The sequence below is a fragment of the Periophthalmus magnuspinnatus genome, chromosome 2 (assembly GCF_009829125.3).
Source record: "Periophthalmus magnuspinnatus isolate fPerMag1 chromosome 2, fPerMag1.2.pri, whole genome shotgun sequence".
Classification (NCBI taxonomy): Eukaryota; Metazoa; Chordata; class Actinopteri; order Gobiiformes; family Gobiidae; genus Periophthalmus; species Periophthalmus magnuspinnatus.
This window is the reverse complement of record NC_047127.1, coordinates 9,453,786-9,742,143: the sequence shown is the minus strand read 5'-3', so window position 1 is coordinate 9,742,143 and position 288,358 is coordinate 9,453,786. Positions and strand designations below refer to the sequence as shown.

The 288,358-nt window shown below is 40.0% G+C and overlaps 7 protein-coding genes and 1 pseudogene across 11 annotated transcripts; 2 read left to right on the top strand and 6 right to left on the bottom strand.

Moving 5' to 3' along the window:
• Positions 1-13,691: 13,691 nt before the first annotated feature.
• On the bottom strand, positions 13,692-33,944 carry LOC117383703 (uncharacterized). Its single transcript, XM_055228640.1, has 7 exons — positions 32,640-33,944; positions 30,491-30,543; positions 29,616-29,651; positions 24,094-26,097; positions 19,010-19,048; positions 17,882-17,917; positions 13,692-17,375 (listed from the first exon to the last, which is right to left on the bottom strand). Exons 2-7 carry the CDS (start codon positions 30,507-30,509, stop codon positions 15,313-15,315), a joined length of 4,197 nt encoding a protein of 1,398 aa, XP_055084615.1. The 5' UTR covers positions 30,510-30,543; positions 32,640-33,944; the 3' UTR covers positions 13,692-15,312.
• A 99-nt stretch (positions 33,945-34,043) lies between these two features.
• LOC117382749 (uncharacterized) lies at positions 34,044-42,265 on the bottom strand. 2 transcript variants are annotated; one of them, XM_055228400.1, is made up of 4 exons: positions 42,106-42,265; positions 39,519-39,571; positions 38,988-39,023; positions 34,044-36,748 (listed from the first exon to the last, which is right to left on the bottom strand). In XM_055228400.1, the coding sequence occupies exons 2-4, from the start codon at positions 39,535-39,537 to the stop codon at positions 34,749-34,751; spliced, it is 2,055 nt and encodes a 684-aa protein (XP_055084375.1). In that variant the 5' UTR covers positions 39,538-39,571; positions 42,106-42,265; the 3' UTR covers positions 34,044-34,748. The 2 variants fall into 2 exon arrangements, with proteins under 2 accessions (XP_055084375.1, XP_033835878.2); XM_033979987.2 differs by lacking the exon at positions 38,988-39,023.
• A 21,258-nt stretch (positions 42,266-63,523) lies between these two features.
• Positions 63,524-97,199, top strand: obsl1a (obscurin like cytoskeletal adaptor 1a). The gene is made up of 25 exons (XM_033980799.2): positions 63,524-63,871; positions 66,379-67,552; positions 68,220-68,489; positions 70,961-71,221; positions 71,846-72,151; positions 74,368-74,634; positions 75,627-75,902; positions 76,740-76,854; positions 77,394-77,554; positions 78,899-79,171; positions 79,799-80,074; positions 80,866-81,141; positions 81,899-82,174; positions 83,034-83,309; positions 84,509-84,778; positions 85,816-86,082; positions 86,847-87,116; positions 88,972-89,238; positions 91,524-91,790; positions 92,182-92,294; positions 92,425-92,578; positions 93,666-93,827; positions 94,707-94,811; positions 95,117-95,383; positions 95,671-97,199. The coding sequence occupies exons 2-25, from the start codon at positions 66,409-66,411 to the stop codon at positions 95,946-95,948; spliced, it is 6,597 nt and encodes a 2,198-aa protein (XP_033836690.1). The 5' UTR covers positions 63,524-63,871; positions 66,379-66,408; the 3' UTR covers positions 95,949-97,199.
• Positions 97,200-101,200: 4,001 nt separating this feature from the next.
• LOC117382817 (protein unc-80 homolog) lies at positions 101,201-166,468 on the bottom strand. The gene is made up of 64 exons (XM_055228366.1): positions 166,377-166,468; positions 165,942-165,990; positions 165,044-165,200; positions 162,887-163,245; positions 161,474-161,597; positions 160,310-160,374; positions 159,018-159,160; positions 152,113-152,386; positions 151,217-151,351; positions 150,263-150,479; positions 149,878-150,018; positions 148,986-149,251; positions 148,575-148,910; positions 146,423-146,554; positions 145,400-145,547; positions 143,089-143,139; positions 142,513-142,661; positions 138,124-138,287; positions 137,642-137,850; positions 136,386-136,492; positions 135,942-136,095; positions 133,716-133,888; positions 132,396-132,608; positions 132,192-132,327; positions 131,482-131,615; positions 131,220-131,397; positions 130,231-130,440; positions 129,939-130,036; positions 129,423-129,629; positions 128,257-128,503; positions 126,742-126,923; positions 126,252-126,383; positions 122,907-123,093; positions 122,588-122,719; positions 121,957-122,100; positions 121,773-121,873; positions 120,085-120,171; positions 119,587-119,770; positions 118,295-118,389; positions 118,138-118,227; positions 117,958-118,059; positions 117,717-117,897; positions 116,571-116,836; positions 116,030-116,164; positions 115,385-115,523; positions 114,916-115,012; positions 113,829-113,999; positions 113,662-113,754; positions 112,655-112,873; positions 111,993-112,223; positions 110,182-110,305; positions 109,868-109,993; positions 109,159-109,282; positions 108,192-108,398; positions 107,232-107,416; positions 106,730-106,895; positions 106,409-106,588; positions 106,192-106,339; positions 105,327-105,383; positions 103,959-104,040; positions 103,189-103,294; positions 103,001-103,021; positions 102,597-102,793; positions 101,201-101,668 (listed from the first exon to the last, which is right to left on the bottom strand). Exons 1-64 carry the CDS (start codon positions 166,466-166,468, stop codon positions 101,201-101,203), a joined length of 10,227 nt encoding a protein of 3,408 aa, XP_055084341.1.
• A 2,955-nt stretch (positions 166,469-169,423) lies between these two features.
• On the bottom strand, positions 169,424-248,567 carry LOC117384038 (microtubule-associated protein 2-like). 4 transcript variants are annotated; one of them, XM_055228407.1, is made up of 14 exons: positions 248,520-248,567; positions 217,124-217,200; positions 204,957-205,012; positions 195,241-195,391; positions 193,783-193,857; positions 191,574-191,744; positions 186,597-186,652; positions 184,225-184,339; positions 181,961-182,017; positions 179,872-180,176; positions 175,260-175,352; positions 174,231-174,312; positions 173,570-173,682; positions 169,424-171,960 (listed from the first exon to the last, which is right to left on the bottom strand). In XM_055228407.1, exons 4-14 carry the CDS (start codon positions 195,368-195,370, stop codon positions 171,766-171,768), a joined length of 1,392 nt encoding a protein of 463 aa, XP_055084382.1. In that variant the 5' UTR covers positions 195,371-195,391; positions 204,957-205,012; positions 217,124-217,200; positions 248,520-248,567; the 3' UTR covers positions 169,424-171,765. The 4 variants fall into 4 exon arrangements, with proteins under 4 accessions (XP_055084382.1, XP_055084385.1, XP_055084393.1 ...); XM_055228410.1 differs by having other exon boundaries at positions 191,574-191,741; XM_055228418.1 differs by lacking the exon at positions 191,574-191,744 and having other exon boundaries at positions 169,433-171,960.
• A 2,131-nt stretch (positions 248,568-250,698) lies between these two features.
• On the bottom strand, positions 250,699-259,815 carry acadl (acyl-CoA dehydrogenase long chain). The gene is made up of 12 exons (XM_033977618.2): positions 259,704-259,815; positions 257,442-257,533; positions 256,483-256,659; positions 255,619-255,756; positions 254,468-254,632; positions 254,321-254,387; positions 253,469-253,633; positions 253,299-253,400; positions 252,571-252,684; positions 251,927-252,054; positions 251,340-251,426; positions 250,699-251,248 (listed from the first exon to the last, which is right to left on the bottom strand). Exons 2-12 carry the CDS (start codon positions 257,528-257,530, stop codon positions 251,155-251,157), a joined length of 1,326 nt encoding a protein of 441 aa, XP_033833509.1. The 5' UTR covers positions 257,531-257,533; positions 259,704-259,815; the 3' UTR covers positions 250,699-251,154.
• On the top strand, positions 255,307-255,424 carry LOC117385232 (5S ribosomal RNA; annotated as a pseudogene).
• A 1,565-nt stretch (positions 259,816-261,380) lies between the features above and the next one.
• mylz3 (myosin, light polypeptide 3, skeletal muscle) lies at positions 261,381-267,330 on the bottom strand. The gene is made up of 6 exons (XM_033977628.2): positions 267,236-267,330; positions 266,706-266,751; positions 263,852-263,995; positions 262,886-263,056; positions 262,712-262,789; positions 261,381-261,860 (listed from the first exon to the last, which is right to left on the bottom strand). Exons 1-6 carry the CDS (start codon positions 267,236-267,238, stop codon positions 261,832-261,834), a joined length of 471 nt encoding a protein of 156 aa, XP_033833519.1. The 5' UTR covers positions 267,239-267,330; the 3' UTR covers positions 261,381-261,831.
• Positions 267,331-288,358: the final 21,028 nt, after the last annotated feature.

Genomic DNA, 288,358 nt, shown 5'->3' with positions numbered 1-288,358 from the left:
TGAATTTAGTGTAGGACAGAGTTATAACACAATATATGTTCCTGAAGGGGAGGGGGAGGCCTCCAGCTGTTTGTTACTTCCCCTGTGTCTAGCTGAGCTGGATTGTAACGTTGTTAAACAGCAGCACTGCAGTGTCCATTCATACAAATATATGTGATTCTTTTTTACTCAATTCCAAGCACTGTTACTTGTACCGTGGAGTGTGTAGGTTGGCCCAGGTCGGCCACGTTCACACTGCACTCGCCCCAGTGCCATTGCGAGTGTCAACAGTCACATTCTGGACCGTTGACTTCTTTACTTATAAGATATCTCAAAGTACTTTATAAGTAGCAAAATTGTGATGGTGCCATGTGTAAATTTGATGGGTTTTGTTTACAGTATGTTTGCTGGTAACAGGTATGGAATTACCTGTACCTTTGTCACATTTGCTGCTTTTGCTGTGATTTCTATGCTAGTGTCCAACCAGGAAGTAAAATTAGAAACCAAAATTGTCAAATTAGGAAAATCTAGATTTTAGTTACCTGGAGTTTAAAGAATAGCCTGGTCTAACCTGTTACGACAGGTTAGACCAGGCTAAAACAGTAAATGTTGAACTATAGTGATTCTAGATCATTATGATGTTGTTCCTTCTTTTTTCACTTCCATCTGAACTAAACTTCAGCGTATCCATGGTAACCACAAAGCCCTTAACTGGAGTTTAAACAAGATTTTATTCTGTTACATATCAAATGATGCAATCTGACATTAAAACAACAAATTCCACCATAGCATGTTAAACTATAGGTATCCTAGATTATTGTGTGGTTACCATGGATTCCTTCGTATCCATGGTTGTGGTTACCATGGTAACCACAAAGCCCTTTGAATCAAAGCACTTGAAATTCTGGACAGAAGTTTGTAAAGGACCACTCGGTGTCATCTATCCACATTTGAACCAAACAGATGTGACACATAACAGAAAGCTACGAAAGCAGTGAGAGAGAATATTTCAACTTAACTTCAACCTACATCATCTAGACATTTTACAACCCACACAGATATACAAAAGAGTCCACAATGCCGGTTCACCCCACACAGTGGACAGCCAAACCTCCCCAGGTGGCCACGACACAGCACTTGAATCCAGACTATCTGACGGAGGAAAAGAAAATAGAACTGAAAAACCAAACTAGAGTCAAATCTCAGGTCCACGTTTGTAAACCTCCAGTCATAACTAAACCCAAACCTGTTGTTCCCAAACCAGCTGAGTACCATGAGCCAGCACAGCGTGTCTTACCTGACAGTTCCCACCCTGGAGCTTGCAAAAGCAGAAATCTCATTAAGAAGGTGGTGGAAAGAGTGAAATATGAAGAAACAAACAATATGACTGTATTTCCACCCTCTGACTCTGCAGCTCAATCCAAGACGACGATTCAGTTGATAGCTGACATTCTAGACAGGAATGATAAGCAACTTTTCGTCCTTAAAGACTGCCCAAGTTTAAACCTAACTCTGAAATGCCACATCGCGGTAAGCTTGGTCGATGACACAAAGGAAGCGGCCAAGAAGATCGAGAAAATTTACAGAGAATATTTTGCTGGAGAACTGCAGGTAACAGAGAGCAAACACGTTGAGCGGGTGCGTGACTCCATAAGGGACTTTTTCCTCTATAGAATGGCCAAACAGGGAATGCTTGCCCTGTTGACCAAGCTGACTTTTCTCTCCAAGAATCACCCTGAACGCATTATGGTTGCACTGATGGAGGGGCTGGATTGTTTACTGAGGGATGTACTAGTGCCAGTCATCATCAAGTGCTTCTATGGTCGCCTCACATCACAGTCTGATCAGACTGTCTATAGAATTGACAACTTTATAAATCATCTGGCGAACATCATAGAGTTCCACTTGAAATCTAACAACAAGGCACAAATATTCCAGCAAGTAAAAGATGAGATTCTTGAGGTTTTAGTTATGATGGACGAGTGGCTGCAAAAGGAAGCACGGAAACTGTCTGGAGGGGAAATCGACCTTGCTTATAGAAATATCCACCAAGTAAAGTCTGTAAGCGACCCCAAGAGGACAGCCCCTGTCACAAAGATAATACCAGCTACCTTAATGCAGCCGACTCCAGCCCCTGTCCCAACTAGGCCCCGTATTTGTCCACGAGTCCCCGTCTCAAGGAAGTCCCCTGTCTGTCCAAAGACACCATCCCCTGTCCCAACTATGCCCCGTATTTGTCCACGAGTCCCCGTCTCAAGGAAGTCCCCTGTCTGTCCAAAGACACCATCCCCTGTCCCAACTATGCCCCGTATTTGTCCACGAGTCCCCGTCTCAAGGAAGTCCCCTGTCTGTCCAAAGACACCATCCCCTGTCCCAACTATGCCCCGTATTTGTGGACGAGCCCCCGTGTCCAGGAATTCCCCTGTCCGTCCAAAGTCACCAGCCCCTGTCTCACTGACACCCCCTGTTTCTATGAGGAAGATCGCCCCCCTACAATGCTCAGTTAATAAGCCGACCACACCAGCACCGGTTTATAATGAGAAGGTATATGACCTTTTCTCAGTCCGACAGGCCAAAACGGTGATAAATAAGATACCGTCCAGCTGCAGTGACAATGAGCAGAGTGAAGACAGCAATGATGAAGAAAGTGGGGAATGCTTATGGAACCTGGACCTCTTCACGATTATGGCGGACACTATAGTAGAGAGGGTTGAGAAATACAACAAGGTGTATGAAAAGTACGACCTGGGTGAGAAGTACTTCAAAATCAAGAGTAAGTGCTTAGCAACAGACCTGGCTGCGGCACTGAAGGGATGGCACATTGCTGTGGTGCCATCTGTTGACAGTGCTCTGAAAGTAGCCAGGGACGTGATCAAGGAACTGAAAAAGAAGTACACAAAGGAACAAATCTGTACTTATTTTGTAGAAGCCTCCTTGACACGTATCATCATCCAGGTAGCTAAAGAGCGTCTGGTCTCAGGTACTGGCATGGTACAGAAGATCTACAGCTGGGACAGACAGGACTTCTTGCACTTGACCACCAGACTGATCACTAAGATGTGTAAAGAGAGAGATATACATAGGCAGATGGATATTCCAGCCCTCGCCAACCGTATGACTGATCAGTTATTGAAAGAGCTCCAAGGTGGGCCCATTTTTATCAAACCGAATAAGGATAATATCAGAAAGATGGCCCGCAATGTGACTAAGAAGATGAGGAAGTACTACCTCCAGGATGGATCAGCGGACATAATCATCTTGCATAAGCTGAAGAAGAAGCTGTGTACACCTCAGACAGGTGTCAGGACTTTTTTCAAGGCCATCGGCAAAATGATTGCAGCTTAAAACACTGTCTGCAGCCAAACAGAGATAGAGCTCTTCAAATTAGACTCACCACGACTAGTAAGAGCAGTTTATAATAGTAAGCTGCTCTTACTGTCATAACTGCTAATGCAGCTACCACAGATACTACTGTTAATGTACTTTGCCTTGTAAGTTCACTGTTAAATCTAAAACTACAAACCGCTGCAATTTAGAGGGGTAGAGTGGCATGTAAGTCTTTTGGTAAGACCTAAAAGACCTACAGACTTACATGCAAACAGTCACATTAATTTCTGATGTGGTTGGTTGGTGAAACAGTTTTGCATTGAGAAGTCTTGGAATTGGTGCATTTAATGTGAACAATTTTACAAAAATTACAATAAAACAAGATACAACAAAAAACTCTGATAATCTGTGAAGTGATTTAAAACGTGTGTGAATTTAGTGTGTGTATTTATTACAAACTTTACAGTTTATGTCAGGGTAACTGCAATATTGCAATACAATGGTATGTTCACACCGCACTGGTGCTCAAGTAACCACAGTATCCCTGTTTTAATGAGGCTCAACACACACGCATCCTGTAGTTTTTCTATCCTGTTACTACCGAGAGTCCCCTGATTAGGGGACTTTGGGGAGCGTATTTTTGTTTAGCAATGAGCCAACACATTAATCACGGACAATACATTAATGTGGCACATCAAATTAAACAGCACCGCTAGCGCTACAAGGCTGTGTAGACTATTTTCACCGTCCACAAACACAACTCAGATGACACCCAAGAGAACACCGCAAAACTAAATCCTCCAACCTTAGTTTGGCCAAACCACTCGCCGCATTTACGGCTCCACAACAGCTGTACTTCACGCTAGCCACACAAAGAAACACTCAAAAGAAAGCAGAGAATCTACCGTCTCCAAAGATATATGCCCCAGCACTGTACACCAAAGCATCGCGGAGATATAAGCCAGCGCATCAGATCACAAAACATTGCTTTTCAAAACCACATTAGTAAAAATTGTCTTACCTTTGTCGTCTTGCCGTGAAAAGTTTATTCCATTTGTAAATAAAAGCTATTTCCTGTTAGCCCCGGCTGTTGTCCGTCACTTCCGCCACTCTGAGCGGTACAATAGTGATATATAGGTCATACCGAGCGCTTACAGTAAACCAATGGAGGAGCATGGCACTTTCACGTGGCTTTCTTTTTCCCCTTCTGGTTGGCTGACTGTGTTGTCAATCTTGTATTGCAAGTTATAGCCGTTTTCTATTGGCTTTCACGATTCCAGAGAGGTGTCACTCATGCATATTGACCAATCCGCTGGGGAGTAATGTCCGTGCGTACAGTAAGCACGCTTGTGTGCGCAACAGCGCCTTGACGCACAGGACACAGAGCGCACCGGACAAACTTAGATTTGCTTTTTTCACTAAATTCATCTCTAAAAAATCATTCAAATGCTTTATGTGGTCATTTTATTTGTAGGGGAAACATTTATATACAAATATATTTATTATAATTATTAATTAATAATTATTAATTTAATACAAAAAAATTAAAAATGCCAAAAAATGTTTTCTTTAGGTCTACTGAACACCATTAGTGATATAAAAATGAAATATATAACTTTTACATGACAGAAATGCAAATGGCACTATGTGTGCCAAATGGTGCCAAATGGTGCCAAAATGGACACCTCGCCTGACATACCTGTATTAAAATCTTTCTTTTTTTGATCTGCTTCATCTAATCAGTTTCAACCTTTGCAGAGATAATGTTCACATGTTTGGTTTCTATTTTATGAAGTAAAAAGGCTATGTTAGCAACATTCCAAAGAGTTATTCATCATAAAACATGTTTTTTTTTTAGGCGAGGCTAAAAAAATCTAAATTTTTGCTGTGTTTCATCCTAATTTTCTCTTTATCAGTAACACATACATGGATAAATGACATATCAAATTATTCTGCCCAATGATCCCTTTACAATGGCACAAAAATCATTCAAATACACCTTGGGGTTGCTGAAATAGACCAGTTTATATATGGATATACATGTTTCGAACATTTGTCTTCAAAATAGGCTTACGTAGTAAGAGGCTATTCAACTATGAACCAATTCATGTTTACTCAGCCCTAGGCTGCAGAGTGTGTTGAGCAGTGGAGGACACTGCCATTTTTACCAGAGAAGGAAAAGGGTACAAAACTAAGCAAAATTCACAAATGAAACAATTTTCTGTAATTAAACCATTAATCTCATTTTTATTTGTTTTGTGTCCAGGAACATGGACAAGCTAGACGGTGCGGTGAAATTTTAAGTAACTAAGTAAACTTTCCCCCATTGTGATACATCTAACTGTGAATATTTTGTGAATAATACACTATCACTTGTATATTATCATGCAGGTAACTGGACTCAAATGCAACAAAAAGAAGACAGTCAAACTTCTTAGTCTCAGTAAATACAACAGAACATGTCCTTCAAACAGGTGAGGAATGATTATCTTATTTAATATCAACTAAAATCTCTTTCACTTTGAGGACTGAATATGGGAAACAGGCTGGGAAAATAAACTTAGAAACAGGGCCTTCAAACAGGGATTAATGCAGATTCAGAATTGCAGAAATGAAAACGGCGAGTATTTGCAGCTCTTGAGTGTCTTTCTTGACTGATCAACCATCTAGCAAGGACTGAGTGAACAGAGGGAGTATACTGTATATAGGCTACCCTGGACTGATTAGGAAATGAATGGCAGGTGCAGGGAAAAACAGGGAGGTAGCAAAGGAAGGACCGGAACAGCCTGGGAAACGGAGCTGGACTGGGGATGAACATGAAAACAGGCAGAACTGTGACATATATTCCTCAGCTGCAAACATTGATGCAGACTTTGTCCATCAAGAAAAGCCCTGAAATACTTTTTCCCTGGTCCTGAAAATGTTCTTCTAAGAAAAGTCATTTGGGAGTTGATTCACCCAGTGATAAGATTTTCTAAGCATGAATTAAGTTTTTGGTTTGTCCAAATACCATAATCTCATGGTAATGTTCTGTCTGTACAGGCAACAGAAACATGTGAGAAACCTGAGGGTTATTCTCATGGGGTTAAAACCAGCCCCATCAAGATAGTTCAGCTCCCAAGTCCTCAACATGTGCTTTACCCTGATAGTGAGTTAGGGCATGTTAGGAAAGAGTACCTTGAGTTAAAATGTACAGGATGAGAAAAGGACTGTAGGCTTTCAAAGGAGCTAAACTGCAGGCTCAACAGGAATACTGTAGTGAGCATGGTGTTTACAGTGAGGGCTGTAGGTTCGACTGACTCCCTGTGCTACCCAACCAAGGAGCACCTGCAGGCCATGGCAAAGCAAACCCTCTTGTAGATTTGGGAATAAAAGAAAAACATTCATAATGACATTTCAAAATAAACATTTAAACTGTCCAATATGCATTATTCTAATTCATTGTAAATTATTTTGACATGATAGTAGTAGTACTGTACAGTAATTCTACGTACCCACGGAAAGTCAGAGTCCGGCTGGTCAATGAGCATGGGGTATATTCAAGTTGCCACCCAACCAAGGGGGACCTGCAGGCCACGGCAACGCAAATCCTTAGCTATTACCCAATGCTCACTGACCAGGCGGACTCTGACTGTCCATAGATATGTAAAATTACTATGCAATAATAATAATATCGGGTCAAAAGATTTTAAAATTAATTAGGATAATGCATTTTGAAATTTCATCATGGATGTTTTTCTGTTAGTCCCAAATCTACAAGAGGAATTGCTTTACATGGAGGCTACAGAGGAGGAAGAGGCAAGCTTGCACACTAGCTCATCTGACTTAGGACATTCTCCGAGAAGCAGCAACAACACTCTGGAGCGGGCACAAGTTCAACCACAATGCATGACCAATCACCCAAATAAATCTGCTAAGTTTCGCCTGGATAACTGATATCAGAGTAACAGCCTTATTTTCTTTCCCCTCCTTATGTTTCTTACTCTTAAACATAATACATTCCTTTCTTAATGTGTGCAAGCTTGTGTTGTGTTGATTCATTTAAAACAAAGTGCAATTAAATGAGATGTACAAAGAAAATTCAGTTTATTTTTTGTTTCATTCTGTGTGCGTGCATGTGCGTTTATGTGCAGTCCAGGCAAGAGACGCTTTGAAAGAACCAAAACAAAGGGACAGTTGCCCAATTTTTGCACCTGGAGTTGTAGATGCAGATCTTCTGAAGGAACCTGACAAGACAGCAAAAATGATTGAAGCTTATCCCTGTTCCATCATCGTAAGCCGCATCGTTAGCTTGAAGCGCTGCACGTTGTCAGCTGATGCAGATCACACTAGTAGCGAGCCGCAGGTTTTTACTCAAACAGGCATAAATCACGCTAAATACGACTTTGAATGAGTAAATGAGAAGGGAAACAATTGTTATAAATGGTTAAAAACTATGAAAAGTCGATTTTGCACAATAGGTCTCCTTCAATATAATTATCTTTTTTCTTTTTAAACACTCAGGGTAGTGTTGTGTTTCATTTACACATGTTGAGTAATCCCTAACCCTATCCTGCATAGTTGTCCATCTCAGAACAGAAAAATGCTCTGTTCCACATAATGACGTCATCAGGTGGTGCTCCTTTGCATTTTTACATTGGACATACACTGGACATTTTTCCATAATTTCCGTGCTCATATTCTACACTTGGTTTGACGTGCTTCACTGCTCCATCTGACCAAATATAAAACCTGCAGCACCATTTGGGCACACAAGGCATCCTCGGTAGCCACCTGAGGGAGCGATAGTGGTCTCTTAAATATGCCAGAGCCAAGAAGATGGATTCACTGCGGGGACGGAGTGGGAGGAGGAGAGGAGCGGCGGCCATGATGGATGCGTTCACTGCGCTCACACAATCAGCACAACCGCGCGCGAGAAATCAATATTACACCACCCGAACCGCGAAAAGAGAGAGCGGCCTCATCCGTCTCCTCCTTCAGATCTGCACAGCCAAATTGGACCATATGTTTTCCTGCTAAAGTACTTTGATTTATTTTTATTCTCATTTGTCTCACATTGTGCTTTACTTTTATAATAAAAAGTAAACACACATTTTCATCGTAGTCATTGTAATCTACTTTCTGAAGCAATATGTCAGACCTAGCGTAATGTTGAATACAAAAATAGTTGTGTTAAATAAATAAATGGACATAGCTAACCTGCTAGCCGCCTCGTTCCAAATAGGAAGTGATCGTGGGCCCTTTCTCCATAATTACTTGTCCGTAACTCAAGATATGAACAAGATTAACAAACAAATCAGCTGCCTTCTTTGCCCGAGGTCGCTCCTACTAGCGTTAGCAACAGGTTTGATTGACAGCGTAGCTAAGCACCTGCCCAATGCTAAACCAGTGGTGCTGCTGGGAAGGGGCGTTACCTTCAACAGCTTTTCTCCGGATTGGCTGTTTAGTTGCTATGATACTCATGGTCAGAATTCCTAATATGGAACTAAACTCTAAATTCGCCGCTATAACTGCTAGCCTCGATGAGCTTCATTTGACTGTGGGCGACGTCACACTCACTTAGTTCAATGAATAAGGAACAAAAACAAAGCTAAAAATCAGTTGTGAAATTTCCAGTTAAGCGGAATTTGCGGTGTAACTGTCAAAAATACCAAGATCATGTAGAGCGAGTTAATACAAACATTTAAGACCAAAATGACGAGGCTCACTGCAACAGTCACAAAACGGACAGTTTTTCAATGTAAAGTGAATTGGAGCCAGAGTCATAGGAGCTGGAAATGCATTCACTCATTCACTTCCTATTCCTATTTTCTATTAAGGTCACATAATGTAACTTTTTAACCCAAAAATAGACTAAAATTGGGAGTCCACCTGGTTGTTTCCATGGAAATTATGCTTCTTTGGCTGTAATATCCCACAGTATGGCATAAAACTTATCTATCTCTTATGCCACCTCCAGAAAGTTACATACTGTACCTTTAACCATATATGTATTCATCTTATTATACCATATACAGATCTGTGTACTGTATTTCTACCTTATTTGACACAATCTTTTAATATTCTTTTTTGCTTATTTTTTATTATATTACAGCAAGTCATCTACTGTGTCCAGTTATTTCTCTTATAGATGGATAAAGTTCGTCAAAAATCGTTTTGAGTCTGGTCTTACTCTGGTTTTTAATTAAATGTGCCCAGTGTCAGAATGTGCAGCAGCGACGCACAGCTCGAGCCTACACGATAAAAACATGAACATCTTGTCACATTCTGTATTGATTTCTTCCTCACAACGCCCCACCCCTTCTCTCCCTCCTCCCTCTCTCTCCTGTCCACCCTCCCTCTGTCTACCCCTCCTCCCTCCCTCTCTTCCCTTCCTTCCACCCTCTCTCTCTCCCGCCACCCTCTCTCAACCTGCTTCCTCTTTCTCATCCCTCTCTCCCCCTTCTGTCTCTTCCTCCCTCTCTTTCCCCCTGAACTCTCCCCCTCCTCCCTTCCTCCAACCTTCTCTCCCTTTCCACCCTCCTCCCTATCTCTCCCTCCTCCCTTCCTCTGTCTCTACCCTTCCTCCAACCCTCCCTACCCTTCCACGCTCCTCCCTCTCTCTCCCTCCTCCATCTGTCTCCCCCTCTCTTCCTCATCCTTCCTCCAACCCTCTCTCCTCTTCCACCCTCATCCCTCTCCCTCCCTCCCTTCCTCTCTCTCTACCCTTCCTCCAACCCTCTCTCTCCCTCTGTTTCCCCCTCTCCCTCATCCTTCCTCCAACCCTCTCTCCTCTTCCACCCTCCTCCCTCTCCTCCCTCCCTCCCTTCCTCTCTCTCTACCCTTCCTCCAACCGTCTCTCTTTCTCTGCCCCCTCCCTCCATCCTTCCTCCAACCCTCTCTCCCCTCCCACCCTCTTCCCTCTCTCTTTCCTCCCTTCCTCTCTCTCTACCCATCCCCCAACCCTCTAACTTTCCACTCTCCTCCCTCCCTCTTTCTTCCTCCTTTCTCTCTCTACCGTTCCTCCTACCCTCTCTTCCCCTGCTCCCTCCTCTCTCTTGTCCCTCTCTTCCTCTCCTCCCTCCCTCTTTCTTCCTCCTTTCTCTCTCCCTCCTCTCCCTCTCTCTCTGACCCTCCCCCTCTGCACACGTCTTATGAATGAGACAGTAGCACGTGTGTGGTGAACATAAACAGCCTTGGCACTTCACTGCGAGAGTCCAGCCTGTAATCGTACTCACACAAACACACAGATCTGTCAAGTCAATGAGAGACTTAGCCGGGTTAGCGCACATGTACACTAGCTATCTTACGTAATAATGTGTTTTTTTTCCATTCAGTTTTGGTTAGCCATGTGTGCCGTGAATCACCAGGCTGCGGAGGTTTAATATAGTGGGCACGTGCAGCATGTTACATAAGCATCTGATCATAGGAATAATTCAGGATTTGAGGAATTCAGATGTGGAAATGTCTTTGAATAATGTTGAAAGGGTTGAGCCAGGGAGCGAAAACAAGAAAAAATACAGAGAGAGAGCTTTAGTTGCGTACTTGATTTGTTACGTTAGATGCTGCTGATCATTGCTTCAACGTGTTTTGGGGGTTTAAAATGTTATTGTGTTTTATTCTTTCACTCATTTTTGATTTTACACCTGTCCTGAGACGATGGATGAAAATGACCTTATGGCTAAATCTGGTACATTTACAGAAATATTCATGTACACTGTCCCAGTAAAAAAAAGAAAAAAGAAATAAACAACTTTGTCTGAAAAAGCATTTTATACACAGAAACATAGAGAAAGTGTCAGCAGTCACCTCCAGTCTCTCTCTCTAAAACCTTCAAATCAGGCTAGAAATCTAGAGGTGATAATGGACTCAGACTTGAACTTTAACAGCCACATTAAATCAATAACATCTGCAGCTTTTTACCACCTAAAACATTGCAAAAATCAAAGGTAAACTGTCAAAACCAGACTTAGAGAGACTTATCCATGCATTTGTCTCCAGCAGGTTAGACTACTGTAATGTCCCGCTCACTGGCCTCTCCAAACGAGCGTTAAGACAGAACAGTACATCCAGAACACTGCTGCTCGAGTCCTGACTAGAACCATACCAACCATAAGTCCTGTGCTCAGGTCTCTGAACTGGCTCCTGAGGCTCAGAGAATAGACTTTAAAGCAGCTCTGCTTGTGAACAAGTCTCTCCATGGACCAACACCAAAGAACATCTCCCACATGTTAGAGCCACATGAACCATCTCACACTCTGAGGACTTCAGGGACCGGCCTCCTGCTGGTGCCCAGAGTCAGGACTAAACATGGGGTCAGTGTTTCAGTTTTATGCAGCTAAAACCTGGAACAATCTTCCTGAAGATGTGAGACAGGCCTCTACTTTGACAATGTTTAAATCCAGGCTCAAAACAGTTCTGTTTATCTGTGCATATGACTGAAAGGTTTTTATTCTGCACTGCTTTAATGTTAATTTTATGATGATGATTTGTGTTTATTTATGTTTTGATTTGTGTGATTTTAATGTCTTTCTTATTCTGTGAAGCACTTTGGATTACCTTGTGTACGAATTGTGCTATACAAATAAAATTGCCTCGCCTTGCCTACACTACCAGTGAAGTCTTCTTATTGAATGTTTTGGGTTTTTTTAATGCTTACTTTCTATATTTCAGATACATTCTGAAGACATCAATATATATTATATATGGGATTTGAAATATTTTGAGTTTATTTTGTTTGTTTTACTACAGTCTATGTGTGTCATTCATAGTTTTGATGCATTCATCTACAATATAAATAGAACAGAATCTACAATATAAATAGTTACAGAAATAGACGAGTGCAAATCGCTGTAGTAAAAGTAACTTCACTTATCTGCAGTGCAAATATGAACCAGGTGACAGGGTACAGGATGTGGATGCATCACTGAGACAAAGGGTGTGGAAAAAACTGTAAAAAACATAGATGCTCTACTAAAATTAACTGATTACTGTGAGGTCCTGGTCTTCCTAAAAATGTCCGTGCCTCACAAAAATGTATTAGTTCAGAGCTTGCCTGGCAAATCCAGAATGACACTGTAACCCAGGTTAACATAGTGATCTTCAAAGTAAAAGCATGGCGATTAAAACAATAATAGATGCTTTGATGAAAAAAGTCAGTAAATATATCATGTGGTTATAGTTAATTAAAACCATTTATGATACTTTATTTCATGCAGAAGTATGTTAAAAAGGTTAAAAATGTTGAATTTATCTGTTTATTACGATTTTAAATGTCTTTAGACCTTTATTTTGAAATTCACGTAGCTGCGTGAAACCACGTGACTAGCTGGAGCCCACCGGATATTTTTGTTTTTTTTCCCGCCAAAGGAGAGAGATACAGACAGCACAGAGCTGCTGCAGAAAGGAGAGAAGGAGAGCCAAAAACAAGTCTAAAGTTGGTATAAGATATTTTTCTAAACTAAAAAAACTTGAAAAGAGTATTTTTGTTTTTCCAACCTGTCCCTGTGTGGAAACGTTTTGGTTTTTGTGATGAACGGGACTTGGTGAGTGTAAAATGATGAATGTATTTTATTTTATTTTCATGCAAATACAGTGCTGTTTTATTGTTACTGGTGAAACCCACGTTGTATTTAAAGGTAAAAAAAAAAGACAAACTGTGCAAGTTCATTGCGCAGACTTGTCCCTGTCGCGACCGCTTGTTCTTAACAAGAATCAATTAAGACCAGAAATGACAATTTTCTTTATTTTAACACTTTCTAGCAATATATCTTGTGTATTTATTATATTTTATGTTGTTTATGATAGGCATTTAAAGTATGGTTTGAAGGAATCCAGCAAAATAAGAACTGTGAGAATCACATGTGTGAAACATGTGGAGCCCACGGACCTTCTGAACTGCGCATGCGCCAGGAACCATTCGCTTTCAACTGGACCCTGCATAGTTTTCATCGGAGCTGGTAGGATTTACACAAACTCCTGCACAAATGCAGTGGACACTGGATTAACACGTAAAAGATACTTTATTCTGTGCAATACAGAGTGATTCAGCCTTTTGCTGAATTCGTTTTAGTTTTGTACAATTTTACCTTTTTATTTGATTGACCATAACAAACTTGTTTGGTTGTAAACAACAAAACAAAATGGTTCAAAATTAAAGGGTAACTTTGAACAGAATTTGAAAAGAACTAAAGGGGATTAAACTTAAACAGAGTTAACTCAATAATAAAATAGATAAGGGATCATTTCAACTAGAACTAACTAAAAAGGTTGCAACTGATTACTCTAGAAACCTAAACTGAAATAAAACTTTTTAAATCAAAAGGAAAGGTTTAAAGTGAAAAAGAAGGGTTTTGAAATTAACCACTTAAACAAATGTTTAATGGTAATGTTGTCCATGTCTGTGTCCTATTTACCAACTGTTCAAATAATAAGCCGGCAATTTAAACTTATTTCTCTGGTCTGTGGTTCTTCTTACTCAGGTTCTCCCAACAACTGCTCCAGTAGTCAAATCTAACTGAAATTCCCTGGTCCATAGAATAGTACATTATTATTATTATTATTATTATTACACTTATTATTCCCCTGTAGTTAACACTCTAAGGTTCTACACTATCACTGTATATTTTATACAGATTGATATCATTCTGGTCCCCACTTCCTCCGATGCGTCTCAAATCAGAACTGGACATCATGCAATCAGTTTCCTGACCCAGTTTTTGACCCATATGAAACAGGTCACCTCATTGGTCACCTATCATTTACAAACAAAATCACATTTATCTCACCTCAGATTATTAGAGTTTAGTGCTTGGCTCATTGATTCTGCAGAAATGTCTCATGTTTTTCAGCCGTTTTTGATATTTTTTTTCCTTTATTTTTTTCAAATACAGAAAGACCATGCGTGTCACTGATTGTCTAATCCACCTGTCAGTCAAACCCATTTGAAAACGGGAAGATGCTGCAGTGACCAGACTCAAATCTTAAAATGGTAAATATTGAAGAAGTGTATATTTTGGATCCCAGGTAAGTTTAGACGTCCTGGTCATTTGTGGTTTAGGCCTACATTTTGTATGTGAAAAATGGAGCGGAAATGTGTTTTTTTTTTTTTTTTTTTTTGTTTTTTTATATATTGGCCTGAGGAAATACATCAACTGAAAAGGGAATGCAAATCAGTACTCAGTAGCATGCGGTGACTTTTACGGGTAGACAAGAAGACTTGGAATGGAAATCAATATTTAGTCGATAACAAATTAATAACAACACTTTTCATACAAACTAATTGCAAATTATTTATTTTTTTGAAGAACAAACAAGAAACCTTTAGACATTTGATGTATTTCGTAAAGACAATCACACTGTACAGTTTGTGTCGTGCCACTTAACAGTCAAGTGTTATTCAAAACCGAGCACATGTCGGTCAAGCACATGGACATATTTATTTACTTTTCTACTACTACTCGGTTTACTAAGATTCTAACAATTCACAAGTACATTAGTCATAAGATTGGACATACCCTCTCATTAATTTTTTTTTGTTTTTTTGTTTACAACTTTGTACATTTTATACAGATCCAGAAGACCTCAAAATCCGTGGTTGTCATGGTCATTGTTGGCTATGATATATGGAATTATGTAGCAAAGAAAAAAGGCAAATAACTACACAAAATATTCTTTATATTTTTTATTCAAATCTTAGCCACCATTTGCTTTGTTGACAGGGCTGCAAACCCTTGGCCTTCTCTCAATGAGCTTCTTGATGAAGTCTCCTGAAATAGTTTTCACTTCACAGCTGTGCTTTGTCAGGGTCAAATGCCAAAAGTGTAAAGCAGTGATCAAAGCAAAGGGTGGCTGTTTTTAAGACTGGAGTTATTGAGTTTTGTTTACTGCACTCCACATGTGTCATTCATAGTTTTGATGCCTTCAGTGAGAATCTACAGTGTAAATAATCATGGAAATAAAGAAGACTCAAAAATGTCTAAACTTTTCACTGGTAGTGTATATGTAATATCTTGAGCAATTTTGAGGTTAGCAAATTGAACAGTTCCCTTTGGGTTTTTTCTTCAAATCATTAATTTCATCTTCATCTTCATCTTCATTTATCATTTCATCGAGTAGCTGTGTGTCGTTGACGTGCCACGTAGTTGCTCTTAAAGTTTCCTCGTTCAAATCTGTGCTATTCTGCAAAGAACCACGTGTATTTTTTTTCTTGGTGTGTTTATGAACTATTTCTCTCTTCAGGGTTGAGATTTCCTCCCCGTGTTTCTCCAGGAGAGCATCAAAATCTTTAGTGTACTTGTCTTTAAACTCATTTAATCTTTCTGCCTCTTTTCGGGCTTCTTGTTCATATTTGGCCTTCAGCTTTGCCAGCTCTTCATGGTAATTTTTTATTAATTCCTGCACCTGCATCTCCTCCAGCTGTTGGGGGGCTTGATCTTCTTCATTCTTCCTGATGATGCTGGATTCCTTATGAGGCTGTATTGTTTTGACACTCTCCTGTTCCATACTTCTATTCACAGAGGTCCGGTTTGACCACCACTCATCTATCTCTTTTCCTAAGATCCTTTGCGATTTTCTTATCTCTTCCTGGCTCATTTGTTTTGGTTGCGACTCTAACTTGCTTTTTACTTCAAACTTCTCAAGCCTTTGCTTCCACTGTTGTCGCTGTTGGTGTTTCTCCTCTTGTTCCTTTTTCTCTCTGTCCTCTTCTGCTTCTTCTTGTTTTTGTGCAACATTTCTCAGCTCAACCTTGTTGCATTCACCCTCTGGGTCTGTCACCTTCCCCATTTGTTTTTCCAACGCTTCTATTATTTGTTTGTAGCTATACTGAATGTCCTCCTCCTCCTTTCTAATCTCGTCCTCCTTTTCTTGCAGCAGTCTCTCCATCTCCTTTTTTATGGCCACCTCTGCCTCTTGGAACGTCTCTGTTGAGTAGTAGCTCCCTCCGTTTTCCATCACCATTTTGTTGGCTTTTTGTATGAGTTGTCGAACCTGTGACTGATTGTTTTTGTCTTTATTGTTAAAGCCATGGAATCTCCCTCCACAGTCTTGAATAATTTTCTTCAAATCATCACATGCCTCAATGTAATCTTCAATGGGCATGGTATCAAGGGCATCAATTTTAGTGAAGAGAGTGATGATAAAGGGACTTGATTTTTCCCCAAAGTACGTTTTCAGCAGCTCCACTGACTCTTTTTCTTCTTTAGTGAATCGGCCGATCTGCAGCACCAATAAGAAGACGTGGGGCCCAGGAGCGAGCATTGTGATGCATTTTACAAGCTCCCCCTGCAGTTCCTCATTTGACAAAGATGTATCAAATAAACCAGGAGAGTCAACAACAACAACCTTCTGTCCATCAACTTCACCCTCCTCTTTCTGACAGATTTTGGTGACAGATGTAGGGTGGGTGACAGATCTGAAACACTCTCGTCCCAAAATTGTGTTGGCAGTGGCACTTTTTCCGTTGCCAGTTTTCCCAAACAACACAATCCTCAGACACTCCTGTCTATTTCTTTGTCTCTCCGGAGCCACAGGTTTTTGTGCATGGTGTGGCTCAAAAACCATATTGATTATGGAAAACAGCTCTTTAAGTTTATATTCTACAAGATTCAGATCATTTAGATCAATGTAATCCGTCCACATATATCTGTTCTTACATTTAGTGATCAAGTCCTTTATATGTGGCTGACTCATGTATTCATCCTTAGACCCTAGTGACACTGCTCGTGGTCTGGACATCACCACCACTGAATTGTGGAAGGGCTGATCACTAAGACTCTCCAGGACTGACTGAATTCTCCTTTTGTGTTCTTCAGTGAAGATTTCAGGCTGTAGAACTAGCAAAAACACATGAGGACCAGGGCCACTCACATCTTTAATGTCTTGTATAAACTGCTGCTGTCCATTTTCGGAAACAGTGGAAAGCAGCTGGTCTGGAGTGTAGACCACAGTCACTGGTCTGTCCTTAAATCTTCCACTGCCTTTGACACATTTATAATGTTGACTGAACTGTGTTTTTCCCAAAAGGAGGTTTCCCACTGGAGCCTTCAGACTCTGACTTTCCCCCAGAAGAACCAGCTTCAGCTCAGACTCTGGAATGAAAAGATGAAAAAGAAGTCATGAGAATTATGTTGCATCCATTGGTGTGGTTTGTTCTTTATTTTTTCAGTTTTGAAGCCAAATCCAAACAGTTTTACTGATAATCTCTTTTTCACTATCTGAAATACTGTGTGGCATAGAAACTCTCCCTCTAGCCAGGAAATTTGGCAGATGGGCATCATCTAGTCTACTATTAGGCTACACCTGTAGTTACACCTTTTGCGTCTCAGTGTTCATAAATGATGGCCAATAGAGCTAACGGCAGTGGTGATTGGGCCTTGGGCTTCTCTGTATCAGCTGACTCTTTCTCTCCTGGTACCTCCCTCAGCCTAGCACTGGCACTGTGGGTCCTTCTTCTGGTATTGCCTTTGGCCTAGCACTGGCACTGTGGGTTTAGAGTTGATAGTGGACTAAGTGGCTGGCTGTTCGTTGATGATCATTTTACTAGTGCAAATGTACTGTTCTACCAACAATTGCATACATTATTGTAAATACTTACTGTGTGATGGAAGACTGATGCTTCGTTTCATTGGAACTGTAGAAGTCATAAAGTACAAGCACATTAAGTAGTGTACAGAAGATTACAAGCAGATATAAAACATCACATTTATAACAAGATTTGATCTCACAATCTTTTTTATTATTCAAAATTGGCAGCAGCAAAATGCTCATGGGGCCTCAGTTATCAGGTCTAGTATAAACTGAGAAATAACTTAATCTTTGGGCGTGGTGCATGTGATTTACCAGTCGTGCATCTATTATTTCTGCTGTAAAAGTGATTTATTATTGAGATTGTTGGATTGTTTGAGTGTTGTGGAAATTAACGTGTGTCCTACTTCAGAACAGCATTTCGATTGAGGAATGTCTGGAGGGGAGTCATGAAAACTTTGAACAGCAGGTGAACCAGTGTTTTCACTTTGTACTTTAACCTGGGATAACGGCTCACTGGAATATGTGGACAAAACTGTGCGCATCTGTGGCATCGGAGCAGTTCAAGGACAAGCATGCACATTGCAATGCCTGGACCCCACGTTTTAGGACGTGGGACAGTCTTTAGGACGTGGGACAGTCTTTAGGACGTGGGACAGTCTTTAGGACATGGAATAGTCTTTAGGGCAGGGGTGGGCAAACTTTTTGACACATGGGCCACATTGGGTTCTAAAATTTGCTTTAGGGCATGGGGCAGTCTTTAGGATATGGGACAGTGTTTAGGATTTGGGACAATGTTAAGGGCTTGCGACAGTCTTTAGCACATGAGGCATTCTTTAGGACATGGGACATTCTTTAGGACATGGGACAGCCATGTGAATGCCTAGTTAGATGGACAGCTGTTGTGGAACAGTCAGTGAAGACTTGTGAGTTATCTTCAAGCATTTTAAAGCAATATCAAATGCCTTATTGGTGCACAAAGTTATTGGTTCACAAAGGTATCACAGTTTCTCTCATAGTTGTGATAAATCTGGCACCACTTTTAACAACTTCATTAGAATTTCCTCTGCTTCAAATGTTGCACATGTTGGCAAAAACGCCCCATTTTACATAATCATTCACTCATAGGAGCAAAACTGCGCTGCATATTTTGTGTACTGTAGTAATTTTTAAGTAAATTTTTGTGATTTAAACTCACCAGGTCTTGCTGCTGCCATATTGCCTTTCAGTGGGACGCGTCACATTTAGAAACTGTTGAAATGCAAAAGAAAATGACTCATATCACTAATATTACACAAAACATTTACATAACATACACGCAGTCTTCTGCTAAATCCTTTTGGTCAATGCACTTTTCCACTCAAAGCACTTTACATCAAGAAACCCCTCACCCATTCACACACAGATTCATACAGCACTGGACGCACCACTGGGGTGAGATGAGTTAAGTGTCTTGCCAAAGGACAAACTGTGGCTGCTGTACCAGTAGTGTTTATGTTGAGAGCAGCATTCTAACTGCCAACCTTCAGATCAGTGGACAAGCCACTCTAACAACTGAGCTGCTGTTGCCCCGAATAACTAAAACATACCATGACATCACAGGAAATAATGTGCGTGCTATATAATATGGTAAATTTGAAACAACTTCACAAAGGAAGCAAAACATGACCCATATCCATCAACCATCTTCATCATTTATGAGGTGTCTTGAATTATGTTTATTTGGTACAAAAAAAAGGCTATATTTTAACGTATTGATACTGCTCTGTCTGAAGCTCTGTTACTCAAGTTACTTTAATCTGCGCAGAAGGAGCCGACTTAGTTGGAACTACAACAGGTGAGATGATTTAATAATTTAAAAAAAAGTATTTCGCACATAAAATTACAATCACAAGCTAGCTAGCGTTAGCCAACAGTTAGTCACTCAAACACCTAAACAGGACCATGAACGCTCAGATTGATCACATTCATCTGAAAATCTGGTGCTTAAATCCATTTTAAATTTTTTCAGACAATCTTAAAACTTTTTATTAGTGTTCGCTAATGTGTTAATTGTGTCTCCATGGTGACTGCTGAACATTCCACCCTGGAGATACATGTAGAACATCCCCCAGTGTGATGTCACTGCAAAGTATCAATATATAATAAGCATAATACAGTTTCATTTAGTGCTACTTAGAATGCAGTTACGTTTTTCAAATCAAAAGAGTATTTTAAGCATTCAGAATACTGGACTCTGATTGGGGCCATACAATGCAATACAATTATACACTCTTCACATCGAAACACAAAAGTTAGGAACGTTTCTGGTCCAAACTGAAGAGCCTGCTGCATTTGTCCTCATATGTTCATACTGGATATGGTTCACTATTTAGAAAGGAAATAGAAGCAATGTGTAGATGGTATGTAATGGTGATATGTGAGAATCCAATGGGGCGGGGTCAGCCAATCTAATTCTGGTAGCTTTAAATCACTTGAAGATGTTTTATTTTCTGCCATGAAACAATAAACCAGACCTTTGCTCTATTCTTCGTCCATTATCGCATAGTTACTCACCAAGTACTTTGCTACTAAAAAACTTTCCGATAGTTGTAAAATGTCCATGGTCTAACAATGATTTTTTTTTTTTATTATTGTGGTTAAGAAATTGATCCTTTTTTAAAATTAGAAGAATTTAAAGTTATGTCATAGTGACAACAGTGGCACTAAATGTTTTGCTAAGAAGTGTAGGGTTATTTGTCTTGTAAATTGTTATATGAAGACATTTTGTCCGCTACACCATTCTGAAATGTGAAAAAGATCATAATGTCTTGGAATGACATGCCCTGTTTGCCCTCTAAAGACATTAATTTGAAACTTCTTGTAGTTTACTTATATTTTACTTTTTTTGTTAAAACTTGAAACAAACATGGAATTAGATATAAAAAAAATCCTTCTGTATATTTCATCAAACTCTTGCAAAGGGACAAGTACAAAACTGGAAATTGTGGTATATGTAGATGCTTCTTTAAGGGGTGATCCTTATGTCCCTATGGAGGGGAAATGTATTTTGAGAAAAAAACATTGAAATTACAGTGTGCCATAAAACTAACTAAGGCTGCAGGTTGATTCAATCAAATATTAAAACATCTTTCTGTGCAGAGTGGACAATGTTGTTTCCATGTGAAAGCTTATGTGTTCAGACCAAACTGACGAAAACCCAAAATGAAAAAAAAGACTTTTGCCTGTAATGTCTTCACTTAAGACTATTGCACATTGTAGTTGCAGATTTGCAGATAACGCCCATTTTAGGTATAAGGAAATTTGGTACATGTGATAGAGTTGTTAGTTCAGATGATTCCCGTCATCATAAAGTAATAACTCTGACCTTTGCTCTATAAAATTGCAGATAAAGTCACATCTACAAAAATACCAAACCTACAAGTAACCATAAGAACATCTGGAGTAAATAGTAATTAGACACAGAAATGCTTTTTTGTGGTCAATTTGGAAGAATATAATAAACTGTGCCATTCTAAACACATTTCAACCTCTCAATCAGACCACATAAAATACATTGCATTAAAGGGCCCATATTACACTGTTTTCTGATCTGCTGTAATGTTTCCTCATCAAAAACATGCATATTTAACCTGAATTCTTCTCTCAAACCAAAAACACCCTGTTCCACCTTGTGAAGTCATGTGGTAATACAGAAAGCACTCCACTGTGTTTTTAAACTCCACACACCTTCACTAGAATCATTTGGCTAATTTCAGCCCTGGAATTTCCAATCTACTGAACTAAAGCTTCATAACATCACAAGGTGGAACAGAGCATTTTAAGCATTGAAGATGTGCGAATGAAACAAAACACAACTCCAGGTATGTTTTTGAGGAGGTAACAACATTATAACATGACTTAAAACTCACGAGTCAATTTTGCGTAATGTAGGACCTTTAAACTATTACAGTTTAGTTAAGTTTATTTTGTGTTTATTTATCATGGACAATGCACATAAAAACATTGACCTAAAAAGAGATAACATATTTGGGCCAAGTTATAACAAAAATGCTCATTTCCACCCAGTCAATCAATATGTAAAACTACCACTGCAAACACATTCAAAATCATTCACCACATTCATACTGTCTATACATACATGTCATAAATGCATCTTCATGTGGTATTCTTATAAAACAAGTCTATAGTATTTTCGTATTTTCATATTTTCTTACCTTGTCTAAGCAACGCTCTACAGGCCAGTCCAAACTCATGTGAACCATCTGTGAAAGCACTTTCTGACCTGCCCAGAAAAGGTGTGGCTAGCATCAAATATCTTTATGGCTGGCACTATCATCTTCAAAGGTGAGTTGGGTTCGAAGTGTCCTGCTGCTTACATATTATTCCATCAGTATGAATAACACATAGACAGTATTCATCTGTGTGAGCTGGAATCTGTAGCGCCAACCGGTGGGTCAGTGGACGTGGCCGGTCAACCAGTGATACTTGAACTTTGGATCAGTGGGTAAATGCTTAGTCCTTAATGGGGATGTAGGCTGTTTTTTGAAGGTTTGAGTCGGCTGTTCGAGGTGGCAAGAGGGGTGGTGCTTATAGAGAGATACTTTATTGAGCCTGAGGGAAATTCAAGTTTAGCTGCAGCTTTTGTGTCTCAGTCAAAGGTCCCAGTGCAGCATAACAGGAGGACTGGTCAGGCAGGGTCAGCAGATTGAGGCATCACAGCAGCCTCTAGGGGGAGCCAGGTAAACTGTGCAGACACAACAGGAAAGCCTCTCTCTCTCTCTCTCTCCACTCTTTTGTTTCTGTCGTTGATGAGACAGGACATTCTCCTAAAGGGTTTCCTCTGGAGCATTTTCTGCCATATTCGATGTAAGAGGCTGTAGCATCTCAGAAGTTCATAGATATCTCTTTGCAAGGAGTCCCCAACATCAGTCCCTAAGTTCTGTTCCCCGAAATCCACAAGCTGCACCACTCAGTGGGTCAAAACCCATGATATGATGTAAAACCAAGCCATAAAATACTAAATGTTTCTCAGTGTGTCAGCCAGATAGCCACAAGAGCAGATGGAGGAGGTTGTTGAGGTAGGAAGATGCCAGGTTATGGACGGACTTGTAGGTGATGCAGCAATCATGTGTCCTACCACAACTATGCAGATGACACTCAGATCTATGTCTCACTGCAGCAGGTGAATATGGACCGGTGGATTCACTCTGCCACTGCATCCAACAGATCAGTGTGTGGATGCAAAACAACTTTTTCCAACTAAACTCCGACAAGACTGAAGTCATCATCTTTGATCCACAGAAACGTAGAGAAAGTGTCAGCAGTCACCTCCAGTCTCTCTCTCTAAAACGTTCAAATCAGGCTAGAAATCTAGGGGTAATAATGCTTGGAGACCTGACTAGAACCAGGAAGTACTTCACACATGCGTCCTATGCTCAGGTCTCTGCACTTGCTCCTGAGACTTTAAAGCAGCTCTGCTTGTGAACAAGTCTGTCCATTCTGTTTAGCTGTGCATATGACTGAAAGATTTTTATTCTGCACTGCTTTAATGTTAATTTTATGATTATTCTTTGTTATTATTTATGTTTTGATTTGTGTGATTTTAATGTCTTTCTTATTCTGTAAAGCACTTTGAATTACTTTGTGTATGAATTATGCTGTACAAATAAATTTGCCTCACGTAAAGACAATCACACTGTACAGTGTGTGTTTTATTCAAAACCAGGCACGTCGGTCGAACACATGGAGATATCTACTTTCTTTTCTACTGGGTTTACTAAGGTTCTAACAATGCTCAAGTACATTACCAGTCAAAAGTTTGGACATACCCTCTCATTAATTTTTTTTTTGTTTTTTGTATTTTTATTTTTTTTACTACTACTTTGTGCATTTTATACACATACAGGAGACATCAAAATCTGTGGTTGTCATGGTTGTGGTTGGCTGCTCTTGTGGCTAACTTAATAGATTTTTGATTGACTGATCAAAAGATGTATGGAATTATGAAGCAAAGAAAAAAAATGGAATAACTCAACAAAATAATGCTTATATTTTTAATTCAAATCCTAGCAAGCAGTGATCAAAGCAAAGGGTGGCTGTTTTTAAGACTGAAGTTATTTTGAGTTTTGTTTACTGCACTCCACATGTGTCATTCATAGTTTTGATGCCTTCAGTGAGAATCTACAGTGTAAATAATCAGGGAAATAAAGAAGACTCAAAAGTGTCCAAACTTTTCACTGGTAGTGTATATGTAATATCTTGAGCAATTTTGAGGTTAGCAAATTGAACAATGCTTTTTTTGTTTTTTCTTCAAATCATTCATTTCCTCTTGCTGTCGATTTCTTATTTCATGTTGTAGTGTGTCATTGACATGCCACACGGGTTCACTTAAAAGTCCCTCAGTGAAAGCTGTGATATTCTGCAAAGAACCGCACGCTTTCTGGGTGTGTATATGAACTATTTCTCTCTCATAACGTTTCTTCAGACATGAGATTTCCTCCCCGTGTTTCTCCAGGAGAGCATCAAAATCTCGAGTGTACTTGTCTTTAAACTCATTTAATCTTTCTGCCTCTTTTTGGGCTTCTTGTTCATATTTGGCCTTCAGCTTTGCCAGCTCTTCATGGTATGTTTTTATTAATTCCTGCATCTGCGTCTCCTCCAGCTTTTGGGGGGCTTGATCTTCTATGTTCTTCCTGACGATATTCGTTTCCTTAGGAGGCTGTATTGTTTTGACGCTCTCCTGTTCCATACTTCTATTTTCAGAGGTCTGGTTCTCTGTCCCTGAGACCCTTCGCAATTTCCTTGGATCTTCCTGGCTTAATTGTTTTGGTTGCAAGTCCAACTTGCTTTTTACTTCAAACTTCTCAAGCCTTTGCTTCCACTGTTGTCGTTGTTTCTCCTTTTGTCCCTTTCTCTCTCTGTCCTCTTCTTCTTCTCGTTTGTGCTCAAATTTTCTCAGCTCAACCGTGTTGCATTCACCCTCTGGGTCTGTCACCTTCCCCATTTGTTTTTCCAACGCTTCTATTATTTGTTTGTAGTTATACTGAATGTCCTCCTCCTCCTTTCTAATCTCGTCCTCCTTTTCTTGCAGCAGTCTCTCCATCTCCTTTTTTATGGCCACCTCTGCCTCTTGGAATATCTCTGTTGTGTAGTAGCTCCCTCCGTTTTCCATCACCATTTTGTTGGCTTTTTGTATGAGTGTTCGAACCTGTGACTGATTGTTTTTGTCTTTATTGTTAAAGCCATGGAATCTCCCTCCACAGTCTTGAATAATTTTCTTCAAATTGTCACTTCCCTCAATGTAATTTTCAATGGACACATTCTCAAGGGCATCAACTTTAGTGAAGAGAGTGATGATAAAGGCACTTGATTTTTCTCCAAAGTACGTTTTGATTAGCTCCACCGAATCTTTTTCTTCTTTAGTGAATCGGCCGATCTGCAGCACCAATAAGAAGACGTGGGGCCCAGGAGCGAGCATTGTGATGCATTTTACAAGCTCCCCCTGCAGTTCCTCATTTGACAAAGATGTATCAAATAAACCAGGAGTGTCAACAACAACAACCTTCTGTCCATCAACTTCACCCTCCTCTTTCTGACAGAGTTTGGTGACAGATGTAACGTGGGTAAGAGATTTGAAAGACTCTCGGCCCAAAATTGTGTTGGCAGTGGCACTTTTTCCGTTGCCAGTTTTCCCAAACAACACAATCCTCAGACACTCCTGTCTATTTTTCGGAACTGCAGGTTTTTGTGGATAGTCTGGCTCACAAATCATATTGATTGTGGAAAACAGCTCTTTAAGTTTCAGATCATTTAGATCAATGTAATCCATCCACATATATCTGTTCTTACATTTAGTGATCAAGTCCTTTATATGTGGCTGACTCATGTATTCCTCCATGGACCCTAGTGACACTGCTCGTGGTCTGGACATCAACACCACTGAATTGTGGAAGGGCTGCTCACTGAGACTCTCCAGGACTGACTGAATTCTCCTTTTGTATTCCTCAGTGAAGATTTCAGGCTGTAGAACTAGCAAAAACACATGAGGACCAGGGCCACTCAGATCTTTAATCTCTTGTATAAACCGCTTCCGTCCATCATTGGAAACAGTGGAAAGAAGCTGGTCTGGAGTGTAGACCACAGTCACTGGTCTGTCCTTAAATCTTCCACTGCCTTTGACACATTTATAATGTTGACTGAACTGTGCTTTTCCCAAAAGGAGGTTTCCCACCGGAGCCTTCAGACTCTGACTTTCCCCCAGAAGAACCAGCTTCAGCTCAGACTCTGGAATGAAAAGATGTTTTAAATTCATGAGAATTATGTTTCATCCATGTGTGGTTTGTTGTTTAGTTTTTGTTTTTTTGTTTTTTAGTTTTTGAAGCCAAATCCAAACTGTTTAAATGTTACTGATGATCTGTTTTCACTATCTGAAATACTGTGTGAAATCTCCCTCAAGCCAGGAAATTTGGCAGCATCTAGTGATCTCTGCTTCCCCTGTCTATTAGGTTATGTCAACACAATCAATTATGCACAGGGACCACCTTGGATTGATGTGTACTACAGGCCACACCTCCAGAGAGCTTTTTAACCACTTTGGACATGATCTTGTTCAAGTCATGCGTGTAGAATGTGGTGACAACAGGTGACAAAAGGCTCATTGTTTCTGGTGTGCAGCCAATCGCCCTCATTTATGAAACCTATTAAAGGCAGAATTGGTGCAAATATCTGGTATAACCAAAACAACACACTCTTTGAGATGTATCAAAATTGACCTGAGTGCAATGTGCACACAAATCATCAAGGCACCAAGACAAAAGTGCGGATCTGGTCTGGTTCGTTATAGCCTCCCTCATTTGAACACAAGCTGCTGACCTCAACTGGAGATGTTGTTGGGCTGTGGAAGGAATACTTTGAGGATCTACTCAATCACACCATCACGTTTTTCAAGAAGGAAGCAGAGACTGGGGACCCGGAGGCGAACTCGTCCATCACCCAGGCTGAAGTCACCGAGGTGGTTGGCAAGCTCCTCGGTGGCAAGGCTCCAGGGGTGGACAAGATCCTTCCCCAATACCTCAAGTCTCTGGATGTTGTGGGACTGTCTTGGCTGACACGTCTCTGCAACATCGCGTGGCGGTCGGGGACAGTACCACTGGAATGGCAGACCGGGGTGGTGGTCCCTCTGTATGAGAAGGGGGACCAGAGGGTGTTTTCCCATTTCCCAGGGGAATCACACTCCTCAGCCTTCCCGGTAAGGTCTATTCCAGGGTACTGGAGAAGAGAATTCAACCGATAGTCAAAACTTGGATTCAGGAGGAGCAGGGTGGTTTTTGTCCCGGTCGTGGAACACTGGACCAGCTCTATACTCTCCATCGGGTCCTCAAGGGCTCATGGGAGTTTGCCCAACCAGTCCACATGTGTTTTGTGGATCTGGAGAAGGCATTCGACCGTGTCCCTCGTCATGTCCTTTGGAGGGTGCTCCAGAAGTATGGGGCCTGGGGCCGTATGCTAAGGGCTGTCCGGTCCCTGTATGACCGGAGCAGGAGCTGTTTTCGCATTGCAGGCAGTAAGTCAGACCTGTTCCCGGTGCATGTTGGACTTTGTCACAGTTCTTTTCATTATATTTATGGACAGAATTTCTAGGTGCAGTCAGGGGCTAGAGGGGTCTGGTTTGGGAACCACAGGATCTCATCTCTGCTGTTTGCGGATGATGTTGGACCTGCAGGTGGCTTGCCCTCTCCGGGTGGGTGGTGAGTCTCTGCCTCAAGTAGAGGAGTTCAAGTATATCGGGGTCTTGTTCACGAGTGAGGAAAGGATGGAAAGTGAGATTGACGGGTGGATCAATGGAGTGTCTGCAGTGATGTGGTCGCTGTATCTTACCGTTGTGGTAAAAAAGGAGCTGAGTCGAAAGGCAAAGCTCTTGATTTACCGGTCAATCTACGTTCCTACTCTCACCTATGGTCATGACCTTTGGGTAATGACCGAAAGGACAAGATCGCATATACAAGCAGCGGAAATGAGTTTCCGCCATAGGGTGGTCAGGCGCACCCTTAGGGATAGGGTAAGGAGCTCGGTCACACAGGAGGAGCTCAGAGTAGAGCCGCTGCTCTTACATGTCGAGAGGAACCAGTTGAGGGGGACTCGCATCTGTTCAGGATGCCTCCTAGACGCCTGCTTAGGGAGGTTTTCCAGGCTTGTCCCACCGGAAGGAGCCCCTGGGGAAGACCCATGACATGCTGGAGGGACTATGTCTCTCGGCTGGCCTGGGAACGTCTTGGGGTCCCACCGGAGGAGCTGGAGGAGGTGTCCGGGCTGAGGGAAGTTTGGGAGTCCCTGCTTAGACTGCTGCCCCCGCGACCCGGCTCCAGATAAGTGGAAGAAAATGGGCAGATGGATGGATTCACGACCACCTGTGTGTATGGCAGGATCGGAGCTATATGCACAGGTTCATAAATATCATACACCCTCTGGCATGTGCACCCTTTGCACCCATCGCAGTGTTCATAAATGACGGCCAATGGAGCTAACAGCAGTGCTGATTGGGCCTTGGGCTTCTCTGTCTATCAGCTGACTCTTTCTCTCCTTGTACCTCCCTCAGCCTAGCACTGGCACTGTGGGTCTAGAGTTGACAGTGGAAGAGGTGGCTGGCTGCTTGTTGATGTGTGCATAAAATCCATCTCCAAGCAAGTATCCACAAATGAATTCCTATGTGCTGTCACACAGACAGAGACAATTTGAGACATTTTATCCACAGCTAGTCCAGTTTCTTGCTGTGTAACTGGGGAATATGCGTGGACCTCACTTAGTGCATTATGACTGTTTATCACTTAAACTGCCCCCGGCCCAGCGGTGACTACTGTAGGAGCGGTTATATTGTGGTGTGACACTCAGAAGCAGAGCGGTGGTCTGCTGTGCTGCTGTGTTACTGCTTTTGAAGCTGCACAGACAAGACCCTGAGCTTGCACAATAACTAGTGATTTATTAAGGAGAAAGCACCACTACACTGCACGGTGTGCAATCTGAACTCCTCTCAATATATTGAATTATACAGAATACCTGCGGTCACCGGACTGGAGCTGCACCGCCTGCAGACCGGCATTAGTCCCTGGAAACCTCAGTTGGCCAATAATGTTGCGCAGAAATCAAAATATTAAATAACCCTTGTGCCTTGTTAAAAAGGTTCGTAGTACAAATTATACTTTTCACTTTCTAAATTACAAAATTGAACAACTTCCGCCAAAGTCATGTTTGTTATCTTTTAGGCATATTCAAAGTTATAAATCCACCCTCAAATATACATGTATAAGGATATTCTCACTACCAACACATCCAACTTATTTTTGGTCAATAAAATTCTGCTCTTGTATCTCGGCACCAGTTGTGCAAAGATGGCTGTTATTCACATAGGGTCAAAAGTAGGTTATTTTTGCAAAAACATACATTTTACTACAATTCATTGGGTCTGAAAAATAAAAAACTTGCACTAAAAATAAGTTTACCTTGATTTGTTAAAAAATGTGTTCATAATGGAAGTCAATGGACACACACATTTCCGAAACACTCAGAGTTGGTCGAAATGGGATGATTATGTTAAAAATTACAAAGTAATCACGATAAATGTACCTTCAGAAACACACATTTCCCTTAACAAACCATAATTCTGTGTAAACCTCTTTTTTGGGATTTGGATTGAAAAAACAATAAAAACAAACCATACACAAATTGAGCTGATAGTTGGTTTCACTTGTGGAAAATGTGCCGTTTTACCCACTTCTACAATTGCATACAGCATTGTAAATACTTGCTGTGTGATGGAAGACTGATGCTTCGTTTCATTGGAACTGTAGAAGTCATAAAGTACAAGCACATTAAGTAGTGTACAGAAGATTACAAGCAGATATAAAACATCACATAACAAGATTTGATCTCACAATCTTTTTTTATTATTCAAAATTGGCAGCAGCAAAATGCTCATGGGGCCTCAGTTATCAGGTCTAGTTTAAACTGAGAAATAGCTTAATCTTTGGGCGTGTTGCATGTGATTTACCAGTCGTGCATCTATTATTTCTGCTGTAAAACTGATTTATTATTGAGATTGTTGGATTGTTTGAGTGTTGTGGAAATTAACGTCTGCCCTACTTCAGAACAACATTTCGATTGAGGAATGTATGAAGGTGAGTCATGAAAACTTTGAACAGCAGGTGAACCAGTGTAGTCCATTTCGCTTTGGACTTTAACCTGGGATTACGGATTGCTGAAATACGTGGACAAAAGTGTGCACATCTGTGGCATCGGAGCAGTCCAAGGACAAGCATGCACATGGCAACGCCTTATCCAGGATGAATAGACTGGACAGGGGCAGTCTCTAGGATATAAGGCAATCTTCATGATATGAGACAGTCTTAAATACACTCTTTAGGACATGGGCCAGTGTTAAGGATATGGGACAGTCATAAAGACATTGAATAACCTTAAGCATATGGAACAGTCTTAAGGATATGGGACAGTCTTCAGCACATGGGGCATTCTTTAAAGGTATCTTTTTTTTTCTCTGATCTCTATGAGAAACTGCATCAGGGTTTTGCTCCACTTTTAGAGAGTTTAGCACATGAGCAAATGTCTGATGAATGAAGCCCTTACTGTAGTAATTTTTAAGTACATTTTTGTGATTTACACTCACCAGGTCTTGCTGCTGCCATATTGTCTTTCAGTGGGAAGTGTCACATTTAGGAACTGTTGAAATGCAAAAGAAAATTACTCATATCTCTAATATTACACAAAACATTTACATGACATAGACACAATATTCTGCGAAAGCCTGGTACAAAGCATTTTTACTTTTGGTCAATGCACTTTTCTACTGAAAGCACTTTACATCAAGAAACTCCTCACACATTCACACACAGATTCAAACACCACTGGGGTGAAGTGGGTTAAGTGTCTTGCCCAAGGACAACCTGTGGGTCAGTGGATGTGGCTGCAGTACCAATAGTGTTTATGTTGAGAGCGGCATTTATACCGCCATCCTTGGGTTCAATGGACAAGCCACTCTAACAATGGCTCTACTGTCGCCCCGAATAACTAAAACATACCATGACATCACAGGAAATGATGCTCATGGGTGCGTGCTATGATAAAAGCTGATGGTAAATTTGAAACAACTTAACAAAGGAAGCAAAACATGACCCATATCCATCAACCATCTTCATCATTTAGGCTAAATGTTTGATCTATCTTGAATTATGGTTATTTTGTCCAAAAAAGGCTATATTTTAACGTATTGATACTTTGCAGCTAACTGTATGCACTACTCTGTCTGAAGCTGCAGACCAAACTGACCAAAAATGAAAATAGAGGAAAAAAAAGAACCGTTCTCCTGTCATGTCTCCCTTCAAGACTATTGCACATTGTAGTTGCAGATTTGCAGATAACGCCCATTTCCAGTATAAGGTAATTTGGTATTTGTGATATAGGGGTTAGTTCAGATGATTCCTGTCATCATAAAGTAATAATCCTGACCTTTGCGCAATAAAATTGCAGATAAAGTCATAACTTCAAAAATTTCAAACCTACAAGTAACCATAAGAACATCTGGAGTAAATGGAGATTAAAATATGCTAAACACAGAAATGTTTTTTTTTTTTTTTTGTGGACAGTTTGGAAGAATATAATAAAAAACTGTGCCATTCTAAATACATTTCAACCTCTCAATCAGACCACATAACATATATTGCATTACACTGTTTTCTGATCTGATATAATGCTCCACTGTGTTTTTAAACTCCACACACCTTCACTAGAGTCATTTGGCTAATTTCAGCCCTGGAATTTCCAATCTCTAAAGCTTCATAACATCACAAAGTGGAACAAAGCATTTTGAGCTTTGGAGATGCGTGAGTGAAACAAAACACAAATCCAGGTATGTTTTTGAGGAGGTAACAACATTATAACATGGCTTAACCTCCTAGGACCTGGCATCCTCATATGTGCTCAACACACTTTGGGTTGTCTAGACGACAATGCAATTTTTTAGAAGAATAACAGCATACAAGCAAAAATGGAAATATATTCAACTTCAATGGGCAGATGAATGGATTCAACTTTGAAAATTTTTAAGAGTTTAGAATGTTCAGAATTTTATTTATTTTTTGTGTAGGCACATGTCTTCCTCCACCTGTCAGCAGCACTTCACACGAGACACATTGTTCCAAGAGGCACAATTTGTTGTTTCTTATTTTGTTTTTACATTTAGGACAAATGTTGCTGTGTGAATAGTGTGTTGCCCTGTTAATAGTTTTTGCAAATCAGTATTCAAATGTTTTATCAAAATGATTAAAATGTCCACATATGAGGATATTTGTTTTACATTACTAATTTTAAAAGATAATTCTTTGTATTTACACTCATCAGACCCCAATCAGCCTAAATAACAGAGAAGAGAGAAATTAAGAGATTAATTATTTAATTAAGAGAAATTAATCAAGCATGTCATGCAAAAGGTCGGATCTTAAGAGGTTAAAGCACACAAGAGTCAATTTTGCATAATATAGGACCTTTAAACTATGCCAGTTTAGTTTAGTTTATGTGTTTATTTATCATGGACAATGCACATAAAAACATTGACCTAAAAAGAGAACATATTTGGGCCAAGTTATAACAAAAATGCTCATTTCCACCTAGTCAATCAATATGTAAAACTGCTACTTTAAACACATTCAAAATCATTCACCACATTCATACTGTCTATACATACATGTCATAAATGCATCTTCATGTGGTATTCTTCTAAAACAATTCTGTCATATTTTCGTATTTTCATATTTTCTTACCTTGTCTAAGCAACGCTCTCCAGGCCAGTCCAAACTCATGTGAACCATCTGTGAAAGCCCTTTCTGACCTGCCCAGAAAAGGTGTGGCTAGCATCAAATATCTTTATGGCTGGCACTATCATCTTCAAAGGTGAGTGGGGTTTGAAGTGTCCTGCTGCTTACATATTATTCCATCAGTATGAATAATGGTCATATTTGTATATAGCAAGGTGGGTTAAGTGACTTTCCTCGGACACATAGACAGTATTCATCTGTGTGAGCTGGAATCTGCAGCGCCAACCTGTGGGTCAGTGGACGTGTCCAGGGAACTAGTGGTATTTGAACTTTGGATCAGTGGGTAAATGCTCAGTCCTTAATGGGGATGTAGGCTGTTTTGAAGGTTTGAGTCGGCTGTTCGAGGTGGCAAGAGGGGTGGTGCTTATAGAGAGATACTTTATTGAGCCTGAGGGAAATTCAAGTTTAGCTGCAGCTTTTGTGTCTCAGTCAAAGGTCCCAGTGCAGCATAACAGGAGAACTGGTCAGGCAGGGTCAGCAGATTGAGGCATCACAGCAGCCTCTAGGGGGAGCCAGGTAAACTGTGCAGACACAACAGGAAAGCCTCTCTCTCTCTCTCTCTCCGCTCTTTTGTTTCTGTCATTGATGAGAGGACATTTCCCTGAAGTGTTTCCTCTTGAACATTTTCTGCCATATTTGATGTAAGAGGCTGTAGCATCTCAGAAGTTCATAGATACCTCTTTGCAAGGAGTCCCCAACATCAGTCCCCAGGTTCTGTCCCCAAGCCCCAAGTCCACAAGCTGCACCACTCAGTGGGCCAAAACCCCGTGATATGATGTCAAACCAAGCCATAAAATACTGAAAGTCTCTCAGTGTGTCAGCCAGGTAGCCACAAGAGCAGATGGAGGAGGTTGTTGAAGTAGGAAGACGCCAGGTTATGGGGGGACTTGTCGGTGATGAGGAAGACCGCTGGAGTGGGTCTGGCTTGAAATCTAGGGGTAATAATGGACTCACTTGAACTTTAACATCCACATCAAATTAATAACATAGACTTTAAAGCAGGTCTGTTTGTGTAAAAGTCTCTCCATGGACCAGCACCAAAGTAGATCTCCCACATGTTAGAGCCACATGAACCATCTCACACTCTGAGGACTTCAGGGACCGGCCTCCTGCTGGTGCCCAGAGTCAGGACTAAACATGGGGTCAGTGTTTCAGTTTTATGCAGCTAAAACCTGGAACAGTCTTCCTGAAGATGTCAGGTTTTTATTCTGCACTCTTCTGTTTTAATGTTAATTTTATGATTATTATTTGTTATTATTTATGTTTTGATTTGTGTGATTTTAATGTCTTTCTTATTCTGTAAAGCACTTTGAATTACTTTGTGTATGAATTATGCTATACAAATAAATTTGCCTCACGTAAAGACAATCACACAGTACAGTGTGTTTTATTCAAAACCAGGCACGTCGGTCGTGCACATGGAGCTATCTACATTCTTTTCTACTAGGTTTACTAAGATTCTAACAATGCTCAAGTACATTACCAGTCAAAAGTTTGGACATACCCTCTCATTCAATTTTTTTTTTTTTTTTACTATTACTTTGTGCATTTTATACTCATACAGAAGACATCAAAATCTGTGGTTGTCATGGTTGTGGTTGGCTGCTCTTGTGGCTAACTTAATAGATTTTGATTGACTGATCAAAAGATGTATGGAATTATGAAGCAAAGAAAAAAATGGAATAACTCAACAAAATATTCTTTATATTTTTAATTCAAATCTTAGCCACCATTTGCTTTGTTGACAGGGCTGCAAACCCTTGGCCTTCTCTCAATGAGCTTCTTGATGAAGTCTCCTGAAATAGTTTTCACTTCACAGCTGTGCTTTGTCAAGGTCAAATGCCAAAAATGTAAAGCAGTGATCAAAGCAAAGGGTGGCTGTTTTTAAGACTGGAGTTATTGAGTTTTGTTTACTGCACTCCACATGTGTCATTCATAGTTTTGATGCCTTCAGTGAGAATCTACAGTGTAAATAATCAGGGAAATAAAGAAGACTCAAAAGTGTCCAAACTTTTCACTGGTAGTGTATATGTAATATCTTTAGTAGTTTTGAGGTTAGCAAATTGAACAATGCTTTTTTTGTTTTTTCTTCAAATCATTCATTTCCTCTTGCTGTCGATTTCTCATTTCATGTTGTAGTGTGTCATTGACATGCCACACGGGTTCACTTAAAAGTCCCTCAGTGAAAGCTGTGATATTCTGCAAAGAACCGCACGCTTTCTGGGGGTGTATATGATCTATTTCTCTCTCATGACGTTTCTTCAGACATGAGATTTCCTCCCCATGTTTCTCCAGGAGAGCATCAAAATCTTTAGTGTACTTGTCTTTAAACTCATTGAATCTTTCTGCCTCTTTTCTGGCTTCTTGTTCATATTTGGCCTTCAGCTTTGTCAGCTCTTCATGGTAACTTTTTATTAATTCCTGCATCTGCGTCTCCTCCAGCTTTTGGGGGGCTTGATCTTCTTCATTCTTCCTGATGATGTTGGTTTCCTTAGGAGGCTGTATTGTTTTGACGCTCTCCTGTTCCATACTTCTATTTTCAGAGGTCTGGTTCTCTGTCCCTGAGACCCTTCGCAATTTCCTTAGATCTTTTGGTTTTGGTTGCAAGTCCAACTTGCTTTTTACTTCAAACTTCTCAAGCCTTTGCTTCCACTGTTGTCGTTGTTGTTGTTTCTCATCTTGTCCCTTTCTCTCCTTTTCTTCTTCTTGTTTTTGCTCAAAGTTTCTCAGCTCAACCGTGTTGCATTCACCCTCCTGGTCTGTCACCTTCCCCATTTGTTTTTCCAATGCTTCTATTATTTGTTTGTGTTTATTCTGAATGTTCTCCTCCTCCTTTCTAAGTTCATCCTTCTTTTCTTGCAGCAGTCTCTCCATCTCCTTTTTTATGGCCACCTCTGCCTCTTGGAACATCTCTGTTGTGTAGTAGCTGCCTCCATTTTCCATCACCATTTTGTTGGCTTTTTGTATGAGTTGTCGAACCTGTGACTGATTGTTTTTGTCTTTATTGTTAAAGCCATGGAATCTCCCTCCACAGTCTTGAATAATTTTCTTCAAATCGTCACTTCCCTCAATGTAATTTTCAATGGACACATTCTCAAGGGCATCAATTTTAGTGAAGAGAGTGATGATAAAGGGACTTGATTTTTCTCCAAAGTACATTTTGATTAGCTCCACTGACTCTTTTTCTTCTTTAGTGAATCGGCCGATCTGCAGCACCAATAAGAAGACGTGGGGCCCAGGAGCGAGCATTGTGATGCATTTTACAAGCTCCCCCTGCAGTTCCTCATTTGACAAAGATGTATCAAATAAACCAGGAGAGTCAACAACAATAACCTTCTGTCCATCAACTTCTCCCTCCTCTTTCTGACAGAGTTTGGTGACAGATGTAGCATGGGTAATTGATCTGAAACACTCTCGGCCCAAAATTGTGTTGGCAGTGGCACTTTTTCCGTTGCCAGTTTTCCCAAACAACACAATCCTCAGACACTCCTGTCTATTTTTCGGAACTGCAGGTTTTTGTGGATAGTCTGGCTCACAAATCATATTGATTGTGGAAAACAGCTCTTTAAGTTTCAGATCATTTAGATCAATATAATCCATCCACATATATCTGTTCTTACATTTAGTGATCAAGTCCTTTATATGTGGCTGACTCATGTATTCCTCCATGGACCCTAGTGACACTGCTCGTGGTCTGGACATCAACACCACTGAATTGTGGAAGGGCTGATCACTAAGACTCTCCAGGACTGACTGAATTCTCCTTTTGTATTCCTCAGTGAAGATTTCAGGCTGTAGAACTAGCAAAAACACATGAGGACCAGGGCCACTCACATCTTTAATCTCTTGTATAAACCGCTTCCGTCCATCATTGGAAACAGTGGAAAGAAGCTGGTCTGGAGTGTAGACCACAGTCACTGGTCTGTCCTTGAGTCTTCCACTGCCTTTGACACATTTATAATGTTGACTGAACTGTGTTTTTCCTAAAAGGAGGTTTCCCACTGGAGCCTTCAGACTCTGACTTTCCCCCAGAAGAACCAGCTTCAGCTCAGACTCTGGAATGAAAAGATGTTTTAAATTCATGAGAATTATGTTGCATTCATGTGTGGTTTGTTCTTTATTTTTTTCTTTTTTTCAGTTTTTGAAGCCAAATCCAAATAACTGTTACTGATAATCTGTTTCACTATCTGAAATACTGTGTGAAATCTCCCTCAAGCCAGGAAATTTGGCAGCATCTAGTGATCTCTGCTTCCCCTGTCTATTAGGTTATGTCAACACAATCAATTATGCACAGGGACCACCTCAGATTGATGTGTACTACAGGCCACACCTCCAGAGAGCTTTTTAACCACTTTGGACATGATCTTGTTCAAGTCATGTGTGTAGAATGTGGTGACAACAGGCTCATTGTTTCTGGTGTGCAGCCAATCGCCCTCATTTATGAAACGTATGTACGGTGGAATTGGTGCAAATATATGGTGTACATCCAATACAACACACTCTTTGAGATGTATCAAAATTGACCTGAGCGCAAAGTACACACAAATCATCAAATCACCCAGACAAAAGTGCGGATCTGGTCTGGTTCATTATATCTTGTTCTGAGAAGCTTGTCTTCCATACACTTGGTTCTACCCGGGGCACTTAACACCACTCCCTGCTCTGGCTCCTCTGCTTCAGGCATCTGGGTTTAGATCTAGTATGACTGTGCTGCATTTTTCCCACTTAGGCCTATCTATAATAGTGATTTCTGCCATAATTTTTGCCATATTCCGCACCTTTATGCCATAAGCCCCGTGGGTGAGGCCTCATGAAACATGAATATTTTGGTCTGGTTGATTCAAATGATGCTGGTTTTCGTCCGCCATATTCATGACCAGCTGTGTGTGTGTATGACAGGATCGGAGCTGTGTGCACAGGTTCATAAATACCACGCACCCTCTGGCGTGTGCACAAATATAACCTACACCTGTAGTTACACCTTTTGCGTCTCAATGTTCATAAATGACGGCCAATAGAGCTAACAGCAGTGCTGATTGGGCCTTGGGCTTCTCTGTCTATCAGCTGACTCTCTTTCCCTCCTTGTACCTCCCTCAGCCTAGCACTGGCACTGTGGGTCCCTCTCCTGGTATTGCCTTTGGCCTAGCACTGGCACTGTGGGTCTAGAGTTGACAGTGGAAGAGGTGACTGGCTGCTTGTTGATGTGTGCATAAAATCCATCTCCAAGCAAGTATCCACAAATGAATTCCTATGTGCTGTCACACAGACAGAGACAATTTGAGACATTTTATCCACAGCTAGTCCAGTTTCTTGCTGTGTAACTGAGGAATATGTGTGGACCTCACTTAGTGCATTATGACTGCTTATCACTTAAACTGCCCCCGGCCCAGCGGTGACTACTGTAGGAGCGGTTATATTGTGGTGTGACACTCAGAAGCAGAGCGGTGGTCTGCTGTGCTGCTGTGTTACTGCTTTTGAAGCTGCACAGACAAGACCCTGAGCTTGCACAATAACTAGTGATTTATTAAGGAGAAAGCACCACTACACTGCACGGTGTGCAATCTGAACTCCTCTCAATATATTGAATTATACAGAATACCTGCGGTCACCGGACTGGAGCTGCACCGCCTGCAGACCGGCATTAGTCCCTGGAAACCTCAATTGGCCAATAATGTTATGCAGAAATCAAAATATTAAATAACCCTTGTGCCTTGTTAAAAATGTGTTTTGTAACAAATCATATTTTTCAGTTTCTAAATTACAAAATTGAACAACTACCACCAAAGTCATGTTTGTTATCTTTTAGGCCTAATCAAAGTTCCACCCTCAGATATACATAGTTCTATATAAGGATATTCTCACTACCAACACATCCAACTTATTTTTGGGCAATAAAATTCTGCTCAAGTAGGCTATTTTTGCAAAAACATATGTTTTACTACAACTTATTGGGTCTGAAAATGAAAACTTGCACTAAAAATTGGTTTTCCTTGATTTATTAAAAAATGTGTTCATAATGGAAGTCAATGGACACACAAATTTCTGAAACACTCGAAATGGGATGATTGTGTTAAAAATTACAAAGTAATCACGATAAATGTACCTTCAGAAACACACATTTCCCTTAACAAGCCATAGTTCTGTGTAAACCTCTTTTTTGGGATTTGGATTGAAAAAACAAAATAATAAACAAACCATACACAAATTGAGTTGTCTTCAATATCATGTAGAATTGACCCATTGACAGCTGTTTTACCCACTTTTACATTTGTATACAGTGATGTAAATACTTACTGTGTGATGGAAGACTGATGCTTTGTCTCATTAGAACTGTAGAAGTCATAAAGTACAAGCACATTAAGTAGTGTACAGAAGATTACAAGCAGATATAAAACATCACGTTTAAAACAAGATTTGATCTCACAATCTTTTTTATTATTCAAAATTGGCAGCAGCAAAATGCTCATGGGGTCTCAGTTATCAGGTCTAGTATAAACTGAGAAATAGCTTGTGCAATCTTTGGGCGTGTTGCATGTGATTTACCAGTAGTGCACGTATTATTTCTGCTGTAAAAGTGATTTATTATTGAGATTGTTGGATTGTTTGAGTGTTGTGGAAATTATCGTGTGTCCTACTTCAGAACAGCATTTCGATTGAGGAATGTCTGAAGGGGAGTCATGAAAACTTTGAACAGCAGGTGAGCCAGTGTTTTCACTTTGGACTTTAACCTGGGATAACGGATCACAGAAATACGTGGACAAAAGCGTGCGTATTTGTGGCATCGGAGCAGTAATTTTTAAGTACATTTTTGTGATTTAAACTCACCAGGTCTTGCTGCTGCCATATTGTCTTTCAGTGGGAAGTGTCACATTTAGGAACTGTTGAAATGCAAAAGAAAATTACTCGTATCTCTAATATTACACAAAACATTTACATGACATAGACACAATATTCTGCTATAACCTGGTACAAAGCATCTTTCCTTTTGGTCAATGCACTTTTCCACTCAAAGCACTTTACATCAAGAAACCCCTCACCCATTCACACACAGATTCACACAGCACTGGACGCACCACTGGGGTCAGGTGTGTTAAGCCCAAGGACAACCTGTGGGTCAGTGGATGTGGCTGCTGTACCAATAATGTTTATGTTGTGAGTGGTATTTAAACCGCCAACCTTCGGATCAATGGACAAGTCACTCTAACAACTGAGCTGCTGTTGCCCCGAATAACTAAATCATACCATGACATCACAGGAAATAATGCTCATGGGTGCTGATGGTAAATTTGAAACAACTTAACAAAGGAAGCAAAACATGACCCATATCCATCAGCCATCTTCATCATTTAGGCTAAATGTTTGATCTATCTTGAATTATGGTTATTTTGTCCAAAAAAAGGCTATATTTTAACGTGTTGAATGTTACGTAATGTATAATATATTGAATTTTAACGTAATGTATTATGAAACAATAAACTTTGCTCTATACTTCATCTTTATCACATCTCAGCTGTACTTTGATACTAAAAAACATTTAGACTTTCCCGACAGTTGTAAAATGTTCGTGGTCTTTGTAATGATGATTATTTTATTTGTTATTGTGGTTTAGACATTGAGCTTTTTAAAAAAAATAAAAAATAAAAAATTATATTAACATTGAGTTAGAGTTGAAATCATAAATATATATGAATAAAGTTGTATCATAAAACACTGGCACAAAATGTTTTACTAAAAAGTGTGGGGTTATTTTATGTCTTGTAAATTGTTATATAAAGACATTTTGTGGGCTGCTCCATTCTGAAATGTGAATGATTATAATGTCTGGAAATGGCATGCCCTCTTTGCCCTCTAAATGCCAACAATATAATCCATGATCTTTGGACTTCATCGGCGAGACTCTGCAGGTGAATAGGAAAAAAATAACAATTTAAAGACATTAATTTGAAACTTTTTTTGTAGATTTCTTATATAAATGTAAGGAAATGATATACTACAAGTTTTTCATCATGTAAACGTTTTCATATAAAAATCAGGCATTATATGTGTAAAAACAGCCAAAATTGACAATTTTTGGAACATTCAAAACAGAAACTTGAAAAGAGCCAGGTTTAAATGTCTTGCTTCTTTTTGTTGACATATTAGGTACTATTTAGTATTTAGTAAAAATAGATTTGACTGAAAATTATTATTATTTTTAAGTTAAAACCTGAAACAAACTTGGAATTTAATATATAAAAAATCCTTCTGTATGTTTCATCAAACATTTAAGTTTGGGGGAAATGTATTTTGAGAAAATTGCCTTTGAAGTTACAATGTGCCATAAAACTAACAAAGGCTGCAGGTTGATTCAATTAAATATTAAAACATCTTTCAGTACTGAGTGGACAATGTTGTTTCCATGTGAAAGCTTATGTGTTCAGACCAAACTGACCAAAACCCAAAATGAAAAGAAAAAAAAGACTTTTGCCTGTCATGTCTCCCTTCAAGACTATTGCACATTGTAGTTGCAGATTTGCAGATAACGCCCATTTCCAGTATAAGGTAATTTGGTATTTGTGATATAGGATTTATGATGACGGGATTCCCGTCATCATAAAGTAATAATCCTGACCTTTGTGCAATAAAATTGCAGATAAAGTCACAACTACAAAAATTCCAAACCTAATAAGTTACCATAAGAACATCTGGAGTAGATAGAGATGAGAATATGTTAAACACAGAAATGCTTTTTTTGTGGTCAATTTGGAAGAATATAATAAAAACTGCCATTCTAAACACACTTCGACCTCTCAATCAGACCACATAAAATACATTGCATTAAAGGGCCCATATTACACTGTTTTCTGATCTGTCATAATGTACTTTCTGTATTATCATACAGAAAGCACTCCACTGTGTTTTTAAACTCCACACACCTTCACTAGAATCATTTGGCAAATTTCAACCCTGGAATTTTTTTTAAATCTCTACTGAACTAAAGCTTCATAACATCACAAAGTGGAATAGAACATTTTGAGCTTTGGAGATGTGTGAATGAAACAAAACACAACTCCAGGTATGTTTTTGTGGAGATAACAACATTATAACATGGCTTAAAGCTCACAAGATTCAATTTTGTATAATATATGACCTTTAAACTATGTCAGTTTAATTAACAAATAGACTAAAGAAAACTAATCATGGACAATGCACATAAAAGCATTGACCTAAATAAAAGGTAACATATTTGGGCCAAGTTATAACAAAATGCTAATTTCCACCCAGTCAATCATTATCTAAAACTACCACTGCAAACACATTCAAAATCATTCACCACATTCATAGTCTATACATACATGTCATAAATGCATCTTCATGTGGTATTCTTCTAAAACAAAGTCTATTGTATTTTCGTATTTTCATATTTTCTTACCTTGTCTAAGCAACGCTCTCCAGGCCAGTCCAAACTCATGTGACCCATCTGTGAAAGCACTTTCTGACCTGCCCAGAAAAGGTGTGGCTAGCATCAAATATCTTTATGGCTGGCACTATCATCTTCAAAGGTGAGTTGGGTTTGAAGTGTCCTGCTGCTTACATATTATTCCATCAGAATGAATAATGATTATGTGACTTGTCCAAGGACACAACAACAGTATTCATCTGTGTGAGCTGGAATCTACACCGCCAACCTGTGGGTCAGTGGATGTGGCCGGTGAACCAGTAATGTTTATGTTGACTGTGGGATTTGAATCTCCAAACTTCGGAACAGTGGGCAAATGCTCTACCAACTGAGCGGCTGTCAGTCAGTTGGTAGAGCATTTTAGGTATAGCGTGGCTTTAGGTATAGTGGTTTTCAAGAAGATTTACATACTAGAATATAAAACAAAGACAAGGTAAACAAAAATACATAATAAGGGAAAAATCATTATTGGAGTTTTATAGGCTGTTGTTTTGAAGGTTTGAGTCGGCTGTTCGAGGTGGCAGGAGGGGTGGTGCTTATAGAGAGATACTTTATTGAGCCTGAGGGAATTTCAAGTTTAGCTGCAGCGTTTGTGTCTCAGTCAAAGGTCCCAGTGCAGCATAACAGGAGGACTGGTCAGGCAGGGTCAGCAGATTGAGGCATCACAGCAGCCTCCAGGGGGAGCCAGGTAAACTGTGCAGACACAACAGGAAAGCCTCTCTCTCCCCACTCTGTTGCTGATGAGACAGGACATTCCCCTTAAGTGTTTCCTCTGGAACATTTTCTGCCATATTTGGTGTAAAAGTCTCAGAAGTCCATAGTTACCTCTTTGCAAGGAGTCCCCAACACCAGTTCCCACGTTCCCTCCCCCAAACTTCACAAGCTGCACCACTCAGTGGGCCAAAACCCCATGATATGATGTCAGACCAATCCCAAAAAACCCCCCAAAGGTTTCTCAGTGTGTCAGCCAGGTAGCCACAGGGAGGGGGGACTCAGAGCGTCAAAAACGAAAGTGAAACTTATAAAACATGTTATTATACTGTTTTCGGTGGATGTAGCATTTATCAAAGGTGACATGCTGATCTAAATATGTTAATACCCCACAGAAGTAAAATACCCCTTCTTTAAAAACAACCCCTCTCATTTTATTCCATCCAAAATGAGAATTATTAGTAGTGTGCTAGCTCTGGCATGAACAAAAGAGGATTAGAGTGAAATGCAAATGTAATTCCACACGGCAAGTCAGTCCTCGCTGCTGTGGAACTCAAAGTGGCGGCCATTATTTAATCTCCTACCTAATGTGGATCTGGGGCATTTAGCGCAGATTAGCGAACATTCAATCAGACCACTCCATTCAGCCAATTCATTCACTTTCCATTTCACCACAAACGCTTCAAATCTGATTTCGGAAAGTCGCGATGGCCTCGGAGTACTCGTTAGTAATTTCAGCTTTGGGGAAAATATAGAAATTAATGCGTACAATGATTAGCCTATTTTTAGCTTGCAAATCCGGCAGCTGCAGCGTTAGCGTCAGGGAGCCAAGTTCAAAAGAGCAGGAAGTCTTTGGTGAACTGTTACGTAAGATACATCTGCGAGTGTGGTACGAGGATGGGTTCGCGTGACTTCTTAAGATTTGAAAGAGCAGAATTCTATGGAGGAACCTGCTGTTTAAGTGCGTGTTTGCAGATGTTGACCTGGTTAATATCTCTGTAATTACTGGGCCTATCCACATGGAACAAAAACTGCCACAAAGGTCAATGTCTTTTCTGTCAGCCCAAAATGAACTAAGGCGATTTTTGACCGAGGATTTTTGGACCGACCTCCAACAAAAAAATATCATTAGATTTACAGTTTTGATGTTTCTTTAAAAACAGTACATTTATTTTTTATTATTATGTATTATTTATTTTTTATAATTTTAATTTTTTCTATTTTTTATTTTATTTATGCTTAGGTATGTTTTTGAGTAAATTATCTATTTACAGGTCCAGTATGATGGATTGTTTAGACATTCAAAAAGCAATAAAAACACAAAATAAACACTAAAGAGATGTGCTTGATGCCGTGGAACATTCCCGACAATGCGATAACATCTCCACAGACACAAGGAGGTAGCATGCTCCATCCATCCATCAATCCATCAGTTTTCTTCCTCTTATCCGGGGCAGGGTCGCTGGGGCAGCAGTCAAAGCATGGACTCCCAGATGTTCCACACCCCAGACACTTCTTCCAGCTCCTCCAGGGGGACCTCAAGGTGTTCCCAGGCCAGCCGAGAGACCCAGACACCATCCGCAAGGTGGCTGGGCGATTCCTTAGAAATAGGGTGAGGAGCTCAGTCAAAAATTACCCTGTGCACTTTTAATGTGTTTAATCATACAGCCTAATGAATGAAATGATTGAAATAGAAGAAATATGAAAAGGTAGTCATGACGATATTTTTGAATGTAGAGGCATATATAGGCCTGCTTGTTTTTTCTAACAAAACAGACAAATGTCAGCTCTATCAGGCTTTAAAAGGATTTAAATTAAAATTAAAATTAAATTTTAATATCTGTAAATAGTAAGCTGTAAATATTGTATGTGTTTCTATGTCACTGGGTGTTCTTCAAAATAAAAAAAAAAATAAAAAAAAGGCTTTAAAAGGATTTAAACACTGTTCAGTTAATTTTTCAGTTAGCATAGAGGACTTTATCGTATTGAATTATATTGGACTAATCAGTAATTAGTAATGGCTATTGTAACAGCTATAGAACCTAGCAGAGATCTGAGATTTTGGGTAGTTGCACTTGTTCTTGTAATTAAGTATATAATTTTTGCCATGTAACTGTAATTAGTTACATTTAAAATCATATGAGTAGTAAGTACAGCACAAGCCCTAATCATCTCAATCCATGGCTGTCTCACCTCTGTCTCTGCTCCTCTCTAAACCGTCAAACACACACAGCATCACAACATCGCCTGCTCTGATTGGACAGACCTCAGAGAATATGCACACTGCGGTTTAAAATGATTAAATTCAACTTTAAAGCGTTTAATTTATAGAAAATACCGATCTAAAATGTGGCTATGCATTTTTATACAGCGCTTTGCCATCTTCAAGGCACTTAAAGCGGTTTGCATCAAGGAACCACTCATCCATTCACACACAAGATGGGCTAAGTGTCTTGCCCAAGGACACAACAACAGCATTCATCTTAGGGAGCTGGAATCGCACCGCCAACCTGTGGGTCAGTGGATGTTACTGCTCAACCAATGATGTTTATGTCAAGAGCGGGATTCAAACCGATAACCTTCAGATCGGTGGACAAACACTCTACCAACTGAGCTACTGCGGCCCCTGTAGAACTCTGAGCAGTATTTTTCTTGTGTACTTTTATCCTTTTAATTTACGGTAAGTACAATTTTGGAAGCAGTACTTGTAAATGACTGTATTTTTAGCCATGTAACTGTACTTTTACTTGAGTACATCACAAGTACATACCATCCACCAGAACATGTATAGTGCATTTTTATTAACACATAGAAGGACTTATTAAATTACCACTTGATGATGTCACAAGTTGAAATCAATTGTTTTAATGCTTCGAATTGAAAAATGACCAAATGTGCTAATTCAACAGACAGAAAACTGAAACAAAACAACTCCAGGTAAGTATTCATGGGGGATACAACATTATAACACAACCAAAACTTTGCAAAGTCAGATTAGCAAAAAAATATCACCTTTTGGGAGTTTTACCCAATGATATTTTGGAAAGCTCATTAGCAAAAGTTCTTCACACTCTGTTTTGTTATGTCGTCTTGCCACTGTTTTCCTCTCTCCTGTTTCTTTCGCTAACTAGACACCACATGACATCTTGTATTTGCGCTGATCTCACATTTTGAGCTGCGTTGCATCATTAAGCGGTCCCCCCGGCTCGTGTACGGCTGGAGGTACGAGTGAGCGATGACAACGGTGGAGAAGAGGGGAGCACGCGAGGTCAGCGTGTCCGGGGAGAGGAGTCATTAACGGGGCTGGGGGCCAACTGTGTCTGCCTTTAATGATACAGGGAGGGAAGAGGGGGATGAGATGTTTCAAAGTACTGGGGGGAGGATGGGAAATACAGGAGAGTAAAAGAGACTGCAGCTTTGGAGGCAAGAATGGATCTGTAAATATATGCAACATTTTATTAGTAAGACAGGGAGTAGCTGAAGTTGTGGCTTTATTTTTAAGAGTGTCAATACAGGGGGTCAAATGGTGCATTTAACTCAGGTTTGACAGAAGCATTGTACCGTTAATAAGACTTGGAAGATTATTTTTAGGTCTGTGTCACAATGCGATGTGGTGTTATTCAGGTTATAGAGGTAAAATCCCTTCAGTTTGGAGTAAAAAATACTTCCTGATCAATTGGGCCAGTTTAGGAGGGCCAACAAAAATTGGTCTGAGGGCCGCATTTGGCCCCTGGGCTGTAGTTTGGACAGCCCTGTTCTATGGGGTATTCACTACTAACATATAACACATTTAGATCACCATGATACATTTTATTGTTTTGAATATGCTATATTCCCTAAAAACAACATATTAACGCATTTTCACTTTTACTTTCACTTTCATTTTGTTCTCCGGGTTAAATTACTCACCCTTCACAGTGCTATCACAACGCCATCATCCCGCTAATGAACCTGAGTGTATATTTTTGTATCATGCTTTTGTACTTCTATGAAAAATAGATGTGCAGGAGGAGAGATCACTAGATTACTCAAACATGCATGGATAACAGCTTAAACCTCTTCAGGCATGTTTTTGATGAGGGAACAATGTTATAACATGGTAGAAATCTCCAAAGATACACTACACTGCTTGTTTCCATGGAGATGTTATCGCTTTGCTTCGATGTTCCGCAATATGGTATTAAATGTGCATCCATCAGGCCAAGTTACAGCTCACAAGAATATAGGTATTTTACCCCCAGTGAAATAAACACTAACTCGTTTGATGCTGTGAAACATTCCAGGAAAATGTATAGTATTTCCATGGAGACAAGCAGGTGGTGTACCCTCTGCAAGAAAGGTTACACAGGGGACCTTTAATGTTCATATACGTATAATGAATTCGATGACTGAAATAGATGAAACGTGCAAAGGTAGTCATGACAATATTTTAAAAGTAGGCTAATACAGGCCTATGTAAAGCAGGGGAAATCCAGCTCTATTAACATATTCATAAAAGGCTTTCCATTTTTCAATTCATTTTTCAGTTAGCATAGAAGTCCTCGTCATATGGTATTATATTGGAATTCCAAGCTAATCATTGTAAAAGCCATTTCATATGCCAAACACAGTTTTTTTTTTTTAGAATGAATACATTTCGACATTCATCCAAGTCGCTTCTTCAGCTCCGGCACAGCTCTGGTGATGGACTACTTGACTACTACTTCTCTGACATGTTGTGCATTTTTTTGTTTACAATAGTACAATATTCCTTCTCACTGTGACTAAACTTTGACATCCGAATGCAAACTCGAGACAGTATACCCATACATGCTGAACTTTCAGTCACTTTGACAAATGTCCTTCCGACTCTGGAAATATATCCTCAAACTTTCGACAAGTCTCTCACTACTTCTGCATATTGACTTTTTTCTTTTCTGAATGTGTGTAAAAATATGCGAGCCGTTAAAGTCTCTACTGCTCTGGGCAAAATTAAAATTGCATAGTTTCCGACCATACAATGGATATTGAGAGGTTATACTGTATTCTCAACAGTACTGTCTATATGGGGATACAACCAGGAAATGAGTAACTTCTACTATCAAGTACTATTTAAAAGTGCCCTATTTAACTTTTCTGGTGGAAGGTTCACCATCTGCTTGTTTCCATGGTGATGCTAATGCTTTACCTAGAATGGAACTTTAAGAATGCAGGCTATGGTATAAATATAGAATAAATATATTACTACAACTTGGTAAAGTGCATCTTAGGCCAAGTTACAGGTCAGATCTGTACTTTGGCCTAAGGAGCAACACCTGCTTGTCTCCACAGGGGTAGATAAGTTTAAGAACATTCCAGGCAAAGCAATAGCATCTTGATAGAGACATAGGTAGCCAATCTCAAAAATATAAATATATGGTCCAAAGTGACCAAAAGCATGTTTTAAAGAGAATTAAAGCAACAAGAAGATAATGTGTGTTATTTAAATACTTAGTTCCTCTTTTCACAGTTTGACAATCTCGCACACCAGCTTTAACAAGTGCAACAAGTAATAAGGCAAACTAAAATGGTTCTACAACTGATCCTTGGGGAACTCCACAGGTCAGTGTATGTAACTAAGTAAAAGTAGACTATGATATATATTTTTATGTCACTGATTTTAACTAGTTTTATTTGTAAAAGTATTAAATCTGTTAGCATTCATCTTAGCATTTTAGTCTTGGTTTTGACCTTGTTGAGACCTGTCCTGATTTAGACTTGATTTAGACCTGGTTTAATCCTGGTTTAATCCTGGTTTAGTCTGAGATTCTTGATTCTGTCAGCACAGTTCTGAATCTTGAAAACATACTTTGAACACAAATAAAAATACACATAATTTAGTAGTAGTTTGCAGTAAGAACTATAGTTTTGAAATATCGTGAAGTACTTTTTAAACGGGGGTGTGTGAACAGTAAAATATGCAAAATGCTAATCTAATGAACTTTAATAACAGTCTTGAGTGTGAACAGGAAAGGCCAGAATAAATAATGCAGCAGTATTGATGCTTTAATGAGGCTCAACCACTTTATATTCTTTCAATAAACTAATCGTGTATTCTGCCAATATCAGCACATGACTTGCAATTACAACTGTGAGTTCAGCCTACAACAAACAGTAAATGTAAAACTTCTGTGGTAAAAATACATGTTTTGTCCTGGTTTATGGATAATATCACTGTAATTACTGGGCCTATCCATGAGAAACAGAAACTGGCACAAAATGTAACATCTTGTTCCCAGGCAAATGAACAAATTAAGTAAAAATAAATCTTGAATTCCTCTGCAGTTTTAGCATCTGTCTGTTCTATCCACATTTTGTATCTACGTTTTCAAGTAATTGGTTAGAACTACTGAGGCAAAGATGTAGTCCTAATTTAGACCTAGTTTAGCCCTTGTTCAGACCCATAGTAGTCCTGTTATAGATGGTTAAGATCTAGTTGTACGTGGAAAAAGAAATACTTTCTCAGGTAGTACTTAGAGTGAAAGGTTTGGGAGCCATGAATGAAATTAGATCCAGCTTGGTAGTTTGGTTGGTCTTAAAAACATGAAAAATTTAACTAGTTCATTTTAAACAGTTTGAAGTGGTCCAAAGTTACTCCTCATTTACCTTATGCATTCTTAGCATCCTAATCATTCACCAAGATGAGTTTATAAGCTTATTTCACAACTTTCAAACACCAGAATGGAGTTATACTGTGGCCTGTAACAACGTCTACCATTAACCATGCACTTCCTAATTATCGGACAATACAATGCTAATATAATTACAATTACTATATCGCATCAAAAAGTATTTCATTCGCACGTGATTGCTGAAAGTAGTGTTGTCACGATACTGAGGAACAGACGTTATACTCAATACCAATTTAGGTACCACGATGATAAACACACTCTTTCTTTAGACAATAGAATGTGATATTCAACAGTAAATGGTAGTACTTTCTTATATATTCCCATGTGGCCTTATCTGTGTAATCCCTCAGCCATCCTGGTAGGTTCCATAGTGGTCCATGAGTGTACACTAGTTGAAAGCATGGTTTTTACTTTACTCTTAAAACCTGTGTTGAATACTTTGTGTCTTAAACATTGAGGTGAACTTGTTTCTCTGTAGGAATGCGACACATGCAGTTGCTTCAGTCACATGATACAGGTATTCATTTTCAAGTTGACAAGAAGTCTTGTAATACATCTTTTCAGTGACTGCAAACATCTGTTCGTGACATATTTTACCTCTCTGAACAGCTAACGGTACATCCATTTATGACCTTATACAGACAATAGGTAAAATGAGGTAAGTCCAGCCTTCTATAGATAGTACCTTTATGGGGCTTTAAGTATTGGAAAACTCCCTTGAAATACAACACATGTGGCTGCTGTCTGTAACTTCATTCATCTGATCAGACAAACTTCTTTCAACTTTCTACCTGGTCTGCAATCTCTTCCTTCACTATTACACTAGTCTATGTGTCTTATACTTGTTCTGATACAGCTCAAGATCATTCAGGAAAGGTTCATTTCAGTCTTGGAAATGTGACTTTTTTAGTATTGTTACCTGCTCAAATGAGTATCTAGTTTAAATACAAGTTTTAGCATCGATTAGTATCTTATTTTTGATACTTTTGACAACACTAGTACTATTTGAAATTTTGACTTAAACGTTTTTGAGCTTGAACAAACCCATTTAATACAGTTATTACGGATTGTTGAACTTCTTGAATGAAATTTTTTTGACGCAAACGTGACCTCTCAAACGATCCACTCCGACACACTACGAGGCCAAGTGCTTTCGGTCTCATATTGTGAATGGTGCATGGAGCCTTGAGTAAATTGTTGCTAGGTTCATTCGGAGGACACTCGCTCACACATTCTATGGGTTGCTATAGTAACGGAGGATACAGCATTGGGATGAGAGCCTTAAATAACCCTTGTGTAAGTGGATGTCTCTCGGCTAACCAGGGATGCGCAAAGTCACACTGATGTAGATGTAGATGAATTATTTAACCCACGCTGTTTTTGAACAATAATCAATCTAGACTGTTAGAAACAAGGAAAGGAGCATGGTAATGAGGCTAAGAATAGTTGGTTAGTTGTCTTTTGAGTGCTTAATTGGACACGGTTGAAGGTGTATGGACTTCAAAGGTCCTACATTACGCAAAAAATTACTCTTGTGAGCTTTAAGTCACGCTATAATGCTGTGAGCTCATCAAAAACATACCTGGAGTTGTGTTTTGTTTTATTCACATATGTCTGAGTAACCCTTTAATATTAGTCTGTCTACATCTCCATAGATCACAATGCTCTGTTGTGATGTCATGAAGCGGTAGTTTTCACGTTAACAGCTACCTTTTACCATTTCTTCAGTAGAGACTGGCAATTCCAGGTGGTCAGATTGTGTTAAAATAAGCTTCAAAGTAAAGTCTACCTGAGCTTCAGACAGAGCAGTGCCTTCAGTTAGCTTCACACCCCTAGGGAATGCATCAATATAAACCGGCATGCCTGATTTGTAACGTGTACTCTGTAGAAAACCAGGCACTAATTAGAGCTCTGTGCTGTTAGCTCTGAGCACGCTAACCCATGTTACCTGCACATGATTGGTACCATTTTGGAATCATCTAGTGTTGCTCCCAAGTCCCTACAAACATATTCTAAGATTATTTGTTTAAAGCAACCATGTTATAGTTGTTTCGTTTTCATTAACCTCTGAAGTGGTATTTTGGGTGATTCGTGCATGTTTGAGCAATCTTTAAAACTTACTATCAAGACGCCATATTGCCGATTACTCCCGTTTTCAGCACCACCGGCTCATTAGAGTGATGTGCAGCTCTCCATCAGAGGAGCTGACAGCTACACGACTATTTGTTGCCCTTTATCTGATTTTGTATTTGAGCAAAATGTGCCTCATCTCAGTACAGATACATTCAGTCAAAATGAGTCCGCTGTGTATTTTCTGCATCTAATTAAAAAGCATTTTATTGTCCGATAATCAGGAAGTGTGTGTTACCATGCTAGTTGGTAGTTTTTTCATGACAGCAAAACTCCTCTCTGGTCTCTGAGAGTTGTAAAATCCACCCATCTATCCATTTTCTTCCACTTATCCGGGGCCGGGTTGTGGGAGAGTTGTAAAATACACTTATAAACTCATCGTGGTGAATAATTAGGGTATTCGTAATGCATAAGGTAAGTGAGGGATAACTTTGGACCACTGCAAACCATTTAAAATGAACTATTTCTGGTTTTCATGCTTTTAAATCAGTAAAAGTCAGGCATAGTGCTTTAATATCTCTGTAATTACTGGGGCTTATCCTGTGAAACAAAAACTTAAGTTCAAGATCTTCTCTGTCAGTTAAAAGGACTTCAAGGCACACGGTTAATTTTGCAAGTTTGTGGAGCTAATCCTGAAAAAGAAAAATCTGTTTAATTATTAATTCCACAGTGAATCCATAGGCCCCTAAACTCAATATGAAACGATAACTTCAAATTCCATCACATCTTCATCTGAGGCTTAATCATGAATGACAGCTTGTTGTCTAACCTCGGGGCTAGCACCACACGCGGCGTTAGCATGAGGAAGTGAGCGCGCTAAGGAGCCAGTGGAGGGCAAGGCAGCTCAGTGGGGGTCAGGGCGTGAGGCAGATGGTTGCTAGCGGCGACTGGGGCCATGTGACGCCATCCACATCTGTCGAAAAAACATCCAGAGGCAAATATATGTGTGTGCTAGCCTAATGCAATCGTATGTAATATCTGACCACATCTGCTGTTAAAGCCCTTTGTGCGCTACATAGCTTTAGCGTGATGGCGTGAGTGCTTTGTTTTTAGCTCTCAGTCACTCCGGGACAGATGACGTCCGGTCGTGAGCGCGTACAGTTAGCATGATTCACAGAAGCGGCATAAACTGTCACTGAACCGCAACTACAGTGATGCAATTGGTTGTGTAAGGCTGGTTTTATTCATAGCTGCTTGTTGCTAAGATAATTTTGATTGAAATAACAGATCAGGCAGTGTTAAAAAATACTCCAACCAGCGCATTTAGGGATTTATTCAAGGACACAATTTATGCTTAATTGGCCATTTTTTGTGTTTCCTCTTGTTTTTATTGGAGAAATCCTTCACATTCAGTCAAAATGATCTGCTCCACATGCTGATGTCATAAAGTGGTATTTTTATTCTCCAGGAAGTGTTTTTAGTTTGAATAAATGCTTCAGTACAGTTGCTAGCCGCTACTGTTTTAACTTTATGCAAACTGCTTTGTGAGTACAGCCGATGACGGTGGGATTCTGGCGTGGACCAGACAAAAAAAAACATTCAACACTCCAAAAAATGATATTAAATGACCCTAAATAAAAACAAGAGTGAGAGCAGCTACCGGAAATCCGTTGGCTAATGTTAGCTAGCTTTTGACTGTAATTTCATGTGTGAGAGATCAGTTTAACAGCACAAATCAGCTCGCCTATTACAGTTCCAGCTAAGTCAGTTTTTCTGGTCAGATTGTGTGAAAATAAAGCTCAAATTAAAGTCTAACAGAGCTTCAGTGTCTACAGTTAGCTTCATACCCCCTCAAGGAACTTTTATGACATCAGCTGCATCAATATCAGAAGGCCTACTTGAGTTGTAACGTGTACTTCTGCTGTCACACTCCTTAGAAAACCAGGCACTAATTAGACCGTTCACTTCATTAGGGTCGACAAACTGCTTCACAATGAGCTCTGTGCTGTTAGCTCTGAGCACGCTAACCCATGTTACCTGCACATGATTGCTACCATTTTGGAACTAGCTAGGATTGTTTAAAGGTCATACATTGCGCAAAATTTACTCTTTTGAGCTTTAAACCATGTTACAACATTGTTACCTCATTAGAAACATACCCGGAGTTGTGTTTTGTTTCATTCACACATAATCTGTCTACATCGCAAAAGCTCAAAATGCTCTGTTCCACCTCGTGATGTCATGAAGTTGTTGTTTTCAAGTTAGCATCTACCTTTTACCTTTAGTTCAGTAACGATTAGCAATTCCAGGGCTGAAATCATCTAAATGATTCTAGCGAAGGTGCATGGAGTTTAAAAACACAGTGGAGCACTTCCTGTATCACCACCATAGACTGTATAAATAAGTGGTTTAAGTGAGTGCGACGTCACCCATAATTCCGACCGTGAGCATCATAGCAACCAAAGAGCCAATCAGGAGTGAAGATGTTGAAGGAAGAATATAGAAGAAAAAATAATTAAATGGCAAAAAGTGATTTCCATGGAAACGAGCACAAACAAAATTAAAGTTTGTGGAGAGCCTGCTCACAGTAACATTTTTTGTATCTTTTTCAGTGCAATAAACATAACCTAAATACTGTCTATTTGATGTGTAAAATGTTCCATACTGTGTCTTTAAGGTCATCATCTTGAATATGTTTCCCGTCACAGCTACAGTGTTACTGATTTGAAAAAAGTACATGTAAAAGTATTTGAAGTATTGAGTACTCCAACATACTCCAAATACACTACCCCCAACACTGGATAATGATGCAAGAAAACTGTGAATGAGTTCATGTACAAGTCAGCCTTTAAAGTACTTTATGCAGTAATGTGGTTTGGGAGAGGAAAAACTGGTGCTCTTCTGCCCTCTGTTGGCCATCTGTAGAATGCGCCCACATCAGGAAGTTATTCACAACACATCTGCTTGTTGAAATGTTGTTTCCTCATCACAAACAGACCTGGAGTTGTGTTTTGTTTCATGTTAAACACAAAAACTCTGCATATTTAGGCTGCATTCTTCTCTCAAACAGAAACATTCCACCTTGTGATGTCATGTGGTAATACAGGAAGTGCGCCACTGTATTTTTTAAACCCCACACACCTTCACTAGACTCTCTACTGACTCTCTACTGAACTAAAGGTAAAAGGTAGGTGCTAATTTGAAAACTACCACTTCATGACATCATGAGGTGGAACAGAGCATTTTGAGTTTAGGAGATGTAGACAGATTAATAATAAAAGGTTAGTCAAACATGTGTGAATGAAACAAAACGCATCTCCAGGTATGTTTTTGACAAAGTGACAATTTTATAACATGGCTAGAAGCTCTTAGGAGTCAATGTTGTGTATTATAGGACCTCTACAGGAAATCTCATTATCATTTATTGTCTGTATTTTCTTCATTGATATGTCACACTTCAAAATGTGTTATGGTGATACGCCTACTGCTTGTGATCATAAAATGTGATAATACTGAAACCTCTCTACCTTCAGCTGTGAACTTCAAGGTTAAACGTAGACACAGACATAGACAAAAGGTATATGTGACAGGCTAATGGAAAATACTGGTCAGTGTTTGCACATAACATTACAACAGCTGAGAGGCGGGGCATCTGAGAAGTCCTGCTGGGTTAGACCTGTTTTAGTCCTGGGTTAGATCTGTTTTAGTCCTGGGTTAGACCTGGTTTGGTTCTGGGTTAGACTTGGTTAAATCCTGGGTTAGACCTGATTCAGTCCTGGGTTAGATCTGGTTTAGTCCTGGGTTAAACCTGGTTAAATCCTGGGTTAGACCTGATTAAACCCTGGGTTAGACCTGGTTTAGTCCTGAGATAGACCTGGTTAAATTCTGGGTTAGACCTGGTTTAGTTCTGAGGTAGACCTGGTTAAATCCTGGGTTAGACCTGGTTTGGTTCTGGGTTTGACCTCGTTAAATCCTGGGTTAAACCTGATTCAGTCCTGGGTTAGATCTGGTTTAGTCCTGGGATAAACCTGGCTAAATCCTGGGTTAGACCTGGTTTAGTCCTGGGTTAGACCTGGTTTATTCCTGAGTTAGACCTGGTTTAGTCCTGGAGTACACCTGATTTAGTCCTTGGTTAGTCCTGGGTTAGACCTGAGTTACCTGCATGATAATATACAAGTGATAGTGTTGACAAATTATATTAGAATACATACGGACAGTAATACATCGTCACAGTCAAAGCATTTTTTTTTAAATCTTCACAGTTGGATTTATCACAATGGGGGAAAGTTTACTTAGTTACTTAAAATTTCACCACACCGTCCAGCTTGTCCATGTTCCTGGACACAAAACAAACTAAATTGAGATTAATTTTAATTACAGAAAATTGTTTCATTTGCGATTTTGCTTATTTTTGTACCCTTTTCCTTCTCTGGTAAAAATGGCCGTGTCCTCCACTGCTCAACACACTCTGCAGCCTAGGGCTGAGTAAACATGAATTGGTTCATAGTTGACATAGTTGTCAGCATATGAACCTGTTCTGGTGTCTTTGCTGCACAATATGGGGGGGGTGGTCTCCTCAATAGAAACAGGGGGTGTCAGTGAGACAGGGGCTGGTGACTTTGGACGGACAGGGGACTTCCTGGACACGGGAGCTCGTCCACAAATACGGGGCATAGTTGGGACAGGGGCTGGTGTCTTTGGACAGACAGGGGACTTCCTTGAGATGGGGACTCGTGGACAAATACGGGGCATAGTTGGGACAAGGGCTGGAGTCGGCCCCTGTCCCAACAACAGCAGTTAACAACAGGTTTGATTGACAGCGTTGCTAAGTGCCAATCCCCTGCTAAACTAGCAGTGCGAGCGGGAAGGAGTGTTACCTTCAACAGCTTCGATACTTGCGGTCAGAATTCCAAGTATGGAACTGAGCTTCATTTGACAGGAGTGACGTCCCACTCTCTTGGTCCTCTTCTTTTTTTATTGGATCACTATAAAAGCTGCTTTCATTTAAAGTTAAAAAAAAACACAAATGCCCATTGCAACAATTCATAATTGCATCAGGCAAAGTTTTCACTTTCTCTGTGTCTGATGTTTATTTTTAACTAAATTTTAACTAGAATAATTGCCTATAAAAAACTGACAGCATTTTTTTTGTTTTTTGTTTGGTTCAATGAGAGACTTTTTTCTGTGTAAGGAGGTTTCAAATAGAGCCTAGGAGAGATAGTTTAAATACTCAAACATCCAATGATGACATCTAAAACCTCTCCAGGCATGTTTTTGATGAGGGAACAATGTTATAACATGGTACAAAGAAAAAAAAAAACATTTAAAAAAATCAATTTAGCATAGTACCCCCTTTAAGTTCTGATAAACCCCTCCGCATAAGATACTGTGACTAAGTTGGGTAATTACTGACAGACTGGAGGACATATTGGAGATTAGAAGAGTAGAAGAGAAGATCTGGGAGGTTTCCAAGGAGGTGATCAGAAGTGCAGTCCTAAAACATGTGGAAGAGCCGACACAAAACCCTCCAGAGATTCTAAAACGGCAAAAAATCTCTCGATCTGAAGCATGCCTGATGATGTTTTAGACCAAGGATTTCAAATGTCTCCAGCTGCTGGAACACTAATAACATGTTTAATTATGAAAGAAAAAGAAAGTAAGAATGACAGAAAGCTATGCCACCGCCTGATATTCTCTAAAAACAGTTGGATGTGTCTCTATCTGCAGGTTAACTTTGTTAACCCGATGTTATTGTCTGGCTGGCTTGAAAAATAAACTCATTCAACTTCTGCATTGTGTCTATAAAAACATTTGCACTCCTGAATCTACCACAGATCCTCACAGATGCTGTTTATATTTGACAAGAGCCTCCTTCTGTCTTTCCCAAAATCCCTCATTGTTTTTCCCAGCATGCAGCTGTTCTCTAGGCCCTGTACACGATTTTTCCCCATGTACTTGAGTAAAATGTGTCTTGCCCCAGTACATTCTGCTGAACCCCCATATCAACCGATACCAGAACAAAAACTGATATTTATCTCACAAGTTTCCAACGAACAAGTTTGTCTAAATAAAAGATCAAACATTACGAGACCTTCTGGGCAAATTATGACCCAGTAAATCGTCTTATTACATTAGTTTATGTGCCCAAACAGGATATCGTCTGAAGCGATATGCAGAAGCCGATATCCAATCCAGCAAAATTTTCAGTATTGGATCAGTGCATCCATAATCCATAGTATATATTATCTAAACACCTCTTGAGGCAAAATATGTCCACTGTGTACTGTCTGCACCAAATTATAAAGCACTGTGTTGTCTGCGAAGTGTGTGGTTAGCATGCTAGTTGTTGTTAGCTTTACCATGATGGCAAAACTCCACTGTGGTTTCTGAAAGTGGTGAAAAGTGCTTATAAACTCATAGTGGTGATTAATTAGGATGCTCAAAATGCATAAGGTAAGTGAGGAATAACAAAAATACTAAATACTTTTACTTCATTTTCAACCAAATATATAATTGTCTTCTTCTGAGTACAACATTCACTCATTTTGTAAAGTATATTCAATGTTGGATGCGATATTGTGTTACAGCCTCTATGTTTTAAGATGGCCCACCAGCCCCATCTACTGGCCAAGGCTATGAAGTACAGTTTTAAATAGTAACGTAATAATTCAGATTTTTTTCTATGAATCTGCCGACTCAGAAGTCTTTTACATTGTCGTTCCTGGTGCTTCTGTGTCTGTCTATACGATCTCTTCATATTGTGATTGCTGTGTGTTCAGTCTTGTCTATTGACTTTGGTCAGAGTGTGCAGTAGTTACGTACACAGATTATAGCACGAGACAGTGTTATAATTGCAATCTACGTTTAAATAGCTGATTGTTGTGTTTTAGGTTCTGCAAAAAGTGTTTTTGTGGTTTTGATCTGAAAGTTAAGGCTTGAAAATGTATGTAAGGTTGTGCCAATATGAGCTATTTTGGTCCCTGAGTGGCAAATTTTAGTATTTGTGCCAAAATTCTAACTTTAATTAAAAAAAAACCTGTAATAATAAGAGGTTGAAAAACATTAAATATTCCCCAAAATATACACAATTATGCTGTTGAATAGATTTAGCCGATATATGTACACAAAATGTCTCCCATTATATCTAAATAGTCATTTGACACGTCCTTTGTATTGCTCAATGGCACAGTTAAACCTCCCCCAGTATAACAAAGTGCCGTCTAACAATAGCACTGTTTTTTACGGAGGTTCTGTGAAGTAGCCTGGGGTCTTTGTGAATAGTGAAATCTAATCTGATTCCTCCTGAACAGCTGCGGATGAGAGCACACAAGAGGAACTCACCGACACGTGGCTTCCAACACAGTAGAGTCATCAGAGGTGGGTGATCTTTGCCTGTAATGGTTCGCAGTACGGCATTAAACTTGTACCTCCCTCTTCATTAATGTAAATATTTCATTTGATGCACATCGTTATTACAACCACATGAGTGACATCTTCCGTTTAATCCATAGACTGTGTAAAGAAGTGGATTAAGTTAGTGTAACGTCACCCATAGTGTTCGGCTCCAGTCAAATGAAGCTCATCGAGGCTAGCAGTTATAGCGCCGAATTTGGGGCTGAGTTCCACATTTGGAATTCCGACCGCGAGTATCATAGCAACCAAAGAGCCAATCTGGAGCAAAGCTGTTGAAGGTAACGCCCCTTCCCGCCCACACCGCTGGTTTGGCAGGGGACGGACGCTTAGTAACAGTGTCAATCAAACCTGTTGCTAACGCTAGCAGGAGCAATCTCGGGAAAAGAAGGCACCTGATTTATCTGTTATTAATGTTCATATCTTGATTTACGGACACAATAGTGAAATACAAAATACCAGGATGTAGAACGGGTTAATATGGACATTTTAAAACTAAAAAATAACAAGCCTGACATCAGAGAAAGGGGTGACAGTTTTCTAATGTAAAGTGAATTGGAGCCAGAGTCGATGAACAGGTCTCTGTAGCAGGTTAGCTTTGTCAATTTACATATATAGTCAATGGTTTAATCATTTTTAAGTTGTCATGTTGGTTCCCCTGTTTCACACCTTTTTTTTTCCGTTTTGAGGTGATTGGTGGAGGCACTTGACTTGAGGTGTGTCTCTATCAGTGCAGGACTATGGAGCTTGCCTGTTGTCTGTCCTGGGGGAAATGCTGTCTGTCAGACCTATGATGGTGTGGTCTATTAAAAGGTGCCCTCGGATGCTACGGCTTTTCCCAGACTAGTAAGAGGCCAGATAACATCCGTAATCTTTACACATTTTCCAATTACATGTGTTTTTATTGCCCCAAAAATACCTTGTACAACAGCGCTATTGTGGAGTGGCATCACCTCTCCACAGATCTGACCTGTAACTTGGTCCTGTGGCATCGCTTGCTTGTCTCCATGGAGATCGATAAGCAATAACATCTCCATGGAGACAACCAGGTGGCAGACTGTCCACCACCACCACCACTAAAAATAAGACTCACGTGAGACTCATTCTGCTTTCTGAGTGGATAATCGTCTTGACAACCGAAACGCGAAGTTATGACATAAACAAGCCATCATCTCCAATGTTTTTTTGGGTTTTTTTTTTAATGAAGAATAAATCAGTAAAAGCTGTATTTGATTTAAATATGTCTACTTTATATCTGGGGACACGGATAGATCATGTTTTTTGGAATTAAAAATCTAAATCTAGCATACAGTACTTTTAAAGTGCAAAGGTTATGTTTAAGATTTATTTATTTTTGTTATGTTTGTACTTTTACTTCTTGTTCAGACATGGGCAGCAGATATATTTGGAGGTAATTAAACTGTCAATTGGCAACCATACTGTTAACGTCTAATTTACACAATAGATGTTGTTTAACAAATGAAAATAAAGGGCATTTTGGATGGAATTTTCTGTATCGCTGACATCGATGGAGCCATTTTAGAACAATACATATTTGGGTAAAGTGGTCCACTTTCTCCATTGCTACAGACTAACATGTTTACCATAACTGACCTTTAATGTGACCTCCTATAATAACTGTACATACCATAGAGCTTAGTGTCCCAGAATGTTCTAACATAGCTGCCATAGCGCGCTGAATAGACTTTTGAGCTTTTAACAATATAAATAATATAGGTCTACTGGTATATGTATTTCCTCATTCGAAACAACACATGTTTTTATCTCCGTCTTCAGAGCTGAAAATACTTTTTTCCACTTTGTGATGTCATGAGGTGGTCACCTAATCCAGGAACTGCTCTTCTATGTTAAAATGTCATACACCACCAGATTCAAATTGCCTTCACTAAGAGGAACCTCAATTTAAAGCTAAGTAGTAAGCATCATTTGAACTGCTTGCCTGAGTAGCCAGTCCCCAGAGTGAGACAAACCTCCGTCCAAACTTGGAAAGGTCCAACCACAGCCGCCAATTTGTATCACGTATCTCTCAAATCCAGCAAACATCTCCTCTCGAAAATTCTTGTATGATTCAAAACAAAATGTATAACTTTTTACCTGAGTTTGCTGCTTCGAATGTTGATTCTGCAGAAATCCACGCTGTTTCTGTCTTGTATTATTTTCCTGTCCTTTTTTAACATAAGCTGCCATTTTTGTTTTGACACAAACGGAGCGTGCATCTCTTTGGCTGTCTGGTTTTGGCTGATCAAAGAGTGTGGTTCTGGCTGGACAGGTAATTAAAATTCCATACACCATCAGAAGCAAATTGCCTTCACTAAGAGGCACCTCGATTTGAAGCTATGCGGTTAACCTCATTTGAACGTCTTCACTCTGCAGTGCATTAGCAGAGAGTGGGTTTTGGCTCACTGTGCTGACAAATGCGGTTTATTGCATGTTCAGAAATCCAGACTAAATTAACTACTTTGACCCTTTTTGATGCATAAAACTTTTTGGAGCTTTTAACCATGCAAGAATCATCATAAATGTACAACTTTGAGTAAGCTAACAATGACGCTGTTAGCCTATCATCGTTAAAAGCTCCGTAAAGAGGGGGTATTAACTGCTAACAACAAATGCTAACACATATTTAGATCCCCATGTTACCTTTTATTCTTTTGAATTCAATAAAAATCAACCTATTAACATGCCTAAATAGTTTCAGTCCCCCCCTCCCTTTTCTCCCTGTGCTAAGTCACTCTCCTTTCAGAGCTCTATCACAATACAATCATCCTGCTAATGAAAGTACCGCACATCGCATCAGATTTGTCAAGTTGTAGTGTATTGTTTTGTATCATGTTTAATATTAATGAACAATTGCTGTGAAGGAGCATGGGTGATGTAGGCTAGCATTAGTAATCGTACAGCTAACCGTAAATAACACCCGGCGGGAGAGATCGCTAGATTACTCAAACATGCATGGATGAAAAATAAAACTACTTCAGGCATGCTTTTGATGAGGAAACAATGTCACAACGTGGTAGAAAGCTCAAAAAAGATGATTTTGCATAATAACCCTCTTTAAAGTTGAATTTACATAATATGTCCCCTTTAAACTTATAAAACTTCCCCAAAAGCTGATAAAAAAAAAAAAAGACAAAATACAAAAACTTTTTAATATTCTCTTTTCGTCTCCTGTTAGCTTGCTCTGTGGTAAGGTATGCTATGCTAGGCTAGGTGTTTCAGTTCAGTTGTTATCAGCGCTCATAGATAGACGTGGATGGACTAGCACAGCTCTGGATCCGGTGGTGACACGCTTGTGCATTCTCAGACGATAAAGTCCCTCTTACACTGAAGTACTCGCACCACATGGCAGCTAACGTGGCGCTAGGCTAGCTGTCGTCATTAGTGATAGCAGCACATAGCTATGGTCCCACTGCGTCGCTCACTGAGAGAGGCTAGTCATGTTAATATCTTTTTGGTAATGATTTTAGATCATCTACCCATGACTATTTGAGACAATAGGTAGAGGTTATCATATGGAAACTTTGTAAAATAATCTTGGTGAGGTCTATAAAGTAGAGAATTGAGTTGGCTAAATAGTAAAATAAGATTAAACGGTAAAAGAGTGCTTGGATTTTATTTTTATTTGGGTAACTTAAAGAACTATATGTAAGATTTTGTAAGATTTGAATTTAATAAATAGCTGTGTCCCCAAATATGACGTAAAAATGTAAACATCAAATCAAATATGGCTTTTACTGAGCCATGAATCAGTGCTAGTGCAGCCTCTGAAGCTCAGTCAGTGAATTCTGGAGGTTCTGAGTTTTCACGTGAGGCCTGTTCATAACCTGAGAATGAGAAAAACTTGCGTCCTTTATCTTCAGATTAAAGACGAGGTATTATACCAAATACAATTGTGCTTTCTACCATGTTATAATGTTGTTCATCAAAAACATGCTGGAAGAGGTTTTAGACGTCATCCATGCATGTTTGAGTAATCTAGCGATCTCTACCGGTAGCGCTATTCAAACCCTCCTCCATGCTCTTTCACAGCAATTGCCCATTAATATACAAAAACATGATTGAAAACAATACACTACAACTTCACAAACCTGACGTGATGCATGCTGATTGTGTGATAGTGCTCTAAAGGAGGAGTGACACACACAGCACAGGCTACGTAGTTCCTTTAAGCTAGTGTCACGGTCAGGAGTACCTAGCTGGAGGATTACCATGTTTTATTTTCAGTTTGATAGAACCCCATGAGTCACGCTATTGGGGTCCCAGCTGCTGCTCTTCAGTGCAGAGGTTTAACTGAGTCTATCTCTTAAGCTTAAGCTATCCACCATAGACCCCCTCCCTCAGGACCTATCTTTAGTCCTCCATGGTCCTGAATGGAGAGTCTAACTTTATCAGTGCCTCCGCCATGGAAGCCAGGGCTATTTTTAGAGGAGGGGAGGGTGGCTTAGGGCAAGAGCAACTGTCAAAGCATTTTATACCCACCAACCCTCACTTTGCCTCCCCCTTCTTCAAACCATTCCAACTCTCTCGCTATAGACAATGACAGAACCAAGACGCTAGCCATTTGTACACGTTTCCTATCTGCCACGCGACAACGCAATCGAGGAACCACACCTGAGAAATGCGTTTTTTTCAATGGATGTATTCCCAATTTTGTTAAGAAATAAGGGGCTCGTTCGAATTACGGATTTTACGAAACGAAAAGTAAAAGGTTGAAGATTAAGCACGTGGATGGGAGCTTTGTGACGATCGCTAAACAGACAGATACAGGTCAAGAGAGTATTTTGGGAAAGACATCTGCATTCGAGTAACTGCCAGACTCGATATTACTCAAGTTAGGTTCAGGTCCAGAGGGGAAGCCAGCTGTCGCGCAAATCAAGGTAGGTGGTATTTTAGATCTGTGAGGGTAACACGGTATAATAACTACACTTAAATTAGCCTTAAAGACACAGTATGTAACCTTTAACCCCTCCAAAAAAGCACAAAACCTATCTGTACTGTGAGTGGGCTTGCATCTCCACAAACCTGAGACTTATTTGGCCTGGAGGAGGGCCTCTTCCTGTTTGTCTCCATAGAAATGTTGCTACTTTGGCTAGAATGTTCCACAGTACAGTATAAAAAGTGTCTATCTCTATGGAGAACGTTTCTAAATGGAGTATAGGTCTAAATTTCTGTTGCCGTGGAATCATGCAGGTGACATGGCCATCTCCAGAAAGTTACATACTGCACCTTTTAAGAATGATTCAGGGTTGGTATACTACTGAACTAACTAACCCTAACCCTTTACTTGAATCTTTCCTCATTCAGAATCACAAATACTAAATTAAGTCTTCATGCTTTCTTAAGGTTAATTAACATGTAGTTATTATAACGTGGTACTGTCGTTTTGAACGCTTTACCCACTGACGTTCACCATACTTTATTGAAAAAACAAAGCCCTATCTCTAAACACGATGCTAAGCAGTGGTGTAAAAAGTACTTGATTTTGTGAAGTAAAAGTAGAGATACTGGAGCAAAAAATACTGAAGTAAAAGTATCACATGTAAAAAGAAGAAAATATTAAAGTACCTGTTTAAAAATATGCTTAAAGTGTAAAAAGTAGAAGTATTTTGCGCATATTTTGAGGTCTTGTAAAGCTTCAAATGTAGTTAAAGATTTTGATAAATATTTGTGCTGAAACTATCGAACTGATAGGTACAGATACCTCAAATTTGTACTGAAGTATAGTACTTTACTACTTTTACTTTGTTACGTGCTGGATTACTGCTATAGAAATTCTGAAAACGTCTTGAAAAACTACTTCCACAATGGTGTAAGTGAAGTAATTTACATATCTAAACATATCTATTAAGTTTGAATTATGAACATGAAGGGTAAACAATTCTTTAGGTATGTTTGTTCGAAATGTGAACTGTTTTTATGCCTTTTGACCCTGAGCCCGTGTGATATAATATGTTTTTGAGATTACTTTTTGTTGCGTAATTAAAGCTAGCATTACGTTCAAATCATAATCTCCGTGATGTTGCAATATCTGTAGCAAGGAAAACACAACATGGCGCCTGATCATAAATAACACGTACATATACATAATAAAAAGAAATTATGTTAACTAAGAAATAAAACATATTTTCGAAGTGGCATTTACTCGCCGTTGACAACCAAGACAATGAACCCTCTTCCACATGTTTGACTGCTGAGTGTAGTTGCTTCAGGTGGGAGATTTCGCAGCTCGCCTGACACATGGGGCAGTCATTTTTAGGACAGTGGACTTATAAATACCTCCCTCAGTGACATCCAGGACCAGCTGTGAAGACGACCAGAGGGTTAGCCCAAAAGCAGCTAAACATGCTAGTCTGTGCTAATCGCTACATCAAGAGCTATTTGAGTCATGTGAAACAGTTTGGCACCAATGTATATCAACCTGCCAGTATATCCAGAAAAATACATAGTGTTTTGTTTCATTCTCATGTTGTAATCGCTTTCTTTTGGGATTTATAATTGCTCTGTTCCACCTTGTGATGTCATGAGCTGCCTCTGTTGTTATACACCTGACCGAACTCTGGACTCGTTTCAGAACTATCATTCCCTTAATTTTAAGTGTCTTGGTAATAGCTGGACGTTATTTTTTGTAGCCATATTTAAAATGCATTGCTCTTATCTAGATGACTTCTACTGGTAACAAAGGCAATTTGTATGTTCAGAAATCAGGGTTGTATATAATAGTACATAAATACAAACTACAGATGCAAAGGATACTGAAAAGGTTTTATGTATATGTAAATGATGCCAAAACAGAAACTGACAGTACATATTTTTCTCATAAAATGACAATAAATTATTTTAAAAAACCAAACAGATTTTATCTATTTATTTATCTATTTATTTTATTATTATTATTATTATTATTATTATTATTATTATTATTATTATTATTATTATTATTTTATTATTATTATTATTATTTTATTATTATTATTATTTTTGTATTAGCAATGTATATAAAAAGTTCTAATTTATGAGATGTTCTGCCATCAATTATAAATAAATAACCCTGAACCAATATGCAGGAAGTAATGCTTGATCCAGTAGATGTTTTTCTTAATTGGAGCCAATAACCAATAAAATATAAGTATGGCTATAAGATGTAAAATACCAATATTTTCATCAACCTGCTCAGGGAGGTGTAAATTAGCATGTAACCTGACACCAGCATCTTTCCTTTGACTTTTGTCTTGCTTAATTGTTATGTTGTCCTGCATAAATAAGAGTACCATACCAAAGCCAAGTTGACCAAAAGTAGTTAAGAAAACAAATATTAAAGAACTGACCAATACAGTGTATGGGTGTACCACAAGATTTGTTCATGGGCCTGTATTCTTCTTTACAGATATTTTCCCAAACAAGTTGAAGACTGACCATGGATATTTTCGGAGGTGCCCCACGTGTGCTGGGGTATCCGCGTCCTGTGCTGGCCCCTTGTGGAAGCGACGCCACACTGCGCTGCCAAATCGGTGGAGACCCCAAACCGGACGTGATTTGGGAACGCAAAAATGTCCAGATTTTTTCCGAGGGCCGCTACAAGCTATCGGAAGATGGTAAAGGGTACCTTCTAACTATAACCTCAATAACCCCTGAAGATGCAGGCCAGTATATTTGCAAGGCCAAAAACAGTGTGGGCGAAACTTACGCAGCCGCTACGTTAAAAGTTGAAGAACAGCAACAAGTTCAACAGTTGGTCGTCAATGGAGATTCGAGGCAGGTGAATGGACATAGCAAACTGCAAAACGGAAATTGCGTGAATGAAAATGGAAGTATAGCTAACGGTGAGCAAAAGTCGAACAAATTGATGGAAAAATGTGATGACGATGAGTTGAGTTCTGACCGACCACGATTTCTTATCAAGCCATTGTCTCTGCGAGTAGACCGAGGAGAGGATGCAGCCTTTTCGTGTAAAATCTGGGGTACTCCGGTGCCCGAAGTCGAGTGGGAGAAAGACGGTAAAAAGCTTGGAGATATCTTTGAGAACTCCCATTTTAGCGTGAGCAGTCAAGAAGGCGGATGGTTCCAACTCAAGATCTACCGGACAAGAATGCCGGATAAAGGGGTGTACACATGCAAGGCTGTCAACTGTCACGGCGAAGCGTTGGCGGGCGCGGTTTTACTCGTCGAGCCTGTGCCAGAGAGAGAAGACAGCAAGAGGTCGTCGAGTGGGCACACGAATAGCCAAAACTCGCCCCGGCTACGAGGTGGAAGGCTAGGAATACTACGGAACAAAGATGAAGCGGCAGTCAACCCGTCAAAAGTGAAGAAGTTCGCGGTGGCAGAGGGGAAACACGCCAAGTTCCGTTGCTTGGTAACGGGGAAGCCGAAGCCGGAGATCGTGTGGAAGAAAGATGGTGTTCCTTTGGATCCAGGGAGAAGGCACCTGATGTTTGAGGATAGGGAGGGATACTATACGCTGAAGGTTCTGTATTGTAAGAGGGAGGACACGGGGCTGTACGTGTGCGCCGCCTCCAACGCACTGGGGAATACGCTGAGTGCAGTGCATCTGAGCGTCAAAGGTAAGCCACGTCTTTTATAAACAATATATAATAAACACTTTTACTGTAGGAGTAAGTTATACAAATTATTCGTGATCTAGCCATCCATCCATTTTCTTACGCTTTATTGAGGGCGAGGATTCATGAGATAGTTAGTACTTTTAAATCTGATGAACCCTCAGCAGCAAAATGATTTCTTTTGAGTTTACAAATGTATATATACCAATCTATACGGCAACGAAGTGATGGAAGATGGCTTTTCAGATGTTGTAAAGAGCATCAAAAGACAACAAAGCAAAACAAATGTGGTGACACCATATTTAGCTAGAAACCTACTGTAAATGGCTGTGCATGCTAGGTGCCGATTTGCCCAATCGGCTCAATGTATTCCACTTTAAGTTCCTCTTTTTTCCAAGTAGTTTCAATGAGGGACTGATAATGTGCAGGAGCTATGTCAAAGTGAAGTTCCACTGTAAAAAAAATATATTATTCAATGATTTTTCAGTTCACTTTAATTTTAAGAAAACATTTTACATTCTTTGCGTTGTAATTATGTGACAATCTAACACAATGCTACATCAGATTAATAATGTGTAGTGATGTGTGGCAAATAATATACATAATAACTACATGCACAGAAAGTTGTAGCCTTGATAAAACATAACAACTCTTGCTGATCTGTTGTCAGGCCCGTCAGTGCGGTTCAGGCGGCAACTCAAAGACGTGGAGGTGGCTGAGAATGACATGGCTGTGCTGGAGTGCGAGGTGCCCGATGAGACCCTGCCCGCCGCCTGGTACCTGGAGGACCAGAGGCTCATGCCCAACCAGAAGTACGGCATGGAGCAGAAGGGCACCAGGAGGCGCCTCACCATCCGGGATGTGGGCATGGACGATGACGGGGTGTACCTGTGTGAGATGCCTGATGGAGCCAAGAGCATCGCCGAACTGTCAGTCAAAGGTATTTCCAATTAGGGTTGTGAAAAATATTGAAAATCAGATACTAATCGATACTAAAAGTTGTGTCAAAACTATATATGCATTTGAACGATTAACTATACTAACAAAGTCACATTCACAGGACAGAAATGAACCTTTCCTGAATAGATTTACAGTGATTTTGGGCTGTATCAGAACAAGTATAAGACATATAGACTAGTATACACCCATGGACCACTATGGAACCTTTAAGACTGAGGGATTACACAGATATAAGACCACGTGGGAATATAAAAGAAAGTACTTCCATTTAATGTTGAAATTGACATTCTGTTGTTTAAATAAAGAGGACTTTTTATACTCATGGCAGTAAAGGAGTCAGTATTGAGTATTGAGGTTGAAATTTTAATGTCATCACAACATTAATCCTGTATATATAAAAAATATAAAAGACTACTAAAAGCATGTAAGCTATTTGAGTAAAAGTACTATTGCAAAACACTTTTCTGCAAACACCATCCATCCATCCATTTTCTTCCGCTTATCCGGGGCCGGGTCGCGGGGGCAGCAGTCTAAGCAGGGACTCCCAGACTTCCCTCACCCCGGACACGTCCTCCAGCTCCTCCGGTGGGACCCCAAGGCGTTCCCAGGCCAGCCGAGAGACATAGTCCCTCCAGCGTGTCCTGGGTCTTCCCCGGGGCCTCCTCCCGGTGAGACATGCCCAGAACACCTCCCTAGGGAGGCGTCCAGGAGGCATCCTGAGCAGATGCCCGAGCCACCTCAGCTGGTTCCTCTCAACGTGTAGGAGCAGCGGCTCTACTCCGAGCTCCTCCCGTGTGACCGAGCTCCTCACCCTATCCCTAAGGGTGCGCCCGGCCACTCTGCGGAGGAAGCCCATTTCAGCCGCTTGTATCCGCGATCTTGTCCTTTCGGTCATTACCCAAAGCTCATGACCATAGGTGAGGGTAGGAACGTAGATTGACCGGTAAATCGAGAGCTTCGCCTTCCGGCTCAGCTCCTTCTTTACCACAACGGACCGATACAGCGACCGCATCACTGCAGACGCTGCACCGATCCGCCTGTCAATCTCACGCTCCATCCTTCCCTCACTCGTGAACAAGACCCCGAGATACTTGAACTCCTCCACTTGGGGCAGAGACTCACCACCCACCCGGAGAGAGCAAACCACCTTTTTCCGGTCGAGAACCATGGCCTCGGATTTGGAGGAGCTGATTCTCATCCCAGCCGCTTCACACTCGGCTGCAAACCGCCCCAGTGCCTGCTGCAGGTCCTGGCTCGAAGAAGCCATCAGGACAACATCATCTGCAAACAGCAGAGATGAAATCCTGTGGTTCCCAAACCAGGCCCCCTCCGGCCCCTGGCTGCGCCTAGAAATTCTGTCCATAAATATAATGAACAGAACCGGTGACAAAGGGCAGCCCTGGCGGAGTCCAACATGCACCGGGAACAGGTCTGACTTACTGCCGGCAATGCGAACACAGCTCCTGCTCCGGTCATACAGGGACCGGACAGCCCTTAGCAAAGAGCCCCGGACCCCATACTCCCAGAGCACCCCCCAAAGGACACCACGAGGGACACGGTCGAATGCCTTCTCCAGATCCACAAAACACATGTGGACTGGTTGGGCATACTCCCATGAGCCCTCGAGGACCCGATGGAGAGTATAGAGCTGGTCCAGTGTTCCACGACCAGGACGAAAACCACACTGCTCCTCCTGAATCCGAGGTTCGACTATCGGTCGGATTCTCCTCTCCAGTACCCTGGAATAGACCTTACCGGGAAGGCTGAGGAGTGTGATTCCCCTGTAATTGGAAAACACCCTCCGGTCCCCCTTCTTATACAGAGGGACCACCACCCCGGTCTGCCATTCCACAGGTACTGTCCCCGACCGCCACGCGATGTTGCAGAGACGTGTCAGCCAAGACAGTCCCACAACATCCAGAGACTTGAGGTACTCAGGACGGATCAGGAGCTTCTTTTCTGCAAACACATTTCCTGTATAACAAAACAGTGATATAAAAGTAACTTTTTCTCAAGTTAAATAACCTTAGTTTTGTTTTCCTTGTTGGAATACATTTTTTTTGTTTTCATAACTTTTTGAACAATACTTTCCAAGATTTTAGGTTCATAATTAAGCATAACAACCTGCCTGGGATCCAGAATACACACTTCTCCAGTATTTTATGAATATGTGAAAATACAGAGATATCACTCTAGACTTGCCAGGCAATAAAAAATAAACAAATAAATAAAAATAGGTATCTTCTTTATGCATTGTACTTTTATGTATACTTATAAACACTACTTCCATTCCCAGTGTAATGAGGAATAAAATTTGAATATACAGTACTACAAACACTCATATTTTGTATCAAGATAAATTTCAACAGAGAATCATTTATAAATATTATTTGAAATGGTCTAGTTGCTGTCCACTAAAAAATCATAGTAATTTGTCCTTGTTCCATCCAGGTCCCATACTGCGTAAACTGCCTCGTAAACTGGAGGTTCTGGAGGGGGAGAACGCGGCGTTCTGTGTGGAGGTGGACCAGGACGACATGGAGGTCCACTGGTTCAAAGATGGACTCAAGCAGCACGAGACCCACCAGACCATCCTCAAGTCCTTCGGCAAGACCCACATCCTGGTCTTCGTCAACGTGGCCTACCATGACTCCGGGGTCGTGACCTTTGTGGCAGGGAGGTCCACCACAACAGCGCGCCTCAAGGTTAAAGGTAAGTCTAGAAAATAAAAATGGAAAACAAAATATATTTTTCTTCCATTGCAAAAAAAACAACAACTATTTGATTAAAATGGTGTATAATTTTATGAGAGGTACCTGATTTTCAAACCCTTTAAGGTAAATTTAAGGCAGTGAACAGGGAGTAACGGATGAATGTTGCTGACAGTGTGTTAAGCATTTTACAATATGCCAGGAAAATTGTAACGTGATAGCACTGTGAGGGAAACAAAAGTGAAACTAACATGAAAACCTTTTTTTTTTTTTACATTGTTTTCAGCTAATTTCTAAACAATAAAAGGTAACATGGTGATCTAATTAGGTTCTGTGTTAGCAGTTAATACCCCATATACGTAAAATACTCCCTCTTTAATACCTCATAGAAGTAAAATACTCCCTCTTTAATACCACATTGAAGTAAAATACCCCCTCTTTAATACCCCATAGGAGTAAAATACCTCCTCTTTAACACCCCATAGAAGTAACATACCTCTTCTTTAATACCCCATAGATGTAAAATACCCCCTAGAAGTAAAATACCCCCTCTCTAATACCATATAGAAGTAAATTACCCCCTCTTTAATCACAAACGTCTCCATATTCCTTTGCTTTCCTCTAGCTACACGACACCTCCCGCCCATCTGTCCGGTCAACATCAAAATGGATGACGACCGACCCAACAGCGCTCTGCTAAGCTGGTCCCCGGCCCCTAACAGCCAGACCTCCACCCGCTCCATGTTTGTGCTGGAGAGGCAGGAGTTAGGCTCCCAGGAGTGGCAGAAGTGCTTCAGTTCAGAGACCGCCACCTCTGCTGAAGTGTCCGGGGACAGCGTGCCGGGGGAGGGGGATTACCGCTTCAGAGTCTGCTGCATCAATAAGTATGGGCGCAGCGGCCACGTGGAATTCCCCAAAACAGTTCATCTGGGTAAGATATGGAGAAAATGGAAAATTAAAGCATCAATATTATGAAAAATGGACTTCTGTGCACTTTAAGCTAGAATGTTGTTACTTTGTTTCATTCACACATTTACGTAACTCTTTACATCTCCAAATGCTCTGTTCAACCTTTTGATGCCATGTTGTGGTCGTTTTCAAGTTAACGTTTTCCATTTTTTTTTCAGTTTTTTGAGCAAAATGTGTCTTGCCCCAGTACAGATAGTGTATAAGCAGAGGTCAAAGTCAACTGCGTCCTGTCTGTATCGAATTAGAAAGCATTTTATTGTCCTATAATCAAAACTTGTGTGTTAGCATGCTGTTGTTAGCTTTAGCATCATGGCAAAACTCTGCTCTGGTTTCTGAAAGTTGTGAAAAGTGCTTAGAAACTCATTGTGGTGAATAATTAGGATGCCCAGAATGCATAAGGTAAGTGAGGAATAACTTTTGGACCACTGCAAACTGTTTAAAATGGTGGTTCTGTTTTTCATGTTTTTAAGTTAATATCAGGTACAGCATCTTTAAAGGAGGAAGTATGTATCTAACTAGTCCCTAGCTCTCACTATTATTCACATGCATGCATTTTTTGGTCACTAGCAGAGCTTTGGAACAGCTTTTTCAGACAGAAAAGTGAATCAAGGTGGACCATTGTTGCTCAGCCAATCAGCTCTCATCCTAAATAATCATAGTGTTATAGAAGTTTCCAAGAGATAGAAACTTTTCCAGTTTAATGAAAACAGCGTGTAACAGACTGAGTTTTGACACTTTCTGAGAATCATAATTTTTTTTCATTGAATACATTTTAAAAAGCAGCACATGTAACAACATCTGACTGCTGCACGCTGTCTGCATCAAAGTATAAAGTAGATAAAACATTTTAATTACAAAGGGTGAAGAGAACATTTTCATAGATTGATAAGTTACAGTTTGGGATGAGAGTGAGTTGTCAGTGTTGGGGCAGTACACCTGGTACACAGCATCTGTTGCTGACACAGGGAGGAGAGATCTGTCAGGAAGTCCAATTATTTTCCACACATAGTTTAACAGTGTTCTGCAGACAGGTTTTATTTAAAGGATAGGTGAATATCTCAAACAAGCCTTCTAGTCTTCTAGTCTAACACATGTACTTAAATACCGTGGCCCTATGACTGTATGAACGTCTGCACGTCTAGATCATGATGTTGAATGGAATCAAATAAGAAAGGACTGCGTCTTCTGTAAATTTTACCATTAGACAGTATGGCTGAGAGGTTCTGAATTTGGCTGTACACACGTAGAGGACAGAACAATGCCCTGAGGAAAACCCTTAAGGAGATCCATTTTTAAGAGGAATTCATTTTTTTCCCCCAGATGATGACTTTAAAATGAAATACAGTGGTTCCTCATTTAGGGTTATGTTCTAATAACCGAATAACCAAAATCCACAAAGTAGTCAGCTTTATTTTTGACAATTATTATATATGTATTAAGGCTGTAAAACCCCTCACCACACACTTTATACACTTTTCTCAGACAGGCATTAACATTTTGTCACATTTCTCTCTTGTTTCAACACTCTCAAAGTTCAAACCTTCGTAGATTTAAAAAAATAAATACAGTATTACAGAATGAAACCTAAGATCAACAACTGACAATGGACTACAGCCCCTTAGCCAATCAACAGAACACAATGCACGTTCAAACTCTGTAAAAAAAAACAACTGCAAAACAGCGAGACCACGTGAGGTAAACCACGATATAGCGAGGGACAGCTGTATTATATCTTTTGAATGGGAAGTCCAAAAATGTTGCATGTAAAAGAAAGCTAAAACCATGAATTGTTTTGTGCCACCTGCCTCCATATTGATTCTAGTTGCTAAGAGAAACAAATGTGAACTTCAAATGAAACAATCAGCTGCCCAAAATGTCTATTATTTTAAGATTTAAGTAATTATTTTAAGTAATTTTAAGCTTTCTGGTCTCAAATTAAAAAGCCATATAAAAAATGTTATGAACCAATAGAGAGAAGCAATATGGCGGCGACTACCTCGATATCCTTGCAAAATCTGCCCTGTGTGACGTTAGCTGACAAAAAACAACTGCAATTAGACTCTATTGGCTCTAAAAAATACTGTTGAGCTGATTCAATTTTTTTCAGTTGAAATTTTAGTTGTCCGACCATAAACATTGAGTTCATCTTCTGATTCTTGATTTGACTTTTTCTTCTAGTTCCCGGTCCAAAGATCCACAGTCCTCTCCAGGCCTGTGAGGTCATGGAGGGAGAGGAGGCTCGCTTCTCCATAGAGCTGTCTACGCCCATGGTCGGGACGTGGTTCTTGAACAGCTCTCAGCTCCAAAATGGCGGACGCTACTTCGTACAGCAGTCTCAGGCTCGCCACACGCTGGTCATCCAGGAGACGCACGCGACAGAGGACGGAGCAGAAATCACCTTTATAGCCAACGGTGTAAGGGACTCGGCAGTGCTCAAAGTCAAACGTGAGTGCGGCAATTTGGAATTATTTCAGACATTAACAAAAGGAGGAAAGCTGCATAATATTTTCTCCTATAGATTTTTTTTTTTTTTTTGATAGAGTTATGTGTTGTATAGAATGGTTTCAAAATGTTTTTAACAATTAAACGTGTATACTTATGGCTCATCTTGGCTATCTCACTTTTAAAGAAGACATATTGTGCTTGTGCTTTATAATTATAATCTATGACACCAGTGGATCATTATGTTAAAATTTCCACATTGCACATTGTTTCCACTTCGCAATATTCATCTAAAACTACTTAATAAAAGAAACAAGTCCGCACATCACGCTAGCAAGCCACAGATTTTTTTTTCATTTGTACCAAAATTACTTTGCAGCACCACCAAATCCTACGTGTATCACCGCTTAAGAAAATAAAATTGCAGAGGGAAGTAAGTACAGAGCAGTGGGTGTGCACCAGTGGCGGTTAAATGGGAGTTGATCAGCAATATGGCGTCTTGACAATAAGCGATTAAAGATTAAAGATTGCTCAAACATGCACAAATAACTCCAAATACAACTTCGACTGTTTAAATGTTGAGGAGAAACGACTAACGTGGTTAAAAGCTCAAAAAAGTCTTTTTTGCATAATACAACAGGTTAAAAAAAAAAAGTTATTTCATTTTTTGTTATTTAAAAATATTTAAAAATATGTCTTGTTTTATATTTAATGATTTATTAATTATATTTTTTTTCCTCCTTTAAAAACAAAAAATGATAGAACTACATTTTATATTTGTAGTTAGCAGTTGGTAGTTTTATTTTTACCCCCAAATATAAAAATTTCTATTTCCAATATGAAAAATGTATCATACCAAAAACAATCTGCTTGTCATGTTAAAAAAATAAAAAATCTCTGAACCTCCGCACAAATGAGGATCTACTAAAAAAATGCAACTGTAGATTTGACAAAAATATTGGAGACCTAATACTGTCTACTTTCTTTCCTTTTAGCTGCTGTAATCACATTCAACCCCTTATCACCGTCAGACAGCGTTAAAAAGGTGGACACGGGAGATGCCATTGTTCTTTATTGTGAAGTGTCCCATCCCTTTGCTGAAGTGTCCTGGTTCAAAGACGGACAGGAGCTGCAGGTGACGGACGGGCTGAACATCCAGTCTGATGGGACCATGAGGAGGATTGTGGTGCACCAGGCTGGGAAGGAGCACTCTGGAGTCTACACCTGCAAAACCGACCACGACGCCATTGAGTTTAAGGTGGATGTTGCTGGTAAGAACTTTTCTGAAGTAGGTGTGGTTTAAAAATTTAGGTGGAGAGTGGTGAGGATGTTTGGGTACGATGGGCTGCTAGAATTCAAAGGTTTTGTCCTGCTTTATGGTAGAAATCTCTTTAAGTACTGGACCGGTTTATATGGGGAAAAAAAATGGCGCTCAAATGTTTTTGTTTTTTTTTTGTTTGTTTGTTTAAGACATATACTTTGAAAATTCTTTATCGCTTTGAATAACTAGCTAGATCACAAAATATTGACTGGCGCTCGCACATTCACACACATTTTTTTAATATATAGCTCATTTCCAACTTCAAGGAACCACTCACTCATTCATACACACTACGCTGACACTGTGGGCAAATTGGGTTAAGTGTCTTGCCCAAGGACACAACGACAGCATTCATCTGTGGGAGCTGGAATCACACCGCTAATCTGTGGGTCAGTGGATGTGCTCGTTCAATGACGCTTATGTCGAGCAGGATTCGAACTGCCAACCTTTGGACCAGTGGACTCTACCAGCTGAGCTACCACTGCTATCTAACCATGCTGATAATGTAATATTGAGAGACACCAAAACTTGTCAAAAATCAGCTAAAAAACAGCCAACTGTCAATGCAAATGCAACACTTCTGACCCTGCATTTATTCAGCGTTAGCTTCTTTCTAAGGCCTCAGCTGCTTGGGGCCCCAAAGACTTACCTACTCTGCCCGTTGGATAGTCAAGCCCCTGAAATAATAATGTCATGCCCTCCATCTGAAATTTTGACCATATTAAATTCAGCCAGTTTCTAAACGTTTGTGATCCTTTGTAACATCTCTGTTTGTTTCTGTGTATAGGTCCTCCAGTGCTGTTCAACCCTGTGCCTGAAGAGGACCTTCATAAGAGCAGTATGGAGCTGGACCCTGTGGTACTGGTCTGCCACGTCTCCAGAGAGGACGCGGACGTGGTTTGGTAAATGTTTTTAACTCAATAGTCTAAACTCTGAAGCTACTTGCCTGCCAAACCCAGACTTATATCATTCTGGTCACCAATCTAAAGGCAGGCCCTAACACAGCCGTCCAATCAGTTTATCAGTTTATTTCAGTGACGCATGTGAAACAAAGGATCTCATTGGTCACCCATCATTTACAAATAAAACCAAACTTCCCTCCCCTCAGATTCGTTCATACTGCTATGTTGCTCTGTCCCCTGTGATATTTTTTTCCTTTCATTTTTCCTCGTAAGCTGCAATATTTGTTTTGATACACGCACACTATACATATCTCTGATTGGCTTATCCACTTGTCAATCACACTCATCCAAGCTTGAGGAGCTTCTCCCATGACCAGACTCACATTTTTGTTTTGAAGAAGTGGTTTCTGGATCACAGGCAATAAAGCTGCAAATAAACAAAAAAAAAAAAAACTGTAAAAAAATGTATTGTATTGAAATGTATTTTATTTGAGCTTGTTCTATTCTTAAAATGTCTAATTTATAATATGTGTACACAGGTTTAAGGACGGCTGTGAGCTGCATCCTGGAGAGCACCTGACCCTACAGGCTGAAGGCACCATGAGGAGGTTGATCGTGCGCTCGGCTCATGCCTCAGACGCTGGAGTGTATGTGTGCCAGGCCGGGAGCAACAGCATGGAGTTCACCGTCAACGTCAGAGGTATACATACTCACACATACAATTAAAATTTCAACATGAATTTAAAATAAAAAGTTGTTTAAAATGATGGACCGTGACCTATTGACTGATCATCTCTATCTGAATTCTTGTATGATCGGGACCCAGACCTCATGTCTTTGTAAAGTATAGGAAAAAAGTCTAGCAAAACCTTGTAGTCTTGACTCCGGTGACATATTGACCATATCTGCAACATTTTGGACAGTCGCAATTTCAAAAAGTGGCCGGGCGCACCCTTAGGGATAGGGTGAGGAGCTCGGTCACACGGGAGGAGCTCGGAGTAGAGCCGCTGCTCCTACACGTTGAGAGGAACCAGCTGAGGTGGCTCGGGCATCTGCTCAGGATGCCCCCTGGACGCCTCCCTAGGGAGGTGTTCTGGGCATGTCCCACCGGGAGGAGGCCCCGGGGAAGACCCAGGACACGCTGGAGGGACTATGTCTCTCGGCTGGCCTGGGAACGCCTTGGGGTCCCACCGGAGGAGCTGGAGGACGTGTCCGGGGTGAGGGAAGTCTGGGAGTCTCTGCTTAGACTGCTGCCCCCGCGACCCGGCCCCGGATAAGCGGAAGAAAATGGATGGATGGATGGGTAACGCAAACTAGCATGTTAACGTGCACTTCCTGATTATCCAACAATAAAGCACTTTATAAGTAGATGCAGACAGTACACAGCGGACTTATTTTGACCTCAAGAGCTGCTTATACAATATATCTTTATTGAGTCAAGACAAATTTGGTTTAAAGGTCCTATATTACGCAAAATTGACTCTTGTGAGCTTTAAGTGATATTATAATGTTGTTACCTCCTTAAAAACATACCTGGAGTTGTGTTTTGTTTCATTCACACATGTTTGAGTAACCCTTTATTATTAGTCTGTCGACATCTCCAAGGCTCAAAATGCTCTGTTCCACCTTGTGATGTCATGAAGTGGTAGTTTTTTCAAGTTAACAGCTACCTTTTGCCTTTACCTCAGTAGAGATGGGCAATTCCAGGGCTGAAATTTTCTAAAGTAGTTGTAGTGAAGCTGTATGAAGTTTAAAAATGCAGTGGAGCACTTCCTGTATTACCATGACATCACAAGGTGGAACAGAGTGTTTTCAGTTTGAGAGAAGAACTCAGAGGCCTAAATCTGCAGGGTTTGTGTGTTAAACATGTGTGAATGAAACAAAACTCCGGGTCTGTTTGTAATGAGGAAACAACATTATAACATAGAGCAGAAAATAGCTTAATATGGGCCCTTTAAATATTTGGGGAAAAAATCAGGTACAGGACTTTTAAACTACACCACACTTAAAATAATCCAAATCTACTACTCAAATGTTCCCCCAGAGCCCCCGGTGATGATCGTGGATCCTAAGGACGACCAGGTGGTGGACTGTTACATCTCTGAGGACGTGCATCTGCAGTGTGAGCTCTCCAGGAGCAGCGGCCGCGTGCGCTGGTCCAAAGACGGGCACGACGTGGAGGAAAGCCCCAACCTCCAAGCGATCTCAGAAGGTCCATACAGGAGACTGAGCATCCTGGGGACCACGGCAGAGGACAGCGGGGAGTATGTGTGCGAGACCGATGGGGATTCTGTGTTCTTCCAGCTCAACGTGTCAAGTAGGTCAAGTTTAGGATACTCGAGAGATATAGTTTGAGGAGTACAACCTTTTATTTTTTACTTTTACTTGAATAGTATTATTTTGAAGTAGCAATAATCTTATATACCATTTTCAAAACAACAAAAAGGTAACATGGTGATCGAAATATGTTATGCATTAACAGTTACTGCCCCACAGAAGTAAACGTCCTATATTACTCTTTAAACATCCTATATTACGCAAAATTGACTGAGTTTTAACCCTTTATTATTAGTCTGTTTACATCTCCAAAGCTCAAAATGCTCTGTTGCACCTTGTGATGTCATGAAGTGGTAGTTTTCAAGTTAACATCCATCTTTTTTACCTTTAGTTCAGTAGAGATCGGCAGTTCCAGGACTGAAATCATCCAAATGATTCTAGTGAAGGTGTGTGGAGTTTAAAAACACAGTAGAGCACTTCCTGTATTACCACATGACATCACAAGGTGGAGCAGAGTGTTTTTAGTTTTAGAGAAGAACTAAATATGCAGGATTTGTGTGTTAAACATGTGTGAATGAAACAAAACACAACTCCAGGTCTGTTTGTTATGAGGAAACAACATTATAATTTTCAGCACAATACTTAAACATTCCCATTTCTCTTCCAGATCCTCCAGTCCGCTTCATTTACCCCACTGAACCCGAGTTAGAGCTGACGCACATGGCCGCTGAGAGACTGGACCTGTGTTGTGAAGTGTCTAAGCCGGATGCCCCGGTCGTCTGGTACAAGGACGGCCTGGAGGTGGAGGAGGGTCCCAACCTCTTTCTGGAAGTGGACCAAGCTAAACGCACACTGGTCATCCCTGTGCCCACGATGGAGGACACAGGGGAGTATGTGTGTGACACCGAGGACGACTCTGTGGCCTTCCTAGTCACGATTACAGGTTGGAGTGTGATGCCCTCCCTGTGTGTCAGATGCCCTCCCTGTGTCTCCATGTTGTCAGTATAATCGCAATTAGATACATCAAACTATTTATAGAGTGAACATGTTTCGCCACTAATCCAAGCAGCTTCTTCAGTATTTGTTCAGCCTTATAAAAAAGTTTACATTTTTAGTACAAAATGTAGCTTTGCATTGCAGTCACAGGTGGATAGTACTGTACTCAGGTTACTCAAGTAAATTTAACTTTTCTACCAGCATACTTTGACTCCTACTTGAGTAATATTTGCACTGAAGTAACAGTACTCCACTGTGAGTGAGTCTAAAGTGACAAAAGCTTTACGGTGACAATATGAAACGATTTGAACATTTGCGTTTCTTGCAGCGTTCTTTCAGATATGATTTAGTTTATTTCATTTTTGTATCTATCCTTTGAAAATACCAGTGCATTATTTTATGTTTTAATGTTAACTTCAAATTACAAATCAAATGTTAGGTCTCAACAGTTACTCTTTAAGTTACTCTTACTTGAGGTGTAGTTTTCCCAAATACCTTTTTATTATTTTTTTTCCTTTTCCTGGACTGGTACTTCTACTTAAGTAATATTATTTTGATGTAAGTTACTCTTACTCTTACTTGAATACAATTTTTAGCTACCCTACCACCTCTGATTGCAGTTTTGTTTTTAAACATAAGTTAGAAATGTTACCGTAACTTGTTTTTCTGTTGCAAAACTATAAAAAATGAATACACCATACATAAACACAATATTACTATTTTCTTTATCCTCTTCAGAACCAGCCATCGCTCTCAGTCGTCCCAAACACCTCCCAGAGACTCTGAGCTGCAGCACAGATCAACCCATAGTTTTGGAGGTGGAGGTGTCTCGCCCCAACGCAGACGTGACGTGGCTGCTGGACGGTCAGCAGATACAGGAGGGCCCGAACGTTACTGTGACGGAGGAAGGACTCATGAGGAGGTTAACGATCCACTGCCCGTCTCCCTCTGATACGGGGAAGTACACCTGCAACACCGTGGACGATCATATACATTTTCAAGTCAAAGTTACAGGTAAGATACGCACATGATAATTATGATATTATTAAAGACACTGTACATCTTAAAAACATGAAAAACTGTTTATTTTAGGCAGTTTGCAGTTGTCCAACAGCGAACTTCCTGTTTCTCGAAGGATAAAACATGTTATAATTAGATGCAGACAGCACACATCAGTCTCATTTTGACCCTAAGACCTGCTTTTGCAATATATCTGTACTGGGACAAAACAAATTATACTCAAATACATGGGAAAAATCAGGTATAGCTACTTTAAAGCGGACGTATTGTGCTTGTGGATTATTATTAAAATTTAGACATGCAGATTTCATTTCATTTGCACCAAAATGACAACACGAGGCTGCTGAATCCTACGTGTATCACTGATTAAGAAGATTAACGAAGTAAGTACAGAGCAGTGGGCATATGCCGGGGATGGTGAAAACAGGAGTTGATATGGCGTCTTGAAGAAGAGCCATTAAAGATTGTTCAAACATGTAGGCATCATCCAAACACAACTTTGAGAGGGTAAATGCTGAGGGCAAACAACTCTAACATGGTTAAAAGCTTTAAAAAGTCAATTTTGCACATTAGGTCTGCTTTAAAAGTGCCTGCTGTTATTGGCTGAACCCACCTGTCACTCACACAGAGCAGGACAAACCCTGACCAACAGGAGGAGCGTGTGGGTGTGTCTATTTTTCAGAGCATAGAGCTGCACTCAACACACAGTTAATATTTAGCTAACTTTACTCATTTCTTTTTCTTTTTTCAGAGCCTCCAGTTAAGATTTTAAACAAGTCCAACATAAAAACCAGCGTAACCGCAACCATTTCCGACGACGTGGTTTTGGAGTGTGAGCTGTCCCGGCCCAACGCGGTGACAAAATGGTACAAGAACGGCGAGCGCGTAGAGAACTACGATCGTGTGTGCGTGGAGGAGGAGGGGGCCTTCCGCTCATTGATCATACTGAGCGCCGAGCTGGAGGACAGTGGGGAGTACTTCCTGGACGCTGGAGATGATGCCATTAGCTTTCAAGTCACTGTTGAAGGTAAGGAATACATAGTGTAGTATTAAAGTAAATCTACTAAAAAGTAAAAAGTTGAAGTATTTCGTGCAGATTTTGAGATCTAACAAAGCTTCAAATGTAGTGATTTTGATAAAGATTTGTGCTGAATTTAGTTCAAAGGAAGAATTGAATGTTTCTCTCTGTATATTTGTGTTTGCTCAGATTATAAACATGTTAAAAATAATCCCTCAGCCTTTTCAGCAGGTCTCAAACAATAATAAAAATACTTGTACTTTTCAGCTCAGTTCAAAAATGTAGTGGAGTAGAAAGTACAGATACCTGCTCTCAAATGTAGCAAAGTAATTGTTAAAAGTACTTACAAAAATGTATTATTAAGTACAGCACTGTACTACTTGTACTTTATTATGTTCCACCACTGCATACTAGTAGCAAATTATTCAGTCTTTATACAATATTTTAAAAGATATCACAGAATGATTTGTCCCTATGTATTTTCTAACCACAAAAAATGGGAAATGTGACTTTGAAACATCTAGTTTACTCAAATTAGTAAAATAATTTTCCTCTCCTCTAAAAATATGTACAATAGTTCTTTCTCTGCGGCCATGACTCTCCCAAAAATAACTTCCCTCGTTAAATAAAGAATCATAAATACATATAATTGGTCATTTTCACACATTTCTTTTCTTTTTTATCCATGTGAAATATTTGCTTTACTAACTGCCCCCATCTGTATTTAATATTATTGGCCTTTAGAATGTTGTAAAACACAGCAATTCAGTTACACAAAAATAAAATGACATTGTTAATAAAATTACAATATAGAAATATAATAAAATGAAACAGTATGGCATTTAAATTTTTCCTCTTGTTGTTTCAGAGCCTCCCGTGCGCATCATTGGGAACTCGTGCGACGTGGACTTCCAGGAGATGGTGGCGGGAGACGAGCTGATCTTAGCCTGTGAGGTGTCCCGGGCCAACGCTCCCGTCCAGTGGCTCTTTAACGACCGACCGCTGACCTCTGATGACCGCGTTTACATCGAGAGCTACGGAACGCTGCGCAAAATCATCATCTCCGACGTCCAGCCCTCCGACTCTGGGAAGTACGTGTGCGACGCCGGGGACGACAAGATGGTCAGCGTTGTGAGAGTGCAAGGTATGGGGGGGGATTTTCCTTTGGGGTGTAACAGTCCCTAAAAAATCTCACAATAATAACAAAGATTTGATAAGCACTTAACAGATGCACTATGAAACTTGTTGGGGAGTCTGCTTTGACTGGAGCGTTCAACATTTAATTGACATTTATCGTGCATTTATTTAGTTATGAATGTTTTGATCGCCTCTCCAGAGATCTGACTTGTAACTTAGTCTGATGGTTTCACCTGTTTGGACAAAAAACCTGCAAATAGGCCTGTCATAATAATTACTATATCAATTTATAGTTTAGTAAGTGAAAGCTGGAGTAATATTTTTGGGGGCTAGTATTTGTTGTGTGTAGTTTCTTTGGTTATATTTGGTTCTTTTTTGGCTATACGATTTGAGCCGTAAAAGACTGAATTAATGACGTCTATAACTCCTTACAGAGACAAACTAAGTACTTAAGTCACATATGTCAAACTCAAGGCCCCTGGGCAAAATGTGGTCCGCTACATCATTTTATGTGGCCTGCAACAAGGTAAATTAAAGGTCTGACTGTTTTAAAATATCGGTTTATCAGGAGATACACAGTTACACAGCCATTTTATTTATTTTTTGTATATACGCAAATCCATATGCAATATTTGTAATTTGCATAAATAATAAATATAGAAACGGTTAATTAACAAGATTAAAAAGTAGTTGCATTTATTTTACATTACATTTGGTCACATTTAGTTACATTTGTCTTACAGTTACATCTGGCCCTTTGAGAGCAACCGTTTTGTTGATGTGGCCCTCAGTGAAAATGAGTTTGACATCCCTGACTTAAGTGTTGTATTTATTCCAGCTCATGTCTTTTTTTTAACAATATTGTAGATTTAGAATCGTTTTTGTAGTTTAAATCTGTTCTTGGCATACATGAGTTTCAATATTATCGTTAATCATCTATATTTACTTCAGCGATATATATTGAACTTCAGAATTTGTTATTGTGGCAGGCCTACGTACAACAAAACAATGCAAACAACAAACATCTCTGTGTCTCCATTAGGTCTGATTAACCCTGGTGTTCAGACAAACATGTTCTGAAATGGGATTCTGGGATTTTTTGATTACCGTAGTTAGTAACTTTTCTCCACTGATAACTCTCCGGAACTGTATCTTTACTTAAAAAATCCCAGACATGAATATAATCGTATATTTGTCATATTACAGAGTCTCCGGTCACGTTCCTAAACAAAGAGGACGATATAGTTCTGATTGGGTATGAAGCGGAGAGCCTAACCATGAGCAGTTACGTATCCCGGGACAACGCGATGGTGCGCTGGCTGAAGGACTGGACCTCGGTGGAAGGAGAACGCTTTAAGACTGAGGCGGAGGGATACAAGCGCACTCTGACCATAGACCCTCTGAGGAGGTCCGACGCTGGGGAGTACACGTGCGACGCCCACACGGACCAGGTCCACTTCAGCCTGCTTGTCAAAGGTATAGTGGGTGTCTTTATGCTTAAGTTACAGGATGGTTTAGGGGCGGGACAAGATCTCATGGCAAATGGGGTGTTTTCAAAAGCTTAGGGTCTTATTTTATGGATTCCTCCAAAGTTACTTAATTTTAATTCTTGGCCCAAGGAGACAGCTAATGGAACAGGCTCCAGAGTGGATGAGCGGCAGCAAAAAATGAAAACAAAACAAAGAAATACATGCAAAAAATGTGTGATTTTGATATAATGTGCAAATAAATAAACCTGCCCATAATGCCCTCTTCCACAATACCCCCCATAATGACTCCACTCACATGATGACCCCAAAAATGTGTATCGCTCCCTCTACAAGTCAAAATAAAAGCTTTACTCAGAGCCAACTCCAAGCACAGACAACGCAATACCAGTGGAAGAGGATGGAGGGTACTTTAGGCGTGTGGACTTAAAAAAAATGGAGGATTATATCCATGAGCCAGCGTCCTATTATCTGCCATTTTGAAGACTTTTTCCGCCTCACCCACTTTTGCCTTTAAATGCTCCAAACCATTCTTTCTTTGTGGTGGCACTTCTGGGTTAAGGAGGAATTCCAGTCTTCTTCAATGCCGAATTTGGGAAAAGCTGTGCTTCAAAAATACGATATAAAGTCGCATTGATTTGTGTAAAATGTTCTATGTTGACGTGACCATCAAGTCAGCACCTCACCGAATCTCTGGAGGCTTTGAAACGACTCTAGTCCATATAGAATTTATTTGCTGTCAAAATTGCTAGCCCCATGCAAAATAGTACAACCCAAAAGACGATGCTGGCGCCCACGGCAACTTCTGGAATAAAGTGAATCTATGGTGGCCCATAAAGGGGATGAGGGTCACTATGGGGGGACATTATAGGGGGTCAGTATGGGTGTGGGAGGGTAAGGAGGGTCACTATGGGGTGTCTATGGAGAGGGTATTATGGAGGTTTTGAACACTAAACTAAATATGAACGAAAGACAACTCCAGGTATGTTTTCGATAACAACATACTAAGACTTTTCTTTACCACAGAAATGAGAGTGAAGTTCACGCGCCCCCTGCAGGACACGGTAGCCCACGCAGACGGCATGGTTACCCTGCGCTGTGAGGTGGGGAAACCAAAAGCCGACGTCCAGTGGCTGAGGAACGGGCAGGAGATCATGGCCAGCCGGAGGTACACAATCCGGGCTGACGGCGTGGAGAGGAGCCTGACCATTCATAGGCTGACCCGGGACGACGCGGGGGAGTATGCATGCGAGTCCAAGGACGACCGGACAGCGGCTGTGCTTGCAGTGGAGAGTGAGTGTACAAAGGTTGTCAAAAGTATCGAAAATCAGATTAGAAACTAGATTTGAGCAGTATCGATACCAAAAAACTCACATTTACAGGACAAATGAACCTTTCCTGAACAGCTTTAGAGTGATCTTGAGCTGTATCAGAACAAGTATAAGACACATAGTACTAGTACACACACATGAACCACTATGGAACCTACTGGACGACTGAGGGATTACACAGATATAAGGCCACATGGGAATATAAAAGAAAGTACTATGATTTAATATTGAAAATCGCATTCTATTGTCTATTCGATATTTTGGAAGTACCTCAAAAACATACCTGAAGTTGTGTTTTGTTTCATTCACACTTGTTTGAGTAACCCTTTATTATTAGTCTCTCTACATCTCCTAAACTCAAAATGCTCTGTTCCACCTCGTGATGTCATGAAGTGGTAATTTTCAAGTTAACAGCTACGTTTTACCTTTAGTTCCGTGGAGATTGGCAATTCCAGGGCTGAAATTATTCAAATTATTCTAGTGAAGGTGTGTGGAGTTTAAAAACACAGTGGAGCACTTCCTGTATTACCTCATGACATCACAAGGTGGAACAGAGTGTTTTCAGTTTGAGAAAAGAACACAGTCTAAATATGCAGGGTTTTTGGGTTGAACATGTGAATGAAACAAAACACAACTCCAGGTCTGTTTGTGATGAGGAAACATTATAACATAGATTAGAAAATAGTGTCATACGGGCCCTTTAACGTCTCCTCTGTTTTCTCTCAGTGCCTCGCGTGGTAGAGTTTCTGACGGAGCTCCACAACACCACGGTGCTGGAAGGGGAGGACGCCACCTTTAAGTGCGTGGTTTCCCCAGAGGACGTGAGCCTGGTGTGGCTGATGGACAACGAGCCGGTGGTGCTGGGCGGGCGGATCGAGGCCCTGCACAACGGCCTGTGCCACACGCTGCTCATACACAAGTGCCAGATGTTGGACTGTGCCCGGATCAGCGCCGAGGCCGAGGGGAAGGTCAGCAAGGCCAGCCTCAGAGTGCAGGGTAAGGGAGCGCCGGGCAACACAGTCTGATTATAGTGTGGGGAAGTGAGCAGTGGTGGAAGGTAATCAAGTACAAGTAGTTAAGTACTGTACTTAAGTAGAATTTTTAGGTGTCTGTACTTTACTTAAGTAGATTTTACAGTGGATACTTTTTACTTTTACTTCACTACATTTGAGAGCAGGTGTCTGTATTTTCGACTCCACTACATTTTTGAACTGGTCTGAAAAGTAAAAAGTATTTATAAGTAATAAGTATTATCTTGACTAAACTTTTCAAGTTCAGGCTTTGACTTTGAGCAAATAAAAGTAAACACACAAAATTCATGAGAAAAAATTAAGAAATAGATTCATATTTCTACTGTTGACCAAAATATGTATAATTTTTTAATCAACATCACTACATTTAACACTTTAACAAATTAAAAACACATGTGAAATACTTTTACTTTTTTCTTAAAGTACATTTTAAACATGTACTTTTACTTAAATAGATTTTTTTATGTGATACTTTTACTTTTACTTGAGTAACTTTATACCTCTGTATCTGTATTTTTACATAAGTAACAAAATTGAGTACTTCATCCAGCACTGCTCCTAAGCACATGTTTATTTTATTGAATGTATTTACTGCTGCATTTGCATAATTTTTTTATTTGATTTGTTTAATTTGAATCTATCTATATGTTGAAAAATAGTTGCCATTTAATAACTTGGGCAAAAAAAATTAAAGTTCCTTAATTTTCAGATGAGGAACAACCTGTGTTTTTTCTTTCATCCAATACCAGGTCATACTATAGCGAGTACGGCAGGTGGAGTGGGAAACCCTGCTGTAGAAGATGTCTTATATTACAACAGGGGCCACAGAAGGTCTGGCAGGTGCCTCATTTGGTGCCACATATACTGGCGGGTGCAGCATTAGGTTCACACTTTGTCAGGTGCCATCGAACAGCTGAGCTTGTCCTTTTGGCAAAAGAGTCTCTTTCTATCATGGACCAATGAGAGATTACTCCAGAGGGATTTTAAGAATCCTTGTAACTGGATTTCAACTGTCCACAACGATGTCCTGTAAATACTTGTTGGATACATAGGATAACTGTTTTCCCCCCAAGAAATACAGCTTATGAACTTTGCAATATATATTTTAAGAATATTTTTAAAGTGTAATCTCAGATACATATATACTATACCAGTGTGTTTCCATAGGCTGTAAATGGGCTGAAACTGAAGTAGCCTTTAAGAAGCCTGCTCCTCATCTGCTTGATTCATGCTTGATTGCTCCAGTGTAATAATTAACATATTTTGTTGTGCGGTTTTGAAGAATCAAAGGAAGTGTATGCAACATGTCCTCTTGTCCGCAAAAAAAAAAAAAGTTGCTTTCTACAATCACATCTGAACTTGTGTTTCCAGAGTCTTAACCTGCAGATAGAGACACGTATAAGTTTTTCTTATTCTCACTTCATGTGAAAGCTCAGAACCTCCAGAATTCACTTTAAGTTTCAAGTTTTTTGTAATTAAGAAGTTTTTCCTTGCCGAGAAAGAGGGTCTAAGGACAGGAGATCTGGGACAGTTCTCCATTTGCTTGTTTTCTGTTGATTCATTTGCTTGTCTGTTTCTGTTTCATTGTTGATTTTCTAACTTTCTGTTGGTTAAATCATTTCTCATGTTCAGCCCCAAGAGGCAACTGCTATTCTATGCTCGATATATTTGATTTAAACATGTTTACATCGTATCTGGGGATACAGAGAGGTCATGTTTATGGAATTTAAAATCAAAATCTTACATACGGTTCCTTTAAATGCACTATTTAATGTGATTTTTGTCTTTAATATTTCAAGTATGTGTGTCTTTGTCTTCAGAGGCTCAGATCATGTTCATAAAGAAGATGGACTCTGTGATGGCGGAGGAGTTCGAGGACGCCACTCTGCAGACGGAGATCAGCCTGGAGACGGGGGAAGTGCAGTGGATGAGGCAGGGAGTGGTGATACAATCAGGCCCCAGGTACACGCTCACACAGGAGGGGTGTACGCGCAGCCTGACCATCCACAACCTGACCCTGTCCGACCGAGGGACCTACCGCTGCGAGACCCTGCACGACCGCACGCAGATCAAACTCAATGTGGAGCGTGAGTCGGATTTATTCATTCATTTAAAGTGACAATTTGTTTTGTTTGTGGTTTTGTTTGTATTTTTCTGTATTTTAAACAGGGTGTCCTTGAAAAAGTGGGCTGTTATTGGATAAAAAAACCAAAACAAAACAAAAATAAACACGTAAACTCCACCCATAACCACATTTTAGACAGAGACTAAAGGGGAGAGTGAGGTGGGAAGAGGGGCAGAGTCTGGGGATATAAGGAACAGTATTGGTCTAGAATTGGTCTTACACTCATCCACACTTCAAACTCCACCCTCTGCCATCAGAAACACCTGGGCAGTCGGGGCAGTCCTGTGTGATGTCACATAGTGCTTGAAATTGCAGTGGCCACAAGAGGCAGCCTCATTTGCACTAGAACTGCCAAAGCACTAGGGACAGTAGATAGTGCTACGTACAGTTTGGTGACAAAAAAGTTGTTTTAAAAATATAGAATATGTCTGTGCATTGCAAAAGAAGTTTAAAGTAAAGGGACACTGCGTAACTTTTCTGGTGTAGGTGCTAGTCTCCAAAAACATACACAGTCTGTATATTTCTGGATATTATTTTCATGATTTTAAAGGAGCTAAAAAAATCAGGATGAGTTTTATTTTTGGACATGAAGGTGGACCTTTCTGACCTCCACCTAATGACATCACAATGTGGCAGCCCGACTATAATTTAGAGCTCTGGAGGAAGTTGTGCATGTTTAGATAATCCTACAATTTTAGACCAAAGTGAGAGGAAACTACATTATTACACGGTTAAAAATTCAAGTTCATTTAGCATATTAAAGGTGCACTGTGTAACTTTTATAGTGGAGGGTCTGGCTCCTACTTGAGTCCATTGAGTTGTTATTACTTTTACTGGAAGGTTATGGCAGTGTATCTCCATGGCGATAAGGAGATGGCAATTCCAGACCAACTTACAGGTCAGATCTGTGGAGAGGAAGGACTACATGTTCTTCAAGGTATTTTACACGAAAAAAAAACAAACATTTCAGCCAAAGCAAACATCTCCATGGAGACAAGCAGCATGCGCCTTTAAAAATAGAAATGCAGCCATTGTTTAAACTTGACCTTAACATTCCACTTTAGATTTAAAAATTACAGGAAGTAAACCCGACGTACTGAGCAAAGCACCAGTCACAGGTTCTATTCCCGGCGCGACATAGTGTGAGTGTTTCTCAGAACAGTTTGGCCGAGTAAAAGCTTTTGGCAGAGGGACAGTGGATCCTGGAGCTACAGGTGCTGAGATGTTCTTTTGTCATGTGATAAGCTCCAGCTATTTCAGACTCACCCTTTAACCTTCACACAAAGATAAGCCACGAAAACAATAGGAAGAACAGACTTTACATTTAAGGTATATTATTTAAAAAAAGATAAATTTAATGTCATATTGTTGTATTGTTAGATTTTGTTTCCTCTGTGTTTTTAAAGGGGTACTATGTAAGTATGTTTCACAGTATGGCATAAAACATATCAATCTCCACGGAAACAAGCAGGTAACAATAAAAAAATAACTGTTATTGAATAAATGAAAGATAGACAAGTTTATAGCCTACTGTGGAACATTACGGACAAAGCAATCTTCATGGAGACAAGCAAGTGGCAGGCCTTCCAGAAAAGTTACACATTTAAGGTGGGATTATTATGCAAAATACATTTTTTTTTAGCTTTCTACCATGTTATAACGTTGTTTCCTCATCAAAAACACAAATCTTTTGATCTCTCCCAGGCCGTATTAGAACCCTCTTTACGCTTAGCTGTAAAATTCTGTGCAAAGCTCCGCCCACAAGCCTACGTCACCTACACTCCCACCAGACAATTCTCCATAAATGTACAAAAATACACAGCAACTGTAATGTGCAGTAGTTTCATTAGCTGGATGTACACTGATTGTGTTGTGAAAGCGCTCTGAAGGGGGAGTGACTTAGCATGGGGGGCAAAGCGATGGGAACTCAGAGCGTCAAATGACAAAAAATACAAGTACACTTACATTTACGCTTTTACACATTTTAATTGCTAAAAATGAAAAAAAACACCTCCATAATTCCATATATCTTGCATCATATATTTGATATCTTCCGTATGTTTCTAGAAAGTAGTAAACATAAAGAAATAAAACGCTGAATTAAAGGGTGTGTCCAAACTTTGACTGGTGAATAATTAGGATTGTATGAATGTTTTAGGAAAGTCAGGAATAACATTGGACTCATGAAATCCGTTTAAAATGAACTAGCTACGTTTTTTTTCCATATTTTTTCATTTGTTCCCACAGCCCGGAAAATCACAGTCCGCAAACCTCTGTTGGACCAGGAGGTGTACGAGCGCGAGACGGCGTCCTTCGAGCTGGAGCTGTCCCATGTGGACGTGGAGGGCATCTGGCAGAAGGACGGCATCCGCGTCAAACCCAACAACCAGTTCATCGTCAGCCGCAACGGGCGAGTGCACGGCCTCACCCTGTCCCACCTCACCCTGGAGGACACGGGCACCATCGTGTTCACCGCAGAGGGGCTAAGGACCTCCGCCAGGCTCACGGTCAAAGGTGGGTGCAAGTGTGGGGTGTGAGAGGGGAAGGAGGGGCGGGGGTAAAACATGTAGCTTTCTTGTCAGGACCAAGCTTTTTCCATGAGGATGAGTTATGTTATCAGTTCTGATTCTGTTTATGGTACGTTTAGTGACAAAAGTAGAAGAAGTAGTAATCAATAATTGGATTTGTACAACGGGTTATACTACTAGGTAATATGGGTGAAGTGTCTTGCCTAAGGACACAATGATAGTTTTGCCACTAGCGCCCTAGGTCTCCCATCCAAGTACTAACCAGTAGTAGTAGTAGTAGCAGTTTTAATTTAGTTTGTTGTTGTAGTTGTGGTAGTTTGAGTAGTTGTTGTAGTAGTAATGTACTGTGTGTTAATGACTAAAATCATGTATTCCAGAGACTCCAGTGTCCATCATCCAGCCTCTGTCAGACACTCGGGTGGAGGAGGACTCTCAGGTCACTTTAGAGTGTGAATTCTCCAGACAACTGCTGGAAGTCAAGTGGTACAAGGTAACTCACTGTTTTTATTTACACTTTAGTACAGATTAATTCATGTTTTGAGTCACTTTGCATATGAACTGTAGACTGTTTTCTCAAAAGGTGTTTTCCTGTCTTGTATTTTCCTTGTATTGTGAGACAGAATGGGAAGGAGCTGAAGCCCGGGAAGAACACTCGGATCTACTCCATGGGCCGGAAGCGTTTCTGTCAGATCCTGCAGTCTTCCAAAGCCGACTCTGGTGTCTACAAGTGTGACACAGGAGAGCTCAACACAATCTGTACACTGGAGGTCTATGGTGAGTCCGCTACAATGTCCCTGTGTGTCAGATGCCCTCCCTGTGTCTCCATGGGGTCTTATTTGTGTGTAAAAGATGATATTCCTGTAGTTTAGACCTCTACAAACATGTTCTGAAATGCATTTTAAACAGTTTGCAGTCGTCCAAATTTATTCTTCATTTACCTTATGCATTCAGAGCGTCTTAATTACTCACTGGGATTAGTTTATAAGCGCTTTTTTACAACTTTTCACAAGTTTCAGAGACCAGAGTTTTGCCATTACGTTAATGCTTACAACAACTAGCATGCTAACAGTACTACTTCCTGCTTCATGGATGATGAAAGTGCTTTAAAAGTAGATGTAAAGAGTACATAGTGGTATACTTTTGACCCAAAGAAATACATTTGTACTGGGGCAAACCAAATTTGACTTTAATAATGAAAAAAAAAAACTTACTGTGAACTCAATCTTAATTTTAAAATGCAAATCTACTACAACGTTTGCCAGAACAGTATTACCCTTTTTGAAGTTTTTAAAAGCTAAAACAGCAAGGATTTGTGAACTGGTGAAATAGCTCCATCTAGTGGTAGAAAAAGTACAGTGCGATCAGAACTGAGCAGTAATAGCAGGTTACATCTCACATATATATTTTTATTTTTTAAAAGCATGCATTATGTGACTTTTCTGGTGGACCGTGCCCTACCTGTTCGTCTCCATGGAGATGTCATTCCTCTGCCTGGAATATTCCGCAGTACGGCATTAAACTTATCTATACTGCATTTATTAAACTACAAATGTTTGTATTGCTCAAAAATATCTTACCGTGCATTCTTTCTGTGAGGGGGATCGCCTCTTCACAGATCTGACCTGTAACTTTGCTTAGTGGCATCATAGCGTGGAACATTGTAGGAAAATAATAAGTAATATCTCCACACTCCACCTGAAAAGTTACACAGCACACCTTTATATATCAAGGACATTAAAAAATAAAAATAAATCTGGTTTGTAGTTAAAATGAAATAAAAATATTAAATTAAATATGTTTGTTTTAGTGTACGCATATTGTTACTGAAGCTGACCCTTGTATGTGCTGCTGGTTCTTCTAGAGCACAAGTTGGAGATCGTGCAGGATCTGGAAGACTTGGACATCCAGGAGGAGCAGAACGCTGTGTTCATGTGTGAGCTGTCTCTGGAGGACGTGAGCGGAGAGTGGTACAAGGACGGGACCAGGATCAGACCTACCAGCACCATCAAGATCAGGACTGAAGGTAGGACAGTGGGTTAATATTTCTTTCTAAAACAGTGAATCTCCCATCGAGTTACATAGACCCCTGTCCTCCATCTGGAATTATGACATCATCAAAATCTGGGACGTTTTTCTAATTTTGACTTGGTTTGGTGGGATAGTCAAAGGTCACACTTTTATATAGTGCTTTTCCACCTTCAAGGGACACAAAGCGCTTTACATCAAGGAGCCACTGACCCATTCCCACACACGCAGGCGCTTTACCAATCATGTTTATGTCAAGAGTGGATCAGTCGACAAATGCGCTACCAACTGAGCTCCTATCGCCCACTCACACACTGTGCCACTTAACTGATGTAAAAATATGTTAGTTTGTGGGGAAAAAATTGAGAAATAGAGTACAAAAATAGAGGAAGTAGCTAGTTCTAAAACGGAATAAGTCTATCTGTATTATCAACACAGAAAAGTCCATCCGAAGGACAATTTATGCACAAGGGAGGTATTTTTCTGACAGTCTGAACCTTCATTTAACAAAATAATGGTGTTGTCATCTGTTGTTATTAGTCTAATCTTAACTATGGTGTAATTTATTTTTAACCCTTGTTTTCATTATGGTTGCTAGGTAACAGTTATGGCATTACCTCTACATGTGTCATATCTGCTGCCAGCGTCCAACCAGGAAGTAAAACTCTATTGCAACTTAAACTAAAATCTCAAATATAATGATGTTTTAGTGGAATAAGTAGTCCAGCCTGTCATATTCTCTTTATACAGAGTAGACCATTCTCAGTGGTGTCACATTGTAATTTCATTTAATACAAATTTCTTACTTCTGAGGGTTTTTTTTTTTTCTTTTTTTTAATGCAAAAATACGTAATGGATTTTAATGTTGTTTTCACAGGCACTAAACACTTCCTGCTAATCTGCAACGTGCAACCAGAGGACGCTGGAGAGATCCGCTTTGTGGCCAGAGACGTGGAGTCCATCGCTTACCTCGAGGTGGAAGGTACGGACACGTTTTCTCTCTCTGATATGAATCTCTCTGCTGCCGTCTTCTCTTTTAATGTTAATTTTATGATGATTATTTATGTTTTGATTTGTTGTATTGTGATTTTAATGTCTTTCTTAGTCTGTAAAGCCTTGTGTACAAATTGTGCTGTACAAATAAACTTACTATCATTATAATAAAACCTAAAAAATGATAAAACCTGCTTAATATATTTTAAGGTTTATAAATTTACGACACTGTCACTGAAAATTATATAAAACCATGACACTTCCTCTTTAATATACCTTGTTTTCACATTTCAGAACTCCCGGCGACTATAGTGAAACCTCTGAGAGACCGCACGGCTCTGGAGAAGCACCGCGTGATCCTGGAGTGTACCGTGTCCTCCCCCCGCTGCACCGCCGTGTGGTTCAAAGGTCACGAGGAGCTGGACCCCTCGGACAGGATGGAGATCAGGACGGACGGATGCACCCACAAACTCATCATCCAGGAGGTGGTGCTGGAGGACGAGGGCACCTACAGCATCCAAGTCGGGGAGCATACGTGCAAGGCTAAGCTCCTGGTGGAAGGTGCGTTGGTTACACTGTAGATACAAGTGTTTACAGAATCAAAAAATGAAATGGTGTTGGCAAAATTCTTCAAAATTTACAAAAAAAACCCAACAAAAATATACTTTTAATTATTGTTTCTGAAGGCAACAATAAAGGCAATAAAAGCAAAAACTTCACTGACAAAGATATTATAATCAATCACAAATAAAACAACATTGAACATTAAAGCAACACTATGTAACTTTCTAGAGGTGATGATTCTGCAGAAATAGAAAGTTGCACGATGTTTCTGTTCCCTGTTGTAGGCCAGGCGTTGGTGGTGATAAAGGAGTTGGAGGATGTTCAGGTGACAGCGCAGCAGACGGCGAGTTTCCAGTGTGAGGTGTCTGTGGACATAAACAAAGCCCCCGTGTGGAGCCTGAACGAGGACAGCCTCCAGCCGGGCCCCGGGGTCCGTCTGGAGAGCCACAGGACACTGCACAAACTGTACCTGAAAAACCCCACGGTGGACATGAGCGGGACGGTGCGATTTACTCTGGGCAAGGCCAAGTCCAGCGCCAGGCTCACGGTCACAGAGGAGTAACTGCAGTTTTTACACACTTTCATTTTTCCAGAACTAACGTGTACTTATCGGAAAACATAAACCATTGTTCATATGGAGCTCAACAGTTACCTGCTCTAGGTTTGTCATATACGGTAAATAAAGACCACAATACCTGTATTTTTATTTAAAGAGGAGGTATTTTACTTCTGTGGGGTATTAATGTCTAACACATAACATATTTAGATCACCATCTTACGTTTTATTGTTTTGAAAATGCTATATTCACTCAAACGTATTAACACGTTTATTAGTTTCAATTTTATTTTTGGTGCTCTGAGTCGCCTCTCCCATTGCTCTCCACGCTGAGTCACTCCCCTTCAGAACGCTATCACAACACAATCAGCGTGCACAATGAAACTACTGCACATCGCAAACAAAAAAACAAACAAAAAGAGCGCAATAGGAGGGCCATTAAAGGTTGAATTAAGGCTGAAACTGGAGACAATAGCTGTTTACAGTTTCAGTGTAGTTAGCTCCTCCCTTCAGACAGATATAAGGCAGTGTCCACCAGCGATCTGACCACGATTTGTCCAGTTGACAGATTTAAACTTCGTCTTTTGCTCTACTGCACATCGGGTTCCAATTGAGCCCAGGAAAGATCGCTAAAATACTTAAAACATGCATGGATGACATTTAAAACAACATTGTAACATGGTAGAATGCTAAAAAAAAAAAACACTAACATAATACCCCCTCTTTAAAATCTGTTTCTGAAACTTTGTAAATATTAAGTTTTCATTGTGTTTTTGGACTGAAACGTAGCTGGTTCGCCTTCACTGTGTCTTTTAAACTCAAAACATTTGAATTTTTTGAAAGGTCTATGGGAAAAATAAATGAAGAATTGACTTGACAAGCTCCAAAGTGGCAAGACTGTTGAGCTCCAGTACAAATAAGATGTTATATTTTGAGTAGCTATTTGAAAACCAATACAGATTGATCATTTTCTATAAGTGTAAGTACATACAGGCTACTCATTTGTTGGATTATTTAGGTATAATATAACTCTGTCTGACTCTGTAGACCTGGCTTCCACTGAGCATCTTTGTACAGAGTCTGTGTAACCCTTCAGTGAACTAGGCACGCTCCATGGAAAGTTTGAAACGCCGGTTGGAAAGAGGGAAAATGTCTTCAACTCTTCTATCTTAGTTCAGTCAACTCATGTATAAACCCCTTTGCTATGAACTTTTGTATTGTCCCATTGTAGAAGACGACAAATAAAGATTTTGTTGTACTTCGTCTCCGTAGTAACACTTTGCTGCTGCTAGTCTGGTGTTGACGTACATAGTTTTACTTTATATGAACAGCAGTAACCCAGCAGTTTTAGAGTATTTTTAGGAAGACCATTCAGGAAATTCTAAGGCACTTTTGTTTGACATATGAGCTACTCACCAGGGCTGTCAACAGAAATTTGGGGGCCTGGGGCAAGAAACCTCACATGGGCCCCCTCTAATATAAAATAATAGGAAGAAGGTCCAGTTTTGAGGCCCTAAGACCTTGGGGCCTGGGACAATCGACCCCTTTAGCATCGACTACTCTGATACCCACAATTGACTTGCCATAATTTCATTACAGTTTGAAGATTTATAAGACCTGAAAATCTGCGAAAATCCCGAAATACTTTTAATTTTGACTCTTTAAGTACATTTTTAAACTTTACTTTTACTTTTTTGTGATACTTTTATTTTATTTTACTTCTTCCACCACTGCGTAATCCAAAACAAAACAGCTCAAGTTCAGTATAATAAGTTTATTTCTTTAAGACTCACTGTGTACATGATAAACCATATATTTGTACATACTTTTGTATATAACTCCACACAAACAGTAACATAATCCACAGTAACAGTATCTCACACAGACATTAGACGTAGAAAGTCGACCCTGTTTAACACTGGGCCTATGACAGTACCAGATGCCCTTCCAACACATTTATTTAAACAGGAGCTGAATATGGCACTATCAGAAACACATGTGCTCTCAAATAACAATGTAATGAACAGAAACCCAAACAGTCATCGCGAAAGGTCCCGTAATATGCATTTTATAGGCTTTTTAAACAACTACTGTACACCTTAGCATCGCACACTGAGGTGTAAAGCAGGTTAAATTAGGCTAATAATAGTAGCTGCTAGTGTCGATTTGAGGTGTAAAATGGGGTTTCTGCATGGATGTCTGTGGAGGGATGTTCAGCAGTTACCATGGTGACACAATACACACATTAGCCTGATAAGAAAACTCAAGAAAACACACAACATGGATTTAAACAACACATTTTCAGGAGCCTGTGATCAATACAAACATGGTCCTAAAAATGTGAGTGACTAACAGAAAAACAGATGGCTAATGCTAGCTAGCTTGCGACTGTGATGCTATTTGAGAGGGACTTGTTTAAGAGCTCAAATCAGATCACCTCTTGTAGCTGAGTCAGTTCTTTAATTTGTGCTTTTGTTTAACACAATCTGATCTTAAAGTCTAATTTGAGTCACAGAGCTTCAGACAGAGCAGTGCCGCCAGTTAGCATCAACCCTCCCATGGAATGTTGATGACATCGTCTGCAAAGAATCAATTAGAAAGTCTGACTGTTGAAACTGTATGGATGGAAATGCAGGAAAACTCAAACACTTGCAAATGGAAAAAAAGAAAGAAAAAAAAAACTCCAGGTATTTTTTTAATAAGAAACAACATCATAGTTCAATATTTTTTGCATAATCCAGGACCTTTAAAAAGTGTAGAAGCGTCCTCACAGTGCATTGGTGTGAATATGGCACATTTTATATTTAATCATATTTTTTTGAATGAAAACCAGGACTGTTTTTTTAAATATTTACATAGAAAACTGCGCCAGCGTTATAACATTAAAATTTTAGCGATGACTCAAAGTGATAGAATAATCCAAGTAGGCGGTTAGAATGGCTTTTTGGGCTTAAAAGTGTATCTCCCACACAGTCCACACAGAAAGTGCTTTGTTAAGGCATGAAATGAGCTAAGAGGTAAACGCCAACTACTGCATTGCATCGGACAATATAAATACACTAACGTTCAACAGTCTGGACGCACTTTTCAACATGTTTTCTGTATTTTCTGTAGATTATTTGGATTGTACATTCTCACTGAAAACTGCTAAACTATGTGAAATAACTCGAAATATGTTTAATATTTTAGATTCTTCAAAATAGACTTTAACCTTTGCTTTGATCACTGTTTTGCACAGTCTTGGGTTCACTCTGTTTCACAAATGAACCCTGACAAGGCACAGCTGTGAAGTTTAAACCATTTCAAGAGACTTTTTCATGAAGTTCACTGAGGGAAGGCCAAGAGTTTGCAGCTCTGTCGACAAAGCAAAGGACGGCTACTGTGAGAAATCTGAATTGAAAATATAGCATATTTAGCGTTATTTAACATATTTTCTTTGCTATATACGCATTTCCTCACATCTTGCTTCATACATTTCATGTCTTCAGAATGTATTTCCAATCTAAACATAAGTAAACCTAAAATTGCAAAGGGAAAAGGTGACATAACGAAATATTTTTAAGATTTTTTATTCCGATTCCTCCTTCCTCAGTCGACTTCGCTGCAAACTCTTGGCCTTCCCTCACTGAACTTCATGATAAAGTCTCCTGAAACGGTTTCCACATCACAGCTGTGCCTTGTCAGGGTCAAGAAATGCCAAACGTGCAAAACTGTGACCAAAGAAAAGGGTAAAGACTGTTTAGAAGTTGAGATATTTTTGAGTGTATTTTTTGTTTACTACACTCCACGTGTCATTCATAGGTTTGATGCGTTCAGTGAGAATCTACAGTGTAAAAAATCATGGGAATAAAGAAGAAACATCAACGAAAAAGTGCGTCCAAACTTTTGACTGTTGGAGTACATGTAATACACAATATAATTTCAACAGAAGATGATCAGGACACAACTAAATGACAGAGATAACAAAGATAACAAAGATTACAGTCTTTGGTCACAACGCAAATTATTCTAATGAGCAGCACAGAACATATTGTGAAAATAAATTATAGTAATAGATGGATATTGACAGGGTTATTTTTAGCTATTGGTAAAGTTGGTACACAGGCCCCAAATCCAGCAGCAGAGCTAAACGTTTACCTCAAATTGTAAACACAGGGATAACTTGTGTATAGGGGCCATTTTTAGTACTTTTCATCACTCTATTTAATTTTGCATCATTCTGAAATCCTTGGATGTGTTAGTTTATTATGGAGGGCCTTCAATGATTGAGGGCCCCTTTCGCACAGCACCCACAAAGATCAAATTGGCCATGTATGTAAGTATAACTACCATTGTAGCGCCCCCTAGAGACAAGACAAATTAAATGGATAGAGTTTGAAGTTTTACTGAAAACAAAACAAAACAAAAATGGGTTTAAAGGGTATATCTGTGACATTATATTCCCTTGTCATAATACTAAGAATAAACCCATTAAGCATTTAATAATCCGCTAAATATCAAACATACAGAAACAGCCCCTTTGATATAGTTCCAGATGTATTATTTTTAATAATTACTTTATAGTTTTATTTCACTGAGACTGTCCTAAAAACATGTTTTTAAAGATGAAAATATATATTTTGTATTAATGTTTATAGTCTTCCATATTTTATTTTTTTTCTGTCAGCAAAAATATTTCATTGTCAAAATCTGTGATGAACAAAAATTAACGCTGCTTTCTGTAAATATTTTTGAAACTAAGCTAAAAGATTTGATAAATAGTAACAAGCAAATTATTATTAGTTTTAATTAAAATGTTTTTTTTCATTCAATTCAATTCAATATTCTACATCTTAAATAAAATAAAATAACTTCTGATTTATATACAGTATTTCAATAAAGTTTTGATATGAATTAATTATTTTCTTTTAAATAATATTTCAATATTCTATGTCTTAAATGAACTAAAGTTCAGTTCTGATTTACATACAGTACTTTTCCATTCTAAGCACATAATAAATACTCATTTTAATAAATATCAATTCAGTAATACTTTCATTTTAAAATATATGTGGACTATACTTAAATACATCTGCTGCTATTTGAACGATGCTAAAATGTAAATGAAGAACATAAACTAAAAGGCAGATTCTGTCTAAAAATACATTCCACCATCACAGTCTGTAGGACACAGTTTAAACACTGGGTATGAAAACTATTTGAACACGTCTCTTTTTCTGTGGATTGTCTTTCAGCCGTTCGCCCACACCGTCTATGGCTCAAACATGGGACTCATCCAGGTCCAGATCCACGGGGGAGAGGGGCAGGGGCAGTCGTCGTGGGGAGCGCCTGGGCGAGGGGGGAGACAGCAGCGGGGTGAGCAGGGGGTTCTCCGTGCCCCCCTCCTCCCCCAGGTGCTGCAGGGTATCGGAGCGGGGCAGCAGGGCGGCCGTGTCCTCCTCCCCGGGACTCTCCCTCAGCCCGTGGGGTCCCATGGGGGGTGGGAGTGGCGGCGGGGGCGGGGGGCCGGGGGCGGGCGCGGCGCTCAGGACCGGCAGCGGCGGGGGCAGGGGCGAGGACGTGCGCGAGAGAGGGAGGGGCGAGCAGGTGCGCGAGAGGGGGAGGGGCGAGCAGGTGCGGGAGGGCGGGGTGGGCGTGGAGGGCCGGGAGATGGAGGGAGGGGGGGACAGGCTGCTGCGGAGGCCCCACTGCTCGCGCTTCTCCTTAATGCTGATGCTGGGAGGGACCTGGGCACATACGCACATTATTATACACATTTATGAGTAATCGCAAAAGAAAGTTCAATTCTATCAACTGGACACAAGTTTTAAGTCTGAATACTTTATATATTTTGCCACTCAACCAAAAGTTTTCTTTAGTTCTGACGGGGTATTGGAAAGTCACTGCCTAAAAAGTCTGAGGGGAGGAGCTTATCACATTTCCTATTCATTTTTCCCATAGATTTTCCAAAAAAATAAAAAAATAAAAAGCTTACTCAGGGCTAATCAGCGATATTATATTAGTTATACATTAGGTTCTTCTAGGATTTCATACCATCAAACATAAAACCCATAAAGTTGAAATGAATAATGATAATGTTAGATTTTTTTTTTTGTTTATTTTGTTTACTGTTGAAGGAAAATTGTACTGAAGCAACTGCCAGGGACACTACTTTTAAATGAAATGAAATGTGTTTTTGTCAGATGAGGACCATGTGGAAAGAACTCACTATCCCAGACAATACCAGCATTAAAGTAAGAGAAAAGAGAAAAGTAGGTGGCGCTAACAGTCCTAGCTAAAACATGTTCTTCGCTCATGTTTCCAAATCAGGTAAAGGTCCTTTAATCTTATGTCTTGAATCTCTTTTCACTTTTGTAATTGAATAATTCTACAACTTTTTGATATTATGCAATGAACAAAGTTTCCTTAGTTCATATTTGTGGATGTTAAACTTTCTGCTGTTTTTATTTCATGTGAATAAACCTTGCAAAGTAGATGCATTTATCATAACGTAACATTTTGACAGTTAAAAAACAAATTCACCATAGACTTCTGAACTGCCCACGCGCTCAGTTTTAAGGTAATGGCAGGTAATGTTGTGAATGTTGTGTTAATTACTATGGCAACGGTAACATTTTTTCCTTGCTCTGTAACTCCTGAGTACTGATCCTGTACCTGTGCCGTGGTAGGTCGGTGTAGGTCAGCAGTGATTGTGGACATTGACGTGGGGACCTCCAGAGTGGGGGACTTGACCGAAGCCGGACTGGACCTGCGCACCTCGGCCGGGGGGTCCACTGCGCCGGGAGGTCCTCCTGGTCCCTGGGTCTCTGTGAAGGTGACGGATCTCTTTTGGTCTTTTTGTTCTCCGTGCGCTGTGGGGGAACATACCCATGCACATATGTTCAAATACAGGAGGGAGGCGGCCAGCAGCACCATCATGGAGGCTAGAGGCAGGGAGGGATGGGAGGTGGGGGAGGGGCAGGGGAGCAGGGAGTCAAGAGGGAGGAGCAAGACAGACATGCAGAGCTTCCTATGGGTCAGGTCGGGGTGCAGAGGGCGGGGTTAAGCTGGACTCTCACCTTCATAGTCCAATAAAGTCTCTTTATATTGAAACAGAGCAGGAGACAGAACAGAGTGAGAAGTCAGTCTGGTGCTCACATCGGTACAAAGACAGGAGTGTGAATGGGGAGATGTCACAAAAACACTCCAACATTCAGCTTTGGTAAGTACAGTGTACAGTACAGTGTGTGTGAGCCTGTGGTGTTACCCAGAGGTTTGTTCTTGGGCTGAATGCTCCGCCGTGTCGTCGAGAGTCGAGCTCCTGACCGTCCACGAGGCTCAGTCTTTGGAATGGACAGCAGAGGGCGACGTAACTACAACAATCACATTACAAACTTAATCTCAGGAATATGCAACAATCACCACATGCATATCACAACTAAATACAGGCTTTTGGAGGATTTTGGTAATATAGTCTGCTACAGTACTACTGTATGTCGGTGGTGGAAAGTGCACCAGTTACCATGGTTACAATGGTAACACTGCACACAGCAATAATTACCAAAAAAGTTTTAAGATTGTCTGAAAACTCAAGAAAAACTACAAAACTGATTGAAACAACACATTTTCTGAAGCCTGTGATTAATATGAGCATTCATGGACCAGTTCTGGTGTTTGATTTTCAGCACAAAGGTAAACATGAATAACTGAAAAAAACTGCAACACGTGTAACAGTGCATGTAATAATAGGCAAGACATGTGTTACAGTGTGTAAAAACGTGTAATAACATGTAAAAGACCAATTAACAGCCAATAATTATATGTAACCTGAACCCCAATCACAACATCACTTTGAATTACTTTGTGTATAAATTGTGCTCTACAAACATAGCTACATAGTGAGGCAAGTTTATTTATTACAGGTTGTATAGAGTGTTTTGTGATTAATGAAGTTGGACCAAAATTAATTCATATAAAATATAGCGTAACCAGGAACACTAATCAAAACAAAACCATTTCAAAAAAGTCTAGACTTACCTGTCTGAGTCCTCTCTTTCTCCCCAGCGGAGGTTGGATGAGCAGGTTTTGTTGGCCTGGTTCACTCTGCACACTGGCCACCCTGAGCAGGAGACCACACAGAAGTCCATGAGATGATCCACACACACATGTTCTACTCTACTGTCCACGGACTCCACAGCACGGCCACTAATGACAGCAGAACAGCTTCTACCACTCTACACACTAACACTAACAACGGGATACCAGGTCCTGGGGTAGCAACGCACACTGGAAGCAACTATGTGTGTTAACTTTATTATCATCATTATATCTTTTTATAATTTAAACAGGTTACTAATGGTTGGCTTTAGTTTAATTTTATTTCCTGTGGTTGCTACATCAAGATCCTTTCTACCCGTACAGATTGGTCTCCAAAATCGGACGCCCAATTTGATCAGCAAGAAGCCTGATAGACACAAGAACAGTATGAAACACCATGATGGAAGAGCATCAAGACCCACATAGAAACAACATGTACAAAGAGTAGTGGCTTATGTCCATGCTTGGACAAATCATTCAGCTGACGACACAAATGTGAACTTTGATGCAAATAACCTCTTTTTAAGAAATAAGTGCAAGCCATTTAGAATTCTGATGGAGGGGATATTTATATTTATTTATAGTTTCCAAATGATTACTTAATAAAGTGATAAAAAAGTACCCTTCCATTGACCTTTCCCATTTACATACCTGTCCATTCAATCGCCATGTCACAAAAAATAATAACACTAATCTTTAAAATAACGCCATAGTTTAAAAAAAAAAAAAGATTTACATTTACATTTACAATATTTCAAGCTGCTTGCACTATATAGATTATTGATACCAAACTTCACAATTGTATCATCAACTAAACACATTTTGCACTACTTTATACCAACACCAACAGTATAAGAGCAGGTACAGAGGTGGCAGTGCTGTAGCCCGGGCCTGGAGGGGCCCTGGGCATGTTTGAGAGAGGAGAGGGGGGCCCGTAGGACAGGACAGGAGACGGACCCTCCCCACACACACACGTCAGAGAGGAGAGAGAGAGTGTGAGAGGGGACAGAGGTAGGAGCAGACCCACATACATACACACACGTACATGTCAGAGAGGAGAGAGGGTGTGAGGACCAGGAGCAGACCCACACACACGTACATGTCAGAGAGGGGGCCCGACAGGAGAGAGGACAGACCCACAGAGACAGGACAGAGACAGAAACTGAGAGAAGTACAGATCCACACACACAGTTATGTCAGAGGTGGAGAGGGCTGGAGACTGGGGGTGGATGTGGTGAGCCAGCCTCCTCGATGGTGATGCCCCCCCAGCACCAGCAGGACACACTGTACACAGCGCACACACTGTACCTAGAGAGGTTACTGTCCTGTAGGAGGGCCTGGGACTCATCTAGCACATTGGGTTCACTGTGGAGAGGGGCGCAGGGGAGGGGGGAGGAGGAGCGGAAAGACTGGAGTTTAGGGAGGAGTCCACATCCACAATGTGCCCACCTCTAGTGGATAAGAACTTGACATTGCTGCGCCTTTTACAGTTGAATAAAACTAAAAAAAATAGCAAAAAGTTTGTGCTAAACAATTACAGTTTAAAATGAAGGTTACTGTACTTACATTATTTTATAATATTCATCAAAAACATACCTGAGTTGTGTTTCATTCACATATTTGAGTAAACCTTGATATTTAGTCCATCTCAATACAAAACACTTGATTCCACCTACTGATGTCACTAGGTGGTCATCCAGAAACAAATCGTGTGCTCAGGACTGAATGACTGATTTCCATAAATTTGCATTATTTCAGTTTTGTTAACAAAAACTTTTTAGGTGAGATAGTTCCCCGAACTAAAGAGTTTCACTTTAGAACAAGTTTAATTAAATGAAGTAATTCAGCTTCTAGACAGGAACATACAAAAACATGTAGATGATATATTTTACCTTTGAGAACATTGAAAATGATGCCAAACCAAAACAGTGAGGCAGCAGTGGCTCAGTGGTAGGTCAGGAGTACATGCTGTTGTTCATTTTGCCTATATGTTTGTGTATATCTGTCTGCCCCAGGGCACCTGTGGCTATAGATTTAACCCTGAGTGTGACTGAGAAGTGAATAAAAGAATACAATTGTAAATACATTTGGAGGGTGTGTAAAACTAATACAGTATTACAATACCTTTCCAAAGGGAGTTGTAGTCTAACTTTGTTCTGTTGAGAGCAGTTACCTGTGGCTGGGCAGCATGGTGCTGCGATGGGCTTCAGCCTGAGAGGAGGTGGAGCCTGTGGCGTGGCTGGAGAAGCGGCGCTGGGACATGGTCCTGGGGAGGAAGGCCTCGTGTTCACTCACCACACTGGGGATGCTCATGGAGTCGTCTGCACAGCAGAAACACACCTTTAGAACCTGTAGTTAAACATTTAAGACAAGTGTAAATAGTGCCGTACTCTCTTCATCGTCCTCGTCGGTGCGGCTGAGCGTGTCCTGGGATGGTTGTCTGGAGGGCTGGCTCTCCTGCTCCCACACTGTCCCTGTGCCTGTGTTGGAGCGTGACATGGTGGCCAGGCTCAAGCGGTACGCTGAGGTGGAGGTGCCCACCGTGCTGATGGAGGTCTTCCCCTGGTACGCTGCATGACAACAAAATCGAGTAGAATTATAGAATTGGAAATTAAAAAAAGAAATACTAAACACACCTAGAATAATATGATATTAATTAAAAAAAATAGTAATAGAAAAAATTGTGACAAGTAGTGAAATAAAAGTCTAACCAGATCCACTGTGCACAGCCTCTTTCAGGATCTTGAGTTCATTGTTGAACTCAGCGAACAGCGAGCTCTTGCAGAGGGGGCGGGGGATGAAACGGCGCTCCAGCTGGTCGGCGATGTGATGTCGCGCCGTGATCTCCTCCTGGGAGTCAGCCGGCTGGGTCAACAACTAAGAAACAGAAAAAAAGATCAATACAAGTTCTGGCAAAATTATATGTCTCACTACTCTGTGGGTGGAGAAGCTTTTGTGTATGTATAAAATGAGTACCATTAGTTTTATTCAAGAAAACTATTTAAAATAAATCCTATCTGAAAGAGTTTTTGTTTATTTTAAGCAGTTTGCAGAGGTCCAATGTTATTCCTCACTTTCTTCCTGGAGGATAAAATGCTGGTGAAGTCTTATTTTGACTCAGCTGTTTTTAGAATACAGGTCAAAGCAGATATGACTTTATTACCTGAAAAAATGCGTTGTCTTTCCAGAAAATGCGACTGTGTGATTATTCACCTTGCACTGTATAAAGGGTCTGAGCAGGACGAAGATGGGGATGCGTGTGCGGACGATGAAGTCGATGAAGTCCCAGAAGGCCAGACCGCCCACTTTCCTCAGGGCCATCTCTTTGACCTGCAGACTCAGGCGGTACCACTGGTTACCCAAGGAGCGCTCGAAGCACACTAGCACCACCTTCAGGGCTGCAGGGGAATACAACAATTACAGTGTGACTTTAACTGACTGTATGAGCAGATGTCGTCAAGCGCAGCAAGTCAGTACTGTTTTAACTGCTGTTTTATTTCTATGTCAAACGTTTCCTCCCTGTGCTGATGCCGCAGCTGGTAAGACACTGGACTTGAGTTCTGAAGACTGCAGTTTGAATCCTGCTTGGCACTTACACTTGAATCTTGCAAGTTTTATTACCCCAGCAGTTTTTCACAGCTGGCACCAGTTAAACTTGATTGTGTAATTTATATGCAGTGTGCACAGAAACTGGGAGCAAGGAGGCTTAAGTAATTTGCCCACAGACACGACAGTAATCATCTGTGGGAGCTGGAATTGCACCATCAACCTGTAGATTATTGGATCTGACCACTCAACCAATGATGTTTATGTTGAGAGCGGGATTCGAACCACCAACAAACACTGAATAACTGTCGCCCATGTGTTATATTACATTTTTTTCTTAATAAAATATTCTTGACAGTTTTGTTGTGTTGTTTTTTATTCCTATTTTACTTTTACTTGATTTTTATTTACTTATTATGTGTATTTTATATCCATGACATATTAGACTGATCATAAAATATCAAAATTGGAATGTCTATCTTGCATTTTTTTAATACTGATTGAACAATCTAACTCTACAGATGCTATTTTGGCACTTTTCTGTTATAACACATACAATTATAGGACCACGACGGAACTGCAATTAGTCATAGTAAATATTCCCTCATGTTTTGATTGTTTACTGACCGAGATAGGCGGCCTGGCTGGTGGACTCAGCGAGCCCCTCTCTCCTCAGGTCCTTGCCCGTGTCTCCTGGGGTGGAGCAGTGAGCCGGGGAGGCATCCAACATGAAGTTCTTGGTGCGAGACGTGGAGATGATCCGAGGAGGTAGAAGAATATTAATGACTGTCTGAAGGAGCAGGAAGATCTCAGGAGGCTCAAGGTGTGGGCTGTCTGGAATACAAAACACACACACACACATACACACTGTAACACGTGCTCCTACACAGTCCTATTCAAGGTAAGCGCAGATCAGTGTATGTTTTGAAGCAGAGTTTATTCCCCTTTGCCTAGGAATTGGCAACATATCAGTTCCTGTGTAGGGTTCAACTAATACAGATTTTCCGAGATTATATCAGCCAGTATTCATATTTGATACCGATATTATTGGCACAACCCCAAAATAGTCATAGTCAAAATAGAAAAAGAAGAGCATTATATGGCTGTATGTTGCACAAACCTGTAACAAATTATTTTATATCCCAGTAAAATACATTGTTATTTTTACAAAAGTCAAAAGTTCATTTGTGAACTTTATTCTGCTAACTTTACTAAATAATAAATTTGTGGGCCTCTCTATGGATTTTAACAAGTAAATACAGTATATTGGTATCAGCAAATAGCATCCTAATTATTCACTGTGATGAGTTAAGTATCAGCACTTTTCACAACTACAGCTAGCATGCTAACACTTGTTCTTGAATAATAATATGCTTTATAATTAGATGCAGCTGTGGTTTATAAGAGCAGCTTACACGTCTGCGCTGGATCAGATCTGTGTGTGTATCTGCATATTTTTGTGTCTTTTGTGTGAAGCACTTTGGACAGCTTAATTTGTATTTAAATGCTCTAAAGAAATAAAAATGTGTTGCATTGCATTACACGAATCACATTGCAGCCTCTTTAATTTCCAAATCATCATATTTGTGTTCACCTTTGCTTCCAGAGCCCACAGTTAACACAAAGGGAATAAGCAGATTGAGCAGCATGCCCTCCCGCCGCTCTTGATTGGTGAAAGGAGAGATCACATGACTGAGGGGGAAGTCATCTTTTAAAGCCTGGAAAGGAAACAAAAATGTAAGTTGCGTGTGGCATTAAAGCCCTTGCTCCGCCCCATGACTGTTGGACACTTAGGCACAAGAAAACAATGCAGATAGAAATCATGAAGATAATCTTGTCCACCTTTAGGCGCGAAAAGTTTTCTGCATGAGACATAAAATAGACATGTGCTGTATTTGAGGCTTGAGTGCTCCGAAAATGTATTTCCACCAAACCAATAACGCAGCCCACTTCCCTTTGCTTACTTTAGTTTATATGAAAACTTCAAACACCCCCTCCTCCTTTAGTACCTCCACTGGTTGTGTTCCTGGTTTTCATGATTGGATTGAGACTCGGGTCAAGACGAAATTCCAAACATGTCCAATACTTTCGATTATTTCAGCCCTGGACCCTATAATTCTACTATTTTTCAAAGCTTAAACATTCATGGAGTAATTTTTCTAAGGAGATGTTATGTAGCTGTATATATTTTATTGCTAAAGAAAACAGTTCTATAATGTGACCTAATAATCTTATCAACAAAAAAAAAGAAAAGAAGGGCCAAACGCCAAACTCAGTCTAATAAAATGTTGACAGAGACTGACCTGTATTTGCAGAGCCACCAAGCGCACCACCGCAGTGCTGAAGGGCAGAGGGGGGGACAGGTAGGGGCTGAGGTGGAGCAGAGGGAGGCCGTCCGCTACACTGGAGGGCCCCACCACACCCATCACCTAGCAACACACATACAGGCTTAGCAACGTGATGGTTATTTACACTTTACCATTATTAGTTCACATTTTACATCTTAAAATAAAAAGTAGAAATAATTCAAAGGTCCATAGCCCTACAGTAATAGGACTACCACCTAATGACATCACAAGTTGGACCAGAGCGTATTGCAGTGTGTATATGACCTCACCAGATTGACGCAGACGTTGATGAGCGAGCGGAGGTGAGGGAGGAAGGAGATGATTGGCTGTCGCTGCAGGGTAAGGCAGATCCCTTCTATCAGGTTACTGGCCGCCTCCCACTCCACCTGTCTCCTACGGCAACCACGTACAGCACAGCACACGCAGTCACCAATACAGCAAATATATGACCACGCCCACTTTGAGACAGTAGCACTGATTTAAAAGGTTAGCATAAAGAATTCCACACAGACAGATAGTTATAACACATTTTGAAGAAGACAAAGGAGTAGAACCATATAAAAAAGAACACAACATTTAAAAACATCAAAAGCTCACAAACACTTAAGACTGCAGATGGAACACTTTGACCTTTGACCCTTTGTAACCAGTGCGGACCAACCATATTTTGATGTCTGATTACTAATTAGTTGATTTTTGTGTATTCATTTTATTTTCAGTAGTTTTGAGTAGTTTATATTTATTTATTTATGTATTCATTTATTTATTTATTTATATGACATTGACTATTTCACTTGTTTGATTTAATAAAATTTGAGGTTGTCGTAAAAAATATCTTAATTCACAAGCAATTTTGTCACTCAACTGGCAGATATGTTTGCGTGAAATAAATTTTTATTTTTTTTTTAATACAAAAGAAAAAGAAAAAAATATAGACAAAAAAACTGAAGTAAAATCAACATGAGTCAAAACTACAGCATGTGAGATAAAGTATCCCATGTTAATATTGTATATTGTGTTTTAGTGGCTGGTCAAACTGGGCCCTTGAGTAAACCTGATCTCTTGGTGATGATATTGGATGATATTGTACACATTAACCCTAGGGCTGCACAATAGATGGCTAAAATACAGATATTGCAATCCTGGCTAACTCAATTATAGCTGATTGGCTAATCCACCTGTCAATCATTTCCATCTGAAAAGTGGGGGATTCACCAGTGACCAGACTCATGTCTTCATAAAGTATTGAAGAAGTGTGTATTCTAGATCCCAGGTAAGTAAATTTCACATTAACGTTGTGTAAAGTGACCAAAGGAGTGGATGTAGCATCGTGCTGGACCAGTTTATAATATGTATGTTGCAACAATTTATTTGGGGAAAGACCAAATCTAACCTGAGTAACTGGTGTGGTACAATAATCAAAGATTTTTTTTCTAGACTTTGTAAACTAGCTGTAGTGCTAGTATCCGTCCCAAAAAATTAACTCAAAACTAAAAGATAGAAAGATGAAAATAGCCTGTACCCTTTGCTTTGGTCTCTGTTCTGCTCTCTTGGCATTTCACGAATGAACCCTGACAAGACAGAGCTGTGAAGTGAAAACCTTTTCAGGAGACTTCATTATGAAGCTCATAAAGAAGACCAAGAGTTTACAGCTCTGTCGACAGAGCAAAGGCGGATACAAACTACTCCACATGTAAAAAAAAAAAAATGATGCTGTACCACATAAAGGACATTGGGGTTAAATTGCTGTAATCTAGAGTCTAAACTTTATAATGAGATGCCCATGTGTCTGTCATATCGGCTAGATTTTGACCTACAGTCAATATTTCTCCAAATGCCCCTATCAGTCAATAATATGTCTGATATGTCGGCTGGGTTCTACTAAATATTGAATATTGCATTTTTTAAAAATATTGTGCAGCCCTACCTTCCATGTCCACAACACCGCAGCACTAACAGTCCACAGCACTTACGTCACACCAGCGACACCAGGACAGTGCCAAGCCTCTAACGTCTCTATGTGCACACAGCACTGCACAGCACGCCACAGCGCCACCACAACACAGAAGAGAAGAGGTACCTGGTGCACAGAGCCTGTGGACGCGCGCACCTGAGCGTGGGCATCTTGTGGATCTTGTTGAACATGCGGTCCAGCCTCTTGAGGATGAGGATGAGGGCGGGACGCACGGCCTCAGATGACCAGTCTGTGATGGGCAGCATCTCCATGATGTAGCGCCGCAGACCCCGGCTCTCCATGGTCAGGGTGTCATAGGGGGCCAGCTTCAGCAGGGCGTGGGCGATCTCTGCCAGTCTGCACACAGGGTGGATGTATCCTTTTCATTTTTGCACGTGTCCTTTGAGGTAGACTTTAATGCCCACAAAAAAGGCCCTACCTAGCCCAGGAATCAAACTCAGGATTTGAAGTAGTAGTTAGCAGACAACAGTAAAAGCTTCAGCACAGTAAGTTCTATGTCATTCAAATACTGAATTCAAAAGTACTTTCATCATACTTGTAACAAATAAGCTTTCTTTACTCCATGCTACTAATGTTATGATACTCAGTGTCGAGAAAAAAACAAACAAAAAACTTTATTTACAGAATATGTACTACAGTTATCCCTCGCTATATTGCAGTTCACCTTTCATGGCCTCACCATTTCACAGATTTTTTTAGTGCAATTTTGCATTACTTCCCAACACTGATGATGATGATGATGATGAAGCGTTTAAAGACAGACTCACCTCATATGTGACTTGATGTCGAGCAGCTCCAGCGCGGTGACCCTGGGCTCTCCGGCCACGTTCTGCAGGATCTTGAGTCTGGGGCCACAGTGTTTGTAAAACTCGGTGCAGATGTTCAGGAGTGACTCTCGAGGACGCCTGAACTCCTCTCGGGCGATGCGCTCGTCCAGCTCCTCTCGGGGCATGCCCTGGCCCTCCTCCAGCAGGTGCAGGTTGTCCCTGGTAAATAAATACACTATCAGTCAAAAGTTTGGGCATACTTTTTCACTTTTGGTTCTTCTTTATCTTCATGATTATTTATGTAGGTTCTCACTGAAGACTCAAAACTATGAGCAATACATACTCACCTTATTCCAGAAGTTGCTGTGGGCGCTGCCATCGTCATTTGGGTTGTATTATTTTGCTGATCTTTACAGCAAATACGTTTTATAGGACTAGGAGCTGTTTTAAAGCCTCCTAGAGAATCGGTACAGTGTTGACTTGTTATTGAACATCATCACACAAATCAACCTACTTTATATAATATTTCAGTGCCAAAACTTTACCCAAATTCTCCATTGAAAGGAACGGGATTCTGACATAATCGGAACCGGAACTCCAAACTTGTTTTAGATTTTAACTGAGCTTCAGCTTGATTTAAATCCCTATTTCGCTCCTTTTGTGGATTCCAAATTGGATTATGGGACGACTGAGCTGAAGGTTGCCGGTTCAAATCCTGTTCTCAACATAAACATCACGGTTGGCGGTGTGATTCCAGCTCCCACAAATGACGAATACTGCTGTTGTGTCCTTGGGCAAGACACTTAACCCACCTCACCTCAAGGCTCTATGTACACTGGTGTATGAATGTGTGTGAATGGGTGAGTGGTTCCTTGATGTTAAGTGCTTTAAGGGTCTTGAAGGTGGAAAAACGCTATATAAAAACCTTTAATATTATGAAGTGAAGTCATTTTAAATAGTGCTGATATTTCTTTTTGAAGTTCAGGTATATTTTGTACGATTCTCACCTGGTATTGACTCCTCCAGACATGGCGTGATTGGCTGTTGTTCCTCCTTTGTGTCCCTGATCACAGCGGGACATTTGTGGCGCGGTCATGGGCCTAGTGGATAAACACAATAATGCATTTATCATTCTGTTAAAGCCGATGTTAGCGTAGCGTTTGCCTGTCCTGACCGCGTGAGACTCTCTGAGCTGTAGAGCAGGGCCTGTAGGGACGTGGCCAGCGCGGCTATAGCGGCGATCTCGTCTCTGGCGGCGGACGCAGACTCCATGGTCACTGTGTTACTCTTTAATTTCTGTAGGAAACAAGGGACCAGGGCCTCCAGCACCATCAGCATCTGCAAACTGTACAGGAAACATATACAAAGGTTACATTAGCAAGTTACTCATGCAGGATTGGAAAAGTTTTACTCAAATAATTTTAAAATACTTCAGATGTTTTTTGATAAGAGAAAAAAACATGTGATGATTTTAAACCACCCACATTATGTTATTATGTTATTATTTTCTGAGTTGTGTTGTTTTTCATTCACATGTTTAACACAAAAACCCTTCATATATACGCTGAGATCTTTTCTCAAACATGTAGTAATACAGGAAGTGCTCCACTGTGGTTTTTTTGGGGTTTTTTTTACATCACAAGGTGGAACAGAGCATTTTGAGCATTGGAAATGTAGACAGATTAAAAATAAAGGATTACTCAAACTCCAGGTATGTTTTTGAGGAGGTAATAACATTGTAACATGGCTTCAAGCTCATAAGAGTCAATTTTGTGTAATATATGTACTTTAAGCTAAAAGAAAGTCCCCTATAAATGCATCATACAAACTGGCTTTAGTTGTAGGATCTGGCAACCCAAAGTGTGAAGCTCATTCTGTTGGATAATCGACTTGAGAACCAAAACCCCAAATTTAAACATAATTCTTATATCATGTGATTTTTTTTTTATTGTTAATAAATCATTGTACTTCTAATGTAGACACACAGTATTGTTTAGATAATATTCATGTAACTATGCAACTTTTCTGATGATGCATGTCCTTATGAAGCTGTTACCTTATTTCCTGGTGTGTTCCACAGTATAACAGTCAATTACAAGTGTTTCTATTGATAAAAGTTGAAAAATATGCATTCTTGAAGTTTGATGGCATTAAAGAAACATTCCAGACAAAGCAGTTATCTTCATGGTGGTGAACCCTCCCTATACGAAAAGCTACATAGTGCAGCTTTAAGAAAAACCTAATTGTTCTCTCTCTCTTACCTTCTGAAAGACTCTGGGGCGTAGGCGACAACCGTGACACAGAGTTTGATGGCCTCACTGATGGAGAAGGCCAGGTCCTCATTCCCATAACAGAAGTCTACACAAAACAACAGCACTGGTTAACACATGACTTTAAAGGCACAGTAAGTAACTTTCTGGAGGTGGCATGTCAACTGCATGATTCCCTAGAAATACAAAATTAAAACCATACTTTTGAACATTCTCCAGGGAGACAGATACATTTTTGCTATTCTGTAGAAGATTATAGCCAAAGAAACAGCATTTTTATGGAGACAAGCAAGAGGAGGCCAAGTGAGAGTCAGGTTTGTGGAGATGCAAACCCACTCACAGTAAGTTTTTTAGCGCAATAAACACATCCATACAGAAAAAAAAAACATGCTTTTTTGTGTAAAACATTACATACTGTAGCTTTAAATGTACATGTTGTGAAATACTAATGAGATCTTACCCAAAGATCTTAGTGGTTTCTCAGCTTTGACGAGCTCCAGGGCATCCAGAGCATCTTGTGTCTCCCCTTCCAGAGACACCAGCAGGTCAAACAGACACTGGGCCGACACGCCTTTGGACAGGCCTGTGCTGGTGCTGGTCTGTGGGGATGAGAGTCAATATGTATCAGAGTTCATTTTGAGTAGAGATTTAAGATTAGTTTGAGTCTCAGTCATTTTATCTTTTTGTTTTATACTTCAAGTCAAGATAGTCAAGATTTTGTCAAATGATTAAAATGTTATACCTGATTTTTACTGTCAAAACAGCGCACTTCCTGGTTCTCAGACAATAAAACTCTTTAGATAGAAAGCACACACTGGTCTCATTTTGTCCATAAGAGCTGCTTTTACAATATATTTGGAGTGTGGCACATTTTTTAATTGAATTTTAGTTTTAGTTCATTCAAATGTCATGTTAATCTAGACAAATAAATCCATTATAGTTTTACTCAACCAGAAATTCTTAATATATATATTAAATATTGCATTGACAAAATCTACATCAAAAATATTTGAGATGACAAAATGAGCATTTATGTGTAACTATTGGTCATTGTGATTTTAGGTTTATTTGAACGTTGTTGTAATTTTACTGTGGGTGCACATACTGTGAATTCCAGCAAGGGGGCGACACTGGCGAAGAGTTGCAGGATGAAGGGTTTGCGGTGCAGGATGTAGAACTGTCTGCAGCAGAACTCGATGCCCTGCCGCAGTAAAGGGTTACTCTCGTAGTCTGCGTACACCTACAACACAACACAATATATCAACTTAAATCAGGTTACAAGAATTTACCACGTTTAGAATTATTAAAGCAGACATATTGTGTCTGTTATATAGTTATAATCTATGACACCCGTGGATCATTATGTTACAACATTTTTAATCACAATCTTCATCTAAAAAGACTCTGCTGACTTCCATGTTAGAAAACTGCAGTGCTCAGTGGGAGCTGACGTCACTGTAAATGTCATCGCACCAAACAGCTCCAATGGATAGCTGCAGATCACACTAGCAAGTAACAGATTTTTTTTTCATTTGTACCAAAATGACTACGGCAAAATTCAGGTAAGGCTGAAAACAGCTTCTCATCATATAATATGATTAAAAGCTTTGTAAGAACTTAGTAAACTTCCTTAACATAAGACCAACCTGCAGCATGGTGGGCAGGATCCACTGGTACCCACTGAGGGAGAAGAGGTGGTTGAAGTGAACGGCCGTGTTGATCGCAGTAGCAGTGTACTGCCTGAGGAGGGAGCTGTCCTCCGGGTGCAGCAGCAGAGCTCCATTGAACACGTTGAGGAAGAGCATCATCTCGTCTCCCCAGGGGTACTCACTGGGCATGCCCAGAAACATCTCCTCCAGAAGTTTGATCCACAGCACCTTGTGGAGTGTGTCAAGGCCAAACAGCTCTTTGCCTGAACGGAACATTCAAAAGGTTTGATTATGTAGTCAGTGATTTTGATTATTGCAAAAGACATAATACATATCTAATAATAAGCATTATATCAATTTCCTTAATCAAACTATAACTATGCAAATAATCATTTTTGTAAATGTTTGAGTGGATCTGTATGAACATGATGGCAAATCTTTGGATGTATTTTGGTCTCAGGATAACGTGATGGAGGTGTATTTTTTTGTGAAGTGTGTAAGGCTGGAATGGGGGATTGAAAACAGATTTTAAAAATCTACTTTATTTTTTAAAAAGTAATTTTAACACTCACACCACTTTCATACTAGGTAACAACAGTTTTTCCCCAATGTGGCACCTGGTATTACCGGCGCTCTCTCATCCACCTGACCAGGCCTGGCTCTGCTTAGCCTCTGAGATCTGACAAAATCAGGCTTTGTCAAGCTGGTATGGCTGGCATGAGCTTTAAGTGATTTTGACTCGTTTAAAGACTAGTTTATTTAATCATTAGAGCATGTATATTTAATTTAATTCTTCAAGTTACTATTCACAATCTGATAATAGTTTGTCTGTGACAGACAATTTTTCAGTTAGTTTGAAAAAATAAAAATAAAAATTATTAAATCAGGATAAAATATCCTGAAACAAGTACTATATATGTGATTTATTATAACAATGAAATATTATCTTAGAAAATGAATATTTCCAGTCATGTTTAAGTGCAGTTCATGAGGAGAGGAGAAACTCAAAGTTAGGTAATTAACAGTCCATATGTTACATTTACCTTTAATGTGTATTTTTAGATTTAAAGTAACTTAGAAAATTATCCTTCTGGGAGTGAAATGGACTGGATTCTATTCTTACTTCCTCCCTGCTGGACTTACCTTGAGGCTCATTGAAGAGAGAGAACTCGGCGTCGATGGCGGTGCGGGGGAACGAGGGCAGGCGGAGCAGGTCCTCTTGGAGCAGAGACACATGGGACTGTTTATGCACCGCAGGCATGTTCTGAGTGAGCGAGATCAGGAACAGGACTCTGCCCACCTCCTCCAGCTTACGGGAGAACACCTACACAAGAGGGCATTAGACCTTAGAAGCTTTCATCAAAAATACACATCATTTGAGTACCTGTTTTTGAATGAGCTCCTGGCCTTTGTCAGGGAGCATGTGGACCAGGTTGAGCTGAGGAGACACTGACCTCCGGAACGGGTAGATGTCCCTCACATACGTCTGAATGAAAGAGGAAAGCATTAGTTCAAATGTATTATTATTTCAATAAAAAAACAAACATGTAAATATTGATTTTACCTTGGAGTAGTGAATAAGGTTCCATCTCTTGTCCATGAGGAAGTAGTGAGCAGACCGGGCTTCGGGAATGTTAAAAAATTCCAGACATTCCTAAATGGACAAAATATATGAATTATTTTTGCATTTTCTACTAAAGCATTTAAACATAAATATTTACTTTGAGCAGTGCTTCAAACTGGGTGTCCTCATGCACAGGGAGTTGTGTTGGGATGTCACATTCATTTTGCCCATGGACCACCAGTGTCTTAGTCCCTGCATTAAAAAAAAAACAAACATAGTAATATATATAATAAACATAGTAACATAGCAAATAGTTATCAGTTTTTCAATGTATATTTCCAATACAATTTCAATTAATAAAATATGTTGCGTAGTAATTGATTCAAAGATCTTGGATTGTCATATTTATAATTTGAAAAAAACCTATGTAAAAAGAAAGTTCTAAGACTAAAAACAACTGCTGCTCGCTTCAAAGTTGTAATTTTAATGCAGTTTGATCACTGAACAGATGTAAATGAGACTAGTAGAATATGATGTATGGAGGAACACTTTCTGGATCACCTAATGACATCACAAGGTGGAACAGAGTATTTTAAGCTCTGAAGAGGAAGACAGACTAAAGATACAGGATTACTCAAATACTTTGGCTAAAACAAAGCACAACTTCAGAGATGTTTTTGATGTATTATAACGTCACTTTAAAGGGCCTGTACCTGATTTTTAGCCATGTGTTTGAGGTAAATGTGTCTTGCCCCGGTACAGATATATTGTATAAGTAGCTCTTGAGATCAAAATGAGACCGCTATGTCCTGGCTGTATCTGTAATTACGAAGCGTTTTATTTTCCGAGAATCAGAAAGTGCACGTTAACATGCTAGTTGTTAGTATTACTGTGACTGGCCTTTGAAAAGTTGAGAAAAGTGATAATAAACTCATTGCGTTGAATAATTAGGATACCGGGGATGTGTTCAGAAAGTCAGGAAAAACTGGATCACTGCAAAAAATTTAAAATAAGCTTAAATAAAATAAATAAATGTAAAAATCAGGTACGGTGCCTTTAAGAAGTGAATTTATCAGTATACAGGACCCTTTAAAGCTCTGTATCTGATTATTACATCTTAAAAATGTGAAAAACAGAACTAGTTCATTTTAAACAGTTTGCAGTGGTCCAAAGTTACACCTCACTTACCGTATGCATTCTGAGCTTTCAAATTATTCACCACAATGAGTTTATAAGGACTTTTTTGTTAACAACTAGCATATTAACACGCAGTTCCTGATTCTTGGACAATAAAACGCTTCATAACTGGATACAGACAGACTTAATTTGACCTCGAAAGCTGCTTATACAATGTATCTGTGCTGGGAGATGACATATTGCTCAAATACATGGGAGAAAATCTTGTACACGACCTTTAATCTGGTCAGTGGTAGTGTAGTAGTAACTGACCGGGCATGGAGGCAGTGACCAGCAGCTTAACCTCACACTGCTCCTTCTTCATGGTCTGCTTGAGATCTTTGAAGAAGAGCCCCTCCACGTAACGCACCACCTCCCACAGGAACGTCAGCGTGGCCGAGATGGCGTCCATGCCCCACTCGCACGGCGTCCGCACGAAGTACATGATCAAACCCACCTAGATGGACAACAGCAGGACAGATGAGAAGGGTTCAATAGTGCTCATAGAGAGACGGAGATCAAAACTTATTTCTGAGGCTTGTGAAAAAATTCTAAAGTCATTTTGATTTTTGTTTTCTTTGTAGGCTATACAATACAGACTAGACTGCACAATACGAAAAACTACACAATACAGAACTAACGTAAGACAAACAACTGAAACATACACAAAACAAAAATGTACTTTGATTAATATTCTGCAAGATCTTCTAAATGTTTTTTTTGTTTCCATATTTTAACAATCCAGTAGACAAAGAGCAGCTGATTCCTCACCAGATAATTGAAGAGGATGTGTGACGTCTGAGCCGGGAGGTCCCCAATGTTCAGTAAGAGCTTCCTCAGCATGTAGATCAGCTCATCCTGGAGGACAAACACTATTTATGTCCATTTTATGTTTCTCAGTCATAAAGAAGGACGTTTTTTTGTTCTAAGTTCTAAGTTTGTTCTAAGTTCTATTTAAAGATGCACTGTGTAATATTTCTGGTGAAGGGTCTGTCACCTGATTGAGATGTTATTGCTTCACAGTTGTCCCTCACTATATTGTGGCTCACCTTTCACGGTCTCATGGTTTTTATTTTTTTTTGTACAATTTTGCATGAAGGTGCATTGTGTTCTGCGTCCTGATTGGCTGAGGGACTGTAGACCATTGTCCATCAGTCTCCTCCGTGCCGTGTCTCCTGTACAGTACAGAATGTGTTCAGTCAAATTTACATAAATGTTGGATCGCAGTGTGACTCTGAAGTGCTGTATGTTTGCAAGTTTTCTCCCCGACAAAACCCACAAAGCCGATGAAACGTTCTGCACCGATGAACGTTTGAACTTTGAGAGTGTTTAAACAAGAGAGAAATGTGAGAAAATGTTAATGCCTTTGTGAGAAAAGTGTATAAAGTGTGTGGTGAGGGGTTTTACAGCCTTAAAACATGTATAATAATTGTAAAAAATAAAGCTGACTACTTTGTGGATTTTCCCTATTGTGGCTTATTTTTAGAACGTAACCCCCACGATAAACGAGGGACCACTGTACATCGAATGGTAAATGGTCACATTTTTATATAGCACTTTTGAAATTTCACTTTAAGTGGGGCAACAGTAGCTCAGTTGGTAGAGTGTTTGTCCACTGATCCAAAGGTTGGCAGTTCAAATCCCACTCTCGACATAAGCATCATTGATTGAGTGATAAGATCCACTGGTTGGTGATGTGATTCCAGCTTCCACAGATGATTACTGTCATTGTGTTATTGGCCAAGACACTTAACCCACCTCACCCTCAGTGTCTGTGTACACTGGTGTATGAATGGGTGAGTGGTTCCTTGTTGTAAAGCGCTTTGAGTGCCTTGAAGGTACAGTGACCATTTACTTTACATCAAGGAACCACTCACCCATTCACACAAACATTCATGCACAGACACTGAGGGTGAGGTGGGTTAAGTGTCTTGGCCAATAACACAATGACAGTAATCATCTGTGGAAGCTGGAATCACATCGCCAACCAGTGGATCAGTGGATCTTATCACTCAATCAATGATGCTTATGTCGAGAGCGGGATTCAAACTGCCAACCTTGCAATCAGTGGATGCCCACTCTAACAACTGTCACCAAAATGTTAACTATTAAACTTATAATTGCAATTATTCAAGTATGCATATTTTTATTTTAAACTATGTAAAACAAAACAATTAAAAAAAAAAAAAAAAACAACAATAGATGCATTTTCACTGTGGGTGGGCTTGTCTCTCCACAGATCTGACTTGTAACTTGATCTGGTGGCATCAGTTGCTTGTCTTCATGGAGATAGATAATTTTAATGCTATACTGTGGAATATCCCAGGGGCAAAAGCTGTAACATATCCATGGTGACAAGCATGGACCATTCACCAGAATAGTCACATAGTGCACCTTGATTTAACAGAACATCAGTTTAATGTATTCTAAGCCTTTAATCTGAGCATAAGCCTCATTACCTGTCTGTTGCTAACTGTTAGCTTTTCCAGGAAGTGACGTAGAACGAGCGCTGGGTCTTCAATCAGGCAGTTCCAGAGGATTTGCTGGGCAACTGCACTCACTTTAAAGAAAGAGAAAAAAGTTACAAAATGGATACTTAGGATCCAAACCAAGTACTACACTGTGTATGTATTAGTATTTTACCAGCCACCCCATCCTCCCGAACCTCCCCGTCCTCCATCAGGTGCACTATGGGTAGGACCGCAGCACAGATGCATGCTGGGAAAACGGCCTGAGGGGGCTGGAGCATGTGGTGAGTCGGGGTGTGCTCAGTCGTGTTCTCCTCATCTGAAAACAAACGTTTTAATATTTATGTGATTAATGTGAGGATGCAGTGTGGTGGTTTGTCTGTATGTCACTTTGAGACTGAGGTCAGCTGTAGCACTGCATTATGGGTAATGAAGTCTGAGGTGCTGCACCTTCACCTCTAAAAAGCAGTGGGTGTCATTATCTAATTTGGCACCCGGTCCGTGGCACCTTTGTAATTTAACTTGTTTACCTCATTTAAACATCTTGTTTAATCCTCACTTATATTACTGTGGAACATTTCTGTTAGAGTGATAACATCTCCATGGAGACAAGCTGGTGGGCAGACCCCATACAAAAAAAGTTACATGGTGCACATTTAATGGCAAGACAAGTTTATTTATTTATTTATTTTTATTATTAATGCATAACTGCAAATGAGTTTAAAAATCAAATATTGAAAGTTAGATGACCCTATAAAGGAGGTGTCTGTTATTTCCATGGTTACAGAGTATTAAAGACTTCATACCCTCAGCACTGGCCAGAGAGCGCACGGACCACACGGAGCCCCTCCTGAAGGAGTAGTTCCTGTGGGAGTTGCTGGAGGCACACGAGGGGCTAACGGAGAGCCGGCGCGACGCCAGGTTCACCACTTCTTCTGCTGGCAGATCAATAACACCGTCAGAGAACAGCGGCATGTGAGGTAGTGATACAAATACATTCACTTTCATAATCTGATGCACACCATATAATATGATTTCACTATCTATGCGTGTACAGTCTAATAATAATCCACAGTAGAGCTTTATTTCGATGTGTGTTCATATGCGTGCGTGTCCCGTCCCCACCTTCCTCCTCCTGCTCGGGCGGGGGGCTGCAGGTGGGCTCGTAGCAAGCCTCCTGAGACACCGGGATGGCCGTGATGATGCTCGCCTCTCTGCCCAGACGCCTCTTCTCCTCCTCCTGCTGTAGGTTCTTCAAGATGTGCTCCGCCCGCTGGTGAGAGCGCGACACTGCACGGGCCGAGAATGACTTCTACACACAGGACGGGAGAGAAGTACAACAGATAATATAGAAAGATTGGGTGTGATACTCCATTTGTCCGGGAGGGGTCCGTGTTAAGAGAGGTTTCAAAGGTAGTCTTATGGGCGATGGTTTTGAAACTGAGAGGTTTAGACTGCTATACCGAAGACATTTTCAGTGTGAAGGTGTAGTACCTTTTAAAAATGGCTTCCGGATTTGGGCAACACAATTTCCCTGTGTATCAGATGCCCTTCCTGTGTCATCACGGGGTCTTATTCAGTGTAAAAGTGACTAACCCTGTAGTTTAGACCTCTGCAAACATGTTCTGAATTGTCCCTGTTTGTCAGATGCCCTCCCTGTCTCTCCATGAAGTAGTATTCTGTGTAAAAGCTGTTAACCCTGTAGCTTAGGCTTCTACAAACATGTTCTGAAATGTCCCTGTGTCAGATGCCCTCCCAGTGTCTCCATGGGGTCTTATTCTGTGTAAAAGCTGCTAACCCTGTAGCTTAGAAATATCTGAATAGCTGAAATATCTATCTGTGCCATATATGCTTAATGTGTGCCAGGTGCCTTCCCTGTGTGTCAGATGCCCTCCCTGTACGTCAGATGCCCTTCCTATGTGTTGGATGCCCTCCCTATGTGTCAGATGCCCTCCCTGTGTCTGAGTAAAAGCTGCTAACTCTGTAGTAGATTCTTGCATTAGTTTATTATTTTATACGTTAATGCTTCAGGAGCATTCCAATTGTTCCGGATGGCAGTCGGAATGTCGCAATTTCAAAAACACTGTCCAAATGACTACCTTTGAAACCTTTCCTACAATACATAAAGATGTATTTAAAATATTTGTATAGATTCTCTGAGTAGTTGCATGTAGCCTGAGGAGCAGTTTTGGCGATGTAAGATGGCTGGACGACACACAAATACAGTAACTCTCCTCCCGCTCGCTAACTCTCGGATACAACTTAGAAAAATTGCAAATATAAAAAAGGTTATTGATACTTTGCAGTGACATCACATTGCACGGATGTCTATGGCGGAATGTTCAGCAGTTACCATGGCGACAGGATGTACAAACTAACAAACAGAGCCTGACAAGTTTGTAGACTGTCTGAAAATTCAAGAAAAAAGTAAAAAAAGAAGGATTTAAAGGTCCTGTACTTGATTTTTCTCATGTATTTGAGCATAAATGTGTCTTGCCTCAGTACAGATGTTTTGTATGAGCAGCTCTTTTATGGTCCAATGATCAGGAAAGTGTTTGTTAGCATGCTAGTTCTTGCTAGCTTTACTGTCACAGAAAAACTCCGCCTTTAAACAACTAATTTTCAGGAATTGTTATCAACGCAAGTGATTATGGTCCTGTTTATGTGTTTGATTTTCAACAAAAAAAGTTACCTAAAGCTAGCTAGCTTGTGACTTAAATGTTATTTGAGATAACGCAAATCAGCTCACCCACTGCTGTTAAGAGTTGTCACAAAAGGTTAATTTCTGACTGTGAATGTGATTTTTTAGTACCAATACTTGCTCAAATGAGTATCTAGTTTCTATACTAGTTTTAGTATCAATTAGTATCTGATTTTTGATTCTTTTGGCAACCCTAGTCAGTTCTTTATGGTCAGATTGTGTTAAAACAACTACAATTAATGCTTAACTTGACTAGCAGAGCTTCAGACAAAGCAGTGCATCCTGTTAGCTTCACCCCTAAAAGTGTCGTTGATGACGTCAACTGCAAAGTATCAATATTTCATAAAGTGGTTGTTTGGGAGAATTGGCTGTATCGTGTGTACAGTGAATGCCCCACAGCATTGACACAGTACTATTCCACAGATACAGACACAAGTGGAACATCGAAAACAGCAAAGTCATTCTCATCCAATGACCATGCAGGAACCACACCAAACACACAATGTCCAATGCCCGATGCATGCTGTTATTTTTACGATTTATCCGGAAAAAAAATATATAGACCAAGATGCAGCAATTCTGGAATGACTCATGAGGTTTGTTTTTTTTTTAGTTCGGGTCCGACATGGGGGACCTACAGGCGCTAACGGAGGTCAAGGTCCTGCCATTGACAATCAGAAGTAACAAGATGCATCAGCAGCACAAACATCGGGGACAGAGATACAACTTACTATGGTATGGACTGATTGAATTAATGTGGGGTACTAAAAACAAAAACATAGGTCGATAGGTAAATTATATTTTAGAGTCATGCTAACCACAGCAGATGGCAACAAAGTAAAACAGCAACTCCAAATTGAAAAATAGAATCTTATAATCAGCATTTGGGGTCATTTAAGAACAGAAATGTCAGCAGGTTAACCACATGAGCCAAAGGTACTTCCTTTTTGAGTGTTTTTTGTTTTTTAGAATTTAAAGATACAGTATGTGACTTTCTGAGGGTGGCACTTGACCTGCATGATTCCGTGGAAATAGAAATAAACTCATACTTTTGGAATATTCTCCATGGAGATGGATGCATTTTACACCGTACTGTGAAGGATTATAGCCAAATGAACAACATTTCCGTGGAAACAAGCAGGCGCAGACCAAATAAGAGTCAGGTTTGTGGAGATGCAAGCCCGCACACAGTAAGGCTGCATGTTTTTCAGTATTTCAGTGCTTTAAATTAAATTTATTTATTATTTGTTTGTCTGCTTCTATATTACTTTTCTACTGTAAAGCCTGCGGCTGCTTGACTCTATGGAGATGCCAATTATTTACCTGAAATGTTCCATAGTATGGTATTAAACTTATTTATCGCCATGGAGACAAGCAAACGCCACCACTAGGTCAGATCTGCGGATAGGCCACCCTGCTCACAGTTATAATGCATGTTCTTCAGGTGGCAGATCCTCCACACAAAACGTTACACAGTCACTAATAATTGAGTAAGAATTTCATTTGTTTGTTTAATCATAACTGCAAATAACTTTGGTCATGTGGCATACAATTTTAAGCGCTACTTTAAACTTCAGTATATTATGAAAATAAACAAAAAATGTATTAATTAAACAAATAACACTACTAGATAGTCTTGTTTGCGAGCTAAACAGGCCTTACCAATTACCATTTCAATAATCAATCATCATAGACATATAGTATAATAATAATACAACATTAATATCTAGTGCTAGAATAGAAATGCAGAAGTTGCGTACATGACTTACAGACTGGTCTTCGTTGATAGGGTCCTGCACACTGCCCGTGTTCTGGGGCACCCACGGGGGGTCAAAGATGGGCACACAGGGCATGCCAAGGATGGGAGAGGGCAGCGTGAAGTTGATACTGGGCGGAGGGATCTTCAACAACATCAAGATAATCATCAGCTGACAAGTATGCAATAGTTTTCACTGGTCAAATATGGACAAAATATAGCAAGTCATTTAGTCACTATCCTTGTCCAGAACACTGTACAGATCACTTGTGACGTCATTAGATTGTTTTAGTAGGTTACGGCCTACAGTAGCCATTGTGTTAGAAAATTAAACACGCAGAAGAAATTTGGCATGTTTCCTTACCCCAAAACACAACAATATTTTAAGCATTTAACCTGTTTCACTCTTCAGTTAGTGTTTTCTATGGATAATATAGGACCTTTAAATGCAAGCCAAAATTACAATCACCCTGCATTTGTTGCGTCCTTGTTGGTGTTTGTACCTTGAAGATCTGCTGCGCGCCCTCCTCCATGCGTGGCCACACTTGGTATCTGAACCTCCACAGGGTGTAGAACTTGAGGATGGAGTTGATGCGCTGACAGGCCTCATGGTGCTGGAACTCTGCCATCATCATCTCTGAGACGGCATCAGGGACCTTCACCGCACACAGCAGGAACATGGCCGCTGGGAGGAGAGAAGATACCGACGTGATCAGGATGTGAACAGGGTTAGAGACAGAAAGACTCAACTCTGGAATTATTGCCAAAAGAGTTGAGGGACTGTCATGATGATTACTATATCCAATTTTTGTTATTTTTGATGCAATATGAAAAGATTGAAGCTGCAGAGGTTGAAAAAGTAGTTTCTATGGCTAATTATTGCTTCATTCTGCTATTTATTTGTTGCTGCTCATGCCTTTTAATGATAATTTATATTTCAAATTTTGTTTTACTGGAATTATCCTGCTTTTATTATTGCTATATATCTCTGTAGCAATATATCACGCTTCAAAATGTGTTATCTTGACAGGTCTAGAGGGACTTACCAAATATACACTACCGATCAAAAGTTTGGACACATGTTTTCCTATATTTTTCCTGTTTACTTTCATGATTATTTGGATTGTAGATTCTAATTCAAGGCATCAAAACTACAAGTGACAAATATGAGATGTAGTAAACAAAAAATAAATTCAAAATAGATTTAAAATTAAAATTGTCACCCTTGCTTTGAACCCTGGTTTGCACTTTTGGTATTTCAATAAAGTCAACAAAACAAAGGATAGTAGGAGGCTACTTTAACCCTTTAAGGACTGAGCACACTATGGGCCAGTATAGCTCACCTAGACTTTTATTCCTTTTTTAGCCATAAAAATCATGTTAAAGGAAGTATCAGAATTTAGTGCATTTTTCCACAAAACTACCTCTATTTTACACATCCATCCGTATTTTTTCTTTTACGCATCGAATAAATGACTGGGAAAATCCCTGCAGCACCCACGCTCTCATTCGTCACCTTAGAGAGGGACAGCAGAGGTAGATTACCGTAATCACGGTAAAATGTTTAAATAGCCCCATGTCTCCGCTTTGAGACGCCGTTTGAATTTACATGAGAGCACGACTGGTTGCGGAGTTACGCTACTGGAAAGTCTGCAATCACGCTCTATCGGCGACGATAGCATCCGACGCTATAGGGTTAAGGATTTTAATATGAAATATAAAAAAAGATTTAGCTGAGTTATTTGACTTTTTTCTTTGTTACTGGCTCCCCCTGGATCCTGCTGTGATGCCTGGGTTTCAGGACAGAGAGGAAAGACACTTTTGTCCTGAGGGCAATTACTCACCTCACACTACCCTGACACTGGACTTGATGAACAGTTGAGCTACACTGAGAATTTTGTTTGAGCTTTTCTATTATTAATGCATTTTACTGCTCAGTTTGCTTAAATTGCCCCTTGGGGACACATAAAGTGTTATCGATTGATTCAAACATTTGTATAGATAGTATTAAAGCTCACCAGCCGCAGCAGCCATGTGCTCGTCCACACTGAGGAGCAGCTCCCAGGCGGCGGGCTGGATGTCTCCGTACATGTCGTCAGTGAGGATGGGTGCGGCCTTGATGAGCAGAGACAGGGGCGCGGGGGACAGGGACATCACCTGATTACGGATGTACTTGAGCATGCCCGTGTCCTTCTTCCCCTCTGTGCTCGGGTCTGTGGGACGACGCTTCATGGAGGGGGTCCTGAGGCACGACTTGTCCGAACACTACACACGAATACACCAAGCAATTCTGTTTAAAGGGCTATTACGCTATATTCTGATCTAGTGTAAGGTTTCCTCATGAAAAACATGTCTGGAGTTGTGTTTTGTTTCATTCACACATGTTTAACACACAAACCCTGCATGTTTAGGCTGAGTCCTTCTTTGAAAAGGAAAACACTCTGTTCCACTTTGTGATGTCATGTGGTAATACAGGAAGTGCTCTACTGTGTTTTAAACTCCATACACCTTCACTAGAATCATTTGGATAATTTCAACCCTGGAATTGTCAATCTCTACTGAACTGAAAGGAAACTTTTAACTTGAAAACTACAACTTCATGACATCACAAGGTGCATCCGAGCATTTTGAGCTTTGGAGATGTAGACAGACTAATAATAAAGGATGAATGATTTGAACTTTGGATGCACAAGAAGCTAATGGGACACAATTTCTATTCCTGGGTTTCCTCCCTCAAAAGAAAATTGAATTCTGGCAATTGGACAAAGGTTTTTAGGTTTTCAGGCTTTCTTTTCTGATACAAAAAAAAAAAAAAAAAAAATCAACATTAAAATGTTTGCATTATTTCTGATTAATCTACAAAAAAGTAAGTAATAAAACAAAACATCACAGAATATCCTTGTAGTTCAGATCTGTTCTGAATTGTAATTCTTGTATTTGTTTGTCAGTTCATATTTCAGTGTTTTTGTTAATTCTTCAGGACATGTTTAAAATGTGAACTTTGAACAGAATTATATTATTAAAACATGAATCTCATATCTAATCACAATCATGACGCTTGTCAGAAAAATCACCGTTAGATGTTTTTCCAAAATCATGCATGCCCTAGTGTTTAGTCTCACTTTCAGTCCCAAGTTGGGATTGTATTATGTTTCAAAGACTGTAGGTACAGTATACGTCTTACTTCTTTGGTCTTCTTAACGCGCCCGCCGATGTGCCCGGTTGCCGTGGGGTTGTCCTCCCTGAGGCTGTCCACAGACTCCCCGTACACCAGCTTGATGGCGCGGACCAGGCGGGCGCAGGAGCGGCTGTGGTGCTGGTAGCAGCGCGGGTGGCAGAAGTCTATGTGGGTGCAGATGAAGCTCTGCTGGTTACACAACAGGATCATTATCTGAGGAGACAGAGGAGAAGAGGCGGAAGTCAGCTTACTGTACACACAAGCAGAGGAGGTGGAGGCCAAATCTGTACTCAGGTAAGAGTACTGTTACTTCAAAATTATGTGAATGAAGTCAAAGTGCAAAGTAGTACTCAAGTAAAAGTAAAAAAAATGATTTGGGAAACTATTGCTAAAGTAAGAGCCATTTCTATAGTTAATGGAATAATATCCGAAAAAGTGGTGCAAGAAACACAAACTTCTACCTCCATCAGAAAAGTTACATAGTGCACTTTATAGTAAACTGCATAAACGGCATAAACTTACATGCAGCCAAGACATGTTGCGATGGTAGTTATCCTCTGCTCCTCCTGAACTTTGACCTTCTGGCTCAATGCTGGGTTCACTGGTGCTAAACGGACTCCCTACAAAAACAACAACAAAGTTTATATAATTTTTAAGATAATTTTCACAACATAAACTCATCGTGGTGAATAATTAGGAATGCATAAGGTAAATGAGGAATAACTTTGAACCACTGCAGAACATCTAAAATAAGCTAGTTCAGTTTTTTAAGACAGGGCCTTAAAGTTAGAACTGATCAGCTGTAGTAGTGTACCTATATCGGTGACAGTGTCCCGGCTCTGCGTCTGGGACAGTAGGCCCTCCTCGTTCTCCGACTCGGAGTCCTGCCGGGACATCTTGGTGCTCTTCAGACTTCCAGCTCTACGGATGGAAGACAGAGATCCTCCTTTCTTCACACGGAAACTACGTGCACCTTTGATCTGGAGCAGACGAGAACCTCCTATACGGATTTTACGAACAGGGGCTGGAAAATAAAAAGTAACAAAAAATCATGTAAAAATGTCTATGTGACTGTGTGTACTCTATGTGTGTATCACTATAGCATACTAATTATTGATATATGTTGATGAGAGTTGAGCATAAATACAAAAGCAACTAACTGTGTGTTACCTCGTGTGTAAGAAATAAAAAAATGTCTTTCTCACTTTGGGTTGCCAGATCCTACAATTAAAACCATTTGTAGTAACCCCAGAATAGCTCTCTATGACACAGTATATGACAGATAAAGGATTTCAAGAGGACATATTGGTGCATATTTTGACCTAACAATATACTGCTTATGCTGGAATGCTCCACAGTACAGCATTAAACTTCTGTATCTTAAAGGAGACAAGCATTTCTAGGCCAAGTTGCCGGTCAGATCTGTGGAAAAGATCCCACTAACAGCTCGCTAGGATCAGTTTTTCAGGTTTAGTAGATAAGTTTAATGTCATACTGTGGGTCATTCCGGGTTAAAGCAATAATATTCCCATGGAGACAAGCAAGTAACAGATCCCCCAGATGAAAAGTTACACCGTTAACAAGACTAATATAGCTTGCTTGTGAAGCTAACATAAAATAATCTGGTTCAATATTTATAATTTTTCAGTTTTTATTCAAAAATACTTTCATTTTGGCCACTATTCCTTTTGATATTTTGACATCATCTAATTAAAAGCAACTCAAATTTTAGTTATTATAACAGCTAATTTTGTAGAGTTAGAAGTAGCCTTAGCATTAGCCTTAGCATTAGCATGTGCTCACCCTGCACCTCCTGGACCTTCTTCTCTTCACAGGTTGTGTCAGACTTGAGCGTGTGGCTGCTGCTGTTCAGAGAATCGTGTCCGTCCTCGTCGTCCAGGATCCCCGCAAAGCTGATCTTCCTCTCGTAGCGATGGCGCCCGAGCTCTGGGTCCAAACGCAGCCGACAGCTGTCCAAATCCTACATGAGAAAGAGAAACAGAGATGTGTACATTCACTGGGTGCTGGTTAGAAGTTATAATTATTTTTAAATGAGTGTACTGACCACAAGAGGCTCTGTGCGTGGACGAGGTAAACACGGGAAAGTCTCTCTCAAAAAGGTTGTGATTTCCAACAGGAGCTGACAGGCGGCCATTTTGAGAGCAAAGGGGCATTCGCATTTTGTTGGGTTCACAGTGTCTTTGAGAGAAATGAAAATACAGTTACAATGTTCAGGGATGTTTTGTATGTTTGGGGTTTTTTTTAAGCCATAAATTCTACATTAGATTCATGCCACTTTCTTGTCAAACTTTATCTCAAGCAAAGATAAACTAGGATTACCAACAGACACACAGAAAACCAATCTACACTCTTTACCCTGACATATACGTGAATACATTTTCTTATAATACTTGTTCATCCATGATCTTGGTAACTTTTTTTTCATGTAATAAAGTCAAAATAGTTTTGTCCTAGAACAATTATACTCCAGATATACTCCACTTTGGCCTCTAAAAACTGTGAAAAGTGCTTATAAACTCATCGAAGTGAATAATTAAGGTGCTCTGAATGTGTTAGGAAACTGAGGAATAACTTTGGATCACTGCAAACTGTTTACAATTAATTTGTTCTGTTTTGTCGACATTAAAAGTGAGGTACAGATCCTACACCCAAAAGCCTTAAGTACAAATTAGTTCACATAAGGCCATTGTACTTAGAGGTTTTTTACGTTGTTCTTGTGCTTCGATTGTTTTATTGTGAACTATCAGTACTCACTGTCATCTAAATAGTCCTCCTCTTCATCCTCCTTCCTCATCCTCCTCTTGGTCTCTTCGTCGAAAATATATCCCAGTATATTTGCAGGACTCTCGCTGTCCGAATGGCACAGCTCGCTAAGCCGCGTACCGATCGCCTGTATACGCAAAATATAATTCAATATATATTTCCAATGATACTTTATTTCTTGAATGAGTGACTTACATCTCCCCATTGGCAGAAGTGCTTGGCTGCGTTCCACTGGAGTTTCTGGTTCCTCTTGTTGCCCACTATGGGAGAGCGCCCCCTGGAGAGACCTTTTTTGGTGATGTTGACGTGGTGCCCCTTCATCCACTCGGGCCAGTTGCCACGGTTACAGCGGTGAACAAATCTGGCGCATTCGAGGAAGAGGGATGCCCGGGCCACGATCGGAGCTTCCTGTACATTACAATTTGACATTTATTTATATTTGTAAATAGGCAAAATAATTATAAAATAAGACTGCACTATGGACTTGGTATTTTTTTATTAAAGCTTTAGTATATTATTCACTGGTTTATATAATAATAATAATAATAATAATAATAATAATAATAATAATAATAATAATAATAATAATAATAATAATAATAATAATAATAATAAATCTACACTCAAACAAATACTAATGAAACACAGTTCTCGTAATAACTGTAACATTAAAATATGATATTGTGCCATCCCTAATATGTAACAACAATTTGAAGAATTTTAGAAGGAAAAAAAAAAAAATACAAATACAAAAATATATTAAAATAATAATAATAATAATAATAATAAAAAATAATAATAATAATAATAATAAGTCTGCACTCAAACAAATGTATATGAAACACAGTTCTCATAATAACCGTAACATTAAAATATGATATTGTGACATCCCTAATAAAACCTTAAAGAGGGAGTATTATGCAATTTTTTTTTTTTTTTTTTTTTTACTTTCTACCATGTTATAACGTTCCCTCATCATAAAACAGGCCTCAAGACATTTTATGTCATCCATGCATGTTTGAGTATTTTAGAAATCTCTTCCAAGCCCAATTCGAACTGTTCTTACGTTTAGCTGTAAGATTCTGTACAACGCTCCGCCCACAAGCCACAAGCCTTTGTCACCCATGCTCCCTCACGACAATCCTCCGTAAATATACAACAACATGATACAAAACTGTACACAGCAACTTGACAAACTTGACGTGATGTGCAGTAGTTTCAATAGCAAGATGCACATTAATTGTGTTGTGATAGTGCTCTGAAGGGGGAGTGAGCTAGAGCAGCAAGCAAAGGGAGTGAAACTTATAAAACATGTTAATACGATGTTTTCGTTGAATATAGAATTTTCAAAACAACAAAAGGCAACATGGTGATCTAAATATTACGTGTTACAAGTTAATACCCCATGTCTCATCTTTAAGGGGCATTTTGGTAATACATGTTCTCTTAGGATCTCCTAGGATTAAAATGAGAGTGTTGTGTACTGTCTGCATCTAATTAGAAATGTTGACGTACCAAGTCCAGAGCAGCTGCTAGTATAGAGGCATCAGGGATAGTCCCGGGTTCACAGCAGTTTAGGAGGAACTGGAACCTCTTCATGCCTTGTCTGATGGCCCCCAGATTCACCACGTTCTTGTTCTTCATGGCCTCCTGACTGGCAGCTAGTCTCTCCTGGAACCCATGAGGTCCTGGAGAGCAGAGGCAAGAGAACGGACAGGAGAAAAGCGACAGAGACATTTTTTTTAAGAATTGAGAAAAAATTGTGTAAAAGTGCAATTTGTTCAAAATGTTGGAGTTTACATACAGAGTTACAACAGTAGAGAGCCACTGACAAATGAAGCGAACATGAACACAATTCTACTAGCAGAGATTACACTCACATTTTTAATTTAAGAAAAATATACAGTACTGGGCAAAATAGAAAATGTATTTTTGGGGATTTAAAAAAAAAAAAAATTTGTTTTATATGGATGGTGGTGTTAACAGGGATAGAAAAAAATGTCATACTGTGCAACATTTCAGGCAACACAATAAATCCCATAAAAACAAGCAGATCCTCCTCCAGGGGAAAAAAAAATAAATAAAAATAAAATAAAATAAAATAAAATAAAATAAAATAAAATAAAATAAAATAAAATAAAATAAAATTAAATTAAATTAAATTAAATTAAATTAAATTAAATTAAATTAAATTAAATTAAATTAAATTAAATTAAATTAAATTAAATTAAATTAAATTAATTTAATTTAATTTAATTTAATAAATAATAAAATCAATAATCAATCAGGATTTGTCATGCCTGAATCTTTGAAGCACCTTCACACGTTATAGAGTTTAACTATTATGCATTATTCAGGCTGCAATATTTTGTCAGTGTATCAGTATATCAGTATGTAAACCCTTTTAGGTTGTTACAGGGCCTTGGCGGGGCTCTACTAACTCCTAAACTACTTCTGTAAGACACGCTACTTTTAATAAAACCAAAGACTTTTCACCCAGCACTGTAGATGCTTCACACACGCTTCTATTTCAAATAACCATCACAAAAATGTAGAGTGTAACCATGGCTACACAGAAGGAAGCTGATTTACAGGAAAACGTCTGGCCATTTGAACCCCGGGAGGTCAGTGGAGGTCACCAAGAGGTCACATAGAGGTCACCCGTCCCCTGACCCCAGCACAGAAGACACAGTGAGGCATGCTGCACACACAGTAGTACAGTACCACCACCAAAACGCTTCACAGCAGAAAGATGGTCTCGAGATGGCCTGGGAACGTGCACGGCCTAATACAGGGCAGTAACAACACAGGATTTTCAACTCATCGCAATATCGCAGTTGGTCGTTCAGTGGATGTATTTGAAAGGGAAAAGTTAAGTATTTGAAGGTCTGGTCGACATAGTTAGACCTAGTAATTTGAGCAGGTGTCAATATTTGAAAGAAAGGGAATTAATAAATAAATTAACTTGACTTTTTAAGTTGACTTTGAACATTTCCTGAAAAATACTACTCACTTTTACACTTGCACTATAAAAAGACACATCTGTAGACTTAAACCAGATAAAAAAGAGCATTTGAGATGTTTAAATTGATGGTTCTGATTGACTTGTAGGCAAAAACAAGTGGCTGGTTAAACAAATTATAAAATTAGCATTATAATATAAAGATAAGAATAGAGACTGGAGTTTACTATTGCACTACTATAAATATAAATGTATTTTTTCACTGTTGTTTGAAAACTTGGATCGAGTATAAATCTGTTTCCTCCATTTTTTTGTATGAGTTTTTGTATGCATTTTTTTTTTCATGCAATAATATTAAACTAATTTTGCCGTAGTGCAGATATATTGTAAAATTATCTCTTATGGTCAAAATTAGGCCACTGTGTGCTGTCTGCATCTAACTATAAAGTGTTTTAATCACATGCAAGCCAGGAAGTGCCTCGTTAGCATGAAGATTGTTGTTGCTCAGGCCTCGGAAAGTTAAGGAACGTGCTTATAAACTCATCACTGTGAATACTTAAAATGCCCTGAGTGTGTTCAGAAAGTGAGGAATAACTGGACCACTGCAAACCGTTAAAAATGAACTAGTTTTGTTTTTTCACAAGATATCGATGTGTTGAAAATGAGTAAGAGTGGACAGAGAAGGATCAAACTGGAGCCGGGCCACAGGAGCAGAGCACAGATCACTGGACACACGGGGAGGATGGGTGGGAGGGGCATGGAGGGAGGGGCGGGTCTACCATCTTTCTCCTCTGTGTGGTGAAGCTTGGATGGATTCCTCCTGCCAGAACGCCATTTACCCAGGCGCTTGAAGAAATTCTCCTCCTCCTCGCGGCCGTAGTCTGGGCCTGCGGCGCCCCCTTCTGTCAGCTTCACCGCACTGGTGAACTTCACCTGAGGGATGAAGTCACATAGATGTAGTACAAACAAGACATAGTGCAGGATGGGACCAAGAGAACCAGTAACAACATATAAGTACTTTATTACACTACTTATTATATATTTGAATTTGACTGAATGTTATAATATACTTTTGCTACTTTGCTTCAAGTGTAAAATAAACTCCTCCTGCTAGGGCCTGGACTCTCCCAAAAAAGATATTCTTAACCTAAGCCGGACTATCCTGGTTAAATAAAGCCATATGAGATCCATGTCCTATATAATACATGTTTAGTATGTCTGACCTTTGAACTCTGGCGTATGAAGGAGAGGCGGTCCACAGAGCTGATGTCCAGTAGGTCCTCCACCCCATCGGTCAGCCCCGAGAGGGAGGAGCGCTTCAGCCAGTTACCTGAGGAAATATTTAAGCTTATTATAGCATGCTCAAATACATTCTGTCCAGGGCACACATGCACAATCAAAGCAGCTCACTGGGACATTAGGCCAATCACATGGAAGACTGATAAGACTTATAAATGCAACTTTAACAGGCACGTGGTTAAACAGCAGACGTAGAGGAGATGCCAGGGGTGAACAGTCAGTGTTAGTGGACGACATTAAAGGGGATATTTCACTCAAAACATGACACAGAGGACACAGATGTGATATGGTCCATACGTATGACAGAGAATGTGAGTGGGAGGCGGGCGGTTCCACGGTACGCTGGAGGAGGACAGAACACACCAACATGTTTGAAAACAAGTGCAGTTTCATATGAAAAGTTGGTCAAAGACACAATGGACAATGGTGTTGTTCTCGAATTAGATGAGTGCACTCTGAAATCAGTGTTAATCTTCACAACGCTGTATTTATAAATGTATTTGATTGTTTTATCACTGATCTGAAACTCTTGACTACAGCTAACTACAGTGAAACTAACACAGTGTCTACAATGAGTTCATTCAGCTACTACTCAGATGACAGTTCATACCTCGGTGGTTTAATGCACCTGACTGATAACAGATAGTCTTCACTGTAAACAACTAGAGTGTGTTAGTTTCACTGTAGTGAGCTCCTTTCTTCAGACACATAAAGTGACTCACAGAACCCTGTCAGAACTGAAGAAGCCTCTTGAATAAGTAGACAAAAGACCTCAGCCCATCACCTTTTGTGATAAGTACTTAGGTAGATAAGAAGTAAATAACTAGTAAATAAATAAAAAATCAAAGCTAAGTAATACGTACAAAACTACGTAATGGAATGCTTGTTGTGTATGTTTGTAGCTTTCTTGTGTATATGAATACTTGTTCTTTTTTTGTCTGTGTGAATGCTAGTTGTGAATGTGAATGCTAGTTGTGTAGGTGAATACCAGTTTCTTTCCTGTGTATGTGCATGCTTGTTGCTCTTTCGTATATGTGAATGATTTATTGTGCATGTGAATACTTGTCGTGTATGTAAATGCTAGCATATGTGAACGCTAGCTGTGTACGTGAATACTAGTGGCCTTCTTGTGTATGTGAATGTTTACTGTTGTAAATGTGATTTCTTGTTGCTTGGTTACCGATGGGCAGCTTGAGTTTCTTGCGCAGAGAGATCCTTCTGGAGCGGGACCTGGACCGGCGCTCCGTGGTGTTCCCGGAGTGGGCAGTGGTGCACTCCGACGTATCCTGCTCTGATTGGCTGCTCGTGTCACTGGCTGCGCTCTGCGACTTGAACATCTTCCTCCAAAAGTCCTTTCTGCCAAGGAGAGCGCCGGGAATTTGCTCCTCACTACAGGAAATAGTAACAAAGTATTTTTTTAGTTTAATACAAGTGGGAATAGTACTTAACTGTGTATATGGTGTTTTAATAGTATCGTCTACTGTTCCTAGTAAGTTTTAGGAGAAACAAAACACAACTCAAGGTGTTTCTGAGGAGGTAACAACATTATAACATGGCTTGTAACTGAGTACATTTTTAGTCATGTAACTGTATTTTTATTCGAGTACACATTTGCAGTACTCTTTCCACTGCTGGTTATCCATCAGGGGGGTAGAGCAGTACCTCCTGGGCCCCGAGCACTTGCTGTCTGGGTTCTCGTCGGGCTTCTTGGTGGCCGTGACCTTCTCGGCGCTGTCCAGGAGCGCGCTCAGAGCCACCCTCCGAAACACGTTCCCATGGGCCTCCTTTATGAACTGCACCAGCTGACGGATGTCACAGTACAGGCCCTGGGAGCGGAGGAGAAGAGGAGAGGGGAGGTGGAGCAAAAGAGCGGAGGAGAAGGAGGGGAGAAGGTGAGGGAAGAAAAAGGAGCGGGGAGGTGGACCAAGAGAAGGGGAGGGGAGAGGAGGTGGGAGAGAAGAGAGGTGAGAGGAGTGAAGAGGAGGAGGAGAGGAGGTGAAGGAGGAGGAGAGGGTGTAGAAAGAAGCGAGGAGAGAAAATAAAAGGAGGAAGGGGAGAGGAGGGGATGAAGGAGGAGAGGAGGACATAATCCAGGCAGAGGGAAGACAGAGGAGAGGAGGAGGGGAGACACAGGAGGAGATAGAGATGGAGCGAGTGAGGATAAGAAGTTAAAGGGAAAAGAGGAGGAGGAGAGGAGGAAGGGGAGAGGAGGAAACATGGATGGGATGCAGAGAGAGAGGAGCAGGGGGGAGAAGAGACAGAAAGAAGAGAAGAGAAGAAAGGGGGGGAGGAGGTGGAGGAGGGGACAGATAAAAGAGTGAAGGAGGGAGTAATGGAAGGAGGAGAAGGAGGAAAGGAAACGGACAAAATCAACAGATAGAGGGAAGACAGAGGAGTAGATGGGGAGGGAGAGAGAGCGAAGGAGGAAGAAGACAAGACGAGGGAGCAAAAGAGGACAAATGACAAAGAGAGAGAGGAGGTGAGAGGGAGGGAGAGCGAGAAGAGTAGAAAAAGAGAGAGGAGAGATGACATGAAAAGAGTAGGAAGGGAGTGAGGAGGAAGGAAGAGGATGAGGAAAAGGAGAGAGTAGGGAAGGAAAGAGGAGGAGGAGAGAGAGAAGAGAAGGAAAGAGAGAAGAGGAGGAGGAAGAGAGGAGGGAGAGAGAAGAGTGAGTAATCCCCCGCTCCAGCTTGTGTGTGGGTGGCCTGTGATTCGGGGCCAAACTTAAGCCAGTCCTCCACAGAGTCTCATGTTCTGCCAATGTTTTGTTTCTGAACTCCTCAGGGCTCCACTGTATTTCATCAAATACACTTGAGCTCAGCAGATAAGGCCCGTGATGGGAAGAAACTGAATACATGTAGTGAGAATACACATCCAGCATACACATTTTGAGTAAGTGTATTCTGGTACAGTTACTCTTTAATTTTGTGGTATTCAGAATATAGTTACTTTCCTAAAAATCAAACAAACAAAAAAAACAAAACATTTTTACCGTATGCTGTGTTACTATAATTTAAATACAACTCCGTGTAAAGGTATTCCCAGGTGTACCGTATTTTCCAGACTATAAATCGCACTTTTTTTCATAGTTTGTTCGGGGGTGTGACTTATACTCAGATGCAACTTATATGTGAAATTATTAAAATATATAATTTCTCATCTACGTTATTGTCACACTGACACACACTTGTACATTTGAACATATAAAATTTCAACATTACGGTAATTTAACAGAAATCTGAGAAAGACTAAACAAAAATGTCCCCTAAAAGAAAATTGTATTCTGCTGAGTCTGATGAAGCCACACAGAAGAGGAAGAGGCGCTTCATCTACCTCTGAAGTTGGCGGAGGTGAAGTGACAACAAGGATGAAGAATCCAATGGATTTCGTGATTTGGAGAGAGATCCAGAGTAAACTTGTGAGCTTGTTTTTTATGCTTTATTTATCTGATTAACTGTTAATATCTTACGTGAACAAACCAGACACGAGTTCAGTTCTGTCTGTGCTTCATGTAGCTGAATAAATATAAATGTGTTACTTTAGCGTGCTGTACTGATATTCAGCCTGTTGTTCTCAATTTTTTTATTATAACTTAGCTTTAAAGATAAAATGTCTGTTCTTAGTCTTGGGTTTTGTAAAATTAATTTCCACAAAAAATGCGACTTATAGTCCAGTGCGACTTATATATGTTATTTTCTTCATTATTATACATTTTTTGGCTGGTGCGACTTATACTCCAGAGGGACATATATTCCAGAAAATACAGATATTCCAAATACAGTACTCTGATTGGACAATGCAAAGGAATATGTTACAAAATACATTTTAATGAAGGTATTCTGTAACTAAATACTTTTTCAACATATTCTCCTCATCACTGGATAAGGTTAATATTGTCTTTTAATAAAAATAAACTATATCACAAATGACTTTATAATGATGTGTAAATGTTTTAATCTTTAGAGCAGCAAATACATACAGAGGTGCTGTATGACATGGAAGGCAAAATGTGTCATTTCTTCCCATGAAAACACAGAGGCAGTTTACAATCCTGGGATATTTATATAAAAGCAATCAGCTAAAGTGTTTGTCAGGAATTATGTGTCCGGATAATAGATGATGGATGTGGTTTAATGGGCTTTGTGCTGGCTACCTCACTATGTCTCAAAGATAATGCTTTGAAACATAGTGCTTTTTAAACTTTATTCAAACGTAAAAGAGTCAATAAAACAAACAGGGATGTCAGGATTATTAGGTCATTTGATAATTGTGATTATTTATGTCACAGTATAATCATAACGCTAAAAAAACATGCTATATTTTGCAGAGTATAAGTAGCACCAGCCAAAAAATGCATAATAATGAAGAAAAAAAACATATTTCACTTATAAATTGTATCTGAGTATACGTCACACCCCCAGCCAAACTATGAAAAAAGTGTTACTTATAGTTCAGAAAATACGATAATTATGACAATTTAAGAAGCAAAACTAAAGCCGGCCACACATTACAGGATAATTTGTCCAATTTCTCGTCTGTCGCACGTTTAAAAGTCGTTAAAGACTGAAAACTCCTGTAGTGTGTGGTGGGCTTTACTCATTTTCATACTATCTACGCTCCTCATAAATTATAATCAGTCTGAAGTGCTTTTTCATCTACTGTTTGTGTCACTTCAACTTGACTTCAGAAAATCTGATTTCATAAACCAGCTCAGAGACTGTGAATATGACATAACAGAACTGGAAGAAAATGTTGGATTTCACTGTTTGTAGTATTGTACTATTATTATACATAAATGGATAAATGAACAGGCTAGTCACCATGTTTCAAATAGGAAGTGAGCATGGGCATGCTTCTATTGGAAAAACCGCCATCAGGGAACACAGGGCTCTATGACTGTCCCGGGTAAATCGTGTCCCTTCCATAGTATGAATAATAGTTAAATTGTTTTCTCTCATAATAATCATAATACTATAATTTGTTACAGTAACATTCCCGCAATCAAACAATTCAACTTTAATTGTATGTTTTTTATGTAGATTACTTCAGTTCAAGGAGTTATTTAATATTTATTTTGCCTAAAAATCTGCATTACCGTTGTGTTTATAAAGCCTACCTTTATAAACCTAAACTGTCCTCCGCTGAAATATTCACCTTAACGTATTAGCGTGTCTCAACAAAAAACCCACAGAGATATAATTGGACTGCAAGTAGTGATGCTAATAGTGAGCTAGCCAGACAGTTTTTGCCACCTGCTGCCACATTGATCCTAGCTGCGAATGGAAATGACCTGTAGCCTTCAAGCGTTACATTGTGGTGTAGTGACATGTCTTGTAGGCTGCTTACATGGATTTGTCTGTTTTTGTCAGCTTACTGTCTGATGTTTTCCCCCACATCTGTGAGTCTGTGTACTGTCTGCATCTAATTATAAAGCGTTTTATTGTCGGAGAAGCAGGAAGTGTGTGGTTAGCATGCTAGTTGATGTTAGCATTACCATAAAGTCACCGTAAAGTCATTGTGGTGAATAATTACGATGCTCTGAACACATAAGGCAGGGGTGTTCAAACCATGGCCCGAGGGCCAAATGCGGCCCTTAGACCAGTTTTTATTGGCCTTCGGGACTCCTGCTGAACCGGCCCAATTGATCATAAGCAGTACTTTTAACAGCAAATTAAAACTATTTCTACCAATATATCCTCAAACATTACATATGTTTTGAGATGTGGCCCTCAATAAAAAAAAAGTTTGGGCACCTCTGGCATAAGGAACAATGAGCTAGTTGTGTTTTTCATGTTTTTTAAGACAGCGGGCGAGGTCTCTTTCAGCCAAACATGGGCAGTTTGTTTACACCAAAAATAAACTGCGGGATATTAGGGGTGTGTCCTATGTAGGTTTTTCTATGGGGTCAAGCTGCTGTATAGAGAGAAGCCCCAATCCACTTGTGTTGGTATTGAGACAGCACACACGCACGCGCTCACACACACACTCACAAACCATATGTGTACCCCCCCGCCCTCACACTCGCACACATTAAACCATATGCGGACCCACCAGGTTCTCAGGGCTGTGCAGCTCGTGCGTGGTGGAGGCACAGCGCGTGATCAGAGACTTGAACATGCAGCCCACCACCACCGCCTCCATGTTCTGGGCCACCGACTTGTTATCCCCCGTCGCAAAGTTATTCCCAAAGCCCGCCTTGTCTGCGTGACGGACAGGGAGGGAGCACCAATCAGAGGAGAGAACAGCACGTGATCGACAAGCTTGAAAGTATCAAATTAAACGGGGTACAACAGGGTAAGGGATAGGAGGCGGGCGGGCGGGGGGGACGGGGGTTCAAAAAGCAAATGGGGGAGAGCAAACTGAAAAGGATTATAGTCAGGAAATAAATACATGCAAGTGACACAGGCCTGCTTTAACACAATTGTAGTTCATAGAGAATATTTAAGTACCAATTTCGTCTAAATTTGCAGGCTATTTCGGTCACGTTTTGGAGGAATAGTGAGGGATTGCAGAGATGGAAGCAGTGCCTAGGAAAGGGTCGGATAAGCCTTGGGTAAGTGTATTCGTTGGACTTGCTATATAAGCTGGTAGACATTGAGGGTTATTGTTATTATTAAGTGTATCTACCGATGTTTCTTTTTTTCGCCCTCCGGGACCTCTCACCTGCACTGCCGTAGTCTGCAAGAGAAAAGAGGCGGGGCACAGAGTTGATTGACAGTCAGGCAGGCCAAGCACAGACATGTACGCAGCGTGTCGGAAAGGGCGCGGCACCCCACCTCAACCAGGAGGTGAATTTTGCAGAGAGAGGTAAAATAACAAAGCAAGGGATGAGGGTGTAAGGGTGTACGTGGCATTTCAGATTTATTTAATGCATGTATTTGACAAGTTCAAATTTCACAGACAAATATTGCACTTAAATGGCAGATGTTGTTGGTTTGCCTGGAAAACTACGCAGTATGGTATTATACATATCTTTTGCATTTATTTAAATGTTCTATATTACAGAAAAGTGACTCTTATGAGCTTTAAGTCATGTTATAATGTTGTTACCTCATCAAATACAGCCCTGGAGTTGTGTTTTGTTTGACACACTAATAATAAAATGTTACTCAAACATATGTGAATGAAACAAAACACAACTCCAGGTCTGTTTTTGAGGAAGCAACAACATTATAACATGACCTAAAGCTCATTTTGTGTAATATAGAACATTTAATATACATATGTATACTTATGAGTAAATAAGTAAAGTCACTTGAGTGCTTTTGACACTAAATTTTCAAATATTTTCTAAATATAAATCCATGACACTTACATATGCCAGTATCACATGTAAATAAAGTTTTTTTAATCAATACCTGTAACAATATTTGTGTAATATTTCGTCTGTGACTGAACTTACCAGCTTTTATTCTGTAAACAGCAGAATTTGAATCAAAATGTCACTTCCACCCTCTGTGATCTCATCCCTCACATCCACACACAGGTTAAAAACATTCAGTTTGACAAGGTGCTCTGTGCGCTTTCTGAAATCAAAACACACTCATCACTTCAGTAACTTGCCAATTGATTGACATCCTCTATACTTTACACAGGCAAAACTGAATTGTCATGTACAATGTGTCTCACTGCTCAGCGGTAGAAGCCAGCAGGGCAAATGAGCATGGCAAAAGCTCCCGATTGGCAAGTACAGAATGGATGAGCGAATCAGGAGGGCAGGGTTCAGCTGGAGCAAGGATGAACGAAAAGAAAGAAGGAAGGATGAAAGCAGGAGGATAAGGAGAGGGGGACAGAGGACACAAGTGGACAAACGAGAGGACAGTGGACATATATAAAATAGAGATAGATAGATAGGCGCTGGGATGCCAAGTGTAAGGTGTGAGACAGCTGTATTGCAATTCAGCTTTGTCAACCACACGGTGACCTCATCATTGGTCAGATATTAGTAGAAATATAATAGTACTTGTACTACTCACATAAGGGTCATAGTGTGGTGCAGGTACAAGTTAATAAAACACACTTTATTTTACAGTATCAGTTACTATGTAGCAACATGTAACAACATGTAATAGAGTGTTAGTAAGGGTTAAGGTCGGGGTTACAGGGTCACAGGGTCAGATTACATGTTATTACACGGCTGTACATTGTACTTAATGGAGGAGCATTAAGCCTATTGTAAAATAAAGTGTTACCAAATAGCTTAAGTAGGCATATCTCTAGGAAGACAACAGTGTGGTTCTCAAACAAAGGTGCACCTACCTCGTTCCTCTGGTGGTACCAGAGGAGGCCCTGGTTTAGACTTAGTTAGAATTTGGTTTAAACCTGTTCAGAAAGGGGTTAGTTCATCTTTAGTCCTGGTTCAGACCCTGTTTAAAATGAGTTTAGTCGTGGTTTAGACATGGTTTAAACATGGTTTAGATGTTGTATAGTTTGTCTTGGCTGACTCCATAAGTAGCGTATGTGAATACATAGAATTACACACCTGTAGAACAGCAGATTTAGCTGTGACTCTGCTCAGCCTGAGTCCTGGTGTTACTCTGCAGAAGCCTGACTGATGTGTGTGTCCCTCTGAGTGGAGTTCTACACATTATCAACCTGAGACTGCTCTCACTGGAAGCAATCGGGAAAAGTTCAAACAAATACTGCTGACTGGTTGAAGCATCATAACAGCGGAGCAAGCACAAAAATTAAACTTTTGTTCCAGTTGGGTGAAAAGCACATCTGACATGTTCTTTGAAACAAATTAACCTTATTTCCCCCAAAAAACTGTCAGAAGCAGCATTTGAGTGTCAGCGTCACCATGTTTTTGTTTTAGTTGAGGTGTTAGTTGTTTTAAACGTTTGAGAACCACTGAAATTTTTTTTCAATTATTCCTGGATAAATAGTGTGCAGATTAGAAGATTACCATTGCCGTTGCCTTGCAGAACCACAAACTTACTGTCAGTGATGGGCTCCATACAGAAGCCCAGCAGAGCGTGCAGGAAGTCCACGATGTTGTTGAGAGAGTCCTTGTTGACGTATTCTCTCATTGTCTGACGGAACTGCAGTTTGTCCAGTTTGTAGAGGCTGGTCAGGCAGTTTTGCGCCTATTGAATAAAAAAAATAGGACGGGTTTAAGTTATACGTGGCATAATTCTCTCCTCTTCTCACCCTTCACTCTCCCATTTAGTCCTCCAAACCCCAACCCTCTTCCCCTTTTACTCTCCCTTTAGTTAGTATTGTATAGTTATTATAAATGATTCCTAAAAAAGGCTGTGAAGAGGATAGGAATTCCTGCATTTTGTGAAAGCAGCGTAACCAGCCCTACATTCCAAAATAGCATTATTGATTAGCAGTAAAAGTCATTTATAGCTGCTCAGTGTTATTGAAGCTACAGACCTCTCCCTGGAGCTTTGTGAGTAGTATTCAATTTACTTACATCAAATATTAAACACACCAGATAAATAATAGTACAAATATGGATTTTGTTTCAGAGTTCATTCTATTTTGAGGTGGCGGACAGGATAAATCATGTATATGTAGTTATCAGAAAATGATAGGACCTTTAAACCATCACATCTGAACCTGTGTTGCCAGAGCCATAACCTGCAGATAGAGACACATACGAGTTTTTCTCATTCTCAGTATATGGACAGACCTCATGTGAAAGCTCAGAACCTCTAGAATTCACTGACTGAGCTGTAGAGGCTGCACTAGCACTGATTCTGCAGGTGTTGGTGTTTAGGTAGTGACGATTCAGATCAGAGAGAGGCATTTTAAGTTTAAAACAACTGGATTTAGCCACTGAAATGAGTCTCATTCTGCTTCCTGATTGGAGAACCATAAACATCAGCATAAACATTGTTATCAGTAAAAGCTATATTTGATTTCAACATGTATCTGGGAAGACATGATCATGCTTATGCTTATAAAATTAAATGCTACACACCCTACCTTAAAGTCATGTTTGGTGCGTCTGTACCTGCATGCGGAGGCGGTCCCCGGACAGTCCGCGGTGGCCCTCCCCACAGCCGTACGCACAGCCCAGGGACTTGACGATCTTGATGAGCATGGTGAGGGCCAGGCGGTGTGTGCTCAGGCCGGCTGCCTCATCCTGGTCACAAAGACAACACTCGTTACAGTACACACCAACCATGGTTTAGTCCAGATTTATTTCTAGTGTAGTCGTAGAAAGGCCAACCCAGACTACTGCTTTGGCTGGATTATACAAATATACTTTGTCTGAAACCTTGTGCCAGATAAACATGATTGGCCAGTTCTCTCACTCTGATGTTGGACCATTTCCACGTGGTTTTTATGTGTTTGTTCATATAGCAATGATACTCATCTAACAATGTCTCTTATTGGATAAATCAGTTGATTCTTGTGATTCTCATCCAACAAAATTCCTTTTTTTATGTAAAGACACACAAGCCTATTATTTCTTACCAACAGCTCCTCTTACATTACAATCACTGTTCCCTCTAAACTGCACGCGTGCGCAATTGCGCACTGCTGACACGGTCTCCACGCACAGAAAATCTGTGCTGCGCACAAAAAAATCGAACCGGAGTTGAAAATAAAATAAACACACAACAATTCATTCTGCGCTACTTTTCAATGTGAGTCAGTGAGTGTGACCGGGGACGAGCTGCTCCAGCCAATTATGTGATTCACATACGTGAATCACATAATTACCGATGTGGCCGACGTGGAGTGAAGACTCGCTAATGATTCTAAGTGTTTAACCCCAGAACATTCCGACGGCCCGCCCTCGGGCAAAGATCCGCACGTAAAATTACGCACGCGTAATTGCATAATTTTACGCACTGTTTTGCAGCAGTTTTGCGTTTTAAACATGACAAAACAGACAAAACAAAGGAAGTACGCGACCGAGGACACTGTGGATGTTTTAAGTTAAATTAGAGGCATCTCGGACCCGGAGCGGTTCGTGGAACTGAGTGAAGATCTCATGGTGGACTCAGGAGCAGAGGACCTTATGATTGGACTGGATGCTGTTCCTGATCGGTAAGCATGGTTTATTCTGCTATTGACTTAATTGTGGGTCAAATATATCATGCGTAATCATTAGCATTAGCTAATGCCAATCTGCCCCCCCTCCGACCACCACCAATCATCACACACACACCACTCGGGTGAAGTGTCTTGCCTAAGGACACAATGACAGAAGTTGGTCCGAGCGGGACTCGATCCAACCTCTGTCACAGAATGACTGTCACACTGTCACATGTACAGTGTATTTTTAGTTTCCAGTGTGTGTTTGTTCACTGTTTGCAGTGTGTAGTTTGTAAATATATATTTACTTTGACCCATACCACTTGTTTTGAATATATTTTATGTACTAATACACATTATATATTGTGTTTTGATATGATATATAAATGTACAGTAATAGAGCAGCTGGGTGTGCAGATACAGATTCCCCTCAGTGTGTGTTGGTCATTGATACTGTCACTAGTTTATGAGTTGTAAAAATCAAATGATCATGTCGTTACCGGACTGTCTCCCAGACACAGTAGGACAATCTCACTCAGTCACAGCAAAAGCTTCACACAATGTCTTATACCGGTACTCATAATACAAGTCAGAGCTTTATCATAAAAATGTTAAGTGTGTTTTCAACATTGGAGTTTACAGTTGTCTTGGTTTGGTTGGAAGCTCATGTTTTGCCATAGTTAAAATGAAATATTTATACTTCCAATAGCATTAACATACTACACAGGTCATGAGGAAAATTTTTGTCATTTTCATTGTATAAGTGGCTAAAGCACTTAATTAAAAGTCTTATAACAGAAATGTAAATGCGATAATTTGACTCTTTTAATAAACCATTTAACTTGGATGGATGCGATGCAGCATGACCACAGTGCGCACGTCTGATGTTGCTCACAGTGGTCTATGGGACTGCTCAGGGAGTTTGTGTGTTTGCTCAGACTCATGAAAAATTAGAGGGAACATTGGTTACAATGTACAATTTAAAAAGCATTTTCTTAAATGAAAACAGTTTCCTAAATTTCTCAGTGCAGACCATGAAAAAAGTATCAATAGAACTTTATAAAAAATCATAATGAGGCATACATGTGATCTGTAAATACACATATAATAAATAGTACCTTCTTATCATTGTCTTTGTTGTTCTTGATGTCGTCCTTGCTCCCCTGTCCACTGCCTCCCCCGCTCCCCCCTCCTCCCCCTCCTCCCCCGTCGCCTCCCCCTCCCCCCGGGCACCCCCCTCCTCCACTGCTGCCCTGGGAGGTGCCGCTCAGGCTCTGGGCCACAGAGTCCTTGGGTCGGGCCTCCTGGTTCTCCTTGTCCTGCTTGGAGAGCCTCTTCCCCATGTCAGGCACCAGGCCCAGCTGCAGCAGACAGTCGATAATGTTCAGGGCCACGTCACAGATCCGGGAGCTGATGTCGTGGCTCAGGACGGCGTAAAGTGCTCTCAAGACCGCCTGGGGACACAAATACAAATATATTGTATTTATTTATGTAACCCATATAGAAGCACATGTCCTGTCTCTACTCACAGTGAGGTCCAACATGCCGTTCTTGAGCACAAAGTGGCTGGTGCCCTCCATGCTGTCGCCCTCCTCCAAGCAGGAGTAGTTGATGCAGGAGTCGGTGAAGCTGCGGGGCAGGTTGGCACAGGCCAGGGGCTCAGTGGGCATCTCGGGCACGGCGGGTGTACACAGCTTCTTCATGTGCTCCGTGAAGAAGTCTGCGTAGCCCACGTTAAAGGACGCCACCGTGGTGTTGAATGCCGCCATGGTGATGGTGGAGATCTGAGAGCGCACTGGAAGAGAAGAGAGTCCATCAACTATGCAGTATTTATCTTTTTATCATATTTTGTAGTTAAAGGACAGATATATAGCAAAATACACAGTTAAATACATTGAGCTTTTAAAGCCTTTAACCATGTTATAACATTGTTCCTTCATCAAAAACACACATGGAGTTGTAATTTGTTTCATTCACACTGGTTTCATTAATCCCGTTTCAATCCCGTGTCAATTTTACCTGGATTATTACGTCAAAGGTAGAAATCCAGAGCTCTCCCGCTCCGTATTCATAGTTCACCGGATTAATTCTGATTTTTCTGCAGTTAAGTTGTGTTTTTTTTTTTTTTTACAACATTTTCCTTAATAGCCGTCATGTTGCAGTCCATGGCCAGCTTTGTGTACCATGGTTCATTCACATTGTTGCCAGTAGATGGTGTGCTAACAACAAATCCAAGTTCAAAAGCATGTTTAAAAGCCAATAACAATACAAATACTGCATATGTGTGCCCTTTGTCCTCACGATTAATTCTTTGTAAATCGCACATGTCCAATCATTTTTAATTCATGTACGTATTTACTCCTTTACTCCTTCATGTACAGTTTGTATTTGTGTGATAGGTGACTGTACCTGCAGGGTTGCCCTCTCGGACCGTGTTGTCCCCGTGGCTGTTGGGCTGGTCGGGGGTCTCTCGGAGGAGGGAGTGATGGGAGTGTGAGTGTTTGGCACTGAGACTGTCTGCGTCTGCTGCAGTGTCTGTGCTCCCACGACGAGTGAATTTACCTACACAAATACATATATGTGAGATACACAGTGTGTATTACTCTGGTACTACTGGCATGACTGGCAAACATGAGCAAAGATGAACACATGTATGTTTTTTGCATAATCTTCCAGGTTAGTCTACAGTGCACATTAATACACTGTCATGACAACATACTAATAATACAAAAATAAATAGTACAAAAAGTGTAGGCTTATATATATATATATGTCTGTTTTTTTCTTCGAGAAGAGATGAGCTCACCCATGATGGTGGCCTGCCAACCTCCGCGCTCCAGTGTCCTGCGGTCATCTCCCAACCCCGAGAAGCTCCCAAAGGAGAAGGTGCTGCGGGTGGGGGACACGTCCAGGTGGTCCTCGTGCATGAGGAAGGGCACGCCCATCCTCCTCTGCCTCTTCTTCCCCGTGTGGTGGAAGGGGATGGAGCCTTTACGCTCACGGTCCTCCCTGCGGTTCTTAAACTGCAGAACACAACATCCATTTGACAGGCTGGGTTTGTGACACGTAATGCAAAGTAATAATATTGTTTAAAGGTCCTATATTACAAAAAAATTTATTCTTGTGAGCTTTAAGCCTGATATGATATTGTTCATCTCATACCTGGAGCTGTGTTTTGTTTTGTTCCCACACATTTGAATAATTCTGCATTATTAGTCTGTCTCCAGAGCTGAAAATGCTGTGTTCTACCTTGATGTAATGAAGTGGTAGTTTTCAAGTTAAAAGCTATTTTTTATCTTTAGTTCAGTAGAGATTGGCAGTTCCAGGACTGAAATCAAATCCAGATGATTCTAGTGAAGGTGTCTGCACAACATTATAGCAGAGCAGAAAATAACATTTAACATTTGTGGATCATAAGTTTGGAGATTTCTTTCAAAAACGGTGTTGTCAGTTGAAAAGATTTTTAAGAATAATATACTGCAAAAAGTTTATGGACCCCTCTTGAAGAAAAGTTACAGATTATATATTCAAAAACTGTGAATTGTCCAATCGCCTTATGCACATAGGTTTTGGCGTGATGATAAACTGGCACCACTGCCAATTACCAATCCAAAACAAAAGTCTTCAAAATGGCACCTATAAAAAAGAAGCTGAAATCCATCAATTGGCCCCACCCTCCATCTTAAGTTATGACATCATGGCATTTAAACCCTCCTCAGAGCAAGAGAATAAAAAAGCTTGTTGTTCTGAGTGTTTTTACCTTTTTGAATATGTTCATGCCCAGGTCAGAGGACAGGTCGGGCACAGCCTGGCGCCGCAGGTTGGTCAGAGACACTTTGGCGAAGGTCTCTGAGCTCAGAGACTTCCCCTCCTCATTACACTTCAGACTCATGTCCTGCAACAACACGACTCATCGTCAGGTGTGTGGAGCAGAGTATGCCAGAGTATGGATTTATTGCCTTCTTTTGTTCTCTGTCATTTTAAAAATAAATCAAATATATAGAAATGTACGTAACTGTTAGTAGGATAGGTCTAACATGCTACCCTAAGTGTGCACTGTGCCTGAGTCCTACTTAGCACAGTCATTCCTAACCTACAAACAGAAACTGGTGGACAATAGAAGCAGTGTTACATGATGAGCAGCAAAACGTCTTCACTCCTTCACTTTTTGTCCAGTTGACAGATTTTATTTTTCTTTTGCTATGAATCAGACCTGGACGACTGTGGGATTACACAATTACACACTTTCTGTAACCTATTTTTGTATTTTTCTTTTTTTTCCCCCGAAACTCACACGTAACTGATGTAAAACTACCACAGATACTATCCCACCAAACCAAGTCATGATTAGAAACACATGAAAAACTGCCAAATGCTCTTAAAAGTTAAACCCAAAATCTGGAACCATACAAACAAGTCAAGCCTGTAAGTTACGAGTCAGGTCTGTGGAGAGCCAAACCAACTCAAAGTTAGGCCTGTCAGAATAATTACTATATTGGCTTATCATTCAATATATGAAACGTGGCACAGTACTTTTTTGGGTTCACTATTTAATGTGTTTAATGTGTATTTTTTCTGTGTAGTAACGGAAAAGTTTTGGTCATATTTTTCTGCAAAATGATAAGATTTGAGCTGGTCTATCTTTCTCCCCCATACCTGAGTCTTGTGCGTGTTGACAAGCGAGGGCGTGGCTGCGACCATGGAGCTGCTGCGTGGGCGGGGCAGGGGCGTGACCAGGGGCTCGGGGGGGCGCTCGGGTCTCTCCTCCAGGATGTGCCTGAGCCTCTGCAGGTAGTACATGAGCGCCCAGTGCACCCCCTCCTCGGTCCAGTGCGGCTGGAGCAGGCAGCGCAGCACGGCCACGTCGAAGTAGGTGGCATAGCGCGCCCGCTGGGACAGAGACGCGGGCAGGCCTCCGGGGGCAGACGTCCTGTGGGAGGGACAAAGAGAGAGATACATTATTAGGTGCTGCTCAAAACGGTTCTGTTGAGTTGTGCATGACTGAAATCATTTTGTCTAGTGACGGCACTTATGGCTTAAATCTTCAGAATCTGTTCCTTAGTATCGAAATTCTTCATTCTTTATTCTTTCTTTATTCTTTATTTATCAGGAACCATGCGCAAATTCATTAATCTTACAAAAGAAGAGATGATTTGTACCAGATTTAGCTACTGCTGCTTTCCCTGTGCCGTCCCTGGGCAGGTGAACACACATTAAATACACATTTCATTACAATTACATTATAAGACAAACAGTTCATCAGTGGCATTAGCAGTAAAATACAATAAATGTTCCCATGCCCAGTGCAGTATGTTTCCTACAGTCCAAACTAATCTAAAGAATCAATTATGTTCAGATTTTTACAGTGAGACAGAACAATGCACATTAACTATACTGGTGTCAACACATTTGATTGATCTAAAATGGACTTTTTCAAATTTCAAGTAAAATTATTCAAATCTACAGACAGTTTCAAACTGTCTGGAGCTGATTCCACTGTCTGATGGTTTGAAAAGAAAAGGCTGTCTGGAGAAAGCTGAGGATCTTTTTGAAACAATGCAATTTCGATTCACAGAGACACACTAATGATAACTGTTTCTCAGGTTCTCCTTTGTTCGGTTGCCTCTCTGTAGTAGCATTTCATCTTTCAAATCTAATCATCCAATATCTGTTTTATTTTGCTTTGTGACTACAGATAAGTCTTCTCCAAATCCCCTCACATAGTTCGACTGAGACTCTGGACATCAACATCAACAAAAATGATTATGCGACACTGCCAAATCCTACACGTATCACCAAAAATAAACGAACGGGGTAAGTACAGAGCAGTGGGTGTGTACCGGTGACTGTGAAAACGGGGATTGATCGGCAAAATGGTGTCTGGAAAACGAGCAATTAAAGACTGCTCAAACATGCACGAATCTCTCCAATGCAACTTCCGGTGAGTGAACGGCGAAGGTAAACAACTATATCATGGTTAAAAGCTCTGAAAAGTCGATTTCGCAGAGTAGGTCCACGGTTTACTGGATACGTTTACATTATCCTCTCACAATATGGAGGTTTTGGACGTCCTGCTTTAAACATTCGAACACATTTTCTGAAATCAGGTTGAAATTGATTTACTTATTATTATCGCACGTGCTTCAGGCTTCAAGTTCTGAAATAACTCCCCCCTGTCTGTTTCCGTGTCCATGTGTCTCTCTTATCCAATGAAACTATAAGGAACAAGAAACAAAAAGAAACAGTTCAACCTCCTTTTGTTTCCCCATTTTATTTTATTTGATATTTGAGACAATATATATTTTTGTCATTTTTGCCCTGGCCAGATTTATGTCATTTTTTTCTTGGTATATTTGTTACAGGGGTTGAGCTAACATCCCCTTGTATTATAGTTTCCGTACTGTACATGTTACCCCTCGACTACCACCACCTCCACCACCATTACCTCCTCCCTGACCTTCATCTAACCCATCGACAGTGCACTCACGTAGGCTTGGTTTCCCTATCCGCCTCCTTCTCCGCTCCTGGTGCTGGAGGGGGGATGTGCCCTTATTTACTACCTCCTGTGATCCATTAGTAATGAAGCAACACGCTGCTAGGTGTCTGTGATGGTCGGGGCTTTAGCGCTGCAAGATGTATCGCAATCCGATCCAAATCTGAATGGACGCAGTTAGCAAAACGCGAACATATTTGGGTTTTCAAAAGAGACAAGAGCGAATTACAATGATGTTTTTTAACGAAACTGTACGTAGACACACGGTAGCACATTTCAAAGCGCGATACGTAAATTAATAGTAAATATAGATGATAAACGATGATATTGAAGCCAAACTATAAAGCAGAATTATTACTAAATGTACAAAATTGTCAGATATTGTTGAGTTGTATAAATGAATAGCACAATGCAACACTTAAGTAAGTAGTTTGTGCAAGTTTAGTTCATAATTTAAACCTCAACAGCTCAAATCTTATCATATTGTAGAAAAAATAACCAAAACTATCCATTTGTACAAAGAAAAAAGTACCAATGATAAATATTTGCCTTCAAAAATGATTGTTCCTTTTATAATATATTGAACGATAGAGGGGATATACATGTTTGTCTCATTCTCACTGTCTCATTAAAATCAAAATCTTTCATACGTTTCCTTTAAATGACACTTCTGAGACCTCTGTTTTCAAGCAACGGCTAAAATTTTCACATAACACGACCTCATTCTGTCTAAAACCTCTACAAACATGGGTTCAGTTTTTCTCCTCTGGTATTACTGTGCAATCTGTGCCACTGCGCTCTCTGCTGCTGCTGCTGCTGTTGTGTCTGGTCGCCATGGAGACGAGATGACGACAGCCGCCCAAGCCCCGCCCCGACAGAAGCTCCATGCGGTAGGAGCCATGCAGCAGCAGCGGCAGCAGCGACCGGCCCGTCACCATGGCAACAGCTCCCAGCATCACGAGGAGAGCGGAGTATGAGGGGAAGTGATGATGGAAATGAATCTGAGAGGGTTTGGATTCACATTTGGAGATACTTTAAAGAGTTATTTATAGACACAAAGCAAAATAAAACAGATATTGGCTGATTAGATATGAAAGATGAAATGCTACAACACCAAAATTGCAGTTTGAATGATCAGAATGAGGTCTTAGTCTGTGTAAAAGCTGCCAACCCTGTAGCTTAGATCACTACAAATATGTTCTGAAATGTCCGTGTGTCAGATGCCCTCCCTCATTCTCCATGAGGTTGTATTCTGTGGAAAAGCTGCTAACCCTGTAGCTTAAACCTCTATAAACATGTTCTGAAATGCATTAGATTCTTCGTTTAGTTTAGGAGTTCAAATTTCAGTCTTTTGTCAGTTGTGCTTGTGTTAAACATGGGTGTAGTGTGTGTGTAATATTTGCACTTATCAAATACTCATTTCCTTGTAGAATAATGGTGTTATGTCAGCGCTGTATGTCTTTTGATCTAACCCCACTGGCCCTTTTGCGAATCATTTAACTACAAGGATGGAAAATGGATTTGATATAACAGCAGAAACTTTGATTTTCGATTAGACTGACTTAGATTTCCCCCCTCTCCACTAAAATGTCCTGCAAACTACAGAAAATGGTAAAAAACTGAAACAGATATTCAGCGATCATATTATATTTAACCCATTGGCCACTGAGAAAATCTTGTATGAATGAGATGAAACAAACTATTGCATTAAATCAATTTTCCCCAGTACTTCAAATACGATTAATTGGTTTAATAATTTTTTTTGTCCGCCTGAACAGAAATAGATCATAATAATAAACCTTAATTTCTTTAGTTTTATCTTGTCAGTATAGTCTCGATACCCATTTCAATACTACAACGATATAAAAACACACCCTTTGTATTTTAGAACGTCATTTTCAACACAAAATAATAGTACTTTCTTTATGTTGCCACGTGATCATCTACTAGTTCGGATAAAGCTCAAAATCACTCTTAAACGGTCCAATTTTCCCTGTTTACATCATGTTTTCATATTGATTCTTGCTCAAATGAGTATCTTGTTTTGATACTAGTTTTAGTATTGATTAGTATCTGATTTTCGATACTCATTGTGTCCCACGGAGACGTAGTTTGAACAGTAAATGTGTGTTTGTGCTAAGTGTGATAAGAGCAGACAAGCAGTCAGATCTGTACAGTGCAGGAGACAGACGATATATCGAGCCGATATTTGGACTTTTAAGCATATGGGCTATCGGCGTTAAATCTCCAGCATAGGTCGATAATGTGTTTTGGTTGATCTGCAGCCTAAAAAATACGCACACGGCTTTATATTAACACTTTAATGTTTGATTCGTGAGTGTTGTGGCATTGAAATGTTGTGAAGAACAAACTGTGCGAAGGTTTAGTGCAGTAGTCGCCAAGGTTACCGCGCAGAATGAAGTCAGATACAGTTTAAACGCAGTACAAGGTTGTTTATTTATCCTATTTTAACCTAAAATTTCCAACAACAAAACATTACAGTACTGGCACTTCCTTTTGTCCACTTAAATCACATTTATAATATGACTTTATGGTTGGATGGCAGTGGACATAGACCTTACATAGAAGTACTTCCTGCTCTGTTACCTAGCAACCGAACTATAAACATGAAGCCAAAGCTGATCTACTTCCCAAACCAGTTATAATTTTCTGGCAACACATCTTTTAATCAGATTTTTTCCCCACTTGGAATCTATTTCCCTCCATTCCCTGCTCTCCCCTCACTATTCCGGGCTTCACAAATGTAATTAAAATTTCCACCATTAATGTAAAACCTCATTACTCTGTGCATGTTCAGACAATAACCATGCATTGTGTTCAGGGGACGTAGCCCGCCAAGGGGAGGGGATGGGAGGTGGAGGAGCTTTGGCTGGCAGTTGCTAGCTGTCAGAAGGATCACGCGGGCAGGGGTGATGTGTGGGCTTGTCAAAACCGGTGAGTGTGGAAAATGGATGGAAAAATAAAAACAAACTTAAACTCGAGGTCTGCTGCCCTCTCCTCCTCCACATTTGGATGATTCACGCTGTGACCGACCTGCTCTATGCTACACGCCCACGCCACAAACAGTATGCTAATGTGAGGGAAATGTTAGTGGGACGTTGACACAGTGAAATCTAAATAGTTTGTCAAAAAAACTGGAAAAAAATATTCCAAAATGAGTTAAAATGACCTGAATTCGCAATTGGGCCCATGTTACACTATTTTCTGATGTATGTTATAATGTTGTTTCCTCATCACAAACAGACCTGGAGTTGTGTTTTTTTTCATTCACATGTTTAACACTGTCCCTTAGAGATAGAGTGAGGGGCTCGGTCACACAGGGGGAGCTCGGAGTAGAGCCGCTGCTCCTCCACAACGCGAGGAGTCAGCTGAGGTGGCTCGGGCATCTGCTCAGGACGCCTCTCTGGGGAGGTGTTCCAGGCATGTCCCACCGGGAGGAGGCCCGGGGAAGACCCAGGACATGCAGGAGGGACGATGTCTCTTGGCTAGCCTGGGAACACCTTGGGGTCCTGCCGGAGGAGCTGGAGGAAGTGTCTGGGGTGAGGGAAGTCTGGGAGCATGTGTGAATGAATGAAAACACAACTCCAGGTATGTTTTGAGGAGCTAACAATATTATAACTTTTTTTTTTTTTACTTTTCTTAACAAATAACCACTTTTATGATAAATACTTACCACATGCAGACCTACTTCCCGACTAATTTTCTTATTTAGCAGATAACCACTCACACTACAACAACAACACCACACTGAATCCTCCTTAGAACGTCCTTATATGTGACACGACCACATTATACCGTAATACAAACACTTAGCCTGGTAGCGTCATGTGTCAAATCCATGCAGTTTAGCCGTTAGCGTGTTAGCTCGAGTACACAAATAGCTCTGCTCCTCTGTGTAATGTGTTGCTGTTAGCGCTGCTGTCGCCCTCATTCACACCAGAGCGGGTTGAAGCATGTCGCGCCCGGGCATCCTCCGCGCTGGCTGACATTTGCCCACAGAACCTGGCTAATTATGCAGAAGTAATGTGCTACATGTCTAATGCTGGCATTCTGTGAGCCTGGCCTGGCACGGTGTGGACTGGCTCGGTTTGGTGCGCTAACAGCAAATATGGCATGTTAGGAGGTCACATTCGCATTTTAAAAGGTCTTGCACCCAATTTGTCCCATGAATTTGAGGAAAAAACGTGTCTCAAACAACTCTTGAGGTCAAAATATGTCCACTGTGTGCTGTCTACTTGTGATTATAAAGCATTTATAGTGTCCAATCATCAGGAAGTGCGTGTTAGCATGCTAGTTCTTGCTGTTGTTAGCTTTATTGTCTATTCAAAACTCCATTCTGGTGTCTGAAAGCTGGGGAAAGAGCTTATAAACTCATCTTTGTGAATTTGCCGAATGCCATGTGTGCACCATTACTGTTGCCAATTCTTTCTACTACATTAATCTTTTAAGTAGAATCCACTCAGCTTTCCCAAGTATTCCGGCTAAACAAACACTTAGCATCCATTAGATTCAGCGCATGTCCACGGAATGCTGCACCTGCTTCTGCTTTCATCCAAGTCCGACACGATACAAAGCTTCAAAATCATTCTAAAATTGAAATCAATGCTAGTTTAAAATCAAAAGTCAATGCTATCTTAAAATCCAAAGTCAAAGCTAGCTTAAAATAAAAAATAAAAAAATCAATGCTATCTTAAAATAACAAATCAGTGTTAATTTAAAATAAAAAATCAATACTAGCTTAAAATCAAAAGTCAATGTTATCTTAAAATCAAAAATCAATGCTAGCTTAAAATCAAAAGTCACTCCTAGCTTAAAATCAAAAGTCAATGTTAGCTTAAAATCAAAAATCAAACACTTTCTGTGTCAATCTCAACTGAACAAAAGCTGAAAACATTTTAAAATAAAAAAAAATTAAGGTTATTCTAGAGAATTAAACAGTAAATCAGTTCAGTCGAGGGTAAAAATAACATCACTAAACAACATCACAAGGTGGAACAGAACATTTTGTGCTAATGTCTAATGAATGGAATTGACTGGGCGCACTCACTTTTTCTTGGAGGGTCCCGTGATGGGTGGAGGCGGCTGGGAGGGGCCGCCCTTTTCGACCGAGTTACCGCGGCGACAGCTCTGCTCTCCAGAGGCCGGGGAGGACGAATCGGATTGGACGGCCTCACAGACCACCTGGAAGCCCTGAGCAGAGAGAGAGATGGGAAATATATCAATATCAACAGAAAAAAAACAACAACTGTTAACTGCGCTGAAAAATAAATCAAATTAAATCACAAAAATAAAAAAAAGTTGAAATTTAAAAAAATGTCTTGGCCCCTTCCATATTTTTCCATCAATTTTTTATTTTTTTTATGTTGATCCGGAGTAATTTTGGGAGGTATTTTATGTTAGTTCTATTAACACAAAATATTTAAATGAAACTGTTTATATAATATATTTATTTAAAGTTGCATTGCAGAACTTTTCTGGTGAAGTGTCCCATCTGTTTGAAGACATTACTGCCTGGAATGTTCCACAGTATGGCATTAAACTGATACATTTCCATATAGATAAGCAGGTGATGCTACCAAGCCAAGTTACAGTTGAGATCTGTGGAGAAGCGAGCCTGCTCTGAGTAAGAATGTATGCAGTTTAATGCAATTTTGAGCAGAGAAAAAGAACTATACTTAAATTATTGCTGGATAGATTACATTTAATGACATATTGTACATTTTTCCATTCATACTAGCTTGTTACCATGGAAACCCCTCCAAAAAGGTTACGTATTGCACCTTTAACATATGATATATAAGAATAGCATTTCAGAACATATTTGTAGAGGGCTTTTACACAGAATAAGACCCCAGTGAGACACAGGGAGGGCATCTGACACACAGGGACATTTCAGTTAACATGTTTGTAGAGGTCTAAACTACATTGTTACAGAGAATAAGACCCCATGGAGACGTTTTGTTGCTGATTGAGTCTTTTTTGGGAGACATTATTCTACTTAAACAATTGCAGCCTTGGTAACTTGCTAATTTTGACCATTAAAAACATTAAAATGCACCATGATGCCCTACCAACCTGCGGAACGTCCTGATAATTAAAGACTGAGAGGCGGGAGGGAGCACTTCCTACGTGACCCTAGCTAACCGCGCTAATGGTCCCAAATGGCTAGCCCTAATGAATATAACCAGACAGGGCCTCCCGGGAATATTATCAAGGGAGAGGGGGAAGGGCATCTGACACAGTCCTGTCATGGAGCGTTTAACCATCAAGGGAGAGCAGGTAGATGAGAAGAGGAGGATGAAAAAGAGGAAGAGGCAGGTGTTCAGACGGTGTGCGTACCATGGGAGCAGGGTTGCCAGATCCATGAGGGCTGCACTGGTTGTTGATCGGGGAGTTCCTCTTGGCTGGAATAGAAACAAAACAGATGATGACATGTTTCCATCGAGGAGGCGGTGTTCAGATTAGAACGTTCAAGAATCAGCTGATATGATGAAGATGTTTGACCTGAGTGGAGCTCCCCTGAGACAAACAACACAGAGTTTACAGATTCACAAAACAGGTTTGGAGTAGAGTTCAAATCAGAGTTAGTTCCTTTTGAGGACAACAGACAAAGATGATTCACCATGGCAACGGTAAACCAGAGGAGGCAGCATCACAGACACACAGGTCATGTGACTGTGGACCACACTTTGGACAAACATCTCATTATCAACTATTATCATGTGTCCTCAGCTCTTGTGTTAATGAGAAAGTGACGCTCCAATCAGATCTGCCCTTCAAGAAAAAACTCTAGTTAAGTCTGAGTTACACTGAATCCTCTTTAAACAGGCAGAGTTACACCTCTGTTGGGTTTATTTAAAGACTCTTTGTGAAATACAAAAAAAGTGATAAAGTGATAGTATGTAACTTTCTGGGGGTAGAAAGTCAACTTCAAGATTCTATGGAAAAAGAAGGTTAAAACCATACTTTGAAACAATCTTCATGAAGATATATTTTATGCCATACTGTGGAATATTATAGCCAAAGGAACAACATTTCCATAGAAACAAGCAGGAAGAGGCCCTCCTCCAGGTCAAATAAGAGTCAGGTTTGTGGAGATGCAAGCCCGCTCACAGTAATGAGGCATGTTTTTCTATAAGATAAGATAAGATATGCCTTTATTAGTCCCACAGTGGGGAAATTCCAGATGTTTTTCAGTGTGATAAACATCCATCTATAATGAAAAAACATGCTTTTATTTTAGTCTATTTTTGGCACACAAAAAAAAAGGTTTTATTTGAAATCAGCCAAAATGCTCTAGTGTCCTTCAGATTTAAGTCCATTTAAAAAGCATGTTTCACGGCACATTAAACAATAATGAATAAACATTTACACTATAAAAAAGCTGTTCGTAGTGGCAGTATTTGTGAGCTTGGAGCTTCTGTTGGGCCAACATGGAGCCTCATCCTGTCACTACCTCACAGCTCCATTACATTAATAAGAACAGTCTCATTCTGTCAGCACCTGTGACGATGTTCCTCAGAGGTTTGATGAGTGTGGTGAAGGCCGGTATGTCCGGCTGTCTGTGCTCCCACATGGGCTGCCAAATCGCCAGACCACTGGCCAATCGGAACGTCAGGTCCGACTCCTGCAACACAAAAATGAAAAATAAATATCTCATCAAGTATCAGAACTTGGTGCTCGAAAACTATATTACTCAAACATTACTCAGTCAGTGTCGGAGTGTGTGTTTATGATCAGTGTGGCGTCTCAGGAGTATTGTAACCAGACTAAAGTCTTGTAAACGCAGATCAATAGGCCCCAGACAGCAGAGAGTACAGGTCTGAAATCTGAGCGGGAGAAGTCATTTGTAAAGTAGTCTGTTTGGATTCGTGTACAGAGATGAGTGATACTGACAGAAATTAATCTCTCATTTGAAAAGTTAAGTTAATTAAGTGTGTTTTGGTCTGAAAACAGTAGGCTTTGTTCATCCTTCATTAAACATATGGTATGTAACTTTTTAGCCCAAAACATTTAAGTTAGTTAGTAAAATGCACTTAAACACATGTGTCCTTACTCTGAGCGGGCTTGCATTTCCACAAACCTGACTCTTATTTGACCTGGCCTACTTGCTTCCATGGAAATGTTGTTCCTTTAGCATAAAACATACGTGTGTCTATTTCCATGGAGAAAGTTCCTGTATGTGTGGTTTCTATTTTTATGGAATCATGTTGGTAATGCACCACCCGCAGAAAGTTACACACTGCATCTTTAAGGCTGTAAATAGTAGTTATTATGGTAGTGTATAGTAGCGTTATGAAGTGTGAATTATGAATTTTTTGGTTGGTTATGCTAGAAAGTCGGGTCAGGATGGACGGTCTACTGTTTTCGAAGTGATGAAGTGTTCGAACAGGTTTTTTTTTTGTTTTTTAAGTTACGAAAAAACGGGCTAAGGTTTGGATTTGGTTTAAAGGTTTGGATTAAGTTTAAAAACAGGATTAGGCTGTGTTAAAGTGAGGAAACTGGTTATGGTTAAGAAAATATTTTAGGTTACTTAACAGGTTTGCAGAAGTACTACTACTAGCCTTATCTCAACTTACACCATAAAATAAAAACTAAAAATATATAACATTTTAAGCTGCTTTCAGTTTCAGTTTCAGTTTCAGTGTAGTTAGCCTCTCCTTTCAGACCGACATAAGGCAGTGTCCAGCAGTAATCTGACCAGAACTGAAGAAGTGACTTGGACGAGCAGCAAAACGTCTTCACTCCTACAACTTTTTATCCAGTTGACGGATTTTACTTTCATTTTTTTACAGTGGATCAAACCTGGACGACTGAGGGATTACACAGACATTTTAGGTTTGTTCATAGCAACAGAAGCTAACCCATTACCGTGGCAACCATCCACTGTCTAGCACTAATCTTTTTGGCTCCTACCTTGATGCGGTGGATGAGAGGAGCAAACAGGAACACGAACAGCTCCACAGTGGCCATGCTCTTCTGGAACAGCTTGGTCCGTGTCTGTTCGTCGTCCTCCAGGAGCGAGCTGCCGTGCTGGACTCTGGACCCCCCCAGAGCAGACCCTGAACCCGATCCGGAGCCGGGGGGCACGGCCTGGTTCCCCAAGGGCTGGAGGAAACCACCGCTGCTGCTGCCGCCCCCTACAGGCTGGAGGAAGGCCCCGCCCCCGTGGCCCAGGCCGGGCTCCTGGGCACACTCCTGCGGCGCGTCCAGTAGCATCCAGTGTAACGTGTGCAGCAGCTTAGTCTCAGCCACGCCCAGTTTGTCCTGGTGACCTGCGACGGGAGAGAGACGACACACGAGTTTATGAGACAGTAACTCAGTTGTTAATATGTTAATAATTCTAATAACACTCATTTGATTCTTAACTCTATTGCGTCGGAATCAGCGCCGATAGACTCGTGGTTGCGGACTTTCCATTACCGTAACTCCGCAACCAATTGTGCTTCATGTAAATTCAAACGGCGTCTCAAAGCAGAGGCATGGGGCTCTGTAAATATGTTACTGTCATTATGGTAATGTGCTTACGTCGCCCTCGAAGACGACCAATCAGAGCGCAGGTGCCGGGGGAATTTTCTTGTCAGTTATTTGATGCATGAAAGGAAAAATAAGGATGGATTGAGGTGTAAAATAGAGGTAGGTGTGTGAAAAAAGGCAAAAGTACATGCTGATACTTCCTTTAACATTATTTTTATGGCTAAAAAAAGAAAAAAAGTCTAGGTGAGTTATAATGGTCTATAATGTGCTCAGTCCTTAAAGAGCCCCATGCCTCTGCTTTAAGATCCCTTTGAATTTACATGATCGCACAATTGGCTGCGGAGTTATGGTGATGGAAAGTTCGCAACTGCGAACCTAGCTTAAGACTCCAAAAATGAACCAAAAGCCTTAATCGGACTTTTACACCCTAAAAAGCTTTGCCTTGAAGGTGTGGAAGATCTGCACCTGCTTGTCTCCATGGAGATGTTATCACTCTGCCTGGACTGCCACAATAAGCCAAAGACACAAGCACAAAAACACCACCGTGCAAGTTACAGGTAAGATCTGAGGAGAGGCGACTCACGGTAACAAAGCATGGAGATGTAGATATAGATATATTGCTTTAATGTCATACAATGGAGCATTTAAAGCAATAACAGTGGTGACAATAGTGTGTGTGTGTGTTGGTGTGTGTGTTGGAGGGCAGAGGCCGCAGATTGGCAGCCTTCCTTCTGTCGGTCTGTCCCAAGGCAGCTGTGGCTACAATTTTACCAAAAAAAAGTGTGTAGTGAATGAATAATAACTACAGTGTAATACTTTGAGAGGCTCCGACCAACGTTTAAAGTGCATCACAAGTGTAAGGCATTATTATTATTATTATTATTATTATTATTATTATTATTATTATCATCATAACGTTACCATGAAAACAGTCGGTAGAGGACAGCCTAACAAGAAAGTTACATAGTGCAGCTTTAAATATGGCTACTCAGGGCAAAAGTCACTGACATGTTTAAAAAAATGTATAACTCTTTTGTTTCTAAATATTTTTCTTTTATTTTTTCAGAGCATTTAGAACGACCCTTCTGACATTAATCTGAGCAAATACAGCACCGAGGAACGAACCCTCATTGTACAGTCGTCGTTTTCAAAGACAGGGGGCAGTATGTCATCTCCACAGACCTGACTAGTCCCGATTTCTTCCTGTGGGGCGATCTTAAAGAAAAGGTGTTTGTGAATAAAACTCTGACAATAAACAACTCAGAGCATAATATCGAGGATCAAATAAGAACCATAAGCCCGGAAATGTTTTCAAATGTTATGCAAAGTGTGTTGGATCGGGCGATTCAGGGCGAAACTGAAAATGGTGGACACTTAAAAAACATAGTGATGAGTTCAAGTTTAAGAGAACAATTATAACTGTATATATTGACAAAAATCTCAGAAGGTTCAGTTTACCTACTGTTACAATTTGGTGAGTATAATTTAATAATTATAGGAGCTATTGAAGATTTAAAAGTGTCAGTGACTTTTGGGCCACCCTGTATATTCAGCGTTATCACTATTCTCCACACTATTACTGTATCCACATCTCACCCAGCTTGTTCCTGTTGGACAGCAGGATGGCGGTGCAGTGGAGCACATGGGGCAGAGCGGCCTGCACCAGCTCCCAGCGTGAGATGCTCTGGATGGCCTCAGACAGAGCCGGGGACAAGCCGTGGAGCTTATGTTCCACCAGCACACGCTCAAAGGACTGAGGAGGGGGCGCAGAGGAGAGAGAACAGAGACGTTAGTCAAATACCCAAGGACTGAAGAGCCTTTGTGCGAGCGTACAAGTGTCCCGCACGGCCCTGAAGCAAGGAGACAGTCAGACTTGGGGACGACTCAATTACATTTAGTGGAGTAACTGTACTTTTCTACCAGCATACTTTTACTTCTACTTGTAACAACACTCTTTTTGGATTAAAAGTTGTTTTTTTTTTACTCTTCCCACTGTAATTAAGTCTACAAGCGATAAAATCTTTACGTCGACAATATGAAATGAGTCGAACATTTGTGTTTCTTGAGGCGCTCCTTCAGATAAGATTCAGTTTATCTATTTTTTGTGTGTATCCTCTATTCAGATTTGATTTTGTGTAGTATTTCATGTTTTGTCCTTCAAATTACATTAACTTCAAATTCTTCCTTGAGTAGTACAGTACTTTTTTACTCTTATTCACTCTATACTTCTACTTGAGTAACATTATTCTGAAGTAACATTACACTTACAGCTGGGACACTTGAGTAAACACTTGGACTGCTCTATTCTTCTGGTTTAGAGTCACGTTATTACAAATATGAGCTCGTAAAAACGTCTTTACGCACGGATAATACGCGTAAAGACCATGTCCGGGGAAACTCATTTGTTAATGTGCAGAGCAGTTCAGGTGGTTTAGAGTGAACAGATTACACAAAGTCAGTCAGTTTATGATAAATATTGTGCAGAATAACTCACCACGCACGAGGCTTCATACTGTTTGCCCAACTTCGGCCGCAGAAACGCGCTAAAGAGGGGAAAAAAAACACAATTAGGTTATGGAAATGAGCGGCGTGGGAGACGTAATGACCTCTGGTAGTGTTAAACCTGAAATTAGAACACAAAAACTAAAAAACAAAGATGGAAAACACAACGTAGACCCGGAATTTTGACGTGACATCAATCCAAAAGCGACGTACTGCCTGTCAACACGAATCCATGTATGAACAGACGCAACATCTGCTCAGACTCACACGCACCAACACGACGCGTCAAAGATCCCTGCGTTTTTTTTGGCCGTGTCATCCGGCTTTTCCCCCCACCAGAAACCCACCTGTTATCCGTGTCCTCTCCCCGCACACAAGCACAGACGCTCACACACGCGCACGTATGGGTACAACAAGGCCGCCGTACCTGGTCTGCCGCCACAGGAACGTCTGGATCGGAAACGGGACGCCTTTACCGCACTCGGGCTCGCCATCGTCCAGGCTTTTACGCTTGACCATGTTCTCCAGGTACGTTCGGTTTGGTCCCCCCGCTTCAGCGCCGCATCCTCGCACGCATTACGCACGCTCCGCTCCTGCGTAAAATGGCTGCAAGTGTCGGTGTCGCTGGATGGATGGATGTGAGGAAGGAAGGAGGGAGAGAGGGAGAGAGGACGGAGACTGGAGCCCGGGGTGTCGCGTCGTGTGAGGAAGAGGGGAAGAGGAGGAGGAGGAGGAGGACGAAGAGGATGAAGGAGGAGGGAGCACAGATTTTGGCACCTCCCTCTCGCGCTGGACAGGGACACTTGATTGTCTGTGGTGAGGAAACGCATTGCGCAGCTGCACCAGATGTTGGACTCATTTACATTTACGCACCAACCCTGCGCCGATCTCCCGAGGCTGATCTCCCCCCCAGCCAGATCAACAGGTAGCCGGGTAAGCTCTGTGGACAGGTGGACCCACTGGCGAAATACTGTCTGGGAGCAACAAGGATTTAATCTGGAATTTCGTTTTCTTTTGTGGTTTTTGCGGTGGATTGAACTAAAGTGATGTCATTGTTTAGCATTTAAAGGAGCACTGTGCAGCTTTTCTTGTCATTGATGTGTTATTGCTTTGCCTGAAATGTTCCATAGCATCACTTTATACATTGGTCTATCTATCTTGCATTTAGGTCTTTTTAATCACAGGGTTTTTTGTTTTATTTGCCATGAAAGACCTTGAAAAACACGCTCAATTTCGTACTATGAGCAGGCTCTCCGCTCCATAGGTCTGATCTGTAACTTAGATAAGCCACACTGTGTAACTTTCCATGATTTAGCCTTTGTGACAAGCAGGGAAATGGTAACAGGTCACATTTTTATATAGCACTTTTCCACTTTCAAGGCACTCAAACCCCATTCACACACAATCATACACCAGGGTACGCAGACAGTGGGGGTGAAGTGGGTTAAGTGTCTTGCCCAAGGACACAACAACAGTGTTCATGTGTGGGAGCTGGAATCGCACCGACAACCTGTGGATCAGTGGATTTGACAGCTGTACCACTCAAACCGCTTATGGTCTGAGTTTGGTCTGGAAGTTTCTGGGTGAGCGTTCTATACCGCGTCAAGATGTGAACGTGGATTATTTTGCGTTTAAAGCTGCACTCTGTAACATTTCTGCTAGAGTTTTTAAGTTTGTAGAAAAGCATAGATAACAATGCAGACGATTATGATGGTTAGTATACTTATAATGTCATATGGGCCACCTGCTTGTCTCCATGGAGATGTCGCATAGCCTGGAATGTTCCATGGTATGGCTTTGCTGGTGACATTGACCGTTTGTCCTCTGATCTGAAGGCTGGCGGTTTGGATCCTGCTCTTGACATAAAAAAATCATTGGTTGAGCGGTCAGATCCGTTGACCCACAGGTTGGCGGTGCGATTCCAGCTCCCACAGATGACTGCAGTCATTGTGTCCTTGGGCAAGACACTTAACCCACCTCGCCCCCAGTGTGTGCGTGCACTGGTGTGTGAATGCGTGTGTGATCGTTTACCGTTGTTCTTCATTTTGTTCAATTACTGTTTACCCTGAAAAAAACATTAATTTTATTGTGAGCAGGGTCGCCTCTCCACTGATCTGATCTGTAACTTGGCCTGGCGGTGTCAGCTGAACGTTTCCATGGAGATAGAGAAGATAAAAGCTAATGATTATTGTAGTAGCCGACTAGTCTGCCATTATTTTACCAATTAGTCAATTTGTCAAATGATTTTTTTCAATACATTTTTAACTAAACAGCTGAAAAGTGCTGACTAAATATTTAAAATTAAAGTGTGTAGTAAAAATCCGACGTTTTAATGGATTTTTTTTTTACATTTTGATTTCATAAAGTTGCTGTCTTTATTATAAAAGGGTTTTGTCATATTTTAGAGTCTGTAAAGTCCAGTTAAAGGTCATACAGGGCGTCCATAAAGTCTTTACAATTTTAAAATACAATTACATGGGAAATTATAACATATTAATTACATTTGTTCTCTTGTACTTAGTGGTTATAAAAGTTTTGAATCACATTGCATTTTTCAATTTCAGGCATCCTCTTGATTAAAGCGGCATCTTTTTGAATGAACCTCTAAGAAATGGCTACAATGTCTCAAGAGAAGTGTGTATCGTGGTTTATCGAGACAAAATCAGATACACAGACTCAACGAAACTACAGAAAAAAGTACGGGAGAAATCCACCATCACGTCCGTCAATTCGCGCATGGAACAAGAAATTTATGGAGACAGGGACAGTGTTGGATAGAAAGAGAAGTGGGCGACCAAAAACATCTGAGGTGCCCAAGTCTGATTAAGATATCGCCTTCAGATTCATCGTTGCAATCCCGGTAAATGCCATGAACATTCCAGACAAAGCAACAGCATCTCCATGGCGACAAGCAGGTTACGCAGAGGTACATTAAGGTTGTAGAAGCGGTGAAATAAGAGTCGAAAAGAGAGAGAGAATCCCTTTTTATTTTCTTTATTGATTCTGTGGTCATCCTGTAGGAGCATTTGTCGTCAGTTATGTCTCAAACATCTACATGGTCCTTTAAATACACATACACAGGCAAAAGAGGAGGAACAGGAGGAGAGAGAAGAGGAAAGAGGGTGAAAGAGAGAGATATGGGGAGAGAGAGAGAGAGAGAAAGAGAGAGAGGAAGAAAAGAGGGAGAGAGAAATTGGGATTGGGGAGAAATGAGGTAAGAGGAAAAAGCTAAGAGAGAGGAGAGTTGGAAAAACAGAAATGGAGAAGTGGGAGAGAATATGAGGGAGAAAAGTGGGAGGAGAGAGAGAAGGGGGATGGAGAAAGAGATGGAGTAGAGGAAAGAGGAGGAAGGGATCGAATGAGAGAGAGAAAAGAGGGTGATAGAGAAATATGAGAAAAGAGGGAGAGAAAGGGGCCCTGAAAAAGAGGACCAAGTTGTCAGTGAGAAAAGAGGAAGAAGCCCGGGGTGGAGAGAGTGAAAGAGATGGAGTAGAGGGAAGAGGAAGAAGGGAGAGAAGGGTGATAAAAGACTGAGAGGGAGGCTGAAAAAGAGAGTGGTCAGAGAAGAGGAAGAGCAGGAGGAGCGAGAGGGAGAGTGAACGAGGAAGGAGAAAGAGAAGGTGTAGAGGGAGGAGAAGAAGAGAGAGAGATGGAGAGAGGAAAAGTGTGTGTGAGAGAGAAAGAGAGAAGGGGAGAGAAGACATGGAAGAGGAGAGGCAGGAGAGAGGCGGAGAAAGAAGAGGAAGAGAAAGGGGAAATGCAGTGGGTAGGAGAAAGAGAATTGAGGAAAAAGGGAGAAGGGGAGAGAGGGAAGAGATGGTGAAACAGGCTGAAAAGGAGAAAGAGAAAGAGGAGGAAGACGAGAGAGAGAAGAGGAGAGAGGAGCAGAGCAGGACAAGATCGGAACGTATACATAAAAACACTTGGGTATCTTCTGAGAGCAAAGGTCAAAGGTGAAAAGGTTGAGATTGAGTAGCACAATGGAGCAGACATTTTTGTAGTTTTACCACCATATGAGTCGCTAACAGTTGTAGTTTTTTCCCCTCTTCTCCACGCCACATCCACACATAGAAATAAAGCTTCGTAATCTTCATTTTACCAACATTTTTTTTTTTTTTACCAAACAGTACCAGCATTTGGGACAACAACCACAACTCGACACACTAAAATGCACAGCGGCGGCGGCCATTTTGAATGCCATGCCAGCGATGCAGCATAGTCCAAGCCTAGAGGAAAGCAATGTAAAAACGAGTAACCATTTTGTTTTTTGTCTTTTTGCCGGAAATGAAAGTTATACACTACCCAAAGCTAGCAACGAGTGAACTTTGTAGTGCTAAGAATCCAGTGCAGTAACCAACAAAATTCTACGACAATATTCAAAAAAGAGAACAAAATTTGATCGTTCAAGAGCACATAAGAACAAATGAATGTTTTGACTTGAAATTAGCCAAACATGCGCAAAAAGTCAGCCATTTTTCCCGTAGTCCATATAGTTAAAGGTCCCATATTATGCATTATACAAGTTTTAGCAGTACATTTTGAAATTGGGAGGAAAGTTGTTTTTTGGCAAAATTAGCAGCAGCTAATTCTAAAGTTGGCTAGCTGAGTTGTGAAGGCAATTTGAGCACTGAAGGAGCTGTACCTAGTTATTTTGATGTAACAGAGTAACATTTGTCTAGCCCCAGTACTGATAAATTGGGGATCTCTGCGTTTTTATTCGTCACAAACTAGCAATTTTGCTGTTAGCATGCTAGTTATTGTGACAGCAAAACTCTGCTCTGGCCGTTTTGACGAGCGCTTATAAAAATCAGGTACAGTGCCTTTACAAATGTGTCTGGTGAAGGTGTGTGAACTTTAAAAACACAGAGGATCAACACCTTATGACATCACAAACTGGAAGCAAGTGTTAAATTGGCAAGAAAACACCAGCGAATTAAACTCCAACAACTCCCGGTATGTTTTTGAAGAGGAAACAGCATTATGACATGGTGAAAAAGTTAGCTTAGCAGAATATAGGACCTTTAAAATAAATTCTGTACCATGGAATGCTTTTTTTCAATTTTAAAATAATAGTACAATCATAAAACCTCATCAAGGAACCTTCTAGAAAAACAAAGTCCAACAAATTCCCTTTTAGTCCATTTTTCAAAATCCAGGCCGGACAGATCAGCTCAGGGCAAGTTTGGGACAATTCAGATTTGAACACTGGGCTAGCTATGAAGAACGGTGCACTGCAAAAAGGAATATCTGCATTAGCTAAAATGACTCAAATTCAAAATAATTATGCCAAATAGTTTCAACTAGATTATTTGACTTGATTCAATAAGGTTTTTTTTTCAATTCCTATTTCGTTTAATATTTTGTGTTCAATGTGCACGAATAAATATACTAAGTCATATTTTTTTCCATATAAATATTTTATGTTAGTTGAATGTATACATATTAAAGTAGTACTTTAAAAAATCCAAATAATTACTTTGGATCAACATAAAATAATTAAATAGAGAAAAATATGATACAATGCATTTATTTTAGACTCAATGTTTAATTATACACTTTAAGTAGATATATATATTGACTTTTATAAGTCAAAATTATCTGCCAATAAATTATGAATTTTGCTGTGAAAAATAAAAAAAAATCACCTAAACACTAAAAGGTAATACAATTTTCTTCTGAACGTGGCAAAAAATCAAAAATCAAAAATCGAGCCAATATTGCCAAACTCAAATCTGAACAAATAGTCTAAAACAATTCATAACTGATGCAGATGTTGATTTTTGCAGTGTGGCATGTAATATCCCGCAATGTGGCATTCATAAGCCCTGTTTGGCCAGTGCGGCGGTGACGTCCTGGGCCAGCGTGGACAGTTGGGGGGACTCCATGAGGTTGATGCTGCCGGCGGAGGAGAGCCTGGGGGAGGTGCCGCCCGTGTCCAGGCTGATGATCTCTGCTCCATGGTCCACGCGCGCTTTGGCCGTCTCCCGGAACATCAGCTTGTGGTTCTCGATCTGCGGAGGAACAGTGGAAGAACAAATAAAGTTACGTTTAAATGGAAATGATAAATACTGGCTAAATATTTAATGATTTGTGAGTGATTTTTTTTGTTTCTGTTTCTAAACTATATATGTACCCAAGATACAAAATGAGGGTATTATTAATAAAATGCAATCAAAATACATTTACAAATTACACTGATCAACCACATTTCTTAAAAAAAGATTGAATTTTATACTAATAGAACAGTAACAGAATAGTTATGCTAACATGGATATCTGCATGATGTGTGTTAGCTAATTTTAGACATGCTTGATTTGTTTTGAAATTGTTTTTTTTTTTGTTTAGCTAATTAACAAGAAATGTTTAACTTTGGAAAATAGCAGTGTTGATGTTGGTTTAGGTACTTAGTTGTCGGTGTAGAAGTGGCTACTACAACTTCTAAGTATACAGTGCTTTTCCACCTTCAATGCACTCAAAGCACTTTATACCAAGGAACCACTCACCCATTCACACACATTTGCACACCAGTGTACATAGACACTGGGGGCAAGGTGAGTTAAGTGTCTTGCCCAAGGACACAACGACAGCAGTCATCTGTGGGAGCTGGAATCGCACTGCTAACCTGTGTGTGAGTGGATCTGACCGCTGTACCAATTATGTTTATGTCTTAAGCTAGATTCAAACCGCCAGTTCTACTACTTCTACTGCTACTAATAAAACTAAGTATCAAAGCCAACATCAAACTGTGCTATTTTCCAAAGTAAAAAAATCTCTTTTGCTAAAAAAAAAACAAAAACAAAATGAAGTATGTCTAAAATGACTTGCTAGCATAAGCCAACACACATCATGCAGATATCCATGTTGGAGGACATCGTACAAATCTATAAAATTGAGTGTTATTGCATCTCTAATGGACTTGTGTCTGGCTCTGAATTGTCTTGTCAATTCAACTGTGCAAATGTGTAAAGCGCTTCAAAGTGTGGTCTAACAGCACATTTGTGACAGGACATGCACTGCTAAGCTAACCGCACACATGGGAGCAGAGGGGGGCATTTGAATATTACGTAAACATACTTAAAACCTTCACTTTAAAATGCCATTCCCCACGGCCCAATGTGGAATGAGGACTGCACTGTCTGGACATAAGGTCAGAGTGTGCCTGCTGCTGTGCTCACCAAAATAGTCGGAGAAACTGGGCTAGATACACAAGTAGATTTTTTGCAATGTTATAACAAAATAGGCTACACAGAGACCAAAACTAACTGAATCTCAAACTAAATCTCAAACTGGCACAAAGTTGAAAACAAGATTGAAATTCAAATGATCTAAATTTGCAAAGTATCAACAAGGAAATCCTACTTATGCATAACTCACAAATATAATAACAATGATTTTTTAAAAGTGCACTTTGCTCACAGTAATAACAAAAAATAGCAATATTATATCAACACTGTAGACAGTCATACACATACATACATAATGCAAAAGATGAATCAAAGTACCAGAAGTATAATTTCTATAGTAGTAGTATAGTAGTATTCTTACTGTGACGTTGCCTCCTCTTGGGGTGTGGCTACTATAGTAGAAGTAGTAATAGTAGCAGTAGTATATAGTTCTTACCATGACGTTGCCTCCTCCTGGGGTGTGGCTAGCGTTGTCCAGAGAGCCCACTTTGGGCAGGGCCTTGTCTTTAAAGTCCAGCTTCACATTGTCAATCTTCACTTGTCCTCCGCCTGAGAGGCAGCAGAACACAGAGGGAGAGAGAAAGAGAGAAAGAAACAAAGAGAAAAGATAGAAGAAACGTTTTAGACTCGGGGGAGCAGTGGCCTCCAGCTCTCAGCCTCCAGAGGACAGACAGCTACAAGCAGACTCCAAACTGAAGCTGTTGGAGACATCTGGGGTCAATGAAAAAGAGCTAAGTCTGCAGTTATATTAAAGAGGGGGTATTGCACGTCTGTGGGGTATTAACTGCTAACATATAACATATTTAGATCACCATGTTACCTTTTATTGCTTTGAAAATGCTATATTTGTTGAAAACAACATATTAACATGTTTAATAAGTTTCACTAACATGCAGAAAGTTTCAAAGAGTTGATTTTGCATAATCAAAATTTAAATTATATAGACATACCCTATGTCATTTTTTTTCTGGAGAGTACACCACAGACTTTTCTCAAAAGAGATTTTATTGCAGTGTCACAAAGTCCACTTTTAAATGATGCTGCATTATATTTGGAAATGATTTAATATATTTATAACAATAAGCATACACAAGTACCTGGTTTATGATGAATATTTGACATAGATCCACATTTGGAGGTCACGTGACTTAAATCAATCTTCTTGGTCTGAATTTGAATCTAAAAGTAAAAAAAAAAAGAGAATAGAACATTTTCCCTTAAAATTTCAATTCTGAAAATGAGAAGATGACGCAAAGATGCAGACTGTAGACAGACGGCTCAACATGGAGGAAGAGACAGCAGATTCAATAAAACTTTATTGTCCATGAGTGAAACGATGTGCACACTGCGAGGGAAATGAGCCAACGAGCTGTTTTACACTGCAGCCTATAAAGTCACATTATGGTGCAGTGCATATGATGAACAATAACATGACATTATCGTAGCATACTTTAGATTAGTGAAAGTATTACTGCAGTCCTATTATAGAGATGATAAAGATATTCATTACATTTATAATATCACCATATTAGTTGTTTTATATATTCGTTATTTTCATTAAATTTCCAGATAAGTTGATGTTCAGGATAGGGCTGGGCAAAAAATCGATTTAGCAAATTTGAAGTTCATATCAATTTGTTTGGAAGAAAATCTATTTTTTTTGCATTGGTAATGGAATTGAAAATGCAAGAAAGGCTGTTCACTGCAGTCACAGAGACCAAAGTTTAGCACAGGGTCATGCAGCGCTGACGGCTTTGAAATCAGTGACATCAATACGAAATGTTGGAGGGCATGTTTAATGCAATAGTTTGTTTCATCTCATCCATAAAAGATTTCCCCAATGGCCAGTGGGTTAAATATGATCACTGAATACAATCTTTTCAGTTTTACTGTGTTTTTTCTGTAGTTTGCAGAACATTTTCAGAGGAGATGGGCAAAACAACTGAAAATGAATTTGAAATTTTTGTAGAAAGTTTATTTTCAGGCAAGATTGCCCAGCCCTAGTTCAGGCCACTCCCCTGACCAACGGAAATGCATGTGTGAGCAGTATAGGTTTCCCAAGTATCAATATTGAAAAAAAAAACACAGATGGGTGTAAAAATGCTGTGTGAACATAAAGTGCTTACATTGCCTCCTCCTGCGTGGTGGTGCACTTTGTCCAGAGAGCCACACTTGGCCTGGACGTGGCTGAAGTCCAGTTTAACACTGGGGATCATCACCTGGGCAACAACACATTTACATACTGTTATTATTATTACAAATATAACTCTTCTATCCTTCTGCTCCTTCCTCTGTGACTCAAATAATCCTGTAAAGTATCCAGTGTTAAATACACCAGTGTTTCATGTTTGACTCGTGGGCACTTCTGGTTCTGGGAGTAAAAATCTCTTATCAGTTTTTACCCATGGACTTTAAATATGACCGTTAAATATATATATATTTTTTAAAATGTGTTTCTAAAACTTTAAACACCACACTTATGAAAACATTTTGTTGTATTTGTTACAAATCAAATCATAATTACTTTTTGCTAAATATTTTCTACATAGCTGGCAAACCAAAAAATCTAAAAATTTTAATTTCAGTTGTTTGTAACACATGTTTAACACACTATAATCAAAAATAGCCCAAACTACTCAAAACAAGATTCTTAATTAAGTCTTATAAATAAGTCTTTTTCATCATTTTTTGCAGTGTAATGTTAATATTGTTGGAAAATTTAACCCTTTCCAACCCAAGACAAACAGACAAACAAACACATAGAGGTAGCATAGAATGAAATAGCAGAGAAAATAAGCAAACGATAGAAGCCAGAGTAAGAGCAGAGTGGACAGTACATACATTGCCTCCTTTGGGCGCGTGCTTGACGTTGTCCATGGAGCCACATTTAGACTGGACATGACTGAAATCCAGCTTCTCACTTAAAATGTTCACCTAAAACAAAACCGCACAGCAAAAGAAACAAAACAACAAAATCTATATGTGCTATGTGTCCATTTATGCAGTTATGGTCACAGTAATATGTCATCTGCCTACAGTATATGAGGGAAAAGAGGAGGGCCAAAACATGCAGAAAAGTACGGGGACAGGGGTGTATGCAAGAGGACGAACGTGATTGGATGTCAGAATTCCTTACAACTACTCTGTCAATGATGTTTGCGACACAACAAGCCTGGGAAAATTCAAACCTTTGTGTACCAGAAAACCCACTTCATACTGTTAGCTAAACTGTTTAATTATTTAGTAAATATAATTTTATCAGTTTTGCGCTTTGGATTAAAAACTAATCCTACACAGAACCCAATTTTTAACAAGAAATGTAAAGTATTCTAAAATAGTCGCCATTTCATTCCACCATGAACTGTCAGGACGCTAGCCACCACTGCCAAGTGTTAGCTTAAAAAGGCGATCAAAAATTATGCTTTCTTCCAGTAAAGTTTAACAATATAAGTTCATTATTAACCATAAATAAACAATATACCTATATAAAATAATAGGTTTCTGACAACACAGGCAGTTGAGCTAAACCTGACAATTTCAGTGCTAAAATTACGTTCAATTAGCTACTACTTTGAAGCTAGCAGCTACTGTTTACAGCTTTAATAAATCTGCCCCACCAAACAAAGAATAAACAGTAATTTTAAGCATCATGTTTTGCATTTACAGCAAGTCCACCTAATACAACCAGTGACTTTGTACTACTAAATAAGAGCAGGTATCTTTGGGATTATGTAAGTATAAAACAAAAATATCTCTTTGTTGGGGGAGTAAAATCTCGGGGGGCACTTGACAACGCGCCTCTATGTTTTTACAGTGACCTACATTCTGACAGTCCTCCCACCTGCACAAGCTAACGCGCTATTTCAGGCTCATCTCTCCATTTCAGCCCACTTTTTAGTCTTACAGGGTGATTAGGATTGTTTATCTAGTACATCACTATGGCAAACTGTGTCACGGTACTTTATACAGTGCGCTAAATGTACGTTTGAATAGTGACAAGAAATGCATTTTGTTTGTCCAACTAATCCAATATTTTGAAATTTAAATGTTCAAAATAGGTCATCTCTTGAAAGTCGGTTCACTAAAAAATGTTAACGGAATTATTTACAATTGACACTGGGATAGTTGAAATGATATTAGGAATTTAAGTTATTCTAGTAAACTGAAATGTATACCTTAAATTAACATAGCATATTTAAATGGAAAACTATGATATAATGACAGAGGTGCGTAGTTAACAGTTACATTTACTTTAAAGAAACTGTACTTTTCAGAGTACCTTTCTAGCTGCATATTTTAACAGTGCTTTTACTCCCACTGTGAGTAAATCTACAAGTTCCAAGTGCTTTATGCTGACAATATGAAATAATTTGTGTTTGAAATTAATTTGTGTTTCTTGCACCTTCAGATAGGATTTAGTTTGTCTCATTGTGGTGTCTATCCTCTCAAAATTCCATATTTTGTCTTTCAAATGACACTAACTTGAAATGATAAATCAGATGTTACGTCCTGTCCATTACTCTTTCAGTTACTCTTAAAGTAGTTGTTTTCTCAATACCTTTTTACTCTTATTTGAGTCATTTCTTGGATCACTACTTTGTGCTTCTACATTAGTAATATTATTTTAAAGTAAGGTTACTTTTATTTGAGTACAATTGTTGGCTACTTCATCCATCTCTTGTATTTTAGATCATCTAGGCTACTTAAAATGTGCACGTTAATAATCAAGGTGCACTATGTAACTTTTACCAGGGTCCGCCACCTGCTCTTTTACATGAAGATGTTATTGCATTGCCTGGAATGTTCCACAATATGTCTTTAAACTTATCTATCCCTATCAAGATAAACAGGAGACGCTACATGGCCAAGTTACAGGTCAGATCTGTGAAGAAGCGACCTTCCTCCCAGTATGAAGGCATGTTTTTTCAAGGTATATTTTAGCAACAATAATTAAATATAAATAAATAAAAGCTAGACGTTTAATGTCACATTGTGGAACATTCCAGGCAAAGCAATAAGGGGACAAATTACATAGTGCACTTTTAACATAACACATTTATAAAATATAATATCATCGTATTTGTCAAAACATCCAAGTTTCTGCAAAAGTAATGCACATTTTGGCCTATTTCATCAAAAGACCTATCTTCCATATTGATTTTGTTGCCATGGTAACAGTCTGCTAGCTTCTCCGTGCAGCCTTTATTACACATGTCTCATTTCTCTCTCGGAGGAAATGGGAGCCAGACTGTCATAAATCACAAAGCTCCTAATGAACTAGTCTCTAATGGGAGCAGTGTATAAATGTGATATGAATAACTATATACTGCATAGGTCAAATGTAGGTCTGCTATTGTGGAAAAGAATAGGGAATTCAGGTAACAAGTTGGGTGTTTAAATAAGTCATTCATTTGGCTGGGAATAATTCATAAGGAGATTCCCACACAGCAGGAGCCCCGGGCGCTAGTGGAGGTTCAGGTTATTTTAGACACAGTGACGAACACATGCACATGGGTTGAAGCAGGTATATAAGGAAAAGGAGGCCGATGAAGAGGTAGGCAGAGCACGGATGTATGGAACAGAAACATATGTACACTGAAAAATACATAAAAAACCAAGCCATGCACAGAAAAATGGTAGCAAATTTGATTCAATATATTTTGTGGTCCAATAGGTTGTGTGTCCGTCCGTATTTCATGTCGTAATTTCAGACGGAGAGCAGGGGCCTACTGATACTTCGCCGTTGATGTCGTACACCTTGTTTTACCTCAATCTGACCATAAAGAATCGACTGGAATTACAAAACGTGAGCTGATTTGTGCTGTTAAACAAGCCCATCTCGAATAACATAACTGTCACAAGATACCTAGCATTAGCCAACAGTTTTTCAGTTACTCACTCTCACCTTTTTTGTTGAAAAAATCATGTAAAAATACCCAACATGACATAAGCATGCTTGAAGGTTAAATGTACTGTGTTAGTAGGTGGTGCCCTCTTGTGGCCGTATATGGACATTGCACCAGTAATAGTCATACTCAAGGTCAACATAATTCATGATAATAGGCAGTTGACTTTTGCCAGTAGGGTAGAGGGAAAAAACTATAACATAAATGTTTTGTTTATATTTTATAGTTAAAGGTCCTATATTATGTAAAATTGACTGTTATGAGCTTTAAGTCACGATATAATATTGTTACCTCCTCAAAAGCACACCCTGAGTTGTGATTTGTTTCATTCACACATTCACATGTTTAAGTCACCCTGAATTATTAGTTGGCTTCATCTCCAAAGCTCAAAATGCTCTGTTCCAGCTTGTGATGTCATGAAGTGGTAGTTTTCAAGTTAACAGCTACATTTTACCATTTGTTTAGTAGAGATTGGCAATTCCAGGGCTGAAATAATCCAAATGATTCTAGTAAAAGTTTATGGAGTTTTAAAACACATTGGAGCACTTCCTGTATTACTTCATGACATCACAAGGTGGAACAGTGTTTTGAGAGAATAACTCAGCCTAAATATGCGGGATTTCTGTGTAAGTGAATGAAACAAAACACCAGCTATGAAACAACACTATAACATAAATCAGAAAATAGTGTAATATAGGGTCTTTAAACATTTCCGATTAAATGTATTTAGTAGAAAATAATCTAGTTGTTAGTCTATGAGATCACGCAGCAGTTAGCCTTGATTGCTCCTGGAAAAAATGCAGAGAATTTATGGAGTCCCATGCTACTTCACCTGTCCTCCTTTGGGCTGGTGCTTAAGGTTAGCCGTGGATCCGATCTTGGACTTGACGTTCTTGACATCGGGGAGGGGCTGGTTGATGACTTTGAGCTGTCTCTGGGCAGAGGACGGGGACTTGGGGGGTGTCCGGATAACTGCCACTTTCTTCTCCTGGAGCACAGAGAAGGACTTGGGCGTGTGGGAGCCGGGGGTGCGGGAGCCCGGGGTGCGGCAGGAGTAGTTTGGAGGGGTCCCCGGGGTTACGGCGGTGGGCGTGGAGGTGCCGCTGCGGGCCGACCGGGACCGGCTGGACTCTGTGCCTAAGATGATGGCACATGAGCGGTAAGGATTAGGTTTGTCGAGTATAAATTTATCTAATACCCTCTATCATCTGTCTTACCAAGAAAATAAATTGTGTAGTAACTGTGTATAGAAAAGAACTGGATGACATTTTAGCTAATTTACAACCAGGGTAATCAATTTAAATGTATTGATTTGTTGGCCAACACTAGCGCATATGTTCCTGATTCAAATCTATTGATGTCATGGCGATAATCTAGCAATAAAATGGTCCAATGTATTCCTTATCTCCTTCATAACGTTGACAGGAAACCAAACATACAGGTCAAAGGTCAAACAGAGAAAAAATGACTGTGGCAGATCTAATTGGACGTGAGCCGCTTGTTGCCTGGATACCGTGAGCAGAGCGGAAACCTGTGAAAGGAGATTTAATTTGGTTCTATTGTGATGGAGTGAGAGGAGGGAGGAGTGAGTGCATGAAACTACTTCTACTGCTGCTACTGCTACTACTACTACTACTACTACTACTACTACTACGGGCACTAGGGTAATCAGTGTTGGGCAATTTTAAATATCTGAAAAATACGCTTTGAGCAAAAATACTTGAATTTTAAACTTTGAGTAGTTTTGACTGGTAGACAGAACAATAAAGCATTATGATATTTTTGTTTTTTGTTTGTTTGTGCAGGTTTATTCATTCCACACTCAGTGCTGGTAAGATACTACAATAGCCACAGCCTGCCTGGGGCAGACTGACAGAAGCGAGGCTGCCAATCTGCACCATCAGCCCCTCAGATCACCAACAACACTCACACCACAGTCATTTTAGACAACGTGGGAGAAGTGTCTTGCCCAAAGGACATAACAACAGTAAGCACTGGTTGGAACAGAGATCAGACCACTGAACTTTGGGTTGTGAAAATTGTGATTAAAGAGATAAATAATAAATAATAATAAATAATAATAATTTCAGTAAATCCAAACTAGTCAAAACTACTCAAATCAAGACAAATATTACAAAAGTATTTTAAAGTGCATATGGCAAGTTTCCATGTTTTTCCAATTCTGACTTTGTTTGGTGAAATAGTACCGGTAGTAATATTTATCATAGTTTTACATTAGTTAAATGACAGTTTGTGGAAAAAAAAAAACAATGTTGAAAAGAAAATTTAGGAAGTAGAGCTGAGCTCTAAAACAGAATCCCTCTATCTGCGTCATTAACATGTAAAAAATTCTAACCAAAACGCAGACAATTTACACACAAGGAAGGTAACAGTTAGTTTTTAAGAAAAAATGATGCTGTCATTCATTTTTATCAGTCTAATCATAACTGTATTGTGTAATTTAGATAAGCTTTGGCCCTTGTTAATATTATGGTTGCTAGGTAACAGTTATGGAATTACCTCTACATATGTCATATCTGCTGCTTGTGTCCAACCAGGAAGTAAAATTATTAACTTTCTATAAATAATGCAATAATTTAAAACAAAAGAGCCATCTTTGAAGTGAAACATGACCACGCCCAACTTTGTATTTAAAATCAAATTGATAACGTTTTATTGGGATTTTGTCTGATCCAATAGGGACGACTTCCTGTAGGGCTTAGGGCGGGGCCAAAATATAACTTTTTACATGTCCTGACATGATCTAACCTGTAGTCTAACCTGCCATATGCACTTTAACTCATCCAGATAATGGGCACTTGCATGTTATTTATACCCAACACTGATATTCAAAAGGCCTAAAGGCAGGATGGTGAATGGGACAGTGCGATGGTTCTATTCCCGGAGCTATAGAGGTCTACCTGTGCCACTAGGCCCTCTGCTGGAGCGGCTGCCCCCTCTGTGGTCTGTGCGGAGGGCTTCATACAGGGGGACGGAGGGGAGGTGGAGGAGGGAGAGAGGAGGAAGTGGGAGTGCAGAAGTGTTTATATAAGCAGGACTACTGTGCACTGAAAGAGTTAAATATGCACTGTGTAACATTTCTGGTGAAAGATTCGCCACCTGTTTATCTCCTTGGAAATGTTATTGCTGTACCTATAATGCTCTACTTCGTGGAACATTTCAGAGAGTGCAATAACATCACCACAGTGACAAGCTTGTGATGGATCTACTACCAAAAAAGTTACATAGTGCACCTTTGCATAAGTTAAAATGAGTTATATTTAGAATTCTATAAAACTAATTGGTCAGGTTAAATGCATCTGTACGAAAGGTGTACATACTATATTATTACAATATTATGTCATTATTTACAAATTTTGTGATAAATTAATAAAATTCAAATGCATTTTTAAATAATACATTGTAATTCAACATTAAATAACTGAACAAAAATAATGCATTTATTTAAATAGGGGAAAAAATTAATCTAATCTTTAGAATACAACACCAATGGGGGATAAAGTAAATTACCTCAATAACAGATCATTTTACTTGGAATTAGAACTGATATACCGTAAATTTCGGATTATAAGCCGCTACTTTTTTTCCACGCTTTGAACCCTGCGGCTTTTACAGCAGTGCGGCTTATATATGGAATTTTACTGGATAACGGCCCCTGGGGGGCGCTCTCTAGCTGTAAACGTAAAAGTGAGACAGACGTGGGGAAAGATTCTGCTCTGAAGAATTCACTAGTTTTGATTTTGAACGATCATTTTGCGCATCATGAAATGGATATGATGCAGTTTTTAAGATAAAGAAACAGAAAGGAAACAGAGCAGGGGTCGGCCTTTAACACGCAAAGAGCCATTTGGACCCACTTTCCACGTAAAATAAAACACTGGGAGCCGCAAATACTTTTTGACATCTAAAATGAAGATAACACTGTATAATAACAATAATGTAACGGAATAATGTAGGTTTTACTTTCACGGACAAGCCTTCGACACGTGGCAGATAAATATGGCAAAAACAACTTAAGTGCATTAAAAAAATACAACTCACCAAACCGCTGCATCATGCATCGCGCTGATTATGTGATTATGTCTACTCTACTCCGCAGTTTCTTTAAAAAAACAACAACAAAAAAACTCGTAGCGTATCGTTTAATCCCAGGTGCTTATTCTCCATGTGCCAAAGCAGTTTTGAAGGTTTCATTGCCTTATTTGCTTTTCCCGTATGTTACGCAGAGCGGACTGTGCGCGTGAGTCACCTGCAGCGACAAACCCAGATTTTAAGTAGGCATTGTCTGTTAAATTTATCTTTCTTTTTCTTGGAGGTCGTAGTCTCCTCTTCTGGCTCCTCAGTTGTCCTTTCCCCCTTTGTTAAAAGCTCTCCAAAGACTTTTGTTTTGGCTCATTTTCACTCGCTTGTGGCTCTAGTTTTGTGCGTCGTGTCTGATGTGTTATACGTGAAACGTCATCGCGGAGACAAGAGCAGATAATAAACTTGCTACTACATCAAATAGATTTCTGTGGCGATTTCCAGCAGGATTTTCATGATACATCTACGGACGAGCTTATTAGTGTGTCATTAGGGACGGGCCAAAGTTGCTCCTGACCCCTGTGCGCACAACGTCTGAAAATCAGGGCTCTTTACGCAGGACTGTGAGCTGTGTGTGTGTCAGTTCCCAAGCCACGCAGAGCCGCAGTATAAGGCTGAAAGAGGCGCATACGGCTCCGGAGCCGCGAGTTGCCGACCCCTGAAATAGAGCCACTGCACGTAAGCTCGACATCAATGAATCCAACTTGGTCAATGTAAAAAGACGACAAAAGTTTTCAGAGGAAATAAAAGCAGATTTTCCGTGTTGGTGCAGCTTTATTTTATAAACCTGCAGATGTGTTCATCCCGTGTTGTTGTCGTGTTGGTGCCAATTTTCAGGCACAGTTTTAAAAAAAGCGTGTCGGTGCACCGTCTTTCTGTGTAAATATCTCATGTTACAATATGAAAACCTGCGGCTTTTATTCAGGTGCGGCTTATATATGTACAAAATTGATTTTTTCTTCAAATTTAGCTGGTGCGGCTTATATCAAGGTGCGCTCTGTAGTCCGAAATTTACGGTAGTTAAATAGGTTGTAAAAATCTAGTTCCAATAGTAGATAATAGTTGTGTGTAGGCGTAGTCTTACAGGTTGGCCTGGTGGGGGCACTGTCGTCCTGTTCTGCCGCAGGGATGTGGCGGGTCAGGGACTTGGCGGGCCTCGGGAGGGAAGACTTCTTCTCTGGACTCCGGTACGTTCTCTCCTGGAAATACACAACATACAAAGACTCAATATTAGCCTCACTTTTAATGTTCCAGTATTATGCTTTTTCAAGTTAATGTAATGATTTGACAGGTGGATTTTTTTAGTGTTGAAGACAAAGGTAGAGATATTCTGTTTTATAACCTTCCTGTATTTTTGTACTTTTGTTAACTTTTTCCCCACAAAGTGACACTTAACTGATGTAAAACTATGATAAATATTTACTACAGGTAGGTACTATCTCACCAAACCAAGTCAGAATTAGAAAAAATAAAATAAAGTGTGAGATGCACTTTAACAAAACTTGTTCTATCATTTCACTGGACACTTGATGAAGTTGCCCTCTGCTGGAAAATATATAACATAAATTTTTGACACTTGTTTACATTATGACATCAACAGATAAATTTATCAACTGCTTTATAGTAAATGGGCATTAAAATGTGTGAATCATTGATGTTTTGAGAAGTGAGACACATGTTGGCTCACAAATGAGTCAGTTTAACCTATCATGGGACCTTTAATATCTCTGATCTCATAGCATAATGTAATTCTTTGGCCAAACTGAGTTTTCTGTTATTTTACCCTCCAGACTCTGCTGCATATCTAAGTGTTAACTCTTTTAATGTGTTTTATTATGTGCTCTGCTGTAGCCACATATTGCTAAGCTTAAATGTATTCATATCCAACAAGCAATTTCAAAAAGTTTATTCTCAGAAATAGAAAGAAAAATTATTGCATTTGATCATAATCTTCAAAGTTAGCCATTTTAATCATGCAGTCTGACTTTACTCAGCTATGCTCTGTCTTCTAAATGTATTAACAATTTAAATACATAATTTTCATAGACTTTGAGCAAGTATTTATCAGTAAAACAGTTTATATTCCATGAGTAAGTAAATATCTGGGCATGCGCAACTTGAAAATCGGTGCCAAATCGGGTAAGGTTCCAAAACATCATCTTTTTGAGAATTTATTTTTCTATTTACCTAAAAGCCTAGAAAATTATGCTGGGAGACTAATTTGCTTCATCTACCTTTCCTCCCACAATTCCTTGTTCTGTTACCTTCTCCTCCCATTGGTTAATATGAGTGAGGGGTGGGCGGGAACATGCAGAGAAGGGGCGGGTCTCGGTTAGCTCCGCCTCCACCCCGGGGCTGCGTTTGAAGGTGCACGCGGAGCCCGGTCTGTGAGCCTGCTCCTGTGCTCGCCTCTGTACAGCCATCTTGAGCAGGACGGCACGGGTGGGGCTCTGTACAGCAGGGGTGCATGCAGGGGACGGGCAGTGTGGGCAGGAGTGATGGGGTGGGAGGGGCAACAAAGGAGGCAGGCGGCAGGTGCACGGGGTGTGGACATGGAAAAGTAAACAATGAGATTCAACAGAGATGAGAGATGGAGACAGGTAGACGCTTCCAGGAGTTTTTAGAAGATGATTTGTTTTTTTTTTTATGCGTCAATAATAAGTACATTAAAGGAGAGTTGTTATTGTAAAACTGAAAAAAGTTAGCTTCATTAGCTTCCTCCAAATTGTCTTTTAACTGATTTATGCATGAGCAATACTGTATTGTTCTGCATTTAAGGCTTGAGTGCTCAGAATCTTCTTTTATAATTACTGATTACGCACAAATGGCTGTTGTGTGGCTATTATACTAAATACAAATCAAGCGGACCGAAATGCAACCTTCTAGTAGTAGTAAATGTAATTACGATTTCAATTGATTTTAATTTAAGTCAGAGCAGTGATTGCTAGTCTTTCAAAAAGGAGAAGCCATATCCTATTTGAGACATAGTAAACTGCCTTCAGTTACATTGTATAGATATATAACCTAATTTAAACAGCCAATACTAACTCCTCACACTGGAAGGGTCCATACTAGAGACAAGACAGATGGTAGGATTTATGTTAGTAAGAAAGTGAAAATACTGTTCTTTACTTATAGATTAACATTAGGGAATGTACCTGCTATAGGACCAATTTAACTTATACTAATTCAGACTAGATCAACCAGACATTTTGAAACCAGACATTCTGCAATAAATTTCATAACGACAACATAAACTTAAACCATTTTTTTGGCATGGTTTGTTGGTGTACTTACTGGTTTTCTCTGATTCTGAGAAGGACAAAGGCAAGCATGCAGGGAAATGACATAGCAGCATGCAAAATTTAAAGAAAAAAAAACCCCAAACAAACCAAAAATAAAATTTCTATCAATACAAACCAAATTTTAACAATGGAGCCTGGTCAAGACACTTACCGTTGTCCTCTCCCTGGACTGGTGGGCCACACTGAGAGGTTGATGGCTCTCCATACCTGAAAAGATAACACATTGAAGGTCATAACATATTTTTACCAGCAGAGAGACAAATTTTACATGCCGAGTGAATTTGATATGAGAAAATTAAGACCATAGAAACCAGCACAAGCAGCACATTACCTTGTTCAGAGCTAGAATAGAAAGCAAGAGATAGCCGCCAAAGCAAAACAGTGACCAGAAATATGATAATTTTGAAGTTTGATGTAGAAATATACAAAATGACATCGCAGCTTATGAAATTTGCCAGCTACATTGCATCAACAACCCATAGCCATCAATAGAGAAAGCCCGCCAAAATGCGACAACGCTCTTTGGTAGTACTAACTAAAAACTCAGTTACAAGGACTCTCTCTATCCATAGCTTTGGTTCCTGTTGTAGGAGGATTCACCTGGGGCCTTGCGTCTAGCAGAAGGCCTGGAATGTCGGACGTTCTTTCGAGATGGCGAGCTACAGCGGAGGACTGACAACTTATCCTGCTCAGCCTTCCTTATCCCAACTATTAGAAAAAAGAACATTAACAACCAAATGCATTTATCTATTAAGGATCTAAAAAAATCATTCAAATATAGCAAATTGACAACCTCTTTTTTTCTTAAAGTCATCTTTGGTGACTTGACCAGTGGCTTTGCGATTGGCTCGGCTCTCGGAGTGGCAAGGTGGACCCCGTACTTTGGCGGAGGTACGTTTACTAGTTTTCTTTGCCACATGAGCACTTTCAACTTTTGGTAGTTCCTCGATTCGCTCTGATACAATGCTTTTGTCTTCATCTGCAGTGGGAAAAGTGACAACAGAAGCACTAAGATCTCCATCATAAGACCTTAGACTAGTTAAACCTAAACACCATTGGGTACCTTGAGTGTCCAACCATCCACTGTCTGTGTCCAGTATGGAGGCATCTTCTGCAGTTACTTCTTCACTTGGTTGGTCAAAAATGTCTTCCATGTTCTCTGCAACCTTGATCTCTTGAGGGACTTCAGATGTCTCTTCTTTAGCTACATCTTTATTTTGGTCTTCATTCACGCATTGAGATTCCTCGAGAACTTTAGCCTTTTCCTCCGCTACAACCTTGCTGCCTTCTTCTAGTTGTTGGGGTACATCGGGATCTGAGCATGGAGATAAATGCGAGCTGTCCGTAGCTTGTTCGCCATCGTCACTGTTGATTCCACTATGGCTCCATTCTTCTGCTCCAGACCTGGGATCATCTTCTACAACCTGATCTCCAACAAGTAGCAAAATGGACTCAGTCTTTTGTCCTTCTTTACTTTTATCTTCCTTCTCTTCCATACTTTGCTTTGAAGGTGCTACATCTTCAGTTTCCTCAATTATTTCTGGAGGTTCCTCAGCTAGTTCAACATCGTCTTCCTCCGTCTCCTCCACTTGGCATGCTTGAGGTATAATGATGACAGGGGATGGACTTCGGATACGAGAAGTCTCTTGAGGAACTATCTCCAATTTCTTTGGACAATCTTGCATCGCTGGTTCGTTTGCTACTTCTTTGCATTCTTGAGGCAACTCACATGGAGTAACAGAAGATTCAGTTTTGGTTGGTTCTTCCTCCATCTTGCTAGATTCCTCAAACTTTGGATCTTCTTGCTGTGTTGACTCAGTATTCTGAGGAGCTAGATTTGGGGACTTGGGTTTGTTTGGAGAACAGGGAGACCTGCATCCAGTTTCAGCACAGCTAAATGTAAAGGAGCAGTCCGGTGGAATGGGTGATGCCTCTCTTGAAGGATCTTTCTCAATGTCTACTTCAGGGATTGGTTGAATTGTTATATCTCCAGGAGGACCACCGTCAAGACCGAAGTCCTTGGAAGAAGACACCGGAATTTTGAGACGATCTGGTTTTAATCCACTCGGAACAGCTTTCTCAAGGATTAGTGACATCTTGCCTGGTGAATCCTTCCTCTCCAATGTTGGCCGTTGCAGTACTTCAGGTAGCATTACTTTTGGATCTGGTTGGACGATCTTTTGAACGTCAGTAACTCCACGATCATCTCCTTCACTCTCAACTGATGGGAATCTCTGGTGTGTTGACTCAACAGGACTTGGCAAATCTGCTGGAGAAGGCATCGGACCAGAGTATTCGCTGAAGATGCAATATCCCAGATCTTCTAAAGGACTTTCTCCGCCAACAGTGCGCTGATCACCTGTAGCAAAGTCATCCAAAGTTCTTCCTTCAAGTGATGGCATCGCGGCCACAGACTTCCTTCTAACATGCTCATCTCTCTTCTCCAAAGACAACCTAGGCAGAGCTCCAGCTAGGTCCAACATCTCTGAGAGGCTATCAGATTGTTGCAACATTGAACTACGTTTCTCAGACAAGGAACTTTCTGCTACTTCTTCAGGATACTCTGGTAAAGTTGGGGTTACCGACACAGCTGGAGGGAACGGTGGCGGTAGACCTTTTATAAAAGGTGTGGGTGGGTGAATGTTCTCTAGGTTTGAAGGGCGCAAACCTTCTGAAAACATCACTGACGTCTGTTCTGGCTCTGATGTGGGTCCAACGGTAATGCTCAGGTTTGACTTCTTAGTTGGAGCTTCTGTAGTGAGCTCGTAGTAGCTTGAAGAATCTTCTTTGGTTGTTTCAAAGTAGCTTTTTGAGGTTGTGTCTTGTTCTTTCACTTCTGGTACGGGTTCTGGACTAGATGTTGGTGGTCTGTCATCGTCTTGATATTTTTTTGTCGGAGAATTTCCACTTTCTTCCACTTTTGAGACCTCTTGTGCTCCTTCTAATACTGGCTTGTCTGAAATCTGGACATCCTTCACTGATATCTCCTCAACTTGCAACTCCAGGTTTTCATCCTTGGTTGTGGTCACCTCTTTTTGGCTTGAAGGGCCAGCAGTCATTACATCTACATCTTCTGGCACTTCCTTATCATGTTCGGACTGCATCTGATCTTCATCGTCTTTGGCAGGTTCTTCGGTGGTCTTCTCGAGAACATCTTCAGGTTGGGCTGCGAGTTTTAGGAGCACTTGAAGAACTCGGTTTCACTCAAGTTTGCTCAAAGCTATGCAGCACCCACATAAGCCAGCCAATACAAGTCAAGCCATGGCCGTCCGCACACAGATAGTCCCCATAAGCACAACACAGCACAGGGGGGGGCCATAGCACCTGGAAACACGTGCAGAACTGCAATGAGGGGATGGAGAGCTTGATGCTGGATGGCAAAACACACAATGATTTCCTATTGTGAAAAGGTAGAAGTTGACAAAATTGCTATCAATCCTAATGGCATTTAATGTAGTAGGGTTTTTTTTGATGAATTTTGGAGATTCAAGATGAAACAAAACTGTCAACCCAATGATGACAATTTAATTAAAGGTACAGCATGTAACCTTCTGAAGGTGGCACGTCACATGCTTGATTCCATGGAAATGGAAAGTTAAAACCATACTTTTGAACATTCTTCATGGAGATATGTTTTATGCCATACAGTGGAATATTATAACCAAAGGAAGAACATTTCCATGGAAACAGGCAAGAGCGGGCTCTCCTCCAGGTTTGTGGAGATACATGGCCACTCAGAATTTTTCAAATTTTTACAATGCAATTAATACATGATTTTATATTTTTCATACGTTTATTTTTGGCCAAAAAGTTACATACTGTGGCTTTAAGTAAAATAATTTTTAATGATGAATTTTTATGAATATTCAAAATGAAAAATAGTTCATGGTGAAGATCAATATTGAATTTTGAAGCCCCTGAATGTTATCAGCCAAAAACTTTAATTTGGTTTTGCATGAAATTAACAATTTTCTTTTTACCAGACCAGTTACACTACACCCAAGTATGTTAATAACAATAGGAAATTAAAACAATAATCATGAAATATGATAAGACAATACAGTTGAGTGAATTCATAAGTACCCATGCAGGTGGGTGTTCTACAAAATAATACTTTCACATAATACTTCAACAGAAATATACATAGAAAATACTGACACTACTATATCCTTGCAAGACACAAAGCTTGACAGTTCCAACATTGAGATTTGCAATGTAGCTGGCAAAACATCAACAGATCAACAGCGGTAAGGTTGATCTAGTATCCTGGCTGTTACGATGGAAAGCAAATGGTATGTTTCAAATGACAAAGCACAAATCGGAGCAGTGCACAGTCTCGGCACAGGGCAGCTGTCAGGTACGAAAGCAGAAGCTGGAGAGAAGCTGCAGGAGGAGCCACTAAGCAATACACCTCAAAGATCACAACTGGTGCTTAGAGAGACCATGCAAAAGTTTATAGTTTACACTGCAAAAATGAATATCTACATTTTTACTAATTTGTATTTTATGAATTAATTTGTATTTTATTAGATAGGACTTATAAATATGTTTAACTTGTTTTAATTTAAGTTTTTTAAGTTTAACATAGTTTTAAAGACTCCATGGAAGATCAACTGAGTAAAAAAAAAAATAACTAAGAAGCTAACATTTATTAAGCTCAGTTGACTTAAGAAAAAAAAGAATTGTTAACTGGAGGTATCTGTTTTTTTTAAAATGATTAACGGAAATAAATTAGATTAGATTAAATTATTTATTTTAGATCAGACAATGAAAAAAAAAACAGATTTAGAAACACTGAAAAAAAATTAGTTGTGAAATGTTGACTTTAAACAAAAATATAAAGTCACCTTTATCCATTTAAGAATCTTAAGTTGATCCAACAAAAATGTAATCTGTTAACCAACAAAATTAATAAAAAATAATAATAATAAAATAACTAAAAAAATCATTATCATCATCATTGTAAACATAATCATAATTAACTGACAAATAAAAAATCTAATTAATGAAAAAAAATTCAGTCACATCTTTATAACTTCATCTAGATATACCCTTTTGCAGTGCACTCATTCACACATGTTTTTCTGAATATGTGTTCTTCTGGAGCGCCCTTATCCCACACACACACCTGTCTGTGATGGGGTATGTGGACCTGGATGATCTCCTCCGTTTAGCGCCTGGGGGGGCTGTGAAACTGTGGGCCCCCCCGGCTCTGACTGATCACATGGGTCTTCTTCATGGGGAGAGGGGGTCTCTATATGAGCTACGTCCTCAGAGAAGCTAACCCCAGCCTTCTCTGCTATGGAGGGAGGGGCGGGGGGCACAGATGGAGATGGGAGACAACATTGACAACATTATGACAATGCGATGGGATGCAATCTGACACAGTCTTAGACCTAAACGAAACCAGATTATGCAGTTGAAAAAAGTAAAATTAGGTCTTTGTATGTTTTCTGAAATGCCATTTAATTTGAAAAGTTTTATGTTAAATGTCAATCTCTTTATATTTCTGTCAGTTCAAAAATACATTCAATTTCATAAACAGTAAATATTTAAAGATCTGCAATGTAAGTTTTCAGCTGGAAAGCCACAACCTTTTTTCGCCAAAATTGTTCCATAGTATTGAATTAAACTTGGCATCTCCTGCTTCTATGTATGAAGATATATATGACGCCAAATTATAGCGCAAAAGCGACGTTAGACAGGGGAGTCAACCACATGCTTGTCTCCATGGAGATGTTATTGCTTGTCTAGAATGTTCCACGGTATAGCATTAAACTAAAAATAAGACATGAAATTTGACCTGTGTATACTTTGACCTGATAATTTGTCATCGCAGTAAGATTGATTATTTTTCAAGTTTATTTTTTATCAACAAAAGCACCTGTATGAGTATAAATGCGCAAAAGACTTGTGTAATGCCAAACTGTGGAAAATACTACACAAGCAATAACATCTCCATGGAAACAAGCAGGTGGCGGACCCCGAGATACACAGCTGTGTCATTAATGCTTTACTTTACTTCCATATAATCAGGTTCTTTTTCATTGCAAACTATGGTAGGTCTATAACTGCATGCACTTGTCTACTAATTACTTCACTTTTCATATAATTTCAAAAACACAATACCTACGCATTTACTTAAACAATATTACTTTATTTAGTAACACATGCAGTTTGATTTTGTTAATGATTGCATACCACATGCAGGGAGAAAGGGTGACTGTTACTGTGCAGAGAGCTGAAAGCTATTGAGATGTCCGATACAAATCAATGATGAAAGGATCAGCGGAAGAGGAGAGGGTGGTGAAGTGAAGGGGAGAACAGAGGAGGAGTGGAGAGGGGAGGACTAATGAGAGAGAGAGAGGGCTCCTATGGCTCTTATGGGCTTTAACCTCGGGCAGGAAGAGAGGAAGTTAAGGCATTAAAAGCCCTTCAAATACACAGATTGTTGTTTCAAACTTTTAATCAAGTTATAAATGTATTTCCTCATGAAACTAAACCTAGAGTTGTGTTGTGTTTCATTCACGAATTGATTCATTTTTCGTATTTAGCTGTCTCCCTCTCTTACTAAAGCTCAAAGTGTTCACCCTCACCTCATGACATCATCAGGTGGTAGTTCATAAGTGCTCCTTTGGGTTTTTAAAAGGTAAAGGTAAGGTCGATCTAATAAAAAAGGATTTACGTTACAGGGACCACAGATTTTAGTACACACATTGTAATAACTTAATAGCTTAACTGTTTTCTAATTATTCCAGTGCTCAAATTGGCTTCACTATGCAGCTAAACAACTTTGATGCTAGCAGCTATTGTTCATTGCCTCATTTAAAAATCCTTCACTTATGAGTTAGAATTCTTGCGCCCTCTACTGAAGGACAATCTTTCCTAGTTATGTCTCAAAATTGGAAAAGCCTGAACATAAGTACTGAAGTTGACCCCAGAATTAAAGTAGCTGTTGCAGAATTAAAAGGAGTGAATATATTATATAAAGTACACTACCAGTCAAAAGTTTGGACACACTTTTTCATCTGGGTTTTTTCTTTATTTCCATGATAATTTACACTGTAGATTCTCACTGGATCCTGACTTTTTATATGGAACGTAGTAAAAAAAAAAAAAAAAACATTGAAAAAACTACTTTTGACTGATAGTGTACATAGATTTTTAATTAACATGCAGAAGAATCGCACTAGTTTCCTGTGTAGTTTGGAATGGAGTCTGTGGGCATCATTCACACTCCCCCCTCCTGGACACTGGACAGGCGTGCCGGCCCAGGGGAGGTGCGTGGGGGCGGGGTGTACCTCGGGGTGTACCTCTGAGTGTATCTCTGGGCGTACCTGGTGCAGCGGCCCCGATCTGCTCGGCCGACGGGGAGGGGGGAGGGGAGGGAGGCAGGTTGGCCGACTCGTCCACTGTGAGGGGGGGAGAGAGAAAGGGAGGGAGAGGGGGGATGGAGGGGAGGGGGGCACAGTGGGGGGACAGGACACAGATGAAAGGGCGGAAATAGACACGTCGTTGAGGTTTTTACTAGATACACTGCAAAAAAAGAATTACCGTAAAAGCTGAAGAGCTTGAATTCAGAATTTTAAGCTTGTATTTAAGTACGTTTATATAAAGATTTATTATTATTATTATTTATGTGTTGGTCTACATTTTTTGACCTGCTTCAATGTATTTTTTCTATTTTTATTCTTTCAGATTACTACATCTATTTTTTGTCTATTTTTCTGTCCCTATCAAATACACAATAACTAAAGTTTAATCAATGGGATTTTTTAAACTTAAAGCCACAGTATGTAACGTTTAAGCCAACAAAATAGATTAATTGCATGTTTATTGCACTGAAAAACTTGTGTCCTTACTGTGAGTGGGCTTGCACCTCCATAAACCTGACTCTTATTTGGCCTGGAGCAGGGCCTGGAAATGTTCCTTTGGCTACAATTTTCCACACTATGGCATAAAACCTATATATCTCCATGGAGAATGTTTCATAGTATGGTTTTAACTTCCACGGAATAATGCAGAGAAAGTTACATACTGAACCTCTATCAACTATATCCACTAGTCAACTAAGAAGGGTCAAATAATGGTTAAACTAAACTGACTATGGTTAAAATCTTGTCAAACTCAGTAAAATCAAATAGAATTTAATCAAGATAAATATTCTGAATTCAAGTTATGTGAATTTACGTAGGTTCTGTTTTTTGCAGTGTGATTTTGACTTTAGAGATCAAGAGGCGTTACCATGGACACTTCTCAAATCTCTTCACGGTGTTGATTTTATGTTTTATTTTTTTCATTTTGCACATTTTTAACGATAAATAATGCAAAATGAACGGACTTAGAGACACATATGGGAGACACCAGACACACATGGTTGACTATAGCACCAATTGAGGAACCCCCAAAATAGCTCTGAGTGAGTGCTTTGTAATTAGACAGAGCTAAAAACTACAATTTATACACCGGAGCAGCTGACAGTGATAACTTAGGACTTAATAGAAGCATTTGTTGTTGTTGTTACAGGCTATTTGGTTTTGAAAGTATTTTAAATATACTGAAAATGCAACTTTACACAAACTTAGTACACAGTAGCGTTGGTTAGTACTTGAACTTACAGCAAAATACAGGACATTTTGAAGTATGAACACACCCTAAGAACACTGTTTTAATTATTACTCCAATAGAATATCGGCTCTTTCAGTAGTATAGTTCTGTCTTCAGTACTTCAGTCTGAAATGAGCTGACCCATAGACATTTGACCTCCTCCTCCCCTGTTCTGTGGGTAGTCCTACCTGTGGGTGCTCCCGTGGCCCCTCCTCCTGCGTGGTAACCATTCTCCCTGTAGGAGGCGCTGTAGGAGGAGTATCCGTTCTCTCCGTTCTCCTGACCGTTGGAGGTCCAGTGCTCCTGACCGTCTGCCATGCCTGGGGTAGGGACGCTCACCTGGATGAATATATGAACAGAAAAATTAAGATGACGTATGATGAGTCTTCTAAAGCAGTGGTCCCCAACCACCGGGCCGGGAACCGGTACCAGTCCGTTACGCATTTGCAACCAGGCCGTACAAAAACAGTAAATAATTTAATAATTTCAGTGACTGCATCTTCTCGTAACTTTCGCCCGTCCCTCATGACGTGCTAATAAGCTTGTTCGTAGATGTATAGTGAAAATCCTGATAGGAAATCGCCACAGAAATCTATTTGATGCAGTGGCAAGTTTATTATATCTGTGATAGATCTGCTCTTGTCCTCCGCGATGACGTATCACGTATAACACATCAGACACGTCGCCCAAAAGTAGAGCCACAAGTGAGTGAAAATGAGCCAAAACAAAAGTCTGTGGAGAGATTTTTAACAAAAGGGAAAAGGCCAACTGAGGAGCCAGAAGAGGAGCCTACGACCTCCAAGAAAAAGAAAGCTAAATTTAACAGACAACCCCAGGAGTCCTACTTAAAATGGGTTTGTCGCTACAGGTGACTCACGCACAGAGTCCGCTCTGCGTAATATGCGGGGAAAGCCAATGAGGCAATGAAACCTTCAAAACTGCTTTGGCACATGGAGACTAAGCACCAGGGATTAAAAGATAAGATTTAGAGTTTTTTGAAAGAAACAAACGTGAGCAAGAAGGAAAGAAACAAGTGCAGGGCTCAAACTGATGCAGCGGTGTAGTGAGTTGTATTTTTTATGCACTTAACTCATTTTTGCCATATTTATCTGCCACAAGTAGAAGGCCGGTCCATGAAAATAAAACCTACATTATTCCGGTCCGTGGTGCAAAAAAGGTTGGGGGACCACTGTTCTAAAGGTATGGAGATACTTCAATAAAGTTTTTTGGTTTTTTTGGTGAATATAGCATCTTCAAAACAATAAAAGGTAACATGGTGATCTAAATATGTTATGTGTTAGCAGTTAATACCCCATAGACGTGCAACACCCCGCCTTTAAATGAATGTTTAAACTGTCAGAAAAATGTGTTCCTTGTGCAAAGGTTTTTTCCATTTTGTTTCTCAACTTTACTTCACACTGCCGCACAGGTTTATGCCAAACAAAGTAGTTATTTCACTAATATTAAAACCTGTCATATGCCTTGTCCCCTGGTAGCTCCAAACTTAGCATCTTTCCATTTACTACCCCTCCTCTGTACCATCTTCATTTCTCCCATTGAATACAACCCCATGTACAGTGTGACCGTGCCGGGTCTACCACCAGATGGCACATGTGGTCAGCCTATGCACTTCCCGGTTCAGCCTTTGTCTCAGCATCCACGTGTTGTTGGATTGACATCATTTTTTATCAAATTAAGACAAATTACGACTCCAAATCGTAAATATATTGTAATTTTGTTTTCTACTGCAAATTTCACAGCGTGTTTAATATATGTAAACAAGGATTTGATTAAAATGTAAACAATAATAACAATGTAACTGTCTTAACGTCTTAGTCAAAATATAAGCTATTTAGTGTACAATTTCCAAATTTAAAGACGTCACAGTTGAAGATGCTCTTTACTGTAGCCTATATGAAAATTTTGGGCACACCCATGCATTTGAGCTGGTAAAGAGGCTGTTACCATAGCAACCAGAACAGCTCTGACCAGTGTCCAGCACAGATCTGGCAGGACTACGTCATTACATCACATCACATCCAAGCACAGGTCTGACACAGCCCTAGGGTTGGCAAAAGTAAAACAGACACTAATCGACTAAAACTAGATGCTTATTTGAGTAGATATCGATGCTTAAAAAAAAGTCACATTCACAGGACAGAAATGAACCTTTCCTGAATAGCTTTAGAGTGATCTTGAGCTGTATCAGAACAAGTATAAGACACATAGACTAGTATACGCTCATGGACCACTATGGATATAAGACCACATGGGAATATAAATGAAAGTACTACTATTTAACACTGAAAACCACATTCTACTGTCAAAACAAAGTTTTTTTTTTCTGTTATTATCATAGTACTAGAATCAGTATTGAGTATCAAGTCTATTCCTTAGTAACAAAATAAAGTTTACAATTTTAGTGTTGCGATAACACTACACAGCTCCATAGACAAAATGTTAGGTTACAATGCAATCATCTTTTTAATGTAATTTTTATGTAGGCCTAACAGAAGAACATCACTATCCAAATATAGGTAAAATATTTGCAAATCTGATCTGCTGTGAATAGATTTTGACTTTGATGAGTGGGAAACAGTTACATTTTTATCTAGCGCTTTTCCACTTTCAAGGCCCATTAACACACATTCATACACAAGGTGGGTTAAGTGTCTTGCCCAAGAACACGACGACAGCATTCATCTGTAGGAGCTGAAAATGTACCTCCAACCTGCAGGTTAGTGGATCTGACCGCTCTACCAATGATGATTATGTCGAGAGCGGGATTCGAAGCGGTAACATTTGGATCAGTGGACAAATGCTCCAAACCAACTGAGCTACTGTCGCCCACAGTACAACACTTATTACATTAATTTAAATGTTAAAAAAACCCCAAAAAACTATGCATTTTTCATCATCCATGACTGTTTTGACATAGAAATGTATGTTTGTGCTTTTCCTGTAGCCTTGCCTTAATGTCAACATTGGCAATAGCACAAAACTTAAAGCCGCAGTATGCAACTTTTTAGCCAAAAACTAGACTACAATAAAAGCCCAGTTCTTTTTTGTTTGTTTGTTTGTTTTTACTGCACTAAAAACTGACTTCCTTACTCTGAGCACACAACTCTTGTTTGGTATGGAGAAATCATGCAGGTGACATGTCATCTCCAGAAAATTACATAGTATACCTTTTATATTGTTTGGATGATTATGGACTTTTAATAATCGAACAAAAGGAAACTGCCCACACCAAATACAGCTGCATAATACATTGGCGTGGTTTGATCCTGTTCCTGGAGGCAATCATTCATAATTAGCACTGACTAATTTCATCATAACATCATCAGCTCGTGTATTGCTTCCCCCTCTCTACCATAATTTCTCTAATAGCCAAAACAAATCAATTTTTATACATTTTTTCTTTTTGCAATTCAAAATACTGTTCAGAAATTCACAAATTCCTGATTAAAAGTGAGAGTTTAAATTAATACATGTTTTGCTTTTTCATATAAGGACCTAAGTACAAATTTGTTTTCCCTCAACATCTGAAGTCCTGTTAGTTGCCTCCATGTTGTGATTCTGTCCAAATGTGCAGTAACATTTGGGACCCTGCCATCCTAGTGCGGTAGGTAAACCCAATCTGACAGTCCCGTCCTCCCTGTTTGATCCTTCAGCTGCGCACCAGTCTGACAGTGACACTGGGAGAGACAGGCAAATCAAATACACAGATGTCCAAAACACTGAATGTAACTACAATCAAAAATGTAAAAAAAAAAAAAAAGCCCATCAAATATAATTGCAAATATTTTGAGTTATGGCATATTTCTTGAATTCTTCAACTCACTACCAAATTGCCTTATGTAATTTTTCCAGTGACCTCAATAGATTTCAGGTTGTATGCATGGTTTTTAATTGGTAAAAGTTACATAGTGCATCTTTAACTGAATATGAAAATTAAATGAACTGTATAAAGAGGTGGACTAAGTGAGTGTGACGTCAGTATTCGGCTCCAGTCAAATGAAGCTCATCGAAGCTAGCAGCTACAGGGGCTAATCATGAGTATCATAGCAACCAAAGAGCCAATCCGGAAAGAGGCTGTTGAAAGTAATGCTGGTTTTGGCAGGCTTAGCAATGCTGTCAATCAAAACTCTTGCTAATGCTAATGGAGCGATTTTGGGGGAAAAAAGGTGCCTGATTTGTCTGATGTTAATGTTCATATCTTGACTTACAGACATAATAGTGAAATAAAAACACCAGGATCATGTAGAGCGAGTTAATAGGAATAGTTTAAGACCAAAATGACAAGTCTGACAGCAGCAGTTACAGAGAGAGGGGTGACAGTGCAGTTTTTTAAATATCATCACAGTCATAATAGAACAAAAAGAATCAAACTCCTGTGTAATTGTGGGTGTCTTGTTTTGACAAATGATTATAAATTCAAAGCCATTTAGAGATTGTGATCTGAAATTTTGGCCCATATAAAGAACGCCCCTTACTTAAGCTAAAATATATGATCCCTTTAAGAGCCATAACAGACACACCCAAGCGTCCAATCGTATTAAATCTCTTTCTCTCTCTTTGTTTATTATGCCTTTGTACCCCCTCCCCTTCACACTGCCACACCCCCACACCCTCGTCTCCTTCTAATCCACCCCCAGCGACAGTGCCCGATCTGGGTCAGCCGTCTACAGCGCTGCGTCAAAGCTCCAGTGGCACGGGGGACAACCGGAGGTAAATACTAATAGAACAGAAGAACCTTTGAATGTTGATGTTGAGGGGTGTGATCTCAGAAGGATTTGAAAGTGTCAAATTTAGTAACTTTCAGAAAATATTTTACTTCTTTTTGGCAAGGTTTGGCGACCTTACGTTAAATAAATACATGAATGAATACATTAATAGTAATAAAAAACAGATAAAAATACGTACAGAAATAAAACAGTACTAAATATAATAAATAAATAAACACAATATTTCTCTTTATAGTAAATTTTAAACTTCCAAAGATAAGTGGGATATTTCTGAAAATATATGTTTCTTGTGCTATACTTTTTATATATTTTTTATTTATTTTATATTTACTTAATTGATGACACCAGTACCTAATACAGCATCACGCCCGGATTCAAACCACAAACTTACACTGTACCAACTAAGCTACTGGTGCCATTACAGTAATCTTCAAAATACACACCTAATAATTCACAGTGGGTTTTTTTTCCACACATTAAGAAGTTATTTTCCAAGGTTATGCCCTATCTTAAGTCTTTATTAACCCGTAACCTTTCAGCTCCCATACACACAGCAGCACGCGAGCTAACAGTGCTGAGTAAGCCTGGTTCCCCCGGAGACAAGCGGATGGAGATCAGGTAATGCACTGTAATGGATAGTGTTGACGACATGGTTACGGCTATTGTAAATTACCACCTCATTCATGTACTCAGCTCTAAGAATCGTAATTATAGTAGTAAGCGTGCACTAGATTTATGTCAGACTAACTGGTGCTTATGTCATAACTACATACCTGCACTATAAGCATGTGGGACACCGGCACTTGTCTAGAACCGCCAAACAGATTACCGTAAATACTGCGTTAGATGTGCACTCAGATTTTGTTAACAAGCAAATGTGTTTGTACAGTACGTGCCGGTATTACTCTGAAACAGGACTAGACTGGGACAAATTTTCAGTTTGGGGATTTTATGAGTAAACTAGCTTTAATTTAAAGGTCCTATATTACGCAAAATGTATTCTTGTGAGCCTTAAGCTATGTTAGAATATTGTTACCTTCTCAAAAAACTACCTAGAGCATGTTTTGTTTCATTCACATGTTTGAGTAACCCTTTATTACTAGTCTGCTCAAAGCTCAATATGCTCCGTTCCACCTTGTGATGTCATGAAGCTTTAGTTTTCAAATGAGCAGCTATGGTCCATATTACACTGTTGTGCTTTGTTTCATTCACATGTGCCTGCATATTTAAGCTTCGTAGTTCTCTCAAACTGAAAACACTCTGTTCCACCTTGTGATGTCATAGTGAGACAGGAAGTGCTTCAATCTGTTTTTAAACTGCATACACCTTCACTAGGATAATTTGGATTATTTCAGTCCTGGAATTTCTCATTTCTACTGAACAAAAGATAAACGGTAGCTATTAACTTGAAAACTACCACTTCATGACATCACAAGGTGGAACAGAGCAGTTTGAGCTTTGGAGAAGTAGACAGACTAATAATAAAGGATTACTACATGTGGGAATGAAACAAAACACAACTCCAGGTCTGTTTTTGAGGAGGTAACAGCATTATAAAATGGCTTAAAGCTGTATATATAAATATACATATAAATTTCATCCTTGGAAATAATTTTACAAGGATAATTACAGTTGCCCCAGAACATTTTTGTTCAAATTTTTCCATCTTCTTTTTTTTTTTTTTTTTGGCAGATTTACAGCTATTTGGAATATACATTTTACATTTTAATTTATTTATTAGTTTATTTATTTGTGTATTTATTTATTTACTTGTGTATGGATTTATGCATTTATATTTATTGCGTATTGCGTATTAAATAACCCCTGATATTGACGAGTGACCGTCCATTTCACGAGTGCTGGATTGGTGGCTGCTGGTCAGTGCAGGAGCTGGAACATGTTACAGCCACAGAAATAGGTCAGTGGCCCCTGGAGGCGAGTCCCTGGGGCCCGTCCTCTCTGCAGTAGCCCACATGAGAGTGTGCGTGAGGGGCCATTAGAGTCATCAATACTGGACCGGCTCTGCATCACAGGGCCTTTTATCCACTTACAGGAGTCTACTGGTTCTCTATGGAGGGAGGGTACTTCATTAGAATTGGGCTGTGTTCTGTCATCTCTCCTTACTGTAACCTACTACTGTAAATAGAATAAAATAATGCTATATATGCAAAATTCCCATATTATGATAATTATTTTTAGTACTTATCATAAAACAGAAGCAGGTGTGAGTATAAATGTTTATCACCAGATTATTAACGTGCATTTGTGGCACCACAGTATCCAGTTTTGCATGTATTTTTGGGAAGCTATATAATCAAAAGTTTTTTCTTCCATTTCAGTTCTAGTGCGGCCAGTTTTTAGATGTAGACAAGCATGAGATCTTGTACTAAAAGTTCCCGTATCAAAGTTAAAAAACAAGTGAGATATTCAGGCAGTCTATGAAGTTGTAAGTTATAAATACATTTTATACAGTGTTGTTCTCTTCTTCTTCTTCTGACAGACAGCCTACTTTTTCATAGAGTGTACAGTGATTTTAAGAGGTTTGAGGTTTTAAATTCATCACTCGTTATGAAACAAAGGGCTGAGTGAAAGAGTATCTAAAGATTTCAAAGTAGAGGCTGAAGTCTGCATGTGTATTATATCTCCATAATCCAGTACAGAAAGAAAGGTTGCTTGAACGGTCCTTTTCTGTAATTCAATGGGATACAAGATTTGTTTCTTTAATAAAATGATCATATTGATTTTAAACTGTTACATAATCCTGAGATATGTATTTTAAAGGATACATTTTTGTCAAGCCAAAACACATGGCATTTATAGATGATGACTCTTTCAATCAATATAATATGGGTGTTTGAGTGGTTTGTTTCCTTCATCAACAAAACTGGATCTAAAATACACTGCTCTCTCTCCACTGTGTGCAAGTGCCACACAGAAACACTCTCTGAGCGGAAACAACCGCAAGAATGGTTCCACGCCTTTGAATTTCAGCAGTTTTAACGATAAAAATTTGGCCTGTCATGATAACACTTTTCGAAGCTCATAAATGATAATAATATTGAAACTACTTTAAACCACTGATACAATAAAAATAAAGCAAGATAATACCAGTAAACTATTTTTTACAACAGACTGCAACAGATAAGTAATTGAATTAGCCATTGAATTGAACTAGCCATAGAAGTACAGGTGTGATCACTCAGTCGTCCAGTTTTGATCCATAGTAAAAGAAACAGTTGAATATGTTAACTAGACAAAAGTTTTAGAGTGAAGACATTTCACTGCTCATTTAAGCCACTTCTGGTCAGATTACTGTTGGACACTGCCTTATATCTGTCTGAATGGAGGAGCTACCCACACTGAAAACAATAGGCGTGTTAGTTTAATTTACTATAGCCACAGATGTCACTCTTTCAACATTTTACAACATTTTAATCACCATGGCAATAAAATAACAACTGAATCTTTTTTGTAATGGCAGGCAGAGCTGATGATCTGCAGTGGCTCACAATGCAATTATCAGACACCACCAGCAGTGCTAAGTTATTGAGTGGAGTTCACATCCCCTGTAGGCCCATTAGGCCCATTATGAAAAACACAGCTGCTGATAAAGCCCTAGCCTGAAACACAAGTGCAAATATGTAACACGTCAAAATCACAGGCTGAAATGACCCAATTAAAACAATGTCATCTGTAAACAACAAAATAGTTATAGTTTAGACTCTACAAATGGAAATAAATTACATTCTTGTATTAGTTTAGCAGTTCAGATTTTTACTGTCTTAAAAAACATAACTATAGTTCATTTTAAAGGTCCTATATTGCACAAAACTTGACCATCGTGTGCTTTACGCCATGTTATAATGTTGTTGTTACCTACTCCAAAACAGCAACACAAACATGGTAGGTGGAGGGGGTGTGTAGCGTCCATATAAGACTCAATTAACATGTTAAGTGAGGGCCCCCCATTGAAGAACTTAGCCCCCCCATAGGTCGTACAACGAAAAATGTCTGGCACCACCCCTGGTTGAAAAACATAGCTGATTTCTGCAGAATCAATAAGCGAAGCGTTAAACTCTGTAAATCATAGGCGACCAATGAGCTCCATCTTTTCACATGTCACTGAAAAGAAAAATGAATCTGATTGGAAGCTCACGTTTGACCAGGTTTGAGACGCAACAGAGGACGTGGGGCCCAGACTGAAAATGCAGAAAGAGATAATTTGCCCAGCAACTAAATTGTAAATCGCACATGTAATCTGGCATTTTTAAGATCCACTTTATTTTGCCTTAAACGTTAAATTTACAGCAGTATACAATTTGGTGTCATTTCCACTCCATATACTACTCCCATGTAAGCCACAAACACGTAAACAAGTGCACCCTTTAACATAGACCAAGCGCTCCCAACCGCCGCTGAGCTCCACACATCGTTAACACGCGCCCGCGATAGCCACACGCTACGCTATGAAACTCTAAAAATCACCATCTCAGACAATAACACATCTGGATTTAGCCTCTGCTCTGTCATTTCGACACACAATGCAAATCCATGTAAGCTGCTAGCACAAACAAGCTAACCCAAGTATGTGACCGGCTATGCCCAATGTAAATGGCGGATTTGAATATTTGAGGGAAAAAATGGAACTTCAAACAAGCTAGCCAACACATTGTTTTAAGTTACATAACAGAAAATATTACTCCTAAAGTTTTCAAAAGTATTTAGGATTGAATAGTCCTCCATATAATGGGGATTTTAAGGGCACTGTACCTGATTTTTACCATCTTAAAATGTGAAAATAGACCAAGTTCATTTTAAACCATTTACAGTGGTCCAAATTTATTCTTCACTTACCGCATACATTCAGAGCAGGAGTTTTACCGTCATAAAGCTAACAGCAACTAGCATGCTAATGTGCACTTGCGGATTTTTGACAGACTCATTTTGATCTCAAGAGCTGCTTATACAATATATGTGTACTGGGGAAAGATACATTTTGCTCAAATACATGAAAAAAAAAAAAATCAGGTACAGGGCCTTTAATCTATTAACAAAAATAATGCACATTTTAGGGATATAACAAAAAATACACTATGGAGCATCCAAATAGTAAGGTATTTTTTATCATAATATTAATAATTGTAAAAAGATTGCACCTGTATTTAAGAGCGATCTTCACTGATGAACCAGGTGGACTCGGATCAGCTCAAACCTGCAACACAAAAAAACAAAAGTCAAGTTAACACCAACACTTTCTGAAAATAAATGCTGTGAAATGAATATTTTATGACACCTTTTTCATGTTTTATGTCGATCTAAAGCAAATAGTTTGTGTTTATAATCTATTCCTAAATTATGTGTTAAATTAATATCAAATATTTGCATGGAAAAGGGTGACATAGTACATTTATTTAAAGGTTCTATATTTAAAAAAAATTATTCTGGTTTCTGGTTCATGTTAGAATGTTGTTTCCTCATCAAAGACATACCTGGAGTTGCTTTTCGTTTCATTTATGCATGTTTAACACATAAGTCCTGCATATTTAGGCTGTGTTCTTCTCTCAAACAGAAAACACTCTGTTCCACCTTGTGATATGATGAGGTAACACATGTAGCTCCTCCTACTGTGCAAGATGTATGAAGTTTTTAAACTTCATACATCTTCACTAGAATTGGATCATTTCAGCCTTAGAATTTCCAATCTCTACAAAACAAAAGGTAAAATGTAGATGTTAACTGGAAAAAAACAACTACTTCATGACATCACAAGGTTGAACAGAGCATTTTAAGCTTTGGAGATGTAGTCAGACTAATAATAAAGTGTTACTCAAACATGTGTGAATGAAACAATACACAACTTGCATTAAAACGATTAACTCCACAACTCTAATTAGCTTTTTAATTATTTATTCATTTAATAGTGTTATAACCCATATGCTAATAATCACTTTGGCTAATTTTGAATTCAAACAGACTTCTGTTTCGCGCAGCTGTCCATCCTCGGTCTGCTAATCTGAATAATCCTCCATTCAGTATCCCATGGCAACTATCGTCACCTCATTATTCCCCTGTATACACGCTGTCATCTTTGTATCGGTCATATTTCATATTCATGCCCTTAATTATCCAATACTGTTCTATAAAATTCAAGTGTCCTGTGCGAAAAAGGGTCGGGCTAAGAACAAAGCGGATAAACAAATGTCGTCAGGGTGGTTGCCACGGCGACCAAGGATGATAATAATCCGATATGAACAGGATGTGTGCGTGACTACATCAAAACACGCCAACTGGACTGACGGTTGAGGGGAGAGGGTGGAGTAGACACCTGAATTTAAAGGTCCCATATGTGCATTTTTTATTTCATATATTACAACAAAAAATGTATAGAGTTGTTAAGTGATGATGTCACTTCCGGGTCTGACCAGAAACTTCACAGCTGATTTCTAACTTTGTTGTTGTTCCTTACTCATCAAACAAGACACAGTTACATTTCAAAAGCATAAGTTCAACCACAAATTGTATCAAATATGTAAAAATCATAACATAGGATTACCAGTTTGTATATGTCACTAACTGCCGGTCACCGCTAACGTTAGCTTAGCCTAGCCTAGCTTCTTAACGTAATTTTTCTGTCAATTATAACCATAGATCTGTGCTTATGAGCTTGTTGTCTTTAAACGACTGCAGTCTCTTTTTAACCTGAGATGGAAAAGAAGAGGAAATTGTAAATATATTCACAAATGTATTTAGGCCAATAGAAGGGGCAAAGCGTGGAGAGTTTAAATGAGGCTTGTTAGCAAGATAAGCGAAGTTAAATCAATGTTGAAATGACTTGAACTTGGTGTATTGTATGAGACTTGATATGAAAACACTCCCAATGAAACCAGTTAAAATCCTCAAAAATATATATTGTTAGATTAAACAAATAAAAGACAATAACAAAAATATACAATATGCAAATGACGTGTTAAAAATCTTCCAAATCAGTCCAAATCTACTCGAATCAAGATGAAATTCTAAACAAAAAAATCCAACAACAAACAAAAAAACTCAAACCTATTTAAGTTACAAGTTAGATCTGTGGAGAGGTAACCTTGCACACATTGTAAGAATGCATCATCTCCAAATGAAACAAATGTACTCTCCAATCGAAATGTTGCACAGTGGACCTTTAAAAACACATCAGAGAGCTTAATAGAGGATTAAATTTATATAGCACATTTAAATGCAATTTAAGCTGCCCAAACTGCTTCACATAAAAATTTAAAATAAAAATATACAGATAATACGACACACAGACAAAGGACAATAAAAACACCAATAAAACAAATGAAACACATCATGACATCATTAGGTGGAATACAGTGTGTGAATGAATTACAAACAAAACAATACATTTTCTATTTGTATTAGTTGCAACCAAAAAAAGACTGGGCTGAAGCAACTTGTTATGTAACCTCATCCTGATGTGTTTTGAACTCTGCAGAAGAAGACAGACAAAATATGAAGAACTACTCAGACATGCATGAATGAAACAAAACACAACTCCATGTAAGATTTTGATAATGAAAATACATTATAACATGCTTAAAAAACGACATAAGTTGACTTAGCAGAAAAAAAGCCCTTTAAAACTGTCAGCAGAAAGAGAGAGCTGATGAAAGGAAGCAAAGAGCCAGTCCAAACAGGAAGTGGGGAGATTTATGGGGCCGGAGAGACTAGACCAAGGGTGCATGCTGAGAGGAGAGGGAGCTATAAACACTGTGAAACTTTAATTTCAATGTTATGGTAGCATTGTGTATCAGTTCAATCTGCAGCCACTAAACAAAGAATTCTAGCATTTCAGCAGTTTAAATCAGGCTAAAAACAGTAGCTCCTTGTTGTTAGTTGCTTAGATGTGCACCTGATGACATCACAAAGGGACCAAGCGTTTCAATTTGTGGACCTAGAGATGAACTAAGTATTCTGGAGTATTCAAACATGTGCCGATGGAAAAAAACCCTCAAGTTCAGGTATGTTTTTGATGAGGAAATTAAAAACTTGATTCAAAGCAATTAATGGGACCGAAACCAGGCAAAGTTAGGACTACATAAACCAAATCGGGACTCAAATATGCTGTTTTAGATCACAAAACATTATCAAAATAACAGTAAATCTGTAACTATGTCCGTACAGATATTAAAGCCCCACTGTTTAACATTTCAGTCATGAAAATAGACAAAAATAAACGCATTTATTTTATCAAAAATACCTTGCAAAAACTCCTTGCTGTCAAGTAGCTTACCTCTGTAACCACCTGACTTGACAGTGATATACAAGTTAAAGCCCTATTATGGAATATTCCAGACAAAGTAACAGCGTCGTATGGAGAGGAGCAGGTGGCACGCCCCAAATTAAATATATACTTAAATTTTAGTTCTATTTATTGGGTCAAATGCAGGGGTGCAAGGTAACTAATTATACCCAGGTTACAGTAATTGAGTAGAGTTTTGGAATAATTGTACTTTCTGAGTAGATTCAACTTGTACTTAAATATTATAGATTGTGACGTCACCCATAGCGCTTGGCTCCAGTCAAATGAAGCTCATCGAGGCTAATGGTTATAGCGGCGAATTTGGAGCCAAATTCCGTGTTTGGAATTCCAAGCGCGAGTATCATAGCAACCAAAGCGCCACTCTAGAGCGATGCTGTTGAAGGTAGCGCCCCTTCTCGCCTGCACCACTTAGCAACACTGTCAATCAAACCTGTTGCTAAGAGAGATGAGAGAGCGCCTCTGGTGGCGCTCTCTCATCTGGTTCATCTTTATCCAGCCTGTTCCACTTAAACATATTTTAAATGAAACTGAGGTATTTTAACATGTGTTGAGGTGGGGGGTGGGAGTGTGTGTTGGGGTGGGGGGTTGTTTGGTTATGATTATTGATGTGTTGGGGTTGGGTTGTTGGGCTGTCGGGTGGCTGGGTGGGTTTGGTGGGTGGGACTGATTTTAATGCTTTGTAAAGCACTTTGTGTTACTTTTTTTTGTATGAAAAGTGCTATATAAATAAAGTTTGATTTGATTTGATTTGATTAACACTGGCGAGAGCAACGTTAGGGAGAGAAAGCGCCTCATTGGTCTGTTATTAATGTTCATATCTTGATTTACAGACAAAATAGCAAAATTAAAAAATACCAGGATCATGTAGAGTGGGTTAATACAGACATTTTAAGACCAAAATGACCAGTCTGGCAGCAGTTATGAAGAGAGGGGTTTTTCAATAGAAAGTGAATTGGAGCCAGAGTCGATGGAGCCGGAAACGTGTCCATGCTCACTTCCTATTTGAAACATGGCGGCTAGCAGGTTAGCTATGTCCATTTATATATACAGTCTATGGTAAATATCTAGCCATGTAATTGTAATTAGTTGCATTATACCGACAAAGCAGTGAGTGAGCACTACATTATCTGCTTTGATTGGCCCTAGCTCAGAGAGTATGAATTGTTACACAGTGGGGCTTTTTTTAATAGCTACATTATAATAGATTGGTCTGTGTTATAACCTTGCCTTTATCCTTCAAATACATTCTTGCTTCGACAAAACACTCGAATGCTGGACAAATAAGAAAAGATGACAGTGCACTTCCAATAGGGCTATAGTGTTCCTCCCAAGAGAGCATGGAGGCCAAATAGGACACGTTCTAGGAAGTAGGAGACGGGGCAAGGAGGGAGGAGGGGAGGAAGGAGGTCACTCACAGACGCTTTAATCCAAGGGACATCAGAAGACTGCAGTTCTAATCTGAAGATGAAGGACCACACAGGTTTGATAATGTAAATGAGGAAACTGGAGATAGCAGAAAACAATCAGAATTCAAATTAACGAGTTTTAGTGGGAGACTACGTTACATTTAAGGCACAACTGTAATGTTTTCTGCATGTTTCTGTAGGTACATTTTCAGTCATTATTTTAGATTTAGAAGATTAACTGATGAATAAAACATTAAAAATAAGATATTATGTGCAACTGACTCTTGTGAGCTCCAAACCATGTTATAATTTTGTTACCTCATCAAAAACATACTTGGAGTCTGCCTATATCTCCAAAGCTCAAAATGCTCTGTTCTACCTTGTGATGACATGAAGCCGGTAGTTTTCAAACACAGTGGAGCACTTCCTGTATTACACAAGGTAGGATGGAGTGTTTTCACTTTTGAGAGAATAACTCTACTACTAAAATAATATAATTTAATAGATACAATAAAAAAACACACTTTTGAGAATGTAAAATCTATATACTTTCTTACTCGTTACATTAGAACACAAATTCAGCGTTGGCAACAGCCTCAATTCACCGCTTTGAAATCATACTTTGGATTTGGATATGAAGTATTTTTAGCACTTAAATGTTGAGGAAAAAAAAAATACTATGACTTAAAACTGCAGTTTGGTCCCTTGTGTAAGTGAACGGCACTTTTTTATTGGTGTGTGGAGGTGTAAAGCTCAAACCAGGGCGGTTCAGTAAAATCTACCTACCCCTCCTCCTCTCATCCTCTTCTTCTTTTCTCTCTTCCCTCATCTATAATTCACACAGACAGTACCTTCCATCCCCCGCTGTGCACTCTCTCTCTCACTCCCTTCCTTTCTCTCTTGAGTCTCCCTCCCTCCCGCTGTCTCGGCTTCTCACTCCTCTTCCTCTCTCTCTCTCTTTCACTCACCTGTCTCTCTTTCTCTTTTCTCCACTTCTCTCCTTCCCTCTCTCTCTTTCACTCTCTGCTCTCCGTCTCTATCTCCCTGTCTCTCATTCTCTCCCTCTGTCTCAAGTCTCTCTCTTCCTCCCTCCTGCTTTCTCTCACTCCCTTGCTCTCTCTCTTTCACTCTCTATCTCGAGTATCTCTCTTCCTCCCTCCCGTTCTCTCTCACTCCCTTCCTCTCTCTTTCACTCCCCCCTCTCTCCGTCTCTCTATTTCAAGTATCTCTCTTCCTCCCTCCTGCTCTCTCTCGCTCTCCCCTCTCTGTCCCTCTATCTCAAGTCTCTCTCTTCCTCCCACCTGCTCTCTCTCACTCCCTTAATCTCTCTCTTTCACTCCCCCTCTCCCTCCCTCTATATCTCTTTCACTTTCCACTCTCTCCATCTGTCTCTCATTCTCTCATTTCTCATTTTCTCCCTCTCTCTTTTTCTACTCCTTCCTCTCTCTCCCCCTCTGACTCTTGACCCCCCCTTCTCTCTCTCTCCCTCCCACTGTATCTCTCTTTCCCTCTGACTCTGGAGCCCCACACCCCCCTCTCCCTTTCTTTCGTATCTTTTTCTCCTCTCCCCCCATCACTCTCTCTTCTGACACTTGACCCCCAATTCTCTCTCTCTCCCTCCCACTTTATCTCTTTCCCTGTGACTCTTGACCCCTCCCTCTCTCTCTCTCCCTGAGGCCAGGACCCGCCCCCCACGTTCACACACTCAGACACACACGCGCATGTTTAATAGATCAAAGTCAGGACGCGTGCCGCTGGTCGAGGTGAAGAAGACGAGAGGGAACTCTGACTCAATACAGTCTCTAACCTTTTAAGGCAATTCATAATAAAAACTACAAACATGGCCGAAACAAAGCACGTGGCAGCTAATGTGGCATAACAAATGTACTTTTAAATAAACTATAAACAAACCTGATGTAACTGGCTCTGTTAGCCTCACTGTTAGCGTTCCTACTTCCTGTCTAAATGTATTTTTATGAGTTTTTTTTCCCTGAGTCATGCTAAAATTAATAAATATTTAAAGAAGAGGCAGTGGGCAGGGAGCTGTGAGTGGATGGCACTGACAAAAGACAAAAAAAAAATACACAGATAAAATGAATATGGAGGACACTTCTGCGTTTAGAAAGAGACATGTTTGCGTCCCAATGCTAATGCTAGTGCTAATTTTAAGCCATAATAAATATTAAAACAATGCCACAAACTGAACTATTCTATATATAAAAATAACTGGGTAGTCTTTATTTTAATTAATTTGATGTTTTCTGATTTTAATAAAAGTGACTGTTAACTTTAAGACACAGTGAGATAACTAATGCGCTGCTGTGCAAAGAGCCTATTGTAATGATTTTGATTTGTTTTGAAGTGGACTTGACAAACTTAAACGTCCCATATAATGCTTTTTTAATCAATGTGACACTGTTTCCAAAAACCTGTTTCATTCTCATATTTCAATAAACCTGCATACTGAGATTCCCTTATTTGTAAGAGGTCAAAACACTCTGTTCCACTTGATGATGTCATATTGTTGTGCCTGCTTTCTTCAGGAAGTGGTCCTTTTTTAGATAAAACACAAAATACCAAAGTAGAGGTGCACGTTTCAGTAATTTAGCGATCACCATCCATTCATTTTCTTATGCTTATCCATGTCGGGTCGCGGGGGTGGCAGTCTAAGCAGGGAGTCCCAGACTTCCCTCACCCCAGACATGTCCTCCAGCCTCTCCAAAGTTCATGACCACAGTTGAGGATAGGAACGTAGATTGACCGGTAAATTGAGAGCTTTGCCTTCCAACTCAGCTCCTTCTTTACCACAACAGTCTGATACAGCGACCGTATCGCTGTGGACGCTGCACCGATCTGCCTGTCAATCTCACGCTCCATCTTCCCTCACTTGTGAAATTTAGCACTCCCTGTTAAAATGTTCGAGTAGGGCCTACTTGGACATTTTATCAGGCCTATTGACAAAAATTTGGGGGCGGGGGAAAGAAGCTTCGCATGGGCCCCACTCTAATATGAATAAATAGGAAGAGGGGCCAATTAAAAAAAAAGAAAAAGAGCCCATAAGAGCCTGGGGCCTGGAACAACAGACCCTGATGCCCCTCCCCTTCAACTCTTCTGCATGTTTATACGTTGTTTTCGCAAAATATAGCCTTTCCAAAACAATAGAAGGTAATACGGTAAAATATCTCCAATTTAAGTTTAAAGATATAATATGGAAAATTCCAGGCACAAAAAAAACAACAATCTAGTCTAAATCTCCATGCACCCCTGCTACACCTGCACAACCCCATCCCCAGAGTCCAGGTGCAGGCAGGTCCCTGGGGCGACAGGTGCCGTTCTGTCTCTCTACCGTGAATCATGGACTCATACACACACAGTCACACATACATGTTATGACACGGCTGTGCAAAATGTGGACCTGCTGGCTATGGTTTTTGTCCACAGAACTAGAAGTAGTAGCCGTAGTATTAGTAGTAGTAGCAGTAGATAAAAAGTAAAGTAGTTCTAATAGTAGCAGTAATAGTAGGTGAAATAGAAGGGGTATAAGTACCTAGTAAAAATATAAATGGTAGTGGTAGAAGGGTAGGAGTAGCAGAAGTAGTAGAAACAGTACTAGTTTTAATTACTAATTAAAACTAGTACTAGTACTATTTTTTTTATATGCAGTGAGGGAAGAAGTATTTGATTTTATTAGAGCATTGAAGATGGAAGAACAGGTCTTTGAGGGTCAGAATTCCAGCTGATAGACAGGTGATCAAATACTTATTTGCAGCAGTAACATACAAAAAAATTATTTAAAAAAAAATCATACAATGTGATTTCCAGATTTTTTTTTTAGATTATGTCTCTCACAGTGGACATGCACCTAAAATGAAAATTTCAGACCCCTCCATAATTTCTAAGTGGGAGAACTTGCAAAATCACAGGGTGTTCAAATGCTTATTTGCCTTACTGTAGTATAGGTACCTAAAATGTAAAGATAAGTACAGTACTTTTTATTTGGAGCATGTGACTGTGCAGTAGGCCAATAAAAATACACCATCAGATTAAATATCATGCTAAATGAACTCTAATTGGTCAATGAAGTTGTCAATCACACTTGTTATAGCAGTGGTTACAGTTAAATTAGCATGTGTGAGTCAAACTATACAAACTAAACATGATACTGTTCTGACACTGTCTATGATTCCATATCTGGCATGTTTCAGTACTTTCCCACAAAAATATGTTTTCTCATCTTTAGCGCAACAAGTACTTTCTTGTTGAAAGTGCAAAAACTGCATTGGTCCTTGTTCCATTGGTCGATCATTCCTTTCATTATATTTGGGTTAACAAACACCCCCAAACATGATAAAAGGGGACAGGCGTGACCCCGTGAAAAGAGGACATCCACAGGGAGACAGAGGCCCAGGAAGTGACAGCTCTCTGCCCAGCCACGGTGCACGCTGGAGGGGACGTAGACAGCAGCGTGGGAGGGGTAGTCTGGAGGTGACAGGAGCCCAACAGTCCCACTAAACAAACACAGCCTTATCAAACGATCGCAATATTACATTTTTAAGGGGTGAAAGGGATTCTCAGTCTTTCCATTGACTCAAAATTAAAAGTAGAAATTACAATGAAAGAATGAATGTGTTGTTATTCCAATGTCTGCTTGCACTCCCATATATAAAAATACAGTTTGCTTCAGTTAAAAGCAGTATATTGGCATTGACAACAATGAAATATCATATCAAAGGTTTGACATACCATTAGAACTCAGTCACTCAAACACACCCATACAGCAGTGCATCGATCCGTCTTAGAGTTCAGTGAGTGCAGCCAAATATTTAAGCCAGATGCCAAATTTTCAGAGAGTAACTAAGCCTTAAAAAAGAAGCTACTATGAACGTTGTGTCGATGCTGAACAAGCGCCAATGAGATGCACACATTCGTAATCGCATTTAACAAATTATATTTGATTTAAAATGATATAGCCCTTCACCTGGTAGTGGCGGTCATTGTAGCCACAGCTGCTCTGGCGCAGACTGACAGAAGTAGGGTTCCCAATTTGCTCCATTGGTCCCTCTGTTGTAATGACTGGTAGATCAAAGGTGCAGACACAGGACTCAAAAACTGAACACAGTTTATTTCAAAGATACACAGCTGGGAGCTGGGTTGGCAGTTGAGGTGATCAGTGGGTCCAAAAAACGCAATCATGGGAAGATAAACTGACGACTTGGCAGCGTGTGAATAAAAAAGCAAAGCCTTTGTAGTTGTACGTTGTAGCTGGATTGATGATGGGCTGCAGGTGAGTAGTGGGTGGTAACCATAGGTGAGGGTGATGCCAGACTTTCCATCCAGCCCCAGGCACAAAAACACAGAAGGGAGGGGGGACACAGCACAGGAACACACAGGGAAAAACTAGAATCTTGACACCCTCCAACCACCTCTAATATTCAAACTAGGCAATGTGAATGAAGTGTCTGGCCTAAGGACAAAACAACTGTTTCCACTACAGCCCACTGTTACACCTTATATTCCCAGTGGTCTCGAGATCAGGCATTTGGCAAGCAGGTATGGTCACATTAACAGGTTGTTTTTGAGTCATTAAAAGGCAAAAAATCCCTTATTTCATGATGTGAAGTGCCCCTCAGGAACAAGGCCAAAAAATACAAACTGCAACTGTCAAAAGTTTCTAGCGACTTTCCAAAAGAAGAATCCCAAAAGAAGCAGTGCACTGAAAGTCATATTTATATTTTACATTTCTTACATAGGTGGGTGAAGTATATTGCCCAAGAACACAACAACAGTACAGTTTGAGCTAAGATCAAATTCTCAACTTTCAAACTCATGGTCATACTTTGTCATAGCTGCTTTGTCCACACTGCCACCACCTGCTCCGGCTAAGTCTTCGTCACTCAAAACAAACTTTTCAACAGCCAGCTTTCTCTATGCCCTTTGGTGTCACTCCCACACACCACATTGCTAACCGCTAACTGCTAAATGCTAACCGCCAACGGCCACATGCCAAATGACTATATTAGCACAAATAGCCACCGCCGCACAATAGAAATAACGCTTCATCCTTAGCTGCTGCGTCTCTGTGGGTGAACTTGAACAATGAACTCTAGACAGAGCAAGTCGCAAATATCAAACGGTCAGAGAGAACTGCCCGGGGCTATGAAAGTTAGCAAATACTGGTGCACGCATAAATTTGCTTGTGTGTAGGCTAAACATTGGAAGCCGTCCCTATAGTTTATTTTACTTTTATGGGGTATTAACTGCTAACATACCATATTTAGATCACAGTGTTACCTTCTCTTGTTTGGTAAATACAGTTTTTTTCAGTTTTGTCTTTGATGGTTTGATGGACTCTACCCTCCCTTTGCACTCTGCGCTAAGTCACTCCCCCTTCAGAGCACTATCGCAACACAATCAGCGTGCATTGAACTAATGAAAGTACTGCACATCGCATCAGCTAACCATGAGAAAGGTTCAAATAGTACCCGGGAGAGATTGCAAAAACACTCAAACATGCATGGATGAAATCTAAAACGTCTCCAGGCATGTCTTTGATGAGGGAACAACGTTATAACATGGTAGGAAAAAAATAATCGATTTTGCATACTGCCCCTCCTTAAGCATTAAAGTATAAGATTTCGATTTTAAATTCCATAAACATGACATGTGTCCCCCGGTACAAGATAAACATGCACAAATCAAACATAGCTTACTTGTAACAATTGTAAGGCTGAATTTTTATTTATTACAAAAATATTCTCTACGTTGGCCTAAAAAGACTCTCTGATCTGAATGGTCCCTACCTAAACCCCAGCACCTGCAGCCAGTCATTAATTTCGTTACAATGTCTGTAATTACTGGGCCTATCCACATGAAACAAAACATGGCACAAAGTCCAATGTCATCTCTCAGTGTATATGAGTTTGGATATTTCTTCCATAGAATTAGAGATATCATCAAATTGTAGCCTAGACCTTGAACGCAACCTGTTTTAGATTCCTTAACAGAGATATATTTGTAAGATTTTACTTTGACACGTGTTGTCATTGCGTCGTGTGAACTGAAGTCATTTAAGTCATGTTAGAATGTTGTTACTTCCTCAAAAACATACCTGGAGTTGTGTTTTGTTTCATTCACACATGTTGCAGTAATCTTGTGTTATTAGTCTTCTGTCTAGATCTCCAAAGCTCAAAATGCTCTGTTCCACCTTGTGATGTCATGAAGTGGTAGTTTTTAAATTAACAGCTACCTTTTACCTTTAGTTCAGTAGAGATTGAAAATTCCAGAGCTGAAATGATCCAAATGATTCTAGTGAAGGTGTATAGGGTTTAAAAAGACAGTGAACCTCTTCCTGTATTACCACGTGATGACATCACAGGGTGGAACAGAGCGTTTTCTGTTTGAGAGAAGAACACAGCCAAAATGTGCAGGAAACAACATTATCACATAGATCACAAATTAACGTCATATGGGCCCTTTAAATATAATGATGTAACTATGTTTAAGTGAAATAAGTACTCCAACATGCTATGCACTTTAAAACAAAAAGTGTTACCAAGGAAACAAATATCCCTGCGTCACTGCGTTATGTCTGCACAGCTCTTACCTGGACAAACAAACAGCTAATCCAGCTTGGTTCCTGCGAGACAGTAAACTTTCGCCAGATGTGTTCGGGAGCAGGGTCTGGAGAGAAAGAAAAAAAACAAAAAAAACAAATGAGCTACGTTAGCATCATCGCTACGTCCACAACACAAAAGTGATGCCGGCATATACCCGTAGCATTGCAGCACCCCCAGCCACCGGCCCCTCCCCTCCCTATCCTGCAAGAGGGGAGGGGAGGGGAGAGGAGGGGGGTTTGTTACTTGCATCAAAATTGAAATGGATACCTCTCAGCGCTCCACTGAGAATCTGTCGCACTTGTTCCGAACTGACTTAGCTCAAGCGTAAGAAAATATATTAATGCAAGCTTTGATGAACAAATAGTAACAGTGTGCGCTTGGGTTGTCCCTAATGCTAAGTAATGGCAGTGTGGTGGCGGAGCTCATTTGCAGGCACGGGCGGCTGCGGTCGGAGACAAAAGCGGGAGAGGTGGGGGCGGGTGCGTGGTTGGGTGGGTGGGGGCGAGGAGGAGAGGAAGGGGAGGGGGTAGTGGCGAGGGGCTAGTGGGGGTTCCAGACAGACACACAGGCAAGAAAGCGCTGCTGCAGAGGCCCCGACCAGCAGACGCTATGACGTTGCTAATTCTAGAAGAGGTTATGTGCAATTTTTCTTTAGGTTGGTGACAGATTTTTGGTTGGTGACAAGATATTAGTGGAAAGATTTGGGTTGATTTGGGGAAAAAATTTGTTGTGATTTTTCTGAAAAGCATCGCAACTGCAATTTGATGTGCTATTCATGTATTAATAACAGGACATTGTTCAAATTTCACCTTTTAAATAGGGCAGGATAACAGGCACAAAATAAGCTATGAACAAGAATCACATTTCTGAACATGTTTTAAACTACAGGGTTGTTGTACATGGTTACACTGGATCCATTCTAATTGTGATTTCGATTTGATTAAAATTCATTTTGTAGCCTGAATTAGCGGTAACGGTTAAGCAAACAAATGGACTTGTGGTGAGAAATGTAACAATATAACATGAAATGGTACAATAGTGAGTCAGAATATCGGCTATCTCAGTCTACAGGCTTTTTCACACAAAGATTTCACCTTACTGTGATTCACCTTACTTGTCAAAACACTACTATTGCTAATGCTTCCATTTACAACACCAAAACAAACAAAAAAAAAACCCAAAAAACTACACTACCAGTCAATTTTTTGCTTTATTTTTACAACTTTTGACATTATATACCTATGGAAGACATCAAATATATGAAGCAAAATATATGGAATTATGTAGTAAAGAAAAAAAGTGAAATAACTAAACTACTAACTAAATATTTTTCGACAAAGCAAAGAGTTTTTTAGCGTTTTTTTCTTTGCTACATAATTCTATATATCTTGCTTCATTTTCTTCTGTATTTAGATAAAAATGTAGAAAGTAGTAAAGAAAAAAAAAATTGAATGAGATGAGAACTGCTGAAGCAATCCAAGAATCCCATGCATTTCAGAACATGTTTGTAGAGGTCTAAACTACAGGGTTAGCAGCTTTTACACAGAATAAGACCCCGCGCATATGACATACTTGCTTTATATATCTGATGTCTTCCTTATGCATCTAAAATGTAAAAAGTAGTAAAAATAAAGTAAAAAAAAAACATTGAATGAGATGGTGTGTCCAAACGTTTGACTGGTTGTGTAGGTCTGCTAAAATATCCAATAACATAATTGTCGAAAACTGGGCAAAACAACACAACGTTTTTCTTTTAAGCCAAAAAGCAAAGTCATGCGATTCAAATTTGTGGTTCTTTAAGTCGGCCATCTTCCTCGATTGCCAGCGCAGGATTGGAGAGCGGTCAGGAGCCAAGTGCTTAGTTCAGGGTCAGATGGAAGTACCTCTTAAATAAGGCTAAATGAATCACTCGGAAAACCATGTCAGGTCAGTGTGGTTTGTCAAGAAGCAACATCAAAAAGTACAAAGTATCCAAAAAGTATAAGAAGAAGCTATTAATCTCCATCTTACTTTAGCCTAGTATTATTAACCCAAATAAGAGGATCCCGAAGAACTGTTATTAACTTGTCAGTGTTGAGAAAGCAAATGAATTATGCACGAAAAGTTCTACATTACAATTATAATTTTAAATAGATTTATAGTTGGGCAAAACATAATAATAATAATAGCATAGAATTAAAGGGCCTGTGTCTGAGCTTTTTACCCAAATACATGGGAAAGTACAGATGTATTGTATAAGCAGCTCTTGAACATAAAATGAGTCTAAATGGCAACAGTAGCTCAGTTGGTAGAGTGTTTGTCCACTGATGCGAACGTTGGTGATTTGAATCCCGCTCTCGACATAAACATCTTTGGTTGAGTGGTCAGATCCAGTGACCCACAGGTTGGCGGTGCTTTATAATTACAGATCTAATTATAAAGCGTTTTATTGTCTGATAATCCGGACGTGAGCGCTTAGCATGCTAGTTGTTGTTAGCATTAGTGTGACTCTGCTAAAACTGCTTTTTTTGGCGTCCTGTTGAAACCATTACAGACAAACCTGTAACATTTCCATAGAGATGGGCAGGTAGCAGACCTTTGCACCATAAAAATTACATAGCGCACCATAAAAATTTCATAGACTGAAGTGACCCAAGAATCCCATGCATTTCAGAACATGTTTGCAGAGGTCTAAAGTACAGGGTTAGCAGCTTTTACACAGAATACAGCTCCACGGAGACACGGGGACGCTTGTTTCTCAAACTTGCTCCAACATTCACAATTACGATTTCCATTTGCGTTTAATCTTTTGGTCATTAATTTGAATGTAAACTTTGTGGACTTTTCCATCATCTCCGGACTTGATTAGAAGTCTATGGAGAGCAGTTACTAGCATCTAATCTCTATGTGGGTTTCAGTGCCAAGAGCAGAGGCTGGTCGGAGCTAGCACCCATCTGCCAGACAGCACGCAGCCAGACAGCAGCTCAGAGGAGTGGGCTATAATGTGTGAATGGCAAAAGGGTGCAGGGCATATGCCGAGACTTATGATATAGAGTTTTTGAAGTAAATGGTAAATAGTATTGGTCACATTTTTATATAGCGCTTTTCCACCTTGAAGGTCAAAGTGCTTTACATCAAGGAACCACTCACCCATTCATACACCAATGTACGCAGACACTGGGGTGAGGTGGGTTAAATGTCTTACCCAAGGATACAACGACAGCATTCATCTGTGGGAGCTGGAATTGCACCGCCAACCCGTGGGTTAGTGGGTTATTGACCGTTCGAACAATGATGACAAACACTCATCTGAGCTACTGTCGCCAAGCACAATTATTTCCTCGACAAACAATAAAATCTCTTGTCTTATCCTGCATGAAAACTGCTAACCCTGTCATTTAGATCTGCACAAACATGATCTGAAATGTGATTTTTGTATTACTTGGTCAGTTCATAATTAAGGCTTTTTATCATTTCTTCTGCACGTGTTTAAAATGTGAACTTTGAAAAGAATTCTATTATTAAAACATAAATCGCAAATGACTAATGACAGACGACAATTACAATACTTTACATAACAGATAATAAGAGAATTGCCCCGTATATGTACTTAAAGGTGCACTATGTAACTTTTCTGGTGGGTACAAAACCTCCTTGAACCATGGAGAAGTCCAGAGCATTGCATTAAATTGATCATAATGTTGTCATGATACAAACATTTCAAACTCAATTTCGATATAAGAAACAGACTTGATACTCAATACTGATTCAATGCCACGATGATAAGACAAACAATAGAATGTGGTTTTCAGCATTAAATGGTAGTACTTTCTCTTATACTACCATGTGGCCTTATATCTGTGTAGTGGTCCATGGGTGTATACTAGTCTATGTGGTCTTATATTTGGTCTGACACAGCTCAAGATCTTTCTAAAGCTATTCATGAGAAGTTCATTTCTGTCCTGTGAATGTGACTTTTTAGTATCAATACTTGCTTAAATGAGTATGTAGTTTCGATACTAGTTTTAGTATTGATTAATATCTGATCTTTGACAGTTCTGACAACCTTACTAAACCTACTTGACTCACTGGAGTTGTTATTGCTTTGCATGGACTATCCCACAGTGCTGCATTAAATGGATCTAGTTTGTGTTCAATTAAAGGTGTTTTTAAAATAATATTGAAAAGCCTGACTTCATATCATAACTGGGCTTGTCTATCCGTACACTTGATCTCTATATTGGCTTGATTGGAACTTGACTGGGAATTATTACGTAAGTGTTGTGTTTGGTTACCCCCTGCGAGACAGAAGCGGTATAATAGGATTGTATGTAGCATTAGCCCCATGCGTATACACATCCCCATGTAATCTGCCTGTTCCATTCACTCAGTCACTCACTAGTGCCCTTACAGACAAGTAGTATAATTCACCTCCATGTTCCGTTTTGAGTTAACTAAAATCTCAGCAGCTCTGGTCAAAAAAGTGCTGTGTCCAGTCCAGCCGGGTTTCACTGAGGAGGCACATCTCCCACTGCTGCTGCACTCGGCACAATATGAGCCATAAACAGGTGCATAGTATCTGACACTGAGGAGAGTCTGGTTCAGAAAAGAGTTCAAAATATGGTAATGAATGTAATCAGTGTGTTTTGTCATCTAGCTAAATGTTCCCAGCATAAGCCATATCAATGTTTAAAGAACTACCATGTCACTTTTTAGCTAACAATGGACTAAAATAAAACCTTTTTTTCATGTTGGTTGTGTTTACTGCACTGAAAAACTGCATTCTTACTACGAGTGGGCTTGCATCTCCACAAACCTGTCTCTTATTTGGCCTGGAAGAGGGCCTCCTCCTGCTTTCCATGGAAATGTTACTTTGACAGTAATATTCCACAGTATGGCATAAAACGTATTGGTTTTAACTTTGTAATTCATGGAGTCATGCAGGTGAAGTGCCACCTCCAGAAAGTTACACAGTGTTGCACCATGTTTTTTGGAGTTTTTGACTAAAATGTGCATCCTGAGACTAGCTAGAATTATTAAAATAACTTCACAGAGGAGCTGCTGTAATTGGCAATAAAAATCCACAATTCTACAAAATTTCACGTAATGTTCATAGTTCAAGGTAATAGTTTTGAAGTTAAATTATGCTAATGTTGTTGTTTTTCCACTAGCCGCTCTTAAGGACCTTGAGGTCAGAGGTCATCGGAGGCGCTAGACAAAAGAAGGTAATCCTCTCAGCTCTCAGATGTGGAGAGGAGAGCACTGTCAGGACAACGTGTACGGGCGCCAGGGTAAATACGTCACACGGCTAGCTCATAATAGCCACAGAGCGTGTTAGCGAGTTGGCTCATTGGCTGATCTGACGCTACATGACTAAGGTAAAAAAGGTGAGTTCTAGGTAGTAAAATCGAAACAGTGGGTAACTTTCAAAACTATATTTACAACATTACACTGGCAGTAGACAATCCAAGAAAACACAGTGATCTTACAGTATTAACAGCATATCATCGTGAATAAGCACAGGTTACTGGAGTTTTACCGAAGTTGACACATTCATAGATTATTGTAAAATATACAACAATATTGACTATATGAATGTAAATTTACAGCATGTTACAGGATTTACAGCTGTCGGATGGTCTCAAATGTATGTAATCAGTGAGTATTTATGCATAATTATCTGTAATTAAAGCAGACATTAAAAGGGTTTCGCTGTTTTAGGCTCACGTTGGTGGGATAACACTTGGGGTAGATATAGATTATAATTTTACACCAATCAAGAAGCAATTTGTGAAGAAAATGACAGGAATTAATGAGTTCTAAAAAAAAAAATTGATGATATCACAAGCAAGCTCAGCACAATTTATATGGAAGAAACAAATTTTTTGATACTTTAAACATGTTCTCCATAAAATAAAGGTGTTTTCTTATCGTTGTATTTTTATAATAATAATTTCTGTGAACATTAGTGTACAACAAGTAACAGTTCTCTAGTGTGATTTCATAATTTCCAACCAGGAAGTAAAATTTTAAAGCTAAGAGATCTCCAAATTAGAAAAATAATGATCTTAGCTGTGTTTTAGTAAAATCGATAGTCGAACTTGTCATAGACACTTTAATCATGTTATAACAATGTTCTCTTATGATTAGTTGATTCATGCAGTTTTGAGTAATCCTTTATTGTCCTGCATCTTGAGTGCTCTGCTGCTCCTGTTTTCATCTACCCCCTATGCCCGCCCACTTCCCTATACTAACTTGCTATTATTAAAAAAACAAAAAAACAAAAAACAGTATAAAAAAGATGTTGCGTAACCAAATTTCATCAATAAAAACAAATAAAATGAAAGAGCAGTAGGCCTATAGTCGTTAACTGGTCTAATAAATGAAAATCCAATGGTTGCCACGGTGATCTGCCACTACAAAGAAGCGTAAAATTACTCGAAATGCATGAATCTATCTTTGTAAATGTTTGTGTAGAGAAACAGTTATCTGTATGAGCTTGTGCCAGCTGCTGTCAGTAGAGTCACAGTGAGGGCAGAGATGTGAAAACTGCTAAGACAGAGCGCTAAGGAAATGAACAAGTCACAGCTGCCAAGAGCAAACCACACACACGCTTAGGCCGTCCATTCATTAAATACTATAATATGTGTCATCTGTAAAGCAAAGACTCAGTCCATCATTTGGGATGTGGGACATTATTATGCAAAGTGTCAAGTCAGCCTGTCACAGTAACACAATCTGAAATACGATATATATTGCTGAAGGAAATATACAAAATAAACAATAATATTGAAACTAATTTATCCCCCCAAAAAGACACGAACTGAAATAAATGAATAGCAGAATGAAACTGTTTAGCAGTTTGTATCTATAATGAGTCATACTAGTTATGTATTCAACTTTCTACAGTTCAAATCTAATCATAGGAGAGAAAAAAGTGTGAAGTTTGTACTGTAAAATCTAGCTTATCTGTTCACATGGCAACAACAAGATACATCAACATACATACAACAACAACATTAGTTAGATGAATTCAGCTCTGTTGCACAACGGTAGCTGGCTAGTTCCAAGTGGAGGGACAGTCGGACTGACCATTTCCAGCGTAATGCCGTCCCTATGAGGTTTTTGCAGAGTTAAGCTAAAACCAATAAATACTGACAGATGAGGCAGTGGACAGGGAGATGGGGGTGGATGTCACAGGCGATATGTTAAACTAAGCCTGTCGCAATATCAAGTTTTGAAGTATGATATATTGCTGAAAAAGATATATATATGATAAACGATAATATTGAAAATAATTTATGCCACTGACACAACAACCTTTAAGTAGAAATATCCCCCAAAAATATTCTAAATTCATTATCTGGTAAAAAAAAACAAAAAAAACCCCCCAAAACTCAAATAAATAGCATAATGAGACTAGTTAGTTTGTATCTATAATAAGCCATACTCGACAATACTCGACCGTTTAGAGCACAAATCATATCGTAGTATCGTACAAAATAAAATAATAAAGAGACCCCAAAGAGTACACAGAAAAAGTACCACGATAAATATTAAAATTACTGTTCCATCTCTTCGCTGGAGGGCACTTCTGCTTTTAGAAAGGTATGTCTTTGCGTGTCAGTGCTAATGCTAACTTCTCTTAAAACGTTAAATGTAACATAACAACAAATTAAAATTAGTTGTAAGGATGACCAAATTATTTTTAGGTGTAGATTATTTCATTCAGTGGCGTTACGTAAATATTTATTAGGCTCCGAAATTAGCATTAGCGTTAGCCCCGAAACACAAACCAATCTTAACCAATAGAGATTGAACTAGTGACTATCCAGTTCAAAGACAACTGCTTAACCACTACACCACTGCTGCCTCCACAAAAGCCAGACTTATATCCAAATATCTAAGTAATCTACCTTCAATATGTTAAGAAATGTGGCTCTGTACTAGCTTTCAAAATGGTGCTTATTTCAATTTAGTGGAACAACCCCAAAATCTACCAAAAACGGCTGTGTCTCTGGAGTCGCATTTTACCACCCAACATGCTGACCTCCAACTGACCCCCCCACAGCCCCCCCCCGCACATCCCTCACAAAACACCGCCACATAAAAATCTGTCTGTCACTCTACTCGAAATAATCCCAACACAGGAAATACCACTAATATGAAGTACTCTAGTCAAGTCTGCTGCTCCAAATATAGTCCAGGAAGTATACGCTTATAGAAGGCCTATTTTTTATTGCTTTTTTTTTTTTTTTTTTTTTACTAGAATGTGCCTTTCGAGACTAGACGATGTACTAAAATAAGTTTAAGAAATATGCCTGACGGACCCTGGCAGAGAAGTTGAAGTTAGCATTAGCAATGACCATCGAACATTAGCTAGAGAGCTTAAAACGAATGCTAAAAATTATGGTTACACAATACATTGCATAAATATCGATACGGCAATACTGGCTGGCGTAGTAATCGATATCGCCAGAGTTTGAAAGGAAAACTGGCAAAAAAGGCACATTATAATCATGATTTTCCTTAGCGTATTAAGTTCTCAGACTTGGGTTGGTATTGATTTAGTTTAGTTTGTACTTTCACACAGTTTGGCTAGTAAATGAAGGCAAGTACATGTTCAGTAAAATATGTTTTTTCTCAAATCACTTTTAGCTCTACTAAAAATGCTTAAAACTGTGGAAACTCCAGTATACAATTCCATAAAACTCCATAATCAAATTTGGGTAATTGGGAATTTAATGGTTTTGGAAGACCCTTTTCTGCTTAATCAAATCTGAACACAGGAAACTCCACTACTATGAAATACTCTAGTCAAGACTCCTGCCCTAAATATAGACCAGGAAGTATGCGCTTATAGTAGTTGAGATGCAGTGAATGGAGTCTACTGTTTTTATGGACTCCAATCAAAGTGTGCCAGGCTAGCGTGCACATATGAAGCTAATTCTGGCTAGTGTGTGCCAGGCTAACCCGCTAACCACAGGGTGTAGCCGCTAGCTTTGAAGCGCAAACATAAGCTACTGTACAAAAAAAGTATTACAACATGGAAACGAAAAAAAAAGTTACTCGGTAGAACATTACCGTCTCTGTTGCCTGAAAATAGTGAAGAAAAAATAAGCAAACTGGTAGCTACACTGACGTCTGGAATGGAGGTGAAATGTTTTAAATGTCAGTCCAGGTTTGTGGGAAATACGATAAGCCTTCAAGACAAAATGTAAAGGTTATAGAAGATGGAGGTAGTAGTGAAATGCCACCGTGCATCAATATAAAACAGGTTCAAAGGTTGAGCAATTGAAAAGTTTGGATCAGTAAGCAGTAAGGCATTGTATTGCAGTGACTTATTCAGTTAAAAGTACATAACATAATATCAATATGCCAATAGAGTGGGGACACTTTTAGTCAATGTAAAGGTGTGATATTATAGATAATTCACTTTTGATAATTTAGGTTGGGCAGGGCACTACTAAACAAATAAAAATCATCCTCTCTCTTATCGACAGATCATCATACTTGAGTCGTTTATACTTTTTTTTTCTTTCAATTCTAATTTCATGATCTGAAATCTGACCAACACTCTCCCAATAACACAACCTAACATCTAGGCTATTAGTTACTGTTTTCTTTGTTTATGTGCTGAATTTTTGGCAATGATTGTACAAGTGCATGCACTGATTTTTATTTTTGTTCTGTTATCTGTACTGCTCCCCTAGTGGGACAATAAAGTTTATTTTATCTTATCGGAAACAAAACAGACTTGAAAGCAACTGTATGTAACTTTTGCCAAAAAATATATTCAAATAATTGCTGATGTTTTGGTTGTTTATTGCACTAAAAAAGCATGTCACTAAAAAGAACACACTGCATGGGCTTGCATCTCCACAAACCTGACTCTTATTTGACCTGGAGGAGAGCCTTCTCCTGCTTGTCTCCATGGAAATGTTGTTCCTTTGGCTATAATCTTCCACAGTATGACATAAAACCTCTCCATGGAGAATGTTCCGAAGTATAGTTTTGACTTCCTAATCCCACAGAATCATGCAGGTGAAGTGCCACCTCCAGAAAGTTACATACTGCACCTTTAATCAGTGCAATTTTACATAAGTGGTACAATGTCTTCCACCAAAATCTGAACCCTGCTCCAAATAGGGTGTATCAAAAATTAAATACTAATCAAATCAAAAATCAAATACTAATCAAATCAAAAATCAAATACTAATTGATACTAAAACTTTAAGCAAGTATCGATACAGCAAATATCACATTCGCAGGACAGAATATGAGATTTTCTGAATAGTTTAGTGTCATCTTGAGGTTTATCAGAACAAATATAAGACCTCATGCTAAGATAAAAATTCATTGTGGTATGATAATCGATATTGAGTGAATTCCATGGTATAAAAATTGAGGTTGAAATTTTAGTATCATGAAAACGATAGCTCCAAACCACATATTTTTACTTTTTTGGAACAATACTTGACAACAAAATTGGACAACTGTCTATAAAACTAGCAGCTTTTGTACTTGCCAGTTGTAATGGGTAAAACATGCATATATGACTTGTTCTTGAATCTCTATGGACTATTGTCTCACTGCCGCAGATGTGGCTGGAGCGTTAGCCTTTAGCTCCTCTCCAGATGTTAGCCGTGTGAGAGGCGGACGTGAGGGCTGCTATGGTGAGGACATGGGGGAGACTGAGGCACGGAGCAGCGGAAGTCTCTGGAAGTCTCTGGAAGTCATCAGCATGGACGTGATGGACTGTCGCCACATGCAGCGCAAAATATACAAGAATCAATCAGACAAACACAGAGCTTTCGGAAATAATGAGCTCCTGGTTTAGTCCAAGTTTAGCCCTGGTATAATCCTGCTTCAGACCTGATTCAGTTTAGCCCAAGTTTAAACCTGATTATGTTCAGATCAGATCCAATTAAGTCACAAATTTACATCTGGCTTAGTAAGTTAAAGGTCCATTCTGTAACTTTTCTGGTGGAGGATGTGCAAACCTGCTTGTTTACATGGAGGTGTTATTTCTTTGTTTCACAGTATGGCATTAGCATTTATTCAATTACAAGACTAGTGTTTTTATTGCTTAAAAGTACCTTTAAAAACATGCATTCTTACTGTGAGCGGACTTTCATCTCAGAGCTGATTCCAGGAGAAACAAGAACATCTCCATGGAGACATGCATATATGAGCTTGGACTCACTTCCAGCTCCTTCGACTCTGGCTCCAATTTACTTTCTACTGAAAAACTGTTGTCCCTCTCTCTGTAACTGCTGCTGACAGGCTCTTCATTTTGGTCTTAGAATGTTCATATTAACCCGCACTACATGATCCTGATGTATTTATTTTGGTATTTTGTCTGTAAATATGAAGATGTGAACATTAAAAACAGGTTTGCTAGCCTCGATGAGCTTCATTTGACTGGAGCCAGATGCTATGGGTGACCTCACACTCCCTTAGTCCACTTCTTTATACAGTCCTTGCTCAGCCCCAATTAAAATTTAGTTTGGTCCTTGGCTCAGTTTTAACCTTGGTCTTAAGTTAGATCTAGTTTTAGAAGTCCAGTCCTTGTTCATACTAGGTTTGGACCTTGGATCATTTAGGCCAGGATTTGCCCTGGCTGGGTATGAACTTTTTTTAAAATCCTAATTTAGTCCTTTTCAACCTGTTCAAGACCATGACCATGGTTTAGTCCTAGTTCAGTCCTGGCTTAGATTTTACAGTGACTATAATCCTCTATGATGTATACAACCATGACCAGGATACATATATAACAGTAGACCAGTGTAAACTCTACCATAAACTCCAGCCTAAGCTGTAAACTAAGCAGACATGCACCAACACACATGTGGAGCTGCAGTCCACATCTGTCAAGTGTCTGAGGCCCGTTTATCACTGAGGCGTGTCTGAGGGAAACCGCCCTGACAGCCAAGCATCCAAAACAGCCACCAAACCAGCTCTCTTCTCTCTCATCTCTCTTCTTCATTCTTTCTCTTCTCTCCTTTCTATTCTCTCTCTCCTCCCACAGCACAAATATAAGGAGTGAGTCATGGACAGAGATGCAGAGATGGACTTTTTGGCAGTGGAGACGCAACACCCTTGGAACAGTAGAGATGTAATTTTGAGGTTATTTTAAAGACGTTTTATTTAGCTGCAAGATTAATCGCCATTAAAATCGATTTTTCAGAAACTGCTTTTTAGAAACTGCTCACCCTGTAGTTTAGATTCATGCAAACATGTTCTGAAATGTGCATTAGTTGGTCAGTTCATATTTCAGTCTTTTTGTAAATTCGCCTAGACCCATTACAAATGTGAACTTTGAACTGAATCCTATTATTGAAATTTCAAATCTTACTGCAAAAAATAAAAATCACAATTGGATATTTTTCCAAAATTATCCAGCCCTACTGTTTTTGACAGAGAACGCAAGTAAATGTGGTTCAATTTCAGTCCAAAAAATTACCCAAAAGATTTTTTTTTTCTTTTCTTATTTCAAGCAAATAGTTTAATGTCATTGGCATAGTCTTTTACCCAAGAGGAAATTACTGGACTTGAAGCCATATAGAGCACCTATCATTTGCAAACTGGTTATATGAAGAAAAAGTTCATAATGAATCAAACAAAAAAAAATAAAAATTTAAAGACTTTAACTCAACTAACAAATTGGAATCAAAATTGCATATGCCCATTTCCATATTGTATGCGGTATAGTGGCCAAGTAATTACTGCAGTTGACAATGGGGGTGTTTAAGCCAAATGCAAAAACTAGTTCACCGCTGCTTCCACAACTTAATATATGTATTGTTTAAACTTTTATTTCTGTCAACTCAATAGGTCATTAACTTTCTGTTGTCTCTGGTTGTGGTACAGTAATTAAGTATCCTCGCTCCCACACATGCTTTGGAAAACAACACACCCCTGAAAGATAGCAAAGTATGTTAGCTTTCTCCACAGTCTCTTCTCTCCTGTCTTCACTAAGTGCCTATTAGTGGTAATATACACGGTTTATGTACAAGGGAATGAAAACTAAAACATCTGATGTAGTTATGCAACGTAATGTTACACTGTGTCAGATTACGCTGGGTCATGTTATGCTGTGTAATTTTTGCTATGTCATACTCTGCTGTATAATGCTAAACTGCAATCTCTACTGCAAACTACATCTCTACTGTATTATGCAATGCTATGTCATAATATGCTTTGTCGTATGACACCTATTGTGTTGCACCATGCTTGTAATGTTACGCTTTATCATTGTAGGTCATTTCATGCTACTTCCTGTTATACTATGTCATGTCAGTCTGCGTTATGGTATGTTGTAACACACAACAACGTGTCATGGTCAGGCTGTCATGTAATGCTATGTCATGTAATACTATGCTGTTTTATGCAATGACCTGTGGTGCTGTGTCGTGTTCTGCTGCATCATGTAACGCTACGCTGTGTTACACTATGCCGTGTTACACTATGCCGTGTTACGCTACTTCTGTTACGCTACGCCTGTTACACTGTTAAAAAAGATGGTCTTATGACTGACATTAATTCCAACTGACTTTGGAGGCCCTTCATTGTGCACGCGATGTTGTGATATCCAACCATACACTTCTACATAAAAAGACCCCATTCATGTACATGGTCATAAAAAAAATTTGAATATTGGCCAAGTTACAGAGATTTCAAAGCACCGTTCATAGACAGCTCCATTAGTGCTTTTAGTCATCATCAACACTTGCTTGCCACAACATTTTTAACAACATAATATGCTATTTCATGCTTGAATCAAAAGATCAGCCCATTCAACATACCTAAGTGGTGATGACAACCGGATGACTGATAATGTACTTGATCCACGACATATACACAATTACTAAATCAATTCAGAGGCTATTTTGAAAGGCGTTTTACAGGTGGGTCATGCTAGAGGCAGGAAGCAGCAGTTTGCCAGAGCTTTCACCTTGAGTTTTTCTAAGTAGCAGCCATTAGTGAAAGTGATACAGCAATATTGTGGTTAGAAGCCGCATAGAAGGGGTCTCAGAGGGACGCAGAGCATGTTTCTAGAAATGTCACGTCATTTTCCATTAACAACCGAGAAGAGAGGCAAGATGGCGGCTGGAGTAAATAAAATATGTATTGGGTGCGGTACAAGGGGAACGAGGTCTTTGTAACATGGACTAAAGCAGGCTGCGGAAATTACCTTGTTACCTCAAAGGCTTTCATACCAATAGGTTGGGTTCACGTGACATTGCAACATACTAGACTCCCTAAAGTTTAAACTGAGCTGGAGACAAGTCAGAATTCTATGGTGAAAGTCACAGGTTGAAAATGTTAGTCTCCATCTGCTCTGAGCACATCATAATTATGATTTGATTTTTAGGTGAGACAATCAAGTAAGATTATGATATTCTGTATTCATGGGAGAGTCATTGGGTACATGAAATCGTCAAAGCACTCTAGCTCTTATAAGGATGCTGCTTTGTTGCTGGCAAAATGGAAACAGTTTGTTGCCATGTTACCGACATAAAATGACTCATCAGGGTTGGTACTTCCAGATAAGGACAAGAGTTTTAATGATTCAGAGAACTTTTTAGATTCACTTTCAAAGTAGGCCAACGAGCACTTTTGTACCAAGTAGCACTTCAGAAAATTGACCCTTCAAATGTTTTGAATGAAAGCGGGTCTGAACCCTCTCTTCTGCACAAGGTCTAAAACCTGCCTGAATGTCTAAACTAAAACTAAACCACTAACTAGCTGTTTATGCTGTTTTATGTTATATTACACTATGTTATGATATGCCATGTTATGTTTTGCCCACAGACTGTATAAAGCAGTGGCCTAAGGGAGTGTGATATCACCCATGGCTCCAGTGAAATGAAGCTCATCAAGGCTTGCAGATCCATAGTTCCATATTTGGAATTCTGACCACAAGTATCACAGCAACCAAAGAGTCAATCCATTATTAATGTTCATATGTTGATTTACGGACACAATAGTGCAATAACAATGCCCGGATCATGTAGAGCGGATTAATATGGACATTTTAAGACCAGAGCCTGACAGCAGCAGTTACAGAGAGAGGGGTGACAGTTTTTCAATTGAGTGAACTGGAACCAGAGTCAGTGGAACCGGGAGTGCACCCAAGGGCATCCCTTCCTTATTGGAACGCAGCGGCTAGCAGGTTAGCCATGTCCATCTAGATATACAGCCTTTGGTTATGCCACATGATTCTACACTATGCTATATCATGCTATGTTATTACAGGTAATGCTATGCTGCTATGCTATGTAATTTTATCTCATGTTAATCAATGTCATATTATGCTATTAAATGTTATATCATGGTAAATTATTCTTTGTTATACTATGTTATGCTAATCTAATTCTAAACCAGCATTAGAGAAAAATGTCTGGTGTTAATGTAAGCATATTATTTATTGCAAATTGTATTGAACACATCTTCCAAGACTAGCCTACAAGATAGCATATAAAATAGTTGGATTTAGTCGATATGCCAAAAAAATAATATCACGATTTTCTTTCTTCTTCGTTTTTATGATTCATGTAGACTTTGCATCTTCATAATGCCTTGAAGTGGTAAACAAAGCCATCTTGTTGCTCTGAGAATTCATACTTCACCATGATTGGTTAATTCCACCTGTCACTCACTCAGAGCCTTTGTGGAAGTTGGCCAGTAGGAGGAGTGGGAGGAAAAGTTTCAAATACATGAAACAGAATCACAATGTCACCAGTGTTATCTGGTACATATTCCAAGTTGCAGTATTTAAAACAGCGACTTGTTTTGCTGAGTCACAGAGTAGAAAGCGCAGACTCTGTATTAAAGTGCGACAGAGGTTAGCTTGAGTTATGTGTCGTCGGAGGAGGATTCAGCACATAGAACAGAACTGACACATCCCCAAACCTGCCCAGACTGACTGTCACATACGCTATGTACAGGGCACAAGCTGACAAAAGGGAAAAAAAACGCACTTTTTTTTTGGTCTTTTTTTTTTTTTTTTTAAATAGTATAAAGGTCATTTTTTTCCATTTTGACACATTAAACACTTCAAGATTGAAAACAAAACAATAAATTACTACACACAAAAAGAAGTTCTTGGTCGACTAAATACATGCCTTGTTCATTGATTAATCTACTAAAAGGGGGCGCGGCGTGACAAGGCGCTGGCAAAAGCTCTCAAAATGATTAGGAACTAGCGCAAAAGCTACTAGCCTAATTTCTAGAAAACAGCATCTTCGTTAGCAAAAAGGCAGACTCGTGTTCAGACTATCGTTTTGCATATACAGCCTTATAATACAAATTAAATAGTCAAGACATAAAAATGTGGTCATAGCAAACCCACATAAATTTTTGTTAATCAAGTTAATTTAGTTTATTTAGATATCAACTTATAATGGTCCAAAAGATACAATACAAGAATGTTTATTTGTCCCAATATGGGGAAATTCCAATAAAGGTCAAATTTTCTGCCTTCTGGGGCTTTTTAAATTACATTAGCATTGGTATTTCCTGTAGTAAACCCTTTCTGTATTGAAAATATCCCAAATGCTTAGTTGTCATGAAAATTGTCCACGCAAAACACCAACAAAGGGCGCTACGACTGCACCTGCCAGCATATTGAAGAGAGAGGCAATTTGTCAAGTTGTTATCATCAAAAGTGCTAAACTGTGCAGTGGACGTTAATAACACTTTAAGGTATAATGATGAGTGACTATGTGACAAAGTGGGCCTTTGTCCCTTTTTAATAGTATTATGATTTGGTTTTGCACATCTTTGTTCATTTTCAATAACTTCAATACTCAACGAAATAGAACTATCCCGGGTTCGTTTTGTTTTTTTGTAATCAGTTTAAAGCACCACACATTTGTTAGTTAAATATATTTTATTTAGTTAAATGCGTCTATTCAGTTCAGTCAACAATCATCTTACCTGCATCTCCACATGGTCCAGACAAAGAGGGGGCGTGCCCTATGTCGGCCATTTTATAGGCTTGAGTGGGGTCGTGGGCCGGACCATGTGGAGGGGGAAAAACTGATTTAAGTTTGTTTATTTCTTTGTGTTAATGTCTTGTATATTTTCATTTCCGGAATTAAGTGTTTATAGTTTGTTTAGTTAAACACTTTTGGTAAAGGACTCGGGCCCGAGAGATGTTTTTATTGAATATAGTGTTTATGATACTCCCACCGCCCCCTGGACAAGAGATGGAGTAGATCGGGGGAGGGGCTTCCAGTACAGGGAAGTATATTAGTCTGGCCAATTAGACAGATAGGGAACACCTGTGTAGCCAGAGTACACGTGGCTTTTGTTTCAGTTGCTTAAGTTTGGTTGCTTAGTTTTTGTTGAGCACCGTTAATTTTTGTACATATGTATTATTTTTGTTTGTCCACGGTGTACCACTGCACGGGTAATAAATGGGTTTAATGGGACTTCTTTTGAGTCTGCCTCCTATTTTGATCACTCGGGCCAGCTTCCCCACATTCTATATTAATTGAACCTGATTAAGTGAAACATGACTAATTCGTTTACACAAAGTAACACTGCAGGTACGCTATGATGAGTAAGCAACATTAGAACATGATTCAAATCTCAAAAAGTTTCATTTTTTTAAAAATATTTGGAAACATTAAGCAAACTACAAACTAGCTTGGTGCAGAGTGCTCAAAATTGAAGTAGGCTTTTCATTTCATGGTCCACTTCTGCTGATAGTTTCTGCCTCACACAGGAAATAGCCTGCTTCAGAACATTCTAGCTCTTAGTGATAAAAACAGAGCATGTCCAGATAGTATTCCATACCATTTGTACTTCTCTAATCTACTATTTACTATCTCACTTCCTCTGGGAAAACAAAAAACAAAAAACATGAAACCCAAGTATGCTATGGGAACTTAACACATTAGCAAATATGTTTAACGGCACATTTCAAACACATGATTAATGTATTCCGAAAAATGACTACTCTCATATAGCTTATTTTAGCCATAAGAAGTAGGTAAACATGACAAATTTAAAGCCTTACTGAAAAACATTTCAGTCAATTGCAAGATATATATGGCTCAAAAATGTGAGTCAGTTGGAGAGACAAGCCTGCTCACAATAGCCAATGGACACATGATTTTCAAGGCATGTATAGGGTAAATGTGAACAAGTTCTCAAACATTTTCCTGGTTAAATATAAAATATAAACTTGAGTCATTAAGTCGATGAATCAGTCGATGGTGTCTTAGTCGACTAATTATATTTAGATGATAAGGCTTTATATGGGACAACAGCAGTAAGGAGAAGTTAGTGAGTGTGTTCGCTGAAGATTTGGTATTTTTTGGTGTTTAAATGTTAAAAGGCAGATTCAACTTGTAAATCATAAATTTAGTCTGTCTTTGTATAAATAGATTGTTTTCTAGTACTTTTTTGTTGTTTTTGCATGAACTCCCGTGCAGGTGTAGTCTTATGAGTGCAGTTTGGGTCAGATACATAGAAGTACACAATAGTTTTGAGAGCTTTTGCCACGCCCCCTTTTTAGCCGACTAATCGATCGGCAGCACATGTTTTCAATCCACCAAGAATTGATTTAATCAACTACAGCCCCAGAAACATGTATTAGTTAGCTTTAGGCTTATGTGCAAAATGTAGCCTTTATGTTAATTGCTATTTTAATGGCTAATGTTGACAAAGTATATTTTGTCATTACAGGTTAGTCAAAAGCTACCCTGTAACATCAGTGGCAAAAGACATATTCTCAGCCTTGTTTTTTGCTAATGCTAATTTTGTCATGTCAATGTATTTTGTCATTAGCTCATTTCCTTTTGCAAGTATTACAATGGCCTATACTCGATATAAAGCAGAACTATAATGCAGTACTTCTTATTCTACGTCTCCATAGCGATGATTTACATTCTATTACACAACCAAGTTATTTTCACTACTCCTTCCTGTAACAATTGCCATTTCAAAATACAAAACATGTAATATTCCCCAGTCGACTGTTTCTAAATACAGACTACGCGTACATGGAGGAATGGCCGACCTAATCTTCCAAAATATACTTTGTTATGTCACAAACCCCACACACTTTGAAGAGCAGCCATCCTACTCAAACAAGTGGGCGCTATGCTAACAATTCCCAAGTTCCCGCTAAATCCTGTCTGCTCCATTTGCTCCAAGGGAAAAGTCTGAAAATGGGAACAAAGCGGGTCCGGACAACGTTGTAATTAACTGAGGAGATGCTTTGACGAGGCTCGGCTGCAGAAAGAGGGTATTGTTGGAGGTCTACAAAGGGTTTGAATGGGGCTTTTGAGTGGGACAGATAGGGGATGAAAAGGTGGTAGTGGCCAAGGGGAGTACGGAGGGGAAGTGCAAAGTGGACGAGATCAGTGGTGGTATAGGAGTACAGGTTAGGCTTGGGATAGTTTATACCTGGTTTAGTTCTGGTTTAGATGCATATAGTCTGGGTGTAGTCCTGGTTTGGACCTGACTTAGACCTGATGCCTTGTTTAGAATTGGTTTAGTTTTGGTTTACACCTGATGTAGTTTTTTTTTTTTTTTTTTTTTTTAAATATGATACTGATTTATATCTGGTTTAGTCTTGATTTAGTCCTGTAATAGACTGTGACCTTATTTAGCCCTGTTTTATACCAGGGTTAGATTAGGTCAGTGCCTTGTTATTCCCATTTTAGTCCAAGTTTAGTCTGGATTTAGTTCATATTTAGTCCAGCTTTACACTTCATGACTGGTTTATATCTAATTTAGTCTAATTTAGATCATGGTTATATCTGGTTTAGTTCCACGTGACTGTCAATTTAGTCCTGCTTTAAAACTGGTTTGGTCCTAGTTTAGTCCTGGTTTAGTACTAAACCCAGACTAAATTGTTACTCCCAATTTAGTCTGGGTTTAGTTCAGACTTCTGATTTGAGTCCAGTTTAGTCCTGATGTCCTCCTGATTTAGACTTAGTTAAGTCCTCTTACTTTAGACTTGTTTATTCCTCCTGGTTTAGTCCTGGTTTAAACTTGATTTATATCTCTTTTAGTCCTGGTTTAGACCATGGTTAGTCCTGGTTTAGTCCCTTGTTACTCTACTACATAAACTGTATGAATTTAGCTTGGGTTTAGTCCTATGGGTGCATTCACACTTGGTCCTTGTTTGAACCCAGTCTAGTCCTTATGTAGACTTGGTTTGGTCATGTTCTAGTCATTGTTTGGTGATGGTCTAGTCTATTTTGAGGTTTAGCCCTGGTTTAGTCCCAGTTTTGATGTGGTTAATGTGCAAGCGTAAACACATCCCAGTTTAGACCTGTTTTAGACCTGGTTTAGTCCTGATTTTGTCCTAGTTTAGTTTGGACCACGTTTAGACCTAGTTTAGACTTGATGTCTGGTTTATATCTAATTTAGCTCTGGTTTCGACTGTTTGGAGGTGGTTTATTTCTTTGTTTCTTTCTTTTGGACTGGACTAGGCCTATAGGAGTTACCTCGCACTAGAAGCAGATGGTGGTGGATTAGCATGTTTAGAGAGGGGAGGGGGGGGGGGGGGGGGCGTCTTCTCTCGTGCACACTAGACAGGTGAGCTGAGGACAGATGACTCAAAAGACATCAAATCAATACTTAACCCCAATGAAATGTGCTTAGGAGGAGACATACACAGCTATTGGTTGAACCACACTACCAGAACTACAAGGCCTTTACTAGTGTTGTCACGATACAAACATTTAAAACTTGATTTTATAATAAGGAATAGACTCGATACTCAATACCAGTTACATTGTAGTCCTTTCTTTTATAAAATATTACCATGTGGCCTTATATCTGTGTAATTCCTTAGTCACTCCCCCTTCAGAGCACTATCACAACACAATTCATCCCGCTAATGAAACTGCTGCACATCACATCAGGTTTGTGAAGTTGTTGTTAACAGTTTTGTATCATGCTTTGGTATATTTATAGAAAATTGGTAAGCATGAGCATGGGTAACGTAGCCTTGCACAGAATCTTACAGCTAACCGTAAGGAGAGTTTGAATAGGGCCCGGGAGAGATCGCTAAACATGCAAGGATGACATCTAAAACCTCTTCAGGCATGTTTTTGATGAAGGAACAACGTTATAACATGGTAGAAAGCTAAAAGAAAACAATTTTGCACAATACCCCTCTTTAATTGTATACAGTCTATGTTCAGGAATCAGGAAGATAAGACAGTCGCACCAGCACCTCAGCTATGTTTTCATCTATGGTCAGTCCTTTTATGATTCACAGACAGAGAGATGCCAATCAGACCAAACCCTATAGAGATATGATCAGGGACATACCAACTTTCAGCTCTCTGTTATGTGTGCGCTGGTAAACACGCTACTAGTCTCTACCATAACGTGAATGTGATGTAAAAGGTGTAGTGTTGTCACGATACTAGAACTTCAAAGTCGATTTCGATTATAAGGAATAGAATCAGTACTCGATACCAATAAATATTAGTACTTTCTTTTCTGTGTAATCCCTCAGTCGTCCAGTAGGTTCCATAGTGGTCCATGGGTGTATACTAGTCTATGTGTCTTATACTTGTTCTGATGCAGCTCAAGATCATTCTAAAGCTACCTTTTTTGTTTTTTAGTACCTGCTCAACTGAGTATCTAGTTTTGATAATAGTTTTAGTATTGATTAGTATCTGATATTCGATACTTTTGACAACCCTAGTTGCTACTCCTTCCTGTCAGCATTTTTACAAATTTATATTTGTACAAAACCTGTAAAACTATTTATTAACTTATTAACAGTTGCCATAATACTAATTTTGCAGGCTGCATTATGTTATGCGCATTATGGTCTAGGTTCTATTTTTAATCAGATCTGCTCCTGGGACAGGCTGTTGTCATTCTCTTAAAGGGCTAGTGCCGCCCTTAGAATCCTATTGTATTTATCTACCGCATTATGTAACAGCAAGCCAGGCAACTTCTGAACAACTACAAAGACTTTCAAAAAGTTTCAATATTGCTAATGCTAACTAAAAAACAACTAACTCTTTCTTCAATGGTCAAAATGCATCATTCCACCTTGTGAAGTCATGAGGTGGTTATCTAGGAAGTGCACCACAGTATTTCAGTTTTAAGTTTTAATATCATGACAACAGTACTAACTAGGATGCTCAAAAACACATACTGAATTACTTAAGTTGTCATTAAATGCAAAACTAGTTTAGAATTAAAAAAAAAAAATACTGCAAATTATAATATCAGGCCTTTAAGATACTCATAAGTTTTAGGAGTAGTAACGCATTTTGTTTCACCACTCCATGCTGAAAACTGTTTACAGGACATGGCAACACAACTGGTCTTTGAGCTCCACTCCTCCAGTTTTATCACCTTCTTTTGTTGCATTTCAATAAGCCAGCCACACTGGGCCAATGCAAACCACATAACATAAATCTTTCCTTTAAGACATTTAGAAACCATTCACAAGCATCTGTTGAACTACGGCAACAATTTATGGGCAAATTTCAACCACTAATTTGTAAATAATAAAAAAGAAGGCGGATCTCAAGTGTTGAGGACCAATCAGAGAGGAGCACTGGTTGGTACTATGGGTCATTCCTTTGAGGGGACAGTTGCCATGGCGAGCGTTGCTGTGGTGAGGGGGTCCCAAAAGGGGCAGTGGGCACCGAGAGGGCTCTTCAAAACAACACAAGAATGAATGCATAAGAGATGAGGCTATGAGAGGAAGCTACAGACAAATCAGAATGTCAACTTTGAGAAAACATAGACTGCTAGAAAAAAAAAAAGTGAGTAATGTAGAAATATATCTCACTGGGAGACATTAAGCACTTATTTTGAAGACGCTTTTTTGTCAATCAACCCCTTCATTCTCCAATTTTATTTTCTTAATCAGCTTTACTGAACTGAAAATGAAAAATAGCCTTTGAGAAATCCTTTGAGACTGTGGTTGAAAGTTTAGCCAGTGCAGGAAGAAGTATTTCTGCCTAGGAGCTATTAAAATACTTCTAGTTTAAAGGTACAGTATGTAACTTTCACCTGCTTGATTCTATGGGAAGGGAAGTTAAAACCATACTTCGGAACATTCTCCATGGAGATAGATGTTTTATGGCACACTATGGAATATTATAGCCAAAGGAACGTAATTTTCATGGAAACAAGCCAAAGCCAAATAAAAAAGTCAGGTTTGTGGAGATGCAAGTCAGCTCACAGTAAGGATGTATGTTTCAGTGCATCAAAAACATGAAAAGAGAAATAAAGAAACAAAGTCATGCTTTTGTAAATGGATAAGATATTACACAGGAGGGCTTTAAAGGTGCACTGTGTAACATTTTTGTTGGTGTTCTGTCCAGCACCGGCTTGTCATCCTGGAGTTTGCCTGGCAGCAGGTGAATATGGACAAGTGGATTCACTCTGCCACTGAATCCAACAGATCAGTGTGTGGATGTGAAACAACTTTCTCCAGCTAAACTCAGACAAGACTAAAGTCATCATCTTTGGCCACAGAAACATGGAGAAAGTGTCAGCAGTCACCACCAGGCTAGGCTCTCTCTCTAAAACCTTCAAATCAGGCTAGAAATCTAGAGGTGATAATGGACTCAGACTTGAACTTCAACAGCCACATCAAAACCCGATTTGAAGAGACTTATCCATGCATTTGTCTCCAGTAGGTTAGACTACTGTAACGGCCTGCTCATTGGCCTCTCCAAACGAGCGTTAAGACAGCTGCAGTACATTCAGAACACTGCTGCTCAGGTCCTGACAAGAACTAGGAAGTACTTCACACATGTGTCCTGTGCTCAGGTCTCTGCACTGGCTCCTGTGGCTCAGAGACTTTAAAGCAGCTCTGCCTGTGAACAAGTCTCTCCATGGACCAGCACCAAAGTCAATCTCCCACATGTTAGTGCCATATGACATCACAAGGTGGAACAGAGTGTTTTCAGTTTGACAAAAGAACTCGACCTAAATATGCAGGTTTTTTGTGCTAAACATGTCTGGATGAAACAAAACACAACTCCAGGTCTGTTTGTGATGAGAAAACATAACAACATAGATCAAAAATTTGTGTAATATGGGCCCTTTAAACAATTATGAATTCACTCACTCACGATACACATATGGATACAATTTGGGCAGTTTTACCTTTGCTACAGTTTTTGAAATCCACAAAAATGCGTTCATGTTTTCATAACTTTGCATATAATCTTTAATATGTCCATAACACTAAACAAATATTGCCTTAAGAGTTGGCAGATTTACATTTAATCCAAATGTAATTTATTTCACTGCAAACTTGTAAGCCTCTAGAACGGACAGCCTCATAAAACCTATTTTTGGAGATGGGCCAAGGGGGCAAAACATGTACACATTTATCTTCCTTGACTCAATCCATTCCTATGTTTCACACTAGTTTTACACTGCGTTCCATAGAATTCTGTCTTTCCACTAACCACGGCTGGAGTAATAGCAGATGCGCACAAAGCAGACAGAGGAATAATTGAGGAAAACGTCTTAAAAGCATGGCGAAATTCGATCCAAGATGGCGTCCGAACAATAAGGTTCATTCATTGTGAGTTTAAGAATTAGCGGTAGCAGTGGTAAAGGCTAGTGTCAAAATGATGAGGAGAACATAGTCGAGTTGTTTAGCTGTAACATCTGGGAGTCATTAAGAAACAACGTAGCTTGCCTAGCCTAGCTTAACAACTCCTAGTGCAGGAAATTAGCAAAGGAGAATTAGTTAGTTCCCACCATTAGCGAAGGTAATGGTCTTAAAATAACTTGGAAGAACATTTGTTGGAAGTCAGGTGGTTGAAAATTTGGTAAAAGCGTGAATGTAATTTGCAAAATGTTGTACTCATGGGTTTGATCTTTCTGTTCAAAGTTTTTTAACTTGTTAATCACTATGGCAGTCCTCAGATCCTTTATTGACTGGTACAACTACATCAAATATGGCGCCAATGCTGTACTTTGCTACTACAATCTAATCCTTGTCAATTAAAAACAATATACTTTTTTTGGCCATTTTTAACTGTAAAATTCTCACGAAACTTAAAGAGGGGTATTATACGAAATTAATTTTGTTCACTCATCGAAAACCTGTCTGAAGAGGTTATACATATTATCCATGCGTGTTTGACTAATCTAGTGATCTCTTCCGGGCACTATTCAAACCCTTCTTACGGTTGGCTGCAAGATTCTGTCCAATGCTTCGTCCCCATTTTCAAAACAATAAAAGGTGACATGGGGATCTAAATATGTTATGTGTTCGCTGTTAATACCCCATAGAAGTAAAATATCCCATCTTTCAACACGAAACTAGCTATGGACCACAGCTGGGCACACATGTCCCCTTACATTCAAATATTCCCAGGCAGAATCGTTCACCATTCCAGTTGCCTACATTCTTCCATTCATGACGGACACTCGGACTGGACTGTGTCATAACCCGGAGCGAGTGAGAGAGCAGACGTGTAAACTTCCTGTGCAGAAGGAGGGATTTGGGTGGAATGTAGTCATGGGAACAAGTCCAGAGTTGCTGCATAAAGAACGCTTGTATTTTAGGAGGACGAGGAGGAGGAGGATGGGTTAGTCCACCTGTGCCGAACCAGCAGAGGTGGGCAGGAGACAGATTTGGGGGAGGAAAGTAAGCAACATATTGTAAAATTTCTCCAAGGAAGCAATTTGTATTAATTAGGAATGGTCCAATATGGATTTTTTCAGGCGATACCGATATTCAATATTTCACTTGTTACTGTGAGCGATAACCTCATATATTTAGCGACAGGGTTCTCAAAATTACTGCAAATCAGATACCAAACTAAACTACTACTGCTACTAAAACTACTATCGAAACTAGATACTCATTTGAGCAGGTATCAATAATAAAAAAACAAAACATAACTGGATAAAATCTGACCTTTCCTGAACAGTTTCATCTTGAGTTTTGTGTAAGGCCACATGGTATAATAAACAAATACTATTACTTTGTAATGAAAATACTGTCTAAAATAACGCATTTAAAATTATCATTTGGCTATCAAAATCGGTATTGTGTAATTTAGTATTGAAATCCTCTTTTTTCGGTGCCTGTATTTTTTAAGAGAAAATGAATATAATAGCCAATATAATTATAAAAATACTTTTTAATCCTTGAATGATGTTATATCTATGCTAATTCAGATTTTAAATAGTATTTGGTTATATACAATATGCAATGTCCAGTTATAACTAAAAGCAAATTGCCAAACAAATAAACCAGAGCACAGCTGATCCTCCCGTGGACTTACACATGCTTAAATTTCACTTTTGTTTTCTTCATATACAGCACTTTACATCAGAGTCAGCTCTGCAGAGCACATGCTTTTTATTTTGATAAATAATTATACCCTTTTACTATGTGATTGCCTGGGCAGAGGAGGAGGATTATGCTGAACTTTGCACAGTCAAGCGCTCCACACTGGAAATCTACTATAAATTTACTAATTGCACTTTTACCGGGCTCGAGGAGGAGGATTTTGGCTGAGTTTGGTTCATATTATCTGTTTACTTTACTTTACACAGACACTGTAGACGGTGACTGGATGAGGATTTATTATTACGCATAACACTTTGACTTTGAGACACTGTAAAGGCTCCACACTAGAGATTTGATGTGTGTTTGGCTGGATAAAAGTTGAATCTTTGGACACACTGTTTCTTCGGCTCCTGTGTTTTAATGGTAAGATGATACACTTTGCTTTGTTTGGACACATGTACTCCTATGTTACGTGTTTGTGAAGAGCTCAGTCGTGAAGCACCTGTTCTGAAGATAAACCAATGTGGTGTATTTATTAGCTCATTGACGCTGGAAAACAAACCCAAGGAACCGAAAGTTGGCACTGAACGAAGATACGTTTTTCGGTTCCTTTCGGTCGGTGCTTGGAAATGAGTTTCGGTGCCCAGTATCAGTTTTAAAATTTACCGAAGTAAGTCACATTCCAGTTTTAAAAATTGTAGTGTCATGACAAAAGTACTCTCTGGTTGTTATCATAGGATCTTTAAGCACTTGCAGCATGTCAGCACCCGCCAATCAAATGAAGTCAGAGTACCAGACCCATCTCCATTATGCCTTGGCTGTCTGTGCATGTCCCGTCTGGATGGGACAGGCCTTCGGCACACGATGCTCTGTGACTCTGGATGTCAGACCCAGTTTGGGACTTGGATCCTCTCAGTCACAGTCTGGGTGGGGGAGGGACCAGAGACATGGGAATGGGGGCTATAGGAGAGACAGCACAGCTCTGGAGAGATGCCATACTCATTTACTTGTATTGCTTTGTTTACAGATTATGCTATATTAATTTTTGTCACATAAGAGAATTGTGACGTCTGAACAACTGTTAGTCAGAGAATATCAAAATCTGCAGCTCTGAAAGGGTGTTCCAAGACTTACGGTTTGTACCTGGGTTAGTCCTGGGTTAGAACTGGTTTTGTCCTGGAGTGGACCTGGTTTGGTCCTGAGTTAGACCTAGTTTTATTCCTGGGTTAGACCTGGTTTCAGCCTGGGTTAGACCTGGTTTAGTCTTGCCTTAATAACTCCTAACCCTAATTCCGTGAAATAGTTCTTCAGCCTGAATCATAGAGGGTATTCTACAAAATCGACTTTTTGTAGCTTTCAACCATGTTATAATGTTGTTCCCTCATCAAAAACATGTCTGAAGAGGTTTTAGATGTGATCCACGTTTCCCCACATAGCCATTTTCCATAAATATACAAAAGCATGATATAAAAAAAATCACTACAACTTCACAAACCAAACGCTAATATGTTTTTTTTTTTTTGCAAATATAGCTTTTTTAACACAAGAAAAGGTAGCATAGTAATCTAAATATCTTATGTGTTACCAATTGATAGCCCACGAAAATAAAATACCCCCTCTAACTAAGGTATTGCCATTATAAAGTGGCCATTACCCTATTACTACTTCCGGCTAATACTACAACTGAACACCATACTGTACTATCTAACCTAGAATTGAATGGCTCCGTAAAGCAGGTCAGTGGGACATTAACTCCTCTGAGTCTTAATGAAGCTCCACATTCTGCTGCCAGCTCCTCTCAGACACCTGCGGAGTCCAAAAGCCAAGTCTGGAGGAGCTGCAGGGGGCAGGAAGTAACCTCTGACCTTTCGACCCCCAGTGACCCCTTCATACGCTACAATGGAAGTCTCCTAACGACGCATTTATGGGATTTATTATAACATTTTGTGTCAACTTTTTTTAGATTTGTATGTGAATATGAATGGAAAATATGGGTACTATGAGTCTTGCAGCAAAAAGGTTTTGGGTGGAAGTTTGCCACCTTCTTGTCTCCATGGAGATGTCAGTGTGTTGCCTGAAATGTTCCACAGTATAGTATTAGACTTCTCTTGTTTCCTCATCAAAAACATACCTGGAGTTATGCTTTATTTCAATCACACATGTTTGAGTGACCCTTTATTATTAGTCTGTCTACATTTCCACAGCTCAAAATGCTCCGTTCCACTTTGCGCTGTCATCAAGTGGTAGTTTCGCATTTTTAAGACGCTAAAAATCAGGTACAGAGACTTTAAACAAACATGGTTGAGGATACTGCAGAAGTTTTGGAATGTAACTACAGTAGTGGTATTAAGGTCAGTGGTATTAAGGAGATCGGTCTGGACTGCGGAAGGTAAATTCTAATTGAGGCTGGCAATTTAGACACAACACAATATGGCCGCTCCGGTTTCACAGCAAGAGACTACCCAATCCTTCACACCAAGCTACGTACATTTTAGAATTCATTTAAAATATCCAATCAGGGATAGTTTATTGGTTATTGGTTACGCAAAAATTGACTCTTGTGAGCTTTAAGCTAAGTTATAATGCTGTTACCTCATCAAAAACATACCTGGAGTTGTGTTTTGTTTCATTCACACATGTTTGAGTAACCTTTTATTATTAGTCTGTCCACATTTCCAAAGCTCAAAATGCTCTGTTCCACCTTGTGATGTCATGTTGTGGTAGTTTTCAAGTTAACAGCTCCTTTTACCTTTAGTTCGGTATAGAGTCGCAATTCCAGGACTGAAATTATCCAAATGATTCCAGTGAAGGTGTGTGGAGTTTTAAAACATAGTGGAGTACTTTGTGTATTACCTCATGACATCACAAGGGGGAACTGAGTGTTTTTAGTCTGGGAGAAGAACTCCTAAGAACGCCCAAATATGCAGGGTTTATGTGTTAAACATGTGTGAATGAAACAAAACACAACTCCAGGTATGTTTTTGATAAGAAAACAACATTAAAACATAGATCAGAAAATAGTGTAATATCGACACTTTAATCGCGATATTGGATAGGAGAATTTTGACTGATATTGGTATCAGTACAATATCGAAAATGTAGCCAATATTTGACACAGATATTTTTTCTCCATTCGGTGTGCCCGTGTTTCATTCCCAGTTTGTCTTCAGTGCATGAGATAGTGTTTTGGACAAATATGGAGCATGAATATGAAAAAGTTCATTTGTAAACATCACTACATCTTAATATAAATTTGGACCTTGCAATGGATTTTAAAAGCTTAATATCGGCAATGCCAAATATCAATTATCATCACAATGGTAACAGAAATACAAGATATCGGTATCAGCTCAAAAAATCCATATCAGACCATTCCTAATTAAATATAATGATTGTTTTTAAAGGTTTTAGTGGTAGGGCTGTCACAATAACACAGTTTGAAGCACGATCCATTGGTGAAGAAAATCTAGACAATAAACAATAACAATACCAATAACCAATAACCCTAAAGCAGAATTAACCCATAAAATGATTCTATATATAGTACTGGTAATGAACATGAGCTGCAATATATGAATGAAACAGTGAATGAGTCATAGAAGTTATTTATTCATCCCTTTGGAGCTCAAATCTGATCTGTTTAATCTGTTATTATGTTAGTCTTGTTTGATTGCTTTGCTTCCAGTGTAAAGTGACGCCATTAAGCCAGATGCCCTGATCATCTCCAATCAAATAACAATTTGATCTGATTGCCATGATGAACTGAAAACAAATTTTGCATAGAAAATAAATTTGATCGCTGCCGTAAACGATTACCGGTATTTTAGTAGCGATAATTTTTTTCAATTATTTCTACTGTGCAATGAGATTTTGGAAACACTTTTTCCCATCACATAAAAGGCTGAAATATGACGACTGAGAGGTTATAGGTAGAGAATATGTGCAAGTAATATATATTAATTATGAAAATCGTGTTTTGAGAGAGAGAGAGAGAGAGAGAGAGAGAGAGAGAGAGAGAGAGAGAGTGTGTGTGTGTAGGCCTGGTCCAGATCATGAATGATTGTTAAAGCCACAGTATGTAACTTTTTAGTCAAAAACAGACTAAAAGCAAAGCAGGTTTCTTCTTCTTTTTGATTGTTTATTGCTATTGTGCCTTTAAAGTACAAGATTATTGTTACAGCTCTCATATTTAGTTTGAATAATTATCAGTCTATAGAATTAATAGGCCTATGGTATGCTGACTAAAACCTGCTTTCCTATTACCACAGCAACCTACCAAATAAGTGCACCATTTTGGACATGCACCAAATCTTCAAAGATCCTTTCTGGTAATATAGACACTCTTAAACCATAATTTAAAAAAAAAAAGGAAGACTAAACTGTACATTTAGATGACTATCCACAGGTGAATGCAAAAACAATGAGATTATAATCCATTTGGGAGGCAACCAGACCATACACTGCAAAACCACCAGACATACCGAGTCAGGCAATCAATAATTAAACTGTCATATACCATTTTTACGTACAAATCGATGCTGTAAATGCGTTAAAGCGGGTATAAGCGCAAGTCATGTCGCTGGAGGCAAGGGCGAGAGGGTGGTATACGTGGTACCAACTAGACAGGGGACACTCCCATCTCAAAAAATATATTAATAAACAGTTTTTCACAAAAGAATAGCGCGTGCAACGTAATTCGTGAATGGGATACGACTTGGAATTATATTAGTAACAGGTGAATCCAATGCGGTGGTGCAGCAGCGTAGTCATGCCGGTCTCAGCATCACTCATCCAGGCGTGGACCAGAACAAAAGGCTGCAGCGGCGGAGACACACGCATCCAAGACGCATAGGAGCAATCGTCTCCAAAAGCTCACGGATTACGCACGATTGGAGCCAAGTTAACCATGAACATCCACGTTAACAGCCAAGCAAAACGCACAAAGCAAACCAGATCTCATTCAACATCGCTTCACATGCAAATATTGGAAAGGATTAGCAGGTATTAACGTAAAACACTTCATTAATGAACTTTGAAAGGGCAAAAAAGGCAAAATTACCCAATGTGTTTTCAGTTGTTTGCGTAAAAGCGGTTAAAATGTGCGCAAAAGTGATGGAGAGGAGGCTTACCTGGAGGTGGGGGAGCAAGGGCAGAGTAGTGGGAGTCCCGGTGAGGAGTGAGCTGAGTGGGGAGCCGGGGACGAGAGTGCGCCTGAGGGAGAGAGAGAGATAGAGACAGCCCGCCCAACTACCGTAAGTGCGGATGTGGAGAATAAAGGCGCAAGGGGATTCCGGAAGTGCAAAGGCGCGCGAGGGAAACCTGAACGAGAGAGAGAGACAAGTTGAGTTAAAATAGACTTTTACAAAGCCATTTTTTGATCAAGTTTGCAGTTTATGACGAATAAACTTGTATTTTTATGTGTACTTTTTACATTTACTTAAGTACAATTTTGGACGCAGTACTTCTTGTAATTGAATACGTTTTTAGCCATGTAACTCATGTAGTTTGACATGATTTTCAGTACTTTTTCCACTACTTTCATAGTTTAGTTACTAATAAGACAAAATAATAATAATAATAATAATAATAAAACTGGTGAAAGACTAGGCTATATTTTTCTGTTGGCTGTGTGAAATTTGTAACGCCATTTTCTACATTTGCAACAGAACGTTACGCTACTTTTAGGACTATTTAAAAGTCAAAATATAATGGGGTACTCTCTTAAAGCAGACCCATTCTCAAAATTCACTTTTCAGAGCTTTTAAACATGTTATAGTTGTTTCCTTCTCATTTAAACCTTGCAGTTGTTTTATGGAGTGATTCGTGCATGTCTGAGCAATCTTTAAACGTTTATTTTCAAGACGCCATTTTGCCAATCAACCTCCGTTTTTCCCGCCATTGGTACATGCCCACTTCTCTGTACTTACTTCTTTCTCCAGTTTTTCTTAATCGGTGAGACATGAAGGACTCGGCAGGGTTGCGTAGTCATTAAAGTACAAATGAAAAAAAAATCCACTGCTGTACTTGCTAGTTTGATCTGCAGTTATCCATCAGAGATACTGACAACTTCACGGCGTTTTCGTTATGATGACGTTTACAGCGACGTCTGCTCCCATTGGCTCCCGCAGTTTTCAAACCCGGAAGTTAGCGGACGTGTTTCTTTTATTAAGTAGTTTTAGATCAATATTGCGATATATAAAATGTCCAAATTCCTAACATAATGATCCTCTGGTGTCACAGATTCATAACTATACAGCAGACTCAAGCACAATATGTCTTCTTTAAACATTGTTTCAACGTTTTTTCATATTCTTTTAAATTACAATATCATAAGCCAGTAAGTGAGTATTAAGCAGGTTTATGTAAGTGAATGAAACAGGGATTTTAGTGACATTGGATTTGTATTGAACTCGGACTCGGACTGGCAGAGAAGTGTGCTCTGCAGTCACAGCGCAGAACTCAGGGGTGTGGCTGTTGCTGAGCAAAAGATGGAGCTCAAAGAGAGAGAGAAAGGGAGAGAGGGACAGAGGGGAGGAGGGAGAGAGAGAGATGGAAGGAGTCGAGGGGAGAGAAGAGGAGAGGGAGAGAGGAGAAAGAGAAAAAGAGAGGAAGGGAGAGACAGGAAAGGGGAGAAAGGGAGGGTGAGGAAGGAGAGAGACAGGGGAGAGGGAGGGAGAGAGGAGGGAGGGAGGGAGAGAAAGGGCCTGAGAAAGAGAGGGGGGAAAGAGAGGGAGATGAGAAGAGAGAGGGGGCAAGGAGGGTGAGGGGGGCAATATAGGAGACAGGAGGGAGGGATGAGAGAGAAAGAGGGAGGGAGAGAGGAGGGGGGTGAGGGTGAGGAAAGAGAGAGACACACGAAAGAGGGAGGGGAGGAGAGAGGAAAGACAGGGAGGTAGAGAAAAGAGAGAGACAGGGGGCGAGGGAGAGAGGAGAGACAGAGGGAAAAGAGAGGAGGCAAGGAGGGTGAGGGGGGATACAGGAGACAGGAGGGGGGGACAAGAGAGAAAGGGAGGGTGAGGAAGGAGAGAGAGGAAAGAGAGGGAGGGAGAAGAGAGGGAAATGAGAGAGGAGAGAGGAGTAGTACAGTAGTCACAGGGGAGAGGCAGACAGATGAGTGAAGCATAGAGAGCTGAAAATGTCTCATAAATATTGCATTCCAAAGACTACCTCACGAGTCATGTCCACTGTCTGTACCTGCCGGGATATAATCAAACTACTGCCCCCTAGTGACCACAACACCACAGTACAGGGAACTGTTCAGATCTGTTTTGATTTCAATTCAAAAATACACTATTGATAAAATTCTTTGCAGTATGTTGTAACTTTTATGAATTTTTGGTGAGAGAGGAGAGGGAGGTGAGAAAGGGGGCAGAGAGGAAGAGCGAAAGAGTGAGGGAGGCAAGAGATCAAAGGGGTGGGGGGGAGCAGAGGGGTACACAAAAGTTCTCATCAGTTTTTTTTCAATTTAACTTCATGTAAATACAAAAATATACTCTACACATACTGTAAACATTGAGTATTATTTTGAATTTCTGGTGTTCACAAATAGACTGGTTAGACTGTTAAATATATTGTTATAGCACCAAAACCACTTATTTATTAAAATTCACACTGAGTGGATTATTTATTAAAATTCACACTGAGTGGATTATTTATTAAAATTCACACTGAGTGGATTATTTATGGCAAAGTTTTTAAAAAGGTATAAAATGTAAAAATAAAAGCACAGTATTTTTTGTAGTAGTGAGTAGTACAGTAGTCCCATCATTTTGGATGGACAATACTGCGAGCAATGAGTTCTTTCATGATCTCGTTGGTTCCTCCGTAGATGGGCTGTATTCGCGAGTCTACGAAAGCCCTGAAAATTAAAAACAACATTGAAAGTTTAAATTTTTAAAAAACATTTGGTGGTGGTTTTTGGTTTCGAAAATTATTTGGGTATTACTTACTTGGCGATAGGGTACTCCCACATGTATCCCCAGCCTCCATGGAGTTGTAAGCACTGGGTAGCCACTTTGTTCTGAAGCTCAGATGCCCTAAAAAAATATATATATATATATATTATATATAAATATAAATTCATTTTTAACTTGTAATATTTTAAGTTTAACTGAATGTGAATCCAATTGCAAAGCAATTCAATAAAATACTAGCCATTCATGATTTTCAGTGACTTTTGCCTGTACAGACATCATTTTGAGAACTTTTGAACAATCAAAAAGAAATTATTACAATGACTTAAGTTTTCATCACTCTGAAACGTACAGGTATTACAAAAGGGCTATTTCACTTCTATGGCGTATTAACTGCTAACACATAACATATTTAGATCACCATGTTACCTTTTATTGTTTTGAAACTTACTTCAAGTGGTTAAATAAAAAAAAGGGAAAAAAATAAAATAAAAAGGGTCAATGTTAGATTTTGTAGCTGGCAGGCACCTCAGTTTTTGGACATCACTTGACCTCATCCTATTGGCATGGATGTGAAATGGTTAAAGCCCCATAATCTCTGCTTAATGAAGTGAGTTACTCACCAGTACTTGGCCATAGAGGCCATAGGAGCGTCCAGGCGTCCCTGCTCGTGTAGCTGCAGACAGCTGTCGATGAAGGCTCTGCCCACACAGATGTCTGTCTTCAGCTCAGCCAGTTTGTGCTGCACTGTCTGAGGGACATACGCACACCAGTCAAAAGTGTGGACACACACACACTCTCATTCAATATACATTTACATTTACTACTTTGCACTTCTTAAATACATACAGAACACATCAAATAAATAAATAACTTCAACTATTTTTTTAGATTCAAATCCTTAGAGTATCCACCCTTTGCTTTATCGATAGCTCTGCAAACTCTGTCTTCTCTCAATGAGCTTCATAATGAAGTCTCTTGAAATGGTTTTCACTTTATTGTTCTGCCTTGTTAGGGTCAAAAGCAGTGACCAAAGCAAATGGTAAAGGCCTTTTTTTTTTTAAATGTACAATGAGTTTGGAGTTTGAGTTTATTTTTTATTTACTATATTCCATACATGTTCACTCATAGTTCTGATGTCAGTGAGAATCTAGTGCAAGAGTAAAGTAACAAAGTAAAGAAACAAAGGGTGTCCAAACATTTGACTGGTAGTGTGCATATGAGGACACAGGAGATAAGCAACAGCAAGACACCCAGAACATCAGACCTGTAGATGGGAGATGGTTTTGCCAAAAGCTTTCCTCTGCATCACGTAGCTCCTGGTCTCCTCAAACATGAACTCTGCACTGGCTAAAGCCATGCCCGCGATCACCAGGCGCTCCTGCACAGACAAACAGGAGAGTGGACAGTTCACAACTGTGCAGGGATGGATGAAGGATCCACTGTGTTTTTAAACACCTTCACTAGAATCATTTGTCAATTCCAGGACTGAAATCATTCAATCTCTATTAAAACAAAGATAAAAGGAAAACCACTTCATGAAATCACATAGCATTTTGAGCTTTGGTGCGCTAGACAGAACTATTCAAACACTCCAGGTATGTTTTTGATGAGGTAACAGCATAATAACATTTGGTCCAGTCACATGAGTCAATTTCACGTAATATAGGGCCTTTAATAATTATCATGATATACGGGTGCTCGTTAATCACAGTTATTTTGGCTATAATAATTGCGACAACAAATTTCATTATCGTCCCATGCCTAGACACAGCACCTGTCTTACCTCGCCACTCAGGGCAGTATTTAGTTCTTTTATGCCCCGCTTTATTGTATTGCATCGGTACTCATCCACTAACTTTAAAAGGAGGGGATACAAAAGACACACCGTCACAAAATAAGTCATTACAAATGCTTTGAGCCCCTGTCGATCCCAAAGAAGGGTTAGAGTGATCTGTAGTGAAAGCTCCATTTTGTGTGAAGTTTCCTCCTCACCTGTGGCAGCTCATTCATCAGGTAGAAGAAGCCCTTGTTGACTTGTCCGAGGAGAGCGTCAGCGGGCAGACGCACATCCTCGAAGAACAACTCCGCCGTGTCCTACAGCACAAACGCACATAAGTTTTCTATCAAACAGACATTAGATCAAAGCTGATGGAGAGCCATACCTGGGCCTTCAGACCGATCTTCTCCAGCTTGCGTCCCTTGTGGAAACCCTTGGTGCCGTCCTCCACCAGGAACAGACTGATGCCGTGGGCGGGGGACTTGGCCTCAAAGTTGGTCACTGCCACTACCACCACCAAGCCTGCCATCCAACCGTTTGAGATGAACACCTGAGATGCGCACATTCAATTAATTCCCAATTTGCTCAAATAGATCATGATAAAAAAAGATTAATAACAGTGGTTCATCTCCCTAGTTTAAAGGGCAAATATTACACCATTTTCTGATCTATGTTATAATGTTATTTCCCTGTCACAAACATACCTGGAGTTGTGTTTCGTTTCATTCATACAAGTTTAACACAAACCCTGCATCTTCTCACCTCCCAAGTTATTTTCCCACACAAAAAACGCTCTGCTCTACCTTGTGATGCCATGTGGTAATACAGGAAGTGCTCCACTGTGGTTTTAAACTCCATATACCTTCACTAGAATTAGTCAGATAATTTCAAGTTAACAGCTATCTTTCACCTTTTGTCCAACAGAGACTGGCAATTCTAGGGCTGAAAACTACCACTTCATGACATCACAAGGTCTAACAGAGCATTTTGAGCTTTGGAGATGTAGACAGACTAATAATGAAGTGTTTTGTTTTGAGTAATCCAACTCAGGGTATGTTTGTGAGGAGGTAATAGTATTATATCATGGGTTAAAGCTCACAAGAGTCAAGTTTGCGTAATATAGGACCTTTAACAAACATGAATTCTTATAATGAGCGGCTCGTCTTCACGGAAAAAATGCACCATTAACAACCGCACCTTTTTTTGCAATTATGTGTTGGCGTTTACATGACCATACCTTGTTTCCATTTAAGATCCAGTCACTCCCATCTTTCTTGGCATTGGTCCGGATTCCTTGTAAATCACTACAACACAAGCACATTCGTTTTACCCCCTAAACGTGCCCTCCATCTTTGGTCCTGTACGGTCTCTCCACTCCACAGACCTGCCTGCGCCCGGCTCTGTCATAGCGATGGCGGCGATGCACCTCCCGGCCGTCATCTCTGGGATATAGCGCTGGATCTGCTCCTTAGATCCGTATTTGGAGATGTACGGCATTATGATGTCAGAGTGTAAACTGAAGCCTGGGCCCGAGCAGTTTGAGTACATCCTAAAGGAAACAAATATTAAAAAGGTTTTATATTACACAAAATTAACTCTTATGGGCTTTAAGTAATGTTAGAATGTCATTTCCTCACCAATAACATACCTGAAGTTGTGTTCTGTTTCATTCACACATGAAGAGTTTGAAGAGGTAGACAGACTAATGATAGAGGATTACTCAAAGCTCAAAATGCTCTGTTCCACCTTGTGATGTCATGAAGCGATAGTTTAAGTTAACAGCTACTTTTTACCTTTAGTTCAGTAGAGATTAGAATAATTTCAGACCTGAAATTGCCAATGATTCTAGTGAAGGTGTATGGAGTTTAAAAACACAGTGGCGCATTTCCTGTTTTGCCACATGACATCACAGGATGTAACAGCCCATTTTCAGTTTGAGAGAAGAACTCAGCCTAAATATGAGGGTTTGTGTGTTAAACATGTGTGAATGAAACAAACTCCAGGTATGTTTGTGATGAAGAAACATAACAGATCAAAAAATGGTGTAATATGGGTCTTTTAAATTTAAATCGAGTCAATGGATTGAGGTTTATTCTTTAGGATTTTATTTCTCCTATGCATTTTTTATTATTCATACTTTTATATTTAGTTTCTTTTCTTTCCTTTCTGCTTCTTTTTGTATTTTGAAAACCTTATTAGGGCTGGACTTTCAATACAATTAAATTTTGTGGCCAAACCTCCTTGTCAAAGCCTGATCTCGTCAGATTTCAGAAGCTAAGCAAGGCTGGGCCTGTTTAGTACTTTCAAGGAAGACCGCTGGGAACACCAGGTGCCACAGTGGGGCACCAGTGGTAAAGACTTCACCCACAATGCCCACTTCCCTGTGTCTCCATGGCGTCCTATTCTGTGTAAAAACTGCTAACGCTGTAGTTTAGACCACTACAAACATGTTCTAAAAGTCTGTGTGTGTCAGATGCCCTCCCCGGGTGTCCATGGGATCTTCTGTGTAAAAGCCGCTTTGCTCTTCTTACTCACTGTTCTTCCCACATGACATCAGCATAGTAAATGTCTCCACCAATGCCGCCATGTTCCTCAGGTATCAGCAATCCCAGCAGGCCTTGCTCTCCTGCTTTCTCCCACACCTCTTTGCTCACCTGCCCGTCCTTCTCCCACCTGGAACAAATATATAAACAGTCAATTATCAGGCAAAAAAAAAAAAAAATTATACAAGGGACTTTTTTTTTTTTTTATTACATTTTATACAAATGTTTATATCTGATATATATATATATATATATATATATATATATATATATATATATATATATATACACACACACACTTGGTTTTTTTTGAGCATTTGGGAAAACTGCTAAAATATATACAACTTATTCTTTTTTTTTTTTATATGGGAATTTATTTAAAGTGATAGTATCTAACTTTATGTAGGTGGAAAGTCAACTGCATACCTCCGAAGTATGGTTTTAATTTTCCATTTCCAGAGCATATTCTCCATGGAGATGGATAAGTTTTATGCCATACTGTGGAAGATCATAGCCAAAGGAACAACATTTGTATGGAGAAAAGCAAGAAGAGCCTCTCCCTCAGGCCAAATAAGACCCAGGTTTGTGGAGATGCAAGCCCAAAGTAAGGACACATTTTTTTAAAGGGTAAACATGTTTAAACATGTGTGAATGAAACAAAACACAACTCCAGAGGTTTTGATGAGAAAACAACATTGTGACATAAATCAGAAAATAGTGTAATAACAACAATAACAACATCGCTGATGTCGACAAAGGCAAATATCAGTTAATGGCCACAGCAGCAGGATAAATACTGTGAATCGTATGAGCAGAAAAAAGCCTAAAGTTGAAGTACAGAGGAAGGTGCATGTACTTGCTGTGATGTGGGACCACCTCCTCAGCGAAAAAGCGTCTCGCAGTTTGTCTGAACAGGTCATGGTCTTCATTAAAGATGCGGCGCGTCCCAATGTCTAGGAGGGTCTTAGCCGAGGCATTCTCTAAACGGAAGGTAGAAGGAGGGGATGAGTCTTCAGCCCGAGTGTGCTGGGACCTGACATCAAAGACAACTGTTAGGATAAGTTATTTGAGATTTAAAAAGGTCCTATAATATGCAAAATGGAAAATGGACACTCATCTGTGTCCCCAGATACAATCTTTTACTGAGGATTGTAATGTTGATTTATTATTATTATTACAAAAACATTGGACATGATGGCCAAGTTGTTTATCTTATAATTTAGTGTTTTGGTTTTCAAGATGATTTTCCAATCAGAAAGCAGAATGAGCCTCACATGAGTCTCATTTGGGTTGCCATTATCAAAGCTGAAATGCAGTTGGATAATCCTAAAAGGACTCTCTCTGATCTGAATGGTCACTGCCTAAATCAGCCAATCATGAATTGGTGCTAGTGCAGCCTCTACAGCTCAGTGAGTGAATTCTGGAGGTTCTGAGCTTTCACATGAGGCCTGTCCATTTATTGAGAATGAGAAAAACTTGTATGGATACGGCTCTGGCAACACAGGTTCAATAACTTTTTACAACTGTAAGACCACAGGCTACAATTTGTTTTAACCAAATAAGAGAATATTTACAGATAAAATGTATTATTGATGAGGAGTTTGTTCTTTGACATTTTGATTAATAATGTCACTGTGTTTGGTAAGCAGACATAATCATTATCTGGACTACAGGTTGTTCAAAAACTTTTTTGCCGCCTAACAAAGTATGAGACTATGATTATTTTTTCTTAGACAGTTAGCCACCCTACAGTGTTAGTTATTCAGTGATCAGATGAGAGGGAGTGTTCCATCAAAAAACAATACATTTATTTACCTCACAGAGAGAGCTGGTAATAACCTGCTTTGGACTGAAACATTCCTGAGTCCTGATAAACACGTCTTTGTGAATCTGTGAGTGAGCATCTTCTGCAAAATACACAAAATCTGAAATTATCACACAAAATATACATAAATAAAGGATAAAGGCTTTAGACCTAGCCCCTAATCAGAGGTGGGTAGTAGGCTACTCAGTCACATTTTCTTGAGTAACTTTTTAAAGGAATTGTACTTTTCAGGAGTTTTCTAGCAGCATACGTTTACTCCTACTTGAAGATTAGGTTATTTTGTTTGAAGTAACAGTTTTCCTACTTGAGTAAAAGTTGTGGTTATTCTTCCCACTGTGAGTAAGTCTACAAATCACAAAAGCTTTATGTTGACAATATACACTGCCTGGCTATACATTTGCGCTTCTGCAAATGTCACAAAATTTATTTCCATCCAGTGTTGCATTATTTTTTCACCAAGACCTTGCATTGATAATGGCCAGGCAGTGTAATAATAACAAATCAGATTTATACACCACTTTGTCCCATCGGAAGGAGGCCCCAGGGAAGACCCAGGACACTCTGGAGGGCCTATGTCTCTGGGCTGGCCTGGGATTGCCTCGTGGTCCCACCAGAGGAGCTGGAGGACGTGTCTGGGGTGGAGAAGTCTGAGAGTCCCTGCTTAGACTGCTGCCCCCCCCGACCCAACCCCGGATAAGCGGAAGAAAATGGATGAAATGGAATGAACACCACTTTTTGGGCACGCAAAGCCGCTTTAGAGTGCATTATTAAGTCATGCCGCAATCAGTTGTGATAAGTTACTATTGCAACCACAACTGCACTGGGGCAAACAGACAAAGGATAGGCAGCCAATCTGCGCCATCGACCCCTCCAACCACCACAAAACTCACGCATACACCACATTCATACTAGGCAAGGGGAGTGCAGTGTCTTGCCTATGGACACACAACAAAGTTTTGTCACTGTCACCCCACTGTGGCATATGGAAGCCCGTTTCCGCCATGAAAAAAAAAATAAAAGCCCCACAGAAAGTCGAAATTACGAGTTTAAAACTCGTAATTATGAGTTTAAAACTCGTAATTATGAGTTTAAAACTCGTAATTACGAGTTTAAAACTCGTAATTAGGACTTTTAAAACTACTAATTATGAGTTTAAAACTCGTAATTAGGACTTTTAAAAGTATGAATTATGAGTTTATAACTCGTAATTTTGGGAATGTAACATTTACAAAAAGTGAACCTTATCAATTTTGATTAAATGAATTTGGTATTTTAATAATTTCCTCAATAAACCAGCGGGGTTGTGACCAGCTGGCACTCTGCTCAGACCAGGAAAACGAGCGCTCACAGACACAGAGCACAGCTCATGAGTGGTCAGAACAGCACTCAGGGCCCACTGATTTGTTCAAGACGCCAGAAACTTTACTGGAGCTTAATTTATTCATTTTTTAAAAGTATGTAGGTGATAAACATAACAGTCCTCCTCCTGTCTCCTCTGCTCTGTACACTCAGTTGCAGTGTGCTACAAGCTCAATTAAGACTTTAAAAGTTCTAATTACGAGTTTTAAACTCATAATTAGTAGTTTTAAAACTCATAATTACGAGTTTTAAACTCATAATTAGTAGTTTTAAACTCATAATTAGTAGTTTTAAAAGTCCTAATTACGAGTTTTAAACTCGTAATTACGAGTTTTAAACTCATAATTACGAGTTTTAAACTCATAATTACGAGTTTTAAACTCATAATTACGAGTTTTAAACTCATAATTACGAGTTTAAAACTCGTAATTTCGACTTTCTGTGGGGCTTTTATTTTTTTTTTCATGGCGGAAACGGGCTTCCATAGTGGCACCTCCGTACTTCTACTTGCTTAAAATTATTTTGAAGTAACATTACTCTAAGACTACTTCAATTTTTGGCTACTCTATCCACCTCTAGTAGCATACAGATAGTCTAAAGCAACACTGGAACAGGGGCTAAATATGCTAACTGTTGCCAACATAACCTTAACCATATTTACACTTTGGCATGCACTAAAGTAGTTCATTAGAGTAAAGGTTACGGAGCCGGTACTGTGTGTCCGTTCTGCTCACTGATTGGCTCACAGCTGCAATGCTCTGGCTCCTGATTGGTTAGTTAGCTTTGCCACAGCATTTTCGGCAGCTCTCCAGTTTTAACAAAACAGTTCATACGATTTATCGAAAAATATGACTCTGCGATTAACTTTCCGAGTGGTCATGACTAAAACTTACCCTCAGAGAAGTAAAACAGACGTAATATGGTTTATAGTTGAGGAAAAATGCGTAAAAACGGAGAAAGTTGGAGACGACACAGATCCGGCAGTGAGTTTATCAGCGCTTCCTCGGCTCACGCGCTTGGCTCTTATAAAGGGGGAGACTCAATGTCGCCATCTAGTGTTGTGTTGCACGTGTGTATTTTTTTTTTTTTTTTAATAAGAAAGATAATAATTGACCTTAATGAACCTTTAACTATAAGCAACTGAGATAAAAAAAAACAAAAAAAAAAAACAAACACATAGTAGAAAAAATAGTGTTGACCTCAAATAGCAGGCTGGTAAAAGTAGGACAAGTTCTGCTATGTAGGGGACGGTAGAGCTACTGCAAAAAAGATTATTTATTCTCCAGAACACACAGAGATTAAAAGGCAATAGTTTATCAAATATTATTATACAAAATAGTCTTGATTTTAAGCATTTTAACCCATTATTCTTTATATAGCGTCTCAGTGTCATCTAATGAATTTAACATTGATCTGGTTAGTACTTGGGTAGGAGGTGCTGGGAATGACAGGTGCCACAGTGAGGCACTAGTGGCAAAAAAGGCTGTTGCTGTGTCCTTAGGCAAGACACTCGACACTCGTGCTAATTGGCAGCCTCGCTTCCGTCAGTCGGTCCCAGGGCAGCTGTGGCTACAATAGTAACTTATCACCACCTCCTCCTCTTCATGGTGCACATTGGAAAGAGGAGTCTTCCTCATCTTTTTCATCTAAACTGCTGATCACTGAAGGAATAGGATTTGGGAGGAGACGTCTCCTTTTCTGTCTTCTTTGATGACCTTAGTGATTTCCTTGTGTCCGAGAATATGTTTTTTTCAGATATTTTACCTGAGTAGATAATTACTGGTGCCCTGGATAATTCTTTAATGCCCTAAGTGTTAGAAGTGTACATAAAAATAACAGACTGTGTAAAGAAGTAGACTAAGTGAGTGTGACATCACCTATAGAGTTAAAAGGAGCTCATCGAGGCTAGCAGTTATAAGGGTGAGTTTGGAGCCAAGTTCCATATTTGGAATTCAGACCGCAAGTATCTTAGTAACCAAAGAGCCAATCTGGAGCAATGCTGTTGAAGGTAACACCGCTTCCCGTCCACACCATTGGTATAGCAGGGAGCAGGGGCTTAGTAGTGTTGTCAATCAAACCTGTTGCTAACATTAGCGTGAGTGACCTCAGGAAAAGAAGGCACCTGATTTGTGTGTTATTAATGTTTATGTCTTGATTTACAGACAAAATACAGACAGACAGGATCATATAGAGTGGGTTAATACGAACATTTTAAGACCAAAATGACTAGGCTCACTGCAGCAAACACAGAGAGGGGTGACAGTTTTTCAGTGTAAAGTGAATTGGAGCCAGAGTCATTGGAGCTGGAAGTGCACCCATGATTACATCTTACTATTTGGAACGAGGCAGCTAGCACGTTAGATATGTCCATTTATATATACAGTCTATAATAAAACCTATGGATGAATTTAAGGAGTACTTGACTTTTCCATTTTTAAGTGTGTCTGTGGATATTTTTTCAACAGTCATGTGATCACGTAAATAATAAGGTTGTATTTATGTATTTATGTACATTTCCTAAAATAATTTGGAACAAAGTAAAATAAGGAGAGATGAAGAACAAATCCAGGTGGGATGTACGTTGGAAAAGTTTATTCTGACATGAACAGAATGAATATAAATACAACGTTTGGTGGTTGGTGGTTTTGTGGGTGTTTTCGGGCGGTCTCTCCACAGCCGGTCCCCAGCACCTTGGGCTCTGCTGGGCCAGTGGTGAGCGACTGGCTGGGGTGGCGGTGAGAGGGAGGGATCTACCCCCACTTGGTGAGTGGTCACCCCTCCTCCCCCGTTCCTCACCCCATGACGAGTGGAGACGGCGTGCCCGGGGGGGAGAGGCAGCGAGGTGGGCTACAGTGGGCGGAGAGGAGGGGGTACGACCAGAGAAGGAAAACAATATACAAAGGAAAGGGTTAGCTTCAACATCCCGCCAGCGCACATAGTCCTTATCTTTCCGGGTTGGTCTTTAGACAGTGTGGATGTCCTCACACTAGGGGGCGCTGCAGCACGTCCAGCTGTGGCCTCTTACACAGACATGATGTGCTTGACGAAAGCTGCAGAGGAGGACGAAAGAAAACTCATCAGATTTGTTTTTAAATTAAATGAATGTAGTTAGTGTCTTTATATATTAATGTCTAAGATTAAGGACAAACACACACAAAAAAACTAAACTCTAAAAGCACTAAATTTACTTTAAAATAAACGAAACAACAAAAATAAAATAAAACGGGAAGATAAAAATATATAACGGAAAACTTAAAGAACAAATATTATGCATTAGTTGTGTCGTTGGCCTCTATACACCTGCCCTGCTTTGGCATTTCATGTTTTAAAACTTAAAATAATGTCTTTCTTCGGACAGCAGACACCTTGTGTTATAAGGCTTTGGAGGAGCTGCCTTATTGAACAAGGACTCGCCAAACAAGCATGAATGGAGCAAAATTCAGCTCCAAATCCATGTTATAACATGGTTAAATGCTCAAAAAGTAAATTTTTCATAATATGTGTCCTTTAAGAATAAACAAAAATATATTAAAATATTTAGCCTTTTATTGTGATTTATATTTAAAAAAAACTTTGTTTAGGAGTATATAAATAAATATGAAAATAATCACTGCATAGTTGGAATAGTTTGTTTTGTCAATGTGCACAAAAGAATTAAACACATTGAATTGCAAATGATTTGTTCAAATCATGACTAACTATGTTTTTGAAAAGTGAATGAAATTATAAAAATATAGTAATTTGTTCTGAAAAAATATATAACTTCATTAACTTTTGCATTAGATTAAAGACGAGGCTATTCATAAGAAAAAGAATGCAAATAGTATAAATATGTACTATGTACAATGGTATACTATATACTATAGAAAACCTTACAGTAAGAATGTGAGTGACGCCTTACCCTCATAGTGCACACTGCCGTTCTCGTCCTCCTGTCCCTGCATGAGGGCATCGATCTCTGGCTCAGACATCTTCTCTCCTGTAGGGGGCAGCACAGTACACAGTCAGTACACTCCATCCATGTACTGCACATGTGAGGCACCCTGCCCTGGCCCCCTCCTCTCTGCAGACTCACCCAGGGTGGACAGCACAATACGCAGCTCAGCGCCCATGACGGTGCCGTTGCCCTCCTTGTCGAAGACGCGGAGACCCTCAACGTAGTCGTCCACGGTTCCCTTGGGCATGGAGTCCACCTTCTTCAGCATGGGCAGGAAGGCCTCGAAGTTCAACCTCTTGTTGGCCATGTCTGTGAAAACAACCAAATCAAAGTTATCGTCACGGTGATGCCATATAAAGAAATGCACACAAGACATGAGTGATACGCGGTGTACGACTATGTGAAAATTAGGATATATGTTTTGTAATAGTTTTTTTCTCACTGTAATGTTATTTTAGCTGCCTAAAGTAAATACATTGAAAGTAATCTTTGACTAAAACTGCATTTGACCAGGGCTTTGTTTACAAGCACAAACATGCAGCATCAAAATTGGAACTAAACTAAACCCAGAACTAAACCAGAACTAAAACAGGACTAAACTAGGACTAAACCAGAACTAAAACAGGACTAAACCAGGACTAACCCAGGACTAAACCAGGACCACCCTAACCCGTGAACGCCACCTAAAAGTACAGATAATCTAGTCTAGTAAAGAAACAAAAGAAAAATAAACAAGAGCATCATTTGTTAGCATGTTTGCTGAAAAATAAATCTTAAAAATTTAAACAAAAAAAAAAAAAAAAAAAGAAATGTATTTGACTAAATCTGGACAGAGATTAAAAATCTCTATCAAAATTAACAGTGAGGCAAATTTGAAAATTGAGTAAAATCAATCAATCAAGTCTTAAAACAGTGTTCAAAGCCAGGTTATAAAATATATCTTCAATTTTATGTAAAAAGTTATAGTGGATTCATTTTTGTGCCATATTTGAACCTCAAACTGGACATTTACACACTGATCAGATCATAATGATGTATGATTGTTGATTGATACTTCTGTCCTATGGCTTATGTGAGTGTGGGGGAGAGGGTGGAGCTGCGTACCGTCGGCGGTGGGGTTGCCGAGGATCTCTGTGACAGCTTTGTTGGTGGGGTTCTGTCCCAGGGCGCGCATGATGTCGGCCACCTGGTTGAAGGCCACCTGACTGTCACCGATTCTGTCAAAGAGACCGAAAGCCTCCTTGAAGTCTGCAAACAACACGCAAAAGACACGTTAGGTTTACACGTGTTACGCCGCTGTTCACCTTTTACATCGTCTGACATCCAAAAGATAACCAGGGGAACTTGAAGGTACTACAAACTTCACTAGTACTTCACCGAGAGCACACAATCAAATTTCTAAGAACATTTTGCAAACGTAATGGATAAACTTGAACTCAACTTTATATTACTTCTTAGCATTAGTAGTAGCAGTAGCAGTAGTAGTAGGAGCAGAAGGACGAAGATTAGTATTAGCAGTAGTAGTAATAGTAGTAGCAGTACAAAAAACAAAAGTAGTAGTAGTAGTAGATATAATTTGGAATCTTTTTTTTAATTACTTTTTAACACATTTTAAAGAGGAAATGCATTTGTATATATGTAAATGAGTTGAGTGGTTTCCTTTTTAAATAGTAGTAGTAGTAGTAGTAGTAATAGCAGTAGTAGTATGAGCGGTAGTTCTTGTAGTAGTAGCAGTAGCAGTAACAGTAGCAGTAGCAGTAGTAGTAGTAGTAGTAGCAGTAGCACTAATAGTAGTAGTAGTAGTAATAGTAGTAGTAGTAGTAGCAGTGGTGGTAGTAGTAGCAGTAGCAGCAACAGAAGCAGTAATAGCAGTAGTAGTGGTAGTAGTAGAAATAGGAAAAATAGCAGTGGTAGCCTTGTAGTAGTAGTAGTAGATATAATTTGGATTTTTTTTTTTCTCCTTTTCAAATAGTAGGCTCGTAGTAATAGTAGCAGTAGTAGTAGTAGTAACAGTATTAGTAGTAATAGATTTCCTAGCTTAGCTGTTCCTCATCTGAATATGAGCTCCAGTGGATAAGATGCTAATATGTGCTAACCCCTGTACATGTAATCAGATCTGTGCGACTCTGTAGTTTCCATAACACAATTCATATTTAGCTGTGCCATGTGTGCGTCTCTTTGTCCACACGAGAATCGATAAGCCCTATTCAAAAAACAGAAGCTCGGTCAAGAGGAATTGTGTACTTTTGCTTTGTTACATTTGAATGATTAACTTTCAAAGAATTGTACTTCTAAGAGTATTTTTTTGAGTAACAGTACTCTTCCTTTTGATTACAAGTGATATACTTAATGTGCCTGTTCTAATTTACTTTCTAAAATTTGTGCTGCAGTTTAACAATTTTTATTCCACAAAAGTAACAAAATTGTTAAAAAAGTTGAAGTAAGTTGAAAATTCGCAAACTTTTTTCCACACTTACTTGAGTAATATTTCGGTTAATACTTTTTTGAGTACTTTAACAGATTTGTAGTAACAGTACTTTTACTTAAGTAACTTTAGCTTCTCTACCCACCACTATCACACTATAAAAAGTAGATTTTTTTTTTGTACACTTACTTGAGGATTACTCCAGTCACTATTTTTGCATATACTGTAATATCATTATTGTAACAGTACTTTTACTTGAGTACATTTTTAGCTAATCTACCCTCACACCTAATCTAACACTCTATACTTCCAACTATAGTCTATGAAGTTGATGGATTTGACAGATTGATGTTTCGGTGACCCTTCCCACCCCTCTCTCTCCCCCCTACGTCCCCCCTCCCCTCTCCATATTTAGGGCCACCTGATCCTATGCCATATACAGGCACGACGCTCCGGTCAACGCCAGAATGCTGACCATGGGTAACGTACACCTTCTGCATGACTTGTAACCGAGCACATACGAGCACAGGATGGCGAGCAGTTAAAATCTCAGCCAATCAGCAAATGGCTTTTTTTAGACGAGGAGAAGCTGGGAAGAGAGAGAGATGGGAGGAACTGCGAGGTCCTAGTGAGAATTTCATGTTTTAAGATTAAGATTAAAAATTTTGGATTCCAGTGAGAAATTTGGCAAAAAATGGATAATCTAGGGGATGTCAAGCCATTATCATAAAAATACAGCAATATTTCAAATTATCCAACAATTATTTAAAAAAAAATATTGACATAACATGTAATAATAAAATAAAATAAATAATACATAAAAATAAAAGAATTTTGAAGTCATAGAATTAAATTGTACTCTGAAATGCTTTGGAGAAAAAAAAAATCCAATTTACACATTTTAATAAAAGAAAAAAATGCTAGGTTTTGCAGTTTGTTATACAAGTAAGAACTGTAGTCAAAATTGTTAAGATAATTCTGTCAAAATGCAAATCTGAATGTAACTCTTGCAATATGGAGACTGTTACTACTTGCATACTACCCCACTACAGTACTTTACTATCACTGTACATAACTACTATAAATACTATATACTATTAATATCTGCAGGTTTATTCCATCTCTCAAGATTCAAAATGGCCACCTTCTCCTCCTCCGCAGAATGCCGGGGAGCTTTTTGAAACGGGATAGGACCCCGTCTTAGACCTTGGCCCCAGGATTAGCACCTCGTGTGTGGAAGGGCCACTGTGAGGCAGAGGAAGACGAGGCAGGGCGAAGCGCGCTCAGAATAGACATTTCTCAAATCCTTCCACGACAACTGGACACGCCAACATGACACGCCAACATGACACGAGGAGTACACAGAGTCCTCAGCATGGAAGGATATGGCAACATGGCATTTAACGTAACGCAGAATGGAGTTTGAGCTATTTTTTAAGTTTGTTATAATGATGGCGAAGTGATTTGGTGTAAAGGGCAAAGGTCACGGTTGTATATGAAATTTTTGAAGTTTTAAATTTTGTTTTTGCTCACCCTCAATCTGGTCTGCGCTGAAGTCAGCAGCGGGTGCGCCTTCGGCCTACAACAAGCAGAAACACATGAATGAGTTTTTCAAAATCAAACAGACAATTTCACAATTTATACACAATGCTAAAAAATATATATATATATATATATATATATATATATATATATATATATATATATTAAAATTTATTAAATAAAACTGGCTGATAAGGGGTTTTTTTGCAAATAAAAAAACATGGTGTTACTGGTATTGAAATATATTATGCATGAATAAAAAATAATAATAAAATAATAAAATAAAATTAAAAAAATATTTTCAAGACCAAAAATTTACGACAATTTTTAACTACAGCCTAATATTTTTTTAGATTTTTTTTTTTTTTTTTAATACAATTTCTAGATTTCGGCACATTTTATACATGAAAACATATTAAACCAAAGTAACATCCACAGGCACAAGGCAAATTCCTCAGTTTGAAAAAAATACAAAAAAATTATAATTCCAAATTGACATAATCCCGACACGCATTACACACCATTGTGGAGGGTTGCTGGACGAGCGGAAAGAAGGGAGACAGAGAAGCTGGAGTCCCAAGACAGAATGGTCCTGAGCCATGGTTCGGGGGCCCCTCTTATTTAACCGGCCCCTGTGATGTCACGCGTGCGGGGGGGCCGGATCGGGTGACGCGCTCCCACATCTTTAACTTTCTTAGGGCAAACGGAAAGCGGACCCCGGCCTGGAGGAGCTTCACAAGGGGATGGCTCTAAAAATAGATTATGCAAAATATGTGTCAAGACGTGAGCTAGTTCTTATGTTAAAACTGTAACGTGAACCAAATTTGTATCTTTGGATTTTTGCAAGTAGGATCATGGGATTCAAAATTGGAGGGTACGAGTGGTGCTAGCATAAACGTGCAGCTTGAGAAAGACGTTTAAGCCATGGAGGTCATTTACAAGCTAAGGTATTTTTAACCACGGAGACGCTGTTCCTCTTATGGTGAAATGACTGCACAAAAAGTACACAAAATATTGCGTTATTAAAGGGGACGTGTTGTGATACATAAAAATGTTTGAGTCATATTAAAATATAGTTGCCTCAGCAGAAATATATCTATTATGTTTCGTTTCAAGAATGAATGTTTAAGTAACCCTGCATATTTAGGCTGTTTCTGGGTAAAGAGCTGAAAATGCTTGGCTCCACAGTGTGATGTCATAAGTTGGAAATCCAGGAAGTGCTCCTTTGTGTTTTTTAAGTCCATACATGTTCACGAGACTCCTAATCCTGCTTATTTAAGCACTTGCCTTCAACATGCAGCAAACTGACTCGAAAGCTAACAGCTACTATTTTTAGCCTCATTTATGCCTGTTCTCGCCTAACTGTGAGAGTGACCTTGGGCAAGACACTTCACCAACCTTGGCTGTGTCTGAATGTGGTGTCTGTGTGTTGGTTTTCATTGGAGGAGCTGATGGCACAGATTGGCACATTTCTGTCAGTCTGGTTCAGGGCAGCTGTGGCTACAGGTGTAAAAATGATTAGGATGAATCTGGTGAAAGTGAACTTAAAGAATTTCAAGAGATACTCAACAATGCATGACATACCTGCAGGAAAATGTATAATGTAATACTTTGTGAATACTTTGAAGTTTAAAGTTTGGTCCCTAAATTGTATGATGAATTACCACAATGTGAAGTTTTGGGAAGGTAACTGTATTTTGAATATCACCAAATGAAATAATATCTGTACCAGAATACAGTTACTTATAATTAAAGTTACTCTACATGTTAGAGTAACTGTAAATGGTTTGTTTCCCCCATGGAGGTGTTTATCCTTCTGTTAATGGAGCTAGCAAAAAGCTCTCAATATTCTGAGCAAAAACAAGCAAGTATGCAGAGTACTAGGAAACAGCATCTTCATAAGTGAAAACGCAGCTACTCCAGCTAACTCACTAAGCGATTACTGAAGGTCTTATTTGAAAATCTAAAAAAAAGTATACTAAAGGTATTAAGCATATTAAAGAGCAAATAAATTATGCAAATATCTGTACCATAGATTGTATAAAGAAGTGAACTAAGTGAGTGTGATGTCACCTGTAGTGTTCAGCTCCAGTCAATGAAGCTCATCGAGGCTGCATTTATAGGGGAGAATTTGGAGCTGAGTTCCATATTTGGAATTCCGACAAAGTATCATAGCAACCAAAGAGCCAATCCAGAGAGAAGTTGTTGAAGGTAACGCCCCCTTCCCGTTTGCACCGCCGGTTTAGCAGAGAGCAGGCGCTTAGCAACACTGTCTACTGAACCTGTTGCTAATGCTAGCAGGAGCGGTAGTAGTGAAATAAAAACACGAGGATCATGCAGAGCGGGTTAATATGAACATTTTAAGACCAAAATGACGAGCCTGATAGCAGCAGTTATAGACACAATGGCAACAGTTTTTTCATAGAAAGTGAATTGGTGAGTTGATGGAGTCAGAAGCGCGCCCATGCTTATTTCTATTTGAAACGCAGCGGCTAGCAGGTTAGCTTTGTCCATTTATGTATAAAATCTATAATCTGTACTCTTGATCCAATTGCAAAACTGATCCAATGCCTTTGCAGAGAGGGTCAGGCCTATGTTAAATGGAGTAGACTATCCTTTTTTTATCTTTCTGAATCCTCATTAAACATCTAATATAAACAATGCAATGTTATGCCCCTCCAGAGACAGTGGGGCAGTAAAGAGTCGTTTGAATCCTTTATGACAAGGTGCAGACTAAATGAGAGCTCTCGAGGGTGCTGGGCTTTTATTGTCGAGATAAACCGTAAGGAGATTAGATCATGTGATTTATGACTACAGAGGAGTTTAATGTAATCATAACATAAATTTATGGAGATGCTGAATGATGGGTCCCAGTATGATGTTTTAATTGTACTCAGGTTTAAGTTTATGATGTGATAAACTGAATAGATTCTGTTCCTAAATGTACTGAATACCTTGTTGTGGTACCTGCTTAATACCCGATCTCAGAACTCAGAAGCTAAGCGCTGGTTGGTACTTCCATGGGAGAACACTCTGAATAGCAGGTGCTGGTGCCTGCTATTCAGAGTTGTTGTTGTATTCTTACGCAAGACTCTTCACCCATGTCGCCTAGCATGAATGTGGTGTTTACAAGAGTAGGGCTGGTGGTGTAGACTGGCAGCCTCGCTTCTGTCAGTCTGTCCCAGGGCAGCTGTGGCTAAAATAATAGCTTCCTATTAGTGTGGAGTGAACTGAGCATCCAAAAAAGCGCGATATAAATCAAATCCATAATTATCATCACATTATTGCTTGTATTTCTTGAATAACCAGTTTCTCCATATTTTTTTAATGGATTCGTCTGGCTCAAATCATGAAAAGGAGGAGCATGAATCATCCTTTTGTCATCCTTGTGCGTACATGGAGATAAGTGGGCTTGAGAACCACATGGAAACAACCATTTAAAACCCCATGAGTCAGGAACATGTTTTAGTTTTCACTGCTAGCCCTGCCCACATTCTGCTACTCTGATATTGCACCACAACACAGAAAAACATTTGGAAAAGCTTTGTGCAATTGCTTTCTCATTGCTCTCATTAATCTCCACTCACTCTGTATAGTAATCTCATCCTTGATAAAGTTTTTTGTTTTTTGTTTGTTTTAATTTTGCTGCTTTTACTATACGATGCATGTTGTGAGGAGATCCAGAGGTGGAAGAAAGTCACACAAATAGAAAACATATTAACAGCCATCAACAGCAGCATTCATCTGTGGGAGCCGGACTAAAGCAGGACAAAAGACTTAATCAGGACTAAACAAAGAGTAAAACTGTTCAATAGAAAAGTTACTAGGTTTGGATTTGGATTGTATGTTTATTTAAGGTTAACTATTCTGATTTAGTCCTAGTTTGAAGGGTCCCCCACCTGCTTGACTCCATGAAGAGGTTATGCCTTGTCTAGAATATAAACAACTAAACCAGGACTAAACCGAGACTTATTTAGGACTAAGTAAGAGCTAACCAGGTCTAAACTAGGACTAAATAAAAGCTAAACTAGGACTAAACCAGGTCTAAACTAGGACTAAACTAAGACTGAACTAAAACTAAACCAGGTCTAAACTAGGACTAAACCAAGTATAAACTATTACTAAACCGAGTCTAAACTAGGACCAAACTAAGATGAAACTAGAACAAAACCAAGTCTAAACTAAGACTAAAAAGGTCTAAACTAGGACTGAATTAGGTCTAAACCAGGTCTAAACTAGGACTAAAAAAGGTCTAAACTAGGAGTAAACCAAGTCTAAACTAGAACCTAAACTAGGACTAAATAAGGTCTAAACAAGGAGTAAATCAGTACTAAACCAGGCCTAAACTATGACCAAACCAGGTCTAAACCAGGACTAAACTAAGACTAAACCAGGTCTAAACTAAGGACTAAACTAGGACTAAATTAGGCCTGAACTAGGCCTAAACCAGGTCTAAACCAGGACTAAACCAGGTCTAAACTAGGATTAAACTAGGACTAAATTAGGCCTGAACTAGGCCTAAACCAGGTCTAAACCAGGACTAAACCAGGTCTAAACTAGGATTAAACTAGGACTAAACCAGGTCTAAACTAGGACTAAATAAGAGGTGGATGAAATTCACACAAATAGAAAACATTAACAGCCATTAACGCATATAGTACATTATTACATTACATTACATTACATGACATTGTATTACATTGTGTTACAGAGTATTACGTATGGTTATGCACGTATAATAATGTGTAATATTATAAGTGTAATGTGAGAGTAATTGGTCAGAGTGGCGCATGGTGCAGACTTGCAGCTGTGCTTCTGTCAGTTTAACCCGGCGCAGTAAACAATGTGTGTGCAGTGGTGAGCCATATAAATCGAATGCATTTTTATAGCATTGTTGGCGTCTAGTCAAAAATATATAATAATTAGGTAAATTTGGTTAAAATGTAGTACTTAAGGCTAATTCTATTGAAGTCAGAGTACATAGAGTCAAACCTCAAACTCACCAGCCATTATCCATTCCACTCCAGCTCGTGTCCTCCGCCTCACACCCAAAGTAGCAGAGATAAGTTAAGGCCCATCTGGAACTCCTAAAAAAGATTGTAAAAAAGTAAAATTTTATAATGTTATTTAGAATACATTTTATTTTATCCATTTGTGACAACAAGATCAACTACACATCTAATTAACTTGAAACACTAAACCACTTTATAATAGAAACGTGTGAGTAAACATGGCTTTGAATAGCTCTGGATTATACTGTGTGCTAAGCTATGACAACTATCACAGAGAGCCACACACAGCTGGCTCACAAAAACATTTGTCAGACAGCAAGGGTATTTATAATCACGTTAAACCTTGGTGGCTTAAAATATCTCAGATTTTAAAATCAAAATGAGCCAAATTTCAAACTGAAATCTGAAAATCCTAAAGTTTGTTGTTGTCTAACTCAATCTGGACAGTGGTTGCGTGTTCTGTGCCAGCTCTAAGTGCACTAAGCCCGTCTTGTCATCGCTGCTGTAAAAGAAGTAACTTGGGGTCTTAACATACACATTCATGAGATAAGTGTTGAATACAATTATATAAAATAGACACAAATTAATACAAAAATATAATAGGAGGCAATATGGCTGTGAATAGAAGACTAAACCAGGACTAAACCAAAACTAAACCAGGCCAATTAAAAGGTCTAAACTAGGACTAAACCAGAGCTAAAACAAGACTAAAGTAGAAAAAGCAGTAATGATACAGGATAGTGAATCATAAATGGTCATATTTTTATGCAGCACATTTCCATCTTCTAGGCACTCAGCGCTTTACATCAAGGAACCACTCACCCATTAATACACATTCATACACCAGTCCACACAGACACTGGGGGTGAGGTGGGTTAAGTGTCTTGACCAAGGACACAATAACAGCATTCATCTGTGGGAGCCGGACTAAAGCAGAACAAAAAACTTAATCAGGACTAAACAAGGAGTAAAACTGTTCAAACTAGGAGTAAACTAGGACTAAATAAGAGATAACCCTAAATAAACATACAATCCGAATCCAAACCGAGTAACTTTTCTAGTGAAGGGAACTGCACCTGCTTGTCTCCATGAAGATGTTATGCCATGTTTAGAATGTAATGTTCCACAGCACAGAATAAACAACTAACCAAAACTGAACCACGACTTAGAACTAAGCAAGAGCTAAATTAGAGCTAACCAGAGCTAAACTAGGAGTAATCTAGGACTAAACCAGGGATAAACTAGGACCAAACAAAAGCTAAACTAGAAATAAACAAGGTTTAAACTAGGACTAAACTAGGTTTAAACAAGCACTAAATAAGAGCTAAACCAGGGCTAAACTAGGACTAAGGCAGGGCTAAACTAGGACTGAGCCAAGTCTAAACTAGGACTAAACCAGGTCTAAACTAGGACTAAACCAGATCTAAACCAGATCTAAACTAGGAATAAACCAGATCTAAACTAGGAATAAACCAGGTCTAAACTAGGACTAAACCAGGACTAAACCAGATCTAAACTAGGACTAAACCAGGTCTAAACTTGGACTAAACCAGGTCTAAACTAGGACTAAACCAGGTCTAAACTAGGACTAAACCAGGTCTAAACTAGGACTAAACAAGAACTAAATTTTGCATATAGCCCTCTTCCCAAACATAAACCCAACACTTAACCAATTTGACAATTCCAACAATAAATCTCAAAATTATCTAAACCAAGATACATGTCACAAAAAAAAAAACAAGTCTTGCGTAACCATGACAACCTTCTTACAAATTTCAACCCATACACTTAGATTCTCCCGCCTCAGACACGTTGTGCAGACTGGCTTTTTACACCCCACTCCCCCTGCCCCCTCCCCCTGCCCCCTCCCCCCCTTTAGGGCAGATGACCACTATTTTTACCCCGCACTCTCCTAGCTGGACGGTGTTGTGTTTCTAGGCTACTGTATCTCCTTACCCCCCTCCCCTTGTCCAGCCTCACCCCACCCCCCACCCCACCCTCGAGACCCTCTGACAGGCCGTGTGCCGTAAAGAAATATGGGCAGGGGTCTTAAAAAAGAGCCGTGCCATTGTGTCGCTTGCAACACTCATGGGGGAGTTACATAAGCCTTATTTGGGAGAGGCAGCAAGCCAGGTTTTAAATATGGACGATACAATACAATGAGTGGTATATGACATGTTATAAATCTGCCATTCCTGTTCAGAGATTCTGTTTCTTCATAAAAATAGCTTCCTTCACTCCCCTAGCAAACCAATTTTTCTCTGTCCTTAAAATCAGTATCCCGCTGTCTTCAAATTAGTGATTTAAGATGAAGATGGACAGCTGATTGCAACCCTGAGTGTGTCTTCTGTTTGGGCATAGTTTCTGTGTGTTTCTTTGTTGTCCTTGACATGGGCCAGTCTTTGGGTGTTAACTGGGTTAAAAACCAGGGGAATATTGTGTTGTCTGAAGATTGCTATAATTTTTTTCAGACAGACCCAACACATATGGGATAGACACACCATTTCTCATGGGTTCTTTTTCCCTTTTGCCCCACTTTTTGGCTTTTTGTGCAAGTCTTTCCATGACCTAGTACCAAAGTACATCTCTGACATGTTTGTGCCATATGAACCATCTCACACTCTGATCGGCTCTACTTTGACGATGTTTAAATCCAGGTTCAAAAAGATTCTGTTTAGCGGTACATATGACTGAAAGATTTTTATTCTGCACTTTTCTCTTTTCATGTTAATTTAATGATGATTATTTGTGTCTTGATTTGTTTGTATTGTGATTTTAATGTCTTTCTTATTCTGTTAAGCACTTTGAATTACTTCATGTACGAACTGTGCTATACAAATAAACTTGCCTTGCCTTCACTCTGTTAAGAGCTCATTTCAGATATCCACAGGCTGAGAGTATGTTTGGGTACGTTTCTTTTCCTTCCTCTTTCCCTCTGAGCTCGTAGGCGCCTCTTGTATTTAATTCACTGTAACAAAAAAGGCAGCAATGAACAATACATTGAAGAAACTAAGCAATCACTACACAAGAGACTATGTGAAAACAGAAGATACAACTCGGGGATGCAATCGGCTGTCCACCTTCATCTTAAAACCACAAATTACTCAGTTAAAGACAGCGAGGTATAGATTATAAGCAGAGAAATACTGGTAAGCAAGGGGAGTAGGAATAGGGAAGCTATTTTTGTGAATAAGTAGAATCCCTCTCTGAATGAATGCAGGGCTGCAATATAATCTACCAGCTGTTTACAGACACATTCTCAGCACATGGACATAGACCACAACAAGCCAATAAAATGCCAACCAGATACTTAACTATGATGAAAGTGAAACAGCCAACACACAGTAGGGACATAATGATGTCTGCTATTCAACTAAAGGCAGGGCAGTTTCATTCTAAAACTTCTCTCTTTGGGGATAGATTTAAAAACTCAGGCTAGGATAAAGTCCAGTTTTTCAAGCCGTCAAATGTAAAATGGCTTCTGGATGGGAGCTCAAATGTCCTGAAGACTAGCGTTGAAGCCGTCTCTACATTGTATTGAGGGCAGTTGTGTGACGGAATACCTTGTAGTTTCAGGGGTCAGGAGAAAAAAGGTGCAGATGAGTTCAAGATGGCTGCAATAAAAGAGGCCCAGCACCTGTTCACAGAAACCTTGAGCTCCGGTGGTCCTCTGTCAGCTAAGACATGACATGAAGAGACTATAAACACAGGAGCTAGAATAGAAAAAGTACGACTGAAAACTTTGGGTAAATACATTTCATTTATTAAAAAAAAAGGAGATTTGATTTTTTTTTTATATTTTGCAAAATTGACTCTGAGTTTTAGCCCCGTTAGAATGTTGTTACATCATCCATTGAAAACATACCTGGAGTGGTGTTTTGAGTTAATCCTGCATTATTAGTCTGTCTACATCTCCAAAGCTTAAAATGTTCTGTTCCACCTTGTGATGTCATGTAGTGGCAGTTTTCAAGCTAACAGCTACCTTTTACTTTGTGTTTAGTAAAGATTGGATCCAAATTATTCTAGTGAAGATGTATGGAGTTTAAAAACACAGTGGAGCACTTCCTGTATTAACACATGACATCACAAGGTAGAACAAGGTGTTTGAGGTCAAGAACTCTGCCTAAATATGCAAGTGGTGGACATGAGTACTCTGCGGGTTGACATAGCACTGCTCCCTCTTCATAGAAATGAGCCTTGAACACCTCCCTCACCCCCATTGCCTCTGGGGATGCGTTGTTGGCTCCCATCTGCCTCATATCTGGAAGTGGCTCCTATCCTTGTACTCCAACTGCTCTCAGTGCTGGTGTGTGTCTTGCTGCTGTAGCCCTCATGGAGTTGTGGAGGAGACAAGTTGCCTTCACACACTTCACACAGTCGATTTCCACTTCCCAGGGAAACATTCTCCACAGCGAGGTCCCAATGCAAAATGCATCTTCTATCATGATGAATATCTGGAAGAGATCATAAAAAAACTTGGTACAGGAGATCACCTGATGCATGCTCTGCGGTCACTCAGACCATGCTTCTGCAAATGCTACAGCTACTGTCAGTGAAAGCACCAAGCACCCTCTGCTGGTGAAACCGAGTATTGCTCATAAAACACATCACCCACAATATGATCCAAATAGATTAAAGCTACAGAACCAAAGGTCATTTGGAAGCATTGACACTAAGCCTACCAGACATCTGATAACTCTAGCATGCGCATCATAATGACAACAGTTAGGTTCTTCATCCTCATCCTATTTTTGCTTCAGGGGCATCTCCAACAGGTGTCAGTAGAGTCCACTTCTATTCTGCAATACACAATTAAGGATCAAACGAAAGCACTGCATGATTTTAGTTCAAATGTCCTTGACCTTTACAAGCAATTTTGAATATTTCACCTTATCTGTAGGTGTCATTCTCTGCAATACACTTGGAACATAGTAAAGGGCACAATGTTTTTCAATGTTTTTCATTCCTGATGACAGGATGGCATGATGTTCCTGTTCATGCATCTGTGAACAGAAATTGAATTTTAATCTGTTAGGAATGAACATGAGAAGAATTCTATTAAATTCTATTTTAAAAGCTACTCAACAAACCTTGTAGCGTTCTTAAGGAGGCACCTCACTCTTCTTTCTGGCTATTAATACAAGCTTATGATTATTGGCAGGTATCTCGTAAAGTGTTTCTTGTATTGCAGCAATTTCCTGGTTTTAAAACACAGTTGTAAATTATAATATTGCCTAAATTATAATAGTCATTGCCTATCAGCCATCATCATATATACCTTTTAGTAAGAAAACAAGATGAATATTATTAGACTAAAAACAGTAATCGATTTCAACATCTTACTACAACAAATTTTTACTACAGCTTTCATTATCATTTAAACGCTACTGAACCAAAAAACATTTCTGGGCATAGTCACTAAACCTACCAGACATCTGACAGTTCCAGCATTCGCATGATAATGACAACAGTTAAGATCCATCATCTTCATCCTGTTGTGGCTTCAGGGGCATCTCCTGCAGGTGGCAGAGTACACTGCATTAGACAATTAAGGATCCAATGAAATGACTGTAGAAGACATATATGGTGAATTACACTGTGTTTTCATGTGGGATTTGCTTCTACCTGAGGCACCACCATTTGACTTTATCCATGCATCCCTCTGGTTTTCTTTTTCCATTGATCATCCATTTAAAGTGCTGTGACATGTGTATGTTGTGAATAAATGCATTCTGTAAACTATGGCATCCCAGAGCTTTAATGTAGTCCTAAAACATCATTGGATCCAACGTGCACAGAGGAGGAAAGAGGCAGGGTTGTGACATCTGTACGTTGTGAATGCATGCATTCTGTAAACTGGCATCCTAGAGCTTCACCATTCCATGAGACAGGACCCAATGCAGTCCCAAAAGGTCACTGGATACAGTGTGGGCAGAAGAAGGTATTCGGACCATCACGGTGAGTGCTGCAGAGTCCAAGCATGTTCTCTTCCTGCTATGTTACAAACCTTAAACTCAAAATGGCATTAAGTAAAAAGACACAGTACTACTCACCTGAGAACTTGTGACAATATCTACCTGTACCTGTCATTATAAAACAAGAGAATGGTTAAACCCCACAGCGTAGGGACTTACAGCTCGCTGCCATAGAGCCAGTAGCTGAAATGCCAGGTCTCCAGGGTCTCCTCAACCTCACGGACAGTGGAGGCAGACGTCCAGGGGGTAGTCACCAGCATGGAGTCTGAGCCAGAGACGTACATCCAAATCTCCTGGTCCATGTGGTGCAGGTTGGGAAGCATAGTCCCCAAAAGCTGAAAGAGAGCACAGTCACTTTAGAATCTAAAGTCTAACACGGACCCAATACTCTAAAGTTTAGAGTATTGTGTCCGTGTTACATGTTCAATTCAATTCAATTCATTTATTTTTGTAACGCCCAAAATCACAACAACAGTTGTCTCGAAGGGCGTTCATGTTTTGGTTGATGGGGGAAACCGGAGTACCCGGAGGAAACCCATCCAGACACGGGGAGAAACATGAAAAACTCCACACAGAAAGGCCTGGTGACCCGGGGATCGAACCAACCTTCTTGTTGTGAGACATGAGTGATGGCACTCAGTCACCGTGCCGCCAAGACACAAAAAACAAAACAACAGGAAGAATCAGACACAACAGGAAAAATCAGACACAACAGGAAAAATCAGACACAACAGGAAAAATCAGACACAACAGGAAAAATCAGACAACATAAGAAATCGGCCAGGCGAGGGGGAAGAAGACCAGACGAGGAGGAGGAGAGCCGGGCGAGGAGGAGGAGAGCCAGGCAAGGAGGAGGTCCAACTATCATCGGGGCATCTGAAAGAGATACACTCCACAGGGGGAGTGGGACAGGGGACAACATGTGAATAGCATTGCTGATGAGAAAATAGGGCAAAGTAGAGGATAGTGCTCAGGTTGCCATACTTCCCCCAGCTAGTTACTCCTACTGCAGCTTATCTTATCCCGGGTTTTAATAACCCTAACTCCCTCACTAAGTAACCTGGTCATACGCTATACCGAAGAGGAAGGTTTTAAGCCTGGTCTTAAATACAGAGACTGTGGGGGCCTGTTTAACATCAGCAGGGAGTTGATTCCATAGCACAGGAGCTTGGTAACTGAATGCTCTCCCTCCCACTGTACTTTTGGACACTCTAGGAACCACTAATAGTCCTGCATTCTGAGAGCGGAGTGCTCTGTTTGGCTGGTATGGGACAATAGCATCTTGCAGATAGGATGGGGCCATACCGTTTAGGGCTTTGTATGTCAGGAGGAGGACTTTGAATTTGATTCTAAGCTCGACAGGAAGCCAGTGCAGATATTTTAGTACAGGACTGATGTGGTCTCTTCTTTTAGTTCCTGTTAGGACTCTGGCCGCTGCATTTTGGACCAACTGGAGGCTCCTTATAGTACTTTTGGGGCAGGCGGCAAGCAGGGAATTACAGTAATCAAGTCTAGAAGTAACAAATGCATGGATGAGTTTTTCAGCATCGTTTTTAGGTAAAATATTTCTAATTTTAGTTATATTTCGCAGGTGAAAGTATGCAGTTTTACAAGCTAGGTTTATATGGGCTGTGAATGAGAGATTTTGATCAAATAGGACTCCAAGATTTTTTACAGTAGGGCTAGAAGCTATACTCACATTGTCGAGTGAGATTATCTGGTCTGACAGAGAATCTCTTTGACCTTTGGGACCAACGACAATGACCTCTGTTTTTTCAGGATTTAAGAGCAGGTAATTCAAGGTCATCCAGGTTTTGATGTCCTTCACACAGGCACTGAGTTTATCTATTTGATCAGTCTGATTTGGTTTCATTGATAAGTACAGCTGAGTGTCATCAGCGTAGCAGTGAAAATTAATGCCATGTTTTCTGATAATGTTCCCCAATGGCAACATATACAGAGTAAATAGGATTGGACCAAGCACAGATCCTTGTGGAACACCACAGGCTACTTTAGAACAGGGAGAGGTGCTCTGGTTTATACTAACAAACTGGTACCTATCTGATAGATAGGATTTAAACCATTTGAGGGCGGTCCCTCTGATTCCAATGTCACATTCTAACCTCTGCAGTAGAATGTTGTGATCAATGGTGTCAAACGCTGCACTGAGGTCCAGTAGGACCAGGACTGAAGCCAGCCCGTTATCAGCAGCTAGTAGTAAATCATTTGAATACTGTTGTGATCAACAGTATTCTAGTGTAGGGTCCTGCATACCTCCCAGAACAGGGACTCGTCACAAACATGGACCCAGAGAGGGAGCAGCTGTCGGCCTCCAGGCTGCTCAAACAAGACATATGTCAAACACAATATAACAACGGCACAATGTATCATTCGGAGAAACATTAGACTTACCTGAGCACCAGGGTGAGGGGGTACAGAGGAGCCAGAGGTGGAGAGCGCAGGGCTGCGGCTCTCAGCAGGCTGGGAATCAAGAAAAAGAGCATGAGCCATTTGACATTTCATGCAGTTAATTGTCACTGAATATTTAAGACAGGTCAAACTCACCTGCACATGAGCAGAAGGACCAGTCTGCCGAGGCAGAGGGCGTCTGCTGCTGGCAGCCTGCAAAAGTTTAAGTTTGGTTTAAAAGAGGTAAAAATGTAAAAGGGATAAAAACATCTTAAAATTCCCACAAACATTCTAAACCACCAAGAGATAGATTTTAGTTAAATGCATGAAGCTTACCAGCTGAGGAGCTGCGGGCGTCCTGGGTGGGCCCTGGGCGAGGAGGGCCCTGGGCTGTCCGGTCTCTGGAGCTGGAACATCAGAACACACAGGTGAATACTACTGTCTTTATAACAACATTATAAAAAGAGCAAAGGGCAAGTGTGACCAGGCCTACCGGAGCGGAAGAGGAGGGTTGAGAGCTGCCCCTTGCTGAAGGGTCACCGCGGCGGGCACGAGTGGTCCGAGGGGCAGGCGCCGGAGACCTCTTCCTCTTCCTGCCGCCCTGTTGGACAGAAGAAAATCAACATTAAATGTATGCTAAAAGACAGTATCTAAATGACAAACTAATTAAGGTCTTTTTCAAAATCTCACTACAGGAGTTTGTGGCTGGAAGGTGGATAAACAGCAATCAAAAGAATAATACACCGCATCTCCAAGTTTTCAAAGACCTGGGCAATCGGGGTTATTTTTCAAAAAACAAATGTAGTGCAACAGGATGCTTATTTTATTATCTGTGTGCATTGTTCATGTTTTATTTGGTTAGTGTTGTAAATGTATTGTAGTTTCTAAATCATGAATAAGCTGATCAATGTTACTGCAATCAATACTCGAATCGAACATTTGGCCACTTTGTGTTGATCCACTCCAAATTCAATAAAATTCAATAAAACACAACACTTCTTTTCAGTAAGCAACATTAAATAAAATACTCTGGGTTGTTGTAAGTTCACCAACCATTGAGCAGATTTATTAGAAGAAACTGGCAACTGTACCTTCAAAGATTTTGTCTTCTAATGATATATCCATCCATCCATCCATCCATTTTCTTCCGCTTATCCGGAGCCGGGTCGCGGGGGCAGCAGTCTAAGCAGGGACTCCCAGACTTCCCTCACCCCGGACACGTCCTCCAGCTCCTCCGGTGGGACCCCAAGGCGTTCCCAGGCCAGCCGAGAGACATAGTCCCTCCAGCGTGTCCTGGGTCTTCCCCGGGGCCTCCTCCCGGTGGGACATGCCCAGAACACCTCCCTAGGGAGGCGTCCAGGAGGCATCCTGAGCAGATGCCCGAGCCACCTCAACTGGTTCCTCTCAACGTGTAGGAGCAGCGGCTCTACTCCGAGCTCCTCCCGTGTGACCGAGCTCCTCACCCTATCCCTAAGGGTGCGCCCGGCCACTCTGCGGAGGAAGCCCATTTCAGCCGCTTGTATCCGCGATCTTGTCCTTTCGGTCATTACCCAGAGCTCATGACCATAGGTGAGGGTAGGAACGTAGATTGACCGGTAAATCGAGAGCTTCGCCTTCCGGCTCAGCTCCTTCTTTACCGATACAGCGACCGCATCACTGCAGACGCTGCACCGATCCGCCTGTCAATCTCACGCTCCATCCTTCCCTCACTCGTGAACAAGACCCCGAGATACTTGAACTCCTCCGCTTGGGGCAGAGACTCACCACCCACCCGGAGAGAGCAAACCACCTTTTTCCGGTCGAGAACCATGGCCTCGGATTTGGAGGAGCTGATTCTCATCCCAGCCACTTCACACTCAGCTGCAAACCGCCCCAGTGCCTGCTGCAGGTCCTGGCTCGAAGAAGCCATCAGGACAACATCATCTGCAAACAGCAGAGATGAAATCCTGTGGTTCCCAAACCAGGCCCCCTCCGGCCCCTGGCTGCGCCTAGAAATTCTGTCCATAAATATAATGAACAGAACCGGTGACAAAGGGCAGCCCTGGCGGAGTCCAACATGCAACGGGAACAGGTCTGACTTACTGCCGGCAATGCGAACACAGCTCCTGCTCCGGTCATACAGGGACCGGACAGCCCTTAGCAAAGAGCCCCGGACCCCATACTCCCAGAGCACCCCCCCAAAGGACACCACGAGGGACACGGTCGAATGCCTTCTCCAGATCCACAAAACACATGTGGACTGGTTGGGCATACTCCCATGAGCCCTCGAGGACCCGATGAAGAGTATAGAGCTGGTCCAGTGTTCCACGACCAGGACGAAAACCACACTGCTCCTCCTGAATCCGAGGTTCGACTATCGGTCGGATTCTCCTCTCCAGTACCCTGGAATAGACCTTACCGGGAAGGCTGAGGAGTGTGATTCCCCTGTAATTGGAACACACCCTCCGGTCCCCCTTCTTATACAGAGGGACCACCACCCCGGTCTGCCATTCCACAGGTACTGTCCCCGACCGCCACGCGATGTTGCAGAGACGTGTCAGCCAAGACAGCCCCACAACATCCAGAGACTTGAGGTACTCAGGACGGATCTCGTCCACCCCCGGAGCCTTGCCACCGAGGAGCTTGCCAACCACCTCAGTGACTTCAGCCAGGGTGATGGACGAGTCCGCCTCTGGGTCCCCAGTTTCTGCTTCCTCCTCGGAAGACGTGACAGTGGGATTGAGGAGATCCTCAAAGTATTCCTTCCACCGCCCGACAACATCCCCAGTCGAGGTCAGCAGCTCTCCACCCGCACTGTAAACAGTGTTGGTGAAGCACTGCTTCCCCCTCCTGAGGCGTCGGACGGTTTGCCAATCTCTTTGAGGCCGTCCGATAGTCCTCCTCCATGGCCTCTCCGAACTCCTCCCAACCCCGAGTTTTTGCCTCTGTGACTGCCCGAGCCGCGGCACGCTTGGCCCGCCGGTACTCATCAGCTGCCTCAGGAGTCCCACGAGCCAACAAGGCTCGATAGGACTCCTTCTTCAGCTTGACGGCATCCCTTATTTCCGGTGTCCACCACCGGGTTCTGGGATTGCCGCCGCGACAAGCACCACAGACCTTACGACCACAGGTACGAGCAGCCGCATCGACAAGAGAGGTGGAGAACATGGCCCACTCGGAGTCCATGTCTCCAACCTCCCCCGGAATCAGGGAGAAGCTCTCCCGGAGGTGGGAGTTGAAGACCCCCCTGACAGAGGGCTCCGCCAGACGTTCCCAGCAGACCCTCACAATGCGCTTGGGTCTGCCAGGTCTGTCCGGCTTCCTCCTCCGCCAGCGGATCCAACTCACCACCAGGTGGTGATCAGTTGACAGCTCAGCCCCTCTCTTCACCCGAGTGTCCAAGACACGCGGTCGGAGGTCAGATGACACGACAACAAAGTCGATCATCGACCTCCGACCTAGAGTGTCCTGGTGCCATGTGCACCGATGGACACCCTTGTGCTCGAACATGGTGTTTGTTATGGACAAGCTGTGACTAGCACAGAAGTCCAATAACAAAACACTGCTCGGGTTCAGATCGGGGAGGCCATTCCTCCCAATCACGCCCCTCCAAGTGTCACTGTCGTTACCCACATGGGCGTTGAAGTCCCCCAGGAGAACAACGGAGTCCCCGGTTGGTGCACTGTCTAGTACCCCTCCCAAGGACTCCAAGAAGGCCGGGTACTCTGCACTGCTGTTTGGCCCGTAGGCCGACACAACAGTGAGAGACCTGTCCCTGACCCGAAGGCGCAGGGACGCGACCCTCTCGTTCACCGGAGTGAACCCCAACACGCAGCGGCTGAGCTGTGGGGCAATGAGCAAGCCCACACCAGCTCGCCGCCGCTACCCGCGGGCAACGCCAGAGAAATGGAGAGTCCAACCCCTCTCAAGAAGTTGGGTTCCAGAGCCCGAGCTGTGCGTGGAGGTGAGGCCGACTATATCTAGCCGGTAACGCTCAACCTCCCGCACAAGCTCAGGCTCCTTCCCCCCCAGCGAGGTGACGTTCCACGTCCCCAGAGCTAGTCTCCATGTCCGGAGATCCAGTCGTCGAGGTCCCCGCCTTCGACTGCCGCCCGGATCTCTTTGCACCCGCCCCGCATGGCTCCTCCCGCAGGTGGTGGGTCCACAGGAGGACGGCCCCACATCGTTCCTTCGGGCTGGGCCCGACCGGGCCCCGTGGGGAAAGGCCCGGCCACCAGGCGCTCGCTGGCGAGCACCCACCCCAGGCCTGGCTCCAGGGTGGGGCCCCAGTAACGCCAGTCCGGGCGACGTAACTGGCCTTGATCTTTTTCTTTCCATGGGGGGCTTCTCTAATGATATATTTACAAAGAAAACCCCTTTAATTTATTAAAAACATATATATATATATATATATATATATATATACATGGATGGCAGAGGGAATAAGAGAAGTAACAGGTAAGAGACATGGAGAAAGGAGGAGAGAGAGTTAAAAAGAGGTGCCCAGAGAGGGAGAAAAAGAGAGAGAGAGAGACAAAGGGAGAGAGCGAGAGGATGGAAAGAGACGAGAAAGAGGGAAGAGAAGAGAGGGTGAAGAAAGAAGAGAGAGAGAAGGAAGAGAGAGAACAGAGAGAGGGAGAGAAGAGACAAGAGAGAGAAAGAGAGAAGAGATAGGGGAGAAAAGAGAAGAGGGAGAGATTATCATTCCATTATGAGACTGAGCTTTAGGGGGTAAATCTTTGGCGCAGTACAGGTGCTTGGGGTTAGCTTTAGTCGGGTTAGGGTTAGTTAGTAGGTTGTTAAGTCTGCTCTCACCATGCAGGAGTGCTACATGTACTTGGTTTAGTGTTAGTTGGTCGAGTTATTTTAGTTGGGTTAGTTTGTAGGTTGGCGAGTGTGGTCTCACCATGCAGGCGCGGTACAGGTGCTTGGGGTCCCCCGTGTGCCGGTACAGGGACAGGAAAGTGTAGGCGTTCCCGGCGGCTCCGTGGCAAAGGCCGTAGCCCTTCTTGAGCAGGCCGTACCTCCACACCACCTCCCCACACTGCAGAGCGTCCTCCAGGTATCCAGGGCCTCCAAACACCTGCAGAGAGAGGAAAAGACAGACCAGCTAAAGTCCGGATCACTGCTCATTCGGACTAATATTTACCTGATATCTGATTTTTAAATTAACGTGAATGTAAATGTAAAGTTAGTCCCCAAATTTGGAAGAGAACATTAAAATATGAAACAAATTTTGCTCTTTAATTGAAAAAGGGTCAATTAGAACAGTTTGGAGCATTTTTCTTCACTTGCGACTTTTTAATTTATGATTTAAATTTTGATTAAATAAATAAATAACATAATAATGATAATAAAATAGAATTGGTAAAAAAGTCATACGTTTGATTTTCATAATAATTATTTCATTACTTTAATAAAAACTCCACATCTGTCCAGGAAAAACAACCTCTGCCAGATTTACAGTTAAATGCTTATTAATATGCTCTATCCCAGAAAAAAAATAATTAAAATTTTTTTTAAAAAGTATTATTTTTTATTTTATTTTAATGTCAGCACAGTCGTCTATATTACACTGAATATTTGGATGACAACCGCAACTACTTGATGACCACCTCTGAAATCTTTTCTTCCATAGTCGACTCAAGAAAATGTTACAATTAACCTTAATAATAAAAAACTGTTCAAAAACACAACAGATATGACTTGATTCGACCACAAGAGAGCACTGTTAGCCTGTCTACTGAATCACCTCTTTCTATACTTAAGGTAGAATGTTACAGAGCCTCTTAAGAGTAAAAGTATCTTGGGTAGCACTTTAAAATCAACCTGACAATAGATTTTGTAATGGTACTTTGTGAAGTATTCTGTGTAGTACTTTCTCTATTACCTTGTAGGCCTGCAGCAGCATGTAGACGACCCCCGGAGATCCGTGACACCAGTGCACCAGCAGGTCCCGCTCGTCCCCCACACAGGGAGGGTAGTTTCCAGAGGGGAACTTAAGGCCGCACACATAGTCTACGCTGGGCTTCACCAGTCTGTGCAACTGCTCCACTGAAGACACCAACCCGGGCTGACAGACAGGGGGCAGTGTCCAGTGAGAAACAAATATCATATTCAAGCTACACACAGATCTGTTTGTAGTATTATTGTTGAATTCCTAAAATTTAATTGAATAAACATAAACTGTCCTTGTTTTTAATAGTTTCTAAAGTGAATAAAGGGCCCATATTACACTATTTTCTGATTTATGTTACAATGTTTCCTCATCAAAAACAGACGTGGAGTTGTGTTTTGTTTCATTCACACATGTTTAACTCACAAACTCTGCATATTTAGGCTGAGTTCTTTTCTCAAACATAAAAAAATCCTTGTCATGTCATGTGGTTATACAGGAAAAGCTCTACTGTGTTTTTAAACTCCATACACCTTCACTTGAGTCCTTTTGGTGTTTTCAGGCCAATCTCTACTGAACAAAAGGTAAAAGGTAGCCATTAACTGGATAACTACCGTTTCATGACATCAAAAGGTGGAACTGCATTCTGAGCTTTGGAGATATAGACTAATAATAAAGGATTATTCAAACATGTGCAGATGAAACAAGACACAACTCCCGGAATGTTTTTGAGGAGGTAACAACATTATAACATAACGTAAAACTCACAAGAGTCAATTTCCTGTCCTTGTTTAGCCCTGGTTCAGTCCTGATTTCGTCCTGGTTTATCCTCAGTTCAGTCCTGGTTTAGTCCTGTTTTAGACCTAGTTTAGTCTCGGTTCAGTGAATTACACTGTGTTTTCATGTGGGATTTGCTTCTACCTGAGGCACCACCATTTGACTTTATCCATGCAACCCTCTGGTTTTCTTTTTCCATTGATCATCCATTTAAAGTGCTGTGACATCTGTACGTTGTGAATGCATGCATTCTGTAAACTGGCATCCTAGAGCTTCACCATTCCATGAGACAGGACCCAATGCAGTCCCAAAAGGTCACTGGATACAGTGTGGGCAGAAGCAGGTATTCGGACCATCACGGTGAGTGCTGCAGAGTCCAAGCATGTTCTCTTCCTGCTATGTTACAAACCTTAAACTCAAAATGGCATTATCAAGTAAAAAGACACAGTACTACTCACCTGAGAACTTGTGACAATATCTACCTGTACCTGTCATTATAAAACAACAAGAGAATGGTTAAACCCCACAGCGTAGGGACTTACAGTTCGCTGCCGTAGGGCCAGTAGCTGAAATGCCAGGTCCCCAGGGTCTCCTCAACCTCACGGACAGTGGAGGCAGACGTCCAGGTCTGTCCGGCTTCCTCCTCCGCCAGCGGATCCAACTCACCACCAGGTGGTGATCAGTTGACAGCTCAGCCCCTCTCTTCACCCGAGTGTCCAAGACACGCGGTCGGAGGTCAGATGACACGACAACAAAGTCGATCATCGACCTCCGACCTAGAGTGTCCTGGTGCCATGTGCACCGATGGACACCCTTGTGCTCGAACATGGTGTTTGTTATGGACAAGCTGTGACTAGCACAGAAGTCCAATAACAAAACACCGCTCGGGTTCAGATCGGGGAGGCCGTTCCTCCCAATCACGCCCCTCCAAGTGTCACTGTCGTCCCCCAGGAGAACAACGGAGTCCCCGGTTGGTGCACTGTCTAGTACCCCTCCCAAGGACTCCAAGAAGGCCGGGTACTCTGCACTGCTGTTTGGCCCGTAGGCCGACACAACAGTGAGAGACCTGTCCCTGACCCGAAGGCGCAGGGACGCGACCCTCTCGTTCACCGGAGTGAACCCCAACACGCAGCGGCTGAGCTGTGGGGCAATGAGCAAGCCCACACCAGCTCGCCGCCGCTCCCCGCGGGCAACGCCAGAGAAATGGAGAGTCCAACCCCTCTCAAGAAGTTGGGTTCCAGAGCCCGAGCTGTGCGTGGAGGTGAGGCCGACTATATCTAGCCGGTAACGCTCAACCTCCCGCACAAGCTCAGGCTCCTTCCCCCCCAGCGAGGTGACGTTCCACGTCCCCAGAGCTAGTCTCCATGTCCGGAGATCCAGTCGTCGAGGTCCCTGCCTTCGACTGCCGCCCGGATCTCTTTGCACCCGCCCCGCATGGCTCCTCCCGCAGGTGGTGGGTCCACGGGAGGACGGCCCCACGTCGTTCCTTCGGGCTGGGCCCGACCGGGCCCCGTGGGGAAAGGCCCGGCCACCAGGCGCTCGCTGGCGAGCACCCACCCCAGGCCTGGCTCCAGGGTGGGGCCCCAGTAACGCCAG

Coding starts and splice junctions, on each gene's coding strand:
- LOC117383703 (XM_055228640.1), bottom strand. Junction 19,049..24,093: donor AAAAAAGCATTGTTCAATTT/GCTAACCTCAAA, acceptor TCTAAATGTGAC/GCGTCCCACTGAAAGGCAAT. Junction 17,376..17,881: donor CATCAGTCTTCCATCACACA/GTAAGTATTTAC, acceptor TTTTCATTCCAG/AGTCTGAGCTGAAGCTGGTT.
- LOC117384038 (XM_055228407.1), bottom strand. CDS start 195,370: ATGGCAGACGGTCAGGAGCACTGGACCTCCAACGGTCAGGAGAACGGA. Junction 191,745..193,782: donor GATCGGGGCCGCTGCACCAG/GTACGCCCAGAG, acceptor CTCCCTCCATAG/CAGAGAAGGCTGGGGTTAGC. Junction 184,340..186,596: donor AGTCCAGGGAGAGGACAACG/GTAAGTGTCTTG, acceptor GTGTATTTCCAG/GAGAGAACGTACCGGAGTCC.
- LOC117382749 (XM_055228400.1), bottom strand. Junction 36,749..38,987: donor CATCAGTCTTCCATCACACA/GTAAGTATTTAC, acceptor TTTTCATTCCAG/AGTCTGAGCTGAAGCTGGTT.
- LOC117382817 (XM_055228366.1), bottom strand. CDS start 166,468: ATGGTCAAGCGTAAAAGCCTGGACGATGGCGAGCCCGAGTGCGGTAAA. Junction 146,555..148,574: donor ACAAAGACAATGATAAGAAG/GTACTATTTATT, acceptor CTTTGTGACCAG/GATGAGGCAGCCGGCCTGAG. Junction 132,609..133,715: donor TAGCAGCTGCTCTGGACTTG/GTACGTCAACAT, acceptor TGTAATGTACAG/GAAGCTCCGATCGTGGCCCG.
- acadl (XM_033977618.2), bottom strand. CDS start 257,530: ATGCTCACTCACAGATTCACAAAGACGTGTTTATCAGGACTCAGGAAT. Junction 255,757..256,482: donor GTGGTCCCACATCACAGCAA/GTACATGCACCT, acceptor TATTTGTTCCAG/GTGGGAGAAGGACGGGCAGG. Junction 254,633..255,618: donor GATGTCATGTGGGAAGAACA/GTGAGTAAGAAG, acceptor TGTTTCCTTTAG/GATGTACTCAAACTGCTCGG.
- mylz3 (XM_033977628.2), bottom strand. Junction 263,057..263,851: donor CGGCAACCCCACCGCCGACG/GTACGCAGCTCC, acceptor TTGTTTTCACAG/ACATGGCCAACAAGAGGTTG. Junction 261,861..262,711: donor CGGCAGTGTGCACTATGAGG/GTAAGGCGTCAC, acceptor CCTCCTCTGCAG/CTTTCGTCAAGCACATCATG.
- obsl1a (XM_033980799.2), top strand. CDS start 66,409: ATGGATATTTTCGGAGGTGCCCCACGTGTGCTGGGGTATCCGCGTCCT. Junction 67,553..68,219: donor AGTGCATCTGAGCGTCAAAG/GTAAGCCACGTC, acceptor ATCTGTTGTCAG/GCCCGTCAGTGCGGTTCAGG. Junction 94,812..95,116: donor CGCTTACCTCGAGGTGGAAG/GTACGGACACGT, acceptor TTCACATTTCAG/AACTCCCGGCGACTATAGTG.